Source organism: Oryzias latipes, chromosome 1, assembly GCF_002234675.1.
Source record: "Oryzias latipes chromosome 1, ASM223467v1".
In the NCBI taxonomy this organism is placed as follows: Eukaryota; Metazoa; Chordata; class Actinopteri; order Beloniformes; family Adrianichthyidae; genus Oryzias; species Oryzias latipes.
In genome coordinates, this window is record NC_019859.2 from 17,834,306 (window position 1) to 18,102,819 (window position 268,514).

Consider the following 268,514-nt stretch of genomic DNA (forward strand, 5'->3'; position numbering starts at 1 on the left):
CACGATAGCATCACGCAGTTCCTGCAGATTTGTCAGCTGCACATCCATGATGCCAGTCTCCCTAATCTAAAGGTTCTCTATTGGGTTGAGATCTGGTGACCATGGAGGCCATTTGATCAAAGTGAACTAATTTTCATGTTCAAGAAACCAGTCTTAGAGTATTCAAGCTTAATAACATGGCACGTTATCCTGCTGGAAGTAGCCATCAGGTAGGCTGTGGCTTTGTAATGATGCTCAAGGTGTAAGAGAGCAACCACCTTCTTGTGCAGCACACCCACACCAAGGAGACGGAGACGATGGCCAAGAATCTTCTTTTGTCCAGTTTTGGTCCAGTCTGTGTGAATTGTAGCCTTTGTTTCCTGTTCTTAGCTGACAACAGTGGCACCCGGTGTGGTCTTCTGCTGCCGTACCCCATCTGCCTCAGAGTTAGATGTGTTTTGCATCCAGAGATGCTCATCTGCAGACGTTGGTTGTAACCAGTGCTTATTTGAGTTCCTGTTGCCTTTCTTTCAGCTTAAATCTGGTCATTCTCCTGACCTCTGGCATCAACAAGGCATTTCTGTCCACAGAACTGCCCCTCACGGGATATTTTCTCTTTTTCTGACCATTCTCTATAAATCCTAGAAATGGTTGTAGGTGAAAATCCCAGTAGATCAGCAGTTTCTGAAATGCTCAGACCAGTCTGGCACCAACAAGCAAGCCCCATTCAAAGTCACTTCAATCCCCTTTCTTTCTTATTCTGATGATCAGTGTGAGCTGCAGCAGATCAATGTAAGGATGGGGTCATCTAAGATAGCACAAGGGGATAATTGAATCAAAACAGTGTTAGATTTTTTCTATATATAATGATATTTAATTTTTGACAGCACCAAATACAAGCTCCTTTCAAAATAAAACACATTCTGTGTAAAACAAGATCCTCCTGCTGCCACAGACGTGTGCAATTGCAAATATTACCTTTACGAATTTTGCTTCTGAATTGCAATTAGAGGATTTTGTGCAGTAGAAGATATGAATATGTGCTTTAAGTTTCTTCTGATCATAAATCACTCTGACAATAGATTAAAACTATTCCCATCATTTTGTTCAGCTCTCTGACTCAATTGATCTAAAACAAATTAACTCAAATTTTCATTCAATTTGTTAGCTATTTTCTTTAACCCTTGTGCTATCTTAAATGACCCCCCCCCCCCCCTTACATTGATGTGTTCTCCCTACCATTGCAAAGGTGGATAAAGGTGGAAAGATTTCATTTAATCCATGGACACCAGTGAAGATCACAAATCATTGAAGAAGAAAGGTTCAGAGCACTGTCTAGTGGGTCTAGATGACCCAACTCCCAATGTTAAAATGCAGAGGATAGCACAAGGGTTAAAGCAAAAGAGCCATAATGGAGGGAAATATTAGCTGTGTGTGGCTCCAGAGCCTCAGGTTGCAGACCCCTGATTGGTTTTGTTTTTCATGTGTGGAAGAGATGAGGGAAAAAGTAAGAAAAAATGTACATTAAATACTTCATTGGAATTTATTGTTAATATCAGGGTTCAAAGAATGGAGGCAGATTGGTTGGCCCTCACTTTGCAAAAAGTTTGGACACCCCTGGTATAAACCTATGGAAGTAGAATATTTAGTTCTAATTCTTTTTTGATTACAAGTTTGATGATAGTCACAAAAATGTACCTAAAAAGAAATTTCAACAAAGAGGATTCAGACATTTAAGAAGTCTACCATCAAAAGGTAAGAAAGTTCAAGGCTAAACTAATGCAAGAGATAAGGTTTTTATCTCCTTAGTCACTCAAAAACGATCAGAAACTAAAAGTACAAAATGTTCAGCTTCGAACTGTTGGCTAGTTTTCTTTTTTGGAGCCACCATAAAATATTATATCTATGTGTCTACATTCCAATGTCATGACAGGACAATTACATGGCATTTCTCACTACCGGGATTAGACTTGTTGACAGAAAACTGCCACGTTTGTGATGCAAAATATGAAGAGAAAAAAAAATTCAATGTAGATCAACAATCTTATCTAGTAAAAAAACACAGAATCTGGAGCTAAACCGCTTCTGACAGTTGTTTTGAAAACACCATTTAGTTAAACTTAGTAAATTCAGTGCAGTATTTAAGAATTTATCAACCACAAATTTATACATTTACTTAGTTTCCACCAGATTTCCTCAAAAACACCCCCCTGAGTAACTAAAGCGCACAATAGTTGTGAATTGTTTTTTTTTTTGCTGTGCTGTATGAATGAACAACATTTTTTAGCAGGGTAGTCCATGATAACGTGTACGACCATATTTGGATACATGTTTTTCTTCCTGGTGAAAGTGACTTTATGAAAAAAACAAGTTGTTTTTTTGAAACGGATCTTTTTCGCTACATGACCATATAGCCTCCAAAGCTGTATCCCAGTTGATTAAGTGTAGGACTGGCACATGGAAAATCAGTGTTTGATTCTCAGGGGGCGTAATGAGCTTCATCCAGTGTGGGCCCTTCCTGCCGAATAGCTTAACTGTGAAATCACCAGGGGCCTCAAGTATTTGTCTCCCTGTGCTGGTCCACATCCAGGAAAAAATACAGGGTTGTGTCATGTTACGGCTGTAGCTTTTTTACTTCATATTTAGTTTTTGATGGTTGTTATTTATTCCTTTGTAAATAAATGTGTTAATCTCTCTACAGAGACAACTGTTTTGGTGTTTTTGTTCATTAAAATTTGTTGACAAAACCATTACTTTTTAAGTTATGCCCCTTTAGGGCCCTTAGATTTAAAAAGGGGCATAACAGTCAGAAAGGACATCTGGTGTAAAAATCTCTGCCATTAGAATCAGTGAAAGCTGATTGTGGCAAACCCCTGAAGGAATGTGCCAAAAGGTGAAGTAAGATGAAGATCAATGTAGCCTTTGATTTGAATCCAAGCATTCACACTAACAAACCAGCACAAAGTTTACTGTAAACTGGCCAAGATACTTTGGTCATACCTGCAGTTAAAAAATATATGCCTTCCTGCAAATTCATTAAGTCCATGTCCTTTTCAGTTTATCTACAAACTCACGTAACACTGAAATATATATTTTTTCCTCTACATTTGTCTCTACCCCAAAGTGACCAACATCTTCCTTGGTCCTCTTCAGCTCTTAGATCAGTTGAACAGTTTCTCTGCATTTTTCATGTTGCCAACAGTCAAGGATAGAAATACAACTAGGTAAATGAAGAGACAACACACCCATGGACGACTTAAGTTTAAATGTGGAGGTTCAAAAACATAACATCACGTATGACACAAAACATGTATTTTAGAAGGACTCAGTTAGGGAGGAGAGGACATGGGCTTTGATTGTTTGAGTGCTGGATGAGCAAAGAGAGGAACTACTTGACACAGGAGTGACAGGACTAACCACTCCTCCGGGATCCAGGGGGGAGGGGGTAAAGACCAAAGACACAACTGAGTCAACATAAATTAATGCACCACAGACAGACCAGAGTAAATTTGGGGTTAGCGCTTTCACCTCACAGCGAGAAGGCCCTAGCTTAGATCCCAGCAGGGACATTTCTGTGTGGAATTTGGATGTTCTCCCCGTGCGTGCGTGGATTTTCTCCAGGCACTCTGGTTTCCTTCCGCAGTCCAAAAACATGCTTCATAGGTTGATTGATTACTCTAAATTGCCCCTAGGTGTGACTGTCAGTGTGTGATTGTGTCTTATGACAGACTGCCAACCTGTCCAGGAAGGATAGACTGGTTAGGCTGTGGCAGTCCCGTGACCCCGAAAGGGATACAGGCATTTAAGAAGATGGATGGATGGCTGATTAACATTTTTTCACATTTGCCACATTCTCATATTAGGTCTGAAATGATTGCAAAAAAAACTTCAAACAAACATACTTTTGCACAAATAAATTATTTGTATGCATACAGGAATAAAACACTTGTTTTTTCTGTGCATTTGTATTAGCATGTGAGCTGTTCTGTATTTGCATTTTGTACGTGTTCTTCTGTAAGGTTTTTGGAGACAACCGGCATGTTTGAGTGTGTGAATGAATGTGTTTGTGGACACACCCAAACCTGCTGATAAATATCTACATTTGAGAGTATTTATGAGAAACTGCATGTGAGTAATTGCCTCTTTTTGTAACTGCTATTCTGATTATATGATTGATTTAAATAGAGTTCAGCCTCAAATACAAAATACAAATATACACTTTATGTGTTCGAAGTTTCATAACCCGCTATTGTAGCCAACACAAGTTGTCTTTAGCTTTCATCTATTTGCTCAGATGCTGTACAGGACAAGTACAAAAAACAGAAAAGAAAAATGTAGAAAATAAGAAAATTTATGGTGAAATATGACATTATAAATTTTAACTGTAAATGCAAAATATAGTTGTAGCTCTTAATGTAAAGAAATAAATGTTCAATGTTGAATCTAATAGTTATATCTAAGTGTAAATATAAATGCACAATCATATTGTGAATATACACCTTAAATTGAAATACTAAATATAAATGTAAAAGTTGAATAAATGCTGACCTTAAACCTTATATGCTAAATTTAGATCTACAGTCACTGGGCACTCTTTAGGCATGACATTCCAACTGCTCGTTAACACAAATTTTTGAACAGCCAATCACATGGCAGCAACTTAATGCATTTAGGTATGCAGGCATGGTCAAGACGATCTGCTGCAGTTCAGAGCATCAGAATGGGGAAAAAAAGGTGATTGAAATTATTTTGAATGTGGCATAGTTATTGGTGCCAGATGGGCTGGTCAGAGCATTTCAGAAACTGCTGATCTACTGGGATTTTCACCTACAACGATTTCTAGGGTTGACAGGGAGTGGTCAGAAAAAGAGAAAATATCCAGTGAACGGCAGTTCTGTGGACAGTAATGCCGTGTTGATGCCAGAGGTCAGAGGAGAATGTACAGATTTAAGCTGATAGAAAGGTAACATTAACTCAAATAAACACTGGTTACAACCGAGGTCTGCAGAAGAGCATCTCTGAACGCACAACACGTCCATTCTTGAGGCAGATGAGCTACAGCAGCAGAAGACAACATCGGTTACCACTCCTGTCAACTAAGAACAGGAAACTGAGGCTATGGAGAGCTGGGACAGGAACCTTTGGCACTGCAGGAACAAATATTTCAACACACTTAATTATTAGAAATTGTCAAAAGTGTAGAATTAGAATTTTAAAATATTCAGCTGGATCCATTCTCAAGAGGATTCGATTTTAGTGATTCAGTCACATAAGGATCATCAAAGCAGCCTTTCTTTACCATGGAAAGTCTTTGAAAAACAGTTACTGTCATGTGGAGAGTCATTGTACCTCTGCAAGCACAAATACCTCTAAATTTATGCTCCTACCAAATTTAGGATATTATGTTTAGGCCTGGTGGAATGGTTGCTGCTCTCACCTCACAGTGAAAAGGCTGTGGTTCAAATCCCGGCTGGGTCCCTCGGTTTGGGGTTTGCATGTTATCCTCCAAGCACTCCGGCTTCCTTCCACAGTCCAAGACATGCTCTGTAGTAATTGCTGTCTCTGCATTGCTGCTGTGCATGTGAGTGTGTAGTTGTGTGGCCCTGCAACAGACTGGCAACCTGTGTACCTCGCCTTCGCGCAGCAGTTGCAGGGACGAGCTCCAGCAACCCTGTGACCCCAAAAGACATTCAGCAAGTTCTGAAGATGAATGGATGGATGTTCCATACATTTTCTTTTGCTAACCCCTAAGGTTTATTTTTACTCTAACCCTTAAACTAAATCCCCTTTATGTTGAAGTCCTAAATCTAACCAAGAGCCTATGCAATATATTCTATAACATTAGAATTGTTCAAATGCTCTAGCAAGGCCCACTAGTCTCTGTGAGAACATTAATGAGTGAGTTTATTCAGAGTTTTATTTAACTGGTTAGCAAACAAACATGCATTGGATGACAAATTGCATTGATATATGGCTCTGCACGAAAGACTTGAACTAAACTGGCAATTATTCATCCTTATCAAGTCGGTTGTGGCTGAATTAAACTCTACAAGAAACTTAACTTGCCGCATGGCTCTGAGATTACTGTGCTGTTTGAAAGTCAGACTTTTTATGGAAAAATTGGGGTTCTCCCAGCTCATTTTTGACAAATCAAACTACTGTCTTCCTGGGGATGACACACCTGTTCACCTTTCGGCATATCCCTTCAGGGCAAAACACCCTGTGCAAATTCCTTTTCACTGATTCACACAGGTTGTTTTGCAGAGATTTTTATACTGATGTTCTTCCTGACACGACACTGCATTTGGTCTGAGCTGGGGACTGACACAGGGAGATCCAGACCTGGGGCCCCCTTGTGGCTACATAGGTAGGCAAAGGCGAGAAGGGTTTTGCCCAAGGACCCACACTGGATGATGCTCATCGCGCCCCCTGGGAAACCAACTCTCGGTTTTGAGCCTACATGCATCCAACGGAGTCACTCAACCGCTACTGACAGCTATTGAGCTATATTAGCCACAAGTGTAACCCTTGTGCTATCTTAGATGACCCCACCCTTACATTGACGTGTTCTCCCTACCATGACAAAGGTGGATAAAGGTGGAAAGATTTCATGTAATTCATGGACACCAGTGAAGATCACAAATCGTTGAAGAAAAATGGTTCAGCGCACTGTCTAGTGGGTCTAGATGACCCAACTCCCAATGTTAAAGTGCCTAGGATAGCACAAGGGTTAAAATTACTTGGATAAAAAGATGATTTTTCTAACATTAATGGCTGCATGCAGAACTTTAAAATATAACAAGCTTTAAATGATAATAATTATTCTTTGTTCATGCCTTCACATGCATCTATAGAAATCACCAAATCCATCCAACTTCTGAATTTGCCCTGGTGGGGTCACAGTGCCGCAGAAACCTGTCCGTGATACTTTTGGAGCCACATGCCCCTTCTCTCCGGGGGTCTCCGAGGTCTCCAGCTTCCTCCCACCGTCCAAAAACAGGAATCATAGGTTAATTGGCAACTCTAAATTGTCCATAGGTGTGAATGTGAGTGTGAACGGATGTGTGATTGTGACCCTGCAACAGACTGGCGACCTGTCCAGGGTGTCCCCTGCCTTGGCCCATAGGTGGCCGGGATAGGCTCCGGCAGCCCCGTGACCCCGAAAGGGATCAAACGGAAGAAGATGAATGAATGTCCCTTAAAGTTTTACTGAAAATAAAAATATTATCTGCATCGTGATCAAATCAAATCAAATCAAGCTTTATACATATGGTACTTTTACTATAAAAACTTAACACAAAGTGCTTTACATTGACTTATTTTATTTTATATAATTGTTGTTTTGATTTGAAATAAAACATATCTGAATTGAATTGAAAAATAAAATAAATAATATAAAAACGAGCATGGAAATGAAAATAGAGACCCCTCCCCAGACCTACACAAACCCCCCCCCCACCCCTTTCCCACCTCCCACCCCCTGAACTGATGGGGATGGACAATACTTTTTTGCAAAAGTATGTCTCTTGCTAATAATTCACCAGCTGTTTTGCTGACAATTCACAAGAAATAAAACGATGAGCAAACATAAAAATACGATTTCGTTAAATATTGTGTCAGAAAAATTATTCTAATATGAAAACAATACACAACCACATGCCCATAATGACACAAACAGGGCTTTATTAATTTAAAAACCATACAAAATGATAGAGCAAAACATTATTTTGTATACAAATGAAAGCTACTCTGCCTTAAAAGATACACTTGAGGTCTTTCACCGATCATACACAGTTTTGCAAACTACACCTAGTGCAAACACACACTTACCACACACTCTTTAGCTACAGCTATGCTCTGCCCACAGTACCACTGTGTTTTGTCATCAAGGTTTGCGCACACACATAACCAATGCATACACTTTTTCCTGCATATTGTTCAGTCAAAATGATAGAAATAAAAACTTTTGCTTTTACACATATACTACTTTTAAACATTAAATTACACAAAATTGCATGCACATGGCCAAATGAATGTGAAAAAAGTGCATTCACTTTATGAGTAGCTCAGCAAAGTCATTTATGTTTAAGAAGACAGAATAAAAACACAATGTTGAAGGACTGCATGGTAGTTGTTCTTCTACTAGACTGAACATATCCTATGTATTTTGGAGCCGTTATATTTTCCTCTTTATTTGTACCTCACAAAAGGGGTAGTTTGGTCTTTAAGAATCAGCTTTGCCATAAGTCCCATCCGGTGGTCGGTAGCACTTGGGGAAAGCCATCAGCTGCAACATGTTGAAGGCATATTTCCTGCATCTAATATTCTTTTGAACGTTCTCAATCCGGCATCCTTCTCTGATGGTTAAGTAAAGGTCAAGACAAATGGATGGGAGGGGAGGGGAGGGGGGGGGGACAAAAAAAGGAAAGAAGTGTGAGGTTTTATAGAGTAAACAAAGAAACAAAAAAGATGTAATCTCTTAAAAATGCAGTATTCATTTTTGTAATCAAACATCAGGATTTTTGCATTTTGGTCTTTTTATTTATTTTTGGTATGATGTAAAACTTTGGTCGAACCCTCTAGAAAACAGAGACAAGAATTCATTTTTAAAAATCTTTTCAGATTTAAAAAGAAACCCAAGAGGTCTTTCCTTTTATGAAGACGTTTGATTGGATGGTTTCAGGAAAGTTGGAACTGACCATAATCAACACGTGTGTTTGAATGAAAAAATATATACTATTTTCTCTACTGAATGAAGACGTTCAAATGTCACGACTGCTGCTGGTCCCAAAAAGAGGGTACAGGGGGAACAAATGGCTTAACAAGAAGAAAGTTAAAAAGAAAAAGTAAGATTCAGTTGGGTAGACATGTAGTGACTGATGTAGTTCTATGACATCACCCTTAACATAAATAGCAATTGAAGGGATGATCTAGAGATAAAGATGGGCAGATGTTTTTTGTGGGGGCTGCAGTGCAGAGGTAGAGTGGTCATTTTCTGATCGCAGGTTCGGTTTTTCACAAGACACTGAACCCCACATTGATCCAGGGGAGAGAGAGCAGAGCAGGAGACTGAGAAGCATTTGGGTTTTGAGATGGAGCTGTGCTGGTTTGTTTCTTTTTTTCCCGCCATGGTCCTCAGCGATCTTATACTGCTGTTTTTTTATTTTAGTTTGGGAAAGGACCTTGGTAGTATTTATTTGCAGGTTTTTTTTGTTTCCTTTCATCAGTTAGACATTGTTAGGCAGCATATCAGGGAACTGCTGACTCTGGTCAATGTGGCTGGATCAGTTGTCTTCCTGATTTATTTCGTTTGGCCATCCCAATCCCTCTGTTTTGTCTTTTGTTTGAACTAGCACAGTAACTTATTTTTGCTTTACAGTACACAGTTTCTTTATCCCCCAATAAACTGTGTTCCATAACTTCCTGGTGTCCAGTTTTAATGTTCTGGCCCTTTGTGATCATTTCCACTAGACTGAGACAGGTTTTCCTGTGAGGGCCGTAACATCACTCATAGGTAAGATTGTAATGACTGGTCCCAGAAATATTTCCAGAAACTACTATTAAAAAACAAAATCTGCCACGCTACCGTCAGATGTCAGCTACAGCAGTGGTCCACAACCCCTTGGGGTGCCGGTACCGCTCTGGGGCAACTTGGTACCGGGCCGCAGACAGAAAAAAAAATGCATATGCTTGTTCAGATTATTTCCGTTTTGTTTATTTTTTTTCATACAAAACTGAATGTTTATTTTGAAAAACAAGATTCTGTTCACCAAAGCCATCTGTCTTGACAGATCATGTGACTTCAAGCCAATGCTCGAACTCAAAGTTAGCTCACCGCTTAACCCTTGTGCTATCTTAGATGACCCCACCCTTACTTTCACGTGTTCTCCCTACCATGACAAAGGTGGATAAAGGTGGAAAGATTTCATGTAACCCATGGACACCAGTGAAGATCACAAATCATTGAAGAAAAAAGGTTCAGAGCACTGTCTAGTGGGTCTAGATGACCCAACTCCCAATGTTAAAGTGCCTAGGATAGCACAAGGGTTACACGGTAAAAAACAACAACAATAAAACTGATTGGAAAGTTTCTTCGGGGAGAAAAGCGCCAAGGGGGAAACGGAAGAAGAACCTCTGACTTAAAAAAAAAAAATAAAGCTGCTATTAACAGACAAAACCAAGACAAAACCAAGAGTCTTCCTTCAGAATGCTCTGCCTATGTGGCAACTGACTTTTGAACGATTCCCACATGCAGATAATAAAGATGCAGACACAGTGGATTCACATTTATTTTTATGTTTAGAAAATATCAGTTTTAAAACCGTTTAATTTTATTTTGCTTTATTTAGCCATCCCACCTGAAGTTAGTGTCAAGTTGTGAGCATTTGCTTTGACGTTAAAGGGAAAATCTTCATCACAAACCCTAAAGTTAAACCAGCCGCATTTCACAGAGAATGAAGATTCAATCAAATAGTTTCTGATTTGTGTAAACTTGTAAAAGGGACATTAAGAAATTTTCCTACTGGAAGGGTGAATTATAGGCAGGCATCTGTTATGAAACCTGAGCACACAAAAGGTTCCTCTTTGTTAAAAAAGCACAATGAATCCGAATTTATGTAAAAACTAAATGTGATCAATCTTTTTGCCCTGAAAAATGATCTTACACTGGGTTGAGTTCTCAATGGTGTTCTATTAAAAAAACTTTATTGTTATTTTTACTGAGGTATTTACAAATCAGAAACAACTTCTACAAATCAACAACTTTGTGTCATTGAATCTTCGACATATAAAAAAAAAAAGATAAAAGAAAAAATGTAGTGCTCTTAGATCTTTTTTAAAGAAAAATTCTTTGATTTTTATTTGGAAAATTACTTCCAGAAACTGGAAGCTTAAAAATGTTTACCACTATCTTTGGCCGCGTTCGGACTGGTTCGTGAAAAAATTTTTTGACCATAAACTGGTCTGTGGTCTGAAAAATGTTGGAGACCACTGAGCTACAGCTATATTATACGAAAAGGATGTTACTGTTAAACTTTTTTCTGTAGGCCAAGACTCCTTTTGCTCATTAGACAGTAGAAAGACCTTTCAGTGTGAAATCTCCATTCAGTTTAAAAAGTTAGCAATAAGCAAATATTAAATAATTTAACAAAAAAAGATAAGAAGAGAACTACAGAGTCTTTTGAAGCAAAATAAGGCCAAATTTCATCATTGAGTCTTCCGAAACTTCTAAAAAGGAAAGATGATACGTCGCAGTCAATGTAGCTGCTTTCCAAACTTAATCCAAACATTTGTGATTTAATGGTCAGAATAAAATATCAACCCATGTGATTTGAAAATCTTTTAATCAATATCAGCAGATAGAAACTCTGATATAATCTTATAATATGCTGAGAGAACCCACTATATTTTAAGTAGAGGGGAACTTTGTGTGAACTAGAGGTGAGAGATTATGTTAGGATTTAGATATGTTAAGGTGTCTCCTGGTGTCTGGTGTCTACTAATAGTCCAAATAGAACCATATGGTGGAGGTGAAAATTTGACTGATGTTACAAACCTCTAGAGACTATTGGTGAACTCTGCCCGTACTTTGATTTTTGGATCCGTTTCACTTCAGAACCAAAATAATCACAGTTTAGATTAGTGCATTTAAAAGACCACCTCCTCTGCTCATTGACTACAAAAGAAAAAAGGAGTGTGACGGGAAGTGGATCAATGCAGAATAACTAAATAAGGATGTGGGATGAGTCTATAGATGTGTTACAGTTGGATTTTCCGTAGTGTCGGCTCAAAGGAGGTCGATGTATTTTGTTGTTATTGAAGTTTTATTGCCTCATGTCCTACATCAGGAGCAGATGAGTGATACATATTTGAGACGAACTGTTTCATTGATGTTTGTCAAATAAATATGTTTAAAAAGTCCCAGAGAATAAAATAAATAAAACATTAAATGAGTTCAAATGTTGTAGTTTACATGTTAAACAACCTCCTTAGCCATTCATTTTGTCCTTTGGCAGGTGGTATAGCACTACCACCACCACTGATAGAGCTCCTGCTTTGGTTACTCCCGTTTTGTAAAAGGTCATCTCAATTGATTATGCTGACATCGCCTGAAGGACAGTGCATACTGATTTCTGTCAGTATTCACTGACAGTAAGACTTGTTTTTGAGTGGGCTTTGAAAGATTGGAGACCTTTTATGACAGAACTCTTCTTTTTCCTGAGTGTCAGCTGGACTGCAGCAGACTGCTGCTAACCTGAGAAGGGAGAAGCATGGCTATGAAATTAAAAACTAATGGTTTTTATTGTCACACCAGTGCAGTAAAAAAAAAATCAAACGTCTTTTAAACAAAGTGAAAGCAAAACCTGAAATAAATATAATGCTGCTTCATTTTAGTCATTACTTGATTAAATGATTTAATATTTCTAATAATGTAAATAAAACTCGTTTTCTTCTGTTTATAACCTGCTAAACTAATTCCTTAAGCTCTGAACTTTGACTATTCAAACCATAATAAAATCAGTTATTTAAAATCGTCCAAAGCAATTTTTTCTTCCAAAAACAAAAAAGTCATTACAGAACCCTCTGACGGCTCGGTGACATGTTCAGAGTGCACACCGCTTTTGCCAAAAGACAACTTGGATAGGCTCAGACATGACTAACTCGCACAAAGTGATGGATGAACAAATAATCACGTTTGGTATTGTTTCAGTTGGTAGAATGGTCTCAGCAATTCTAATTCTGTATGCATTCTAAGTTATGTTTTTAGTTCTGCTCACCTTCATAATCATCCTCACTGTTTCGAATCAACAGGATCTTACTTTTTTTGTGCTTCTCACATCAACAATCTTCTGTCTTTGCCTATTTTCATTATTCTGTTCAGCTTAAACCTCCTGTCTGTGTTGTATGCACTTGGTTCCTAAATGTGTCACTAATCAATGTCTGCTTCATATCTACCACCAGGATCTATAGAGTTCAGGGTCCTATCCTTAAAAATTGACCAAGAATCAGATAAGAAGTTGTGACATTTTCCATTATAAGGTTAAATACAGTCGGTTAGTGTGCAGCACAGCATAAATCTATGCCATTTAGGTTTATTTTTAAGAAAAGAGGAGTTCGGATCAGAGTCATACTATAAATAGTTGACTGATCAAATGTACTGTTTTAATACAAAAAAATCCTTAATATCAGGTTTAGCTTTAACAGTCAACAAAGGTGTTTGGGTGTTAAAGGATGATGTTAGTAAAAACATGAGTAAAGCCCGATTTCATATTTAAAAAGAAGGAATTAACTGGAAAAATGGAAAACTCAGAGTAAACATTTTATGTACACCTACCTTGATATTAACGTCCTTGACCGACAATATTAATAAGAGCATAAGTCCTGTTTTTTTTTGCATAGTTGAGATAGAGGTGTGCCTCTGAAGAGGCTTTTTTGGGATTGTTTTTAAACATAAATGGGCTTGCACTTGTCATTTCCCTATAAACAACCAGTTGCCCTTTCCAACTAACAACCTCTAGGGCACAGTAGGTGTGTGTATCATTATCTGCTACTGACAGCGCCACCCAAAACAAACATGGAGGAGAATCTGATCGTTTTCCTCCAAAAGTTTAGATCATGCAGGACAGCAAGTAATCAAACTCCATAAAAATGTGACTTGTACTCCAGAGCCATTTATATTAGTTTTTTTTCTTATTTAATATGCATTTTTTGCTCCTGCGACATGTGGTTAAATCATGGTATCACCACGTATATAAAAAACTATCAGAAGACAGGAAGGAAAGCAGGTAGAGATAGCATTGTCAGCAGTTTATTGATATTTTGCAAGCAGAAAAACAAGACTTAAAATGAGCCAGACCACCAGCAAGTGGGAGCTAACGAGCAGCAGGGCAATGGGATAAAAGTGGCGTGATGCTGGTTTGTTCTCTGTCACAGTGCCAGCTTCAGGGTCCTCCCACTGCCACGTGTCTCCCTGGGTCAGCCGACTGCAGAGTCGCCCATCAGAGTGAAACAGAACGGACAAAGACAGATCAAAAGTCTGGAGCATTAGTACGGTAAAGACACTGTCTTAATGGACTTTCTTGCACTGATTGAGCACTTATGAGCGCTTGGTGAATCGTGCCTGAATGCCCACAAAGACCAAGAGCCATTATTACATTTTAAATCAATAGCTTACAAATGCAGCAACAGATAAGCAAGCTGTGATGGATGAAACAGTAAATTGAGAACAAGCGCAGCATTAGAGTGAATCCATCGAGGACTGATGAAATTAGCATGCAGTTTTAATGAGAATATAATGAAAAAATGACATCAATGGCAGGCAATGTTTTAAGAATAATAATAATGGATTGGATTTATCTGCGCTTTTCCATACGCTCAAAGTGCTTACAATATGTCCGTTAATAGGTCTCATTCTTGATTTGTCTGTCAGCACAACTGACCAAACGCCAAACTACTTCTTTGAAAAGCAACTTCAGTTGCTAAAACTAACTTATTTCTTGGTTAAAAAAACAATTTTTTCAGGGAAATCGATTAGCTATGAGAAGTAAAAAAAAAGTCATTTACAGCACCGTGCACAAAACAAACTTTTATCATTCCTTTCATATAAAAACAAACGTGTTTTTAATTGCACACCTAAAAATGTCCACCCACTGCGGTTAACATCTTTAATTAAGGTGGTCACAATACACAAGTCATATTCAAGCTGTGCATTATCACTGACCTTCTAGGTATAATATTCATTTAATTCTTGATATTGACAGTGGCAGTAGGATGATAAATGTATTTTGACCCAATTCATATCTTTCTCTTGGATCAATGCCATTCTGTATCATCTAAAATGTTTTATGTCAATATATTAAAAAAAATAATCAGTGGCTTTTTAGAACTGGTAACAATGAAAAAAAAAAACTAAAATAAGAACATGCTGATGTCTCATCCAATTCTAATTCCTATTTTCTTTTTCACAAATACACCCATCGAGCTTCTAATGTGCTGGTAAGTGTCCAGATGTAAAGTTGAGGAAAAAAAAGTATTTGATCCCTTGCCAATTTTGCAGCTTTTGACAGTCTGTCATCCTAATTTTAAGTTTATTTAAACAGTGAGAGATAGAAAATTACAAAGAACTCAAGACATCAACTTTAAAGAATTAATATACATTTAATTGCATTTCATTGAGGGAAATATGTATTTGAGCCCCTAGTAAGAGTTCAGGTTCACACAGACCAGTAAGACTCTCCTCATCAACCTGTCACCTGTTTTGCAGACACCTGTTTGCACTAATCACCTGTAGAAAAGACACCTGTCCACAGAATCAGTCAGACTTCAAACTCTCCAACATGGGAAAGACTAAAGAGCTTTCAGTGGATTTAAGGAAGAAGGTTGAAGACCTGCACAAGACCAGAATAGAATACCAAACACTATATCAGCTAGAAGCTGGGGGTCTAGATGACAACTGTTGATGCGATTGTCCATGACCATCAATCCACCTATAGGTCTCAGACTCATAACAAAGTCTTCAACATTCTTGTGAGAGATTGGCTTTAAATAAAACAAAAGGTTGATGATCTCAAAGCATAGTCACCAAGAAAACCATTGGTAATACTTTACGCCGCAATGGTTTAACATCATACAAAGTACTCCTGCTTAAGAGGGCACAAGTGCAGACCCGTCTGAACTTTTCCAATAAACACCTAAATGATTTAGGTATTGGGAGAAGGTCCTGTGGTCAGATGAGACCAAAATGGAGTTGTTTGGCATCAACTCACCCAGTCATGTTTGGAGGAAGAGAAATGCTGGGTGATCGACCTCTGATCGGAAGATTACAGGTTTAATTCCCATCTAGCTATGTGTCGAATTGTCCTCGGGAAAGAGATCGAAACCCACTTTGCCTCTGGTGGTAGGTTGGCGCCAGTGTTCGGCAGCGGAGCTGCCATCAGTGTGTGTGAATTGTTGAATGCGACTGTAACTGTAGAGCGCTTTGGGCCTTTGAGGAAGGTAGAAAAGCGCTATACATATATATCCTCACTCTCATGCTCGGAGGGGGAAACATTATACTCTGGGGGTGTTATTCTGCACAGGGCTACTTCACCGTGTTGATGGGAGGATGGACAGAATCGTTGAACGGTAAATCCTGACTGAGAACCTCATTCCCTCCTTGAGCCAGGAGGCTTAGAATGGGTGGTGGATGGGTCTTCCAACAGGAAAACATACAGCCTAGGCAGCCAAGGAATGGCTGAAGAAGAAGCCTATCAAGGTTATGGAGTGGCCCAGCCAGTCTCCGGACCTCAATCCCAGAGTTTCCAAGTGACAGCCACCAAAACTTAATGATTTAGAAATTGTTTACAAAGAAGAGTGGACCAAAAATGTCCTCCTAATATGTGCAGAAACCTGCTCATTAACTGCAAGAAACGCCTGAGTAAAAGGGGGTTTGCCATAAAGTACTTTCTGGCAAGGCATTATAAAATACTTATTGTGCTCAATGAAATGCAAATAAATTTATATGAATACTATAAAGCCAGTTTTTTTATATGAAAACTGTTAAGTAACTTTAAAAAAAAATACTATAAAGTCAATTTCTTGATTTTTTTAATGTACCTACCAATAGTATTAGACTATTGGTAGGTACAAAATCAGCAAGGGACCTAATACTTATTTCCTCCACTGTAAATAGGTCACCAACATTCATCTGTTAAAAGTATGCCATTCATTGACTTTAGCTTGGAATACTTCATGAGGGTCTGCTGTATTGGTTTTAAGGGTAAAGTTTTTTATCAGAAAAAAACAAAAAAAGATTCATTACCCCAGTAATTTTCTATGCTTTCTTCAGCCTGTTCAGGGTTATAGGAGCCTATCTCAGCTGTCTTCTGGAAAGCGAAACCCTGCACCTAACCCTTGTGCTATCTTAGATGACCCCACCATTGTATTGACCTGTTCTCCCTACCATGACAAAGGTGGATAAAGGTGGAAAGATTTCATGTAATCCATGGACACCAGTGAGGTTCACAAATTATTGAAGAAAAAAGGTTCAGCGCACTGTCTAGTCGGTCTAGATCAGTGTTTTTCAACCAGTGTGCCGCGTGGGAGATGGTCAAGTGCGCCATGGAGAAATTGCCCTCATTCACTGATCTAAAAACATTTTCCATCTCCAGGATTTCAGCTCTGTGTTCACCCAAACAGGCCCTGATAAAACACTGAGTAGTTAGGAAGATAAAAGATCTTAAAATTACTTTTTCTTTGTGTTTATTTAATTCTATTAAAGACATTTTGATAAGAATCACGGTACCGCGATTTAGCTGCAGCTATAACTGTGTAAGGAAAAGTCCCGCCCCTTTAACTGTCTCCGCCAATCATTCTTGAAGGCTTAATCACATGTCATCAGTCTGACCAATCAGAAGTGATTAAAGTATTCACTTCCTTGTTCTTAATTCTGCTGATAAAGTCAGTCAGTTTTAACAAAGATACCAGCTAAAGCTCGTCTTTAGCTGGTGGTTCATCTCTTAGAAAAAAACAGCCGCAACTTCCTGCTTTTTCTGCCACAATTGTCACAAAAATCCACGTGAGCTTGCGCGCGGGGGGGGGGGGGGGGGTCGATCAATACAGACCATGAATTTCTGCTTTTTTTTTTTGGGGGATGCTGGTGTGCCGCTGGATTTTTGTAAAGTGTGCCGTGGCTCAAAAAAGGTTGAAAAACACTGGTCTAGATGACCCAACTCCCAATGGTAAAGTGCCTAGGATGGCACCAGAGTTACCCGGTCACCAGCCAATCAGAGAGTCTCACGGAGGCATTAAAACCATTCAGTCACCCTCCTGAAGACAACTTGAATCATGTATGTTTGAGACTTTGATAAAATCGAAGTACCCAGTTAAAGCAATGAACAAAATTTGATCTATTGATTCTGAAAAAAAATTCCTTTATTCCATTGCTTGTCCTTTTTTTATAAAGTCACCAATGTATTTTTAAAATAGAAATACACCAGATACTATTTCTGTTTTTTTCTTGTTAAAACCACATTACTTGGGTCCATTAATGTGTGTTATTGTGAGATAACAATAAACCAACAAAAACTTTTCAGATCAGTGAAACAAACAAAAGCATAGGGTGATACTAAGTATTACACAAGGCAATATACTAATAAACTCCTTGAAATGTGTGTTTGGGGTCAGATCTCAGTGGTGACACAAACATGTCCTTATTCACAATGAATTCTGGGTAACCAAACAGGTTTTTAAAGTTATTTTTCATGCATTGTCTTGATCAAATCATACAAATGAATTGCATGTATGCATGCTTGTGACAAAAAATGAAGTTCATGTTTAACCTAATAGAAACGGGTTACTGTGATTAATGAAGCAAACAAGAAGAATTATCAGATGACACAACCAGCGGTATGTCTTTTTAAATAGATTACATTTTTTTTGTAATCTTTGTCATTTTGCTTTTGTTTGCACGCTTTTCCAACAATTCCGAAATTATCTTATAGCTTCCAGTTGTCTAGTTTAAATGAGTCAGTATGGGCAGGCCACTTTTTCTTCAGACACGCTGGTCTATCAAGGCAGATGCAAAAGTTGCTCCCACTGGCTTATATGAACAGGCAGCACTGTAACTGCAATGATCAAGCTGATAGAAAAGAAACAAATCTCATGGAAGACGGTGCAAACAAAATACTCTTGATGTGTGAGATGGATGTTGTAGGGGCAGGTCAACGTAAAATGTGCACTTGGAACAACAGCTTTTCTTTAAAGGATGTTAAAGAAACCTTTTATTAAAAACTTTAGATTTGTGAAGTGTGTGACATTTTAGTTTTCCCAAGCTAGACTGACAATATTTAAAAAAAAGTCAAAAGGTGCAAAAATACCACAAAAATCTCAATGCAAGCCATTACTTTAGATTCAATTACATTTGGTTCTGTCTTTTCTTCTAGAGTGGTTTATTGTGAATAAGCTGAATACTGAACACAATGTGACAAATCAGTTTTACAAATATTTGACATTTCTGAGTGTAAGTCCATGTGAACAAAAAAGAAAACATAAAAATGGAAAATTACTGAAATATTACCAGCATGGGGTGGTGTCTTATAACTAATAAAGGGAAGCCTGAATACATGACAGTGTATTAAGGTTACTATAAAAAAAGGTAATAAAAAATATATGAAAGCAAAGTCTTAAAATGATCTAAAAAATGTTGTAAAATTATGTGACAAAAGTCTAATTAAAAAGATAATAATCATGCAATACAAAAGTTACAATTTTTTTAATTCTAAAATAAGGACCTTTGTATGGAGTCTCAAACTGCTCATAATTAAATAAATAAATATGACCTTGTGCAATCACATACTCAACCAATAAATCTCTCATAAATGTATAAAAAGATCATGAAATTGTGAAAAACATGCACACAGATTTTAAATTAGCCATCATATTATTAAATACATTTCATTTTGCTTTAAAAACATTTTCATTATTTTAAAACAACATTTTAAAATATTAACTTTTTAAACTTTTTTATCATCATTTTACAAGTCAACTTAAGTAAAATGTTGACTTTTTCTCATAATTTTATGATTTTTTCCATCACAATTTTTTGGAATTTATCCAATTTTTGGACTTTATCATATTTTGACAACTTCCTTTTTATTAATTTTGAACTTTATTCCCTTACATTTATTCGTTTATTTTTCCTTTATGGTGGCCCTTATACTCCATTGTCTGACTCCCTTCTTACTCCACTTTATGTGCTTTCATGAGTGAATGGAACTGTGAGAGACAGGGTTTCAAATAACTTCCTGTCTTTTTTTTTTATTACCTCACATGCACTTTCTAGACACTTTAAATGAGATCATTTTTTGCTTTAGTAAAGCAGATTGATGTTTTAAAGCAATTCTGTTCAGAATAGCCAGAATTAAAATAATAACTTGCACCCTTTCACACTCTGACGAACAGTATTTTGCTGTGAGCTCACCTCCGCATACAGTCCAGAGCTCGAACGAAGAAGTCTTTGCTGAGCTGGTGTTCGTCCCGCAGCAGGGCGCACTGCTCTAGTGTGACAGACATGGATGTTCGGTCTTTGGCACTTTTACAGCTGGTAAACCTGATACCATTTAACCTTCGGCAGATCTGATGGGATGAAGAGACACAGTTACATCCATCTGTACTGGAAAAATGTGACATTGTTGTTAGCAGTGGTGACTTATGGAGAAAAGACCCACTCATTTATTTTAAATGGTCATTTCATTGATTAAAGAAATCATTGCTCTGTATTAAAAAGTTAGTGCACTTGAACTGTTGAAATTAAAAATATTTTCTGTTCTGTGGAAGTTTTTTTTAAATTCATAATTCACTATTGTCAATTCATTTGCAATTTGATTATGCAATTTAAAAAAGCAATTTTTAAATTGATAATTCAATATTCAATTCAGGCTTGGAATATGAAAATACCTTTTGCAATTTAGAATTCACTATTAAGATTTACAATTCAACATGATTATTCTATTAATAAAATAATAAATTAAAACAAAATCAATTGCATTTTACATCGTGTTTTTTTCAAATGAAAATGCATTTTGCAATTTACAATTCAATATTAAAAAAATGACATTTCAATACATGATTTGTTTTAAATTAATTTTTAAGTATCTTAAAATATATTGCATTTTAAATGTCATTTTCAAATGTAATTTTTGGAAAATTGGACTTCTTATGTAGCTCAGCTGTAAAAGCAACAATAACTGTTCAGGCTGGAGGTTACAGGGCAAAGGTGGGGGCACATCCAGGACTGTGTGTGTGGCCAGTTTAACAACAATTTTAAGTTACCATTTGACCTATGAATCATATTGGTGGATTGCGGGAGGAAGCCTGAGTGCCTGAAAAAAATCTATGCATGCTCAAGGAAGACGTTCAAACTCCACACACACTTCGGTAGGATTCGAGGTAGCACTGCTGAGTAAATACTTATAACATGCTAAAGCATGTTTTTGATTGTTAGAACATGGTTCCCTGACGAAGCTAAATACTATCAGAAGACAAGGATCTGCATCACGCCTGAATTAACTTCACATTACAGAGACAATCAGTCAAGAGCTCATCAGTTTCATATTTGGTCTCCATGACAAATTTGGAAGGGAAACAGATGACAGTTCATATCCGTAGCACAAGAGTTTGATTAAAGAAATATTTTACATTGATAAAGACAGAAAGTTATAATAACTCACAGCTCCAGCAATCCAGAGAATTTCCACATTCTTTCTCTTCTTTGTAACTACATTCTGGCCCAGGGTTTCAAGTAACTCCTTTATGTCAGTCTGTGCCTGAAAACATGGCAAACCTGTTTGCATAAAAGTTAAACTTTTGTTAGTGACTCTTTTGCACCTGTGAGAAAAAAAAGACATAGCAAGAAAACTGAAATTCCTTAAATGTTTTCATTTAGGATGTACTTTTATACACATGACAAATATTGCTGTAGTTCATGACCAGGTTTTAATTGCACCTTTAGAAGTAAGTCGTGTGTATTTCATGACATTAGAACATATTTGTACTCTGAGAAACTAGTAAACTCTAAAGCTAGGTTCACACCATCATCAGCAACGCATGTTCAAGGGTCCACTTTCCTTGGAATGTCTGTGTGTTACGGGTTGCCACGTTCAAAACTCTTTTCATCACATATAGCAGCACGCGTTTTTACAACTTTTTTATGACCCGTTGACATTGAACATGGGTCAATCAGGGACTCAGATTAGTTTTCACTATGAAACTCACATTACTCAGAGCATAGTTGGTTTATCTGGTGAACCCAGACACAATGACAAGCCTGTCAACATCTGCGTTTGGTTTTCAAATAAAGATAAACAATAGTAGCAATAAACCAAACTGTTTCTGTTTTGTGCCCAAATTTCACCTTAATTGTTACTCGCTGTTTTCAGCTAAACATTTTGAAAGACTGCTAAAAAACAAGAGCATGGTTTCACACAAAAACAACAGTGCTGAACTCAAAGAAAGGAACTACATTTTTTTTCTCACACTTAAGTGCCACATTTGTCAACAGCGTGTCTTAATAGGGGTGTGACGATAACCGCATCACCGTGGTGAGTGATGACGTCATTTTTTTAAAAGTTTTTTTTTAAAGTTCTGGATATGGTGCGTTATTGGAACTTTAATAAACACATTAAACACATTCATCTTTGCTGATAATTGACTTTTTCTGCTAGTCCTGTGTTCAGACTTGAAGGGCTTCTGGGGGAAACCTTTTATTACTGTTCTCCTTCACTTCCTGCGCACGGCTCTCACTTCTTGCGCTGCACGCGCTCCCTTTTCTTACACACATGCACGCGGTTTCAGCAGCACATACACATCCTCATTCTACAACAGAAGTTTACGTCTGGCGAGGAAATACAACAAATCTAAACTTCTCTAAACTTCTAATTATTAATTTCCACTGTATTCATTTCCATTACAAACTGCATGTGTTGTTGAGTGCGCTGGAGGATTTTGTTGTGTGTGTGTGTGTGTGGGGGGGGTGTTATTACTGTTCTCCTTCACTCTTTAACACCAAACATGAACGCGCACTGTTCGATTTCGATGAATATCACTACATATTTTGTTTGGGAAATATTTTGTGCAGCGCAAAGTTATGTGTCTGTATAAAACAAGGCGGAGCCTCCTGCCCCGTGTTCTTCATGGGTGTCAGGCTTCATGGCTACCGGAAAGGTGACAGTGTCTGTAGTCTCGTTTATTACTGGGCAATATATAATATTCTGAGAAGATGTCTGTACCAAAGAGCACAGGTGAAACTCGTGTGCAGCTGGAGGCTGCGGTCAACCACAGCGCCCCTGCTGGTTCATCACAGCGGTGATCAAAAATCCCACACGATCAGAGCTATATCTCTAAACTGACACTTAAAGCAAACAAAAAGATTTATTACATCTAAACTGGTCACTCTACGTTTTACTAACTGTTAAAGATGGTGTTAGATCTTAAGTGATGTTTATATATTTGCATATTCTTTTTGTTTCTTGCCTGCAGGTTCCTCTCTAAATTTTTTACATATGACTGCACCGGTTGATGGTTATTAGACAGCATTTTTTTTAAAAGACTGGGAATCTCTGCAGCAAGAAGACACAGTTTTGGTAGGACACTTTCGACTGGTCTCACTACTAGTTTGAGCTCAGCACTACCAACTGTTGTCTTTTGGTTTGAAGTGGAGAAACAGTATTCTGCAATTTGTACATTTATATTTGGAAACCATGTTAAAAATCAACCATGCATTTATGTTTGAAAAGTAATTCCTAAATCCAATCCATTCTAACTGCACTTTTGCATTTATCTCTTTATATCATAGAATTCCTTTGATCACCCTCAAAATGATCTAAAATCCAGGTTGATTAATTGTTATGTTTCTTTTCATAGATTATTTTTATCAAAACCTAATAGCACCAGAAGATCTCAGTGTTACTTGTTTAAAAAAAAAAAAATCCTTAAGTGGGAATTGTAAAACATATTTTTTCAGTTGCAATCATATGTATGTAGATCATATTTTCTGTTTTCATTAATTTGCTCTCTAACAGACTTTTAATCAACTGATTGAACAATGAATCGGTGACCAGTTTGGGTTATGAGAAAAAAAACACACCTTCTGCCTTTAGGGCAAGATGTAAGATCTTCCATTTTGATTAAACTTCCAGCTGCCAAAGACGTTGGTGACCTGAAGCTAACTCTGTTTTGACACAGAGACACAGACCCGGAGGCAAAATTCCTCTGTACATGACACTCTGCACTCAACTTTTTGATGACTTTCCCATGTAAGACAACACAGTGTCATTTCTTTTAGCTTTTTGTTTTTGGAGCATATCGTCCTGGTACACTTGTTTATTTTTGTGGCAAACTAATTCTTATGCGTGCTAGGGTAAGTGAACTAATCAAAAGAAATGTAATATATTTTTAAATAACCCATGTTTTATTGAACCTTAAACTAATGGCTACTTTTCTATTTGAAGTTTACTAGAGACAGTATTTACTATAACGTAATCATACCGTAGTTTGATTGCATTATAAAATTATTAGTTTGATTGGGTAATGCTATCAAAACTGTTGTTCTTCTGTTTTCTTCCGTACGTTTTTTGTCGGCGCGTATCTTCTGCATACTTCATCTGATTTCTGCCATTCAAGTATCAAAATGTTCTACTAGTTAAGGACATTATTGTAATTTCTTCTGCAACTTATGGTTTTTCTGAAACTTCCAAAGTCCTGAAAATCTTAACTTCAGCATACTTTATGCTATTTCAAAATTTCAAACATGTATTTGCTCTGGTCTTTGTCTTTTTCCTGTTGTCTTTGAACAATTTTGCAAATATTTATAGTTTTTTAAATGTTTGAAGTTGTTTAAATTTTTAAGTATAATGGCAGTCAATGGAGACTGTGCTTCCACTACACTGTTTTTGAAATGTATCTCCTCCAGCAATTTTTCAGGTAGAGACACAATTCAAACTTTAAAATGTAGTGGGGCTTTGGGATAATCAGGCATTACTTGTATTTTGGAAATGTCAAATAGTTTTTGAACAACAGCTGTTTGAAATTTTTTAATCCAATTTCATTTGATTTTAACATTAGTGTGTGTTGCAGAATGTTCGCAAATCTAGAGTGGGTGACATACGGTAAGCACGAGTGTAGAAAGAGGATTTTTTTTAAGACAAAAAATTTTCTAACAATCTGCTGTGACTCAATCACCGTTTGTCACAGACTCATTATTCTTTTCAGGAAAAAGTAGGGAAATGCCTCTAGGTTTTATAAATGTAACCCTCAAACTTGCGGGACAAAGGTTTTTTCTTCAATAGCCCCTAAACTGACACAAAGATACCTAAACCACTGTCAGCAATTACGCAATTAAACATATTTCTGGTGGAAATACAACTTTTCTAGTTTCAAAATACAGCTATTTAAGTAGAAGTAAAAACATGTTTTAATGTTGTCCATCTTAATGGAGACCAAGCATATCATTTTTAAAAAGTTACATAAAGATAGAAGAAGATAAATTGTATTTGATCTTAACAAATCAAAGTAAAGAAAAGTAGACTTACATTCTAGTGGCACCTTTTCACTTAATAATTTATAATAGGCGTCTAATATCTCAAAGTTCTTCTGGTTTATTCTTTCTTGTAGAGAGATATCGCCAAACCTGCACAAACAAACAAGTGGAGTTAGTGCAATAGAATTCAGATGCTAACTTCACTTGTTACTTGAGTAGTGTAAAACCTAGAAAGAAAATGAAAGATCACAAAATTAATGTTTTAGTGTTTATTTGACTCCTATTTAAGATACTTTGATAAGTCACAGTGACAGTTTTATTATTTATCTATTTTTTCAATTTTTGTTTGAAGGTGTGACTTTTGATTTTTATCAAAGTGTACCTCAGCTCACCTCTCCAAAGCAATTGAAAAACGCTCTTTTCATACTGACTTGTTTTTGTTTTTATGGTTTATAGCACTTGGTTCACTGTTTTGGAAATTATATGATTTTTAATACACAAAACATGAATTATTTCAACATGCATTTTTTTGCTCACAGCCAGATTTTTTACTTGAAATGTTTAACCACTATTGTGTTTTTTTTGGGTGTAATATATGTATTTTTAATCCCCTTCTGGATTTTTTTTTTCTATAAATTTCCATATGAATTTAATCCTGATATTTAAGAAGATTCTTGTCTACTAAAAAGGGGGGAAAAATGCAGCAGATCCAGTGTAGCCCATTCATGTTAAAAAAAGGAATGTAAAACATGTTTAGAGTTGAATGATTTAAGAAGAAATAGTGTCTGTTGTACCTCTCGGCTATAGTTTGTTGTTCGTTGATGCCCACATTAAACAGGACCGGGAACACTCGCAGAGGTCTGCCGTTCTTGATCTCCTCTGGCAGAGTTTGGAAAATCGGCTGTGGTAATGGCACTTCGACAGTGAAATGGTCTCTGAAACCAGGAAGAAAAAAAGTAAAACAAAGTCTCTCAATATGATTTGCAGCTCAGCAGAACATGATGCCTTCAGGAAGTTGTACAATTTGACACAGAAGACAGGTGTGGGAAAAGGTTTGAAAAAAGAAATAGAATGGAATTCATGGATGACCGAGAGGCAAACTAAAAAAAAAAAAGTTTGGCAGGCTGACAGAACAACTGACAAAGTAAGTTGATATGAACCGTCTCACGCTAGAAAGCAGTGTACATGCCTTGCTGCAAGGGAACTTTTTAAAACGACATATACCCAGGATCAAAGACCTGAGCGCGCCGTTTGCTGTGTGCACATTTCTAGAGTATGGTTATTCATTTGTAGAGTAAAGCTCACTCAATTAAATTCCAAAGAGACTTCCCTGGTTCTGGCAGCAAGTGATTATTTACTTTCACATGGCATGAGTTTTCGATGACGCAAAATCTTTTCCTATGAAAACAGATCACAGGTAACTTCAGTCTAATAGAATTTTAGAAAATAGCATGTAAACCTGCACAGTACTGATGTTTAAGATTCTGTACTATTCTGTATTTATCATATTGTCAAGTTCAACACTTGTGAAATATATTTTCCCCCCTTGTTGACATTGAGGAAAGCTGAAGTCAATAGTCCCACGCTACCATGTATAGAAACAGGTAAAAGTAGATTTTATAAATAAAAAAGAAATATGACAACATCTCAGACACTCTCAACCAGTGTCTGATACTTGACTGTTAAACATGATTATGACTTTTTAGCCAAAATCTAAAACCCTCTGTCATTTTCTAGGACATAGTTTTTTGCAGAGCAGCAGTACTTTGCTTTTGAATAGTGGGCAGGACTGTTCCCCATCATCCATCTGTTTGCATGCTCCTCTGCTAGCTTACTGTCCCTCAACCCTACAAAAATGGCGAGCAATAAAGGAGTGATCCAGCCGTACAGTTTTGAGCCAGATGCCATCTCAGACGGGGAAAACAAAGGCACACATGGATCTATTTGTCTTCAAGTGGATGCATCAGAATGGAGCAGAGCCGGGAGCTTGTGGCATATCGATTGTAGCTACTAGGTAACAGCTACAAGCTTTTTCCAGTGACATGTTTTCATGTGCTCCCGATTCACAACGATTTAAATAAAGACATTGTCAGAAAAATATTTTTTCTTTATATATGCCCACCATCATGAGAAAAAGGCCACAAGAACATGTTAAAACAATCAAAACACAATGTTTAATTCAATTCAATTAAATTCAATTTCATTTATATAGCCCGATATTTACAACAATAGTCATCTCAATGGGCTTCATGCTGGTAATTGTGTAATACACATGAATCATAGAGAACATAAAGTCAAAAAATTCAATAGCTGATTGCTAAACTAAACTAAACAAACTAAGATAAACTGGGCTTTCCTGCCCATAGCCCCCATGGGCACTCTGTTCCACAGAGTGGGTCTTTAAACAAAATTATTTGGAACTTTATTTAGTCTGATTAAGATCTGTCGTAGGCTTCCACGGCGTGGGTTAGTGTGAAGGAAATTGTTTTATTATTATCATTGCTTAAATGTATTTTTTTTAAATGTATGTTTAAATGTTAACTCAGACTGACCTTTTCTGAAAACAGTTGTGTGTTTGTTCATCTGCTTCTCATCCCAGCTAGGATGAGGGGGTTTTACAACACACTGTCCTGAGCTGATAAGGGATCCTGTTTGAACTTAGAATCCACCAAATGGGTCATTATACGACAACCCCAATGAACTTTTCTCTTTGTCTTGAAATTGTCACCTCCTACTTGTGTTCTTCATAAAAGCAGCATGAGGAGAGGCAGAACCTTTGAGAAGAGAAGCGTGGTGGATGTTTTCTGTCACACTGGCTTCTTCTCCCTCGTGCATGAGAAACTTGATTCTTGTTGTGGTCTGTTGTTTCTAATTGTGTTTTTCTTTAATGTCTATTTGCATTTATCTGACAGTTAATTTCTAATAATGCACACCCCGTCGGCCATTAGCCCTTACAAAATCTCCATATTATGTCATATTATAATAAAGAGGAAACTGTGAGACTTTACCAGATAAAAACAGAGAATGCTAACGAGGATCGACAACTAAACAGGACAGATGAAAGTTCATTGAAAGATTGATGCTCCTTTTGTTTTCACTTGAAGTACATGTAAAATAAACGTATCTTAGGTCTAAAAAAATGTCCTGGTTAACTTTAGTATGAAAACAGCTTTAAATAGTTTTTTTTGTTCTTATCAGTTTGCATGTAACTGTCTTTTCAGATTTGTTCATCAATAAACAGATGATAAAGGGAAAAAATGCCTCACCGCCCGCCACACAGGAAAGGCTGAAGGTCACTCGGGTCTTCTGTTTTGGCCTCTGTGATCTTGAACATGACTTTGTGGAGATCTGAAATTCCAACCTCCATGTCTTCAAGCATCCCAATCTCCTCACCTTGAGGGGAAATATAGAACGAGATCATCAAAGATGTTCTCATCAGAGGAAGTACATTCAAAATGAGTGCATTCCTGTCTGTTATCTAAAAGCAAGAACTTCTGAATCAGCTGGATCAACAGCAGCTTCATTCATTCCGGACAAGGACATTTGCTTTATAGACTTTTTATTCTGTTTATATTTCCCCATTAAAAAATATGGCTTATATTTATTGTTACATCCTGGGAAATACTGTTTTTCAACAAAACAACCCCTAGTCACTTACTGATCTAATCTCCTCAAACTAATGTAATTGTTAGAAAGGTTTTTTTTATGCAGATCCTGGAATTAAACCATCTATAAGTACTCACTGTATGTGCTGAGCAGACTCTCAAACTGTGCAACTAGGCCAACAAGGTGAAGTTGCTTCAGAAAGCCTTTGTCCTGCATCCCCGCATACAACCTCATGACAAAACCACAGGCCAAGGCTGCCAGCTGTTTACCCGAAGCAAATAAATCACAAATAAGCGAGAAATAGTCATTGTACAGACTTGTAAAAACATGCAGACTTTTAGTATTTTTGTCCGTAAAACAAGGACAAAAGTGGAAACAAATACTTTCATTTGATGAGCAAGAACAGGAATTTGAAATATTTCACAGAGGACTTTCTGTGTAAACGTTGTATGTAAGAGAAGCCAGAAGAATACTCAACGGTGAACGACGTCACTTGTTTGCGGAGCAGATGTCAACAACAGTGTTGTCAAAAGCGGAGCTCTTTTTGTAATATTAAATTTATTTTCACGAAGGAGCAGCACAATTACAATCTTCTCATTTTAAGAAGGCAATGGAGTCGGGATCGTCTGTACCCACTGTTGTGGAATGGAAATGTGTATGTGTTGGGCCCGCGCGCCCCGTGTGTGAATGCAAGCGCGTGCCGCGATAGAGAATAGGGGGGGGGGAGGCAGTGTGGGCGCGCATTCATGTTGTGTGTTACGGAGGACGGTAATAAAAGAAGGTTCCCCCCAGAATAAATGCTATGGACTCTTTATTAACCCGTTCTGGAGAATCTAAGGATCAGAAAACAGGGAGGAGGAGGAGGATCGCCTCGGGTCCCCCGCGCTTCTGAGCACGGTGGAAAGGGGAGAAAGAAAAAAAAGTTATCGCGGGAAAGGTTCAACACCACGCTCTGCCATTTATCTGGAAAATTTTTCAACGCAGTTGCAATAAGAGCCTGGAGTTTGGCCTGAAAAGAGCGATCAGCCAAATATTAATCCAATCGGGATCTCGCTTCCCTTCCACTGACTGATCTCAGCAGCATCGTCCACCATGGTTGATGTTTACGTTCTCGTTCCCGCCTACTTCAACGCAAAATGATGACGTTTGTTGCGTGTCGATGACGTACAGTTCGGAATCAAGTCGCCTAGCCGGTCAGACGGCGGTCGCAATAGAAAGAACGGCTACAATTCGGATCAGGACGGCAACCCACGGGCCTGGGTCGCAATTGAAAAGATCGGATCTGTGTCATTCAGACTGTCATGAAAGATCGGAATTGGGCCACTTAGGGGCAAAAATTCGGAATTGGGTCGTTTCAGCCTGCAGTGTGAACGTAGCTTTGTTTGTTGTTTCAGTACCGCCACCTACCGCCTGACTGAAGACTATATCTCTTCTCTGCTGGAGGGCGAAGCCTTGCGGTAAGCTGCACACTGCCTCCTGCAGGAGCACGAAGGTCATAGCTTTCCTTGCCTTCTCCACCACCTCTTTTACACACTCCTTCAACCTGGTCACCACTGGATACAACTGCTCCTTCCAGTCACCTGATCAGACACACGGAGGCGGACACTTGTTGGCAAAGGCCAGGTGTCACAACAAATTAGGAATTCCAAAAATAAAGAGCTAAATAAAAGTGGCTCAGATTAAGACGGCCCCGCCTGCATCTGTGATGTGATGTTCACTGTTAAAAAGAAAATCACACTCTGACGCAGATTTGAGAAAACAGAAAAATACTGTTTTGTTAAATTAGCATATGAGGAGGAGGTAAGGGCTCTTCTTGCACATACTTGTTTTATTTAGCTGAAAAAACAAACTTTTATTAATTTTCACAAACAACATGAACACAGAACCTTTGTCTGAATTAAAAAAAGTGTTCATTAGAAATATATCAGATAATTTTAAAGGTTTTAATTGCTCAAGAACATAACAGTTCTGGGTTTAAACTCAATAACGTACACTCATTACTATAGTTAATAATAATAATAATAATACATTTTATTCAAAAGCGCCTTTCAAAACACCCAAGGTCACCGTACAAAGTTATTGCTAACTACTGCAGATACCTAACTGTGGTCAAAAAATAATCTTGCTAAACTTGTGTGCATCCCTTGAACACAGTCACATCACAACAGGAAGAGTTACTTAGGTTGAGCTTAATCATTCCTGTTTCTGTCACCCATGACAACCAACAGTTGCCATGGGTGGCATCTAATAGATGTCAACCATGTCACCTAATAGATGGGTGACATCTATTAGATCTAATAGATGGGTGACATCTATTAGGTCTAATAGATGTTGCTCATCTATTAGACCTAACTTCCAACAGTAAAGAGTAAAGATAATTCCGTTTCTGATAACAGAAATGAATGAAAAGTCTCTTCAATGACCAATAGGGGGCAGCGTAGGATAGAGTTCTTTTTCATGTGAACCTGAACTTTTGTTTTGAAAATCTGAAAAGATCTTGGTACAAATAAAAAAAGATATTTGGACAGCAGAATTGACAGAGAAAACATCGGGCAGTCACTTTGTCTGGTCAAAGGAATCATGTCTTACAACATGATGGAAATACTTATTTTGTACAAACAGAGGAGGAAAAGGAGGAAACACAAAATCCCTCTATTTTTTTTTCCGTTTGTTTTGAGTGTCACAATTTTAACAAGTAGGTGATTTCTAGCTCTGAGGCTATTGGGCATCCTAATAAAACCGCTCTGGGGGCTGAACCTTTTTTGCACTTGCGGATGGCCATGTTCTCAAATGGTGGCTCACTTCATCCGAAAAATGCCAGAGACTTAAAGATACCAAAAGATAAAAATGCACCTTAAAACATTCACAAGTGCAAAAAAACTGCCTGAGTTCCTCCTTGTCGCCTGGTCAGACTAATGGGGCTTCTCTGTGTGCCAGTTGGCAGCTCCAGCAATGCGGCCACTTGTCTGCGTTACAAGCTTCAGGCAGGATTTTCATTAGACATGAGGGAAGGCTGGGCAGCTTCTGGTGCCCAGTAAACGGTTCTGCATTTCAAACCCAGCTTTCATCCATTTTTCTGGCAACAATTTCAGTGTCACATTTGCTAATGTTTGAACATCAGGGGGTCTGAAAGCTGGAACAAAGTAATGTGTCACTATTTCCAAAGCAGGCAGATGAGTCTTTGAAAAACACAAGCCACTCTGAGTCATTTTATTTTGGCTGAAAATAATTTCTCAGACTGAACTGATGGCAGCATTTTTCTTTTTTTTTAAAGCAAAAGAGTATTGTTGGAAAACTGACAGGTTATTTTATCCTGATACGAATCGACTTTCATTTGACCAAAAATAAAGAAAAAAAGTTAAAACTTTAGATGAGGAATTTTTTTTTAACCAAAATAATTCATGTAAAAGACTTATAATTTAAAATTGGAAGAAATTGTTGGTAAATGGCCTTTAGGCCATGTCCAATCCTCATTTTAAAGATTTACTCTGATAAAAATTGTGTTTTTAACATGTTTTTCTGGCATTTTTACTGATGATGGAGGACATATATAAAAAAAAATTAGCTTAAAACTTTATTCAAATCATTGTGAGTCAGGAACAGATGGAAAAATGCTGTTTGAAAAAGAGACTATTTGTGACATGGTAAATATCCTGGTCAGGTCACAGGCTTCAAGCTTTTAGCTGCACTTTCAGGAGGGGAAAGGGGGTCGGGATTGCTCCCTACCAACAGTTCAGCCCACAACTCAGAGGGGAATTTCTAATGAACTACTGCCGCTCTGCTTTTTTATTTGCAGCAGTTTTTTTTGTAATATGTAGTGGCGTTTCTTTCTAGCATTTATTTCATTTGCAACATCATTCCTATTTTTTGCAGCAGCAGCAATTCTTTTATTTGCAGCAGTGTTTATTTCATTTGCCTGCAGTTTTTCTTTTATCTGCAGCAATTCTTTTTATTTGCTGTTTCTGTTTTTGCTTTGCACAGTTACATTTTTTAGCTGCGATGGTGGGTGTCAGCCACTGCAGTATACTAATACCTATGTTTAGAATAATCCTGATAAGCCATCTTTAGCTGGACACTCCTATTTAGATGCAATAGAAACAACATATTTCCTCGGTTAAGTACATTTAACACATTTTATCACAAATCATACAAGAAATGCCTTAAAAACTTTTACATAAAATCTATCAAGTTACTGTGTAATTTACCAGGTGTGTGTGAGGTGATGACGTCAGCCAGCTGCTGTTCAGGGGCTGACTCCTGTTTGCTGTCGTCTTCCTCCTGGAGTTTGTCCACCATTGCAATCACACAGTTGAGACATTTGGCCACATTAGCCCAAACTCTGTCCTGAGAAGGGCAAAGAGACAACCAGTAATGAAATCAGTTTAAAGCTGATTAGATTTTGGTTTTTAACTCTCTGGAGAAGATGAAAAAAACAAAACAACCAGAGCAAAACGCATGTTACCAGTAAAATAAAACAGCATTTATGGTAAAAAAAAAAAAAAAAATTACCAAAGGTTTTCACAAGGCTGTGAAGAAATCATGATGCACCACAATGCTGCCCTTACAATTAATCATGGACAGCGGGATGAAAACTAATCACTGGTAGAAGTTTTAATGTACTTTTGTTAATCACGTATTGCTTATTTGTATGTTTGGGCTCTAGTACGGTAATATGAATTACGAAAATGTAGAGTTTTTAAATACATCAGTGATTTATGTTCAATGGAATGTTCAATGGAATGTTGAAAATTTCTAATAATGTTAAAAAAAAGGCTTTGGTGACTGATCTTCCACTCTGTCAGCTTTTATTAGATTAACAGATTAAATATGATTGCAGTTTTTAAAAAGAGCTTTTTCTATGAACTAACCATGATGGTTTGATTTTAAAGTAAAAAAAAGCTGAAATAAGTTATCAAATTTGTCGTTTTTTTCTGCTTTGTAGTCTGATTATTAATCACTTGCTTCAGTTGTGTTTTTAAAAAGAGTTTGGCAATTATTGTTTTTTGAAATGCTAAATAATTTCAGCTAAAGAGACTTTTTTTTATTTTTAGTTGTAAATGGACTGTAACTGTAATCTTAAGATTAAAAAAAAATATTTTTTTTTCTTGTATTTATATCAAAGAAAATATACCCTGATGCTTAACAAAAGGAGAAAAGTGCCCAAATTTACCCATTCCTCTTCATCGTACTCTTTATGGTGTGGTATGCTGTCATGGTTTTTCACTTTGACAAGCTCAGCTTCATCCCCGGTCGGGCTTGGACATCCTTCCACATTGTTGCACATCACTGTGGGTTCGGGTGTGGCTGGACTCTGGCCCGACAGTCCCTGGACTGGGATCTGATTCTGCTCACTGTCTGTGCTGATGTGGCCTTGATGATGGCCTTGCACCGCAGTTTGCTTCTGGGACTTGGAAACGTATCCTGGCCGGGCCGCGTGCAGCGCCAGCAGAGCACTCTTGACCAATTCATCCTTAAGTGTGTGAACAAATTGTTCCGTCTGTAACAAAACAAGGAGGGTCGTAACTGAAAAAGAGAGGAACAGTGAGCGCCACGGCTGGATAACAAAATGAATACAAATTGAAGTGCAGGAGAAGAAAAAGAGAAACAGTAAGTGTGGTGAGATGGAGATGGGCTGTCACACAAGTGAGGCAGAGCGACCCCAGGAAAATACAAGGGACTATTTGCAGAGGAAGCAAAAAGAAACAAGGAAAATGAACTCTCTCCTTCACCGTAAAGAAGCCGCTCTCCATTACTGCAGCCCCGCCGGTGAGGAGAATAACAGCAAGGAACAACAAACAATTCAATTACTCCTCCTCCAGCCCGTCTCTCTGAGGGGCCCACCCCCTTTGATCTCAAATGTACCAGCTTCTGTAAGTTGATGACGATCCTGGGACCAACAAGCAGGATTCTCGCCGCTGCGACTGTGTAACAAAAGGACTCCCAAAAGTAATTGAGTTACCACTGCAATGAGCAATCGTATCACCACAGAAAACTCAGCCAACCAAAACAAACGAACAAAAAAAAAAAAAAAAATCACTTCATAAAAACACACTGCAAGGTCTGGAGGCACACAAAACTGCTTTTCCTTCTTCTTCATCTCTAAATTACAACAAAATCATGGAGTTCGTTGATTTGTCATGAAAGAAGACTATTATTAAAGTGAAGCAAAGCTTTATTATACTTTTGTTTTTGTCTTAATAAAGTATTGTTTGCCCAATTACCACTATTCTGGGAAGAAAAATCATCAGTTCTTTTATTTAAAGATAACTCTTTATTGTTTTTCTCTTTTATCTAAACCAAAAATAAAGTATCATTCTGACATCAAATAAAAAAAAATTGAACACACCATAATAGCTGCTTATACTCATACTTACAAAGCATTAATAACATGTTTTTTTATGGACGGGGTGATTAAGTTTATATTTATTCATTTCAAAAGCAGAAGTAAAACAAAGACAAAAAAAACATAAAAAATATTATATCTCTAAATCAGTAGGCTGTTTTTCTTATTTGTAGTTTAGCAAAAGACATTTTGCTTTAAATTTGTTCAGAGTTAAGTCTTTATGGGGGAAAATAAAACTTCTCATAACCTAAAAAAGGGTTTTTGAGCTCTATTCAAGCTCATATTCAGTTCAAATCAATTGAATTTATTCCTAAAACAATGCGTAAAAAGTGATGCCTTAGCCCAAACACTGAAACTAAACTCTTCCCAGTTGTTATTAGAGATCCACTCCAGTGCAAATCGTGTTTTTGGTGTTTTTAACATGTTCTTGTGGCATTTTTCTGATGATGGAGGATATGTATAAAGAAAACTAAGATTAAAATTGCATTTCAGAGTATTTATTTATTAAAGTTCAGAAGCAGATGAAAAAATGCCATTGGAAAAAGCTTGTAGGTGTGGAATAGTTAAAGTTAAGTTAAAGTACCATTAGCTGTCACACACCTAGATGTGTGAAATTTGTTACCCATCCCCTGCGGGAGCGGTGAGCTGCAGACACAGCCGCGCTCGGGACCCATTTGGTGGATTAGCCCCCCAATCCAACCCGTTAATGCTGAGTGTCAGCAGGGAGGCATTGGGTCCCATTTTTAGAGTCTTTGGTATGACTCAGCCTGGATTAGACCTTCCAGTCACACGGCAGAGACTCTACCACAAGGCCACGGAGCTGAATAGGATAGGCCACTGAATAGGACCTATAAAAGCAGTCCACAAGCTCCCTGCTCTGCTCCATTCTGAGGCATCCACTTGTAGACGACTAGATCCATGTACATCTTAGTTTTTGTCTTCCGAGTTGGCATCTGGCTTAAAACTGTGGAGCTGGATAGTTTCAATATTGATCTCCATTTTTGTTTTACTGATAGGTTGGAGGTGTTAGGGGCTGTAAGCTAGTGGGAGAGCTTGTAAATGAAAAGTTGATGGGAAAGGGGGGAGGGCTTTGTCTGTTCCAACAGTCCCACCTACAACTTCTAATGAACTCCTGCCGCTCTCCAGAAACTATGTCCCAGAAAACAACACAGGTTTTTAGATTCTGTCTAAAACAGTATAATGGTAATAAAAGTTGAACGCTACTAAAGATCAGAAGATGATCGGAGTGGGACTTTAAAGTTTTTTGCAAAAACATGTTTTATTAACTTTGTAAAATCTGAAAAAGTATGAGCTGTCTGTCCTAATTTTGATTTTGTATCGAGCACCCAGACCTCAAATTCCTGTGGTTTTGTATTTTTGGATTAATGTTGTAGAAACTCCCTTATCTATGTGAGATGCCTCCAGTGAAGCATCAAGTCACAGTTTTACATTTCCTTAATAAGAAAAAGTCTTAAACTTGGGTGACAATGGTACGCTAAGGGGTAACAATTTAGTTCCTGACTGCAGGATCCAAAAGAAAACTTGTTCAAAAAGATTAACAGAGCTACAAACAAAGTAACCTCCTCAAACACAAAACTAGAAAGTTGTGTAATTCTTTAACATCCATATCAAAAAGATTTTAAAATGCGCTTACTCTGTAGAGAGGAAATGTGTAAAAAAAAGATCAAAAAGGCAGTTTTCACAATGAAGTATCATGTGATCTTCACTGAGCAGCGGTTTAAGTCTGAAAAAGTCTATGTTTGCTCAAACTGCAAAGAAAAAAAGTTTCATTTTATATAAAAAAGTAATTCAGCTGTAGAAATGTATTAATCCAAAATGGGTTGCCTCTTCAGTGGGAGCAGATATCTGGTAGTTAAACCTTTTTTCACTCTTTGAAACGAGTAAAAACTGAACAGACTAAACACTTTTATAGCGATTGTACATACATAGAGTGATCCACAGAGTTCGGACAAGACGATCAAACTTTATTTCCTTTTTTTGGTTTCCAGTTAAAGGCGGCCCATCCAAAAACACCAGTACACTGGTTTTATCATCAAAGACGAGTCAGAAAGAAGAGCTGATTTTCTCTTCAAGAGTCGTACCTTTTCTAGATTCTCTGAACAGCTTGATTAAAAAAAGTTGCTATGAAACCTTAAATGTTTATTAGAAACTTCACCAAACTAAACGTGGAGGATGCTTTATGTTCAAGGAGATGCAAGTGTGGATTTTTGCTTTTGTTTCTGAAGTCCACACAAAATTACCACCAAGAATGACATAATAAAATGCACAATTTAGTAAGTCAAACAGCAGAATCAGCATTTTAAATTCAAATACCACTATATTATTCTGTTGCTTACAGGAAGGCAGAATATAAAAATGTTAAATGTAAAGTCTAAGAAAGTGGGTTTGTTTGTGGGCATATTTATAATCTTCATCAAAATTTAAATGCAGCAAATACTGTGATAAAAATACAACAAACATAACACCACCATATGATGCAGGATACACCAGGAACACGCTAAACGACCCTCACCTGATCTGACTGCAGGCTAAGACTGATTCTTAGTGCAAAGAGAGACATTTCTTGTACGGACATGGATGCAGTGTTGGTCCTGTAAAGACCTCACCTGGGCATCCCACCTAAAGACTGTGCACCACAATAACAGTAGTTGACAGTGACACAGGACAAGAAAGGGAAAACCCAAATTTTAAATAAAGAATTAAAAAAATGTTGAACGCAGAGGAAAGAAGACTACATCGTTTAAATTTAAGGATTGTGCTGTTAAGCATCCATCTTGCTTGCATGCTCCCCAACTCGGCAATCTGCTTTATTTTTATTTACCACACCCGCCTGAAAAGCTGTTATCCATCACATGATGGTTTATCAATAAGACCAAAATATAGTAAGGATGATGTTTTGAGATCAAGCAACTGGAGCTGTGGGACGCATTTGAAATATCGACAAGTTGACAAGACAAATATTTAAGCAAGACCAGACGTCTTCCCTCTTGCAGAGAACAATCCTGCAGATCACAACGGGCAACACAAATGTGTCCCTTTCCTGACCATGACGTTACACAGTCCCTGATTTGATTGTCTTGAGATTCAAAACAATTGAGGAGTATGACATCAGTTGCATAAACTGCAAGAATACAAATGAAGTCTTGAGTTCTTCTCTGCAGCCAGTGTTTGGTTTGGGTCTGTAATGCTCATTTTGTTTGATTATCGCACAAAAAGAAACTTTTTGAATTGCTTGTGCAGGGTAATGATAGTCTATATTCACATTCCTTTCTTCATTCTCTCTGCATTCTTCATTTTTTTTCATCACTGAACACATTTATGACCATTAGAAGGCACATTCTCCAACAGACAGTTCTCCATTTTGCACAGGAAATTCGATACACTCTGGAAGAGACAAATGAACGTCAGTTGTCCATTTTTCTTGTCAAATTCCAAACTGTCAACAACTTTAGAGCTGAGGCTTTATATGTTTTGCAGAAGCAAAAACTACCATAAGGTAGGATAATGTGGAAAGACTTTTACAGAGAAACTACTGTATGTTTGTGGTGAATTTAAACAGACCAGACATCCAATGTTTACCCAAATGTGCAATAAAGTCCATGCAAACACATGTGCACAAAGAGGATTCCGCTGTTGAAGCTCGGAGACTTTGGGGATGGCAGATGAAGATGTCACTGGAATACAAGCCTTTGACAAACACAAACATGTTCCCACTCTTGTATCTCCCTAAGCCTCACACACGAAAACAAAGTCGGAGGTATTAATCAGAGAGCGGCACTGTTCGTGCTGACCAGGCCAGCGGTTTGCTTGGCCATTGTGTGCGTGTCTAATCAAGGATGAGAGGAAGTGGTGACAGAGCGAATGTACCAATTAAGCAGGCTGATTGGGCTCTATTCCACTGTGGCAAAAACAATCTACCCCGCCACAGATTGCAATCTGACAGCACCAGATGTAATTCATTAATTAGACTGATAAAAATGCCTCAACTTCATAAACCTCCATTCTGCTATCAACATTTGTTAGTTTGCTGTTTTTATTGGTGGCCGTGGACTTCTGTCATGGGGGTACATAAGCTGTTTGGCACAAGGAGTCTTTCATTTCAAAGGAAAGTCACACGAGCTTCTGTAGAAACTTAAAAAACAATTTAAAAAAAATGTTACTTTATATTACTCTTTTCATGATGTCAAAAAATAAATAGAATTCATGTTTATCTTAAAAAAACAATTAAATGAATGCAAAGTAATATCAAAAATCCCTTAAGGGTAAAATAAAATTTGCAGCTTCCAGGTTTTGATCAGTAGGAAACAAGCCCAGATGGCTCTTTTACTGTTAAAAGTTGCAGACCACTGTGTATCTTTTCATATACATTAAGATTATTTAATACAATAAATCTGGACTTGGAAAATGTACTAGTAAAGTAACACATAAAAACCAGAGTTGTAAGAGATTTTACTGTATGTGTTTTTTGATGATTGCCGAGTTTAAGGTTTAAGGCTTTAAAGAAAGCAGAGCATATGTATGTATCATGAAGATGCAACAGAATATGAAAGCTGCAAGTTCTGCCTCACCTTGTCAGAAAGGCTTTTGAGTGCATCTCTCAGTCCAGGGGAGGAGTGCTCTTGGGCAGCCTGGAGGAGCTGGTCAGCTAAGCTTGTGATGAGGGGCTGGAGGAGACTCGTGATGCTGAGCACCTCCTGAGCTTTGGCTGTGTGCTCTGGGGAGTAGTAAATACACTGGCAGGCAGTGCTGAAGCTGAAACACAAGACAAATTCAGATGATGAAGACTAAATTACAGCAGCAAAGCTATGAAATGCCAAAAAAGAAGACAAGGCATTTTGAAATAAAGTGAACATTTTCCAGATTATCCAACTATTTGCTATCAGGCCCACTAATTAAACTTTTGTAAGTTTTGTTTTAGATGAATTAAAAAAGGGTTACAACTTTGATCTTCTGGAGTAAGTATCTCAGTTTTGTAAGAAGCTTTATTGTTAAAAAGTCCAATGTGTTCGATACGGTTAAATAACAAGTAAATGAACCATTATTATAATTTGTACAAATATACATGAAAATCCTTTTATTACATGTTTTTTCCAACCTCTGACTTAAACTAAAACACAGGACTTCTAGGCCACATTTCAGCATTTCTGTTTCCATAAAGCTGTTAAAAGCACATTTACATGTGCACCACATCTATTTGTTTGTATTCAGAGATAAATATGTCTCTATTCCAGACATGTTTTTTTTTTTCTTGTTTCAACTTTCTAAAAATTGTATCTTCCTTACAAGATATGTCAGAAGAAGAGATGAAAGTGCTCAAAATGTAATCCAAAGTACAAGGATTTTGCTTGTACTTGGATTGCAGGTTCACCTAAAAGGAGTTTTTTCAAACATTCTGAAATAAAAAGAGTTTGTCAGAGCTATGTCACCTGTTAGAGAGCTTTAAGTGTCTATTCGTAACCAAAGTGGTTAAACCATGACTTTAACTTTCCCCTGGTCAAGGTAAAGAAAATGTCCAAAGCTACAAATTTATGAAGAAATCCCTTTTTAAAATGTTATCATTGAGTAAAAAGCTTATCTGCCTTCAGTTTTCTGTTTAAATCTCTCTGTAAAGGAGATATTTTGTAAAAAAAAAAGAAAAGAAAAAAAGAAAAAAACATAATTTGGTCTAATAAATATGAAAGATGGTTATTTAAAAAAAAACAAAAACTGTTTGACAGTCACCAGGATGATTTTTTCAGATAATTTTACAAAATGCTAGTCAACACTTACATTTATTTAATTTGAAAGTACATTTTGACTGATTATTTTAACTGGTGTGACTCATTTGGCCAAAAACAAAGTTCATTTTTGTCAAAAGTCAAAACCTGATGTTAAAAAAGCGCAAGATTTCTTGAACTACAATCATATTTACAAAAAGTAATCAAGCAGAAGCAGGGTGCTCTTATCTGCTAGGAGCAGAAAAATGTTGGTCTCTACTCATCTGGAAATGTAAATGAGGCTGCCGACTGCCTTCAGGTCAAATAATGAAGACATTTTAATTTAGTTGTTTTTTAATAGTGTGGTGCAAATCTTTTTAGTCATTTTTTTAAAGGTTTGTCACTTTAAAGATGTCAAAATGAACTCCTTCAGGGTGGTCGGCCTGAACTTTTATAATTGAACCTGCAGTCCAATGTCAACTCATTTTCTCTTGGTGAATAATTTATCTCTTTCTCATTTCTTGGCAGCTATCTAGCCATACACAAAAACCATCTTTTATCAGTTTCTATATTCAGGGCAAATCACCCCAATCAAAAATTTCCCCTTCAGTTGGAATTCCAGTCTCAGTGAGTCTCAGTATCCTTCCTGCCATAAGATGTAGTGCCAACAGATGCAGTTGTTTCTAAGGCTTCCAGCTAGTTTTGAGGAAGATCTGCAATTTAGGCCAGACCCCAAAGCCACATCCTATGGCATAATTGGCACAAGAAATGATGGCACACATAGAAAGCTAGCAATATTAATAAATGTGGCTGCACTCATGTTTTGCAGCATAGTAAAAAAAAAGTGTTTCTTTCAGTCACCCACTGTATGACAGCAACACATGATCTATAAGATTGCATGAAATTCTGCAGGGCTTCAGATGTTAGCCTTATATGCTATCCACTAACTATATCTTCTGTTGGCCAATAGTTAAGTTTTGGCCTTGTCATTATAGCTAATGAGCCCTCTGGAGGACTACCACCCACAAGCTTAATGTTAATCAAAGGGATCGCTAGGGGGGAAATGAAGCACGATGCAAACTGTGTGAAACTTATAGAGCATCACCATTTCTACAAGCCAACATTTTCATTAGCCTTAACTTTAAATGGTTTGTTTCCCAACAAAAAGTTAAAGCAAAAATTGAATTGAAGTTGAATACCAGTTGATTCTTTTTTTCAGCCGTACATCCTTTGACCATACCACAAAGACGCTTTGGTGAGTTTTATACAGAACCACCTTTGTTAACATTGTGCGTAAACAGATACAAAGAAAAAAACTGTTGAAGTAAAGCAGTTGCTCCAGCACAGAAAGTGCAACTCCAAACCCATTAGGGAGCATATGCCAGCTATAATGAATGTTGGGAATTGCCACCTGATGCTGGAGGATAGAATTGACCTCCTCTACCGGTGTTTGGCAAGCAGCATTAATTGTCTCATCAGCATTGATGTCAGTCAAAACAGGTCCACAGAGATGGCGTGCAAAGGTACGACTGCATAAACTAAGGATTTCCACAAGAGGGGCCAAAGGCACTGGGCTATCATTCAAAGCTTTAGATATCTTTCCAATCCAAAGTGTCTGTATCAAGTGCTGTGGGAAAAGGAAACGTTTAAACTTGTAGGGAGAAATGGGCTTTTCAAGCTCAGGGCCTCTTGAATACATATTTGAAGACCTGGTCCGATAAAAAATAGTGTTGTTCTTTTGGTGTTATTAACATGTTTTTTATGGTATTTTTCTAATAAGAGAGGACATACATGTAAACATACATAAATTTATATATATGAGCTGCCATCTGCCTCAGAACTGTACAGCTGAATAGCTCTGATATTGCTCAGCATTTCGGTGTACCTGTAAGGTCAGGATGTGAGGGGCTGTAAGCTAGGGGGTGAGAGTATAAACAGGTGACAGGAAGTGGGGGCGGCCCGAGCCCACAACTCAGAGGTGATTTCTAATGAACTACTGCTGCTCTGCAGAAACTTTGCTCTAGAAAAGAATACAAGTCATTTTTATTTTGACTAAAAACGGCATAATCATAATTAAAAGACCATTGGGAATGTGTTTAAAATAGATTAAAAGATGATTAAATTGGGACTATAAACCTTTCTTTCTGGGTTTTTGGAAATAATTTAAATAAAGATGCACAACAGTGAAAGACACAATGATATAAAATTAAAGTAGGAGTGCATGGAAATTAATTTAAGACTTGGGGCAAAATAATCGACACATTTACTTTGTGTTTAAAACACCACACTTTAAAACCATTCAGCACAAATAAAGAGCTAAAATTTGGTCTGGATGCACATAATTTGGCTATACTATCTCATTTGGATGTGTGGTTGGTTTTACAGAGACTGATTGATTACCGTAATTGAAAACAAGTGCAAACTGCAGTACAGTATTAAAATGAGAACTTTGACATGAGCTTTGGATTGTTGTTAAACCGGTGCAATGGAGAATATATAACACAAACGCCAGAAATTTGGCAATGCTGGAAGAAATGAAACAGTCTGCGGGCAGACAAGGTGTGCATTATTTTCCATGACATGATGAGCAAACCGGGGAGCTGTGGTAATTGCAGCAAACACTTAACAGCGGATTAGTTTGTTTTTGTGCTGATGATGGACAGTACTGTCCACGCAAGAAGGTTTAATAGACCGGAGACAAGAGAAAGAACAGTGCAGGAGGGATGGAGGAAAACAGGACACTGCAGAAACCTTCAAGTTAGTACTGTGACACTGGAGGAGGATGGGATACTGTAACATGCAACATGGATTTTGTGTATGTTTTTGCCTGTCTAAAATACACAATATAGTGAAACACATGCAATTACATTTTGTGCATATTGTCAAGTTTCCCCACACAAACTTATAGTAATACAGGCCCACATGAATGTATAATATTCTGTACATCTTCTATTATGTTTCAGCAAGCATGCCGTGGGCATTTGAGGGCCTCTGGGCATGTTCCCAGGATCCCCTCTGCATGATAGACCCAGGCAAGGTTGTGGTTTAATTTTTTAAATATTACTGTAGCCTTGAGCCAAAAAGATTTATCTTTAAATGATCAAATTGAAGTGATCCTGGTGAAACTTTGACCTGCAGCATCCCTGGACTGCAAGTTTATCCTCCAAACTCTACAAAGTAATAAACCCTAAATTGTATCATTGAGTGCTGGACCAACAGAAAAGCCTACTTTTTTGACTTTTGTTTTACAAATCAAGTACTAATACAAACTTTTTCTGCTTTAACCCCACATAAAATAACCAATTATATGTTAATTTTCCAATGTATCACCACAGTTTGCATTGGTTTCTGCAGTTGGAAATTCTGGTTGAGTTCTTGTTGTAAATTAGTCACACCCGTTTTAAGTTACCAATCACCTTGCTGCTACTGTTCTTCAGACTGCCTCAACTTGATTTTTGCTTTTCTTTGCCTAATCCTTGCCATGCATTAGTTCATCAGGACCTTTTTGTTGCCATTAATCTTGTCATATTTCCTTGCCTTGATTCTGTGTTTACAGAGTGAAGTTTAACATGACTTAAAATCACTAACAAAGAGGATGTATTTTCTTAGCATTTTGTTTGTATTGATGTTTCCGTCATTTGCTATTTTAATTTTCTGTCAAATACATCCTTTTTTTCTCATCTGCTGTATTTTTTAAGAAATTAGTCACTGGGAGACATTCTGTTGTTTATCAGATATCTCTTCTCCTTTTTGCTGATAACTTGCATCAGGGGGGTATTCCAGAAAGCATGTTTGAACTAGCCTGACTTTAACCCTGAACTCTGGCTGAAATCCCCCTGAACTTGCTGACTCTGGGTATCTCTGGGTTGTTAAATTGGTAAAACTCTGGGTTCCAAAAGACCGGATATGAGTTGGCGTAATTACGCTCCACTTAGTAACCCTGGGTTAAAGCAAATGCACAGCAAGTACATAAAGACATTCTCAATGGATCGCCGATTTCCGGAGTCACCGTGGAAATGCGTGGAGAAAAAAGGGAGCGCTATACTTCAGTGAGACGGAGTCTGAGATTAAAATGAGGAGATTTAAGCTGACTTAACTAAAAAGAATTGATTTATCTTAACTAAAGCAAATAATTAAGTTAGATCAAAGTAAAAAGGTTTATCTTTCCAACATCCAAACGTGGTCTTATCACCCTCTCATGGTGGAAAAAGTATTATCTGAGCTTCTTCATCCACTAAATCATCTTCAAATGGACACGTCATGCTGCTTCACCTCTCTGAAAACAAACTAACCTTCAACCAAACCTACTCCAGACCAGGTTATGTTCACAGCTTGATTTGCCAGGGGAACTAAGCATACCCTGAAACATACCTCTGTTTTTGGAACCGAAAGCGGTGATTGTACACTTCTTTAGCCTCAAACTTACCGTGGAAGCTAGCATAACCTGCTTTCTGGAATACCCCCCAGTTGTGTTCTGCTGACAACACACAAGTATGTCAAAGCAGTTGCCTTCAAGGTCTGAAACTTAATATCTACACACTGCACTGTTTTCTAGTAGGACACTGTGCTTTCTTGTTTACTTTTTTGTTATTTTAGATTTTGTGTATTGGTTTTACTTTCATTACTTTTTGTTTTAAACAAGGAAAAATCTTTTTTTGATTTTTATGGTAAATTTATGTTTACAATTTTTTGTGATTGGTAAACATCTATTTTGCAGAAGCATTATCTGAATTTCATGCAATAAACACATATCATTTTTTAGATTCATACAGTTTGGAAGATTTGACTTCATCTTAAGAGTATCGTTATTTAAAGAGTCAGCTCTTGTTTTAGATGTTTGGTAAAAAAAAGTGATATCTAACTGTAACAACAGACCTCTAATTTAGGTGTCAGGCCGAAAGGTTTTTGCTACCTTTCTTGTTGGAAATTGATGTTAATGAAACATTAAAACTGAAGCTGCAATATGCAATATTAATTTGTCTTCCTCAGGCAGACAGTAGAGTTTATCCCAAGGGCAGAGTTGCCTTATGCATGAGCTCATCTGTTTCAAACGAACTTCAGGAAAGAGCAAAGAGTACACCAGAAAATAATAAACAAATATAATCAAACCTTTTGAGATCAACAGAAGAAAAATATGGTCTTTACATTTGTTCATCTATGAATTTATACATTTAGCAACTATTATTTTTACTCGGTCATGCTACATATCCTTTCCAGAAAAAAAGACATGAAAAAAGGAAGCCTATTCTAACATTTCATTGACTGTACAGTCTTTTATGGTACGAACCCTCGCGGACACTGACGCCTTCCAGCACCGGCCCTTTGGTTGTTCCTAAGATGAGGACTGTGATGTATGGTGATGCCTCGTTCCACCATTATGGTCCTCGTTTGTGGAACGGCTGCTGGAGGACTTAAGAGCGCAGAGACAGTCTAAATTTTTAAGAAGAGGCTTAAAACACCCCTTTTATCTTAGCTTTTAGATGATTTTATTAAAACCATATCTTATCAGACAGATATTTACTACTTTTTATTGGTGTCATTATTCAGTCAAGCATTAACTTATCTAAATTTTAATCGTTTTTTTTCACACTTATCACTTTTAACTATTTTATTTCACTCTTTATAATGCTTTTTAAAACACCAATGCTTCCACAGGGGATTCTTTTATACCAGATTTGGCTAGGTTTGTCTGGAGTCTGGGGTCTAGGTGGGATTATGCACTATGTCTTAATTCCTGTGGTTTGGGCCATCTGCATTCCTGGGCTGAGCGGGTTCGGTGGTGATGCCCTATGTGGTCGCCTGGCCCTGGGTATAGATAGATCCCCACAATATTGTTTCCTCACAGCGATGCCAAGCCATGTGTTTCTTTTACACAGTTATTAGTCCATGTTTTATGTTTCTAGGGGTTGAGGTTCATACTGGGAAGGTGGGTGGGTGGGTGATGGGGCTGAGGTAGTTTGGCCGGCCTGGTATTATTAGGATGAATATGTGTACGTGTTGGGTGTGTGGGGTTGAGGCGGGGTGAAGGCATGCATGGCAGTTACATGTGTACATGACTATTTTTAGAGTGTCTTTCGTGATTTTAAATTAATAGTCTTTATTGTTTATATGTACGGCGCTTTGAGCTGTCTCAGGGAATGAAAAGAGCTTTAATAAATAAATGTTGATTTGATTTGCAAGATGGAGGCTACAACTGATTTGCATTGGCTTCTTCAGTTGGATATAACTTTTCACGTCCAGCATCAAAATAAAAGTACTATATCTTAAAGAGTATTAGAAGTTTTTATTTATTTATTTTTAATATTTTTGCATAGTTTGGCTGTGGAAGTGACATATGTGATTAAAAAAAGGCTCACATGTTTGTTGTTTTCCCACTAACAGCCACTAGAGTGCCCTCTACGTATGCGTATTTCAGTATTTGCTACTGACAGCAACGCAGAAGAAGAAGCTTCATAGTTGTTGAAAAGCAACATCGATGATAAAGAATTTAATGGATTTAGTGATTTGAAGTGATAGATATGATTGTGATTTTTTTTCTTTTGCATTTTTTGATGTTGCGACCTATAGTCCGAAAAATATGATTTGTACTTTCAGTGTTCTAAAGAAATATGGATTCACCTGATGGCAAAACAAGCAGTGCTGGGAAACCTGCCTTTGTTTCAGTAATGCATTTTTGTCCTGATTCCTTCACACAAATATACAAATGGCAATGTAAAAGCAATAACGAAGTGGGAAAATGTCAGACTAACCTTGAATCAAGCTACGATCAGGGTTTTTTGCTGCAAAGTCTGATACTTCTACTCATGAGCTTTAAGTGATTTAGAAAACCCATTTGAGGAATTTCTGAACTCTACCATCGGCTTTACCTTCTGTGCTCCAGAGACTAAAGACTGGGGTCAATGAGGTTGCAGATAGCAGGACTATAGTTATTCTGCGTCCTAAGAGAGAGCTTTTCTCTCTGGTGAGTCCTAAAGAAAAGTCATGTCAATGCATGAATGTAGGAAGAATGATACTGCCAAAGAAAAGCATGCGATTCCAGTTATTAAAATGCCAGAGTGGTGCTGCTGCTTCCCAGCACACTTGACATACTTTGCAGTAACGCTTTGTTTTATTCATTGAATTATCACCACTTCTTTCTTGGAAGCTCAAGTTTGATGGATAAACAATGTCAACGAAAGGACAAAGACAAAGAAGAAACATTTCAACACTTAAGCTCATAAAAAGAAAGAAAATCTACGCAACCTTTTCTTCTTTGTTGCTTTTTACAAAACTTACGAGTAGAAAAAAGAAAATTGGATCCTCATATGAGAAACATAAAACAACTTATTGATCGTTCCAATGTTTTTTAAAGATAAATTAAGATGATAGGATTAAATGTCTTAAGCATGTGCCTAATTGCATTTAAAATGTGCAGCAAGAATGAGAGTTGATGAGAGAATGATGAGATGATGAGAGAATTTGATCTGTTTTGTTGTTGTTGTGAGTAAAGTAATATCTCACTTGTCAATTCCATTTTAAATAATTTTGGATTTGCACTCTTCTACAGCTTTTATAGCAGAATTTACCAAAGCATTTCAATCAGGCCTAAATATGCACTTTGATGAGGACATTACAAAAACTTAGATATAGAAACACTGGTTGGTTCAGATAACAATATTCATGCAGTTTTGGCCAATCTCATACCGATAATTTTCTACAGAGTAATCTCTGTCTTGCACTGAGCCCAAACTCGCATCAAAGTTGAACAAAAAATGAAGAGGTAGACTAAAGCGTCGATCTGTGGATGTTGGAGTGGTATTGATCTGGTGTGATGCTAAAAATCAAGTGTGTTGCTGTAAAGCTGGAGTGTGAATGTTGTTAAACCCCGTGCCAAATGTTACCTCGCCTCAAAGTGCTTGATGTGAGTCAAATTGCATACAGAATTGTACTCCTCTTCATCTATTCGTGTTTATATTTATCAAAAGATGTGAAAGTAATACTGCATGGTGGGCAAAGGATGCAGGCTTCTGTGTAGCTGGAGGATCCATGCCTTGAGTGACTAATCTTAATCTTCACTAAATTAGTGTAAAATTTTTAACCCTGTTGTACAAATGACCACAATTTCAAGCTAGTTTAAAAAGTCTTTTTTTATCCTTGGGTACTGAAATAGATTTTCTTTTCTCTTTTTAATTCACTTAATAATCAAATTAGATGTCTTAACATGAAACTGTTCATTTTTGGAGGTGTGGTCTATCGATTGACAGGTGACCTTCGAAACATTTACTAGAGCCTTACAACAGATATGTTAAAAACAGAAAAACTGGGTAATAACTTCCTTTTTTACTTGCTGCAAAGTTTTACTTTTATTGATAGGATAACAAACCTTAATTTTCTGGACATTGATGAACTGAAAGATGAGTTCATGCTTTGAGTTTCTTAACTCCTTTATTTTATCTTAGCATTGCGTTAACCCATTGGAATCAAATCTGACCCACTCATTTCTAAGACCCCTGTCTCATTAGCACAGGGTTCTCAAAGTTTTTGTAGTGGAGGGCCAAATTAAGAACTCGACATTAGACTGGATGCCAATGTTGGTGAAAAAAAAAATGGTAAACAGAAATAGTTGTTTTTATTAAGTTTAATGACCAAGTGTCATTTGTATAATTAACAAGGCCCTCCAGATGTTTTCCCAGTTGCGGTCGGAGGTTGCTGCGCAGATCGTCTAGTAATAGTATATTTTGATAGACTTATTTCTTCAAACTTTTTCGTTAGTTTAGCTGTAGACCAGGGGTAGGCAACCTGTGGCTCCGGAGCCACTTTCATCCATGTGCTGCGGCTCTCTGTATTTTGTAAAATACCTATAATGTTCTACGATTGTCGTGGTGCCTTTAACACCATCGATTAGTGCGAGCGGACAGGACGCGAAGGGGGCGTCTCTGCACCTGTGAACGCGGACCAGAGTCTGTGATGGGATGGAAAGTTTTTATTAAATGTGCTTTGGACGCCTCTACTATCCTGTCAACTATCTGCTATGATGACCGTATGTTGCGCTGTCTGTGTAGAACACGCTGGAGGAGGGGGGGGGGGGTGTGCACGCGGGGGAAAACAACTTGGAGCTGCAGAGGATGAGTACAGGTAGAGAGGTGGGGGCGAGGCTTAAACTCACCGCTTGCGGTTCCAGACCCCGCAACATAGACAGAAAAGTAGGTTGTGGAAAATGGACAAGAGATCAAAAGAAACATAACGCTCAACAATTAAAATAAATAATTAAATAAACATCCTGATATCATTTTGAATTAATACAAGTATTGCCAAATGAACTATCGCGATATGTCGGCGAAACCATTTTTTCTAACACCCCTTGTGTTGCGGCTCCCTGTGCTTTCATTTCTGTGGTAAATGGATCCAAATGGCTCTTTGAGTGGAAAAGGTTGCCGACCCCTGCTCTAGACAAACAATGTCATCTACTTTCAGCATGCATTCTTTTTACAAACTCCCTGTCACTTAGGGGTTGCTTTGCTGGGCCATTTCCAAAGCCACAATGTAGCTAGCTTCTGTCACAGCTTCACTGGATTTAGCCATTTTTGTAAACATGATCTGCTGTGCAGCAGAGCCTGGTTGTTGTTGTTGGAGCATATTGTTGTGCTCCTCGACGGTAGATTTGTCATAGGTTTTAAGATTTGTAACATAGTGACAATATATATTGAATACTTTAAGCATTGCATTTACCTGCTTGCAAATCAGGCACATGACTTTATCCAGCCCATGAGGTACGACAAAGTAAGCATCTGTCCACTTAGCTTAAAAGCGCCTATTCTTCTCCCCAACATAACGTTTTTCCTCAAAGGAACCTGCTCTGGCTCTCTTTCATTGAGGGCCACAAACAATCTTCCCGCGGGCCATCAGTGGCCCACGGGCCACACTTTGAGAACTCCTGCATTAGCATGATCAAAACCTTTCTTAAAAACCCATTGTAATAATCTTGGTCCTTGTAGTTCATCATCATTCCACTAGGGGCAGTAGAAGGGATTTCCTGCTCATTTCAAAATGGCTGCTTCCATGAAATCTCCAGAACACTTGACGGGAAAGGTTTTGGTAATGTTTTGAATTTTATGGTGAGAATAACTCATTTACTGTTATTCATTTTTAATGACTAATAGCTGTATTAAAATAATGAAAAACAATGTTGACAATTAATTCATTATAACACAGTAACAGCATGTTAAAAATGTTGTAGTGGTGGTTCACACACCATAAAGCAAAATTAACATTTCTGTATTCACTTTAAATATAAATATAACACTGTTATCTCAACCCAGATTTTTCAAATGCCAATCCCCATCAGCTGCTGAAAAGTCTCCTGGGCTCCGATTTCAGACCAGCGCTCAGGAAAGCGGCCAAAGCTTTCTGTAACGATGAGACAAACGCAAACCCTGATCTGTGACCAAAGAAGCCTCAAGGCTACTGCCAGCATCGTTCTCCTTCATCCAGAGAATCTGGAGCAGGTTGACTCCAGAACTCACAAGCTGCTGTCCATCAAAATGACCACATGGTCTCCAGTTGCCGCTAACAGTATGTCCCCTCACTCACATCAACTAGTCCTGGGAGGAAGTTATTTTGTCGGAAAACATGCTGTTAGTCACACTAAATTTGAACATCAGCCTCAAGGGACTCTGTTGATGTTGCGGGGTATATTTTCAAGATCCACAGTTACCCTGGAAATGTGTCTTTTGAAAGTTCTGCTAACCAGGGATTCTTGTGAAGTGACACTTGTTGCTTCCTCTGTTTTACAGCAGACGAGATTTAAAGGCTCCACTTCACTTTAGTACCAGCTACTGCAAGTACAATCGATTTTCCCAAAAGCCACCTTTCTTAAGGTATTATGGCCTCCTCCTTTGTAATAACACTAAAGCACAGAGCAATTGGGAAGAATACAGCAATGTTCTGGTGCCCCACAACCTTTTTTCCTATAACATAGAATGTTAAATTGAAATTAACATATACGATGGAGAACATCACAGCGAATCTCCTGACGACCCAATTAAAAACATATAAAATGAAGTAACTTTAATTGAATTGGAGAGCATGCGCTAATAATAATAAAAGAAACACTTTGGGTTCTTCTTACTGCACATGGAGAGTTTCCTCTGGAATATTAAGAGGCAGGCATTGATTAAAAAAAATCTTTCCCTGCCCATCCCAGGAGACAAAACACACTGCATAGCCTGCCTAATGCTAAGTATGGCCAACGCTGATTTTTAATGGCTTTGGAAAGAACCTCCTGCCCTCTGTTCTAATGTCCATGGAACAAAGACAAATAGGTTTTTTATTGCCCTCCTGGTAACACCTTTACGCTCAGTTTTCCTTTTTATTCTCCTGCGCTCAATCCTTTCTATCCTCTTTGATTTATTAATATCAGACTGCCAAGTCTCACATATCGCAGATTATTCCTATTTCAATCAAACGTGATCACAAAAGGCTGCATCTGAAAGGCGACAGGTTACACGGAGAGAAGTGTAATGAGCACAAATCTTTGCTCTGATAAAATGGGCTTGACTTATGGCACAATTATGAGACTTCAACCTGGTCTCATCTACGGTATAACGTCACGCTCCTAAAGTCTAATCAGTTTCGTCTTTCTATTTTGACAGAAATGGGACTGCTGTTGTGAGCACGCTTCAAAAGAGGAAATAAAGCCACAGAAGAATGTCCTTCTCCTCACCTTTTAAGCAGGCTATGGTGCAGAGCCTATAAACATCTGTCTGAGAAAAAAGCCCGGCTTCGAGTGTCCAGAAGGCATCATTAAAAGGAAACTTCAACTAGTTTTGTAAACATATACATCATTAAAATAGCAAACCTCCAACTCTGGGTGAAATCAGAAATCCGAACCATTGCGGTTTCTGACTAACAATCGACTACACTCCGGGTCAAACTTACGGTGACTGTGCCAGTCAGCAGTCAGTTATTCAGGCAGAAAATTGGAAAATTTAAGCCACAGTGATTCATTAGCTAAGTCAAATTTGAAACAAAACGCTCCTTCTCCCAGGAGAGGTTCCCTCTGAAGCCTAATCTCTTACTTAGAGTGAAATGATTTCATTACAGAGGATTTTTCAAAAATATGCAAGTCTTATCACACCTTATTCTCACAGACAAAACTGACTATACTGCGAATAACACTTGTTAATTTCAGCATAAAAATATGAGGTACAGCTCTATAATACTTTTCCATCTTTTTTGTCCGTGTTTGTCCATAACCCTCTCGTCTTTGTCTTGGCTCCACTGTTTTCTTGAGCTGCAGCCTCTGTAACTAATTAGATCTGGCATGGTCTGTAATGACTTTGCTCTCCATGGAGTGCAGAGGGAGGGTAGAAGGGAGACCTTTGGGCTGCTTTCATTTAGGGCCCCTTGGTGGGGAGGGTGAGGGGACGTCACTGTGAGTAATCAGGAGACGTCCCCTTAGTGCCCTACCCGCCAATTTTAACCGCACCCCCCTTAGTACACACACCCCTCCCCCCTCAATATATACATCCCAACATAAACACACACACATGCACACACACACTCTCTCAAACACACATACACGCACACACATTTTGCAAGGAAGGTGGGACCTAGGACCATCTGTCCCCTGCCTCTTCCCTGGTGGGGGGTACGGGCCCCTTTGCAACGGCGGCTGTGTCCCCGGGGTGCTGGCTTCCTGGGCCCGGCGGTGCTCTCTCCGCGCGGTGGGGGGGTTCACATTACATCTGAGCCGGGGGTGTTCGTGTCCCTGGGGGGTGGGTTCTGGTCCTTGCTCCTGAGTGCTGGGCCCCGCCAAATTTCCAACTGTGGCCGAGCCTGGTCGGGCCATATTTACAACACCCCTTGTGGGCCCTCTTTTTTCCCCGGGGTTCCCCCCTCCTGGGCGGGGGCGGCGGGCCCCTGCCTCGCTCCTCCCTGGACCAACCGTTGGCCGGGCGGATGGCTACCTGGAGTGCGGAGTGGGTCTCCCTTGGGGGGTCCTGGCCCGTACCTGGGGTTGGGGCGGGGGGATGCCCGGAACTCCTGGGTGGTGGTGGGGTGCTCGTCTGGGGCTGTGGGCGTCCTTCTCCGGTGGGGCCCTGCGTTGGGTTCTCCCGGCGCGGCGGGGGGGCTGCTCTCCTGGTTGGGCTGGGGCGGCGCCCTCTTTCCCTCCGTGCCTCCCTGCTCTCTGGCTCTGGGGGCCTTGCGGCGGCCCTGCTGGCCCTGGCCTGGGTGGCGGGCTTGGTCGCCCGGGCGGCGGTTGTTCCCTGCCGGTTCCCGTGTGGTGTTGGGGGGAATCCGGCTGCCGCTGCTGGTGCGGTGGGGGTCTTGGGGTGGGGATGGCTGGGCACTCTCCCTCCTTCTTTTCACGTTCCACCATCCATTTTAGAAGAACATAAACACTCACCTGAGCACAGGTGTCAGCTCAACAGACTGAATGACTGAAATATTTCACACTAGTTGGTTTTAAGGCATAAGTATGCGTGTGAACACTATCTGTTTTGTGTACATGTCGACAGGTGGACATTTTTGCAACTAACAGGTGTGTTTATAACATTTGAGTGTGTGTGTGGACAGGCTCCGCCCTTTGTTTGTTTTTTTTGTTTTTTTTTTACATTTGAACCTTACCATAATGATTAACAACCAGTAAACTTGTTGCTTTATGCTGCTTCATGGTCTTATCCCCCTTCCCCTCCTATTATCACCCCCTACCCCCCCTCTCTCTAACGTCCCTCTTTCTTCTTCCCCTCTTTCCTTTTCCGTCCGGTCCAACACCAAAGATTTTCAGACATGTTTGAAATTAATAAAGTTTGGCCTCAATTACAAAAGGGGTTTATTCAGACATACCTTTGGTTTGTCTGAAGATTAATAACCCCTCTTGTTAAAGTAAAATATGTCCAACCCAAGAGGCCCTCAGCTCTCATCTGACTGCCTAGCTGTTGGACAGGACAAGTTAAAAAAATTAAAAAAAAAAAAAAAAAAAAAAAAAGAAGGGAGACCTTTCAATTTTTTGGGTTGACTTAACTGACCACAAACAGAGCTCCAGTGACATCGAGAGCTACCCTCTATTCAAAGGGGAAAGATATCAGCATTTTCAGAGTGCTGCTAATCTCAGCCTTCAGAAAGTCACTGCAAATAACACCAAGGCACAGCATGTCAAAGGAAAAGGACTTGCTGGTAAAACTTAGAAACACTTCAGAACAATCATCAATAGAGTAGTTGCTTCTAACGCTGAGAGCTCAAAGATGTGCACTTTTATCGTCAGTTTTTTTTCCAGCCGATGTGATTATTGCTAATTAACTCAGTTTTGAAAATTGTTCTATAAGCATCTGAGTGTGACATTTAACTCAGACAGGAAGCTCAGAAGTTTGTGTCAGATCTGAGCCTCTTCACAAATAAGTGCAAATGTAAGCTGAGGAGCAGGCTAACTGAGGAGAAGAGCAGGCGTAGACAAACCTAAGAATCAACTGTCATGCTTCAAACAAACAAGGGATGGAACAGACACTGGAGCTCAGTTTAAACGGGACATCATGAAAATGGAGCACACAATTGACGTGCGTGTTGTAAATGTATCGTGAAAGTATTTGTAAGGATAATGTAAGTGACACACATGCGACGTATGGGTGATAATGTCGTGCAGTGCCCTTATGCCACACTGGCAGGGTGACTAAGGCTTAACTAACAGACAAGAGTTAAGCATTTCTATCATTTTTGATTATTACCTATCATAGTAAATTAAGGTTTTGCTTTTGAACATACTCTAAAAAACATGAATTTTATACTGTACCCATTTGTACCTTTTCTTTTCTGCTTCATATCTGCTAAGCAAACGCTGTAGACCACCACTCTTAAAACCCTGGAAGTGGGCTGCTGGAGCACCAACAGTGACAATGTCATAGAATGCATCTGTAAAGAAAGAAAGAAGGAAAATACTTTGTGTTATTTTATTCCTAAAATTCAAAACATTTACAATGCTTCTCAAGAGCTGGAGGCTGGAGCCAAAGCTAGAGGAATGGAAAAAGAGATGACATCTGTAGGACAAGCTTTAAAAAAATAAACGCGTTGTCAGCAAAGTCAATATAAAGTATAAATAGGTATGTAGAAAGTATTAGTCTCGTGTTGCAACAGAAGGACGGTCAATGTCACAGTGATTCACAGCTATTTGCATATCAGCCTCAAAAGTAAATAAAACTTTGAAAAACAGCGAAGCAGGCACAGAGGTGCTTAGATTAAAGCCCTGACTGGAATAAGCAATTGATGAAACCTGACAATTAAAACACCAAAAAACAATGCAGAAAAGAAGTGTAGGTGTATACGAGGCCTTCGATAATTGAAGGCCTCTGAAGAGCATCAAACCTCAGCTCTGATTGTTAAAAGCCTCTTGTGAAATAAAAAGAATGACTCAAGACTTCCAAGTCTTGCAGAAAAAAAAAAAAGTAAATAACAGTAAAAACGCAATGGGGTAAAATTGGTGTAACCGTGGGACCCGGTGTTTCTATCATTATTTATCTCTGTGGTTGGCCATAAGGCTGCTGACAGCCACATACTGGCACCAGGAGTTTTCAGGTATCAAGGTTCCCCTAATTGTCTATCCCACAGCAGAAGAACACAGAAAAGCAATGACAGGTTGTAGAAAATAGGGTGCGATGACCGCGTGAAACCTCACAGACCTGCTCCTGCTGTAACACTAACAGTTTCTCAATGAACTAAGGCTAAAAGCAAGTTCTGAGGTAAAATAATTCAACTTCAACATTTAAAATAAACATACAAATGATTTGTATAGCTTGAGGTTGGATTTATTATACTGAGCTTTTGAAGTAAAATTGTTTAATTGTTTTCAATCTTCAAAAATGCAAAAGTATGAGTTAAAATCATTCCATGAATCTGTTTGAAGACAGACTGTTATTAATAATTATTATTAAAATAATTTACTTTATTTAATTTAATTTTTTTAACTTTTTATGGATTTCTTGGATAAAAAATAAAGGAATAAAAATCAACATTTTGCTGATATCGTGTTTAGCATACATTTATCTTTTTGTGCTAGGACTTCTAAATAGAGGAATTAATTTTCATAAGAACTGAACTGAAGAACTGAAACATTTGGTTCTTTCAGGATGGCTTTCAATCCAGGAACAAGATCTTTTTTAAGAGGGAGATGGGGGGTTATAAGATGAGGGAGAAGGCACAACACAACTGCAAACTTAGGACATTTGCCCTCAAGCCTTTCTGTTACAAATCGAGAGAACAAGAAATGCAATGTCTACAGGGAGCCACTAGATACCAACAAGTTTCCAGGCCTATCTTTGCACTGTTCCTGCTGCTTCTATGAGCTAATACGAGGTTTGAGAACAAATCTCTCCTATCTGCTATGCTCCTTTTCCTCTGTCATGCACATGTTTATTTTCAGAAGGTTTTTGAATTTGGTGGAGTAGAATCTAGTCAAAATGCCCGCCTCACTTCAGGTTCCATATTTTGCTGTTAGAGTACTATGGGTGACGTCAAAGATTTTCATCCAGCGTGTGAATAACCTGGCTGTACGATACAAACATTTAGAAGTAGCAGAGTGGGCCCTGATTTCTTTGAAAGGAAGTTGAAAAGCAGTATAAAACCTTGTTTTGGTGCAGACTTAAAATGTGCTGCATTTAAGGTCTCCCTATGAAAACTTTTTAAAAATAAAAACATTCCCAGTGGTGTTTAAATTATGACTATTAAGTTTTTAACCAAAATCCCACAACCTCAATGTACTAAATTTTTCATGTCTCTCTGAAGCCTGTGATCAAAAAATGGTCGTTACTCGACCCCCCCACGAGTGAACAGCTTTTCATGGGGGGGGGGGGGGGGGGGATTGTTGAATTCACTTACACTTAGAGGCGGCCAGTTTCAATGTTAAGTAATATTAAGAAATGCAAAAATTAAATGTTTGTCATTACATTTGTTCTCTTTCAAAAGAAAAAAATGCCACAAGAACATGTCAAAAACTAAAAAAAAAAAAAACTTTCATTGACGGGGGGGGGGGGGGGGGGGTAAATTGTGTTTTTTGGTGTTTTAAACATGTTCTTGTGGCTTTTTTCTCATGATAGAGGGCGTTTATAACCAGGGACGTGCAGAGTGATTGAGAGGGGCAGGGGCTCAAAGTCAGAAAAGCGTAACAAAAATGGACATTTTTGTCTTTTAAACAATATGGCGATTAAGTAAAATTTTCAAATAAAGTACTAATAGATAACTACTCAATTCTCTCATGTTAACCCTTCACAGCTGTTTTCATTTCTGTTAATTCTCCTCAGTGTATAAAGTGTCTGATATACAGTTCTACATTGTTAGGTCATCTGTTTTATCCCCAATTGTTTCACCGTGGTTTTTGTTCTGTTTTAGTTTGTTCATTAAATGTTTATGTTTCTGCTGCCATAGCCCAATTTCCGGCATTTTGGTTTCTATGCCTCCAGTCCCTGACAGTTGTACAGTTGTAGTTGTGTTGTGCCAGTGGAGGATTCACAAACTCTCCTTTGCTTCTGATCCTCTAAACACAGGCTTTTTGTGTGATTGGACAGATTTTAATACAAAAGATTGCGAAACTGAATGGTACAGAATTTAAAGAAGGCAATTCTAATCATAAAATATTACATTAAACTGATAAATTTAGTTTTAGAACTGTAGTGAGGAAGCTTTATTTCATTGACAAATATTGCACATACAGAAAATCATACAGTGACACTCCATACTAAATGCAAATTCATTTAAAATAACAGAGAACACAAGTGAGGTAGGAACAAAATGTTTTTCCATTCGCTAGAAGATTGAATAACAAACAATATCAATAATAAAAATTACAAATAGATAAATAATGATAATTAGAAAAGTAAGAAATGATTCTACTAAACTTTTAAATGAGACCATGCTTCAACAGTTCTTACAGATTTTTTGTTAGTGCAGGATTTAAAACTATTTACATACATTAGGTTTTTTGATTTTGGCTAAAAACAGCATAATCATGATTAAAAAACCACTGGGAACATGTTTAAAATGGATCAAAAGATGATCGGAGTGGGACTTAATAAGCAGTGACTCAAATGTAGAAGTTTCCAGCTGTGCTTTATATTTTAGATTATAACCTATGGGATGTATATTGCTAACATTTTAAACTGTTTACTTTTCTCTTTGGTTCCATTTTTTCTCAAAAAGCAATCCAATTTCTGATGTCCTTAGGTGTCAGAACGTTTTTCTGCTATTTCATGTTTGTCATGATTAATTTTTCAAAAGTTTTTATTAATCCATTTTTGTTCATGGTTTAATTTGCAGAACTGGTTCAGGGTATTAGCACACACACCATCACTGTTTTGAATTCAGGTGAATTGGTCCCTTGGAGGTTAATTATCAGAGTGCCAATCCATCAGTTGACAGCCTCCTATCCAAGGTGTGTTTTCGTGTTATCCTCCTCGTTTTTCCTCTCTGACAGAGAGCAGCAGAATTGTGTAACTGAATGATGACTTGATTGGACTTATTTAACTGCCATCATGACGTCCTCATTGAAAGAACGACATCATTTTATTGTTTGTCTGCTTTTCTTACATTCCCATCAATCATCTGGTGTTTAGTTGAAACAGAGCCCTCCCACAGTGTGTAAAGGCAGCACCTGGCTGCCGTTATACACTGAGACAGTTCCAGGCCAGTAAAAACCCTGCTGCATAGCAGTACTGGTGGAGACAGTGCAGTCTTGTACAATGGAAAAACACAAAGGACTTGATTAGTGTTATATCTGCTTTTTCAGGCCAACTTTATTCTCACCTTTCAATCTGGGGAATGACCTAGAAACTGCCTGTCTGAACCTTCTGCGTATATTGGACAGATGTGGAAGTCAGGTTCAGAGAGACCAAAAGCATGTGCAGCTCACAAAACACACAGGCAGAAGTGGACAAGAAAAAACACATCAGACAGCTGCATACTTGAAAATCAAATAACCCTTAAGCAAGTGTTAACTTTGAAGCCTCCATCTACGTTCATGAAACATTACCTGTTTTCTTGAGGCATGAAACCCTCATCCTCTGCGTGTGCAAGTTTATTGGGATGAACTCCAAAGACTTCTGGGCTTTGCAGCAACTGGGCTTGAATGAACAACCTAAACAGCAAAGATATTGGGAGGAATTTTACAAAACATTGTGCAATGTTGACAATTTAGACACTAAAATTCACCACATTCTATTTGAATCCAAAACCGTACAAGGAGTAAAATGAAAAGCAATGTAAGCACTGAAAACATTTAACACTTACTTAACTTCAAAACAATTAAAGTAATTGAATATGTATTTTACTCAATGTAAATAAATCATTTAGCATAATCTATCACTTTGGTGCCCTGCTATCATTTACATTAAAGTAAAGTTAAAAAAAACAAAGACACATGGCATAACTTATAAGGCTTTAAGTTAAAAAAAGCAAATGAATATTCTTGAATATTGCTATGAGAAAAAAACACAAAACTGATGACAGCAATTATTTACTTTTATCAATGAGTTCCACCTGGAAGTTGCAGAGAAAGTCTGCAGTTGTGGATGCAGCTGTACTATATTGTGACATACTTTAGAGTAAAACCACATATAAGGTGATATAAATAGTTTTTTTTTTCACAAGAACCTCCAGTTAAACGACAAGTTAGTCACAGGAGAGTTGTAACATATTTTATGCAGTTATAGAAACTTTTAGAAAATGGTCAAAACTGTAATAATCCAGTGACAACACCTTTGTTCTACAAAGTGAAATAAAATTAAGCTTGAAAATAGTGACTATTAACTTTCTACAGAACCCTGTTAATGTCCATGTAGACCTCTCAACCCCTCACATGTGAAAGCATGTACAGACAACTTCAACAGTCCATGTTGATGCCTGCAAATTCACTCAAACTTTTGACAAATTGAACATTTTGAGACCAGTTTATTAAATTTACAGTTGGAGAATAGTCAGTGTCATCTTGGCTACGATCAAAGTGGAAAGTTTGGAATAAGGCATAAACGTAGAAAATTGGAGTAGCCGCATGCAAAACAGATGCATCAGGAATGTTTATAACAATGAAAATACCGTAAATAAACTCCAGGCCCATTCATTACTTAAATGGAAAAAAAATCTGAGTGGATGCATTTATGTGCATTTATGCATTAGTGTTTTGAGGTGCACTTCTTTTCTCTTATCCTTTGTGGATTAACATAAGACACGTGAAAAGTAAAAAGTAAAAATATCAACGGCGGTAGACAAAGTTCAAGCTATGAACATGAAAAAAATGACCCTTCACGGATAAGACTGCTTTAAAAGCTGATAAAATGTGTCACGATTGGTTCCAGCTGCCCTGTAAATTGTTAAAAGTTGACAGTGGTGATCAAAAATAAAAAAACTTCAACAAGGTTTCGCACCAAGACAGAATACTGCATTTCCCTATGAGTGTGCAAGAGTTGTGTTTGAATGTTTTTCCCACTCTTTCCTTTTATAACAATGGTTAATCGCTCTGAGAAGATTGTTAACATTTATACATTTTTACAACTACTCCTGCTCCTGCTGGCAATAATAGAGTTCCTAAACAGAATAATCTTCAAGCTCTCTGACAGCATTGCAGTGTGTAGTTGCCATGGTTATCGGCAAAATAATTTTACTGTACTGAGCTATAATGACTACTCATTGGATATTCTTGTTAGTAAAGATTAAGCTTCTTTTGATTAAGGACTTTAATCATCTTTTCTGCCTGCAAAGGATGTGGCTTATCATAATATCCACAATCTTATTATTATTTTTTTCTAGGGGCCGGATTTTGATGGTGATAAAACCACACCATCCCATTCCTTTGAATCACAGGAAGTGATTTTCTTTGTTGAAAATGCTATGTCCGTGTTTTTTTCTTTCTGATATATATGTATTTACTGATGACAGCTCCAAAAAGCAAGAACTTTCTCACCAAATTTACCAAAGCTGAGTGCAGTTCTAAGACAAACAGCCTGAATGGCCTTAATTATGTGGCCATTAGGCATATTTATTCTATGTGTTGTTGGTTGTAGGTGAAAAACACTCTGTCCCTTTCGTATAGTCCAATAATGCATGTTGAAAGCAGCATAATGACTAAAAAGACTCTTCCCAGATCTTCGATGAGCCATAACTCTTTATGATTAAAGCTAAATGAAGCTGTTTGAAGTCTTTCTGCTCCTATTCATTAAATAACAACATCTACAAATTAGAGCTGCTGCACCAGACAGGCTTTCTGTTAGCACAGAATGTAATTTCATTTATTTGTCTTCAATATATTAAGTAAAGAATTTGTTTCACACTAAAAAAAGAAAAGAAAAAAAAACACACAGTGTTAGTAGAAATTAAATGTTCCCTTTTCGCTCATTGGCCATGGGGTAGGCTGTAGCGTTAAAGCCTTTGCCAAAGGACCCTCACTGAATTATGTGATACATTGTTAGTACCATAACAACGTACCATTGTACACATTACAAAGTCAGCTATACCCTTGCAAATACAGTCCAGACCAAAAGTTTGGACACACCTTCTCATTCAAATGAATGGGAAGGTGTGTCCAAACTGGACTGGAATGGACTGTATATGTATAAAATGCCCCCCTCACCCTCCGCAGGTGGTTGATTTGTATGTTGATGTCGCCATGCCCCAAACTTCTGTCCTGCCAGTATGAACAGAGAATGCCTTCATAGTTTGTAATAGTGCATCATGTGAGACTAAGTGGATCTGAGCAGGTTTGAGGCAATACATTATAAATGCTGTTTAAATTCCTCAATTGTTATGTTAAAGAAACATCCTTAATCAACAACAGAAATCTCAAGTGTTCATGGAAGTTAGCCTAAAATTATGGATGGTTTTTTTTTTGTGGTCATAAGTCAAAGTAATATATACAGTATTTTTCAATTAACAATTTACTATGTATTTTTTCATATTTTTCGATTAGGAATTCAATATTAAGATTTACAATTCAATATGGCAATTTTAAAAATAAAATATTGAATAACAACAAAATCAATTGCATTTTAAACTGCCTGGGTTTTTGATCTCATAATTCAAATGACAATGCATTTTGCAGATAAAATAACTAAAGGTTGTACATTTCTTTTTTTTTTTTTAATGAGCTAACGGTTGTAATTCAGTTCCTGGACTGCAACCGTTGAGAATAATTTGCAAATCATGAGGCAGCTTTCTAAATGATTTCAAATATTTGTCCCAGTCTTGAACCTCCTTGCTTCAAATACAACACGTTGATTGTGCTGGAAAAAAATGTAAAGAAACAAAAACAAACTCTGGCACAAAATAGTCATTATTCATTGCTTGCATCTCAAAAATAGTCTTGATTTTGTTTCTGTGAGTTAGAAAGAAATAAAAGCACAAGGGAACAATGTCAGTATTTGATTCATAAACAAAACAAAATGAAAAACAAGAATCTCCAGTCCGTGTAAAACTAATTTAGTGTGAATCCAAGTTACAAATGTCCCTTATTTGCTGTTTGTTTAGGAAATTTGTGTGCAATCAATTACAAGATGCAACAGGTTTGCGGGAATGTGTCTGTCGCAATACATACAGAAATACAAATGGACATGTTTATTTTCGCCTCTGCCATTGCAGGAAATGTCAAAGGACAAAAGTGATTCATTAGAGCAATTTAAATTACAAAAAGATCTTCTAGCTGAGTTTTTTTTTCCATGAACAGTCAAATGTTACTAACTTGTCATGAACTCTGTGAGCCTGTTGAAAGCACAGATTGTAACAAGTGCTGTACTGAAATCACAACTATTTTGTAACATTAATGCAATTTGTGTCAAAAAAGTATATCGGGTTAAATATTGACTGAATTCAACAATGCACTGCGCTGGGTTTAAAAAAAAAATTAAATTCAAATTGATTTGCCAAAAATGTTTTTTTTCATTAAATCTGTGCTGTTTTAAGATTTAAAACACATTAAAAAAACAACATGTAACTTTTAGTCATAACATAAAATCTATGAATATTTTTTTGTTTACAGCAATTTCAAGTGTTTGCTTTTATAGAATACATCTCTTCCTAGTTTTTAATGAAGAGATTTGAAATTTATTTCATTTAAAGTTAGTTAATTTTTTCAATTTCATGTAAAATAACATAATTTTTCAAGTTCTATATCTGGTCAAATTGTAGTACCATACATGTGAAAAACGTACATCCCACAGCCCAGTCAGCTACATCTTTCTGGGAAAGAAGGACTGCTGTTGAGCATTTTACACCAAGCAGGAGGTGTTCACTGTCCAGAAAAGGTCAGAGGAAATGTGAATGCCGAGGAATTTGATGCTATCCATGCACCCCCCCCCCCCCCCCCCCCCTGAATTAAGACAGGAACATATTGTGTCCTCCAAACATCCATGTTTGTTGGATGAATTGTAGAGCAGACTGTGTTAACAAGTCAGGGCCTAGCACACAACCCTGGGATTTGCCTGTCCTGATTAGTAAAATAGAAATATACTTGTATATAACTTTCATTTTTATTACATATTATTTTTTCACAACAAAAGTAAACATTTGAATAAAATAAAGCATGTTTAACTCTGTTATCCAAATAAAAATAAAAAATAAAACAAATTTTGCCATCTCAGACAACTGATCTGGTTTACATTTGTACTTATTTTCTTCAAAAGTAAAAAATAAATAATATTAAATATCTTTGCAGTGTCTGTAGCTAAATAAATACATCAAACTCCTACAACTTGAGACAAGTATTCTAGAAGTAGTATTTATATCTCCACCCAAATATAAAACTCATCCAGAAAGAGTCAAATTAGTCTCCTCTGTGTTTGTGGGGGCTGTTTCAAAAAAAGGGGCCGTTTGAGTCAGTGGTTGTGCTGTCATCTCTGTTCATTCAGTTTTCCTTATCAGCCTGGCCGCTCTAGGGACCAGGTGAAGTAAGTTAGTGACCACAAAGGGTTAGATGAATTAGTCACATCAGACAGCCATCTGTTTGCTCAGGTGCCGTGGCTGTGTGACAGAGGAGCTTGATGCAGCAGTACTGTCCATTATTGACACTGCTCCTTCACTGCTTTTGCCATGCCATTCTTCTTTTTCTTGGTACACCCTTTTGCAGAGAAGACGACAAGACACTTGGGTACCAAAGGACAGGTCAAAAAAAGTATTGTGAAAATGAACAGTCTTTTAAAAAAAAAAAAAAAAAAAGCTCATCACTGAGCTCAGTCAGATCTGTCCAGGTTTGTTCAAAGATGTTAAAGGTTTTATCATCATGCCGTCAGGGAGCTGAGAACACAGCTGGCTTTTTTAACCAATCTGCAGGTCTAACATGTGTCAGACACAGAGGAGGTTTGACTGCATGCTGTGGGAGTGCTGGAATCAGCCTGACAGGAGTTTAAATTGCCCAAGTGAGTCATCTCCAATAACACTTTCTCAACCAACGTTCACTTACAAGTCACAACATTTGTTGAACCATTTCAACCGTCCTTTGATATAAACGTCTCAACCAATTACACGACAACAGTTCAGTGCATTTGGGCTTGTAGCTCTGCTCGAAATGACCTGCTGAAGTTCAAACTGACTTCTAACACATCAGACATGTAAAGTCCCAGATGAACCGGTCTGACTATTTCAGAAAGTGCTAGAGTTTTTTTTTTTTTTTAACAGAATATGGTCTAAGAAAGAGAAAATCTATTGACCGGTGGCTCTTCAAAGGACCTTGCAGATGCAGGTTAGAGCAGAACTGCTAAAACTAGTGCAAGATGACAGAAAAGGAAACATCAAAATAATAAATTGTTACAAAACTAAGGAATACAGAAGATCATCTCTGAAAGCACACATGGCACATCAAAGCATAAAGGGAAGCAGCAGAAAACCATCAAGGAGGGCACTCCTGTCAGCTGAGATTTAGAAAGTGGTATAAACCTGCAGAAATTTGGTTTGGTCTCATGAATACTTTTAAATGGAAGGATCACATTTTAGTGTTACCAGAAAATGAATCACCAACTGGGTATATATGTAGCCATTGTCGTGGACAACTTTTATTTTTCAACATAATTGATGTTTTTATCAATTTGAAGCCATAAAATAAAATCCTAGTGATCATATTTACCAACTATTACAATAATTTCAAAGCTCACCCTCTTATCTCTTAGTATATTAAAAAGAAATGTTCAACTTTTAGTCTTAAACTGCGGTTAAATTAGGTGTTTGAACTATAGGAAGTGTGCTCCAGCAATAAAACAAAATGTTTTATTTATTCTGTGGGTACATTGCAACTTGCCACCATTATCTCATTAAAACAAAAACGGAGTCACCAACTCCCAACGCAGTCTTGACCTTCATTTAACGTGCACACCAATTTCTCAGTGTAATATAAATGTGAAAATAATCCCCTGAAAGGATTGCAAACCAGAAAGCCTGGAGCAGACCTGCAAAACCAATAATATTAAGTAAAAATTTAAGGAAAATTGCAAAGCCTAAAGTCTGTGTGAGCATTTTTGTGTTATCACCCCATTTTTATTATTAAATCTAAGTAACATTGCTGAAGTCAGACTATACTTAAAATGCTTTTTCAAATGAAAAATTGGTTTTACAAAAAGATATTCATAAATACACACATTTTTCACTGAATGTTTTGTTTTTGCTTAATTTTAAGACACAATAAATGATGCAGTCTGCATATTTGTCAGTCTATTTATTTTGATTATTTTGTTTTCATTTCCTTTCTCTCTAGAGTCTTTCCTTCTTTACTCAACCTCGTCCACTATCTTGCCCTCTTTTCTCTCCACTCTCAGCTTTTTAAAATCCAATTTGTTCTCAACAATTATGCTGCAGCAGCTTCCTCGCTCAGCTTATTCAACAATGCATGCTGTTCTGTTATTGTGCTGCAAGAACTAGATAAAAGAAGAAAAGATAGGCCGAGGCTCAAGCGTGCATTGTAGCATCGAAGCCATTTTTAGAGACATTTTAGGAACCATAAAGGCCAATGCCACATTCCCCTCTACACAGCACCCACTACCTCAGAGCTCAGTCACACAGCAACCATCTCTTCCTCTCACCAGGTAAAAAAGATTCAATAAACAGAATATACCATTGTTTTATCAAAGGAAAAGTAATGTTAACTCAATCAACATAAAGACATTCTGAATCAATTTCAAGACAGGACAAGTAAGGATGGAGAGAAAAAGCAACAAATTATAAGTGAGAGGTCAGTTAATGAATTGTAGTAATTTAATATCTTTCTTGGAGGGTAATTAAAAATTTGACTAAAAGTTTTCTGAAATAAACGTAACTGTGTATCTTTCAAAGCTTAAGGACATATTTACACTGTACACAAAGATTAGAATAAATACCGGTAGTTCTTGGGCAGAATAAAACTTTGCTTTAAATTAAAGGTTTTTTAAATTTGCAAATAGCATGTGGAATAGCTTATGGAAAAGAATGGAATAAAACTTTATTGATCCCACAAACTGGAAATCACCTTGTTAGCATATGTCTATTAAAAATAGATGATAAATTACACTATTAATACACTTACAAAATTAATAATCTCAAAAATCACAATTCCTGTAGAGAGATGTTGAAGTCTATTTTTTTTTTTTGAGATTGCATATATTTACTTGAACAGAAACCGGGGGCACAAAAGATGCAAACACACACTTAAACTGTTGTTTCTATGGTAACATTTGGCAGCAACTTTGTACTAATTTGCCATTATTCCCAATAACCTCACAAGAATTGAAGTTCGCCTTTCGTTTGGAGCACTATTTGAACAGAATTTTTATGTAATAAAAACAAGACATATAAAAGCATCAGTACAGGGACTCTTTGAATCTGATAAGTGTCTTTGCGAGCACTCATTCAGTTTACTCTGCAAGACATAAAAAAAGAAGCTTATTTTTATGAAGAATGTTGCCCTTATCAATGAAATCTAATTTAGAAGTTAAGCAGCAACTTTTGCAAATTTTTACTATATTTTTACTATACCCCCTTTGTATGGATTAAAAAACAGTGTGAGCATGAATGCATGTTTGACAAATGTGAAATTCAAAGGTGGGCATTTTCATACCAGTAATCTTGTTCAGTTCAGCCAACGTCGCCTGGTAAGAGCCGATTATTCCTCCATACCGAGTAATCACCTCCTTCCTTAAGTTGTCCCAATGAGGGGAGAGTTCGCCAAGCTCCGTCAGATCCTGCACCCTAAAGATAAGCATAGAAGCCATGCAGTTTTAATGGATTATATGTAGATAATCACAATAAATTCGACAAAAGCTAACACCATATGACCCAGTTAGAAAAAGGACAGCCGTGAGAAACCATGTTGTATCACATTCACGCCTTCCAACTCCTTTCATTATCTTAATTTTCCAATTAGAGAGCACAAAATGATCAACAGTTGGAGTAAAACACAGATCCAAGCTTGCTTTGAAATGAATCAGACTCAATGTTTCTCCAAATCAGGGGCCTCCAAAACGCATTCCCGTTTCTTTGGTTTTAGTTCCTGCTCAATCACTTACACCACTATAAATTTCCACCTTTTTTGTTACACAGAGCATTTGACACACATTTCCACTTAGGGTTGGTCTGTCTTTCAACTAAAAGTGCCTGTGGGAAGGACCAAAATTACCTCCTACATGGAAACAAAGGGGATTTCATTGTACCGATGATTGCACATCAAACTGTCAGAAATTACTCCAGCGTCAACTAAGAGGCACATTGCAGCTTGAGATGTCAAAAATTGTATTTGCCAGAGCAATGACACATTCACCGTTGACATGATAACTGCATCAGTAGTAATGACACCTCAGATATGTGTAAAAAACACAGAGAGGTCCAGAGAGCCTCATTACCGCCTATTCAGTGCAGATGATTATTTCCTAAATAACCTCTGCAGGTGTTTCAGGTTTTAAAACACTGGGGGATAGACAGGTGTTTGTTATCACAACACCACAGTATTTTACATGCATGTAAGCATGTATTAAAATATGCATTACTTTAATTTATAATTTTAAAAAAATCACTTGCACTGGACACTTTACCGGATAAACCTGTTCTACTGATTCCACAATTCACTGAAATTCAAACAGAGGGTCAAAATAAAGGAACATTGGGATTGTCAATGCCTTTTAATACACAACAGGAGAGACTGTTGCACCCAAATGAAGATCAGATCAGTGAAGTATCGCAAAAATACTGAAATCACGATATCACATAAATGCAACACAACTAACCCATTTTCCCCCAGTCATCTGTTGTCCAATTTTCTGGAGCCCATTAGAGCTGCAGCTATGGTTACCTGTCCCTCCTCATTCTAGAGCTCAGTTTGGACTTTCACATCTCATTTTCATCATTTCTATTCCACTACTGCACAAAACTACAGCTAAATTAAATCACCCACCAACATTTGCAATGGGACACAAATAATGTACTCTTTTGGTTCCTAAAGCAAATCTTGCATGTAAAATGACACAGTTCATACTTTTCTTCACTAATTAAATTAATTAAATTACATTAAGTCATAAAGCATCTAACTTCAATTACAGTTTAATTATTTAAAAAAGCAATACTATGTAAAAAAAAAAGTATTTTAATCAAAATAAGAGCTAAATAACAGTATTTAATTAAAGACCAATAAACATTTATAAGGCTGTGTCAAGAAAGCAGTTTTTTTATCCTGCCACTTAGATGTGTGCAAACCCTTCAAACCATTTAAATCATGTATATTCTCTCCAGTGCATCCACTTGAAGCTTGAAGTAGCACCCAATACTATAAAAGACCACTTTGAACAATCAGAGGACAATGTTCTCAGATTGTGTGATTTGAATAAGATGTTACCTGGCACTAGAGAGTTGCCATGGCCCTAACCACATGACACCATTAGCATTCATTTTTATCTTCAGATTGTTTTTCAAAGACAGGAGCACTTTTGGGCCAAACACTTCGCTGTCCTCTTACACACCGGGTTTTATCCAGAGGATTTAGTCCTGAATCAAATAATACTAAGTGTATTCAATCTCAGCTACATTTATGCGCTTGATATGTGTTCTTACAAAATATTTAATGTAAAATAAGATATCAAAATTAATTTAAAACTCCTGGCATAAAGCCAACAATGTTTTATTTATACTCCTTTTTTGTGCAAATTTACTTGCCTTTTGCACAAAGAATAGACTTTGCAGAAAGCGGTCAATAATTAAAAGCCTTCCAACTGTCAAACAGTCTTTGTCTTTGTAGGGCATGACTGTGAATAGTAATTGGATTACCATTTTAATTTTGCTATTCAATTCAGCAGACTGGTTAGTTTATGGAAGTATGTCTCATTAAAAAAGCAAAACCGCTGATTATCCTCTGCATATATTTGATAAAAGACCTACTTAAACTGGCCAATAAGGTGATACCATAAAGAAAAGATGACCTTAAATAGAGCCCTGAGGAACACCACAAGTCATTTATCTTGTCATTTCCTTGTATATGCAAAACAAAAAGTACAGCTTTGTTCAAAATAAAAATTGAGTCAATTTTAGTCAATTAATCTTTCCATCTACAAAACTCGCTTTCCTGTGCAGGTTCACATGGAGGCTGGAGCCCGTTCAGCAACTGTTGGGCAAAGGTGCACACCCTGGACAGTTTGGCAGTCCATTGCAGTATCAAATTAAAAGCAAAAGACATTAAATTACAATCTGATGATTGACCATATCAAAAGCACTTGTTAAGTAGCACCAGCACAGTGTACTGGTCAGAATGTCCAGCTGTGAGCACATTCTTAGCTACTTATAAAAGGACGAGATTCTGATAAGAGACTTTGTCCAAAGGCAGATTAAAACACATCAAGCATTTTTTGATGTTACAACAAACAAGAAAAGATTTACTGCTGTGCCATCACCTTCTCTAAAACTTTAGAAATGAAAGCAAATTTATATAGACTATAGTTTTTGAAATCAAACTGATCTAGGTTTGTATTTTTTGGATAAAATAATTAATCACAGAGTGCTTAATAGAAAAACAGAGGTGGGGAAAATATAAAGACAATTTAATCCTTTTTTTAACATAATTTAAATGTCATCTGGAGCAGCGTTTTTCAACCGAGGGCCGCGGCACACTAGTGTGCCGTGGGAGATGGTCAGGTGTGCCGTGTTAAATTGCCTTCATTAACAGATCTAAAAACATTGACCATCTCTGTCACGAACTGGTGGTGGAGGACCCAAATGCAGGAGACCAAGCTTGATGAAAGGAACTAAAAGATTTAATTAGCAAACTGAAACATGACAAATCTATGAGGGGAAACAAAACTGTGACAAAACAGAGCAGATGACCTGACAAGAACAGAAACCAAGACACTTAAATAGGCTGAGGGCAATTAACTGAACTGAAGACAGCTGTGGATCATGAACCTGAAGGTGTGACTGACAAGAAAACCAAACCACTGAATCCTTACAATCTCCAAGATATCAGCTCTTTGTTCATCCAAACAGGCCCTGATAAAACACTGAGTAGTTAGGAATATAAAAGATCGTAAAAGACGATTTTCTTTGCGATTATTAGATTCTATCAAAGACATTTTGATAAGAATGACGGTACAGCGAATTAGCCGTAGCTTCAGCTGTTTGCGGAAAAGTCCCGCCCCATTAACTGTCTCCACCAATCATTTTTTGAGGCTTAATCACACGTCATCAGTCTGACCAATCAGAAGTGGTTAAAGTCTTCACATCCTTGTTCCGATTCTGCTCATAAAGTCGATTAGTTCCAACAAAAATACCAGCTAGAGCTCGTCTTTAGCGGTGTAGCTTTCCGCGGGATCCGGTATCAGACCGTGGAAAAAGTGAACAAAACAATGAAGCTCAGAGAAGCGAGTCTTGTCGACGTTCGGCGGCTGTTTGCACTACATCTCCCATGATGCATTGGGTTAAAGTGACAGCGTCTCAGCGCACAATGAGTCGTCCTTGTGAAACGTCTGAAACCACAACGAACACACATCAAACAGTTTTTAAATCTTCTAACTTAACTTTTAGTACATCATTTAGAAAAAACAGCTGCAACTTCCAGCTTTTTCTGCCACAATTATCACAAAAATTCATGTGAGATTGCGGAGGGACTGTACATCAATACAGACTGAGTTTCTCTTTTTTTTCAATTTCTGGATGCTGGTGTGCCACGGGATTTTTTTCAAGGTTAAAGTGTGCCATGGCTCAAAAAAGCTTGAAAAACACTGATCTAGAGTAACTGGGGAGAAGGGGGAACAAGAACGTGGGGAAACCAAAGATTGTGGGGAGAGACTGAAGGGGAAAAATTGGATGTTAAATCAAATAAATTTAAATGAAAACTGCTGCATTCAAAAAAATCTGTGTGGCTGGGTTTGAGACAATGGGGCTGAGACGCAGCTTTTAATGGGATCATTTAAGTATTCCTATTAATGGGTCCAACTAGTGAAAAAATACATATGTTTAACCAAGACATCAGCTCTTTTAAATGCAGCGTGTGCTTCTCCAGTGCTGGTTTGCATAAGTGTTTCATTCTCTGATAAAGTCTTCCAAAACAGCGACTATTCTCAATTATCCTTTATGGACTCTTATTTTGGAAAGATAACTCTCCTTGTCAGGACCCACCAGTTTAAAATTGACAGATAACAAGAATTGAAAGACTGCATAAATAAATTAACATAATGGAATATATTTAAGAGAATTGGGATTAAACAAGATAGAAAGCTTTGGAAGACACTTTGATATATGGTTCCTCACTGAGAGACAATTTTTAAAAGAAGGTGGTGATAAAGTAAAAGCCACATTAAAAAAATAACAGCGGTGATAACTCACATTGCTCTTTTTACTCAAAGCTCACCAAACTTGTGCCAAAGGAAAAGAAAAAAAACAGATCAAGGATGTCCCCTCCTACATGAGCGGGACCAGAATGTGCTGAACAAAATCAAAATATTCAGTGAGAAGTTTAAGTTTTGAGGCAATATGGTAAAAACAGCTTTAATCACCCAACAATACAGACTTTATTTTAATAATACTGGATACAAATTCAGAAAACCAATTGAGAAAAACACAAGCTGACCCTGGAGGTCTTTTAAAAGAGCTACAGGAGCTCTTTTTTCAGCAGAGGCTAAGACCCCCACCCCCCACCCCCACCCAGATGTGCTCACAATGGCAACCATGTTGTAGTCTGAGCCGCAGAAAGTCCATGTGCTTGGAGGACAAGACATCATTTAGGAGAAAAGTTTACAGACTGGCAACAGAGTGATGAAAACCAGAGTGTGTTTTTGCACTGGCGATGGGTGATTTGGGGATGTGGGAAAACCCAACAGAGAGGCTGCAGTTTGTAAACATTCACTTTGCTCTGCTGCAGGCAGAGCAGAACCAGCGCTGGACTGTTAACCTTATCCAAACTGGAGCTGCAAACCAACCAGCTGTTTACAGACTCCAAGGAGTAAAAGAAGAGACCTTTAAATTCTGTAAACACAGGTAGCTGGAGAAACACCCCAGCAAGGCCTTCAGAGGCACCAGTTTACCGTTTTACCCCCTGTGGCAAAGGGTAACGTGTTTTACCATAGGGAGTGATAGCAGACGCACAGCTGGGGTGCATATGAAATCCTTTCAAAGAAAAAGTGGCAACACTTTTCTGCTCCCTATAAAAATAGGATGCTGAATTTTGAGCAGAATGTTTTGGATCCAAAAAGCATCTGTTTTATGAGTGACACCTCATAGAAACAATACAAGCACAATGCAGAATCCAGGATGCAGAACACATTGTGCTGTCATTTACATTCATACTGACTCTTTTAAATGTGCAAAAGTTACTGGATTAACAATTGTCAACACAATATGGCGAGATTAATCCATGCAATTATGCAGACAAACCATGATGGTGTTTTGATCGGGCTCTCTAAACAAGCTCAGCCACATCTTCATTATTTCTAAAAAAGCTGCTGCAACATATTTTGACCACAAGCAGAAAGAACCATCACGTTCCTACATTTTCAAAACTTTGTCACCATCTGCCTGTCAATCTGTTAGGATCCTGGGCTCATCTCCGGACCTGCCCCCATCTTCTCATCAGCCTGCAGCCTTTATAAGGAACCACCACCCTACAGCCAACGTCAGTCCGTCTGCTTCTCGTGGTTGAGTACTGACTCCTTAAAGCCAAGTCTTAAGTCTCCTGTTTCTATGCTAAGTGCCTCCTACTTTCAGAAACCTAACCGCCTTTATCTCTGCTCCTTCAGGGAGTACCATAAGCGCGACCTTCACCCTTGGTCAACCACTGCAGTTCAATCCGAACATCAAGCCAAGCTCATCCTTTCGGTCTTCTGTCCAAGCCAGGAACCATCACGCCCGAACCTTCCAACGCCACTGGGACTAAAATAAAACCTTCTTTCCTCATTCATCCTCCCGTCTCTGTCCTGCTTCTGGGTCCAGCCTCACTCATCCTAACACAATCAACGGCATAGACTTAAGCATTTCTGCTCAGCCCCTGAAGACGTGAGATGACTCTAGGTCCCAAAAGTTGGAAGTAAACATAGTGAAATGATGCTTAATTTTCAAGAACCATGAGCCAAAAATAACCCAACAGATTGTGTTGTTCAGGGCTAGGCTTTACTAATAAAGAAGCTCAAAACTTTCATTTTTTATTCTGTCTACAAACCTTTGCAAAACCTTTGTTTCACTTTTTATTTTATTATTTTTTTAAGCTGTGGTCCTCTGCATGGCCGCACATTTAAAAGCTGTCATTGATATGGCAGTGGTCTGAGCAGAAATCTACTCATGGACAGAAATAAGAGAGAGAAAGAACGAAACAAAAACTGTTATAGTTTGAGAGGAAAATAGAGAAGAAAAGGTGCTAGTTAGATGATATAATTTGACTCAAGCTTACACATACTGTTTACGATGAAAGGAACTATAAACAAAATAATGTAAACTGGTTTAAGATAGGCATGCCAGTTTAACATGGTCGTTTGTGTTCAGGACTAATTAAACTCACAGCCTCCAAACCTTCCAAAACTGTCTTAAAAAACAAAAAATAGGAAGGGAAATAGTTAAAAATCAAAATCTGTGACTCACAAACTACATACTTGTCAATTAAGACAAAAAATAGGACATGCTTTTCCTCATTAATAATAAGCAAGACAGCTGGTAATGAATGAGTTTTTAATCTGCTGCACACCCACACTCTCCTCCAAATATTTAATTATTTTTACACGCATGGAGACAGACACGCTTGCAGCAGGATGCACAGCATTATCACATGCCTAAATAAAAATAATCTACCAGTGTGCTCATATACTTCGATGAGTACACCTGTCTCTGTATCAAAGCTAGTAATAAAAGCCAGAAATATTCAAGATTATCAAGGAATGGTGAGCAAACCACCATTTGCTACTGCTCTCACAACTTCACAGCATCAACTGAATCATTCAAAACCTTGAGCTCTGCTATGTACAGAATGAAGTCTAAATGGAGAGGCTCTGTGGAAGGAGACCACATTTCAAGAGGATTACTGGAGAGGTGCTTCACAGAACGAGCTGTATATGCAGCATGCATGCTTGTTAATAAGCACACATTATATGATGGTCATGGTTTGGAGCTTGATGCACATTTATGAGCTGAATTATACAGATAAGACAGTTCATAAATATTTAATAATTCTTTTCTATATTTAGGTGTGACTCAAAAGATCTGTTTCAGTGCGGATCACCTTGTATTAAAGCTGACTGCTGCAGGTACAGCTTTGTTGGAGGAGAGGGTAGAGGCAAGCGTGCTGCCCATCTGTTTGAAAGGCGAAGTGATGGTAAGGCTTATTTGAGTAAAAACTAAAGTAATAGCTTTGGACTGATTTTGCGTTTGTGTTTTGGAGTATTTCAGAGGACACAATCCTTAAAATTATAAAAAAAACAATTTACTGCCACTACTTTGACTCTGTCTGTATCCTATGTGCTCAGTTTCGAGATGCAAAGGGGTTTATAGTGAGAATGCAGATTCAACAAATGTGTAAGAAAAATCTCAAAAAGCCTTCATTAAAACAATTTACATAATATACCTACAATTGCACATTCATTCTAAAGCATTATGAATTTTTAAAGCATTAGAAGTTTGCAGGGCAAAGATGAAATATAGTTTTTTTTTTTAAAGAATTGTAAAATCTGTAACAGTTATTTGTTGGTTTTAAGCAGTAGGAGTTGTCTCTGATGGCAGCATTACATCATAAAATATGTTGATATCTCGGTGGAGCACAAACTGCTTTTTCCAACGGAGTAAGTGTAGTTTTCAGCAAAACAGTAATAAAAAAGTTACTACTTGCTACAATCACAATATTTTACAGAGTGTGAAAAAACCATGACCCTGTCTTCTCAAATACATATATTATTTTTTCATTTCCAATTCCATAATGTTTTCATGCTTAAAACAGTAATAAATAGTTTGCTAAAGTTTTTCAAGCTGAGCCAAAAACCAAAATGTTAATAATTTAATTCATTTCTGTAATAAAAAAAAACTGGCAAGACTTGGTGATACAATAATGTTGTCAACATGTACAAAAAGACTTTATTTAAGATAAGAAGCCTTTCAGCTCTGATTTTGGTAAATTAGTTAATTAGCTGCACAAACTAACAATTAAGTGCTGAATTATTTGATTTAAATGATTTTTGAAACAAAGCCCACGGGGTTTAAAATTGGCAGATAATAAGTCTTAAACAGATTAACATAACTGAACATCAGTTGTGAGTGGCTTACCTGCTTATGTCTTCCTGAATGTACAGGGACAACAGCTGCTTGGGGATACTGAATGACAAAGTGCACTCCTCCATTTGTTCCCGCACTATCATCCTCTTGCTGTTTGAAGTCTGGAATGTGTACACCTTGCATATTGGATTCCTGAACACTGTGAACACGGGCAAACGGGAAGAAGAAAGCAGAAAGGCATTACAATCCAGCAAAGGAATTATTTTCTAAGGTTATAAAAAGGATGAAACTAGTGTCTACATAAAAAACAAAACAAAAAAAACACACAAAAAAACCACCAGCCACCTCAAGATAGTCAGAGAAAAGGAGAGAGTCTCTAAAAAGTGACCGAGGCTAAGAAGGATGACTTAAATTCTATAATCAATAACAGTGTCTGCCAAAGATAAGATTTCTCATTTTTGAAGCAAAGCAGCAGACTAGACTCCAAACTAAACTACATAAAAATGTCCTTACACTATTTGCGTTATTCTTCCATTCATTTCCATTTTAATTGCCTCTTTATTAAACAACAGATAGATAGAGTCGGAGGATTTGTTGAGAAACCTTTGGTTGCTAACCTAAACTCAGCTCGCACCCTTTGGTACAGATTTGTATTCAGCACCTTCTCCTTCATTTTTGCGGATTTTTAGCAGCAATTGAGGGTCTGGAAACAAAAAAAGCAACAACAAAAAAAAAAACGACCTAATGCTCTTATCTGCATGCCTGCAGCAGCAGAAAAAACAACTGCAGGTCTGAAAAAGTGTTTACTAGTCCTTTTACTATGCAGAACAGTCAGACAGAAGTCGCTCAATACGTCGAGTTTGAAGCACCCGAGGTGAGAGATATGCAGTGTTCCTTCAAGTAAATATGATTTTGGTGTAATTTATGAACAGGAAATATACCTTTGCTCAGGTTGATAACACAAAAATGGTACCGAAAAAGACTAATGTGACTATTTTTACTTTCAATTTCTTTGCTTTGAGTTGATTTAACTTTATTTGTTAAAAGTCAATGGCAGAAGGGATTCTCTAACTCTGGTTGTACTTTTGAAACATGCCAAGGCTGAACTATGACAGTGATATCTTTATTGATCAGTGTTTTTTTCTTTTTTACAACTTTTTTGAAAAGAAAGCCTACAGAGCAACATTACTGAAGGGTCAAGGAGAATGACATTTTTATAAGTCATCTTTTTTTTATAGATATCAGCAGAAAAATGTTTTTTTTTTCTGAATGGCATTCTCCTTTTGTGTCATTGATCTGGACTAACTTCACTCTATTCAGATATGTTTGCCTTAGTCATTTATAGCTCCAGCAGAGTATTGCAATGAAGCTGAACTCTACTTTCTAACTTTACAACAACAATATTTGTTCAAGTTTTGCTGTTGATTTCAAAGCTTGGTTGTAAGGGCAAATGTTTTGTTTGACTGTAGAATTTTTTGATGAGCTCACGCTTTAGGTTTGGTCTGCATGTTACCTCAAATAGATCGTTTTGTTTGGCTGTGGTGAAATTACTAAACAACCTCTGGCCCTCCAGAAAATGAAGTTCTTGATTTTCTTGGCAAGTGAACCCTGGTATGATTCAGGAACAATGTTACGGCAGACAGACTTTCCGGCATTTTGCATTTGACAACTCTATTTCTGGTCCCCACTAGGTGGCAGTGTGAGAGAAAAATGTTATGCTGCATTCACACATAACGTAATTTGGGCAGTGAATTTGCATCCGTTGCCTCTGTTTTGATGCACAGCGAATTTGCTGTTGGGCGATTGTCCAAAAATGTGTTCATAAAGCTTATAGTCCCGCTGTGTGTTGGAGGAGCTTCTGTCCAAAGTTTTCAGCCTCATCGATACATGGAAGCATTGACTACTGTATATATACTGTATACATCTCACATTCAATGCACGGAGGACACAAATGATTTTAAGAGATCAGGTTTATATTTTTTTTTGAGGATCTCTATAAAGGCATCTATAATTAACGTCTCCATATCTGGGTACATGAAAATCTTTCATAGATTCTCCCAGCATTGTGAGCTTCACCATCTACTGCAGGAAATGCATCTGAATGACGGCCGCTTTCAATGCTACTTTTGTCTCTCTGTGACCCAGTTTGATGACTTGCTGTTCAGAGAGAAAAAATAAACCAAAATAAAACTCAAGGGCCTTTAAATCAAAGCAAGTATAAAAAATATATTAAAGTTCAGAAGGAGAGCAATCTGATTCTCCTCCATGTTGGTTTTTGGCTCCATCATCTTAAACCACCGACTAACTCATTCAGTGTTTTCCTATCAATTTTAAATAGTCAGACAACAGTAAGGGGACACATGTTACCCATAGCCCCTTAATGCTATTGAAAATATTTCTAAATTTGTGTCAATGTATACTGCTGTAATAATTTTTCACAAATGCCACTTGGTAGTGGGTTTTAGGATTTGTCTGAATAAAAGTGAAACTGATTAACAAAACATCTGATCAACAAAGAAAAAAAAGCCACAAAGAGTAACTGCGTTAAATGACGCTGCCCTGGCAACATAAATTCAATAAAATAAAAACCAGGAAAGTTCTACACAAAAGTTTCATTTTTTATTTTCATTTATTGTTCATAACTTGTGCAAATTGAAAAACCTTTTTTCAACAAACAATAAAAGTCTTACAGGCAATAATTCTGAATTAAAGAGACTGAAGACAGGGATAGCAACTAATCACTGATTTTTGGTAAAAATATCCAGAGAATGACTGCATAGAGGCTCATATTTGGATCTAAATGAGATTTGTTGTCAGCATGGGGATTATAGAAAGTGATTAAGATAACAAAAATAAAAAGCAAGCAAAGAAAATGTGGAGAGAAGGGAAGAAGGCAGTCCTTAAAGGAGAGAAGCAAAACACTTGCTGACAGTTGCCTCCCCTGCAGAAGCGGATTAACCCCTGAAGCCCTTCCTCCCTCCACCTCCCTGCAGCCGCGCTAATCTGACCGCACCTAAAACGCCTTGTTTCCCTTTCTGACACCTCTTAAGAAAATGAGTAACTGAGTTGCAGCGTGCGTGGGCTTTCTCTCCCTTTTGATCCTCTGTATTCTCATTTCAAGAGGTAATAAAAGCTTAAGACTAAATTGCATTTCTCAATCTGGGGGGCATCTGCAGAGAGTGTATTGTTCTGACAGACTGCAGATGTGCACCTGCAAATATGGCTGCAGTGTACTAGATAATCATGGCAAAAACTGTAAGTGGCAGTGACATTGTGACAAGAGGCGCAGGTGAGACTGCTGCTGGGGAGATGGCTGGAATCTGCATGAAGGAAGAAATGAATGGACGGAAATAGAAACTTTTATTGGGAAATGTCTTCTAAACAAGAGCTGAAGTTTCATCACAGCAGGACACTCACACATCATTGCCTTTTCTTTCAGGGTTTCTTTCATTTACTCTTCACAGCCCCCTAATGCATCAGCAGTGGACCTTCCTCTCTGTGTTGCCAATCGATTAGTATCATGCAGCTTACAAAGCATCTTCTGCTCACTTTCAGCTGACAATTTCAAAGAGCTTGCTGAATTACCCCCCTGTAAAACACCTCTCACTGTTATTAAATCAAAACATGAAAAAAAAGACATTTTTTAATCAAATAGGGTACTTCGGGGATCCTTCAAATCCTCTTAATGGAAAGGTTATTAAAGGCCAGTTTAAAGTTAATTAGATGGAAAACCTCGAAGGACCCTTATGTTAAGAGACATCAGTATGTTCCTGTTTTAAATGAATGCTTCACAAATGAAAGTAGGCAAATAACAGCACTGGAGGCTTAACTTTAAGGCCCTAATTTGGTAAAATGTTACAAATACTAAAACTTTGAGGGGAGAAAACTGACAAATTAAAACACTCAGAATTCATTTTATTCATGGTATGGTGAGTGTTTAGGCATCATACCTGGCCCAGTCAGCAGGGTTTCTTCTTGGTCGATGCAACAATGATGCGCAGGCTCACAAACTAAGGGACACTAAGAATGAAAGAAACAAAAGACAGAATAATGAGCATACTATAATAAAAGAACTGTTAAGATGATAGGGATTTACCTATGCTTTACAAAAGAGCATCTATAATGTCGTATATCTTCCCATAGTGGCCGGTCTCTAATCGATGCTGGTCTCTAATAAACGGCGGGCTGGCTGTCAAGTTTTTGGAATGAACACCGGGGCTACTATTAAAAGATATATGGTTTAGGTTACTGGCTGAAATGCATTGCAACGTTATGTTAAAGAGCCACTCCAATCATCTTTTGATCGATCTACTCTTAAAGCGTCCCAGTGGTGTTTTGATTATGATTATGCCATTTTTAGCAGAAAATCAGAAAACCTGTGTTGTTTTCCAGGACAAAGATTCTACATAGTGGCAGGAATTCCTTCGAAATTCACTTCTGAGTTGCTGGCGGGACAGTTGGTGCAACAGCCCCTCACAACCCCAACCTAACATTAACATTAGCGGTGCAGCAAAAATGACGAGCAATATTGGAGCCATCCACCTTAGACAAGGAAAACAAAGGCGAATGTGAATCTGGACCCAAATCCCAACTACAAGCTTTCTCCAGCTGCATTTTTTCATCTGCTCCTCATTCACAATGTTTGAAAAAAAAATAAAAAATAAGCTTATTTTCTTTATATGTGTCCTCCATCAGGAAAATACCAAAGAAAACATGTTAAAGACACCAAAACACAATTTTCATCAGCGTGGGTCTTTATAGTTGCTTCCAATGAACAGGTATTCCTGAAAACTAAAATGACATGACAGGGAAAGACAACCACGTCAAAGGCTAGGAACAGCAATATAAAACCTGTGTTGCTCTAAACAACAAAAACTGTAATTTGTTTAAAGTAGTTTTTATTGTAGCTCAAAAATATAATAACGGCCATTAGTGAAGTTTAGTACTCGCTAATAAGTAATGCTAAGGAATGAGAAAGGTAGTTTAAAAGACTACAGTCATGGAGTGAAAGTGTAAAAAAACCTTGGTGACAGCCGTGGGAAGCTGCATTGTTCTCCTGTAGAGTTTAGCTTAACATGACTTATATAAAGCTATAAAAACAATTAATCAACAAGGACAGGAAGATCATAATAATATCAATTTGACTAGGCATAGAGGCTCATATTTGGATCTAAAGGACCTTTAGGAAAATGTGCACAAATCAATATGTTTTTACCTAAAACATTGGTTAATACAGACAGGTTTGTCAGTAGGACATTTTGTGTGGGGGGCAGGAGGGGGGCAGACAACTTTGGAAGCGTGGCAAATGATATTATCTGAGTGGAAGGCCATTACAAATGAATGAATAAAAAATATATGTTTCAAACAGTTTTAGTATTGATGCAAATAGTTTATGGGACTTGAGATTTAATTAAAAAAGATGTAGCTTTTGTTATTTTTGCAATGCATAAAAAGCTTGTATTGATGATTTCTTAACCTTTGTCAAAAATGATATTAATAAGGACTCAAAAATTGGGGGGCAAATTTTGGTTGCCCCTCCCTTGCCTAACTTAGCTCTGCCACTGAAGCTTCAAAATATCTCATCAATATCTCAATATCTCATCTAATAAAGCTCATCTTACAATGGGACTGGAACAAGTATTCTACAGTAGCTTAAAACTATTAATTCCTAAATTAAATGTTAAGGTGTGATAAGGACACAAAAATCATTTTGTTTTAACAGCAAACATGTTTTTTTAAGCAGAAAGTTTTTTATAGCCTTCAACTTACAGAATGAACCATCAACCTTTCTATGCACTAAATTACTCCAGAGTCAAATGTGAGTCCATCTACAGGGACTACAGATGAAAAATAGCCCTTTGGCTAACTCTGGCATATTGACAGAAATGTTTATTAATATGCGCTGTCCCCCCTATTCAAATAAATGACTGACCAATCTGTCTGACAGCTGAAGCTCCTGCAAAAAGTGGGTCATGCCATGTGACAATTTTCCCAAGTACAGCAACAAATCTACATCCACATGGCTGAAAACGGGAGTTGAAGAAAAACTCCATCGTTATCTGGTTAAAGACTCATGACTTTATATAGTTAATTTTTGGACAATAAGCTTTTGCAAAGTGGGATTTTAAAAACTGCTGAAGAATTACAAATAATTGCTGGCACTGTCACCTCACAGCTAGTGTTCAAAGGTGAGGATTGCATTCTCACTGGCTGTGCCGCACTTTCTCTGCAGGGCATCTATTGTGTTGTCTGTCTGTGGGCTCCTTGATGTTCTGACAGCCTATGGGGGGTAAGGATGGGTACAGAACAGGATTAGGACATCACTAAAAATGGATGGATGGACATATTTTTCCAATTAGTTTGTTACATTTACAGTCTACTGTGTTCATTTCCTTAACCCTTGTGCTATCCTAGGCACTTTAACATTGGGAGATGGGTCATCTGGACCCACTAGACAGTGCTCTGAACCTTTTTTCTTCAATGATTTGTGATCTTTACTGGTTTCCATGGATTACATGAAATCTTTCCACCTTTATCCACCTTTGTCATGGTAGGGAGAATACGTCAATGCAAGGGTGGGGTCATCTAAGATAGCACAAGGGTTAAGCACATGTGAAAATAATGCGTTAGCCTACTTATTGAGGCATGATTTCTGATTTTTTTCTCCTCAGAGCAATGCTGAAAATTACAGGTCACTTCCTAAATAAACTATTTAAAGACAGGCTTCACTGGAAATCATGCTTTTTGTATTTTTTACATGGTCTTGTGCCCTTTTTCTGATGATGGAGGACATATGTATGAAGACAATTAAGCTGAAAATAGAATTTCGGAGTATTTCTTTATTTAAAATGTTGTGAACCAGGAGCAGATGCGAAAATGCTGTTGGAAAAAACTTGTAGTTTTGACGAGGAAAAAAGACGCAAGCTCCCTGCTCCACTCCTTTATGATGCAGACATATAGATCCATCAATGCCTTTGTTTACCTCTGGAATCTGGTTCACAACTGTATGACTGGATGGCTCCAATATTGCTCACCATGTTTGTTGCACTGCTAATGTTATTGTAACCGCCTTATTTTGAGGTTTGTGGGGAGCTGTAAGTTAACAGGAAAGCTTGTAAACAAAGGAATGATGGCAAATCAGATGCCAACAGTCCCTCACACAACTCAAGAGGCGAATTCCTAATGAACTCCTGCTGCTCTGCAGAAACTTTGTCCTTGAAAATGATACAGGCTTTTTTATTTTGGCTAATCATCATTAAAGGAGCACTGGGAACACTTTTACAACTGATCAAAAGGTGACTGAAGTGGGACAGAAATTGAAATGTGTTTTTTACTCAAAGGCCGAGTTTCGTTGTCGGCGATTTCTAGGTAACAATAATCTTAAAATATTAGAATGTCATTGGGGCACCACAGACACAGCGTTCACTGATCAGGACAAGCAAAACATTCGGCATATGATAACATTGAGAAAGAAAGGTCCCTGATAATAAAGAATATTAACAGCACAACAGCTGTGAAAGGCATCTGTTTGCATGATGCTGATCCACGTTTGATGGCCAACATATATAAAGGGATCAGATCAAAGGTGACTGGAAGCCCCTTTTGTTTCAGCTGATTGTTTTTTGCTTTCTTTCCAGGGGGGGCTTAGTGTGATATTCATGAGCAGTCGCCACCCCAGCAAAGACAGTGAAGGATCAAACAAGTGTTTACCTGCACCCTCACAATCACACGCAAATATGCAATATACGGAAGCGCCTCACTTTCTATGACTTTCTACAAAGGTAGCTTTAACAAAAACTTTGTCTTTACTGAGGCTTCCCTAATGTTTGTCATGTCCCGTCCTTATTTCCTCCCTTTATCTCTGAAAACAAGAGCAGCACATAGAGGGGGAAGTGTGCATGCGTGTACACACACCCACACACACACACACGCGCACAAACAAGCCGCCGCATTCATCAAAAAGACAAAGGCAGATTGTCGGTGACACTCCGAGGCCATGTGAGGAACCTCTGTACCAGCAACAGGGGTACACAAAACCGAAAGCCAGTCAACCGCGCCACAGCCTCTGGTCAATAATATAAGACAGTGATTCACATGCAGAAACACAACAGCTAATCACAGGGGCGTAACTGTTTTTTGCATGTTAAACACATACATTGTTTTTATGCTATTTAACACCTGTAGGGTCAGAGCACACATTCTATATTTTGTCTTTTGTAACAGGAATTTGTAGACAACGTAGCGAAAGAGCAGTATAACTTCATTTTCCCATGCCACATTCAGCCTCAGTATAAACACCTTTTTTTTTCTTTTCTGATTAGGTATTGTGCTAAACCCAGTTTCCTGCATGTATTGCCTGAGATCATACAAGTGAAGCAACTTTGACAGAAAAATGCTGTCAAATGATTTATGGCGACAAATCAACCCTATTGTATTATAAGTTGACACATGCTGATATGTTGGCATATAATCAGGCAATAAACACGCAGATTAAACATTCACACGTCCTAATGTCTTCATCAGGGTTTACTAGAGTTCATTTAATCTTAGTGGAAGGGAGGCCATCCTGCTCTAATCCAAGTCACCTGGTGCTGGCTTTGTCTAGTATCAATGTCATTTTACCCTGTGTGAGGGCGTGTTGGTAGCGATGTGGTCCACCTCGACTCCCTCCATCTCCCCCATCTTCAGACGACTCACCACCACGGTTCCTGCTGTGCACACACCATCAGATGACCTGAAGTGAGACAAAAGGAAACTAAGAAGATACCCTCAATGCACATTATTTAGCCTATAAAAGAAAAAGTCTTGCCGGTTGAGTGATCTCTCCACCATCAGAGACGCTAACGTAACAGGCTTTGGACGCAGTAGTGGCACACACAAATGCGGCCACAGGTGAGCTTTCTTAACCTAATAAGCTTACATTAGGCCCTGGAACAGTTTTTTAACACACAAAGCTGCTCAAATTAAAAAGTGGTAGAAGAGATGGGAAGCTGGCACTTTGATGTTGTCTTTGAATGATGGAATCTCCTCACAGGATTAAGCTGATGTTGCAAGAGGACATTAACCAGAACATTTCATCAAACTTAGCAAATTGCGGTTTAATAACCTAGTCCCAAGTTTCTCCAAAAGGGAAAAGAATTAAAACTAATTCCTTCAAATATGACAGTCTGACCAGTCACTTTTCCAATCATGGAGCCATCATTAAAGAGCTGATAGAAAATCCATGCTATTGGCAGGAAAGACAAATGCTTTAAAATGAAGAATGATGCTCCCTCGACGGGGACAAGTGATTACATTAAAATACCCTTCCTTTGCATGCTCAGTTTCATTCCAGCTGGAAAAATATTAGATGTTTTGTGCCAACAGTCACAGCAGTGGTGGAGGGGTGGTGTCTGGGTAGGGAGGGGTCGACACACCAGACACCTGGGGAAAACGTAAGGTTGGTGATAGAAGCAGAAAAGGATGCTTTTAAAGCCAATCCATCATGATGAGCGACACAAGGAAGAGAGATTTAAATAATCTCAAGAGTGAAGAGGAAAGAGAAGTAATGTGAATGAGTACAGCAAAGGAAGACGATGCACACAAGGAAGGAGAAAAAAAAGTAATGGTGTCCTCGCAGTGGGACATTGGGGGCTTCGGTTGGTACTTAATGTCTTATAGCAGTCTCCAAGCAGACAAAATAACATTAACTGCTTTATAAATCTAATCGCCGTCCCTTGCCAGACACTTGTCTGGGTGTTTACTCCTCTGCTCCTATTCTTGTTTCCTCCCATCCCTCATCATGCACAACTCATCCCTCCTTTTTTGAAATAGTGAAAAGAAAGCCATGCTAGAGAAAGTCACCCTGACTTTGAAATAATAAAAAAAAACTATGCAATGACAGAAAACTAAGACATAATGGAGGAAATGGAGATTAACATGCTTCACATTCACTGACAGCCCTCAAAAGGCAAACCATAGCCTTTTATACTTTATACCGTATTACACTAATGAAAGTCTCTTTTCAAAAAGACCTAGAAGTCAGTATTTATTTAACCCTAAAAGGCCCACTATATCAAAGACTTGACAGAAAATTCAAATCTTTTAGAATTGAGATGTTTTTGGAGCTCTTTGATGAAATCCACAAAAAAATTGTAATGTAATTTCTTTTATGGAGATATAGACAATATCAACAAAAAAATAGCATTTTTCAAAACAAGAAGTAGCCATTTAAAAAAAATTGAAGTGCGATTGTTCTCACCATAAAGTTTTAAAAATCAGCTTAACCTTTTCTGCCAAAAGTGTTTTTGACATTTCATGTAAGCAGTCATTTTGAAATAAGCAGGAAAAGTCATTGAGTTTAAAAGAAAACTGGACTGGGTGACCCCTTTCCAATTGCGTTCCAAATTGGAAATACCTACCTATTTGTCAGATTAACCATTCTCGCTCTGATACATCTTTTCTAACATGTTCTTATTTTTTATCTGGATATTTTTTTCTTTAAGCCCGTTTTCAGTGGAAGGGGTGTGGCCTTCTAACATGCTCACTCCTGATTGGATTAAGTGGTTGCCATAGAAATGTAGACTCAGACCGACACAGATCAATCACGGCTTACTGAGGACATCTGGTTCCAACATGGTGACGGACACATTAGCGACTGAACAGACTTCATTTGGTTCGATTCGGGAACAAATCATGATGATGAACTACAGGGCAAAAAACATTGAGCTAGGCTATATATGATGAGTTTTTTAAGGAAAGTTTGGATTATCCTAATGAGATAGGGGTTTAGGAAATGTGTGTATCAAACAAGATATGAAAGGTTAGGGTTAAAGTAGCTAATCTATGCATTTGAAGAACATTAACTTAACATAAATGAAGATACTATTAATACTGTTGATATTTCGGGAATAAAAGGCTTTTCTGTAGCTGCGTCAAAGGTGTATTGTTCAAACTGCAAAAAAAAGCCCCCAAACCAAGAGAAACTTCCTGACAGACTGCTCGAAATACATTAACATCCTCCTCTATTAAAATAAACAAAGTCAGAACCTTAAAATAAACTTTAAACGATTTGATATTAGCTAGAGTTAAAAACCAGGCCCCTTTTGCACTTCCCTCTGTGGTCTCTTCTCTTCTATTGCTCCTTCCATCTGTTCAAGCTGGCACGCGGACAAATCGGCATAATGCTGAAAATCTATTTTTTCCCCTTTTTATCTAATTGGCCCAGGATTTCTATAATGACAACACTTAATCAAATGACTTTGTTTGAGTGACAAAAATAAAATACTTTAAACGTCTGCAGATAAATTGGCTAAATGCAAATAATTACTTTTACAGGGAAATGCTGATCATTAAAGCGGTATTTCTTTTTAGTGTCTTGTCATTAAAACATACATTTAATAGATGGGAAGACCTAGTGAAAAGTGTTTGAAATACCTAGTTGTACAAAGGAGCTTTTGTTTCATGAGCCATATGTCTTATTTAGGAAATATTAAGTAGATTTCTCCTGAATGTCAGATGTCAGTTTTGTGTCTGCTTCCACTGAAACTGCAGAGATAATTGCAGACAACAATCAACTTTATATTTTAATATTTCATAAGACTTATTCATGGTGAACATGATGAAAACAAAAAAGAATTGTGCAATAAATGCAGCACTAGCAAAAAATAATCAGATAAATCAAAAGACAAAGATATGCATTTAACACAACTTTGTAATATCATCATAATTTTCTATGCATGCTTTGAAACAAACATTCTAATTTTTTGCCTTTTTTAGCTTAGTTAATTCACAGTACTGTGCCAATTTATATATGGGTTATAAATGTTTAGAAAGGAGATTGAGTTGTAAAAATGGGTTTTCGCGGTGTTCCATATAATAAATACTTGTATTGTTATACTATAAAATTGCAATTTAACCCTTTTTCTTAAATCCAAATGTGTCTTCCAGTGAGTGAATGTGTGAAATACTTAAGACAAGGCTTAAAACATAATTCCTGAAGCTATTTTGTATCTTTTTCGTTGTGTTGTTGAGCCAACCTAGTCGACAAAGGTCTACATTGTCATGACATCAAAAGGAAGAGAGTATAAAAAAATGTTGTATTGGTACATCAAAAAACAAATCATGAAGGACATTTAAAAAAAGGTAGGAAGGGTGAAAAACTGTTTCCTTTAAGACAAATTGAATATGAAGTCCTGCAATTATCCATGAAAAAAAGAAGAAAAGAAACCATCTCTAGCTGCATGTTCTCCACAGATCAAGAGAGGTCATACAGTGTCAAGATTCAAAGCAAGCAACAAGAGAACTGCAGCCTTGACAAAGAGCAGCAGAAATGTAGAGAGATACTCGACCTACATAGGTGTATTCAATGGTTATGTGGTCCTGTATAATCCTCACTGAGAACAGATGCTCAGAGGAAGTGATCGCGCTGTTCCTGATTTTTTTTCCAGTGAGACGTGGCATCTCAAACACCTAACTGTAATCCTTCAAGACTGTTCACATGACACCGTCAAGTGACTCAGCAGAACAACAAATTTTAAAACTGAGGAAGTGGATCTATGAGTAAGTTGACAGTGCTGTCAATAGTTTACCATTGTGTTATTACTCATTTTGACTTGGATGGATAATGAACAGTTTGTTCCCCCAAAAAACACACTTGATTTCTGAGAGTGGCTTTTAGTAAAGCATATAATAGAACACAAACAGAAGAAAATGTGAGAAATCTAATCTAAATCTAACACTCTGATCTGCTCTGTTTTAAAAAAAGAATACATCTTGTTATATATTCAAAGCTCTTTCTACAAAAAGGTTCAAGCAAACATCACGTTTCATGCTGTTTCCCATAAAAATATTATCAGCATGATCTTCATGCAACTTAATCAATGTAAAAAAAAAAGAAACAACAAAAACAATCTGCTTGAAAATGTTTGTTTAAAGCCATTATCTGTTAATACATGTCGGCTCATAATATACCCAATTTGTGAGCCTAATGCAGCCTATCCAGCTCCATCTGAAACCTGTCTTCTCTTCACAAAGACTTATTCCAGCATTCTTGCACGACAATAGCTGTCTTCATGCTACATTTACCTTTATGTCAGAATTGTAACACCGTGAGAAATCACCTGGGATAAGCAGTTCACAGACAAAGTAAGGTAGAAAATAAAAATGTACAATGTATGGCTTTTTATCAACTTGTCACAGTATAACATATTATACCTAGAGATACGTATATTTATGAATGAATTTTTAGACAAAAACGCTCAATGACCTTCATTAGAACCAGTGATGGAAACGTCTGGTGTGAGACTATTGTCTTGTCTCACATACGTAGGAAGACCAATGACTTATGGCCAATAATTGGGGTAAGCGCCATTTTTAATTGGACAATTTTGAAGTAAATGTATCAGCAGGTTTTTACGGGGGTACATGCGTCAGTCATAATGTCTTGTCCAAGTTTGGGTTTTTTAGTGCAGGAATGCAGTTCCGTTCGTGCACAAAACTCAATAATAATTAGATTAGACCAAAGAAACAACTGAGCTCCACATTTTAATGCGCGATGAAGTGTCCTTTATCAGAAATTAAACGAGAACTGTCTATACCTTGTTCTGTATGGTTATCTTTCTGATTGAAGTCATTTTTCACAAAAAGTGGATTACTTGATATGCAGTGCGGTGCGTTGTCATGGTAATGGCTGAACGGGCAACGACCCCGACGGCAGCATCAAAGGAAAGCAATATATCCGCTGATCGTCACGATTGGTTAAATAAAGCATCAGTTCAGAGAAAAAGTTCACCTCATACCGCTTGTTTTTGTCAAGATTATGAAGCAAAAGTTTGTTTCAGACCATGTAAGTTGGTAGCTACACATCAGACACATACAAACTAAATTCTCAAAGGGTATTTTATTAATAAATAAATCTATACATATATTACAATACAACAGTAAATATTTGTTGTACTGCTCCTTAACATTACCGTATTTCACCTACTGTATAGATGTTTGGCATAATAATGGTAAGAGTTCACTGCATCCAATCATTTTACTTCAAAAACAATCCATTATAAAGCCGACTATCTGGATCATACAACAAATTTACTTTATCAATGCAGACTTTTAAAACCGTATGACCTCGTTGATTTTTTACACCGCGCAACTTCTTGATTGATAAGAACCATAAAAAAAAGTTTCTTTGTGTCTGAGTGTGGCACTAAACTTTGGAACAGATTAAATAATAAACTCAAACATTGTTCAAATAACCAAAGATTTAAAAGAATTTATAAAGAAACTATAATTTCAGGATATGAAGATATGAGGAGTTAAAGATCAACAGGTGCTTGATTAATTCAAGATACATGTGTGAACATGTAAACTTGATTTTGTGTCTTGAAAGCTTGCAATGTGTAGGGGTTATTTTCTAGCTCAATATAAAATTGTATTCTGATTATAATCAATGAGTAATATTTAATTCAACTGAATTTTTCTAATTGTACTTATATAGCCCAATATTACAACAATACTCTTCTCACTAGTGATTGCATCAGAACATGAAATAAATCATAAAATACAATAGGTAATTGCTACACTAAACTAAACACTAAACTAACTCCTTTTCTACTACATATGTGTTACATGGCGTGTCATTCACGTTACAGTTTACATAAATGAATGTTTTCTGAAGATAATCCATAATAAATGAGCACTTGATTTTGTTACTTGGTCTGATCAGATATGGATTAGGACAACTATGCAAAACTATAAAATGAATTAACTCAGTAGGGGTGGGATTTCATAAGATTGCTTTTTCCACTCCTTTTCAAACAATAAATTGAGGTCTACATGACTTTAGTCACAATATTTAATGAATCAAATATTACTTTAGTGTGTCTTTGTTTTTGTTTGTTGGTTTATTTATCTATGCATTTCATCATTCCTGTAACAAGTTTGATAATTCTGTGATTCTCTTTTTTTATTGTATTGACTACAATTAATGCTTGAAATAAATAAAATCAATCAATCAAATCAATCATTATTCACCTGGACCTTGGTATGACGTTTGTTAGCAGCCATGTCACCTGGCTGTGATAAATTTGTGCTACATAATGGCCAACTGAGGCTTTTAGAGTGAAACATCTTTGTTTTTTAATCTTTTAGAATTTCTTTTTTCAGAGCTTCTTTCTGCTTTTCATCTCATTCTTCACCCGGTTTGAAAGCTGATTATTTTTTATGAAAGCAGAGTCAATGGTCAACAGAAGCTATAGATATTCAGGCAGTCAAAACAAGAAAAGAGATGACTGAAGAGCTTTTTAATCCTTGTAACATGGAAAAGAAAAATGTGTGATGTGGGCTAGTACAAAGCCTCTATTCCCTACAATCAAATCCTTTTTACTTTACCAAAAAAGCAGTATTTTTAAATTTACTGTCTTCTTGTTTGTTTTTCTTTTTAAAATACTTATTGTGCTGTAATGAACCTTTTGTTTGGTCCTGTAGGAGGTAAAAAGCACAAGGTAAGACCTTTCACCAAAGAAGAAGCTGCAGCGTGCTTAGAGAATAAGGACTCTGGATTTTAGTTCCCCATCATTTACACTCTAACTGTTTGCAGAAGAGACAATGAAGCATTTAATAACGGCTTCTGTCTGCAAATATGGGTTCAATTTCTGTTTAAGAAAACAATCTTAGAGGTTCTGTGGCAGAAAAAGTTTCATTTTAGACTAAGGTTTAGACGAACAGATACCATCTCCCTGATGAACTGAGTGCTTTCAGCATCGATTCAAATACTCCTTATTAATCACACACAACCTCCAGCCATTTCACACTTGTGAATTGACACGATGTCTTTAGATGTCAAAAATGCATCCATCCACTAACCTTTATCCATTTTCCAGCGTCAAGTCAGTAAAAATCCTAAATGCCGATCAATGAGAATTAGATGAATGTGAGCAAAACAGCCTGTCTGACAGGTTTCAAATGGAGTTACCACCCTGACCTGCTGTGGACCCATCAATGTTGGCTAAAACACCACTACTATTTCTAAACAAACTTTAAAAAACTGCAATACAACTTTGGAAAAATTTCAAGCTCCAAATATTGCCTTTAAATTTTTTTTCTTGCCTTGTTTAAACTTTGAATATATTTTGATTAGATCTTTTGGGTTTCTAGGAACATTATTGCTTTGTATGCCTCTTTTAAGCTGATTGTGTCATGCTCCCTTTTTTGGGAAACTCCCCTTTTTTGCTCTTCCCTCTATAATAGTCTACTTTAATTTCAAAAAGCAGTTACATGAAACAGTTTATTTGAGGCTTTTTATTAAATGCTTTTGTTTCTCTGGGCAGTTTTTGTTCATTCTTGGATGCTATATTTAAGGGTACTGTGCTTATTTCTGCAGGAGCCTTCTGACTCGTAAACAGTTGCATAAAAAGAGAACATAAATGCCTTTAAAATGCTAATGGTTTTGTGCTTGTAGAAACACAGAACAAGAAAAATCGTGCTCCCTAGATGTCAACAAAAGAATGTTGATGAAAAACCCAGTGCAAAAAATTCCTCTTTCATTTCTAATTGCTCCAGAACAATTATAACAAATGTGTAATGTGTGCTTTAATTTAACTGCCTTTGGGCTTTTTTTTTTCAAAATCACAAGTTTAACAGTCTCTGCACGTTTTACTTTTACTTATGTTAGTTTTTTTTATTTTGAAAGTGCTGCTTTTGTTGACCGAAGTTTGCTTGCATTCACTTGCGGCTTGCTACAGTTTCTCTGTTGAGCTGTGCTCTGGGCATTGAAGGAATCCCTTCAATGCCTCGATTCTTCTCACTTTAGCCATTTTGCTGTACATTTGCTGGCCTACTTGGGATCATTGTCCTCCTACACAAACCCATTTCAGCCAAGGTGTAGCTGTCAGATGAACTCTGGAATCCTTCACAAACAGTGGATCTCACAAAAGGAAGTATTTCTCAATTTGGTCAAACTTTGTAAAGCAACGCTTGTTATATATTGTGGTGCACACTGGAAATGTGAGGTTTGTACTTTCTGGAATGTTCAGGTCTTCTACCCGTGCCATGCCTTCGTATGTTAACCAAACTTGGTTGTTGTAAAGTTGTTAATCAGACAACTTCCTATTCTACCCAAACATTTGAGAGGAAAATGTGGGAGAGCCAACCATTCAGCCTGCATTCTTTGAAACCTTATAATTACCTTAAGTATACATTAATTAATTAATTGATTTTTTTTAATCATACTCTTCGTTTTTTCACGTAGAAGAGAATAATTTTTTTTGACAAATTTACTGTGAGTTTTGTATTTGAAGACCAGGAAAAAAAGAAGGAAAAGTCTGTCTAGAAAAAAATAAAAAATACATTTTGGTTCACATGAAATGTTGCATATTCATTATTTAACGGTTACTGTAAACTTCTTAATGAAAATGAAAACAATGGTTTTGATCAGAGAAACAAATCTGTGTTTTTTTCAGGTGACATTTTGTTAATAAGCTAGAAAGTGTCACAGAAGAGTCTTGCAACAGCGTTTACAATGACTTAACATGTAATTTAGCCAATTGCAATCAAGAAATTGTTCATTTCATGACAGGAACCTGTGGGACAGTAGAAGTTTGAAGCATGAACGTGGACAGAAAAAGCTTTGCTGACTCTCATTATGTGATGTTGTTTAAAGATGGGAATAAGGACAAACTTCTGGGTTCACAGAACAACCATGTTTCCAAATTGCTGAAAAGCATGCCTTTGATATTTATTGCACATTATTTTATTTTAATAGTCAATAGTGCTTTAGATGAGAGCAGAAGTTTTGGCTGCAAAGAATAGAAACTGATTTCAGCTCAGAGTAAAGTGCTTGACTTTCATTCCAGATGATTATACATATCAAAAGAAAAAGGTTATTGGAAGATCACTATGAGAGAAAAAAGATTATAAATCAAATATTCTCTATCAAAAGACAACTTCAACAAATAAATATGAATATAGCTTACATCAGAACCTTTTTACCTCAGGGAAAAAAGTTTCTAAATGCACATTTGGCGAGGGCCCATTTCTTGGCATCCCACACTAAGTTTGCGTTCAACACTGAACTAAAATACATTTAAAAAATCTAAAAGTGTGTCAAAAGATGGCATGATGTTTTACCCATAAAGAGGTGCATTTCTTCAGTGTTTGTAAATCTGCACTACATGATTCTGAACAAGCCAACAGCTTTTGCTCAGCACAGTTTGCTCAACTGTGCTGTCATCTATCCATCCATCCATCCATCCATCCATCCATCCATCCATCCATGGACTGTGGAAAGAAGCTGGAGTGGTTAGAGTAAAATCACACATGTATGGGGATAACATGCAAACTCCTCACAGAAAGATCCCAGCTGGGATTTGAACCTGGGCCTTCCTACTGTAAGGCAACCGCAACACCACTGTGTAGCCCACCTATAGATTCCATCCAGGTTGGTGAAAACTCATAACAAGACAAACAAACCTTTGGCAACAATGGAAATCATGAAAAAAAATTAAAGAGGAAGAGATGGAATAGTTTGGATAAAATATAGTGGTTCCTCAATATTGCGGGGATTACATTCTAAAACAATCCGCAATAGGTGAAATCTGCAAAGATGTTTTAATGCAAGAAATCCCCTCCTTACACACTTTATATACTTCTCTATGAACGACATAAACATATTTACACATTTCGCTCTTCTTTAACCTCTAAAAGTTTAAACCTTTATAGAGAACAAAGATCTGCTGTGATTGAAGATTTACGGAAATTTGGAGAGCTGCACGCATATGTACAAAATATGCGACATGGAGGAGATTAATCGACAATATCTACAGCAAATCTGGACACAGAACACAATATGCTATTTGAGCGGGTGTTTTTCAAACTCTTTACACAGATGAACCGAGCAAATAAAATATTTCTCTCTAATCATGGATATTGGTTTGTTTGCAAGTGAACCCTTTTGTGGATTCTTATAGTGAGGACAGGCGGACAATTCAGTAGACCGAGAAAAAGTTGTATTTTAAGTTAGAAAATACAAAAGTTATGGTTTGAATAAATAAAAAAAAAGCTATTTCAAGAAGTGTTAGGGGACATTTAATAAAAAAAAAGGGGATATGGAAGAACAGGGAAAATGTACAGTACGCCATATTTCTTTTTGCTCATTTTTTGCTTGTTTTGGGCAATCCGGCTCACCCCAACCATCTGTTGATCAGTTTTAGGTGAGTGGTTTAGTCTGCTCTCAAAAGTGCAGTGTGAAAGCAAAAAGAAGACTTTTTATTTGTTTTAACTAACTCTTCAGGGCTAATCAAACTTTGATCCCTCTAAGCACAGAATAAGGGAGACCATGGCTTCTCATTCAAATCAAGATGATAATCAAATATCTATGGAGAGTTTAAGTAGCTCATCAAAATCCAACATATAAAGGGATTAAAGCCAAATTGAGATTAAAGTACAGTCAGTTTAATTAAAAAAATGTGTTATCCATGAGAAAGTAATTTCATAAAACATAACTTTGTTATTAGAGCAGCAAACTCAGATATCCTTAAATATGTGATTCCTGAATATAATATAAATGTCCGGAATTTGGGGACTTTTTTTATCATCAACCACGGATGAATAAAAAGCTTTTCATTCTGCCGTATTTTACGTAAGAACGGCGTGACCAGTGATTTTGCAGAATTCGAAATTAAATCTCATCACAGTGAATTTAAGTCTGGCAACACAGCGGATTTATGTCATCTTATATATTTTAACCTCCCGATTCATCCAACCCCTTTACAGGCTTCTTTTCAGTGCTTGTTTTGTACGTGCAGCTAAGCATGTAATGTGATATCTACAAAAAGAGAAGTCTGTGGATTCTAATTAGTCATAATTATGTCTTTAGCTTCTAACATGAAAATGTACCAACTTCCATCTATTCAGGCTCACAAATGTTTGTTGAAGCTTAGGAATTGGGCCAATCCCACAAATAGCTTTTTGTTGGGACGTAATGCTAACTATAATAGTGCACCAGGGGGAAACCCGAGATGAAAAGTTTGAGATCCAGCCTCGCAAGTCTTGTTATGATGTTTATCATATTGAGTTTGTCTCTTTCATCTTCCATCAGGTTTGACCATTACCAGACAACAACAGCATCAGACAGTGGTAATGGAAAATATATATAGCTCACATGATTGTACTGTTTTCTTGAAGCAAGGCTCCAACAAATTTTACACAGAAAGACCAGGAGAGCTAAAAAAAATTATTACTTCACTATGTCTGCACACTTTTCTGCAGATTGCTTTTTTGTGGGCATTTTATCCAGAAATTAGAAGGGCTGGAATTGGAGATTCTTTTTTTTCCTTCAGTTTAAATAGAAGTTGACTTACTATTATTGCAATCGAGGTGTAGAAAAATCAAGTATAGAAATAGCCACTACTTCAGCATGCCCTCAAGTCATTTAGTTAATTAAGGTGCAAAACAAACACGGCAATAAACCCTGCAAGATATAACGTATTGGACTATTTAGAGGCAATTATGGCCAACGTGAGGACACTGAATTATTATATTGAGGGTTGAATTAAGCAGAAAAGCACAAAAGTCATATTATGAATTCCCCTGAGAGCCTCCTTAGAGATAAGGCAAAAGGAGAGCATGGACATTATCTTTTTTTAGTGCACCAAGCAGAATAGACAATGATGATGTAATCTTAAGGTAAACATCTAGAATGCAAACAAAAACCTATGTAACAACAGCTATCTATTCTCCTCTCTTTTTTCTTTTACACTTGGGACAAACTTTTAATTCAACAAACCTCTTAACATCAGGTTTTATTGCCTTTCTAATTTTCTTTTTCCGGCTTTTATAAGCAATATGACAAAGAAATGATTAATGGATGACCTGATGTTCCAAAATGGAAGGCACCTCTAATGCCCTATCTTTTGCTTCCAAGAAGACACACTTTTGCAGAATCCCTTTTCATTCATTGTTGACTTTCTGTGCTTGAATCACTCACAGGTCAGCGTTGAAAGGTAGAGAAAGCAAAATACAGCACAAAAAGAACCTTCTGTTAAAAATGATCAGGCTAAAGGAGACGACTGTAAATTGATGTCAGGAGAAATCTTTGGGTAAATCTTTTGCTCAGTTCTGCTGATTCTTTAACCAAATTTATGAGAAATTTGTTGTAACAAAGACCTTTGGCACAATACACAAACTCTCAGTAGAACTGTGGAATCCTCTAATGAAAAAAAAAACATACTATTGGCTCTTAACTACATTTGGGGGAATATTTTATGTTTATCTGATTGATTTTTCAGAAGGGTAATTAGTCTTTAACCACAGTAAAGTGGTTTTGTTTGAATTTGCTTTTGTCTGTCATTCTACTGTATATAGGTGATGTCCAGTGGTGTGTAGTAGTAATATTTACATTAGAATTTTTTGGTCAAAGTTGTATTCCTCAAGGTTATTATTTATTTACTTTTTGTCTGCATTTCCCTTTCTTCTTTTTTTAAGTGGATTTACAAGGAAAAAAATAGTACTTTGGACCCATAGTGACTAATTTTATGTAAAATTGAATATTAGACTTTAGAAAGAATTTCATCTGCTTAAAAACTCAAAAAAATGTTTGATATGGAGGGATGTTCAAATCTCAGAGACACAAGAACCTTGTTTGTAGTGTTTGTGAAGCAGCAGTGATATGTGGCGGGGTAGAATTACATTTTCTAATCAAAAAAATTCCCTATTAACCTGAGAAAAGGTCAGACTTGACACTTCTTCTGCAAAGTAGAAAATCAAAGGCTTGTTTTCTGCTTATCAGTTAACCCTTTAACATAAGAACTTTCAACTACTATAAGTCTTCCATTCTTTATGCAAGCAACGTTATTCCAGTGGATTCTGAAGCAGAGAAAAGCAGCTTCTGATCTCCAATACTTTAGTGTAGTGCTGAAGTGATAAATCAGCTGATTCCGTTGTAAACAAAAGTGGCATTGCGATGTTATGCAACACTTTCGATTAATAATTTGCATGTCAGTGCAAAACCGACATGAAAAGGCACTTTTTACACGTCCGAATCAGCTGATTCACAGTAATCGCGTAAACGGTTTGTGTGTGTCAAAGAGTGTGTGTTATTTAGGTGTCGCCGGTGACATCTTGTTAAAGAATTAAAGATTTACTTAAAACACTTTAAATAAGAGGTTCCTTTTTATTTCTTTACTACAAGTTTTATTTCAGCATCTGTAGATAAACCACATAAATTTGAAATTTTATTGAGAACTTAAAAACTTTTGTTGCAAATGCCTTTTGCTTATACTGTACTTTTTGACTTAACACTACTTTTAATTAAGTATTCTTTTTGGAAAATCTGCCCCCCTTCAATGATATAAAAAGAAAAGGTATTACCCAACAGATTTAAAAAGAAAAATCTTTCACTCGAGAGTTTATAAGTCTTATAATGCCTGGAAGTCTCAGATTATGCAGAAAACTAGCCCGACCAACTTTCATAGGCACTCAAAAGTCCAAAATGAAGGTAATATACAGTATTTGCATTTTTCTAAACAACTCTGCTTCGCCCAAACCTGAAGTGTAGATATGTGCATTGACATTTTGCAGAAATAGCTGCTTTTTGTGCAGCAGCTGCCTATAGACGTGCACTTCTGCACCAGGAGCACATGTGCCTCTAGTGTGCCTTGGTCCTGCTCACAAGTAAACGGATTTCTTTCCCAATAAACACGTTCTTTAAATAGATATTTCTGCACATACACAACCAAAACACAAAGAAACAGTTATTGCTTTGAACAGTTTTCTCCATGTGCAGACTGCAGATAAAATATTTTTCTGCCTTTTTCTCACATCTTGTGGCCCTTAAGTATCCTTTTAAAATCCACCTTTAAAGCTTCACTTCACACATTACTGCTCTGCTGATAACATAAAAAACACATTTAAAGACATTAACATGGTCAACCATTAATCTGCTAAATTAATTTACATTACTTTGAACATTCTTCAGGCTAAAACTGATAATCTCATGGTTATGCAGGGAAATAAATTTGAGTGAGTGGTACTTTCCCTGGGAAGTGGAATTACCCCACAGATTAGTGTAATTAGCTCGAGTATGTGGGAAGCATGTATGAACGTTAATTTTTGAATAGGGTGACAAAAAACTTTAACAACTTGCCTTGTTTAGCAGTTCTGTTTCATAAAACTTAATTGTAAGACAATTCTGTTGTACAATTGTGTTACTGCAGAATATGGCCTTCATTATTTATGCAGAATGATAAGAACCCTGTAAAAGAAAACCTGTAGCTTTTCTCCGGGCCACAGCCACACTCACCGCTCGGCTGTGGTTGAACTGGATCAAATACTTGATTTCTATTTGTTTAGGTCACACTCAGATAAAATCAGTGACACAAGATATTGTGGAGGGGAGAGACTGTCTGTGCTCAAGTATGGAAATTGGAGAAGAGCGATAGCTCAAACTGTGGGACAGTAAAACAATATCATGTTAGGAACCTAAACTGTTCGTGGTGGAAGACTTACAAAGGGCTTGGTCCAGTGAGAATGGATGAATAAGCCATGAAGCCATGCGGCAGAAGCAGTGACTTGTGATAACGAAGGCTTGTCATGGCAAAAATCTCTTATACTCCCAGACACACAAAGACACGACCATATGAATTCATATCAAATCAAATCTCACACTGAGCTGTGGAACTGGGTTAGAGTGCCTCTGCTGCTGAGTTTTAGTGATAACACGTGTAAAACTGGAAAATACAGTGTTGGACCAAGAAAATGATAGAGCAGAATAAAAAAACCAAGTTGGAGAAAAGGACAAAATGTGTCTTTGGGTTTGTTTTTGGTTGATAATGTACTCTGTGGAACTGTACAGGACACAGATTGAGTTTTTGAGTGTTGACTCTAAAGGTACATACACACCGGCCATGGTAACTTGGGTTCAAGTGGCCGGTTGGTAGTGACGTGAAGGTAGCGGCCTGAATTTTATGAAAGCAGGTCTTCCATATTTCAGAATAGAGCTGTGAAAAAGAAGCTTGAAGAAAGATTTGTGGAATTTGCACAAAGTCTCTTCCAACTATATGGACATGCACTAGTAACCAGTAAAAAAAAAACAAAAGAAGAAGAACCCCCTCCCTGCTTATCTGGTGTATGAACACCACTGGCTGAATCCACATTTATGAAACCGCCACACATGCCCGGTGTGGCGGTATCTTAATGTTACATGTACACCTGGCTTTGAAACACACCTTTAAGCGACTGATTCCAATGAAAAGTTTATATAAATGCGTGCAGATGCGCGTTTTGAGCTTCTTTGTTTGAAACTCCTGTGTTCATGCTGGCTCTACATATGTACTTTGAACGCGTGTTGAAGTAAACCAGTGGAATTTTAACCAATCAGGGATTCAGATTTGGTAGTGACGTATGGGTAGTCTTTTTCCGGACTCGGAAGTGCCTACTATTTGGAAATTGAACGGAGAAATTGATAATTGTGGTTTGTGCCCGACCTGAAACACATGACACCAAGTCTTACATTTATAGAATAGAGATGTGAAAGAGAAAGCCTGGAGCAAGATTCACATGATTTGCACCAATTTGACATTTTGCATCAAGCTTCTTCCATCTGTGAGTACATGCACTGGTATTGGGTAGTGACCGAACACCATATGTTAAAAGTTGTTTCTAGATGTTATGTTCACAAGTTCTTGAAGGCACTACTCATGTGCGGTGTGTATATCCAGTGCCTTTGCGAAAGTATTTGGCCCCCTTGAACTTTTCAACCTTTTGCCAGATTTCAGGCTGTAAACATAAATATATAACACTGCATTTTTGTTCTGAAGAATCAACAAGGGGACACAATCATGAAGTGGGACAAAATTGAATGGATATCTCAAATTTTTTAACATTTAATATTGGGTGCGCAGAATTTGCTGTGATTACAGCTGTAAGTCACTTGGGGTATGTCTCCATCAGTTTTGCACATTGAGAGAATTAAATTTTTGCCCATTCCTCCTTGAGGAATTTCGCATTCCATCCAATTTCGCATTCCATCCAACCACACTGAGCTAGAGCTCAGTGTGGTTGGATGGAATGCGTTTGTTAATTTTCAGTTCTTTCCACAGATTCTCGATTGGATTCAGTTATGGACTTTAATTTGGCCATTCTAACACCTTGTTATGTTTATTTGTGAACAATTCCATTGTAGATTTTGCTTTACGTTTGTGATCATTGTCTTGCTGGAAGACAAATCTCCGTCCCACATTCTGGAATAAAAACCAGACTCCATCAGGTTTGCTTCCAGAATGGTCCTGTATTTGGCTCCATCCACCTTCCTATCAATTCTAACCATCCTCCTTGTCCCTGCCGAAAAAAGTAGACCCAAACCATGATGCTGCCACCACCATGTTTGACAGTGGGGATGGTGTGTTCAGGGTGATGAGCTGTGTTGCTTTTATGCCAAACATGACGTTTTGCATTGTTGCCAAAAAGTTGATTTTGGTTTCATCTGACCAGAGCACTTTCTACTACATATTTGGTGTGTCTCCCAGGTGGCTTGTGGCAAACTTTAAACAACACTTTTTATGGTCGCCCGGGCGGCGGTTGTTCCCTGCCGGTTCCCGTGTGGCGTTGGGGGGATTCCCGCTGCCGCTGCTGCTGCGGTGGGGGTCTTGGGGTGGGGATGGCTGGGCACTCTCCCTCCTTCTTTTCACGTTCCACCATCCATTTTAGAAGAACATAAAACCTCACCTGAGCACTGGTGTTAGCTCACCTTTGCACTAATAGCTTGCATGACTGAATGACTGAAATATTTCACACTAGTTGGTTATCAGGCATAAGTATGCGTGTGAACACTATCTGTTTTGTGTACATGTCGACAGGTGGACATTTTTGCAGCTAGCAGGTGTGTTTATAACATTTGAGTGTGTGTGTGGACAGGCCCCGCCCTTTTTGTACTACATTTGAACCTTACCATAATGATTAACAACCAGTAAACTTGTTGCTGTATGCTGCTTCATGGTCTTATCCCCCTTCCCCTCCTATTATCACCCCCTACCCCCCCCTCTCTCTAGCGTCCCTCTCTCTTCTTCCCCTCTTTCCTTTTCCGTCCGGTCCAACACCATAGATTTTCAGACATGATTGAAATTAATAAAGTTTGGCCTCAATTACAAAAGGGGTTTATTCAGACATACCTTTGGTTTGTCAGAAGATTAATAACCCCTCTTGTTAAAGCAAAATATGTCCAACACAAGAGGCCCTCAGCTCTCGTCTGTCTGCCCAGCTGTTGGACAGGACAAGTTAAGAAAAAAAAAAAAAAACAACACTTTTTATGGATATCTTTAAGGGGCGACCATGGTGCAGTGGGAGGGCGGTCGACCTCTGATCGGAAGATTGCGGGTTCGATTACCGCCTTGCCTGCCCATGTGCCGCCCTTGAGCAAGACACAGTGTTTGGCAGCGGAGCCGCCACCAGTGTGTGAATGGGACTGTGACCGTGAAGCACTTTGGACCTTTGAAGAAGATAGAAAAGCGCTCTATAAGTATACGCCATTTACCAAGAAATGGCTTTGTTCTTGCCACTCTTCCATAAAGGCCAGATTTGTGCACTGATTATTGACTTATGGACAGACTCTCCCACCTCAGCTGTAGCTCTTTGCAGTTCATCCAGAGGGATCATGGGCCTCTTGGCTGCATCTCTGATCAGTCTTCTCCTTGTTTGAGCTGAAAGTTTAGACGGTGGTCTGATACTGCTTCAATTTCAATACTATCGCTTGCACAATGCTTCTTGGGATGTTTAAGGCTTGAGAAATCTTTTTGTATCCAAATCCAGCTTTAAACTGCTCCACAACAGTATCTCAGACCTGCCTGGAGTATTCCTTGTTCTTCATGATGCTCTCTGCGCTTCAAATGGACTTCTGAGACTATCACAGAGCAGGTGCATTTATACGGAGACTTGATTACAAACAGATAGATTCTATTTATCATCATTAGTCATTTAGGTCAACATTTGATCGTTCAGAGATCCTCACTGAACATCTGGAGAGAGTTTGCTGCAGTGAAAGTAAAGGGGCTGAATAATTTTGCACACCCAATGTTTCAGTTTTCTATTTGTCAAAAAAGTTTGAATCATCCAATAAATTTCATTCCACTTCATAATTGTGTCCCACTTGTTGTTGATTCTTCACAAAAATTGCAGTTTTATATCTTTTTATGTTTGCAGACTGAAATGTGGCAAAAACTTGAAAAGTTCAAGGGGGCTGAATACTTTCGCAAGGCACTGTAGCTCAAAAATTACAAATGTGGCCTATAGTCTTATTGCTGCAATGGTTGAGCATGTGTGTGTGTGTGTGTCTATGCAGAATGAGGGAGAACATAATATCCACAGTGATCCTTTTTTAGATGAAAAAAGCTACAGGTGGGTCCCACTGTGCTTTAGAAAACCAAGGAGCCGCTTGTTCTGTGTGAAATAACAAACGATCTGTCAGATCAGCAAAGATCAAAGCTCAATCGGTAAAAATATTTCTGGTTATGTATGCAGGTGATTGTGGGGAGGTTTTATTTTTTTCATTTTCCCTTTATATCGGCCACAGCATTTAAATCTCTGCGATTTTTAAAGTTTTAGTAAAAATCCCTATAAAAACAAACATAAACAGCAGAGTATTTTCCCACCACACAATAAATATTTCATTTTTTGAAGGCATGAAGTGTTTACGTATTTGAAACTAATTACTGCTGTGATACAGGAAAAATATTAATAACATATTCTTGAATAAAAATTTAAGAGATAAAACTCAGACAGATTTTAAAAAGAGAGTTGAATTATCAGATTTTATTGCATAGTTGGGCGCAACTTACTCAGGTGCAACTTTTATGGGATTTTCTGAAAATAAATAGCAACAACTGCTAGAGGGCGCTAAAGGTGCATGTTTCAGTACACTGACAGCAACGCAGAAGAAGCGCCGCTCAGTTACACGCCGGGCTTAGCAGAATTTTTCCAAAATGACACAGAGGATAAAGAATTAAATGGATTTAGGGATTTGAAGTGACATAAAGAGTTTAGTTGACTTGTTAGCATGTTCTTTATGTCGTGGTTATCTGAATGATTGTTCATATGTTGTACTAATGCACTAGATTCCTGTTTCATTGTGTTACAACAGTAACACGTGCATATTTAGTCTTTTATTGTTATCTATTCCGTTATTACAATTGACCTTTTAAGATGAAATATCTGTTATTATTATAGTGCGCTTTACATATGATTTTTTTTGTCTTCCAGAGCGATTCATAGTCCAAAAAATATATTCGATGGTTTCTAAAATAACAGATTAACAAGTGTTTCAGTATTAAGTAAGTTTTACCGCAAAGACAGCGGCTGCAAAGTAAACACAAAGGAGAAAGATTAAAGCGAGACTTTACTGGATACTCTCAAAAGTTTTAAGTGAAAAAGGGCAGAAAAAAAGAATTCCAGAGTGGAATTTTTTATTCAGTTATTTGCTATGCAATCACCTCTGCAAAATTCTCTTTTGCAAACATATTCATCAAATAGATTGGGAGACAGTAGAAATCAACAAAATCAATGGGATTTGCTCTCTTTGTCTTAATACTGCACTGATCAGTGACAGCAGGGAGAAAGGCAATAAGGCCAAACTGCAGCTGGGTCTCTCCTCAGACTCCACTTACACAGAAATTATTATTTCCTGCTGCTGGATGCCAGAATATATTGAGCTATGTTTTCAGAAGTAAAGTGCAAGAACTGGGAATTCAGGAGGGAAGAGTTTATACAGAAAGTAGAGTAAATAAAGTTTGCAGATAGAATCACCATGGAATATTGAATAGAGATGTGTGAATGAAGCCATTGCAGCATGAATATCTTGCTGTTAAACAGGTCTGCCCAAACCAAGTGTCTGTGCTTTTCTTCTGGTTGAAAAAACTATTTCTGAGAAAAAAACTGGTGTATAAAGAATCCAAGAGTGGCATAAAATTCTGTTTTAGATCAGAGTTTTTGTGCCTTATTAAATCATACTTTCAATTCATTTTGATGCCAGTGGATCACACAATACTGTTGCTCAGTGTAAAATTGACTAGCATATTGTGTCTTGTAGGGAAAAAAATTTGATTATCATTTCTGTTGCCTTTGGTGACTACAAAACATACAGTCACCCGACAGTGCTGTGAATTTGTCCCCAAACTGTCAGGATTCCTCACAAAAGTGACCCAAATCAAACTGGTGTTGTCTCGCAAGAAACAAAAACAATCTATGACAAACATGCTAAAAGGCCTTCCATGAAAGCAAGTGTGAGACCTGAGGGAGCTGCTGAAATGCAAAGAACTCACAGAAATGTAGGATTGAGCCCTGCAGCCCAGCAAACATCACCAAAGGGTCAAAGTAGGAAGAAAGGATGCTCAGTGTGTTGCTGGCCAAACACCAATTTCCTCTACACACACACTGAGCGGTATGTAAATGAAGAGCTTATAAGAAGAAGCTAGGCAAAGCCATATTGGTTTGGAGAGTCGCTGAAGAGAATCAATCCTGGCCTCCTGGAGATAAAGAAGTAGTGCATTCTGTCTGCTGAGTGAAGCAGCTCAAATTAACTGACTTTCTGCAGGAACTGCCTGAGTGGGGATTAGGGCATTGTATTAAAATGAAGCATCTGTTTGGGCAGAAAGAATTGCGTTTCTGCCCATGTCAGTGCTGCAGTTTCTGTGCTGCTTGGCCAGCAGAACTAATTTGGACTGTGAGTCACTGACTCTTCCATAGGTCAAAAAGCCCAGAGTGAATCATACAGAGTCATGTAAAGCTGCTCATCATTCAAATGTTTGGTCCCTGAATGAGCCACCAAACAAACAGCGTATCAAATCCAGACCATATCTTTGGTGTGTCACTGTGTGTTATGCATGATTCACTGTCAGTGTAATTCATTCAAGCTCCAGTGACACACAGGAGACAGCTTGTCAAACGCAGCATAAAATGTGTGTGTTCTTGTAGTTTCTGTGCATGCAAATTTCTTCAGATTTCTTTGCAAAAGTAACACTAAGACAAACTAAAAACCTATAAGAATTTAATGTTTCTGGACACTCCTCAGTTTTAAAATTGACCTTTTATCTGTTTCTTTTAAGTACTGTTGAATATTAGTTCAATCTTAGGAAAACAGAAGAATTCAGTTCTCTATTGATTTATCAAAAGAGACTAATCATAAATAACATCTTGTAATGGTTTAAGGCCACAAGTCCCTCCATTTCCACATTCAAGGCTAACAATGACAAAAATCAGATGACACTTTCAATGCAACATTGTTTCAATTTAAAGACCAACTCAAATGAAAATTGTGTTTTTTAACATGTTCTTGTGTCATTTTTCTCATTACGGAGGAAATATATAAAGAAAATTAAGCTTAGCATTACATTTATGAGGCTTTTCTTTTTGTTTCTTTTTAATCGTTGTGAATCAGGAGCAGACTAATCCATACCATTTGAAAAAAACTTGTTGCAGTGATGTAGCTGCTACTGTCGCAGGGCCATGCTCCGCTCCATTATAATGCATCCACTTACAGACAAATAGATCCATTTACGTCTTTGATTTCTTCGTCTGTGCTGGCATCTGGCTCAAAATGGATAGGGACGATATTTTGCTCGCCATTTTTGTTGCTTCTGTAATGTTAGGTTGGACTTGTGAAGGGTTGTAAGCTAGCCGGAGATACCGTAAATAAAGGGATGATAGGAAAAGGCGGAAGGCTTACTCTCCCCCAACAGTCCCGCCTACAACTCTGAGGTGAATTTCTAATGAAATACTGCCGCTCTGCAGGAAACATGTCCTAGAAAACATACGCAGGTTTTTTTTAATTCGGCTAAAAACTGCACAATCCTAATTAAAAGACCACTGGGAACAATTTTAGAATAGATCAAAAGATGATTGAAGTGGGTCTTTACATTAATCTAGTTTGCCATTTAAAGGATTCAATTATTTTGAGGATTTAAAAAAGTCTCTATGGATAGATGTAGCACAATTAGATGATATATTTGATTTTTGTTTTTTATATAGTGTACTGTAATAAATTAAAAGAAAATACAAATTCGAGCATGTTCTGCACACTTTACTATTGTAAAATGGAGTATGCAAACATCCTCAAATGTGAACTCTCCACTTTCATTCAGTTTCAAACACATTAAAAGCATATCATGTCATTTGATGGATCTCTAATTATGACAAAAAAATCACTAAATATGAAATCTACAATGCTGCATTTAAACTACGTATTTTGAGAACAATGAGGATTTTCTTTCCTCGTTCCCCCCTCACTTCCTGCTGTTAAACCACTTTTGCTTTTGATTCCAGTTTGCCCCCCTGTGAATATAGATTAAAACCTATTCTGGTACCAATATGACAAAAAAGACTGGAGAATAGCCAACAATTTCTGAAACAAATTCATAATAAGAATTGAAAAACTGATTTTTCCTTCTACTTTTGAGATTTCACCTCACAGCTTTTTAAAAGATTGTATCTGAGCAACTGCATTCATGTTCAGTATAATACTTTATAAAGACAGGATAATAACAGCCATTTCAGAGTACAGAAGCAATCTGAAACTTTGAATTTTAGAAAGCCTTTTTCATTTATCATATGAAAATATGTCAGGGCTACAAGTACTATGCCAGACCTTCATGTTGTCTTAGGGGAAAAAAAAGACTTATGACAAAATGAGACCCCAATGAGACAGCAGAAGAATGCTTGGACTGCTTTTGTAAATAAAGCTTGGGGTGAACACTGTACAAATACGCAGGTGTCATTACTTTTACGGAAGCTAAACTCCTGGACACAGTCACGGTCAGTTATTTGGAGTCACAGACAGAAAATGAAAAGTATTTAAGAAAAAAATAAATAAAGAGAAGCAAACAAACAAAAATAAATATTACTGAAGAGAGTTTCTTTTCAAATATAACTATAGCATGCGGTGCATTAGCACAGAAATATTTGTTTTCATGTTTAGTTTAGGCTAACATGCTACTAGCTCAGAAGAATTGTTCATTTTTTGTTCACTACAAATTTACTTCAGAATCCACAGAAACCATTTGAATCAACAGAAGAAGAAAAAAACAATAAATTCAAATACAGCCAGGTGTTAAGGTTTATTACCAGCACTTTAGAAAGGCATAGTTTGCACCTTGGATTGGTCAGAATTAAACACTTCCCCCTGCTTCAAATGCAGCAGATCTCAGAATTTATACCGTCAAAAATAAAGTGTGTACAAAAACTCTATAAGAGTAGATCCTGCAACACAAGATTAGCTCTTCCTGTTCACATTTTAAATACATTATATTTTTGTGAGACACAAAAATCCTACCAATATGTATTACCTATTTAAGGCAGAGGCTGACATAGAACCTTTTATTACTATAAAGGTTAAAATGTTTTGGGAAGAAACTATTTGGACAAAAGTGTTCCTAAAGCATCTTAAAGTTGTCTGTTTCAAAGCTATACCTTAAACGCCTCGTTTGTAACTAAGCAGATTCAATGCAGTGCTAAGGCTGTTACAGAAAACACATTTATTTCTTCAATCTACAACAAAAGATGGAGCCAATCACCACAATATCTCTGAAGCAAATCAAACTGGAAGCCTCTGCAGCATTCCTGCTGTTGCCCCTACAATGAAACAACCGTTTTTTCACAGTTTAGGCCACGTTTGAGGCCCCCTGCAAAGTCTAGTTCTTTGGAGTTTAAGGTCTAAATATAATTCCAACAGAAAACCACGGGTATGCCACGGATAAGCTCTTACCTGAGATTTAAGGTCAGTTGTTCATCTTTAGTTCTCAGCAGATCTCCAACTGAAAATGTGGCACTACCCAGCAAGCTGCCCTGTAAGGAGAGGAAGATGCAATGAAAACCATGCTTCAGAATACTGAAAAAGTTAGAAACAAAGCTGTGAAAGGAACTGTTCTCATTCCACGCATTGTGTGCAGATTTTGAAGAAATGTAAAAAGTAAAGTATCAATTGGATTATTTGAAAAAAACATTGAACTGTAAAATTCAGAGCTGTCCAAAACATGTATTCATCCTGATGTGTGACAGTCTCTACTTTCTTGCGTCTCTGACAACATGTGCTTCCTGCAGGCACGATATGAACAAGCGGCGTCAGCGCACGAGAACTAGGTCATGGGGAGAGAAGTAAGGGACAAGGCCATCAATAAAGCAATGAGGTGATCTACATTTGTGGGAAACCAACACTCCCATTCTCTCAAGGGTAAGCCCAGAATCATGCACATGAAAGCATTGCACCTGCAAGAAACACTGCTGATGGCCTCCAGTGCCTTAAGGGCTTGTAATCATGCCAAGGACATGGAGTGCAACAAACAATGCTGTAAAGCCGCATTGGTGGATTTCATCAAAATACGACTCAAATTGATTCTGAAGAACATAGAAGTTCAAGTCTTTCATCTACCGAAATGAGATGCTTTTCATCAGCCTTCCTAACCTGCTGCATCAAATGCCACAATGAAGATACAGAATAAAACTATTTCCCCTTTATAGCTATCTGTGTCAGGTTTCACGACTGTCAAAGTCTTTTTCTGCTTCTCTAGATGAAAACAGAACAATGTATTTATTTTGTCCACTGAATACAAATGGGCTTTAGGTGTTATGCAGGACCACCACAAGATTGTTTTTTTTTTATTTTAGAAAGAGGCAACACACAGCTCATAACCTATGATTCATTGCATAATGTTTAGATTGCACAGAAAGACTTGCAATCTGAAGATGCTGATTATTTTTTTTTAACTCAAACAATCATATATGACTCCAAACATATCTCAAAAAAGAAAAAAGACGTGGCACAGTAACCCCAAAAAAAACCAGCAGAGATAACGTTAAAAACTAAATCAAACAATTCAAAAACATTAATTATTTCATGTTTATCAATCAAAAATAAGATTTTAATTTAACAGTACTGGTTCTAACCACATTAAAAAAAAAGTTCTTAATTACATTTATTTTGTAGAAGTGCAAAGCTTAATCAACTTCATCGATGATTCAACCAGATTTACTGTATCTATCTGAGGCTAGTTGTGAATTGAATTGACCTAAACCATTATAAAATTGTTTCAAAATGAAATAAATCGATTATAATTTATCTTGAAAAATATCGATTGTATTGAGACACAGTAGGTTTATTTAAAATACATGTAATGTAAACGCAACCAAGTATCATCACACGGACAACACACACATGTGATGACAACAAAAAATGATCAACCATCATTCCAGTCCAATGTGTGGAAACAGCTTGAATTTAGCAAAGATCTGTGACCATACAGTGAAGTAGAATGTTCTAATAATGATCTGTTATTATTTTGATGTTTAAAAACAGCAGTGAGCTGAACTTTAGGAAACTAAAATGTGAATGGGCTTATGGTCATTACCTCTTGTTTACTTGTTTCGTACACATATTAATTAACACTTGATTATCCTGCATGAAATACAAGGAATGAATCAACTTTAAATTGTATCAGCATCTACAAATATGATATGAATCAAATTGTTAAAAATTTTCCATTACACCCCTTTTATTTTGTTAAAGACTTTCAGTATATGTCCTAGCGTGTGTGCATCTCTTGGGGTTCCTTTATGACACAGCAGTCATATGAAAAGTGTCACATGAGCAACAAAGTTCCTAAAATGGAAAAATAGTTCTTTGACAGCTGGCCCTAAAGAAAGATCACCCTTCATGCCAAAAGGAAGCATTTCTTTTCAATCTGTCATCACATATATTCATATACTCTGTAGAATGTGTAATACTGTTTATTAAAACCTTCAGCACAGCAGCAGCTGCAGTCCTCACAAGGGGAGAGTCACTGACTGGGAGTAGTATTTCCCCTCATTTACCTCTGTTTAATTATTTCATCATTGGGCTACACTTTCCCATGTCGCCTCCGCCCTCTACCAAATGCTGCACTGCCCCCTCACATCACCTCTTTTAGATCTCGCTGCAGTCTCCTGTATCAGATTAAAAAAAGGGCAACCAGTATGTTGCCCTTTTTCGAAGAAATGTCTTCATCTGCCTCGTCCTGCTCACAAACGCCTTGAAGACAGAGGCAAAATGTTACGACAAAACGTTCTGTCCTGCATAAATCAAGATGAAAACCACAGAAAAAGGATGCAGACCATAACATGTGGTGCATGACCAGCAACAATCCTTCAACCTGTCCTCAAAGGTTTCAAAAGCTAAAATTTTCTAAAGCACACAAACCCTACATTAAGTTACAAGTTCTTGCAGCAGAAAGAAATGTCCTCATGAATTAAACAGGGGGTGAATGCCCAGCAGGCGCCGCTTAATATGCACAACGTCAGATTCTTCAGAGCTGACGTATGACAGCCAGTTTGTCCTGATAACCCACAGCAGAAGGCTCAGAGGCCATTACAGTCCGTGAAGGAGCATTATGCCGCTTTGTAGCCATTACTTTAAAGCAAGGACAGAAAGTCTGGTAAATGGTCTCAGAAATCCATTTCTTAGCATCTTTTTATGGACCCTCACGATGAAGGCTTTAAAAGTAATGAAGCTCTAGAGACCACGCTCTTGTGTGGGATCAAAGTAGCAATACTAGAGAAAATGAGGGAAAGATGGTGGCAAGAGGAGGAGAAGGAGCGGGAAAAGAAGACAAATGATGCTCTTCCAGGATCACGAAGGATTCATTATGATGGTCTCCCTCTGTTCCGATCTTAAACTTACTTCCTCTTTTTTAATCACTCCGTCTTTACAACTCTTTTCTTGACTTCTTCAATAAGTGGTGTTGCGCACGAGCCACAAAACAAACTTTTGATCTCAATTCCTTTTTTCCCTGGATTTTCCAAAGTAAAAGTTTTGACTAATGTGTTCCCAGACGAGCTTTGAAAAGCACACACAAGAGATCAAAAGTACATAAAAATGACAATAATGAAGGAGCATGCAGAGTTAAAAGGCAGCGGAGTCAAAGTTGTCTTCTATGAACTATGGAGATCTGAGGTGTCTGCTCATCTTTTGGCAGAGGTAAATGGACCAACTCAGCCTGTAGAGCTATTGATTTTCTCCAGCCAGAGGTGACTGAGTGACACACACTGACACTCTCTCAATCATTCCCTTTCTTCTTATCTGTCACCTGAATGGGAGGACCTTCAGTCAGCGTTTCACTTTATAGAAACAGCCACTGTGGCATCTTGTGTATAATCAACTGCTATGTTCCTCACAGATCTTTACCGCAGAGGTCAGTCATGTCTACATGATTGCACTTCCCGCTCCCCGCAAACATGGCTCTACAAATTGGCCTAATTAAGTCATCAAAGATGTCATGTCGTGCAGCCAGGAACAAATTATGCCCATAATGAGAAGAACATTAGAAACGGTGTCATGGACACAAAATGTGCGCATCTTGTTGCACACACACAAACACACGAAGAAGTCCACTTACAGTTATGTCTCAGGATCCGAGTGTTTGAAGCCAGCAAAACAGCAAGGCAGCAGCAGCAGAGTTGAGGAGAGACTGGCAGAAAATAAGAGCGAGGCTAAAACGCATAAAACAGAGAGGATAAGAAGTGATGTTATGTCTTCCAAGGTCCTCTCAATGAGCTCCAGGACGGTCCATTCACATCCCTTCCCTCAGTCTCCAGTTCACGGTTCTCTATATGCATGTCTAATTTGCTCTGTAAGGAGCAGCGTGCACACTGGCTGATTCATGCAACGCAAGTGCACAAGTACACAGACGCACGCCTAGAAATGTACACACTGCAGCCCTTAGCTTTGGCTGGAAAGTGGTTGGGGTGAGCTGCTGCTGCTGCTACTGCTGCTGCTGTTGTTGCTGTGGCTGACGTGACGACAAGCGAGAAAGAGAGGAGGAAGAGGAGGGAGTCACAAGTGAGGAGGAAGGAAGCAGACAAATGCAGGGAGGCGGGGAGGGGTTGTGGGGGGCACAACATAGAAAAGGAACAGGCAGAAAAGGAAGGAAGACAGACAATTAATGCGTACAGAACCAAGATAGCAACAAAGAGAAGAGGAGTGAGGGAAATAAGCATGCAAAGATGTGTCTGCAGCCTGTGACTCAGACAGCTGACAGGAAAAGAAACTCTTCATATGGTCACTTGAGTTAACAAGAAATTCGACCACACGCTGCAAAACTGCGTATGTAGGCGTGTGTACACAGATAAATACTTCAAAAGAGGCAATAGCCCACTTGAGGATCACACAAGCTGCTTCGTGAGACACCTGCCCTTCAAATGCAATTGAAATTAAATATTCACAGATGCACGCAGCTGTTACAGGGAGCCGGTAAAGCAAGCAAACAGGCGCAGAAAAAAATCTAACGGGCACAGAAACATGGCAAGCCTTCACAAAAACACCATCGACACACAGCTGAGCTTTCTAAACCATGGATTAAACAGGGTTTCATTTACTTGTGCTGCCACATAGGGGTGAGCATTTCTGGCAGAACAAAAGATCTGTGTCACCCCGGCCCTTATCACCCTGTGCAGTCACACAACACAGCACAAAGGGAAAGACCTGCCTCAGCTCACATGCATTCTGTCGCCACGACACTTAACATGTGGAAGCTCACAGATCAAATTAAGCAGTTCTGGAGTGACAGTAGTGACAAGTTAGTATTCCTTAATAAAAGAGGTTACATTAGAAAGAAAGGACTTGTGGCTTTATTAGGGTGATTGATGATCTGGGTGCCAAGTGGCAGTCATGAGCTCACCACTGCCAAAAAAAAATTGGCGAAGATCTCTTCCCACTGTGCAGAGGAATCCATGTAGTCTATGATGTTGCCAGTTCCATGTGCAATTTTTAAGTAGCTGCTCCATTTTGTGTGTTTTGACGATTACCGATGTGTTTTGTCCCCCTTTTTCTCCGTCCTCCCCTGCCAACACCCTGAATTTGAGCTTACAGTAAGAATTAGTATCCGTCTCGAGGAGGACAGATGTTTTGCATGCACGAAGAATCCCAGATCAAAGCTCCTTCAAAGTTTGAAACAAGAACACTGGTTTGAGGCAGATTTAATACTTTGAAGTGGAAGATTTTTTGACATATTTTGGAAAATCAAAATTTCAAGTTCCTGAAAAGAGCACAGAGACCAGGGGGGATTGGTCTCACATTCAACACGGAGAGCACAAACTGCTTAGTGCAGTGAGAGTGTGAGAGGCTTCTGGCTGTCAGATGAAAAGAACGAAGACAGCGCTCTTTTATTGCCACTTAAAGCATCGTTTAAGCAGCCCTCCTAGCAAAACACATTTACCGCTCCATGTTCAGTTCACGTCTTTCATTGACCCCACATGAATCTCTCAGCAGCGGCTTGGCTAGTCTATGTAAACCTGAAAGAACAAATGTTGCTGGTAACTGAAGCAACAAGGATTGTCAGATAACCACTCACCCTAAACAAGAGTAAAGGCTGTACATTTCCCAGGTGAACTGATGCTCTCGGTCTTGAATGGCTGTCCATGACATTCTCTTTGATTTCATTTCATGGTTCTTTACTTTGACATCAATCACCTTTTGATAGTAGAAAAAAATTACTCCAGATAAACCAAAGATCAGTGGCCTTTCACTCTACAAATTAATGTCTTTGTTGTCCAACCTATAAAGAACCATCTGCAGAGCTGTCTTCGTTGAGACAGTCTCATGCTTGGAAACACGCATTCAAGCAGCCACTTCCAATGAATAGTCTATATAAACATGCGTGTATGTGTGTTCCGACCTTCCGTTTTAAAACTCAAATCACTAGCCAAGTTTTTAAGTTTGTTTTTGGACTCCACAAAAATGGGCAGCCATTGAACGTTCATTGAAATTTAAACCAGTTGAACTTTGACCAATAAAGGACTTAGATTTGGTAATGATGTGTGGGTATGGGTAGCATCTTTTTTAATTCACAGAATTGCCAACTGGTTGAAAATTAATCATGGAGAATTAATTATTCATTGCAGTTTGTGCCCGGCTGGAATTATACGACACCAAGTCTTTTGTATATTGGAATAGAGCTATGAAAGACAAAAGGCTGGAGCAAGATTTGCTTGATTTTCACTGCTTCAATATTTTGTACCAAGCCTTTTCTAACTATGAGTACATGAGCTAGTATCAGGTAGCAACAGACCAGTGTGCACACAATATACTAAAAGTGCGTCCAAAATCTCACGTTCAGCGCATACTTGAACACATGCCCGGTGTGAACATAGCTTTACAGCATTTCCTGCTTTAACCATTACCCTAATCCTAAATAGCGCCTGGCCTTTACACTAAATTCTAATGTCCACTTCTAGTTTGGTTTTATTCCCTTGGCAGCAATTGAAAATACTTTTGCCCCGCAATCCAACAGGTGTGTCCACTGGATACATCCTCTCATAACATTTGTACATGAACCATCATTAGACAATTTAAATCTTATAAAAAATGTTTTAAATTGGGTTCGATGATGATTTGCTGTTAGCTCTGGGTCACACTGGGTCAAGGTAAATTTGCACGCGCATGCAATGTGAATTGCAGCACTCCTACAACAAACAACAAACCACAGACGACCAGCTAGAAGTGTACACAAGCGAAATGGATTTCAGAAAAAAGCATGAAAAGGAAGACAAAAGCAAAGGGCAAAGCAGGGGCCTGTCAAGACAACTTTGAGAAATTTTGAGTGGCAGCAGATAAGACAAGAGGGACAACAGGCAGGCTGCAGGCTGAATGTAAGCTTAAAAATTCAAAACATTCTGATAGGCACAGAGTATTCTGCACTGGCCTCATTCTTGCCTTGTTTTTGCTTTTGCAAAGACTTGATGTTCTGCAGAACTACACCGCATTGATGGAAATGATGTTCATGAAATGATGTTCATCTGTAAGTGTGAAAAGTCTTAGAAACTACTATCCAGATCCCAACACACTCAATTTAATCACATATTCTGTTTTTTAAAGTATGAATCTACACCAACCCTAACCCTACATTATCAATACATGAACAGTGTCAGCAGTCAGGTTTGTGGGTGGGTGTGTAGGGCTAAGGGGAGGGTGATAAGGCGTTTGAGTAACACTTAGTTTAATAATGCTGATTTGAACTTAGTATTTTTATATGAATTTATTCATGGTAATTTGATGCTTTTCTGCTTCAGGCCTAAATCCATTTTTTAATCAATGTCACATCGTCTTCAACTTCTTGAAGAGTTTTTAACTTTTGACAGCTAAACAACAAGTGTCAAATGTGTCAAAAAGCAAAGCTCAACACTGAGTCAGCATGAAACTGAGAAAAGAGCAGGAATTGCCTTCAAAGTTTGGGTCTTTAGAAAACAAAACTAAAATATTTTTCTACCATAGATACATTTAAATCATCTCATCAACAAAGTATGCAATAAAAAAAATATATAACCAACAACAACAAAAAAGATATCAAAGAAATACCTGGTTATGCTGAAACAGGAGGAACAAAGACATTTTCCAGAATTTAACTGAAACATAATCATAATGTGATGCAAAGATCAATACTTTCCGATTTTATTCTAATTGTTTAATGTAAAACACATTTTTTACCGAAGTCTCAATGGATATTTTTCTACTCGATAAGTTCAGTAGCTTGTAAATCCGATTTTATATGAATTTTAGACCTTTTTAAACCAAATTAGAGTTTTATAATTTACGCAAACTAAAAAAGATGTTCTAAGAGTCTGAAAGTATGCAGACGTCTTAAAGAACAGTCACAACATTTTACTTGTTTATGTGTTTGCTGTTTTTGTGTGTTTTAATACACACATACACACAAACACAAAATTCATTACTCATTAGAAACAAAATCCACTTTCTAAAAATAATTTTCCAATTGAACACTACAAACAAAGGCTTTACTATTCAATTCAAAAAGTAAAGGACTCACTGAAAGAGAAACTGGCTTTTTCCACGGGGGGAGGTCTTTTAACAGCTCTGTCACATGCAGTTACTGAGAAAGATCCACTGAGTCATGGACGATGAACGCTGTGCAGTATCAGCCACGTTAATATCGCCTTCTCTCCCCAAACGGTGCGCGTTTCTCAAAGACCTGCGTTTCTGTGCCCCAGCTGAGGCAAAGAATAGCCACAAAACAGCAGTCAAACGTACGCATTTTTCAGCTTGTCAATGCTTGCCCAAACAAGAATGCCTTTCTACCTCTCCATTTGTGCCTCACAACTTGCACCCTCTATTGCTGCCCTTGTGTACTTCATCGCTTTATGTGGTCTCCGCTGCCCTGCCAGGTAGAAGCAGATCAAGGCTTTTTGCCTGTAAGTGAGAGGGCTAAAAATGATTCAAAAACTGATAAAAATGTACCTAAGTACCATTAAATGGAAATCCAGATTGCCATCAAGTTGCAGCCAGCCTCTGGTACGGTTTCCCCACATCCTTGCTTTGCTCCATAAATTTTAATAGCAAAGCCCGTGCCAGACTCTGTGATAAAAATCAAGGCTTCCTCCACTGAGTCACTAAGCTTGATTTGATGGCAGGTCCAAAGATTTCACTGCTCTGAAAGTAAATCTATCTGTGAAGCCACTTAAATGTTTTTCCTTTTTCTAACAGATGTGATGGATACATGCGATCATAAACTTTGCACTTGCAAAGCTTGTCTTTCAGCTGCTCACTACTATCATGTCGAGTTAATGCAGAATGTGGTTGTGGTTCCTCCTCCCCCCCCTCTTCTGACAAGGTCCATGAGCGCAGCAAAAGACAGATGATTCAGATAGAGTGGATGAAGATCTATTTTTATCAGTCTAAAAAAGCACAGCCAACATCTTGCATGTTGGGTTCCTCTGGTCATTGCATTATTGCAGCACTTTAGTTGTCTGCCATCATTTGCTCAGCACCTGTAATTATGTGTCATTGAACAATAGACAGGGTTTTTGTTTCCCAATTTCCTTTCTCGTGTATACCTGAGGACAAAAGTATAGGAATATGCAGATTACACCTCTTTCCCTCTTATGTCACATCAATGAGCTGTTAACTCACCTCAAGGCTACAGCATTCTGGCTCTCATGCTTTCTTTCACACACACTTGCTTGCGCACAATAATGGTGCTATAATATGCTAGCTCATGCCTGAAGTGGCTGATCGCTCTCTTCTTTAGAGAGCGGGGCTATAGGGGTTGTAAAAGTAAACAGCTCGGATCAAACCAACTCTTAGCTCTCTTTGAAGAGACGGAGACAATTACAGAGATCAGTGGTGCAGCCCAGAGGTGGTTAACAGCCAAGTCAGGCAGGAAGACAGACAATGATGCCCCAGAAGATCTAGAGCCTGATCCTCAGTGACTTCAGTCAAATCAAGCGTTCTCAGCATCCCTGCCTAACATACGTGCAGGAACACTACAGTATACGAGCTCTGACCTCAGGCTACAAGACACGCTTGGCAATTATTGCTCAGTGAGCAGGACTCAAACATAAACAGTATGCATTTCACTGAAACACACACACACAATAAAATCATAAGTTGGAGCAGATGGGAGTTTTGTGTGGGTGAACAGTTCTTGCAAGATTTTCCTAACAGACTGGCACTGCTTTTATAATCCGCTCATATTCACTGACGATATGCATTGTTAGTATAAGAAGATAATAGGAGGCTCATGAGCGCTCCAGGCTTCTGTGGCTGTGAATGCTTCTGTGTTTGATATTTTAGCACCACACTGAAAGTTGAATGGCTTTTGTGGTGCTTCCTCATCACTGTTGTCTTCTCCTAAATGTCTGGTTATTGTATTTCACAAACGAGCCAACGTTCCCTCACAATGTCTTTGTGTGTTTCCACTTTCATTTCCACACATTTCTGTTTTCAGAATTAGTTTGTTTTGTTGCATTTCAAAAGATGCTGAGTTTTTTTGTCATGTTCCTTGACAATTTAAATTTTCTTTGTTACATTTTTTTCTTAGATAAATTAATTTTTTTAAGGTGGATTTTCCTTAGTCCTCTTGCAGCATTTAGCCCAACATTTTGACTTGCGCATCATCCCTAAAAGATTCTGAAAATAGCTTTGTAGGCCCTTCATTTCCTGTGAAAAGATAAGACCTAATTTTAGATTACTTGCACCACCCCTTAAAAATATGATGCTGGAGAAGAGTGCATGAGGGATAATTATGACCTAGTAGTTTGGTTTGACAGCATACCAAAGTCATATAAGATGCCTAATTGACATGTTTGCCAGTTAAAACGAAGCAAAGGCAAACAAAAGAGACTCTTGCTGTAAACGTTCTGTCTATTTGAAAATAGAATGTGTCCTTGGTGGCTCTGCGACAGCACATCTGTAGACACAGAAAGTCCCTTTTTCGTTTTGTGAAGAACGGCGATAAGATAAAAACAAATATATTTGTATATCCAGGGGAAATGTACGTTTGCAGAGGTTTAAAAGCGTCAGCGGATTTCCGATGATGTTATTCTATCTGCACAATCGGAACAAAATAATGACAAAATTTGTTTCGCTTCATGTTCTCAGTCGTCTGGGGGTAAGCTTCGTCGGAGCAAAGCAAAATGTCATACTTTCCATCAAAAACACTGAAAATGGAGAGAGCGAGATGTGTTTACATGTGTTCATTTAACAGGAGTGTGGTTCTTAATTGTACCAATCCTGCGTGACTGTACTGAAGAAACACGCATCCTCTTGAAGGTTTACTTGCACATCATGGAAGACTCCGGCTGGCAAGCTCATCAGTGGCTCAGTTAGCCATGGAAAATAGCAGCTTTTACACAAACACACATGGCCAACACGCATCAGCATTTTCCACCAATGTTCTCTCTCAAAGGAATCCATTACACTGCATAAACCCACAGGAAACTAGTCAGTGGGGGATTTTCTCAAGCACTTTTCTCTTCCCTTCCCTCTCCCTAAAGAGAAAAAAAACATAACTTTCACTAAGCTACTTTTCCTTCAAAATATAAAAAAGCTGTTACAGTCAGCCAAGCGTCTAATTCATTTGTGACCCAGTAATTTACTTACCTGATAATATGGTTTTGCAGGTGGTATTAAAAATTACCAATACAATGTGTAAACAGGTGAGAGAAGGGGTTACAGCAGGTATGAGCTGCCTTGATTGGCGAGGAGGACGTTTGATTAAATTCTCAAACTGATAACGCATTATGAAATCGATGCAGACAGCCCCCATCTTGAGAAGATTGGAGTGGGATTAAACAGCAAACGGTTCAAGAGAGGTTACGACAAAACAGAGGTTTCCTGGAAAGGTGGACTTCAGTATGAATTGGTTATTCTCTGCTATTTGTATGCCAGCTGCATGTAAAATTACATGGGCTATGAGTTGCATTCTTATAGCATCGTGTTATGTTTCTATAAGTCTTGAAAAAAGTTGAGTGTTTAAGACTATTATTAAATGACACTTTAGTGAATAAAATTGTATGCACTGTTGGTTTCCATTATATACCGTATTTTCCGGACTATAAGTCGCACTGGAGTATAAGTCGCACCAGCCCAAAAATGCATTATAAAGTAGAAAAAAAACACAGATAAGTCGCACTGGACTATAAGTCGCATTTTGACGGGAAATTTATTTGACAAAATCTGAGACCAAGAACTAATAACTTTCACAACCTCATATGACACAATCATAGCAGACTGTTTATCTCATAATTTCACAGTAATTCTTTCTCAAACTTATTTATTTATTCTATTCATGAAGCATCATTGGCCAACTAATACTCTGTTTTCATCCTGTATTTGTAGAAATAGTTGTCATTTTTATTGCATTTCTGAATCTATGAAATCATTGGAAAATAGAATATTATGTTGTTAGCCTTCAAGATCTTACTGTAAAAAAAAGTTTGCTGATTCTCTGAGTCACATAACATACTCTTAACGCTTAACATACCTCATACATCAAATTGACCCAGAAACATCATCTCTGTTCCTCACAAATGAACATAACAGGAGGGTTAACAATGTATTTATTTCAATTTATTTCTAATATAAGTCGCTACGGAGTATAAGTCGCACCCCTTGCTAAACTATGAAAAAAGGGCGACTTATAGTCCGGAAAATACGGTAAATACAAAACTGGAGGGAACGGTAAGATTTAAATTTTTAATTTTTGTATAATGATGGCCAGACAAGGAACATGTTATAGTAGCTTGTAAATTTTATTAAAAGCTAAGCTCACCTTCTCTCCTTTTTTTCTGCCTTCTTGACTGTCTAGAGATGCTTTTATTAATTGTCTTAAATCTTACTCTTTCTCTGTAGGGTTGGCATTTTGTGCCTCTGTAGGCTTTCCTCCAGTTTTCGTCTAAAGACTAAAATCATGCAGGTCATGAAAGCTTGACTTCTGCATCTAAATCCAATGTTGGGTTAAGTTTTAGGCTTCAAATTTGCATCAATATGCATCAAATTTGCATTAGTTGGGTCTCTTTCAATGCGCATCAAATTCATGCTGAATGCTTGTTCAAAAATGTGTTGATAAACTTAACGTTCCAGACACGTGTGGGAAGAGCTACCGCCTAAAGTTTTCAGCCTGATCGCTACATGGAAGCATTGTCTGTATATGTATTTTACAATACATGGAAGACAGAAGATGTTGAGATATCAAGTTTATTTATTTTGGAGAACTCTACAAAAGCATCAGGAATCACTTGTCCATGTCTGAGTTCAGGAGATCATTCAGTCATGTTTTTAAGGCGAGGTTTACTATCTACTACAGAAGCTGCATCGCAAAGACAGCAGCTTATAGCAGTACAGTGTTCCCCTGCTTATTCGTGTTTAGATACTCGCAGTTTCACGGATTCACTGATTTTTTTTCAGTCACGTGACTCCGGTTCATCACAAAAACTCAGACACAACTCAAAACGCTTTTATAAGACATTTGCGTCCGAAGGAGCTGTTGCAGGACGGGAGCGGAGATGAAGAGCACGTCGGCCCGTTGGCTTTCTTGCCGGCTACTAAAAAATATTTCTCAGTGATTTTCAGCAGTTCCTGAATCGCTATCAACCAGTTCAGTTTGTGCCCCTACATAATAAAATGGCATCAGCGGACTCAGAAACGGATGGAAAATATCCTGAAATGCAGAGGAAGATAATTGAGGAGAATGATTACCGGTATCATCCGGATCATTTAATGATGGATGAAACTGGCCTCTTCTGGAAGAAGATGACCTATCGCACTTAACTGATGAAGGGCCCAAAACCCACTGTTGCCAGCCCAATACGTTGAGCTCCATACTCAAGCACGCCACAGGACCCCTGATTACGTCTGTAAATTGACTTAACACTGAAACTGGACACCTGTGATGCACAAATCGCATTTGATGTGAACGCAGCTTTAGAGTTCGTGACTGTGTTATTTGTTGAAATGCTGCTCTGGTTTGGACTGGTTCTGGACTTTCACCAGTCCAGAATGTTCCTGATCTCAGATGAACCTGATCAGGAAGAAGTTAGGGTACATTCTGTGATTTGTAGCTTTGCAAAAGTTGAAGACATTCCATCCCACTGAGATGCCAAGAATACAGTCTTTACGTCTCAATAGTGTTTTGGATTTGTGAAGTTTCATGGATGGTTCTCTTGCTTCATGACAGCTGCTTCAGCAGACCCCTATAATTCTGAGCAGGTGTAGGAACTGAGTGTATTTTTGTTTTTCTGTCTTTCTGTCTCCCTGACAGTTTTCCAGTGTTTGTCATCTGTTTGTCTTGAGGCACAGTTTCAAAGAACAGGCATGACGATTGCACATGCTGGCTGCACACCTGAGCTCCATTCTTAATCAGCTGTGAATGCACTTAACCACTGCTTCATTGTATCCATTTCTCTCAGATCATCACTTTGCATGTGTGAAATCACGCTCCAGCTTTTTCCCCAGCATTCCCTTTGAGTGTTTAAGGGCCTCAGTGACTTCCCCTATTGTGCCACTGGTCCTGCTGTGCACCCAGAAGACATGGCTCTCCATTAGGATCTGACCTTGGCTGCTTTTCTCATTACATTGTTTTCTGGCTTTGTTGTGTTTTAGTTTTTAGCTTACTGTGTAAGTAAAATCCATTTCTGTCCACCTGAAATCAATGAACATTTTTTCTAGTCATGACAATGGATAAAAATGGATACTAATGGCTACCTTTATACATTCATTCAACTTCTATTCCGTTTATTCTCTTTTGGGGTCACAGGGCTGCCGGAGCCTATCCCGGTCACTTGCAGGCGAAGGCAGGGGACAGCTCGTCAGTCTGTCACAGGCTCACAATCACACACCCATGCACTCTCATATTCACACCTAGGGACAATTTAGGGTGACCAATTAATCTAAGTATGTTTTTGGATGGTGGGAGGAAGCCAGATTCCCAGGAGAAAACCCCTCCACGCATAGGTAGAACATCCAAAGGTTCCCCATTGGTGTTCTGTGTCAGGTCCCCCAGCCGGGACTTGCTGTTAGGCAAGAGCGCTAACCACTGTGCCACCGTGCAGCACATGTTTTTCATGAAGTTTTTGGTACAAAACGAATCCTTCTCTTAAAGTGTGGCATGAGGCAATGATATTATATACAAAAAAATGCAGGAATAAATTAAAAAACATGTTAAAAAGTAAAAAAAATATTGTTGTTTTTGTTTAAACAAAGAGCATTGAAGTGACTACAAGAAATGTGACCTTTTTTTTTTACTTTATCACTTCCTAAAACTTACATATTACAACACCAGATCCCTTAAGGTTGTACATTTGCTCATGTTATACCACCAAAGAACGGAAAACAGTTTAATTGTTTGAGGGGAAGGAGGAGGTCCACTTCATGAAAAAGCAAAACACATCTGGTTTGTACATTTTCATAAAAAACTATCTTCTTTATTTGGATTCAGGTGACTGCGTTTAATTAGCCTGCACCACCACAACAAATGTTTTCACGACTGACTGCTTACACCCCAACATCAAAACCGAGAGCACACTTAATTTACACAATTGTAAATATTCATTGCTGCAGTCAGCCACTTTATTGTAGTGCATGTCAGCACAGCGGGAAAACAAAGTTATTATTTGGTGCCTTTCTGAGGACGGATAATAGCAGTTAGGCATTAGCAGTCTATAAAAAATATTAACAGTTACAATTTACTTTAGAAGAAGGAAACTTTGTACATAGTTTTATATTTTTAGGTTTTACGGTGTAAGTCAGGATGTCAGAAATCTGAGTGGCAGTAAAAATGTTAGTGGGTATTTACATTTTCTGCTCCAAAAAACACTTTCCCCTCTCTCAACTAACTTGTTTGGCTCACCTTTCTGCTCTGAAAAAAATACTTTCTGTTGAACAAGAAACTGCAACGATCAGTGCTTTTAAATTCAGGCAATCATGGTCTGTCCAAAGCTTAATGTTACAGGAGCAATTTAATTCATTGTTATGCCAAAACGATCTGTCTTATTCAAGGCAAATCCCATTTTAGGATTGGAGCTTTGCCATTGAGTTTATCTTATGAATCCATAACATTAAGAGCTGCCATGTTTCTTCAGTGATGAGGCTGATTTGCACACTGTCTACAAGCAAGATGGATATTACCGCCACTGTGCCAAGGGAAAGGATCACCAAATATCTTCAAGTAGAAAGGTGAATTGTGTTCTAACCCAAACCCCATGATTCATTTTCCAGCTTTCTTGTAGGATAAAGGAAACAATATTTCATTACCACTGATAAACAGGAGCAAAATCTCAAACTGAAAAAGAATATAAAAGAATTTACAGAGAAGTATTGATTTTTGATGGTTATTGTGCTGTGAGGTCACTCCTATCTTTGAGGCCAAAATAAAGTCACAAAGGTGAAACTGCAGAATCTTATAAATAAACTCTATGCTGTAAGTTTTTTTAGAACGAGGGCCCTCGACTTTACAAAAAGAGAAGAATAACTCATTCTGAACAACCGATCAGTTATTGGAAGTCTGTGTCTGTTGTCTCCTTTCCATCAAAGCAATATTTAGCAGTGTGTGAAACTGAAATTGTAAATGGTAATATTTGGTTTTGACCACAGTATGCTAAAAACAAATTACTGTCAGAGAAAAGAGAGAAACCTGGATAATCTTTCAGAGCTGAAGCTAAAGCAGCAAATTCTCCCTGGGTGTTTACAAAAAATAATAAAGTTGTTTCTTTCTTTAGCCTCTATACCCTGTGTACAAATGGTAATCAACATCCATTGCTGTTCCTCTGTCGTTGGCCTTGTGTGCAAAACATTTCCACAAAGCTCCTTTTCCATCGCTGTTTTCAATTAAAACTGCCTGCAGAAGTCCATCTGAAGCACAGCCTCCAATTTTTAGACATTCCATTGTTGTGAACGGTGGTGTCAACAACTGCATAAGTTCCAGAGCAGGTGAAGGAACATAGTGGGTGGTCTGCAGTGCTGTGTGAAGCCATGTGTCAACAGGAGACAACTTGAAGGCTCAGCGGCTGTTGCTGCTGTGGCAAATTGGTATCTAAATTCAATAGTCATTTTTTGCATTGATCAGTACAAGTATTGATTAATCTGGTGGTATTATCATCTGTGAAAACAGAAGAAATGATTGGGAAGATGGAACGTACGATTTTTTTTACCACAGCACGTCCAGCAAAGACTTTTTTTTTAAACAAAATCCTCTGGTTATAAGATATTTTGGAGTTGTGGACATGTGACATGTGTGGTTGTGCAGGTGGGGTTGGTGAGGGAACAGAGGAGCCATCAGACAAGAGGCAGTCTTATCTGAGAACTTCTTCCCTTGTAGGTTATCACTCATGGCTGCTCAACCAGTCAACACCAAGACATTTCTTGCATATTTGATTCTTGCAAAACTCAGTATGTTTTGTGTTTCTGTTCGCCCTGTCTTTCTGTCACTGTCTGCTCTGTTTCCCTGTGTGCTTCCATTTCCTTTATCCTCTCTTTTTCTGGTGGTAAACTATTTCCCAGAATATTGCCACCCCACCCAAACCCATCCAACTGAACCAGGCAGCCATGCCGGAAATGTATTAGCTCACTGTCTTGTACGCATCATGATTATTGACAGGCAGGATTGAACGAGAGCGGGATTCTCCATAGTTCAGCAGTTCATAATTGGAGTGACAATTCACCACCCAGGTGGCTGTTTGAACCACCTCCTGAAATCTGAATGACATTAGCCAATCACAATATTCTCAAACAGGGTAAATAATCACTAAATTTTCAAGGATTTTCTGCAGTGAAATCTGATGTGGAATCACTGGCATAGGAGCTAATTAACTTCAAGCAAATATATGTGTAAGACTAATTTGTTTTTGGTGTTTTTAATATGTTCTTATAGCATTTTTCTGATAATGGAAGATGTTGACAAAAACAATTAAGCATTTCCGAGTATTCCTTCATTCGAATCAATGTGAAACAGGTGCAAAAGAAAAATATGCTATTGGAAAAACCTTTTAGCTGTGGCGTCTTTATTTTCCTCATACGAGCTGGTTCAAAACTGTACGACTTGATAACTCCGATATTGCTTGCCATTTTTGTTGTACAGGTAATGTTTGGTTGGGGTTGTAAGAGGCTGTGAGCTAGCGGCAGAGCATGTGAAACAAATGGATGATAGGAAACGGGCTTAGGTGGCAACAGGCCCAACCACAGCTCAGAGGTGAATTTCTAATGTATATATATGTTTGTAAATTACAGTCGGTGCTTTTTTGCACAAGCTGCTGTTAAAGTAGCTCGCCAAAAAGTCCCGTAGAGTTTTCTTTGATTGAAAATGTTAAATGCCTTTCCATTTGAAATAACCAGACATGCAATATCTTCCTGTTTGACTCAAATAGGTCTTTTCCCTCCATGGTGCACAGTGCAGAAACCAAGTTTTTCTCCTAGGACAATGTTAGCTGAAAACTGCAGCAGTGCAGTCGCTGAGGAAGGAAAAGGCAGTTAAATCCAAATCACAAAGGGGAATAAACAGCTCTTACAGCAGGTAACCCGTCTTGCCCCTCCACTAAATGACCATGATAAAAGATTGTGCAGATATTTAGCTACACGTCTATAGCTAGTGCATCTCCAAACTCCATGAAGGGATAAGTGGAAATAATTCTGATGCAGCCAGCATGCAAGTGAAATCTTTTTCTGTGACATGGAGATGTCTGATGAGTTTCAGCAAGTTTTCAATTATTCTTAGTCCTTCACTTCATTCTATTCAGACCAGTTGCAAAACTGAGAATTACTGACAATTTTCTTTAATTTTCTGAGAAAAATATGACGCTCAATGGTCATACTTGAATGGTCATCCTGCCTAAAGATGGAGACACGACAAATGAGACCATCTATGGAGAGTGTGTAGAGATTCTTCTGAGTTGCAAACAACATTTTTGGATTCTGTTAACAGAACTTGATCTTGGTGTTGACTTCCTTACTCTTGGGAGTCACTCAAAGTGCAGCTTTGAATCAGCTTCGGTTAGAAAACCCCGTGTTCAAGTAAAACTGACCTGTCAACATTTGACAGCTTGGCTTGAGGGCGGGATCACTTGCACCTTGGAAACATCCAACCATGCTGAACTCCTTTTTACACCTCCGTTCTCTCAGCTATCAGCCTCACAGCCCTCCCTGCACTCTCAAATATTTATGAGTGTGCAGCCAGTGTCTTCTTAGAATATCTAAATGTAAAGCCAGAAGGAGAGGGAAACCACAATGCTTTCAAACTATTTTGTCCTCCGCTAATGTTTAGACTGTCATCTAACCTCACTCTATTCGTGTCCTCGCCCACCTCTTTAGATGCCATCCATTTTCTGTTCGAACTGATGGGATTTGGCAACATGTGATATAATATAAGATGGCAAACGCAATTTTTTCTTTCCCTTCTTTTTTATGGCTTTATGTAATATTTTGATTTCCAGAGAACAGAATCAGCAGATGTTATGTCAAATATGGCCAAAGGGTTAAAGTGGCATGTGAAAGCAGATTTGTCAAGCACACCCTCTAAGACACAACAAATAGCTCCCTTGTTTACTCTTACTAGAAAATTAAATGACTGAGTGATTTCTGATCTGCCACTTAAAGCCACTGGGGGGCTGATGCCTGGTGACAGCTCATGTTCAGGGTCATGCATGTGTTTACCTCAAGAGTCTCTAATGAGAGCCAGACAAGCATTCTGTGCCCTATAGAGCAGTGAGGAAAATGTAAAAGATGCTGCAGGCATGCAGTAATGCCAGAAAAATATGGGAAATCTCTCCAAATCTTTTTAGCCTCTGGAATATCAATGGTATTAAATTTCATCACATGGTTTTTATTTATGTATTTTCCCTTCTAAATTGTATTCAATCATCTTTCAAAAATAGTTTATGAAAGCAGTGAAAAAATTAGTACAGACTTTAAACGTTAATCCTAACTTAATTGCAATTAGTTTAACCTTCACCTGCTTTTCTGAAAATCTAAGCTGGAGTAAACGGTTTTACGCCATGTTGGGGATCATTTCAATAGACTGACAGATAGAACTCTATTTCACATTAAAGGATGGTACTGAAATGGACATCTATTAAAAACCTGGAAAAATACTGGCTTTTTGATATGAAAAAGACAGCTTTATCTAGACATTTAATAAAGTCTCTGGCGGTATATGGCACACAGAACAATAAATGAAAACTCTAAGGAAACAGATGGAAAACAAAGAGGGGGTTTATGTACTTTCTAAGATTATTTGAGTGAGAAGGCCCTGGTTCCAATCCAATCAAGAACTACGATTTCTTGATTGTGACCGGCTAAATTACATTATAAACTGTTGTGAACCTCTGGGAACGACCATGGCTACTTGACCTTCAGAGCCTTAACGGCCAAATAAAAAGGACAGATTTAGTTGTTTATGTGATTAAAACCACTTATTTATAAGATAACTATCTGTGTTATTTTCCTGTTTAGATGATTTAATTTAAAAGTTTAACCTTCCTCTGGTGTTAGCTTTCTGCTGCCATCTGTGGTGTTAGCGGGTCATTTTGGACCCGTGTATTAAGTCAGCCATAAATTACCCTAAAAACAATCTTTTATCATCCAATGTTTTTCTTAACTCTTGTTTAGCTGGTTGGGCTCCCTTATCCATGAAAAGATTGGTTTTAATATTTTTTGTGGCCCCCTGGGCCTTTGTTTTTAACAGCATACCCCTCGTTTTCAATGTCTAAATAGTGGTCAAATGAACCTTAAGAGAAGAAGGCAACAAAATAATCAGTTGTTCTATTACCTGAGTGTAACTGAGAGATATTAAAAACATTTCTTAAATGTTCAACAAAAAAAAGATTTTAATTTTAATATTATCAAATATAGTAACATCTATGGTGTTTCGGGTCATTTTTGACCCGTATGTATTTACTTCAAGAAAAGGGCAAAAACAAGTCTTTTTCTTCCACACAATAGAACTTCAATACAATATTTAACAATATGAAAAACAGAACAGTCATAAATAATAAAAAAATTACAATAAAAAAAGATTTGCCAAGTCAAATAAACAACAACCAATCGAGAAAATCACACCAAATGAAATCAAGTACTTGTTCTATAAATACTCTGTGCAAAGAACATGCCTGTGTGTGTGTTTAGATGCATGTGTTGCAAAAAGTTTCACTTTTAGTGTGTTCTTTGCAGATATATTTGTTGCAGGTGAAGAACACTATGTAGGGTTTTCTGTCCATATTGCTAGGGCAGACCTGACACCTCTTTCTTTTTGAGTGAGGTGGTCTCACTGGCATTGTGGCTGTGGCTTTGGCTGGAGTGCTTGAGGTAGGGCTGGCTCCTGAGGGGGAAGGTGATGCTGATGCTCTTCTTGTTGCTGTGGATGTGGATGGCGTGCTTGGTGACCCCTGCAGCTGTCTGACCAAGTCTGCAGCAGCTGGGTCTCGGGGCACCCGTTCCCGTTGCTCAATGTGCGGCTTGACAAGGGAATTCCCGAGCTCCTCAAGAAACATTCTCCGCTTGGTGTTTTGGGCTGAATTCCACCCTTGGTGAATATTGGTCCACAACACAAATGCATTGTATGCAGACACATTGAAGATGTTGTAAAACACAACCATTGGCCATCTCCTGGTCATTCGCTGGCAAGTGTAGGTGGCAGTCAGTCATTATCCACTCCTCCTTTGTTTTTGTTGTAGTCCAGGATGATTATGGGCTTTTTGTCACTTCCTGATGACACAGCAGCATGTTTGTGAAGAGTGGACATCAGTATCCCACTCCGTCGTTTTTTTGGACAGTATGAACTGTGCTCCAACGGATGTTGCCACGTTTGGATTGGAATGAGTCAGCAGGAGCAGCTTCAGCACCAGTAACCTCCTCTTCAGTCTGATCAGTCTGTTTCTTCCAATTGGTACTCCACATCATCCTCCTTCTCAGAGGCCTGCTCATCTCTATCGCTAAAATCCTGTGTGTCCTCTGCCTCATTTGCAGCAAAGATGTGATCCAAAACTTCATTTACATTGAATCTTCTCCTCATTTTTGCATCCTGTCCATTGGAGATGTGTACTCTGCAAGTCACCACCTCTATACTCAAATGGCTTGACAACCCTGGACATGTCTCCCATTGTTTGTTCTCGCAAAAAGCCAAGGAGAAAACCCCCTAAATGAAGCTCAAGTGGTTGGAGGAAGAGGCTGTTGGTTGATTGTGTGTTTATGATTTAATTTTTGTCATTTTTATTGTTTTATAATCGAGAATTTTAACCGGGTCAAAAATGACCCGAACACCACAAAAGTCATTTTTTTCACCAGCGCACTTTATAATTTAGTAAAAAAAACAAAGAGGATTTTATTTTGTTTAAATGGAAGTCCCTAACAAAGTCAAAAAGTTTCAACGCAAAAAACAAATGTATGAAGTACTTTCATGCATGCTAAAATTCAAAACGGGTCCGTAGGGACCCTAACACCATAGGAAGGTTAAAGTGAGCATTTATTTGTGAGTAATATATAACATTTCTTAAAAAAACTACATTTATTGTTGACCAAAGTGGGTTTTTTAGACAGTTTTATTTCTGGTCAAATGTGAAATTAACAGTAATTTGGGCTAAAAAATTATTTAAATATTACTTCCGTTTACGTAAAGAAATAAAAATACTCTCATTTATTGAATAGTTCATTTGGATTAACGAATGCTGGCCGAATGGATGGCCCTCACACATTATCACCTCACTAAATCTGGCCCTCTGTGTAAAAATGTATATACACCCCTGGTCCAAGGTGTACCCCACCTTCACTCAATAATGGAAGGGATAGGCTCCAGCACCCCTGTGACCCTAAAAGGTATTAAATGAAAATTAATGGAAAATGAAGGTACATGTTATTGTTTTGACCATTTATTGTTAAATGTGTTTCATGGCCAAGAAAAATGAAGCACAAATACTGTGGGTAGATAGGTGCGCACTTTCACATAGAATTAACAGGAAGGAAAAAGGACAGTTCCTTGTGCATTTCAGTAAATCATTTGTTTAGTTTGGAAACATAAAAATGCCTCCACAAAATGTCAAAAGACATTTAATGCAAGGAAATAATGACTCAGATTAATACTTTCCGAGCAGAATTATCATTGATGTGGACTTTTACAATGTGCATACAACCACATAAGAACAAATATCTCCCTAAGAGGTCCTGCTGGTTTGCAAGTAAACACACACACACACAAAAAAAAAGGAAAAAAAGAATCCTGACCCTTGTCCTTCTATGGTTTCACCCTAATTTAAGATCAAACCTTGTATGTAAGCTAACCCTAGAAAGGTAAAATTCCTAAAAAATCACTAGTTGTCCCCACAATAGATCATTGGAAAGTTTTCAGGGACGGTGCTCAAAAGAATGCAAAAACTCCTACATACATAAGTGTAAAATACTGGACTGCCATATTAAACTTTTTAAAACTATAAACAAAAAGTGCCTGTCTAATTTTCTCAGTCTTGTGATTTTAAAACAATAGAGCAATAAATTAGGGCAATGTACCCCATGAAGTAATAAATAAATAAACAATGAAATCAACCCTCACTTATATAAATAAAATACAGGGGAAGAAGACAACAAACTAAAGATTAGTCAGGTTTCTGCTAACTCTGGAAATGGGAGTAAGACAGGATACCCCATACAGAAATGTCACAAAATCTGGTTCGCTTTAAGTAACAGAGTTGTTTTTATGGCAACCAAAAAAGTCATGATACAGCTGCATTTGTGCTGCAATCACTTTAAACATGTTATAGGATCAGTGTAATAAAAAAAAACTTCAGACGCCATGAAGCTTTTGAGTCTGTTATGCTAAATTAAGAAATAGAATCCTGGTATGAGTTCAGGACTTGATTTAGATCAAACATACAGCCACAAAGACGAGTCTGTTATAAAGTCTGTTAAATGTCTAAATCAAAGGGCCCGGCCCATTCAGGATTCTATGTCTGGCTCCTCATCCATTTCCCACAGATGAAGCCAGATGGCTTTCCCAAGGGATGGGCTGAATTGTAAAGATGCTCTTGGCATACTGCAGTGAGTACAAACCTTGTCCTTTGAAAATGCAGCCAGAGGTTAGGGCCCAGGACTGTTAAAATGGATCATTGGTGTTCATGTTCAAAACATGATTTAATCAGGTATACACTCGAATTACTTTGAGAGCTGAGGCAACTGTCAGACAACTTTCCATTTTCCTTCCCCGAAGATTAAAACCTCACAAACAGCACTTGAAATATGACAGATTCACAGATGGCTTTGAACACATTGTTCTCATTATCTTCGCCACCACTTGATTTTCAGTGTGCTGGTTTTACAGCATAAGCATATGCAGAGCAAACTAAGTGTATACTTACAGATTCCTGGTTCTTGTCCTTCACATCATACACCATTAGCTTGACCAATGTCTCTGGATACCCTGAAGGGAAGGTCACTCCAGTCAGAAATAACGGGTCTTTGTTTGCCTGGAAGAAAGAAGGACAATGCAGAAAATCTGTAGCCACAGCATGGATATTTGTTCATGAGGATGTTTGTGACTGTTAATACTCTTGTGTTCATATGCTCTGCAACGCACAAGAAAAGTGCAAAAAACGCATAAAGGCAAGAGAAAAGCAGGAATACTTGGAAAAGCGAATAAACAAAAACCCAAACTTTTCTGTCCCCTTCCTCATTTTCCTTTTTTTTTAACGCACTCTGCACTGCTTTTTTGATTCTTTGTACAAGCAAAAAAAACAAAAAAAATGTCCAAATGAAACTGCTGGACCAAAGCAATAAATGTTGACCGGTAAGGAAACATTTTTGTTGTTATTATTAAACTCGAGCAACTGGTTATGCTGTTAAGTAATCAAAAGCTTAAACAAGTACAAGTCAGCTTATCGGTCAAAACCGATAAGCTCAAACGTGGCTTTGCTGAATGGGCCTCATTCAGGCTCAATAACACCACAAAGGTGCAAAGAAGTCTGCTGCAAAAAGACTAGTGATGGTGTGGACCCAGTTTTTGTGAGAGCTACAGCAAACACTGCAGATTCACGAGACGAAAGGCTTGTATATTTATATTTTTGTTTTCATCTATATTTTTTAAGTGTTGATTTGATGTATGTTAAAAACAAGAACTTTGGTTTGTCTTTTAAGCGGCGTTAACACCAAACGCGATTTGTGTGTCAGCTTTGTGCCAGTTTCAAATGATCTGCATCATGCTATTCTTACCCCTTTCAGAATAAACTATGTTCATATGATAATATATTTATTTTTGTAACAATAAAGAACACATTTGTAAGTGACCAAGTGAGTGACCAAGTCCATAATTTCCTTAAAAATTTTAACTGAGCTGTGCACTCTAAATTAAGAACAGAAATACAAGTGAGTCTTCTTCCCACTCCTTTACTCCTTTTTTTAACATGTCCTTTTCAGCAGCTGAGTAAACAGAGAAAGGCTGAGAGTCTCGTTTGTTGAACAGACTTCACTGCCACAATGGGGGTTATGTAATCTATTACTTGAACACTCAACATCTATATTTAGATATTCCCCTTTTGAATTTGAGGCTCAACCCTGTTGCACATTTTGCTCCAGATCAGAGGTAAGGAAGCTAAAGGAGGGAAAATGGGGGAGTGGCTGCAAAACAGAAACTAAACCATCACCAAGTATGACAATCCCCTGCACCCCCAACTACACACAAGAATGAAGTCGGACGGGTGCCAGTCTAAGATGTTTGACTTGCCAGAGGCACTAACAAACATCTTGATGGTTGCTCATCATGTGAGATCCTTTCCAATCAGAAATCCCTGCCAGCCCAGGTGCTTGAAAGTGATGAGTGTAACAAAAGTATTAAAAAACACAGACACAGTTGGTATCAATGCTGTCTTCTGAAATGTCTTTTTGAAAATGTAATATCTTTGTCACAGTTTTTATGAGACTTAGCTGGCTGCACAGTTCATTAATCATGAAGAGATTAGTGATTAGCTCTGGCACAAAAACCTTTTCTTTCAGTGTGTCCAATTCAAATCCAAAAAAATCTACAGGTTTTTTTTTCCTGAGTAAAAAAAAAATGGTTGTACTTCAAAAGACAAGTAAAGTATTACGTCAGAAGCGTAAGCCTTTTCTCATCAGACCAAACAACCTTTTAGTCACTTGATGTTGGTTTTTTGGTACCAAGTCAAAGCAGTTTATGTTTAAATTGCGGGCTTCCTCTTTCTTTAGTTGCTCTGATGGGCGTCTGCTCAGTGCAGCCTGTTGGGAACATGTGAAGTCACAGCAGGAAGAAGTAATGAGCCCAACTTAGACAAACACGGTCACACCCATCAGTCAAATAAAACATTTGACTTTTTCTTTTTTTTTCTTTTCAAAATTATGTCGACACAAATACTACCTGAAGGGATTCATTACCTGTTAGAATGCCACAATCTGAATAAAGAGCAAACTCTGGATGGTTTAGTATTTAAAGAATATTTACAAGAGTTATAACATTGTAAGTATTAATGTTCACTTCATTTTTTTGTGTGCATGTTTTGAATTATACAGAATTAACACTTTAAAATGATTGCTATTCCAGACAGAGCTTTCATCACTGTGCCTCTCTTTACAGCACATTGGTTTTGTTCCATAAAATTACAGCAAATGTTATTGCAGAAAAATGTGCCAGCTAATAGAAGCTAAAGTACTCATGCGTTGTATTTATTTCACAGAATATTACGACAGATTCCTCGTGTTTTATCCTGAAGATGATTAATTCCAGCCAAAATGATCAAACCGATCTTATCATGGATATAATTAAAACAATTGAATTCATGCTATTCTGTCAATGACATAAGTAGAAAAAGTAAAGAGCGCCAAAACAAGTGACAGTAGCTACCTCCAATCTCTGACCCTGCGTGGAAAGGTTTATTCCCCCAAAAAAGCCACATTTTCAGCCATTATTTTAAAACTGCTCTAGGATTGTTCCACTTCAACTAATCATTACAAAATAGCTCTTTAAAGTCCCACTCCAATCATCTTTTCATCCATTTTTAAAGTGTTCTCCGTGGTCCTTTAATTACGATGATGCCATTTTTATCCAAATTAAAAAGACTATTATTTTCTAAGACACCGTCTCTGCAAAGCAGTATTAGTTCATCAGTAATTCACCTCTGAGTTGCGGGCAAGACTGTTGGTGGGGAGTGAGCCTACCTTTATTTCCCATCATCCATTTATTTACAATCTCTCCCACTAGTTTACACTCCCTCACAACCTGCAACTAACATTAGTGGTGCAACATAAATGGTGAGCAGTATTGGAGCGATGCAGCAGTACAGTTTTGAGCCAGATTCTACGTCAGACAAGGAAAACAAAGTTGTACATGGATTTAGTTGTCTGCAAGCGGATGCAACAGAATGGAGCAAAGCAGGAAGCCTGTAGCCCGCCCAATGTAGATGAACTTTAATCTTTTTCAAAAAACCTTTTTGTTTGCACCTGGTTCACAATTGTTTAAATAAAGAAATACTCACATATGCAATATAAGCTTAGTTTTCCTTACATATGTCCTCCATTATGAGAAAAAGGCTACAAAAAATGTTAAAAACACAAAAAACACTATTTTATTGGAGTCGGTTTTTAAAAATTCAATCAGTATTTCTATCTACAGTGAACAAGAACATATTGGAGTTATTTTGGCCCAATATGTTAGAAGGCTAATGTAGAAGTAATCTTCAGGAAGAATAGATTGAGTCCCACAGACTTCTGATCTCTTGTCAATTTTGCATTAGGCATTATGAAGCGAATCAATGAGCTTTCCAAAAAAAAAAAAACATCTATACGCCTGAATCACACAAAGAGAGGATTAAATGTTTAGCTGCATTCACAAGAAAACCCTGCCCTGCGAACCCACTTGATTATTCAGAAATTTTCTAAGGGCTGACAGATACGGAAATAAAACAAGTAGGCTGCCTCGGATTTCATCCTTTTTAGACAAGGCAATACTAGTCTTGACTGGTGCCATCTTCTTCCAGCAATGAAGCTGCGTGGTTTCTGAGCTCTAACATCACACAGCCTGATTCAGCACAGCGGGTATACAGACAGACTGGAACCACTTTGAGTGTTGCCGCAAATCAGAGTGTAAGCAGTACTGTACACTGAAAAGTGGACATTAAAAAAAAGGCTCATTATATTCAGCCGAACACACGCAGGTACACACACAACCACCACCCTCTCTGGCACATTTGAATGCGCCTCTTTCAGACTCACCAGCATGCTTGGCAGTCTTAGTGACGTCTGAATCTTCTCGGTGCTCAGATAGACTAAAGTGGTAAGCCTGTCTCCATCTACTCCAAGAAGTAAAGCAGTCTGTCATGCAAGTGGTCAGCACATGCTGCACCAGACAGCTGCCCCTCTGTTGTCTTTTTGACCAGCAGGGCCGTAAAGCCCAGTGGGCCAGCCAATTTAGGCCATTACAAGGGTGTGTGTGTGTTTGTGTGAGATTAGTTAAAAAAGGAAACATAAGCCCTGTCTATGTTAGCACTGGGGGGCTTTTCTCCCTCTTTTGACCACTCCTAATTATGTGCAGAGACTCTAGAGTTTTTGGAGGTCCTCCAAGCAAAGGGATTTGAAACTGATAGCATGCAATCACAAGCTTTTTTTTCTTCTTATCTAAATCTAAAATCGAAATCTAAAATCTAACTGATTTTGTATGACATTAAAATCTCATCGAGAAAAAACACTTCTGGACCCTCATGATTTCAGAGAGGGGCAGGTATTTTTAACCAATATTTAAATGTTATATAAGACTAAAATAGGCAACATGTAATACAAAAAGCACTCTCTCAGAGGGCATTGTTTTACACACAAGAAAACTAAATAAGATTTATAAAACATTATGCTTTTCCCAATATGTTAAAGGGGTTTTTTCTGTTTAATTTCTAAGCCATTAATTTGCGTTTAGCAAAAAAATTGTCCTAATAAGGAAATGTAAAATTGATTAATTACTTTAATGATAGGCCAATTGAAAACAATGATTGTTCGGATATTAAATAAGCGTATTTTCATTTCAGTGCCATTTAAGATCTTAATTGCAATAAACATTGTCCAAAGTTCTAAATCAGAATTCACGGCTATGTGAGATGGGATGTTTTTACAAGGTTACATTGTGATACTCTGATGCCAGGAACTCCCACAGACTTTTACAAAACTACAGTGGGTAACAGAGAACAAATGTTGTTTTAATCAGTATTTTGTTGTGTTTAGACCAAATGACACCAGATTATAGTGGTTTCAGCAATTATAAAGATTATAAGATAAAGATTATAAAGATAAGAGATAAGATAAAGATAAGATAAAGATTATAAAGATTCGGATAAACTGCCTTGAATTATAACCAAGATCTTTAACAAGTTATTGGACCTTTCCACTGTGCCAGCTTGTCTAAGCTCTGTTAAAGTGGTTTCATTACCAACGGTAAGCTAACACTTTTCAAGCATCAGTGACCAATGGGCAGTTGTACTCACACCAGTGGTAATGACTGCTTTGAAAACTGGTCTGGAGTCACCAGTTTGCCTATAGTGGGAACTGATCCACAGAGGATTTAGAGACATTTGGTGTCCTTCTATCAGGGCTCCAAACAAAGACTCTTAACCTACTGTATTGGTGTCTGACACACCAGCAACCCAGTGGCTCAGAGGAAAGTGCTCCTGAAGGTCATAAACAGGCCGCAGAAGACCATTGACTGTCCTCTCCCAAGACTAGATGATCTACACAAATCTCACTGTTTCAGGAAGCTTAAAGAATCCTCAAACACAATCTCACCCTGGGCATAATTGGTTTGATCTACTTACATCAGGAATTTGACAGAGGACAATCAGAGCCAGGACAAACCGACCATAACCAACTGCCATTAGCACTCTCATTACAACACTCCCCTCTATCACTCCCCCCCCCCACACACACACATTTTTTAAGCCTAGCCATGACCTGAACCCTAAGCCTAACCCTGACCACAAGCTGGGGAAAGTATGGTGCACTGGGGTTTTGTCCTCTACTCTCACCTACTTTTCCTCTCCTCCTCTCCTCTATAGAGGAGTTTAGTTTAGTTTAGTTTAGTTTAGTTTAGTTTAGTTTAGTTTAGTTTAGTTTAGTTTAGTTTAGTTTAGTTTAGTTTAGTTTAGTTTAATTTAGTTTAGTTTAGCCATTAGCTTTTGAATTGAATAACTTCATGCTCATTATGATTTCAAATTTATTAGAAAGCCTATGAGATGACTATTGTTGTAATATCGGGCAAAGAAATAAAAGAAAAAACAAAACAATGTAAGACTCTTAATAAGCAAAAAAAGCTGTTTCCCTGAGATGTAAAATAAACACAGATGAGTAGTGAACATTACTGTGTACGCTTTTTCTGTAACCTTTTTGATTTGATTTTGATTATTTTTAATCTTATATATTTATGCATTTATGTTTACACTTTTTAATTTCGTTGTCTAAAATTTGGCATTAGGCTGAACAAGTGAAACTATTGTTTCTCGTTCTTAAAATATTTTACTAGTAGTGGATGCAGCTTATTTTACAATACAGAAACTATGAAGGACAGCCTTACTATATAGAATTATACAAAAAGAAAAGGACTTGCTAGTTCAAAAGAATTTAAATCGTCAAAAATATTTTTTTAAATTGTCATGTCTGTATGTCTGCAACTTCTTTAGTAAAAAACCCTGCAAATATTGTTCCTTCTGTGATGGAAATCCGGACTGTTGGATGAATGTGTTTAATTCTGTTATTTAGTTCCAGGGCTGTAGAACAAAGGTAAACATAAATACTTCTTTGTAAAGTATCTCATGAGCTTTCTTGACATAGTTTTACTTAAACCTGCAATGGGTCAAAAATAAAGTTTAATCACAATAAATGAGTAAACAATTTCACCAGTGGCAGCAGCATATGCTAGTACTTATTCTAATCTTCGGGTAAAATGCACTCAACAAGCTTCTTAGTAAGCATAAATGGGATTATTCCCTGATTTCCTGAGATCTTAGTACAAAGAATTCTAGAGGAAATAATTCACAAAGTAGACTCTTTTGCTAACAGAACTGCATCACAGATGGTGGATTTAGGAGGAAAATGACCGAACGGATTTAAGCAGACGGCAAGGCAAATTCTTTAGAGTCAAAATTTACAATCATCTGGTGACAAAGTCTGGCAGGACAGTGCTTACAAATTATTTATGTGGACGTGAAAGTTGTGATTCTTGTGAAATTCACCACCCCCGAGAGACGAAGTTGTTCTGAGGGTGAACAATGGCCCTGTCAGGTAGTAACATGGTACTGATAAGTTGGAAATGATAGAGTGACAACATTAGACTTTGCTCAATCATATAGATAAAATAGTTAGACTATTTTCTTGTTGATTCTGTATTTGTTATTTGCATTTTATTATATTTATGCATACTAAAAGAAAAAAAACAGGTTCATTTTTTTCCTGTTATCCACATTTTAAACTAGGCAACAGTGCAGATGATATTTTCCTCCATTTAACTTTTTTGTTAATTTTAGTAAACCAATTGCATCACGTCTTGTCAATTAGAGTAACAGCATATATGCTGAGGTTTATCAAACAAAGCAAACCCAAAGAGTGCCCAGCAGAGCAGAGAGCAGCTGTTGAAAGCAGGCATCCTGGGAATGTGGCAACAGGAAAAAGCACAAGTGGCAGTGAGGCTGCCTTCACACACCACTGCAGCACTGGAGCGCCACACAACAATCAAACATTTTCAAGTAGTTTCTTTTTAAACACTGAGTCATATGTGCACATTCTTTGACTATGCAAATAAATTTAAACTGTTTTTATTTTTTTTATACGTTTATTCAATAATATGAATAAACCGATTATTTTAGTGATTTATTTCCAAATATGACTCTGTGCATGTTTTCTAAATCATTTGTTAAAATGGAAGAGAACAGTCACTTTTATTGCTCTGTGCAAACTAATAAAATCAATATTTGAAAAAAACCCTGATTATTCCATCCATCACAAATGAATAAAACATTGAGTACCTACATACCCTGTTTTTGCGAAGTCGAAAGCAGTCCATATGATTAGATCCTGCTGCAAATCCCGAGCATTCGAGCCATAAAATGAAAACTAAGTCAGAGTGTCTGCAAAGCTGGCTGAGGCAGCATACAGTATCCTACCACATCCTGCGTTTTCACAGAGGCATGCACAAACACATGTGCCGCTGTTCCCTTCATTTGGGAGAAAGGCAGCCTAGATCGGTCTTTGAAAGAGCCGGTTATGCTAATTGAGTTTTACTGGATTAGTTGGAAAATATGATCCCTCTTGATGCGTCTGGAAACTTTGGCCTCAACTGAAGAAAAAGGAATAAAAAAGATGTGTGTGTGTTTGTCTCTGCACGTGTGTTTAAATGGGTGTTCCACACTGGGACGGGGGCAGCTGTTGCCGCCCAAAAAACACTTGTGTGACTGTTGCCTTAGCAACATCTCTGTCACAATGAAAAATTCAAAAGGTGGAAACCCACTCCGGTTGTGTGCAACACTAACACATTCCAACCCACAAACCAATACTGTCTCTTTGCTAATTGAGAACGGCCCCGCTCATGTGGACGCAGGCTGCATATGACTGCAGCTAAAGCTTTGCAGTCAGCAGTTGTGCTCCATTCCACGTAAATATGAAAAAGATGTTAAGGAAATGGTTGGGCAGACAGAAAACATTGAGAGGAAACTAACATAGACCTTTTGACCCTGGGATTCTGCAAAACAAACATTAAATAATGGTCAAGAGGCAAAACGTGTGTGTGTGTGTTTGTGTGTATGAGATGCCTTACCTCCACTATCTCTGTGCAGGCATGAGACACAAGGTGCTGCTTGTGGGGATCTATGACAGCCACCTGGACCAAAGCGTTGGGTTTCCTGTCTCTGCCTAAGGCCACTAGATCATTACAGGCTGCAGAGAGGAAGAGAAGGAGGAAGAGAGAGCCAGGAGGGAGAGCAGGGGATGAGAGGGGAACAGGAAAGTGGTTGAAAGAAGAGAGGAATGATGAAAGATGAGAGAACATAATCCTTCAGGATACATATTTAAGTGAAACAAATCACACAACACTATATATCACAAATGGTAAAAACATACAAGAAAATTGGAGTAAAGCAACACAGGAGGGGGAAGAATAATTCCTGTTTCCTGTCACAGTCGTCACACGCCAGAGATCTGCACCATCCCAGAAGACCAGAGGAGCTAAGTGAACCATGCGCCCTGACGCCGCGCTCCCAAAGTACAGCAAACGTTTAGAAATATAAATAAAATACATGCACACTGGGATATAAAATTGTTGCCTCAGCAGCTGATTTAAATGGCAGTCAGGGAACTGGAACTCCTCTTGGCAGTGAGATATCACTTTTGTTAGGGCTTTTATGTCTGACATCAAAAGTAGCCTGTAACCCAGCTTCCAAGGACAGTGAGGCAATGCCGTCATTCCCACTCTGATCACTGATCCCCTCACAATTTAAGTTTTTCTTACTGTGGTACAGAGTGTGAACTCTGCGCTTTAACTGTGTACAACAAGCACCAACAAAATGTTGTAAAGTTGCCATTAAAAGCAAAAGGAGAAAAAAAATGACAAAAATGGATGAGGCTCAATTGTAATGCGTACAGAAGGCAAGCTGCATTGATGTGACTTTGAAGTAAAAGAAGGTCCTGAGCCCGAAACAAAACATAGCTCTCAAGAGATGAAAAGGAAAACTGACATAAAGTTGCGCATAAAATTTGAGAAATCATGTAATATTTTTGTGAATGAGACAGCCAGAGCTTTGAGGACTTTTAAGTCTTGCAGTAAGTCTACAGTAACACAGTGACAAGTCAGTAAAAAGTCTGATTCCGGATGTTTCGATTGTCAAAAAACCCTGAGCCCTTTCTCACAGCATAGGTTGAAGACAAACTCCAGTGAAAATTGTGTTTTGGGTATTTTTTAGGTGTTTTTGCAGCATTTTGTTTTTGATGATGGACATTTATAAAGAAAATCAAGCATTTTTGTGTGTTTTTTTATTCAAATGTCAATCGGAAGCAGACGAAAAAATGTAATTCAAAAAAGCCTGTGCCCGTGACATAGATGCTACAATTGGCGGGATACAAGCTCCCTGCTCCGCTCAACTACAATGCATCCACTTGCAGACAAATAGATCTATTAACGTCTTCATTTTCCTTGTCTGAGCTGGCAGTTGGCTAAAAACTGTACGGCTGAGTAGTTTTGATTGTTTGCCATTTTTGTTGCACTGGTAAAGGTGTGTTGAGGTTGTGAGGTTTGACGCAGATTTCTAATGATCTGCTGCCGCTTTGCAGAAACATTAATTTTCAAGTAGACATGAACAGGGGTAATCTTTTTTCTTCCTAAACTGTTTAAGACCAAGCTTTGTCTGTTCACAGCTGACAAAAATGAGGCTCGGAGTAACATTTAGTCTGCTGTACCAAGTGCCTCTGCAGCAGCGTATTAGTTTGCATTCACACAGTAATGAGGATAATAATGACATCAAAACCTTCTTTGGCTTATGTCAAACAAATGAATTCTCTAAATCTATCTTAATTGTAGTCTGTGAACAGCAGCGGCAAATAGTGTCAAAGGAAACGTCCTGCTTCCCATGTTCCACTGACAAGAGATCATGTGAAGTTTGCCTCTTTTCTCATGTTACTAACGGATTTCCTCACTACACACTGTGTTGAGTGACATGTGGAACAAGATATGTTGGCATGTTTCTGTTCCAGACATCATATCATACTCTATTCAGCTGAAGATGAACACAGAGTTGCTTTTTACTACAACAAAATATATTAAAAAAAAGATCTCTTCAAGGATACTGTTGCTTTGTTTTGTTTGACAACACACACATGTACCTCTACATGTCCTGTGGAACAGTAGAAAAAAATAAATATAGAAGAAAAGCTAAAAAAATACTGAACAGAACTTTCTCTAAACATACAAATGCTCTGTAATTACTCAATTACTCTGTTAAAGATACAGACAAAAAGCTTTTTTTATCATGCTCAAACCCTGTGACATCAATTCTGAAATCCTTTTATTCTATTAGCAATGACATTTGCTAATTTGTCCAGGGCAAGCGTGGTCATAAGAACCACACTTATTCAAAAAGCAACATCTCATTTGGAAATGTCAAATTGAAGAGTGTCTTCCTGATGTGAGAGCCATGTGTCTACATTCTTGACCTGACATGCTTCATCAGAATTTAGCCTGAGAGCAGACAAGAGAGGCAGCGTCACCTGAACATGTGAATAATAAAGAATGATTATACGATTGTGCCGTACAATCCACAGATGTGTGCTTTTTAAAACGTATACGTGATTTTTACTGGTTACATAGCCATAATGTTTATGGTGCAGCTTTTAAAAGATACCTAAGAATGAATGGACAGGTGATAAACATCCAAATATGACAGCGAACAATGCAAGAGAGGAAAATAACGAGGTGAAAAGAAGAATTTAACCCCAGAGCACTATAGCAGAGTGATTTTCACCCGAGCAAAACTGTTTACTTGAATTTCAATATGTCACGGGTCAAGGAGTTTGTGCCTTGACCAGGGAAGTCTCACATATCCCCAGGAATGGGGGGACCAAAGACCAAGTTTCCGGTATCATTTTATTATTTTTAGAATTTTGTTCTCAAATTCCTGATTTTTCTGTAGTTTTTGAGTTTGCTTTTAGAATATTCCTGTTTTTCATTTTGTTACACATACCACAGATGAAAATGAAAGAAAACCACTCCAAGTTATCATGTGATGTCAACTTTTTGTTGAGTATATTATATTGGGTAGAAATTACCCGGCAAAAGCGATGGTGTAACTTTTTATAGTGAAAGTGTTCTAGGGTTACGGGAGAACAAATGCCCAAGTACATGAAGGTGAAAGTGTAACAACCACTGATTTCAGTCAACATACAACTACAATATAGTTCCTTTAAGTGTGAGCATGTGGTGGATAAAGCCGTAGTAATGGGGCACCAAATGGGAAGGCGTCTGGAAACAGAAATGATGAGGGCTGTGCTTCGTTATATTTTTTACCTTCTCAGGATATGCAAAAACAATAGTAGCTGAAACTTGATTTTAAATAACTGAGTTTAATTAAGAAGACATAATAAATTCAGAATAATAACCGAAAGGGTGACGAAATAGACTGGAAAAAGAAGATCCAAGCAATCAAACAATGAGAGGGGGTGTCCCGGCAACCTCTCTGTGATGATTACAAACTAAAATCTGATGTGGTCATGAAGGAATAAACAAAAAGCTAGAAAACTGGCCTGAAAACTTTGCTCCTATATAATGAAGAAAAAGATCCAAGAAAACTCAAGTAAAAAAGCCCTAATCTTTACATAAAAGTGAACACGTTTTTCTGACTACATCAAAAGCAACAGATTTCAAAACTCAAAGTAACTTTACTATAAACTCTGAGCCACTGTAACAAAAACTTTAAATTATTTATCTTATCTCCTGCTGCTGCACTGTCAGACAATGTTCTCAGAGACTAGATGTGTCAGATATTTTTGTGAGTCCAACATAAGCAGATATTATTTCCATTTTGGAAAAAAGAACAACTTTTCGTTTTATTTTACTGTTTGATTATTTCTTTTTAAAATTTTGCACTTTGGTTTTACTTAACAAATTCACCTAATTAAACCAAACTAATATTTCACAGAATTTTCCTCAAGTTAAAAAAGAACGTTGTTTCAAAAAAAAAAAAAATAACTAAAAGACCCTTGTGAAAATGTAATGTCCTTCCTACAAATTACTTAGTTGTACTAAATGTTCCTTTTCCCATATTTATATGTTTATTAATGATTTCATAACCCATCCCGTCCAACTGCTTGTTATCGCAAATTTCTAATCAGCCTATCACATGGTAGCAACTCAGTGCATTTAGGCATGTAGACATGGTCAAAATGATCTGCTGCATTCCAAACAGAGCATCAGAATGGGGAAGAAATGTGATTAAAGTGACTTTGAATGGGATGGTCTGAGTATTTCAGAAACTGTGGATCTGGGAATTTCACCTAAAAACATTTCTAGGGTTTAATGGTTCAAAAGAGAGAAAATATTAAGTGACCAGCAGTTCTGTGGCATTAATGCCTAGTTGATGCCAGAGGTCATAAGAGAATGGGCAGACTTGTTCCAGCTGATAGAAACGCAACAGTAACTCAAATAACAACTAGTTACAACCGAGGAACCGAGGTCTGTAGAAGAGCGTCTCTGAATGGACAACACATCCAACCTTGAGGCAGATGAGCTTCAGCAGTAGAAGACCACACCAGGTTCAGCTAAAAACAGGAAACTGAGGCCAAAATTCACAAAGGTTCACCAGAATTGGACAACAGAAGATTGAAAAAACGTTGCCTGGTGGTTTGGTGGAGAGCAAATAAGTCCACTAGATCTTCTCTAAATGTATTTTCCGGTTACCACAGTAACAATGAAGTGACTGAATGGGTGGTCAAGATAAGTGCAAAATCTGCTAAGTGCTGCTAATCATGGATAATGATAATAAGGTTCAAATTCAAACAAGATAGCAGTGGCCTTTGAAATATCTTTAAAAAAGACACAGGAGCTCTTTTAAGCCAGTGTGGAAGCGCAGGAACAATAGTAATTAGTGGTTTATCTGATATTTTAGCAGTTGATGTTAACAAACTCTCATAGGTTGTGCATTTTTTGACCCTGCAGAGCGGATTTGTGCAATTTGTCAAAAGGTTTTTCACTCAAATTAATGAAGGTGAGTTTACTAAATAGGTAGATTGACAAATTCATATTCAAAGAATAAGAAAAAAGTTATCATTAATTGTCAAATCAAACAAAAATAGACCTTTGAGCAGGCTTTTACCCTTTAGAATAACAGAGCTGAAGAAAGTTCTGTTAGGATTAATGGTAATCTACTCAGATCTGATGAAATAAATGCTGTTTTCTTTTTTCAAAGTCTGTAAAGAAAAACCAAATACATATGTATGACCGTAAAAAAGAAATGTTACAAAGTGTTCATCCCAGTAATTCCCCTTAGAGGACATCTGCTTGTTTAGCTCGGGCTATAACAGGTAACCGTTGCCAGTTTGGTGATTGAAACAGCAAGTTTCCAAGGCATACATCAGCAGACTGACTCTCCCACAAAGATTTAAAGCTTTGTCTGACCCTTTAGCTTGGCTCAAGTTTAACGGTGGGTGGGGGTGGCAGGAAAAGGAAATGGTGAGAGTGACAAAGAGTGCGGATGAAGGAGTCCCTTAGAGAGACATTTAGAGTTTAAGGAAGGAAGTCAGAGAGGATACATAATGAGGGAGTGAAATAGAGAAAAAAAAGGCTCATTAAAAATGTTAAAGATTCAGATTTCTGATTGAAAAGCAGGGTAAAGGAGAACAAAACCTTTGAAGCTCCTTCAGGAAAATTGCATTTCCTTTATTACATGTATTGTTGAATTGCCACAGATTAGGTGAAAAATAATTCATCAGTGATGTGACTTGCAATTTTACTCAAGAGGCTGAATTGCCAAAGTACGCTGGGGCTTAGTTCATATTAGCATAACAATTGAGCAATTGGAGTAATAATGTTTGCCCATCCTAGGAGGCCTCAATTACTATGCTGTATTTATTCTGTGTGATTGGAATATATTGAGTTTTAATGCATGAAGCCTCAGTGACCCCAAAATGAATCTAAATTCCATTTAATGAAGAGAGAAGACTTGGGGATTACCACATGGGAGAAATGTACACTCATTGCCAGAAGATTCCTATTTATATTGATAATTATTTACATGCTTCAATTCATTTAGCAATTCTATTTGCATGTGTCACTGCTTTCCACACCTGTGTCCTCATGGGTCTGTGGAAAACAAAAATGAAATGAGGATTGCTGAATTATGTGTGCAACATGCTACACATTCTTACTCCTATTATGTGTGAGAAAAAATAAATGAACAATCCTTAAAATAATGAACTAATCATTCAGAGTACATTTAAATCAAGGTTTTTAGATCTAAACAAGAATTGAAAGCTTTTTTTCTTTGGTAAGTGCAAAAACCAACCCCCTCTGTGGTACAGACTAAAGCTTTAGTCCCATGCACCCCTATGGAAGGTTGCCCTACACTGGTGTGCTGTTGGTTTTTGGGTGTCTGGGCCCGTGGAAGGTCATGGTCAGGAGCTGTCGCATCTTAAGGGGAGCACAGGTGCATTTTCTTTGAGGCTTGTACGGCCACCTCAAGGGATTGCATGAAAATGGCATGCACGTGTGGTAAGTGTATCATAAAGTATTTGTAAGGATAATGTAAGTGTCATTTACCTATGACGCATGAGTGATGCATATGATATGTGGGTACTGGCTCCTTACTGACCACTTGCAAATGCTGCACACTCAGGACTTGCACATGACATGTAAGTGCCCATAGGATCCCCTCAGAAACTAAGCTCTGATTGCCTAATTTCCTAAATTTTAACAGTCAGGGTACATGCAAATAGCCTGCAAGGAGGGTGCCCTTGTCACCTGAACAGCACTAACAGGCCCCTTGACCCTTGCGCAGGGTTTGGAGGGGTTGAAAAGAGGAAAAAGCTTACCTGTATCTCACCTACTTCATCCTTACCTACTCTTGTATATTATTTAGGTGTTCACTACGACCTGTTGCCCGCAGAATGCCTTTAGAATAAAAATGTGCATGAACGTTTTCACTCTTCAAGCTCACCGAGTGGTCTACGATCTTAAAATATTGTGCTTTGCCCATCTTTCACCCACAGACAGACTGCATCCAGCCGTAAGGGCAGTTGTGACTTAGGCCTGAGCAAGTGACATTAAAACCTGGGTATCGACCCCTGCAATTGGATAGTGGTAGTCCTGGGCTGTTTGAACTCAGATGGACTATTTTACGGTGGTCGAGAGGTGCAAGACACGTTTACTTTTAAGACAACAACAAATCCCAGTACAAATGAAGTAATACTGAAACACAACAGCAAGTCTGGGTGCAAAATACCGTATCACAACAACGGAGGTGAAGGCGCGGCTTCTAACAGAAAGGGACGTAATATAAAACCAGTCGAGTATTATTTTTTAAAGTTATTTCTTACTGTTTTCTTTATGTGGACATTATAAACACATGAAACAGTCCAAAAGCATTTTATAAAATTGTATCACTACAGTAAACATTACAACAATGTTTAGCAAGGTAACGGTTTTGTGTCACTTCCAGTATTAAAGGTATTCCTTTTCTGTTAGCAGCTGCTCGCTTTCATACATCTTACTCCATCTTCTGCTGTCGTGTTTTGCACTTGCCGGCCAGCTGCGTATTTGTTGTGGGGTTGCTTTTTGCGATACAGTATTTGCACCCAGATTTACTGTTGTGGTTCAGGACTATGTTATTTGTGTTGTGTTTTGCTGTTGTGTTTCAGTATTTGTTCATTTGTACTTGGATTTGTTGTTGTTGGATCTTAAATGTAAACATGTCTTGCACCTCTAGGCCACCGTACATTTTGGGCACGATTGGGGAAAGTGTAAGACAGGTGCTGTAAGCATCATCTGTTTATATTTTAAAAGCTAATCTCATGAAAAAGGCTACTGTAACACCTCTGAGGGATAGTATAAACCCAGGACCAGAAAGATCAACTATGACAGTATTACAAAAACGTGTTATTTGGAAAGCCTGAAAAGACCACAGATCACAATGTAGTTGAATATAGCTGGCTTGTTATTTAGATAGACACAAAAACTACACATAATTTTTTTTTCTCTTGTTCTTTTCAAGGGTATTTCATGGGTGACACTACTACGTTCAACCACCAAGTATGTATTTTCTAATGAGTATTTTTTCTTGTACTTTTGTATTTTTTATATACTGGATAGGACTCCTTTTGAGCAATACCCACCCCCTCAGAACAAATATATATTATAACTAGACTTTGCTCCACTGTCATCAATGCAAGTGTCACTATTAAACAACAAAACATTAACATAAGTGCTTTACATGTGACACACTTTGAAAGCTAAATTAGCTCACAATTGAAAGTAAGTTGAAATCTTGTAAACAGAGCTGAACCAAGCATTGCCTCATACTTGTAAGGTATTTTCAAAAGTCAGCATCCTTCATGTATCTCTTCGGTTTTCCGCAGTTGTTCTGATGGTAGTTGGTCTGAGCAGCAGAATAATTTGGCATGATGCTTAGTATTGGCTTAAATCATTTTTCCCAAGAGAAAAAATCCTCAATTGCCAAAGGATAATGGACTTTAGTGAGGAAATGGTCTGGAGGGGTTTCCACATTTCTTCAATTATATAAAAGCATAAATTCAGGCAAAGCCAAGAAACCCTGAAATTGCCAAAGCTCTAAAATCATGGTGCCTCATTTTCTAAATAAGATTTTTTTAAACTTTATTTTCAGAAATTTTATGATACAAACTTAAACACACAAACCTGCACAGTAACCCTCCCACCCCACCCCAAAACATAATAATAATAATAATAATGAATAACTTTAGAACAAAAAAAAAATAAAATAAAATAAAAAGGAAAGAAAAGTGTACATCCATGACAGAAATTTTCAAATGTTTTTCTCTATTCTCTCTGCAGAAACACAAGTACCCATGCATATTTAAACACTTATAGACCCACACAGATTCACACACTTATGTACGCATACCTCTATATCTTCACGTTTAGGTTATTAGGCTAAAACATGCAAAGAGGCTTCAGCTTAGACTCACATTTTTAACATAATTTGTAAAGGGTGTCCAAATTTCCATAAACTTTTCACAGCTGTTCTCCCTGCTGTATCTCAATTTTTCCAGTTGCAACACAGAGAGCATTTCTCTAATCCAGCCATTAAACGAAGGAGGTTTATCTGATTTCCACTGGAAGAGGAGAGTCCTACGGGCTATTGTTGTTGCAAAGGCAACTGCCCTCCCTTTGAATTTAGAGACATTGACTTCAGGGGGCAAAACCCCAAAAACAGCAGTGAGTGGGGAGGATGGAACCTTTGTCTCACAAATCAGTGAAAGGACCTCAAAAATATTTGTCCAGAAACTCCTCAGTGAGATACAGTTCCAGAACATATGTCCTAGAGAGGCTGGACTTTGTTTACATCTTAGACATGAAGGACTGACATCAGGGTAGATCCTAGAAAGTCTTTCATTTGAATAATGAAGACGATGTAACACTCTAAATTGAATAAGACGGTGTCTGATACAAATAGAACAGGTGTGAATCCGTTCCAAGCAGAGTTGCCAGGATGTTTCTGAAAATGTAATCTCAAGATCTTTTTCCCATGCCAGCCTGGTCTTGCTCAATGAAAGGGGTTTAATACCCTGGATCTTGTTGTAGATTTTAGATATGTTGCCCTTTGTATGAGGGTTTAAAGCAAGTAAGTCGTCCATGGTGTCAATGTGGCAGGCTTCTGAGGGATCAAAATATTTATTAACAAAACTTCTGAGTTGGAGGAATCTGAAAAAGTGGGATCTGGGAATATTGTATTTTTCATGTAGTAATTCAAAGGGCATTAGATTTCTTTTGGAAAAAAGGTCCTTCAAAAATACCAGCCCATTTTTGTGCCACATCTGGAATGCACCATCGATATGGGACGGTGGGAAAAGGGGATTATTAACTATGGGAGAAAAAGAGGAAAGACGAGTAAAGCTAAAGTGCTTTCTAAACTGAAACCAGATTTTTAGGGAATGTTTTAAAACTGGATTAAGAATCTGGGGATGTGAAATTATAGGGATTGCGGAACTCACAATTGAAACCAGACCAACTGTTGACATGCTATTTACCTCCATTTTAGCCCAGGCTGGACCCTGGCTACTACCCCATGTGGAAATCCAATGTGGTATTTTACTAATGTTTGCCGCCCAGTAGTAAGCTATAAAATTAGGTAAGCCTAGACCTCCGGCAGATGTTGGCATTTCCAGAAACCTCTTTTTCATTCTTGGAACTTTTCTGCACCATATGAAAGATGAGATCATATTATCTATTTCCCTAAACATTGTCTTTGGTATAAAGAAAGGGATCATTTGGAAGAAATATAAAAAACGGGGGAGGACAGACATTTTAATTATATTTACTCTCCCGGCTAAAGAGATAGGTAATGAAGACCATCTCGTCAGATCTTCCTTGATTTGTTCTGACAAAATCTTTAAGTTGAAATGGTAGAGGTCTTTGTAATTGTGTGTAATTTTAACACCAAGATAAGTAAATTCCTCAACTCTTTTAAAAGGAAAGGGGGTATAATCTATTGCTGCTGCCAATTCATTGATTGGAAAGAGGTTACTTTTGGAGAAATTTATTGTGTAACCAGATATTTTACTATACGAGTTTAGTATGTTAAAAAATGCTGGGATTGATTGCTTGGGGTTAGATAAATATACTAAAAGATCATCTGCGTACAAGGAGACTTTATGAATTTCATTATGTCTGAGGACTCCACAGATCCTGTCTTCCATTCGTAGGGCAATGGCCAGAGGTTCTATGACCAAATTAAAAAGAAATGGTGATAAACAGCAGCCCTGTCTTGTTCCACGATACAGCTGGAAATAGTCAGACAATGTAGAATTAGTAAATACTGATGCCATGGGTGTAGAATAAATTGTTTTTATCCAGGAAATTACATTATGACCAAATCCAAATTTTTCTAGAGTGGCGCATAAAAATTCCCATTCTACTCGATCAAATGCTTTATCTGCATCTAGCGAGATGACAACTTCTGGCTGGTGCACGGAATGGGAAGTGTGCAGCACATTCAGCAGGCGGCGCATATTATAGAATGACTGTCTACCAGGTATAAAGCCTGATTGATCTGGATTTATTATTTTAGGGATTACCGATTCAAAGCGACGAGCTAATACTTTAGTGAAAATTTTATAATCGCAGCACAGTAGACTGATGGGCCGGTACGAGCTGCACTCACATGGATCCTTTCCTTTTTTGGGAAGAACAGTGATAATTGCCTGGTTCATAGTTTGTGGCAATTTTTTAACCGTGTGGATTTCCTCAAAGAGTTTACATAAAAAAGGGGACAATTTAGAGGAAAATGTTTTGTAAAACTCTGTTGGTAGCCCATCTGGGCCAGGTGTCTTACCGTTTTGCATAGATTGTATCGCTTGGGCAATCTCTTCAACTGAAAATTTAGAGTCCAATCTGGCTCTGTCCTCAGGGCTAATCTGTGGGATTATAAGAGGGTCAAAAAAAGTCTGGATCTCGGACGGGCAAGCAGAAACTTGGGAAGTATAAAGGCTTGAATAGAATTTTTTAAACTGGTTATTTATGATCATGGGCTGATTGGACCTTTGTCCCTGTCCCGTATTGATCTCACTTATAGTGCGGTTTGCAGAGGATTGTCTAAGTTGATGGGATAGTAGTCGGCCAACCTTCTCACTATGCTCATAATAGGTTTGTTTTGTTTTAAGTAGTAACCTCTCAGTTTGTTCAACAGAAATATTATTAAACTCTGCCTGTAGTAGTAGTCTATCTTTATATAAACAGGGACTTGGCGAATTGGCGTACTTCTGGTCTACTACTTTAATTTGTTGGGACAAATCTGCAAGGCGGCGACCATTCTCTTTTTTCTTATGAGCTGCAAAAGAGATAATTTGTCCCCTGAGATAAGCTTTCAGTGCCTCCCAGATAGTAGTAACAGACATTCCAGGTGTGGTATTAATTTGAAGGAAAAAATCAATTTGGTCTGATATGTATCTTTGGAAGGGTTTATGAGACAATAACATTGGATCCAAACGCCATGTGCGTCGAGGTACTATGTTTTCTGGGAAGGTTAGGTCAAACTGAACAGGGGAGTGATCAGAGATTACTATACTATGATATTGACTATTAGTTATTAAAGAAAGGAACCTTTGGTCAATTAGAAAGAAGTCTATTCTAGAATATGACTGGTGGACAGGCGAAAAGAATGAATATTGTCGGGAAGTTTTATTGTTTTGTCTCCAGGGATCAAATAGTTTGTAGGAATCCATAAAAGATATGATTGAGTTTGCAGATTTGGATAATTTAGGTGGGAACTTTGGACTTGATCTGTCAACCTCTGGCTTCAAAACAAGATTAAAATCTCCACCTAATATTAAATGGTGTGTGGTTGTCACAGGGAGGTTAGTGAAAAAATTTATAAAAAATTGTGGATCATCCCAATTTGGGCCATAAACGTTAGCTAGGATCACCTCCATCCCAAACAATTTCCCCTCAACTATGACATATCTACCTTTGGTGTCAGATACAGTTTTTGTCTGTGTAAACGGCACACCTTTTCTGATTAGTATGGCTGTACCTCTAGAACGATTTTCATATTTAGAATGGTAGGTTTGACCTATCCAGCCTTGTTTTAATTTTGAATGTTCGTTTAAGTGTAAATGGGTTTCCTGCAGAAAAATGATGTCTGGTTTGAAAGTTTTCAGGTGGGAAAAGACTCTTCTGCGTTTAATAGGATGCTGTAAACCCTTTACATTCCAGCTAATAAAACGAGTTGGATCCGAGGAACCTAATTTAGGTTTACTCATAAAGCAATAAACAAGGAGAGAGATGTGTCTGACATGGAGTATAAAGTAAAAAAATAAAAAGATAAGATAAAAAAGAAGCAATAAAAGTGTAAAGTAAAAAACAGTAATGTAAGATCCCCAAATGAGTGCCGATCTCCCCAGAACAAAAAGAACAAAATAGTGGAGATCGCATCCACATTCCCACTACACGGAAAGTTTGCACTAAAGTGCTCAGGGTGCACTAGCTCACCTGCTAAGCGGAGCAGAACAATAAAATTCCACCCAAATAAACAGAAATTTAAGTGGATAGAAAAAAGGCACGCATAAAGACACAACCAAAGCCTGCAAAAAAAAATTTTGGAACCTTTTTACCTGATTAAGCCTCTAAACCAAAATAAATATATAGGTGTGCATATAAACACAGACATGAACACAATTCCCTTTTCAAACTCACATAATGACAAAGAACGTAGTGTAAAGCTATAGGGAAAAGAGTATATGCTCGAACATTTGAACCAAGTTGAACTTGTTTTAAATAACTTGAACTTAGTTCAATGCTGCACAGTCTAATACTCTTCAAATGCGAATGTTGTGTTCTTTATCACCTGCTCAGCGTTGTTTGATATTTTGAGTGATGTATTTTTGGGCTTCTTCTGGTGAGGTGAAGGTTTTTTCCTCGCCTTTGTAGGTGATTCTGAGCCGGGCTGGGAAGAGGATCCCAAACCGCACGCCCTCCACCCCACGAAGCTGCCTCCTCACGTCATTGAACGCCGCGCGGTCTTTTGCGGTTTTTGCAGTGTAGTCTGGAAAAACTGAAATAGCCATACCATCCATTTTGATCTGCTGTTTTTCCCGTGCGAGGCGAAGGATGTTTGCACAATCCTGGAAGTAATGACAGCGGGCCACGATGACGCGCGGCGGCTTCCCCCGCCCCGGAGCCGGGAAGAGAGCGCGGTGCGCCCGGTCCAGCCGTGGCGCCTCTTTCAAACTGAAAGCCTGTTGAAGCAGCGCTGCAATGGAAGCTGTAGAGCAGATCTTGTCCTCCGGTACGCCCACCAGTCGGATGTTGTTTCTCCGTGATCTTGCCTCTAGATCCTCGCATTTATTTTGGAGATTTTCAACTATGGCGTTAAGGCGGTGCACGTCGTTCTGCAGCAGTGTAACATCGTCTGTGCAGGTGGAGAGGCTTTCCTCCATCCCTCTCACCGTGGCGCTGAGCGACGTCAGCTCCGATGTGACGGATTCTCTGTACTCCCGTATTTCAGATCTGACCGCGTTTATGTCCGCTCTCACAGATGCCAACTCGCTTCCCAAAACATTCCGGACTTCGGTTTTAAGAGTATCCACCAGGTCTTTCCGAAGGGATGACAGAATATCCTGCTTAATAACTTCGGTGTGGGCCGCTAAGCTAGCCGCCACTAGTTCCTCCTCACCTGCGGAGTCTTTGCTAGTGGGGGCTGCAGGCTGGGTCGGTGTGGCGGGCCTCACCTGTAAAAGAGTTGTCTGCTTTCCTCTCGATGGTTTTCCAGACATTTTAAGTATTTATTTCGTGTCACCGCAACTTTAAACAAAGTCCAGGCTAGAATTTACTCCTCAATCGTGCCAAGAACTATACTTTAAGGCAATTATTCCGCTCCGCTCCGCAAAACACGTCTCACTCCATGCTCTGTCAAACCACGCCCCGGTGCCTCATTTTCTAAACAAGATTTTATTAAACTCTTCTTTTCCTTTTATGTTTTAAACAAAACAACAAATATTCTAGTTCATTTAACTTTAACTAAGCCAATGAAGTTATTGATTTGTCAGACCAAGTTATGGGTGATTTTGATATATTAAATGTAACTATTCGCCACTGATATCTTTACGTTATGACATTGATTTCAAAGAGACATTTATAATATAGTGCAAAAGAGTTGACCAGCATTTTACCAATTACTGCATACCTCACAAAACAGCCAGAAGGGAACAATGGAGAGATATATCCTGATTAAACAATCTCCAAAATTGCTGAATAGTGCATAACATTATAAAGCTTAAGGATATTTAATTAGGTACATTTTAAAACCAAGAAACCATTTCGATGTGGTCAGGATTATTCTAAAAATCTCATCTACATTTGCAAGCTGAGTGGTTTTCCCGATGAACGAGCAGAAAATTGTGTTGGAGTGCCCCTTTAATCATTACATTCTTAGCTAGCATTATTCCACTAAAAAGCAATGGTTTCTTACTTTTACATCATTAAATTTTAATTGGTTGTATTTTTGCTTGGAAGTTTGAAGTGTCACTGCTAATTGCACATGCTCACCAAGCATGTAGTTTAAAACTGCTAAAACAGATCAACTGAATGCTTCACCTTTGTGAAGTATGGAATAGCTGCAGGTCTATTCCTAAACGTGAAATCAAATAATGATAAGAGCAAAAAAAAAATGCATCGCCTTTCAGGCAGAACATCAAATCTAATCTAATCTAATATACTTATGGTTTCAATAATTATGCTTTAAAAAGCAATAGAAATCTGTGGATTACTTTAGGTTGTTACCCCCAAGAAATGTAGAGGAGGTGGAACACTAAATAAAACAAAAAAAGCACTAAATAGACTAAAAAACGCAGAGACAGTAGGTCTGATCTCCATTTCCTTTTAATCTCTGATAAAGTCCTGGAACTCTTCCTCGACCTCTAATAACTTCTACTTTACTGATTATAGTAGGTGATGAAGATAAACCTTGAAGTGAAAAAATAGCTTCTTTTTTTGCATTGTGAAAGGAACACTCAAGCCAGCATTGACCCAAGCCAGCTTTATATCAAATAACCAAAGCAGCAAAAACAAAAATAAATAAAAATAAAAACAGTACAGATCGCTTAAAACAAGTTAAAAGGACTCGGAAATCTAAGAAAACCACTTCTGAGTTGTATAGAATATTAGACAATAATTTAAAAGGATCTTAGGAATCAAATAATTCTGAAGGAAAAGTAAAGAAAAGAGCAGCAAAGAAGTTCAACTTTTAGAGAAAGAATAAACTATGAAAAGAAGAACCTTGACTGAGGAAATACTAAGCAGAAAAGTCAAAGGCTTCAGAAAGATACTATAAATGAACCCTAGGAACAAAACATCAAAGGAAATCGGTTCAGTTTTCCGATCAGTTCAAGTCTTTGCAGAAGCAGCTGCAGCTCTGAAGAAAGTTTCATGATATGCTCACCAAACAACAGCAGATAAAAGCAATGAGGTGACAGCTGCAGATAAACAGACACTGCGGGACCTCCACAAGCAGCCCAAAGAGGGAGTGTGTGAGCTTACTGAGCTCTACTAAAGTGTGAGAGCATTGTTGACTATAAGGGTTCTCAAATAGCAAACAGGTCAACCCTTTAGAATAATGAAATCATTTTGAAGACTTGGCAGAAAGTTATTACCAAGCACACACAAAAGAAACCCCACTTGTTTCTCACAGAGAGTGAACAAATAAAGATAAGAAAAGGTCCCAGTTTAGAAAAAAGTGAGAGAAAGTTAAAAAAAAGTGTCTTATGGAGCTTTACACCAAAAAAAGGAAAAGTCAAAGCTGATAAATGAGAAAAAAATGATAAAATTGAGATATTTTCCCTGACTAACTGGTTTATTTACTTTGGGCAAGGTAAGGCTATTACATCTAAATTACTAACTAAACAATCTCGTGTGAGCAGAATTATTACCCCAGGTTGTTTTTCTCCAAATATATCTGAGTGGAGTACACTCAGATAGCACTTTGCGACATTCTCAGAAGGCCCAAAGCGCTTTACAATCACAGGACCATGCACCCACTCATGCACACACACTGATGGCAGCTTCAACACACCAGCATGCAGGGCGGGAACCGAACCTGCAGTTTTTCCGATCAGAAGTCAACCTCTCTACTTCCGCTTGCCCACTGATATTTTATCGAGTAGGAGGTACAGTAAATGTTAAAAACGTACTTGCAAATGAAATGGTTCATAATTTACGCAAACTTAAATGCTTTTCAGTTGGAGTCTTGGCCACACACAAAGTAAATTCAAAAAATTTTATTCATTACACCTTCAAACATAATTTATTCCATATTTATAAATGAAAAATATAACAATTTGTTTTTTAGGCAATGCAACATACTAACTACCTGTTCAGGGCAGGGGCAAGGCTATGGGGGGAAAAGGGAGCCAGCTGCCCAAATTTTAAGTCATTGTTAGAACCATCATTGACAAAGATGACTAAATTATTAGTACAAGCTTCTTTGAGGCATTTCAAATTTTTAAAGATTCATGAAATTAATTAACAGTTCAAAATACATATTTTTGATCCATTCATTTCTAATGGCCTTCCACTCCGCTGTTCTTTGCCACCCTTCCAAAGTCTTCTGCCCCCCTTCAGCCCCCAAATATTAGATTTTCCAACTCTGCCATTGGTTCAGGCTGCACGGTGGCGCAGTGCCAGGCACTCTTGCCTAGCTGCGAGAAGGCCCCCGGTTCAATTCCTGGCTGGGGGACCTGAAACAGAACATCAATGGGGGAGCTTTCTATGTGGAGTTTGCATGTTCTCCCCGTGCATGCGTGGGTTTTCTCCAGGGTCTCCCACTCCCACTGTCCAAAAACATGCTCCATAGGTCAATTGTTAACTCTAAATTGGCTGTGAGTGTGAGAATGAATGAATGAGTGTGTTTGACATGTGGCCTTGCGACCTGTCCAGGGTGCCCCCTGCCCTCGCCCGTAAGTGGCTGGGATAGGCTCCGGCCCCCCTGTGACCCCAAAAGGGACACAGCTGTTAAGAACTTCAACATAGTCTTTCGTGACAATGAGAAATTACGTTCTTGCAAGAATTACGGACAATAAAGATGTGTTTTTGAAAACAGTAAACACATGGTGGGTCTGTGTGTGTTTGAGAAAATGTTATATTTCTTTCATATGTTGGAGGATTGATCTGAGCAAAGACACATACATTTTCAATATACCCATACATTCGTTATCCTGAAAGTAGCTAGATAAAAACAAAGAAAGAGCACAAATCAGTCTTTGATGTCATCTGTGTTTGATTGTTGAAAGACGAAAGGAAAGTTTTTAAGGTTTCGACAATCGCTTTAAGAGACCTAACGTAACCCACAATGAATAATCTAGAAATAGAAGTCTAACATCTCGCTCTTCTAAAAAATTAATGAGGAGATCTCAGAAGAGGTTCAAAGGTACCCTCTCGCAATTCTGTCTAAAGTTTTCTCTTTGCTGTGCCAGTTTTGTCTTTTTTAACCATGCTTGAAGTGTCAGGGTTAGAGCGGAGGAAGGAAGCAGCCCGACATTGGTGTAACTGTATAAGACAGGAGTGTGTCTCTTTGTGTAAAAAAAAACAAAAAAAAAATACACTCATTTTATATTAATAATAACTGTAAGCATGCACTTTGACAATGCATGCGTTTGAAAGTGAAACTACTCCAGAGATAGTGAATAAATGCACATACCGAGGCTGAGCTCCACCTGCTGCACCCTTGATGTTCTGTTCCCACCTGTGAAATAAAGACAGACATGTTGATGAGCTAACACACACATCTACAATTGGCTGGAGCCACAAGGACAACAAATTATAACACAAAAGCCAGTAATTTTACATAATACATGTAAAGACTCATGGTTAATGTTTTTACAGATAAATCAGATTCAAGTGATTATGATATTTATAATTTCACTGAAATAAAATGAACCTTTGTGATACATCTAAATTGGTGATAAAAAGTTTCCTTTTTTAATATATAATGGTCACCTGTTTTTTTTTGTTGTTTTTTAACGCCGTTCCTGTTTTTACTGTTTTCTATTTTGGAGAGCGAGTTTGTATTTAAGTTAATGGTTAAATTTTTCCTCTTCAGACTCCGTCAGCTAGTGTTGAGCATGGGTTTGTAAAAATATTTGCTACACTGTGTGTTAGGTTTGTGTGTGTTAGTGTGAGGTTAGATGCAACACTTTATCTAAACCAGTGATTTTTAACCATGGGGCCACAGCCCAATCTTGGTCTGTGAGCGCCAACTAGTGGGCCGCAAAAAAGATCTGTTCTGAATCTGTGGGCCACGAGAGCCGCGGGACCTGAATGCAGCCTCCTACCACTTGGTGGAAGTGAGGTGTCAGTCAGGTGTTGTAAAAAAGTTAAGAGCAAGAGCATCTGATCTAAACTGAGGTATAATTGAACGTGGCATAGAAATCATGTAAACAAAACTCTGGTACATGACATCGTAAAAAAACTTAAATGTAACATTTTTTTGTATCATCAACAGTTCAGTGTTTGGGAAAACACATTCACTGCTCCATACTAGGTGTTCCACAGCAAATTAATTGTCTCTTCTCACATTATGTTACATTTACATTTTCTTGCAGCCATTTTATTCTTGTGTGACTAGTTTACAAATAAAATTCAAACTTCATTGGAATAGCTTGATATGTTTCTACCACTAAATGCTGTCGGAGAGCAAATGAAGCTTCAGAAAGCTTTGCCCTTCAGTGAACTGAACGGATAAAAAGCTTCAGGTGAATCATGCATCATCTACATCACTAAAAGGCATCAAGATTATTTTGAAATGTAATCATAGGTGTTTTACTTTATCCTCATCCCCTGTCAGCTTCCTTTGTTATTTTATTGACCAAAAATGTACAGATGATTCAAGTGCAGTAAAGAAACATCATAACTGACAATTAAATAAACAGAAATTACGAAAAAGGTGACAATATCAAACAAAACAAAAGAAAACCTGAAGAATAACTTAAAAAGCAACATTGGTGACAAAACTGGCTGCGACACAAAATGACTAAAACCATGCAATCAAATGTGGACTCACAGGACTAATTAGCAAAACTGAAACAGCTGTAATGACTGCTAATTAGAAACTGGTGTAGACATAACGTCACTGCGGAACAGAGATGAAACTAAAAGAGATAAAAAGACCACTTCAAATTAAACAATTGAATGATGAACCCCTAAAAAAAATCAAACCAAGTAAAAACTAAAAAAAGCGAAACTAAAAGTTTGGGTTCTTACAGTAAGAAAAGACACATTCTGGGTGTATTTGAGAAAAAAACCCATGCTGGTCACAAAAAATAAATCAAATGTGGAGAAAATAATCAAGATAATCAGACATTGCTTGTAAATTGTTGAAGCAGTCCTCAGACAAAATTATGTTACTCTTAAAAATAGAGAAAGACAATATAATCATAAGGATCAGGTTGAAGTAAAGCCTCTTATGCAGCTGCTGTTCAATAAAAGGGGGGAACCTAGCTGTCAATTTATGCACCACCATCATCTGCCTCTTTATACATCTCACCAGTGCAGAAAAAAGGGTGATACAGATGAGTTCACACCAAAAACGTCAATTCATACTGAAATATGTCAGAGTTATGTTTAAACTTGCACATCTGTGGATCTATTTTCTGTCATTTTGATAACTTTAGTCGTGCTTTTGTAAGTATATAAATAAGTGTATTTTGTTTTGTACAGTGTATTAAATTTTCTTACATCAAGACTTAACTCTTACTCTCCACAGTGCAGCTTTCTCCAAAATTCTTGGTCCATGTTCCTATTACCACCATGTTTAATTTTTGAATTATTTAAAAAGTATAGTTAAAGTTTATTGTCGTGCTTGGAGCCTTTTTTGTGTTTCCGTGGCTCAGCAGATGTTGGAAAACTGAACCCTCTTAAGTTGAATGTTGCATTGCAGTGAGTCTTTTGTAATTCCCATGAATGACATCGTTGGTGTGAATCTTCAGATTGGATAATCAAACAGCAGTTTTTCCAAAACTGACATGACTCTGCTGTGACGCTCTGCTGCCACTTTGGTGTGAATTGGAGATAAAGCTAAAGTGGGCAACATGGAAAGTTCTGGAAGAGCACCTCCAGCAGGCTCCCATCTCTGCATCGATTCACAATTGCTTTTATGGCGATAGATAAGGACTGTTTTTTGGCGAAAAATGGGCTAACCTGTACAGAGCACACAGGTGGTCCACACGAAATAGGAAGGTCGTTGACCACCCAGTGACTCCGTAGTCTGTTTTTCTTAGGGTATGCTGCAGGCGACAGGTTGTGGTGAACACTTACATATCACAAAGGGTAAGGGTGATGTAGATGATATGAAGACATGTCTCAAAGAGCTTTTTACTGTTTTTTGTGCTCACTGTGGCCATTTTTTACCCGTAGACTTATGTATCTGTGAGGGCGACTTTAACTAATGCTTTAGTAATGACCAAAGTGTGGCGTAAAAGGCACCATATGACAGCTTCAATTGCATGTCATAAGTGTGCACAACTTCAATTAACCTTACAAATACTACATGGTACACATACCACACACATGACAATTGAGTGTTCCATTTTAAACGAGCATCAGACGAACTAAAAGACACACCCTAGCTCCTTTAAGCTGCTCCTCTCTGCGACCCTCAAAGGGCCAGACAACCCAAAAACCTGCAGCCCTCATCCAATTGGATGGGTGCTGGTGACTAAAACTTAACTTATTACCCATCTGCTTTAATACAATTTTATACATTATTCAGAGGACTTCCAATTAGATGACAAAGATAACTAAAAATGTAAAGTAAACAAAGACCTTTAATTAAAGATTGTATTTTAGTTAAATAGAATAGAACGGAACGACAGAACCAAAACATCTCAAACACGATTAGGTCTCAAAATGGTTCACTAATGATGCATTCCAATTAGCACCAACTTAGTGAAGCTAAACTTGACTTATGGAGTTTTTACTAGGGGTCACGTCATCTTGCGTCTTTGATTTTTAGTACCTTCTGTCCTACAGAAAAGGAATGGATTTGATTTATGGGCACAAGAAGTGGTGACCTGCGCTCTGTTGAGAGTTCAGAAAACAACGGGAGGTGGCAGTAGATATTTGTTTTGCCTGCATTTCCACGACGAACCTGGTCTCATTGAAATGGTGCTAAAGTAAAATGGAGAAAATGAACTAGACCAAGCCAGTGACTCCAAGTTGAGACGAGACAAATTGAAACAACTTATGGAAATGCAGCAGAGGATTATGCAAAAACCGTAGAAACTTTTACAGAGTTTCAGAACAAGAGCTTTTTCTTATGCATTTTCCTTGAGGGCTCATGCCAGAATGACAAATAGAGGCCTGACTGCTTCTATCATCTGTCACCGCTGCTGTCTCTCCTTCATCACTCTTCCTCTATGGCACAACCATTCAAACACAAAACAGATTAAACACCTGCGGGATAGTGCAACCTGCAGAGGAACTCTGATGTCCAAAAATGCATTTTGCTTTATCTGAGGTGCTAGGATTCAACTGGCCTCTCAAAGGCTCATCAACTCCACTAATGGCCCATAGACATGTCCTGCCTACTGATGTAGGTAAACCACTTACTTTCAATGAGAGACATTTTCAAAAATGAAAAATCTTCTGAAAGGTTATTTAACCATGTTTTAGTGTGATTGACCTTTATTGGCAGCTTTAATTGTGTGTGAAGTTGGATTACTTTGTTTGCAAAGCAACACACAATTATTCCTCAATTTGATGAGGCTCAATGTGTTTTTATAGTTCCTATCCATCAGAGTTTCCAAACAGAGGAAATAAAAGTCACTGTGTGATTTATGAAAAAAACCAGACACTTAAATAAGAAAAACCTTTTTTTAAGACAATTGTTTGTATGCAGAAAAGCGTTTGACTTAATCTGAAGGGTAACTGTTTTTTTTTAATGGGGTACCACACTTGGCTCAGTCCAGTTTGTTTGAATACATTTCAACAAAGGCAAGACATTACTGCGTATTCATACTTGCACGGTAAACATCTAATCAATCAAACTTGCAAACAACGTAGTCCACAGTTAAAACAAATGCATGCAATTACCCAAACAAAAGTCTCATCATTCTGCCTCTCAGGGATGGTGTCTTCACATGTTGTCATGCTAAGGGATTTCATATGATGCTTTAACCATTCAGGATGTCATAATGTGTGGTGGGAAAATGGAGCCCTTCAAGCTAGGTGTGCTGAGAGGGAAACAGCTGTTGGGTCCGAGCATTGATGTCACTTAATCACAAGGGTCAGTCCCCTAAGACAGCCAGGTAGGCTTCAGGTTTACAAACCAAATAATCTTAAGTGGCAGGAAGTAATGCCAAATATCTGTCAACACAGAAACAATTTATGATAAAAAGTAAAGCTACAGACAGATAAGAAATGTGGGCAGTAATTAAGAAAGACATGCAACCCTATAGCATGGCATTTTAATCAAGTCATCTCCAAATTGCTGTTTACAATCTGCAGATTGTAGGTTGGAACTGTGTGCAAATGCACACTAAATTGAAAACTGCACAAATAGAACAGAGGTGTAAGAAAGTGCCAAATTACAAAAATGAAGATGATGTAAATTTCACATGGTAATGTGAAGCAACTGTGCATCTTGGTTCACAAATGACTTGCTTCGCAGTGAAATGTACCATACTTTGTTTTTGTAACTGTTTGGTATTAATAAAGAAGATAAAATGATTCTGTAAAGTTAACCCTTTAATATCGAAGCTTTAGTTTTAGCTCCGGTGTTGGGATTCTTTTGACTACTATAACGTTTCAACTGTTTACCCAATTCATGTAATTCCAGAAAATTCAGAAGTGCAGCAAGCACTTCACACTTTACATTAGTAAAGTGTTACATATTGGTGTGTAAATTCAAAATGCAAAGCTACCTCATCTGCGTCAGAATCAGCTGATCGTGTAAACAGTCAAAGAGTTACAGTATGTCAGAAAGCGTGTACCACCAGTGAGATCTTTGGTTGAAAGAGTTAAAAATATGAGACAAGAGATTTGTCAATCCGATCTGAAATTATTGCTTTGCACTTTTACAAAAACATATATTTTAAAAAGGTTGTTGAGAAACATTTTAGGTATTTTTTTAAATAAAGAAGCATGTCTGTGTGAGCATAAAATTAAATCAAAAGGAGCTACCAAATAATCGTATTGATGGAACTTTGATTGAGGAAACTTGAAGCAAGTTTTCAAGTTTAGTTATTTCAGCTATTTTGACCATTGATGGGACATATGTAAACACGTTATTTACTTTACAAAAAATTTGGAAAATTTGCTGAAGGACGTCTGTCCTTTATTGGGACTCAGCCAGTGTGTCTTATTTATACCTCACTCTTAAATCAATGCCTGCTAATGTTCAGGCTCTATAGTTAATTTTTTAATCTTAAAAATTCAATTAAATGTTTATTTTTAAATAAATGCAATAAATTTGACATAAAGTATGTAATACTTATTAAAAGTTCAAAATGTGACCATTTGTACAAATATCTTGAATACTAAATCTAATTAAAACATTCCAAATGTGTTGAAGTTTAGGTATGTCTATTTCTGCTGTAATGTTAGGCAGTTTCAAATTCAAGTAAACAGGAACAAGCCACCAAGTGGTTACACTTTTTTGTTTTGGTTTCTCACACTGCTTGATTTGTTGAGTATAATTTCTGGTTTTTGGTATTTCAGTAATCACATCCCCTTATCATTCATCCCCTTAGTAAAGTTTGTAATGTCTCCTATATTGTTGTCTTGAGTTATTCCAAATCATGTCATCTTGTTAGACTTACAGGCACCAATTGTCTGAGCATTAACTAATATCAACAAAATAGACCATAAGACTATAGACTATTTTATAGACTATTTAGGCTCCTTGTAAGAAAATTAGAGCAGGTTCACAGCCACCAAAAATTTCAAGTAGTTTTTTCACAGGGTTTTGCACATACACATCTATAAAATAACATTAGTCAGATTTGCCTGTATACATGGATGAAAAACTAACAAACTGTTACTTTGAGGTTATGTAATCATTGTTGACTATGGCATTTTCCTATTTACACAATCTTTTGATTAATCTGTTTTTTTAATTTGCATGAAACCAAATTTAATGAGAGGCATTGGTCTGCAATGTATCACAACACTATGAGTATACAGTAAAAGGATCCAGGTAAAAAAAAACATAATTATTTTCATGACAAAAGTACAACAAAATCAAGGACCCTGATCCTTTGAACCTCCAAGTAGGAGCTCAAAAGTACTTATTTCTTGTTAAAACTCATTAAAGTATTGGCAGAATTGATTAGAGTTGTTGCAACACAAAGGTAAATGCATCCTTCACACATTTTTTGGTAACTCTCTTGACTCTACATCTACATTTAAAATGTAAAATTACTGTAATCCATTATAAGATAATTTTTTTACTACTTTATTTGCGCTAAAATGTCTTGCCTGTGTTTAATTTGCATTTGCCCAGCTTGACCCCATTCTTGTCCTGACGCAGCTGCCCCCGCCCCCAACAACTTTGCTGTGATGATTGTAGGAAAGAACAACTACATACAATCTAATGACAACAATGCAATGCTAAGTGGAATCAAGTAACCCAGATGCTCCATCAATCTCAGTCATATTTCTTTGGAGGGTACAACATGTACAGTGTAAAGGTATGTATGCTGAGAGAAGTGGCACAGGTGTGGTATTTATAATCGATATTCACATTATGAATATGGTAATGAGCTCAGAAAGGTGGCAGGCAGGCAGCACATGTAGATGTAACTCCCGGAGAGGCCTAAAGCAAATGAGGTGTACCCGCCTGCGATACTGCAGTTTCATCTGGCACCAGAAATAGCAGCACAGCCCCACTGTACCTCCAATCCATCAGCCCCCCGTCTGGGGGTAGTAGCAGTGGGGAAGAAAAGGCTTGCCGAGGGGAGCAGAGGAGATAATTTATGGGGATTTAAGCGGAGTGGGTGATTTCTCTGGAATGACAAAGTTAATTAATGGAGAGGGAGTTAAATTGTCAGTCTTGCAAAAAGATCATTTAACCCTTTTCCCTTCTTGTGCCCTGGTTTTACACTAAGTAAGATGTCTAGCTGCCTAGACCTAAAGCATATTGCAAAATCATAGGGGGTTGGGGTTTACAGTTAAAGAAGACCTAGTTACTGACACAAAGACAAAAATATGTGAAAATGGCAAAAGCCTCAAGACAACTATTACTAATGTATCTGCTGTCAAACAGTGACAAAGTACACAGTTGTAATCATCCTGCTTATCGGCTTTGCAAATAAATGCTGCACACAAAAGAAAATGCCTGAGAGCAATCCTGATCATATTTAAAATATTTGGATGTTGAGGTGAGATGAATAATTCACTGATGTGCTTGCCTTAAAGAGGGCTTTGATAATTCAGGGATATAAATAGTATTCTCTAAATAAACCATCCCACCCCAGCCGCCAGCTCTATCCCAACTTTCCATGCATATTGATAGGCTGACAATAATTGCAGTGTTTCTTCCACCTAACTCTCATGGTCCGACCTCACCCTCCATCTGTGTTAAAAAACGCTGTGGGCACCTGCACACCCTTTTCTGATGATTCAGTGATCAAGCAGGCTAACATGCCTGTAACTCAATTGATGTTTGCACAGACAGGCATCCCATTAGGACGAGTGGTACTAAAAGGGAGAGTGAGTTATTCTCACATTACTGCTGGGGAGATGGAGAGGGGACAGATGGTTTTGTTGCCAGAGTTTAATGAAGTGTTGTGAATCAGTCGGAGGTGCCGAGGAGGTCTCGACTGTCACTCTGATGAGAGATGTAGTGTGGAGGGTTAACAAGGGCACAGAGTGAGACAGTTGGCTCCACGATAGTTTTGTCACGTTAAGGGCTGAGCAATTAAAATTGCATCAGTTTGAGGCTGCAGCTGTCAGCGAGAATCCGTATTCCTTTGTGCAAATGCTTGTTAGATTTCAGCTAATGTGATGTCATTTATCTGATTGTGCCGGAGGAATGTGTAGAGAGCCAATTCACCCAGATCTTAAGAAACAACAAACCTCATTCAGTTTGGTTCCACTTTTGTCTGTTGTCAACAAAGTGGAGATAAACCACTTTACCTGTGACTGATAATGCAGGGCTGTCAGCCTTGCTTTCATGCTATACATGGTAATTATATGCCTTGCTGCTCTCTTACATGATGCAAAGAAGCACAAGTACAATGGAGTGTTTCCACCACTCTCATCCCCACACATCTGTCACCAATCAATTATAAAACTTTACATGTCTCTGCAGCCAGGTCATCAAAAAACAATGATGTTTGATATTTTTATTGTAAATCCCACAAGCGTGTATGTCTGTAAGACTTTGAGATGAAATGTCTAGGGATGAATTGAAAAACATGGGGTACAATATGATTCAGTACGGTGGCCCTGAAGTGCAGATCCCACCAACAAATCCCTTAACGCAGAAACATATAAAAGAAAACAATGACAATTTAAAAATGAAAAAGAAAAAAAAAGAAAAAACGTAACATTTTAGAAATCAAAACAAAATTCCCGAAACCAAAACACAAATACCAAAAAGATGAAACAAAATACAAATGAAATGTGTAACTAAACAAAAGTAATGAAATGTTAAAAATAAAACACAATAATAAACCAGAAAAGGTAGCCTTTTTGTAACATCATTATGGCATATGATTTTTGATGTTTTAGTAGTTTCAAATGTGTCTTCAATGTCCACATACTTATAAAAGTTTTATGATAACTAGGAAGCATTTCCAATATCACTTCATCCCAAATATTTTTTTGTTGAAATGATGGATGGGTATAGGGACAATTCACTACAGTAGGGAATTATCCTTTAAAACACAGTTATCGCTATTAGGTTGGTGAATAAAATATTGAAAAATAAAAAAATTATTACAGCATGTATTTTCTCTTATCTTACACATGAAAGTTCTTAACTTTTCACTTCAGGAAAGTCAGTCAATCTTTACCAATTCAATGAGCAGCACTAATATTACGTTATTTTTCTTCCTTCTGTTTGAGTGATTGTATGTGACTCATTCTTTGTTATTTAGCTTTCTATAAATTATTGGTTCATAGCTAAAAACTATTCCTCATATAATCACTTATTAGGGTGATGGGGGGCACCTTCCAATGCACCTTGGGGGAAGGAGCTACTTGGCAGTGGTCCCCCTCCTATGCCGTGTTGAAACGGGCCACTCCCCTCTTGGATTTACTTGCATCTTAGACATGTAGGACCGTTGGTCGGGGGGTTGTTTAGACATCCCTGTGAGCAATCAGGAGATGTCCTCTCAGTGCCCTACCCGCCAATTTTAACTGCACCCTTTATTACACACACCCTTTACCCCCAAAAAAATACACTCCAACAAACATACCCATACATGGACACACAAACCCTCACAAGCACACATACAGTACATAACGAAGATAGGACCTCTGATCCTCTGTCCCCGACCCCATCCCTTGCGGGGGGAACCAGGCCCTCAGCAACGGCAGCCAACGGCGGCCATTTCCCTTGGGTGGGGTTTCCTGGGCCCGGGATCCCTCTCTCCACGCAGAGAGAGGGATCCCTGAGTTCTCTGACAAGACCAAGAGCCTGGGATCACATCACATCTGAGCCTGGGGATATCTGTGTAGCTGTGGTGTTGGTTCTGGTCCTTGCCCCCTTGCACTGGCCTTCTCCAAAACTCCTAGTCGGGCCATGTTTATAACACTTGTTGTGGACCCCCACTTCTCTCGGGTGCCTTCCTCCTGGGCAGGAGTGGCTGGTCCTTACCGCGCTCTCTTCTGGACCAGCCGTGGGCTGGGTGGGTAGTTGCCTGGAGTGTGGGGTGGGTCTCCCTTGGGGGACTCTGGACCGTGCCTGAGGTCAGGGTGAGGGGAGATGCTCAGACTTCCTGGGTGAGGGGTGAGGAGCTTGTCTGGGGCTGTGGGAGCTCTCCCGAGGCGGGTCACCACAGTGGGCCCTACCGGCGCGGCGGTGTGGCTCCTTTTCTGGTTGGGCTGGGCTTGCACTCTCTGTCCCCCTATGCTTCCCCGCTCTCTGGCTTTGGGGGCCCCTGTGTTGGTCCGGCCTGGGTGTCAGGTGTGATCGCCCGGTGGGCGGTTGTTTTTTGTACCTGCTACCGTATGGGTGTTGGGGGTTCTGGGTGCTGCTGCGGCGGGGGTCTTGGTGTGGGGATGACTGGGTATCCTCCCTCCTTCCTTTTACATTCCAATATCCACCCCAGAAGAACAGAAACACTCACTCAATCACAGGTGCTATCTTTGCCTTTATGCTGCTTCATGGTTTTACCCCCTCCCCCCGCATAATCATCCTCCTTCTCCCCTCCCTCTGCCGACTGCACTACCACTGCACCACGGCCAAGGTTCATTGTTCATGCTTTACAGTCATTGTTACCCCTCCTCTCAGACCCCAACTGGTCGCAGCAGATGGTCATCCCTACTGGGTTGGTTGGTTGGTTTTGCTGGAGAACCTTTTTTTCTTAAATATGGGTGGGAGAAAACTATTTTTTGGTTAGTTACTGATACAGAGAGTTGTAGTGAGAATGATCTACACTGAATTGTATTGTAAGAACTGGTACGCCTGGAATGACTTGGATTCTAAAAATAGCTTATTATGATGATATTTTTTGTAACGCCTTAAGTCGACCTCAATTGTGAATTTGAGATTCATAAAAAATTAGCTGAATTGTCCTCAGGCAAAAATCTCAACTCCTACCTCACTCTTGCTTTCAACTGCAAGAAACTTTTTTGTAAATGCAAAGCAACCCCACATTATGATGCCTCCAACACTGTGCGTAACAGTTATCATAAAAAGCGAGTTTATGCAGTTTTTCACCAACAATGATGCTCTCCATTATTTTTGAACATCTCCATTTTGTCCAATTGTGTCTTCTTGTAACAGGGGAGCCATGTTCTCATGTCTCCATTTTTTACAAGCTTTACTTTTTTCAACTCAACTTTCATATTTTTTGCTTTTCGTTTGCGACCTGCAAAGGGATGACCTTGGATGGAACTTGCTGGGATGTCCTCTCATGGGAATTTTGGCAACTGCAGTGAGTGCTTATGTTTGTCAGTATTTTTTTTTTTTTTTTGCTGTGAGATGAAGACCTAAAACACCCCTGTTACCTTTTCTGACAAACTCCATTTTCTCCCTGGGATAAGGTCAGTATGACAATATTCAGGTCCAACAAGAATTCAAGGTATTTACTTTTGAAAAGGTGATCAATTTTATTGCATATTGTTCTATTAGCACATGATTATCACCATCTGACTAATGCATGCCCCAAATTATTGTGGAAGGTATAAATGTGAATAAGTTCTAAAATTTCCTATTTTTCATGTTCATTTTAATTCCTGTTGAGAATGCTTCAGGTTTTAACTTGCTTGGGAGCACAGCTCTTAATGAAATATGTCCCTTCATGTGGTATAACTGATATGGATAATCTCCTCAGTATTGTCTTGTATTTACAGACAATAAGGGTGGTTTGCTTCTGTCGGCGCTCATCAATGTCATATTCAGGGCTGCAATATAAGTGCCAACATGTACACATGCAAATATGAAAGCAGAAAGTATTAATTTACATGCGTATGTAAAAAGAAATACATGAATCAGTTTCATTTTATGTTTTTAACTTGAATGAAGGGCTCTCAGCATGACCTTGCAACAAATGTCTGCACAAATGATGTAAGAAGAATGGTCAAAGAGCAAGAGAGCTTCCTCTCTTAATTTCTAATTGCTACTTTTTCCAGCCATGATGATGATTTATGACTAAAAATTAGGCATCTTTTTCTTCTTTTTCTTTTTCTTTTAACATGCCACAATAGTGCAACAGTTATTGTAACATTGGAAATAAGGAAAACACAATTTGGATAAATTTTCTTCTTCCCCTTCTGTTTTATCCTTTGCTTTCCTTCTGTCAACACAAACTCTTGACGCATGTGTCAACCAAAGGGACAGAACTCTTTAAATGCTTGCGGGGGTGGAGGTAAGGAGGTTACACATCATCTGAATAAGCAATTCCAGAAATAGCAGGACACATAAAGCTAGATTACAGCAGACAAGTGGGATGCAGAGTTGTAGCAGGCGAGAGAGAGGAGACAGCTGCAGAGGCAGGCAGACAACACGAGAGCAGGCAGCTCACCAGCAGTGCTGATTCTTTCAGCGTTGGCGCTCGGCTCCTTCATGTCAACCAAGCAGTGTCCCAAGTGCTGGATGCTGTCCTCCATCTGCCTGGCTTGTCCCACACTTTTACTTCCCACTCCTTCACCTCCTCCATGAAACACCACAGAGCAGTCCAGTTCACTGGCTCTCCAGGCAGCCTGCAGGCAAGAAAAGCTGCGATAAAGATAGCGATCCGCTCGCTTTGCTTTCTTGCTGCCTCACAGCGCTCCCTCTCGCTCTGTCAGCATTAAAGATGCCTTTTGGAAACTAATACCAAAGAGGGGGACCAGCGAGGGACCTGGAGCAGCAGCAGGGGGAGGAGGTGGAGGATAGTGGGGGGGATTGGAGGCAGAAGTAAAGGGAGGAGTGATGAGGGAGTAAGGCAACGAATGAAAGAGAAAGCTGAACAGGATTGATGTAACGTGCGATAAGCAGCCCCATCCATCAATCCTGGGCTGACAGTGGGGCACCTAGAGCGCAACACAGCCAGAAAGACAACTCTGCCCTTCTCTCTTCTTCCTTTTCTTTCTTCAATGTGCAGCCACTGCTGCATCAAGATATGGCGCCAAGGGCTCCCTCTGATTTGTGCTTTCCTCACCTTCCCTCACTCCTTTTTCTAGCAGCAAAGGGCGGCCGTGGTGCAGCGGTAGGGCGGTCGACCCATGATCATAATATTGCTGGTTCGATACCCGCCTTGCACGCCCATGAGTCGATGTGTCCTTGGGCAAGACACTGAACCCCACCTTGCCTCTGGTGGGAGGTTGGCGCCAGTATTCGGCACCGGAGCTGCTGCCAGTGTGTGAATGGGACTGTGACTGGGTGAATGGGTCTGTGACTGTACAGCGCTTTGGGCCTTGAAGAAGGTAGAAAAGCGCTATATAAGTATACGCCATTTAACAAGCATTTATTTCTTGAGCTCTCAGCAGAGCTACCAGCAAGGTTTGGAGGTTGCATGGAGGATAAGGGTGGATGAAGAGTCACGTTGCACTGAAAAGGATAAAACGATTAGAGAAACATCCTCACAGTGTTACATCAACAGGTTAAATGCATAGAGAGAAAGCAGAAGCAGCGTGTTCAAAGAAAACCTTCGTCTTTGCACTCTCCTCCACTTATCTGTTCTGCCTGTGTTGCTGTGTCTTCTCTCTGTCTTAATGAAAAAGATAACTGATTTGCTTCACTACTTCAATAGCAATGCTAAAGGTAAACTGAGATCAATGTTAATTTATGACCTGCTGAACCAAGAGCATCAGCAGTCCTTAGTAAAGCTCAGTGAAGCTACACAAAACAAAAGCACTTTCTCCTGAGTCCTAGCAGAGAGAAACACCTTAAGGAGGCCCTATATGACACATAAAACAAGGTGAAACACTGTTTACTATACAATGTAATGTTGAACAAACATAACTTTTAGTGATTTACAACAAAAATTATAGAATAGAATAGAATAAAATAGAATGTTATTGATCCACAAAGGGGAAATTATCTTGTTTCCATAACCCCATCTAAAACAGCAGAGAGATACTGTTGTGTTCACGTGTCGCTAAACAAGTTTTAAAGTCTGTTTTCAAAATGCGGGGCCACTGAACCTCCGTCAAAAGTTAAACTAGTTCAACTTTGACTAATAGAGGACTCACATTAGGTAGTGATGCATGTATGGATGGTGTCCTTTTCAAAACACAGGAGTGCCAACCGTTTAAAAATTGATCTTGGAGGTGAAATAAATTTTAGCAGTTTGTGCCCAGACAGAATTATGACACAAAGTCTTTCATACTGTGAAAGAATAAACCTGAAGCAAGATTTGCACTGTTTCAACATTTAGTACCAAGCCTCTTCCAACTGGGAGTACACGTACTAGAATCAGGTGGCGACAGTCCAATGTGAACATCAGTTGCTCAAAGTGCATTCAGGAATGCCTGTTTAGCACATTCTTAAGCGTGCACGATATGCCCGTTTTGAACGTGGCATCTGACAATAGGAGCTCCTCAGTGCACCCATTCTCTCATGCAGAGGATAATGATGCACACGATTGTCCATGATGGATTCCGTCTCACCCACCACAGTCCCAGAGTTTAGGGGACATCCCAGATCTCTGCACCAGTTTGTCGATCCTCTTCCTGTTCCTGTCAGTGAATCCATCTCCCCAGCAACACACTTAACAGAAGAGGGCAGATGCAACAACGGCAGAATAAAGAAAAGCTCTTTAGGAGTCCTGCAAACTTCATTCAACCCCAGCCTCCTAATAGCTTCACCTGCAATCTCTGGTCGCTTCTCCGGTAGCATTTTGTTGTTGCCAAGCAACAACAGCTGATTGTGTAAACGTTGCATCCGCAGACTGCTTCAGACCCAGAAGCGGGGGGGGCAAAAATGAGTAGCAGGCATGCCACTGCACACATTTAAAAAGTAAAAAAAAGTAAATTTCTCTCGAAAACTGGTTAATAATAAGTGAATAATAAAACAAACAAAATAAGCTAACACAGAGCTATGGTAACTGGCATCCTGCTGTGGCACCAGTTGGCCATTTTTTTTTGGAAACGCTATTTTCGTTTTCTTTGCAGTCATAATACACACAAAACATACATTATTTTGGCAAACATGACTAAGCAAATGTCTATATGTCTGTAAAAGAAACTGTAGAACAGAAATGTGCAGAAGAACTTTCAAAATGATCACACATTAACAAAGTCCATGAGGTCTATTGGGTTCATGCACTTTTTTCAGGCAGCTTGGCCAGCTTGGGGTTAGTGCCAAAAACCTAAATGAAGATAAATCTGTCCTTGCAGGAGCAATAAGACAGTAGATGAATCCAGCCTGCACGAGGAGTTTTTTTTCCTTCACTTCCACTAGCACTCTCTCTCTTCTTATCTTCTCTATTGCCACATTTTCCGTGCTTTCCACTCCTTGGGTAGAGCAGAAAGATGAATGCTGTCCTACTTGGTTTTAAACGGAAACCAGTGCACTCACCTATACACAAAGACAAGATCACATATGTGTGTGAAGAGGAAATGTGTGATCCATTAACATTCTTATATGTTCCTTTAAAAGGCGACATGTGTTGTCTTATTAAAGACTGACTGATAGAGGTAGCTGGAGAAAATCAATAGACAATGCACTAAGAGATGGTGAACAGTACGCTGAGGAGTGGAGAGGAAAATAAACATGCCCTTTTTAGCTATTCATCCCAAAGCACAAAGAATAGATCCCCACATTTACCCATTTCAATAATGCTTGAGGCCCATTACAATTTGACACACACTCCCCTCACAGTATTAACTGAAGACAGCCAATAGCCTTATTCACGCTTCAGTTTAGGATGCATGCAGGTTCTGCCAGTTCTACAGAGTTTACTAGAGAAAAAGTTGCAATTAAAAAACATCAAATCCTTTGGCCCAAGCCAAAAGGATCAGGATAGCTAGATAAATGGGGATTATATCAATTAAACACCTCCTTGGTTCTTGAAACAGATTAATAAATATGTGAGTTTACACCTGCAGTATCACAAAGACTGCAGCTTGTTTTGTTGTTCTTAACATCTATCGTGCATTATAATTTTATTTCTGGGAACACATATCTGCACTCTGAATGTGGCAATCGTGGGAACAATAACAACAACATGAAACTGTTCCCTTTCTACTATGCCACCCCCGCTGATTGCCCTTTCTTTGATTTTTAGCATAAAAAAAAAAGCCCATTGGGTGCCAGCAGAAAAAAAAGCCTTCAGAGTCTGTTAAAATCTGCTGGTTTTCTCAGTTTGTAGCTGGTGTCAATAGCCGCGGTTACATGGGCAAAATATCTTGATCGGATCAATGGTCGGATTCAAATTTAACCGTGTACATGGGCCCAGAAAAACTTTTTCAGATTAGAAAAAACGTTCACATGGGTCACACCTTGGGTCGGAAGAAATCATTTGGGCATGCGCAGTAGTGTTGAAAATACCGGAAAAAGGAAATAAGTCCCACTGTAAACAAACCTTTGCTGTCATATACGTTTATGCAGCAGCTCTGTGATATACGAGATGATCTTCCAAGCGTGTTTTTATTACTGTTATGAATATCATGAAGCGCCTGTTCACTCATCTTTTTTTTTAATCCATGTGGTCAGTGCTTTTTTTGTGGAAGAACGGAGCTCACAGGAGATGCTAACATGCGCTAACAACATTAGCCTTGTTTGATAAACTCATGCGGGATATGCAGCACTCTGCATCTTGGCTGCACGTAAATATGTGGGAATAACATCTGCCTTTATTTTGTCGGGACACGACTGGAAACACAAATCCACGTGATTGTTTGAACGGTTTCCAAGGACTGAGTGACATTCTGCTTTGAAAAGTTCGCACACCGCCCCAAAGCCGCTGTGTGAGCTGGAAGTCTGAGCTCTGCTCGAACATACGGTTCTCCTGACAGCAGCTAACGGAGAGCGGCGGGACGGATCACAGTCACACAAACAACAAAACGCACACGTAACAAAGCCTCCTCCTTCCCCTCAAACACTAAGTTATCAATCCAGCTGCTCTGCTCAGTGACACAGTTCGCTCAGTCCACCGGCACACGAGCCAGGACCGCGCAGGGTCCAGAAGTCACGGGTCACGAAGCGCTCCTCCCCAGCACCCCCCTCGTGAGGGGTGTAAGAGAGGGGACAGGCGAGAGCGGCGCTTCGCACCGGGCGTTTGCAGACGAGCTGGTCGGTTTGAGCTCCAAAGCTTTCTCTGGAGCAAACCACCGTCTATGCATGACGTAAACCAGAGCAGTAGTGACACACGATCGGAATGAACTGTTTACATGAACAACGATCGGATCAACAATCGACATAACCCACCTATCTCGTTCGGAAAGAAATTTTGTTCCGAACGAGTCTGATCGGGGCAGAGTATTCCGAACAGCGTGTTTACATGACGCATTTTTCTTCCGATCAGGCATTCTTTCCGATTACTTTTGCCCATATAAACGCAGCTATATACTGACAAGCAATCTTAACCCTTGTGCTATCCTATAGGGTCAAGATGACCATTGATGTGTTATCCCCATGACAAAGGTGGATAAAGGTGGAGAAGATTTCATGTAATCCATGGAAACCAGTGAAAATCATAAATCATTGAAGAAAAAAGTTCAGCACACTGTCTAGTGGAGTCCAGATAACCTCACTCCCAATGTTAACGTGCCTAGGATAGCACAAGGGGTTAAGCAAAACACTGAAAGGTGCTCCGAGTTCCTTTCATGACAGAAATGTTAAATAGGGCAATTGTAAAGCACCAGGCAACCAACAGCTAACTCCTAATGCTTAAATTCAGACAAAAAAAAAAAAAAAATTTCATTCAATATTTTACACAAGCAGTTGCATTGTGGTGTGGTGGTTAATCCTGCAGCCTTCTCGCAGCATAGAGCTTTAAAGTTTGTATTTTCTATTGGTGCGTGGGCTTTATTTGAGCACTCTGGCTTCCTCCAACAGTCCCAAAATATGATAGGTCAAGTGGTGACTCTACATTTTCACTTAGAGGAGTGGTCCTTACCTTATGTAGACCACTGGTTTAAGCTTAATGACATTTTCAAAAAACGGTCTGTTGCATTTAATTTTTCTAAGCCTTCGGTTCCCAAGAAATCAATTGTTCAGGATAAAACGCTTCTTTATGAAATGTAGTTTAAAAAGACAAAGATGCACGAGCGAACATTTTGGTAATGTAGTGTGAAAGGAAAATAATAAACATAAGCATGCTAAGAAAGTAGCAAATGTATTTAAGACAAGTGACTAAAGCAAACGTCTCAACATGCAGCAAGAGTAAGAAATAGACAAATGTAGTGGACATAATCCGGTAGTTTTCCAAAAGAAAATTCCCTCAGAATCCAAAAACAAACAAAATTAAAATATGGTAAGTTACAGTGTGCTTGTTTTTTGTTTTTTTGTCTACGGCCCTCTACCAAGTGACCCACAGGCCGAAAACAGTCCGCAGCCAGAGGATCAGGGACTACTACCTTTGAGTGTGTGGCCCTCCAAAACACTGGTGACCTGTCCACAGTGTGCCTACCTTACATTATCCTTTATAGGCTCCAGCATCCCCGTGATTGTGCACAGGTTAAAACAGATGTAAAAGATAGATGAATTTTACACAAGCAAATTCAATGTAAATTCTGTTTGTAAAAAAAAAAAAAAAAAGATTGATCTCCAAAAGATCTTTTACATTTGCCCACTGAAATTATTTTTTATATATTTCATTCAGTAGTAGGTTTGTTTGAAAAGTAACATATAGAATAACAGCAAAATAACATCCGAGAAAAAATATAATAAAAGAAACATGACCCCTATCCTTTAGGAATATGTCTATCTCCCAGGTGTCGTAAACAAGGACCTAAAATTAGGAGCAGTACTTTAGAACAATGCTATTCGCTTGTTGCCTCTACAAACTTGCACAAAAGCCTTCCTATCAGGCATTTAAGATCAACCAAAGGATACTGTGTGCATATGTTTTACAGCCAAAGGCAAAACCTTGCTCTCCCAAGAAAGCTTGCATCACACCTGATTATTAAACAAAGACTTTGCCCTCTGCTTATCCTTACTCATCTGTGTCATTTCTACTGCCGGGACCATAATAAATTCCTGTCACCGTCCACATTTGTCTTCCCCCGCATTAAAGATGAAATCGACATCCATTTCCTTATTTCTTGGCTCACTTCTAGTCCATTGAAGGATTTCGTAGAGAATAGGTTATCGATTTCTCGTCACATATTGTCATGTCAATTAACAGCATTCTGCCACTGTTTCAGTTGCTGACTTTCTGTACATTCTTATACAAACATATATAAAAGGGCATGTTAGCACGGTAATAGCTTTGTAAACCGTACTGAATGTGAAATGGGCAAAATGTGTTGGTGATTAAGAATTTACTGTATTGAAATCCAATACTCAGTTTTACCTTAGTAAATGCCACTATTGCATTTAACAAATATTTAAATGTTTAAGAGTTGTTTTTATTTGTACCTTTTGTGAGAGATTGTAAAAAAACAAAATCAGCAAACATGGAGGTAAAAAATCTGTTACATACCACAAAATTATTTCAAAAAGTCAAAACACATTCCTAAATGCGAAACACAGTTTTTTATTGTACAAAGCTTGGACCTAGCCATTTGCTGTATACACACAACTGTTGCATTTATTGATAAGTTTTCACTCATTTAGAAAAAAAGCCAATGTAATTCCAAAGACTTCTTAATCGATTTCTTTCTGTGGTACAACTTTTCCAAATGACTCATTGACAAGACTGGCTGGAAACCGTAAATTGACCCTTTATCAGTAGTTCAGTATTTGTGCCCATGTGGTGGTATAAGCTGGTGCACTAAACCAACTAAAAATCAATTAGAGCTTTTCTCAAGAATAGCAATAACTGCCCTGGGCCCTATTCTGGACAGACTATTGGTTTATCCTCACTTGCCTAGAGTGTGTTCTTTATTTTATTTGTTTGTTTTGTTTATACGTTCTTAATTTTGGGATTTTAATCTGAACAACATCTCAACATACACTCCCCGGCCATTTTATATCTTGCTAGTACCGGGTTGGACACCTTTTTGCCTTCAGGCTTACCTTAATCTTCAATGGCATAGATTCAACAAGGTACTGGAAACATTCCTCAGATTGTTTGCTCCATTTTGACATGATAGCATCACTGCAGATTTTTCAGCTATAATACATGATTCCAATCTCCCGTTCCACCTCATCCCAGAGGCGCTCTATTGGGTTGAGATCTGGTGACCAAGGTGACCATTCGAGTCCAGTGAACTCAATGTCATGTTCAAGAAACCAGTTTGAGATGATACCAGCTTTATGACATGGTGTGCTATCCTGCTTGAAGTAGTTATCAGAAGATGGCCACACTGTGGTCATGAAAAGATGGGCATAGTCAGCAACAATACTCATAAAAAGATGGGCATAGGCTGCAAACAATACTCAGGTAGGCTGTGGCTTTGTACTGATGCTCAGAGTGTGTCAAGAAAATATCCCCCATACCATTACACCAGCACCAGCAACCTGAATCGTTGATACAAGGCAGGATGGATCCATGCTTTCATGTGGTTGATTCCAAAGTCTGATCCTACCATCTGAATGTTATAGCAGAAATAGAGACTCAGCAGACCAGGCAACATTTTATTCTATTGTCCAGTTTTGAATGTGAATTGTAACCTTGGTTTCCTGTTCTTAGCTGACAGGAGTGGCACCTGATGTGGTCTTCTACTGATGTATCTCATCTGCCTGAAGGTTGGACGTGTTTTGCGTTCAGAGATGTTCTTCTTCAGACCTCAATAGTCATTTGAGTTACTTTTGCCTTTCTATCAGCTTAAATCTGGTCATTCTCCTCTGACCTCTGGCATAAACAAGGTATCTCTGCCCCCAGAACTGCTGCTCACGGGATATTTTATGTTTTTCTGACCATTCTCTGTAAACCCTAACGATGTTTGTGGGTGAAAATTCTAGTAGATCAGTAGTTTTTGAAATACTCACACCAGCCCATCTGGCACCAATAACCATGCCACATTCCAAAGTCACTTCAATCACCTTTCTTCCTCATTCTGATGCTTAGTTTGATCTGCAGCAGATCGTCTTGACCTTGTCTACATGTCTAAATTCACTGAATTGCTGCCATATGAATGGTTGATTAGAAATTCAACACCAAAAACCAACAATAGCGATGGCAGCCTGACTCTAATGCTGTGATACAAACTCTCTGCTCAGAGCTGCATTTTTCGAGAAGTGTTGCCTCAAATATTGCCTCATGGCAGAAAAAGTCATTTAACAGGTGAAAGGCCCGCTCTGCAGTAGTGTATTGATGGTTCCTTTCTGATGGTGGAGGTAGTCTCAAGAGAAGAATCAGACATAGAAAAGGTACAGTACGAAGGGGTTAGACAGAATGGCAAACATCTGAAATTCTGCAGGCTATTAGTGCGACTATTTTCTGTCATAAAATGCTTTTTGTTTCAGTATTACTCAATATTGTTACAACAGCTTTGAAGACAGGCAAAAACAATTGCAAAAAATTAAAAAACACACACACGCACCCCCCCCCTCCCCCCACACACACACAGGTTTTATGCCATGTGTGTTTAATTGCCAGACAACTTTTACAAAGGAAAACACAGTTTAAAAAGTAAATCTATTTCATTTAACATAAAACCTTATGACTTAGTAACACATACCCACACGGGGATTGATCCGTACAGGTTTTTGGGTTGTCCGGTCCCACAGAGGGTTGTAATGAGGAGGGGCTACATTTCAAGAGGACAGTTCTCTTGAGGCTCCTCGTGATAATGGAACGTACCATTGTTGTGCATACCATTGTTGTGCGTGTGTAAGTCTATGAGTTACACACACTTATGATGTATGGGGTGCTGTCATAAGGTGCCCTTTACGCAGCACTCAAATTGTTAGTAAAGTGGCTTTTTATTTAACGTGCGCACTCACATCAAATTTCATAATTTCTGAAACTAAAATGTGAATGGGTTTGCTATAATTTCTTGTTTACTTTACTTTAATTTGCACTTGATTATCTTGCAAGAAGTACAAGGAACTTGAAAAACTTCACCTGCACTGTTCAGTACCCAGGTATTTATTTCTGAGTCACACTGGTTGAATTTTTTGGCTCACGTTGTCCTGGATTGATCTTAGGTCAGTGAATCGGATCGAATCAGATCATTTAAAATGAACCAATATCAACTATGGATCACATCGTTAACCATATAGTTTAATAAGAGTCCAATCTGACTCTAATCTGATGATTAGATGTCTGCCTGCATGTTCTTGCTTAAGAGCTTGATCCACCAAAGTAATTAACCAACATACCAAAAAGTTCTTTATTTTAGTTTCTTGTTTTTTCTTTCTAGCTTTTTCTCTCATCACGGGCTGACAGTCATGTGTCTGTGTCAGCTTACCCTGCTTGCCTTTCCTCTCTCCTTGGAAATATCTAGACTGATTGCTGCTTTTGGGCATTATAGAGTTCAATCAACAGGGAGAAGATGACACAACAATTTGGTGTCTGTACTATTAAGCAGGGTTTGCTGCAAATAAAAGCACACATGCAGCCTCCTTGATTGCTGTTGGCCTTTTGTGTGTTTACTCCTATTTCCTCCATTTCCCTTTTAATTTTTGATCTGGAGGAGTCCCAGAGTAGCACAGCCTTCCTTTAACAATGACATTTTGTCACATATCTTTTATTTTTTTAAGGTTCTGAGTGTCATGACTTGCTAGGCTAGACAGACCCAGACGCTGGAACCCAGAAGGAAGACACAGGTAAGTGATGAGGTAAGTAAGAGAGCTTATTGTCTCCGATGTGGTTGGGTTTGAGGCGGGGCTTGGTTGTGGCGAGGCTGGAGGTTCGGCGGTGGCTCATGACGTGGCTGGAGGTTCAGCGATGGCTCGTGACGTGGCTGGAGATTCGGCGAAGCTTCGTGGCGTGGTAGGTAGCTTCCGTGAAGTAATTCTGCTCGGGAAGTCTGGTAACTCAGGCATCCAATTGTGATAGTAATCCTGATGACAAGGCAAATGCAAATTAGGTGAGAGCAAATACAAGGAACTAGAATACTATGATGACCAGACTAAGCACCATCAGAGGCAACGAACTGGCGATGAATACTGGTCCTGGATCTCCTTATGAAGGTCTGGAGGCATGATGAGTTGAGTGGAAGCAGCTGAGTTGAATCAGAGACCAAGCAGAGAGGGGAGAGGGAGGATAGCTGACAGACATGACACTGAGAAGGTGAATAAAACACTGTAACACAGGTTTTGCTGCTTTGCTGCTCATAAAGCTCGCTGTGGACATTTGTTTTTACTCTCGGGGTTAGTGTGCATGTCATATTACTAAACACCTTTAATATAACTGGTTCAATTGTTCAATGCCTGGTTTGTTTCATTTGCATATCATTACCAGATCCACAGAATCAAAACAACATAAACGAAGAAAAGAAAAAAAAACTCAAAGCAAATATTCAAACAATCCATTTAATTAAAGGTTGGACAGAGTGTGGGCGTATTTCATAGATTTAAACCTTTCTGAGATTTATTGAGTAAAATGTAAATGCCAAAAATAAGGACGAAAGATTACATTTTCTGACTTTAACGGAAGTCAGGGAGTGTTCGAATTGGAAAAAGGACCTGTTAGAAGTTTGAAACTGCTGTGAAATTTCCAAAAGAGATTTCTTACTGTTCTGTCAGGTGGCCTTATGACACCAAAAGCACCAATCTGAAGAAAGAGGGTACAGGCTTATCTGTACCCTGCAGACATGGTGTGCTGCACCACCATCCTTTCTTCTGTAATCATTTTAGCAGATGTCTTATGAGTACATGTAGTGTTCTGACTTCATGAGCATTTCCATGACAGCAGGGTTTACAATTCTTTTCTGGCATGTTTACTAGGACGTCAAAATAGTCACAATTTGCTTAAAACACTTTGCTGCTTATACAAAGTCGGGATGAAATGTGCAATTTCAATTCTGCAAATTTACATTTAAAACCACGCAACAGTGCTACTTACTGTTCCTCATATAATAAATGAGGAACACAGGAAATATAGAAACACCAGAGGACTGAGTAAGGGGTAAGATCTAAAAAAAAAACTCAAAAAGAAACAAAAGATGTATGCATAAAGACAAAGTTGTGCACAACTTTGAATAAAATATTAACACAACATTTGGTTTTATGTTTGGCATGTCTGTTTTGAATGCAACTTTTATTTGTTTTAAATACAAAAAAAAATGTTAATAGAAATGTACATAACATAAGATGTTGTTAAAAGGGGTGTGATCATACAAGATTTTTCTTTTACCTACTTCTTTTCAAGCACATTGTAAAAATACTTCACGGGTTCACAGCCATTTATTTCAATTCGCGAAACATTGATTCAACAAAGCAAGAAGCTTATAGATAGAGTAGACAGTGTCACCATCAACGAGACCGGGGGGAGGAAGGAACATTAGGTGCAGCATGGAGAGTACTCACTCGCTCTGGCTTCAGCTTGCATACATGAAACACTGGATGAACTCTCAGGGTTGGCGGTAGGTCCAGCTTCTCTGCCACAGTGTTGTTGATTTTTCTGATTGTGAATGGACCAATGAAGTGAGGATGCAGCGTCCTCAACACAACGGCGTATGAATGCCGCTGGGCCATTTGTGGATGCCAGCTGCTCCTGATGGGGGAAGAGGGGAGGCTGGTATCCGTAAGCAGCCTGGAAAGGTGAAAACCCAGAAGAATTAACCAATGAGTTATGGGCATACTCGGCCCAGGTTAACTGGTTAGACCATGTACTTGGGTTCTTAGAGCACATGGCTTGAAGAGTGGTTTCCAAATCCTGGTTACAGCGCTCCACCTGGCCATTTGTCTAAGGGGGGAATCCAGAGCTCAGTCTAATTGTAACACCCAACAACTTGCAGAATTCCTTACAGAATTCAGAAACAAACTGAGGACCTCTGTCAGACACTATGTCCTCTGGTAGAAAGATGTGTCTGGACACCACCACAGCTAGCTCCTTAGCTGAAGGGAGTCTCTGCAGGGGAATAGCATATACCAACTTGGAAAACCAATCCACTATAGTCAGGATGACCGTTTTACCTCTGGAGCTAGGCAGACCGGTGATAAAGTCCATTGCAATGTGTGACCAAAGACGAGAGGGCACAGGTAGAGGCCTTAGAATATCTGCTGGTGGTCTACGTGGAACCTTCACACTGGCACATACAGGACCTGAGGAGATGGAGGTTCTTATGTCGGAAGACATAAAAGGTCACCAAAATCGCAGTGCAATCAAAAAAGCAGTCTGTGTAACACCTAAGTGACATGCCAGACGAGATGAGTGTCCCCATTTCAACACCTGGGGACGAAGAGTGGTGGGGACAAACAGCCTGCAGGACACCCACCAGGAACAGCAGAGAGATCCTTCAACCAATGCCTTAACTTTGCGTTATAGGCCCCAGCATGTTGTGCACAACACTATAGAGCAGGGGTCGGGAACCTATGGCTCGCGAGCCATATATGGCTCTTTTGATGGTCACATGTGGCTCGCAGACAAATCTTTAATTATACTTTTTTATTCATTAGACCAGTCCTTCTCGGGCGCGATGCGATGCCGGAGGCGCGCAGTAGTAGCGGTGCTTGGAGAAAAAAAAATCTGCACCAGCATTATCACTTTACTATTATCTATTATTTCACAGAGTTTGTACCACCCGGAAACCTGTGAATTGCCGTGCCCAAAACTGCGCGCTCCCGTCTCTGAGAAAGAGCGCACAGTTGCGGGGACGGGAGGTGTGAAGAAAAAAGCAGAGGGTGGGGGTGAGGGGTTGTGGGGACCGGCAGCAGGTGAATCGCGCAGGGATTGTAAAAACGTAAAACCCGCTGCCCGTCACTCACTGCGGCGTGTGAGTGTGTGTTTGGCTCCCCGTCTGCATGTGATCAGTCTGTCTCACATCTAAAGAACATTCATACTAACCTAAGATCACGTTTAAAGTCTCAACGCCTGTGTGAAGCAGAAACTCACCACCTATCAACCAGACTAGACCATCAGCAAAACTACCACGAGAAATACTCACCATTTATTAGCAACAGCATAACAATGTTATTAAAAAGAATCCACAGACTTATTGTACTTTAAAAATGTTGAAATTACATCAAATGCACACATTCACTTGTATATTTAGTTTTAAACATATTGTCGCGGACTGAGTTTAACTTGGCTGTTGGGCCGCGTTATAAGTTCTGGAGTTCATTAAACGCATCAAGCATTGGCTCTCAGTTCTGTCGCTCAGCCTGTTGTTAGGTAGTTTGGACCAATGGGGTTCAGCTATGGGCCGAATAAGGGAAATGGGAGGGCTGGAGCGGGAGCAGGGGAATATAAAGTTGGTAGAAGCGCTCTCGTCTCGGCGGGAGAGATTCAGGAGTTGCTGAATTAATTGTACGGCGTTTGTTGCGGTCTGCATTAACCAGAATAAAGAACCTTAAAAGAGGTTAAGTCTCCGTGCCTCAGTGTATTAATACATTAATGTATGGCTCTTTCGAAATTACATTTAAAAATATGTGGCATTTATGGCTCTCTCGGCAAAAAAGGTTCCCGACCCCTGCTATACAGTGTGGAATGATGGGGCAACTCACTCCATCCTTCACCTCCTCCTTCTGGTACAAGTGAGAGTGTGTGTCATGGTTCTTATGATTCTTGCTGCCAGGTTTGTAAGATAAGGTGAACCTGAATCTGAATCAAAAACAGGGACCATCTCGTCTGCCGGGAGTTGAGTCTCTTGGCGGTACAGATGTATTCCAAGTTCTTGTGGTCAGTCCAAACAAGGAAGGGGTGTTCAGCCCCCTCCAGCCAATGTCGCCACTCCTCGAGGGCCAATTTAACCGCCAGTAGTTCTCTGTTCCCTATTTCGTAGTTTCTCTCCGCAGGAGTGAGCTTGCGGGAGAAGTTCACGTACAGATGGATTTTATTATCAGACGCTCTCTGTGACAACACAGCTCCCACTCCAGAGTCAGATGCATCCACCTCCACAATGAACTGTTTTTAGGTCTCTGGTTGAACCAATATGGGAGCTGTAGAGAAGCGTTTCTTAAGTTCGGAAAACGATTTGCTGGCCCCCTCATTCCAGACAAAACGTACCTTTTCAGAAGACTGCCTATGGAGAGGTGCAGCCACGCCACCAAAGCCCCTGATGAAACGCCTGTAGAAATTAGCAAATCCCAGGAAGCGTTGTAGTTGCTTTCTGCCAGTTGGAACAGGCCACTCCAAAAATGCCTGAACCTTGGAGTCATCCATTTGAATGACGCCCGGAGTTACCACATGCCCAAGAAACTTAGTCTGAGTTGTGTGGAATTCACATTTCTCAGCCTTACAAAATAGCTGGTTCTCCAACAGGTGTTGTAAGACGGCTCTGACGTGCTGCACATGGAAAACAGGATCTGGAGAACAAATCAAAATGTCGTCCAGATAGACAAAAACAAAGTAATTGATCATATTCTTAAGCACATCATTGATTAGACTCTGAAAAATTGCAGGAGTGTTTATTAAGGTAAAGGGCATGACTAGGTACTCAAAGTGTCCAGTAGGGGTGATGAAGGCTGTCTTCCACTCAACTCCCTCTCGTATGCGCACCAAATGATATGTCCTACGGAGGTCCAGCTTAGAAAAAATGTTAGCACCTTTCAGTAAATCAAAAGCAGTATTCATCAGTGGAAGGGGGTAGGTGTCATGCATAGTGATACTGTTCAAACCTCTGTAGTCAATGCAGGGACGTAACCCTCCATCACGCTTTCCAACAAAGAAGAACCCCGCCCCAGCAGGAGAAGAGGAGGGTCGAATGATGCTGGCTTGGAGACCTTCCAGTTGGTACTCCTTCATAGCCTTTCGGTCAGGGGAGGACAAAGGGTAAATATGTCCTCTAGGTGGCTGCGTCCCTGAGAGTAGGTCAATGGAACAGTCATACAGCTGATGAGGTGGGAGAAATTTTGCATAAGCCTTACAAAACACCTCTCCAAAATCGTGGTACTCAGGAGGAACCCTGCTCAGGTCCGGAGGTAGATGCGGAGGAGGAGTAACTGGAGAACGAAGAGGAGCAGCAATTAAACAGTTCATCCAACAAAAGGGACTCCAGGATAATACTCTCCCTGAGGACCAGTCAATGTGTGGAGAATGTTTACAAAGCCATCAGAAAGTCAAAAGATGTACATAGGTACTTCCATAACCTGACTCGTGGATATTATCTAGTCATTGACTTTTCACAACAGGCTGCTTGTTGTTTACATTAAGTGCTTGTTTACTTTTGTTGTGGATACCAAAAGAATAAAATGAGTGAGGCCAAAGGAGGTGGAGGAGGTGTTGGCTGTTTTGCCCAATATAAAAGCTGGTCTTTTCTGAGCTAGGTTGGTAAAGGTTTGAACCCCTGCACGGGTAAATCAACACAATCATTTATTTTCCTTACAACGTTCCATGTGTATTTTTAGAAACAAATCATAGACCTGAAAGGGGCACAATTTATGAAGTTTACAGCGAGTTAAGAAGAGAGACAGGATCTTAAGAACATTTTCATTGGTTTTATTTAAAATAAAAAGGTAATCAAACCACCTTCTACCAGTCTCAATCTATTGTACATAAATTTATCAAAGTCAATTAATAAGTGGACATAAAAAAAGTTTTCTTCTAATTATTTGTTTTAATTGGCAATTTAACAATCAGTTAATTCAACAGTAGGAATTTTATTGGTGTGTGCGTAAACATGCATTTCAGACTTCTTTTGATGGAACACCTGTGGACTTCAAAACACTCACGTTCACCAGCTAGGTACGTTTTTATGACCATTTTTGGGCTTTATGTACAAACGAACAGCCATTGAATGCATGTTGCTTGCTAAATCAGCTAAAACTTTGACCATCGGGTACTTGGATTTGGTAGTATCAATAGAGCAAACGATACTTACAAACTTAGAGTGTATCTGGTTTATCTGGTGAACCCGGATAAGGTGAGGAGTCTGATGATGTCTGTGTTGTTTTTCAAATAACGATAAACCAATGCCACCCTCCTGACATGATGGTGATCCATATCTACAATGGCAAGGATGCTACCAATGCAACAAACTGTTTCCATTTTTTTTTGACATTTTGCACCAAGCCACTTCCAACTGTAGGTGGCGGACATGCACTAGTAAACAGTAAAAAATGAACAATAAGAAGGAGCCCCCTCCGCTTGTTCAATGCAAACACTATGTGCTGAACACGCATTCTTGAATAGACCCGGTGTGTACGTAGCTTTGCACCTCCTTCTTGGAAGTGCTCTTGGTCTAACACTGCAATAGGATTGCATACATCAAGTGTTCTTTGGGGTTGAGACTGTATTTCCCCAGGCTGCTGTTCCTCTCCATTTTCCTAAGTCCATCTCCCCAAAAGCCAGCTCTGTATGGGCTTTGTCATTTGTGAGTACGAAGTTCAGTCTGTTCTGGTTTTTCTTGAAGAAGTTGTCTCCCTAACTTTGACTTCAACTTTGTGGGAACCAACCAACAGTACTAGCAGGGGAAATCTGTTGTCTTCCTGGAATGGCCGCATTGCAACTTGTCTGTAACATCCCATGTTGTTGGTAACTTTAAGCCCAGTTTGGAGACCCTTTTAGGGCTCACTCCAAACATTGCCGCAACTTGACAAACACATCCATTGAATATGGCATGCCAATTCTTATAGCAACCCTTCTTGTCGTGTGGCAGGACTTATCCCCACAGATACTGCCAATGAGGTGCCAATTAGATGTCTGCAGCTCAAAAGAAGAACCACTAGCAACAGCAATTAAAATGTATTATTAATTTCTTATTTGGCATTGCCAAACAGGATTTGGTAAATATTTATAGGAGCAATTTACTGTAAAAAGATAGTTCTGCTGCTCATCCTTCACCTTTCTTATAAAAGTGGTATCCTTTCAAATCTTAATAAAGAAGGTTTTCAAAAGCACAAGATTTATTCCAAAAACACTTTGTTACAAAAAAAATGAATCTAGCAAACAATTTCTAAAGTCATTTGCCGTGCTTCCACTAACTGCCAATACTATGACACATCACAGAGCATTTTTTTTTATTTTTTATCAACGCATAGCTTTTATCTATGAAATGAGATCTGCCCTGCTGCTAGCCACAATCACCCTTCTAGCTGACATTGAAGCATTGTCTTGAATAATAATTTTTATTGGGTGGAGCAAGTCAAGCCCTGTGAAAGTTCAGTGCAATGCTAAAACTCATACTGGATGCACCTTGGGGCCTTGTGAAATCTAAATAAATGTTTTACAAAAGATTTGGGTGAATTTGAGTTTCAAGTAAATTGCTTCAATTTTATGTTGCACTGAAGCAGGAAATGCAGATTCTAAAAAAAATGTATAAAAATGTTCTCACTGGTAAATATATTTAGTGTAAAACAGATTGTTTGGAATATGAAAAGCTTTGTGTTTAGTTTAACAGTTACACAAGCAGTTTTGTGCAATAACATCTGTGTCTGTGCTGAGTTTACTACACATGCTCTCTAACACAATTAATTACTCAAGTTTAATTACTATTAATTACATTTATTGTGTTTTTGTCACATTAACGCAAATAGCCTATAACGCAGACAATTTTTTTTTCTACAAAAAAAACAAACAAAAACACTGTAAAAACAGTAAATGTCCTATGTTTAGCACTTATATTGATTTTTTTTAAATAAATATGTCAACATGCATGCATGCATGATCAAACACATCAAAGCCACCAGCAAAATATAAAAAAATATTGACAGCTTCAATAAACTAAATGCATGCAGCTGCAACTGATCCATGGAGAAGTTTGAAGGGGGTGGAGTCAATCTGGGAGATGCCATTGCCAGCTTCCACAGAAACTAAACCAAAAGTAAAATAATAAAAGAAAGTGATGTTTAAATACCTAATTTTGCTTTTTTTTTTTTAAGATGCTATTTATTTTTTATAGAAAGAGGTTACCATACATTTACATTCTGATTTTCAAGCAAGTGCAATTTTTATTAGTTTTAGGCAAAAAAAAAAAAAAAAAGCCTAACTGATCATCACCTCATGAGAGCGCTGCTTCTTTATGACCTCATAGCAAGAATCCAAACAATCATCTTTTTGGGTTGTTTTTTGTTATGATTTTGTTAAAAAAAAAAAAGAATCACCTGAGGCAGAATTGGGGAAAAGCTGCATTTTCTGTTAATCTACTCCCCTTTAGTAAATCTGTACTTATTTTCTCAGCAAATTTTAATTTGACTTTACAGTTAGTTCAGACTACAGGGGACTGACTAAATCCCTCTTCTGAAACAGGGCGTTTTTTTAACAAAAAAATAGAAACAACTCGTTTGTGATTGAAAATCAAACATTTCGTAGACAGCGTGAAAACGGCAAAAGCAGATAACAAAGATTGATTAGAAATCAATACAGAAAAAAAAAAGTTGTTTTTATCTGATTTTTTTCATTGTTTGCATTTAACATAATATCATTTTTAAAAATAACTCTGTGTAAAATAATAAAATAATTTGGTTGGTAGATTTTCTTATTTTCATTTACCAGCCGCTTATGAGTGAGAAATTAGATTTTGGTCACTGGGGTTGTGACCTCAAACTAGGAGCATCAACCACACGCAGCAAAAGCCGTTTCAAGGCTGTGGCTACCAAAGTTGCTCTGCCGAGTGCGTTCCAGTATTTCTCTTTATAAGAAGCTCAAGCTAGCAGCTCACAAAACAGCTGCTGCATTGCTTTTACAGATTTAATTTAGTTGAACTTTGTGTTGGAGACAATTTCCAAAAGACATTTTAAAATAAATTAGATTTTGTTAAATACATGCCATCATTTGTAATTTTTGTTTAAGAAAGTAAAAGCAGGGAGGAAAAAATCAGTTATATTAAAAAATCAAATTTGGAACGAAAATATTTGAGATTTTATTTTTTGGCCAAATTGTCCAGCTCTATATTAAATATATTTGTTTCTCAGCCTTTATTTAAAAAAAAGGGGCTTCAATTTAGATTTACCTTCTGTTTCACACCAGTTTTTGCTGATTGGTGTTCCCTGTTGCTCATTTCTGTTATCAATTTATTTTTAATGTACTGGCTGTGCTCCCTTTCCATTGCTGGTTTCATACATCTAACATGAGACCAAATGTGATATTAAGAACTGAACCAATGACAAAATCTTAACAACAAAGGTTGCAGTTGGATAATGTCAAGCTGCCTGTCTACAACCCTCACAAATCTGCTCGAGTGGTTGCAAGATTGTTGTGTCAGTGTAATTGTATTGCCTATTTGATTACTCACCATATTGTGTAACATTCAGAGGACTGAAGGAGAAAAGGAAAAGAGATCCATTTTTGATGCTTCTGATTCACCACTTAACTCTGCAGTTATAGGGCTTGGTCATTAAAAATTAATACTGGCCATTATGACCATACAAATTGTCAACTTTGATCGATCACATAAAAGCTGACTTATCTGCATCACATTTTTATGTACAATTATGGAACAGTCTATAATTGGCCATGGTACTATGGCCTACTGTAAGATCTTTTTTGTAATCATATGCCTTAGAAATGTTTTCTGTGTCCATTAGTATGGGAGATAGTTATGCATTTTCATGTCATGAGGAATGATTTAAACCTGGTTTTAAATCAGTTTTTGATGTGAATGCAAAATCCATGGCTGATATTCTTACATGTTTTTTTATGTTTTTGTTTGAAAAATCAAATGGGAGGCTGACATCACTCTAAGAAATGCACTTTAGGAATGTATTTTAACCACCAGGAACTGCCATCTTATTGTGGTGGTTATGGTTCTCTATGTCAACCCAGTCTAAAAGTGGTTCAACATCAACAGGAGTGATGTCACAGGAGCTTCACCCTAAAAGCAAGGATGGTGTTGAGCCTCGCAGCTGAGAGTCTGGTGGCCGTGCCTCCTCTAATGAGACCAAGGAAGGCTCAGCAAAAGAGACCACATAGTAGGCACACGGCTCCCAGGAAGAAACACTATCTCTTGTAGTTAAGGGGGCTGGGTTTTCCCTGAGAGATGGGGTAAAAAGCTTCTACAAAGGTCTCTTTGTAGGGGCATGGAATAAAGCCCCTGCTCCTTCATCGAGAGAAGCTAGGTCAGGTGACTCAAGCACCTCCTTTGGATGCTCAGGGTATATTCAGATTGGACACATTTGGTTCGCATAACCCTTGTGCTATCCTATGGGGTCAAGATGACCATTGACATGTTCTCCCTACCATGACAAAGGTGGATAAAGGTGGAGAGGATTTCATGTAATCCATGGAAACCAGTGAAGATCACAAATCATTAAAGAAAAAAGTTCAGCGCACTGTCTAGTGGGTCTAGATGACCCAACTCCCAATGTCAAAGTGCCTAGGATAGCACAAGGGTTAAAGTGAAACGGCCCCCTTGCAGCATACAATTCTGCCATACTAAATTAGCACTACAAAAGTGTTGTACCTGATCTTGATACAGACTTTCAAAATTGGTCAGTGAAATATATAGTTTAATTAAGTGAACCATCTCAACAAAGACTGGAAAGTGCAGGACTGCCATAATTTCTGCCTGTCGTTGCTTTTCCCCGCCCTTTCACTGTAATTCCTGGTCAATGACTGAATAGATCCATGTAACGTGATTTTTGTTTACAAGCTATGGTTCTAAACATAAATGTCCAGTTGATGGCAGTCTGAATACAGACCAAATGCAAGGTTCAGGACTCAATCTAGACCAAATTAATTGTGCTTGGTCCAGACCAACTGACTTTTCCAGTCTAAATACACGCCTTGATGTTTGCCACAGTAGGTCTTCCAGGGAAGACCCATGACATACTGAAGGGACTATGTCTCTCAGATTGCCTGGAAGAGCATTGGGGATCCCTGGAGGTTCTGCAAAGGGGTATGTCTGGCCATCTCGTTTAGACTGCTGCTCCCAACTATGAATAAGTAGTAAAAGATGGAAGAACAGATGCAGTACTCTTACTGTACATGGTATAGTACCATGTATCTATGTCACATTATTTGATTTACACTAAAGAAAAATTTCCTCCTGTTAAATGCTGTTTATATTCTGCAGTATACAGCTTATTACATCCAGGTGATTGTATTGTAGGATTTTATTTTCTGCCAAACAGAGTAAGCTGATTTCTATATCAACATAAAAACTGCAGTGCAATAAAACAGGCATGCAAATGTGAATTAATGCACTCAGGCTTTAATGGCGTGCGTTCATTTCTGATGATGCACACTTCGTCATGATACCACCCTCAAACCAACGGCCAGACTGAGCAGGCTAACCAGGACCTGGAGGCTGCTTTATGCTGTGTTGCAGCTTGTCACCCTGCATCCTGGTCAACTCATCTTCCCTGGATTTATTACTCGCATTACTCCTTGGTCTCTTCTGCCACAGGTCTGTCTCCAATCATGGCATCCAAAGGCTATCGGCCTCCCCTCTTCCTCTCTCCGTCTAGAACCATCTACAGAGGGCCCGTTGTGTTTGGCACGAGATCCGAGCGGGCCCCTCCTGCACTGCCTCTCAGAACCGCGCTCTGGCGGACCGCCACAAGGTCTCATCCTGCGTTCCCTGTTCGCCAACTTCTGGATGTTTGGCGACTGAGTCGTGGCCTGCAATATTCCGTTGACTGGGAGGGTTATGGCCCGGAGGAGCATTCCTGGGTTCCCCGCTCTTTTATACTGGACCCTGCTCTTGATGACTTTTATGCCCCTTATCCCGACTGGCCTGGTTGGCCACCCGAGTGACGTCCCCGGGGGGGGGGGGTTCTGTTATGAGCAGTGTGGAGCAGGGGGGCGTGTCTGACCTTTTCCCTGGTGCCTCTCTACATTGCACACCTGATCCTCATCTCATCACTGTCTTTAAAACCTGAGCCTTTTTTCTTTCTTCCTGCCAAAAGATTGCTATTCAGTTGCTCTATGTAACTGTCCAGTGTTTGAAGTCTAACCCCCTAATTCAGCTGTCCGTCTGATTTTGTTTTTGTTTGGCAAGTAATAAACTGTTAACCTGTCCTCGACAATAATATGCAAGAATTTTTTTTAAATGTGAAACAGGACTTTTTTCTTCTTCTTTTTTTGGGGGGGGGGGATTTTCTTCAATAATTATAATAATCTGGCATGTAATATCTTCCACAATCACCGATCTCATAGAGTCATCAAAATTGTGGAATGTCAAAAAAAAAAGTGCGCTTTGGAGAATTGTGGGACTTAAAGATCTTAGTATAGAAAAGATGTGTTACAAAATGTTGCTTTCTGAAGTGAAACACATTTGGTCCATTGTTCAACCAGAGTGCTGATATGCACAAAGTACCAGTGTCTGCTATTATTCACTCTACCACATTGCCAGCCTCCGCACTGAACCTTTGGCTCTGCCTAATAAAATATTTAAGACCTGCCATGATTAAAGTGCATCCTCCTCACCTTGGCTGCAAAATCCATTAACCGCAGGAGGATCAATTTCATTGATTTCAATGATAGAACTTGGAAATGTGTATGTGGAGGAATGAGCATTACAGGTTTTGAAGAAGCAGCAAATACAATTGTGGGGGGGGGGGGGGGTCCAAAGGTCACAGAATTCAGATTTTTTATAAAAGATACATAGGACATCTGTCTGAATGCCAGTTGTTTACATGGCTCCAAAGGCTAAAAGCAGTTCATTATATGCCTCCTTGACATGGATTCCCAGCTTGTTCGGAGAGAAAAAAATGCAACTTAACCCAACTAAGCTTAACACAAAAGAAAAAAGACAGTCAGGCAAGAGAGGGCTGATGAAAATAGACATATACAAGCATGAGTAAACCCAGAGAAAGGGCATTGGTGAGTGTTTTCTGAATAATTTATGTCATAAGCATCCATGCAATTCTCACCATCACTGTATTAATGCAGAAGAAATTCGCACATGCAATGCTGTAGATGACCTTGCATCCTGTGGCATCCAGGCACATGCAGGATTTATCATTTCAAATTCAGCCAATCATTTATCTTTGTATGAACTCGATTAGATTTTGTTCGTGGTCGGTGAGTATTTTTCTCTGCCAGAGTCAATGAGAGTTGTCAACAGGGACAATTCTCTGCATCAGGAACAACTTTAGAGATAAAACAGAGCATGTAGCTCTCATACCTCACACCAGGATCCAACGCAGAGCTGCAGAGCTGAAACTTTTTCAATACATTTAAATCCTAAGATGTCAAACTCTATAACAAGTACCTCTTATTGGCCTGATAAAAGCTGAGAGGAATTAAAAATGTGTTTCAAACCCAAGTATGGCAGAGATATAGTCATTGGATGTCACGAGTGTTTGCCTGCTACTGGTTTCAAGAAGACTGGGTTTGCTTTGCAGTCCCAGTTAAGAAGTATGATGCTTAAATTTCCATGTCTAAATCAAGTATAGTTAATAAAACCAAAAATATGTCTCAAGGTATTGCCTTTTAATTTAACATTTTGCTTTTTACCTGTTAATTTGCAAAATGTCACTGCTCATTTGCTTCTGTAGGGCTAATGCATTAACAAATTCACATCACAATTATCACTTTTTTTTTTGAATGGAAGAAGGAAATTTTAAGTCCCCAGGAAAAAGACTAGATATTAAAATTACAAAAACACATTTAAAGCAAAATAAACTCCCTGCTAAGTATTCTAACAATCTGATATGTATGAATTTTAACATTTTTACTGATGAAACTCCCTCATTTTTTACTACATTCAGAAACAGTAACAAGTAGCAACAGTAAATCAATAACAATATTAGTAATTCTTTGAAGGAAGTCGTATTTTTTTTAATTAATGTACGTGTGGGATTTTTCTTGCAAGAAAGAACAAATATAATAAAAAAATTAAAGCTTCATTTTTGCATTTGTATTTCTGCTTTTAAATCGTCAAACTATTGCAAAGACGCTCGGTTTGAATTAATGAGCGTCTGGACCACCGACTTAACATTGAAACTGGACACCTCTGTCATGTGAATGTAGCTCGCTGTGAACGCACCTCAACCGTTATCCGTAATCCTAAATTGACCCTTTTTCTTTGGTTCTGTGCGGCCAAGAAGAAAAATGAGCACTTGCTGCACATATTTGCGAGTAGTCACTTTCTTTATGGCATTTCATTTTATTTGTTGTGCAAGTGAATTCAACAATCTGCATGTGCTAACATCAAATCAGTTCTGAGCCCACATTCAGTGCTATTGCTGGTCCAATGTAGCCTAAATTATAATGTAATTCAAAGCATTTTTCATGGGCTTATTAAGGTTCTTTTTAGTGTGTAAGTTTATTAAACGGCAGGGTCTGGTACACACATTCATTTTGTCATTCCACACAATGTTCAAAAAGTGCGATTTGGAACCAAAAATATGTCACTTTTCATGCTTTCTTCATCGCTAAAGATAAACTTTAGAAAATAAAGATTTTGGGACAGACCATAGTATTTTCAATAAGGCCAGAGAATCACAAACATTGTTAAATAAATAATTTTAAGGCTTTGGTAAAGTGATTTTTTGTTCAGTTGAAGCAGTGCTTCTCAAATTAAGTGAAACCACGAACTTCAATTCAAGAACTAATTAATTGAAGGAGAAACAGTGGTAATAATCACCAATCTAAACCAGGTGTGACAGTGATATGGAGGGAGACACAGGAAATAGAGATTCTCAGTGTCTTCCAAAACATACTTATAGCAGCCTAAGAAACTTGAATTTGTTGAACTTAATAGTTTAAAGAAGCACATGTGGCACAATATCAACAGATCTGAGTCAACTGGCCCGTGCAAAGACATACCAAGTTGTTGTTCTATAGGCTCTCTCCTCTCCCATCTGATGTTTAAACATCCACAGTGGCTATTTTTAATTATCTGTTTTTCATTTACTTGAAGACTACAAAGTAATAAAACACACCTCCCTCAAATTTGTGTTATTTCTACAACAACTTCATTCATTTAGTTAATAATAAAGTGGTCAAATGAAGTTACCGGTAAAGTGAAAAGAGGACTACTTACCATAATTCGTCTTTTACAGCCCCATGACAGTAAGCTTATTTATGTATATGCTACCAGAGAAACCAAAGAGTTATTGTAATTATCTCTAAACTTTCGACAGAAGGCAACATTTTTATATTTGTTAGCTTCAACCACATTGTAAAGTACAAAGTCCCTACTGGAATTCACAGTGAACCTTTTTTCATCACTTAAAATCAAAAAGGCTTTTTTTCCCTTTTCTCTGTGAACTTGAAACCACCTTGAAATTGTTTCTCTTTCTCCTTCCATGTAAACAGTCAGACTGTTGATGCATCTTTGACAAATAGACAAATGAAACACTGCAAAAGTCGTGATATTCTGCTTTATTTTCTATGACCTATGACTTGTGACTTATGACTCCTTTCAGGGGTGGGGGGTCCTGGCTTAGCATTTTAAACCTTATATTTTATGGACTGTCTGTTATTTTTAAAACATTTACATGGAGTACACTGGACCTACCAACAGTTTATAAAAAATAAAACAAAAGTTGCTCACATTGACCAAACTGATAAGAACTTAAGTTTTATTCGGAAGTTAAAGCTGGTAACATTACCTTTATAGCATGTGAAATGTATACATATATTGGTGGGCTATTTTTGATTCAAGATTTTTCATGATGAAACGAGATGGGCTCTATACCATTGGGCACCTTCCCATTTTCTTCTTGCATTCACAGTGATCCTGCCAAGATGTCTAACTCCCCCAGGAAATGTTACCTTTGCGCTGCACCTACATTAATTTGTCATCTCCTTTCATCACTATTGACTGTGACAACTATGACCGACTAAAAATATGAAGTTGCAGCCAATGACACATGAACTGACTGCAGTTTGTTATTAATAGCCATCATTTTATTTCTAAACTCTTAAATAGAAGGTGTTCTGATCATCTGCAGCAGTTTGCAACCACTACTCAGTTTTTGTTTGTAAAAAATTCTAATCACGTACATATACTGACTTTTGCTTGTCCTGGTCAGGAGCAGCAGATCATCCCATTCCTAAAAACTGTGTTGTAGACAAGCTGAGGCTCTGAGATGTGGGGATCTGTCCACTGGCCACGGTGTTGAAATCAATCACACACTGGAATCCTGGAGGATCTTTCAGATGGTCAATGTGACAAAAGCCTAATTAAGAGAACCCTAATGCACAAAGACTGGGTCCTACTACTTAAAACCTATCATCCATTCATCTGTGTGTAACCATGAGAGCAAAACAAACCATCTTTTAAGTAAAACCATTCACACAGATCCCATCTTCCAACTGTACCAGGTCTGTTACCTCTGGATAGAGTACAGTGAAGGAACAGAGTTTAATGACATACCGCTATGTTTTCTTTTGCACGCCAAAGTTTAGTCAATTAAATGGGGCTACAGAGGTCATACAGAGGCAGTGTAAAAGTGGTTTTCAACACATATACCCAATCAGTCCAAACACAAAGTGAGCACTTTTCATATAGCTTACATTGGCAGGCGTTTTGCAATAGAGGAATAAAAACTCAACATCCAATCTGTCCAGCCAGAAAATCCTTTCAATTTATTGAAATAAAATAGAAAGTTCACAGAGAAAAAAAAAAGGATAATATGAAGTATAGAACCTGATGAGTCACATTTAGCCACAATCTAGGGAGATTAAAAAGTTAGGCAGTTAAAAATGTGGGTAGTAATTTTTGTGGTATCGAGTGGTCAACTTCTCAACATCTATATGCTAAGAGAACACAGAAAGTCATGCTTATTTTCATAATCAAAAACTGAACATTAAAGTTCCTAGAGTTAAAGGAATAATGCAAATCCTATGTTTTAAAAGATTAAATAGTAAAACCTATATTCAATCTTTAACAGATGCAAAATTTTACTATACAGATTAATTAGTTTTAATATCATTGTGTTTAAAGCTTATTAATCAGAACATCAGCATCCAGCTTCAAATCTTCAGTATGTCATATTTTTCGAATGTGAAAATATTTCTAATGAGGGTTATATTTCCATTTTATTGAAACAAAAAAGAGACTCTTAAATCCACCATCAGTATGTTCTGTTAGTGTCTGAAAACCAACAACAATGAGAAATCAAAGACTCTTCAGATAGAGAGAAGCTATTAAGCTTATATTGCCGGACAGGTCATTATCAGCTGAATCCCTCAGACAAGCCTCATCACAAGGGTAAAATAGGGAACAGATAAGGTGGGAGCTAATGATGATTCTTTTCTCAGCATCCAGTATTAAAAGGCAGTAAATGGGTAACAGAAAGCCAAAGGGGTGTGTCACCCAGACAAGAAGCAGCTCAGAGGTTAATCACCAGGGTTAAAAGCTTTCTGAGAAGACAACGGAACAAAAAAGATTAAAGGATAAGCTCAGAAAGCTGGTATTTGGTTTAAAATTTTTTCTCATGATTGAAACCATTATGAAACACATGAAACAGGAAAATAAAAAAATAAAATGAATCTGTGTCCTGAAGAATCAAATCAAAAGCAAGAAACGTTCTCATTAGTACTGATACCAAAGTGTCGAAATATAACCGTAATATACTGTAACCGTAATTTTGGTATTGACTATACTATTAAATTATAATTTACTAACTTATGAATTCAAAGATAAGAATGCATGTGTGATTTCTGGATATTTTTGGTTATTAGGTGAGTTACTCCAGTGTTTTGTGCCGAAACACCCCCCATCCCCAAGGCATACTGAACCACACTATCAGTCATGAGATCTGAACTTGTCAGATACTTGACGAGTTTTGCTTGTTACCCAATGACAGTAGTAGTGAATTAGACCGTGTGACCCCTCCCACTTCCTGTTCCAAATAGGAAGTACCCACCGGCTACAAGAGGCTGAAATACCATAGACGTCTGTTGAGAAATAAACAGCTATTACTCAGACATTCTATTCGTCAGAAAAACTATTCTTGCTCTAAAACCTTTTTTAACATGTTGTTGCTAATCCTATATATTTTTTCATGAATTTATCTCTTTATCGCAAGTTATTTAAGTTAAGATGGAGGGATAGAGGGATGGAGGGAGAGATAGAGATAGAGACAGATAGATAGACAGACAGACAGACAGACAGACAGACAGACAGACAGATAGACAGATAGATAGACAGACAGACAGACAGACAGACAGACAGACAGACAGACAGACAGACAGACAGACAGATAGATAGATAGATAGATAGATAGATAGATAGATAGATAGATAGATAGATAGATAGATAGATAGATAGATAGATAGATAGATAGATAGATAGATAGATAGATAGATAGATAGATAGATAGATAGATAGATAGATAGATAGATAGATTGCTTCCCCAGTGTGTCAGTGCAGGGGCTGAGTCTGGTCAGGCCTGTTGAATTTAGTCCCACTTGTTTGTTTTTATTTTGTTATTTTTTTCAGTTGGGCCCAAATTACTACCTACCTTTGTCCATTGAGTAATTGTGAACCTTCACACTGCCTCAAAGTGAATTCAATAAAAAAGTGATGTAACTCCCTCAACAGCGCCCAAAACATAATTGCACTTCAAAAAAAGGATCTCTTCTCAAAGCTCCACAATGCAGCAAGTCGGACAACTGGCTTTTTTCAACACTTGAGTGGCATGATTATTCCAACAGCATAACATTTTTATATCAATATTACAAACAATGCTGAAAGTCACAGTTCCAGACAAAAGTGTGGTTAAACATCCTCATTTACAATGAATGGGTTGAAGTACCACCTACTGCTTCATTTTACACATGTTTACTTTTTCAGACTCTTAATAGAGGCTAATGAAAGGATGCACAGTGTGTGCAATCTTAAATCTATATCTTCTAAAAAAAACTGCAGTGGTATTTCCTCCTGTTTCCTTTTATTATGTTATGGGAGTGGATATAGGGTTCCTGCTGTGCCGAGTCTTACTCTGCTTCAGCTTTGATCAAGAGGCGCATGCAGGCAACAGACTATACCACCTAACGGGAAGCTCTCCTGTAGTTTCAAAGCTAGTGGAGTTTGATGCAGGAACCTCACATCATAAGACATCTCAGCACCCTATGAAATAGCACTACCCTATGTGTTTTCTCTTCACTTACATGTTTGAGCATCTTATTTTAGCACAAACTTCATAGGTGTTGTGTCCAATTTGTGCACAGCAGGGATGTTGTGTATGTAGCCTTATCAAGGTAAACATCGAGTCTCACATGCACCATACTTTCAACTTACTGCCACACTTCATAGTTTACTTTGAGCTTTCCTGCTTTAAATAATTTTATCAGCTTATATGTGCCATGATCAGTTGTGAAAATAGAAAAAGTGGAACATATGTTTGATTACATATTTTTTAGATATGTGTAAACAAATTATGACCAATGCATAGGTTTTATTTCATTTTCAAGATTCAGTGAGGGCATACTGATACCACACAGTCCAATGGTGATTATCTACGATGCCCTGTCAAGATGTGGTGGGAAAGTCCATGAATTTGAGTTTATGGTCATGTCCTATTTTTAAGAAAAGCAAAGACTGGTAATATGCTGAGCAAAAGGGAAAAAGGTGTTATCTTTTATCTTCTCATTAAAGCCGTGATATAATTAAAAATATATGTATTTTTATATATAAAAAACATGGAACTCCCCAATCACTTTACATGATCAGCTATAATTGATGGGATATGAGTTTAGGTTTTGACTTATGATTCTTTAAGGGCAGATTTGATGAGTTGGACAACTGATTTCATACAGAGGGATCTGATTTTTTCATTTTTTAATTTGCCAACACTGCAATTTGCTTGTGCAAGCCTTAGTCACAATCACCCTTAGGCGTGATTATGGGCTGTCTGTGGGAGAAAACCTGTGTTGGGCATGCAAGTGCTAGACCATTCATTGAGCCCGTAGAGCAAAAATGTTCATGCACATTCTTTCTACAGGCATGCTGCAAGTGACAGGTCATAGTTAACAACTATACAACATGCAAGGGTCAGCGAAGGTTGAAGTAGATGAGACGCAGGTTCATCGTACGGGTTTTTCCTTTTTTCAAACCCTGAGTGCTGCACAAGGGGCCTATTAGTGCTGTCCAAGTGATAAGTGCACTCCTTGCATGCAGCCTGACTGTTAGAAATGAGGAAATCTGACAATCAGAGCAAAGTTTGTGCGGACATCCCACAGGTTCTTCTGTATGATGCATGTCAGTAGAGAGCCAATAGGCACACCTTAATAAAAACCAGAGTGCACTGTAAGGGCAGCATACTACAGCATCACTCGTATGTCATAAGTGCAAATTACATTTGCCTTACAAATACTGCACAACACATTTACCACAAGCCCAACAATCACACTTTATATTTAAATTAAATCAATTGAGGTGGTCACATAAGCCTCAAGGGGACTGCAAGAAACACACGTGCTCCCTTTAAAATGCACCTGCTCCTCTCTGAGACCCTTCAGCGGCCTGGACAATCCAAAAGCACGTAGCACCCATACAGGTTAACCCCTCTTACGGGTGCATGTGACTAAGACCTTAAGTCAATGACACTACTGGTTAAGTGGGTTGTGCAAAGCATTAATAGAGATTTCACAATTACGTGTTTTATAATCAGAAGCTGCCATGAAAGTCACAAAGAAAGAAAACTTGGCAAGCTGGCCATTGAGTGCCATCCCCTGAATTGTCTGAAGTTACTTTCATAGCAGTAAAGACTGAAAATATTAAGTGCACACACAAAAAAAAAATCGATTTTTCTTATGTTTTCTCATATTGACCCAAATGAGATTGGGTTCTACAGCAAGGAGATGATGGCCCCTTCAGGTAACAAGACAGCAAGGAGTCTGCTGTGGGCTCAAAAAGTGCTCACTGGTCAAATGCATAAGCTGTGTACATAAACAGTTTTGTCTGTTCTTCTCCTTGTTTGCTGATACTGATAATAATACTTACGGTAATTTTTTTTTGAGAGCTTCAAGCCTGCTGTAAAATATGTTTGTTGAAGAATGCCGTTTTTCGGACCTAAAAACAATAATAATTTTTATTTAATTATAACACTTACAATAATCATTGAGCAGGAATTTAGGAGCTGGTTTAGCTCGTGCTGGTTTGCAGCGCCTTCCATCCGTGAAACCCAGGTTCAAATCCGGGCTGCTCCCTGTTCCCTTCTCTACCTCTGTGCCGGTCCCAAGCCCAGTTGCTTTGAGAAGGTTGCGTCAGGAAGGGCATCCGGCGTAAAACATTGCCAAGTTTACCATGCGACTTGTTCGCTGTGGCAACCCCTGATGGGAGAAGCCGAAAGAGGAAGAAGATTGAGCAGGAATTTAGTCTATGGATGACAATACTTTGTTGTTTTATCATAAGTCAGGTTCACTTCACATCTTTGCAACATTACCAAACTTGTTGTAACTTCAAAAACATCTTAATGATGATCCAAAGAAATGAGTCCAGGCGTGTGTTATTTTAAGATTTAATCACAGTATTTTCCTCCAGTTGGGCTGTCCAAACTATCTCTTCATTAATCACACCAGAAGCAGAAGGGAAATGGTAAATGGTAAATGGCGTATACTTATATAGGGCTTTCTACCTTCTTACGAAAGCCCAAAGCGCTTTACAGTCACAGTCCCATTCACCCATGCACACACACATTCACACACACATTCACACACTGATGGCGGCTCCGCTGCCAAACACTGGCGCCAACCTCCCACCAGAGGCAAGTTGGGGTTCAGTGTCTTGCCCAAGGACTCTTCAACACATGGGCGTGCAAGGCGGGAATCGAACCTGCAATCTTACGATCATGGGTCGACCGCTGCAACGGCCTCCCCGGGACAGTAAGGGAGGGACGTAGACGACTAATGTTACGTAAATGGAAATGGGCTGACCGAGCAATGTTATTGATGTGGGCCTGAAAAGATAATGAGCTATCTAGGATGACACCCAGACTCTTCACCTGAGGGGAGGGGGAGACGGAAGCTGAGTCGATGGAAAGAGTAACACTTGTGGATTTGGAACCGACGAGAAGTAGCTCAGTTTCATCACTATTGAGTTTGAGAAGGTTTAAGGTGAACCAGTTTCTTGTTTTGAAAAGCTTTTTTTATTCATCCAAATGCCTTGCTTTGTTATCTAAAACTCAAAATCACAGGTGATAATTTTTTCTGAACATATTTTCCGACAGTATCCAACCCTTAATCTACTAAAAGAATATTTTTATTTTGGCAAGTTTCTTCTGGAGTACACGCTCGACCCCTGCTGTGAATAATTGTTGTTCTATAATAAACCATGCATGTAATAAAGCCGCATAACTGCAGTGATATTTAGCTCATCATTCATCTGTGTAATCACGTTAGCAGTCCTGCTTAGGAGTAACAGCGTAAATTTTAAGATCAACCAAAATGATCAGGAGGTATATTTTTTTTATCGTGAAGGACAGACACTACACGTTAAAAGACAAATGATATTAAGACCAGGCAGCAGTGAATGTAGTTTAGTTTTTATGGACTAAAATGTGAGGAAAAAAAATGTTTTTGCATTAGCCTCAGTCTCAGTTAACAAATCTACAAAACAGCCAACATTGCAAAATTGTATTGGTCAAGTTAACCAATAAAAAAGATTACGTCTTAGTGTGGCAAAGCATCACCTAAAAGTGTTTTTTAAGTGATTTATAGAAGAGTAATAATTAAGGATCTATTTATGTTAATAAGCTTTTTGAACCAACACAAAACACATGGCAGTATTAATGAATATACTGTACAATATGATTAACATTTTATAGACAAAACAGTATGATGAGGCCTCTTTGAAGTTGGCTTGTCCGACCTAAAGCTAGGCTTTATGCTGATGGATGCTCAGACTGCTCCTTTAGTCTTCCTGTGTTTATGTTATTGTTGCACAAATCTCTCTCTGCAAAATTCATGTTTTTGTGTTATGGTCTTCAGCCCTTTCTGGTTGAAGTAGTTGCTCTGACTGAGTTTGATTCTGCCTGAAGTTTTTTCTCGTTGCTGAGGAATCCTTCCTCTACACAATCATCCCATATTATGTGTTTAGTTTAGTTGGTGCACGTGTATATGTTATTAGGTATATATTGTTGTGTATACATATTATATATTTTAAAACTAGTAATGCATTAAGAGAATTACTTCTATAATGATTAAACAAAGATGCAGATTACATATTTATAGCTTTTGTTAGAGTTAAAAATAAAATCTACTGTAGAAAACCCCACAAAGCTGGGATTTTGACCTGCTGCCTTGTTCATTCTGTCTTCACAGCTCCTTTTTCATCTGATTGCCAGAGGCAGGCAGGCAGGCAGGAAGAGAAAGCAGTTTTCCTTGTGCCTTGATGGGGGTGAAATGTTGGTGAAGATGTGTTATTTTCTGTGCCTAAGGTGGAGTGTGAGAATGCAAAGATGCAACACGGAAGCAGAGAAGATCTGAGTGGTGCATGCCTTTGTTTTGGTGTTGATAACTTACAATTTAATGCTTTATGAAAGGTGTCAATAGGTACTTGGAAGCCATAAAAATGTGTTTGCTGCTTCTGTGAAATTTATATTCAGAATATCCTCCTCAACTCTATGAAAAATTGCAAAAAGATCTAAAATGGGATCCTCCTTCCAAAACATTTTTCTGGTTGACATTTCTTTCTGTGAGAAAGTGAATGTGCAGATGATAAATAGCTTTGTGCCTATGTGAATGTGTATTTTTTTCAGAGCATACACGTCTTAAGCAAGAGCAATGGCTTGAACGCAGCCCTTTATAAAAAAAACGACAATTTTTAGCTGTCCGTTTCGGTATACACAAGCGACAAACAAAAAGGCTCCACCACACTTCTTTTCTGTTACCAATTTATTGTACATAGGATATATAAAAATGTAGCTTAATATCTTTTTTTTTCTAGATATTCTGGATGGCATCTAGTGAACAAGAGTGTCCTACTTTTACTTTTGTTTCTTGCTGTCTTGCAGATTAGAGTATATCAAAGACGATGAGGGAGGACATAGCTACCCAGAGGCATGTGAAAACACAAAGTGAACCTCAGGTGCTGCAAAGTGAAAAGCAAGTGCAACCGCTGTTGCAACTAGATGTACAGATGCCTGTTGTGCTTAGCAATGCAGAAGATACAGCCAATCAAAACGTCCTAGAATTTTGAGCATTTAAATGTCCGTCAAGACTCGGACTGAAAATTCTGTTGACCGAATACTAATTAGCTTTAATAATCTACAGAATATAATTTGACTTATGGAATTTTAAAAGTTTCTTCTATCTCTAAGGCTGGAAGAAATTTCGACCTCAAATTTCAGAGCATAATGTTATTGCTAAAATGAAAGTAAAGCTTCTGTGTCTGAATTTGATAAAGTGGAGTCCTTACTCATTAAAATGCACAAATGTCTTGCTTGTTTGTTTTTATTGATCAAATTACTTTATTTTACAAATAAATATTAATATAAAGGTTTGGGCAGCACCTTAAACTCTTACGTAAGTTTAAACACAGATAACTGCAGTTAGTCTAGTTAAACGTCGATGTTTAAAGAAAGCTCCAACGGGCAGCTTCTCCACACTCCTCAAGTCTCATGACTGCCGCATTATTCATGAAATTTCCACACACACAGAGGCAAAGACTCTTTAGTTTCTTCCCCTTTTTGCTGTGTTGGCAACTGTGGCAGATTTTCATCTTTGTACTGCACCATGCCAGCCATTTGGATTTACATTCAAATGAAGAGGAGGTGCAAGGTCTTCAACAGCCTGACCATTATCTGCATACACGATTGTCCATAAATGGGCAATCATCATTGGCTATTTGTTTTTGAAAGTTGCTGATTCATGCAATTTGAGCATGCTGCAGATTACCAAGTGATTCTTAGTAAGAAACAGTTACAAGTTCTTATGTAAGCCTTTACAAGGGGAGCATAATTTACCTTTATGGTATCTGCGCTAAGGCTTTGAACCTGTAAAGTAGTATTTTTGAATGGTTTTCAGATCAAATGTTTTTCTTTTTTTTATACATTTCCCCACTGAGCAGTCTGATTCCCTTCCAGTTTGGATCTAGCAGAGGCCTGGTATGGTACATAGGTATTGTGGGATTTTAAATTGTTGTTGGAATCTGCAGAAGCCTTTCTCCCAATTTGAGTCTTCCAGGCCTGAGTGGTCAATTTAGAACATAAGAGTCCAGGCCTTGAGGGTCGGTGTCCAACATGTTTTCAAACCAGCCTGCCATTGAAGCTTCTTGTTGGCTAACACACCTGATTCAGGTAATCAGCAGCAGAAAAGGCAAGATTTCTGAAAAAAACAGCAGAAGGCTGACCGTCAAGGCCTGGAATCTGACACCCCTGATTTAGAGACCAATGTTGACTACACCTTCCACAATTTTTTCCAGCTTTTCGTGTTCCTTCTCCCCGATGTTAAAATTATTTAAATTGCTACAACCATCACCACAGCTTTTTTTCTCTTTCTGGTCCAGGACTACTATGTTTTTTTTAGCCATTGCCATTTTGCCTGTCTGTATCTGGATCATAGCTTGGTTGTTCTCAACTACCTTCAGAGGTGTTTCCCATCATAAGCTCAGGGCTTGTAGCCCGTGCTTGACACAGATGCCAGTTACTTTGTAATGGTCTTCCATGTATGCCATGCTTGCTGGATGTTTTGGGTTGTCTCAGGGGTGTCTTTTCACAGCTTCCACCTGGAGTCCTGCCTGGCGTGGTAGATCCTGGACTTTTTGATCTTTTGCTTAGTGCCTGCTCCTGAGCTGCTGTGAATATTGCCTCAGTGTTGTATTTCAGTCCAGCTTCATTTTGCTGGCAGCACTTACTATGCAAGGGATTGTCCTTCCATGATGGTTTGTTCCCTGTTCCCTGCGAGGTATGGATTAGTGAGTCGATGTCTCGTTAACTTCTAGCACACAGCTAGATGTCATCCATGTTCAGAAGGGGACAGTTGCTCTATTTTGTTGTCAATGTCTTTGACCAGTCTTGGATATGATCTGGTTGAGGGGGTTCAGTACGGTGGCAGAGGGGTTCAAGACATGTTTACATTTAAGCTGCAACAACAACACATCCCGGTACAGAGTAACAAATCCTGAAGCATTAAAAACAATCTCAGTACAAATTAAGAAATACTGAAACACAAGAGCAAATAATGCATCAAATTACAGAGTCCTGAAAGACAAAAGCAAATCCAGGTGCAAATGACCAAATACCGAACCACAAAAAGCAATGGCGGTACAAATGACCAAATTCAAAAACTCAATGACGAGAGCAGAGACACAGCTTCTAACGGAAAGGGAATGTCATGAATCCAATATAAAACTAATAGTGTGTGATTTTATTTGTTTATCACTGTTTATTTAATGCAGATATTATAAACACATGACACAGTCTAAAAGCATTTATTTTTATTGTATTGCTACAATAAAAAATACAACAATGTTTAGCAAGGTAAAGTTCAATTCCAATTTAAGGGGAATTCCCTTTCCGTTGGCAGCTGCTCACTTTCATTAATTTTTTCTTGATATTTTGCTGTTCTGTTTTGCACTTGCTGAAAGAAAGAAAGATGGTCCCATAAAAAGTATTTTGGTTTCCTCATCCTCTTTGGTTTCCTCAGTTCTCTATTTGCTGTGTTTAGTTTTTTTCCCTGAAAAAGAGAAGAAAATCTTCTGAAATGCAGGTGTTTTAGGACCTTGAAGAATCTAAAAAATGCCTTTTACAGAACCTCAACTGATTTAAACAATACGTAATTGACAAATTGATGGAACAAATGCATAGAGATGTGTGAAAGCAATGGACAAAAACATTGTCATTAGGATGGCCATCCACTTACCTGGAAAAAAAGACTCAGCTTGACGATTTGAGCTGGATCAATTTGATCTGACAAACCCCTAATCTTAAAGGTCCTGGCTTACAACACTAAGCTGTACAATTTGTTGACCTTACTGAGGCTATAATCTTCCATGTCTGCCTTAAAACTTTTTTTTTGGTCTCATCACAGCGTCATGCACAAAGCTTTAGGATGCTATTTGAGAATTACAGTTGCTAAATCAGTAAGGCTGTGGCATTAAAGTCTTTACAGTTTATAATGTACATACTTAATTCAAATTCTTTAAGATTATTTCAGCCTGAAAGGGACTTTTTAATAATTAATTGTTGTTTTTTTGTGCTTAAATAAAATCAGAGGCTGTATGTTTACCCTACAAATGATTGTGATATTTTATTAAACACAAATTAGAATTTTAAATGTGGATCCAAACATGTTCAGCTCCAGGTTTGCTTAAACAGTATATAAATGTATCCACTGGTCAGTAAGGTTTTTTTGTGTCCCATCCCTTTGGTGTGAAGACAACATATATGCTTACTGTGTACTATTTTTCCAATACAGGGAGGAGATTTGCTATAGATATTAATGACTGCTGACAGCAGTCTGGTGTTTTATTCTCTCTCCAGCCTGAATGAAGAAAAGACCAGCTGCAAAACATCCCCTAACTATGCATCATTTTCACTGTGCATCTTTTGTGCCATCTATTTAAAGCAATGCTATATTGAGACAAAGGTGGGATCATACTCAAATAAAGCCTGTACCCCTGCAGAAAATATCTAACCCCTCCCTGTCTTACTTTAAACCACCCTTTCAGTGTTTGAGAATTGCATATTTTTCTTATGTTTACATTGCATCTAAATGTTACTTCTTCAAATGTTTTTTTTTTTTTGGGAAAAATATTTCTGTATCCCAGCAGTTTTTTATGGAACATTAGAACTTTAAAAAAAAAGAGTTTTTAAGCCAAAAAACCTGAGGCTGGAAACATTTTTGACTGGAGTTCTATGTATGTAAAGCATCAGAAGATTAATGGTAGAGACTAAAGAAGCAAAAAGAAAACAGGCAAAGAAGTTTGTTGAATTTATCCTGCAAAAACTGTAAAGACATTTGAATTTGAAAGAACATGGTAGGCATGTGTTCTATTTGCAACTCAGAATGATAGTTCTGGCATGCATGCACACACACACATACACACCCAAACACCAGCACATTAAAGGCTGATTTATAAGGGTTGAAAGAACAATTGAACATGAAGCACTGGACCATGTACAACATGTCTGTGGGGGGGAAAGGCTGCAATTGTGCCAATAATTGGTCTGCAGCTTCCATGAATTTGAGTGACTACACAAGTGTGGGTGTCTAATGTCTTGGAATTTGAGTGTTAATTTTTTAAAGAAGAATTTGAAAGTTTTGCATCCCTCAGTTCTTAAATTTAGCCTTAAATAGCTCAATTTGATTGATTACTCATTAGCAACATTGACTAATTGTCACTAATTGTGACTGCTAAGATTAAATTCTAAAAACATATGTGATCCTAGAAGAGGATTTCTTAAAAAAAACTCTGATAACATACACTTTAACTGTACTTCACAATCATCCATCTTCTGAAGCCGCTTTGGGGTTTCAGGGATCCTGGAGCCTACCAATGTACTGTATGGTGAGGGTGTCCATCACAGGGTACTCTACTTCACAGAATGACACATTCATCTAACCCTAACCCCACCGCCACCACCACCGCCATCATTGTTGCTTCTGAAGAGCAACTCTGAAGTCCTTCCTACCTGAAAGGCCATAGTTTTAATGGCCAAAATGAAAAAATCCCAGTGGTAAAAGGTTAAAAAAAACAATAACAAAATGAAATAAAAAAAGATTCCAGGACTCTGCAGACATAAGTGTAAACGACTGGAGCGACAACCTGGAAATCTCCCAAAACAATCAGAACAGAGAGAAGAACAAGAGCAGCTCCGGCAATCCTCCTTAGAAACAGAGTACTAGAAAACGGGGCCAGTCTCAGTGACCCTCCTTGGGGGCAGGTTGCATGAAGAAAAACTGACTTGGTGACTATACTCAGGTCAGAATCAAATTGAAAAAAATAGTACCACCCACAGACTGAAACAAAACACTTGCTTTAATAAAGGCAAATAAACATTTTAGGGGACAGGTGAGTGTGGGGCAGGAGAATAAATACTAAGGCAGGTGATCCATGTAAACATTGATCTTAGGAAATGGGAGAGGCCCTTTCAAAGTAAGAGTTAGAGTAGCATCAAGACCTTGACTTTAAGATCTATTCAGCAAATCATTTTGCAATTTCTGTTGAATATGTGGCCAGATTACACTGCTGAAAAAATAGTGCAAATATATCCCTTAAGTGATAAAAATATTTCCAACGTCCTGATGTTTATATACTGTCATGGTGCCTCTGGCAGACTCCTCCCCCTCTCCTCTCTGGTTGACCTCTGATTGCTCCCAGCTGCGTCCACTCATCTCATCACCCGCCTGTCTTTCTTAAGGAGCGCCAGGACCAGAATTCAACGCCAGTTCTTTGCCCCTGATGGTGCTTTGTCTGGTCATCGTAGTTTCTCGCTCTATGTTTTTGCTCTTGCCACACGAACCTTTGCCTTGTCTTCAGGATCATCTAAACCCACGAGTGGATCGAATCTACTTCCACCCAAGCGGAGGATACCCCCTGAGAACCTACCTCCTTCCAGCGCTCCGTCTGAACTCCAGTCCTCAGCTCAAGCCAATGCCGAACCTCCAGCCACGCCACGGGCCACAGCCGAATCATGCGCCTCGTCCAAGGCCCGCCCGGAGCCGTCACAGGATCCCTAGACTCGTCTCCCGGATCGCCGACGGGTCGTCGGTCTCACCATCCCCTGCCACAACGGGACTGCTCATTTCCCTGTAACATTAAATCCATTACTTACCTTCACTCATCTCCTGTCCTCTTTCCGGGTTCCAGCGTCTGGGTCTGTTAGGCTCGCAAGAGTCATGACATACACACCATAGTTAGGGAATCACATCATAACGCTAACTAATTTCTGCTGTGCAATTACCTAATATTTGATGAGAATGTGGAGGAGTTTTAGTGGGTTGCAAAAAACCTTTGCATTTACATTTAAAACAATTGTGTTGTTGAATGAGTACAAATCAGCTTATTAGGATATAGAGATGCCAGATGTGTTTGGATTTTTGTTAGCGCTCACAGACAGGAGCAGGACAGCTATAAAACATCAGGAGACATCAAGAGACATTTTTTAAGTTCAGATGAACCTTGAGGACGAAGAGTAGCTTTAACTTAAAGCCAGACTTTTTTTATGCAGTTACAACATGTTTTAGCAAAAAAAACAAAAACAAATCTTTCTTTCACATGACATTGAGAAACCCTGCATACTCTGTATATACTTATATAAAAATTTCTTTCAATGGACAGCAAAGACGCTATTTAAATGAAAGTTAAACCAGTTGAACTGACCAATCAGAGACTCGGCTTTGGTAGTGACATATGGGTAGCGCCCTTTTCAAAACACAAAAGTGCCAACCGTTTGAAAAGTGATCATTAAGGAGAAATTAATAATTGCAGTCTATGCATGGTTTTTTATTCGACACAAAGTGTTTCATATACCAGAATAAAGCTGTGAAAGAAAAAGCCTGAAGCAAGATTCATGAGATTTGCACTGCTTCAACATTTCCCACCAAACCTCTTCCAGCTGTAAGTAAATGTGCTAATCTTGGGTTGTCCAGTCCAGTGCACAGTGTTCTAAAGCACAATCCTGAACGCACTTCACATGTGTGGCGTGTACGTAGCATTAGGCTGAAGGTCTGACTGCTTCTAGATGAAGAATTTCCACTGAGGGATGAAAACAAGCTCAACATATTATAAGCAGCTAAAAACAAATTAAAACTAAAGTGCTGCCAAACAATAATATCTTTTTTTTAAATTTAATTTAATGACGGTGGCGCAGTGGTTAGCGCTCTTGCCTCACAGCAACACCCGGCTGGGGGACTATTAAAGTATTAAAGTAGTAACTATTAATCACAAGTGTTTTATTTCCTTCCATTATAGTTCTTACTATTACAGACTTAAAAGCTAAACATTTCTAAATATTCTTCATGTGCCGTCATACCCCATAGATGTTTCTTTCCATCTGAATAAGGGGAGCACCACCTGAGGGGATACACACTGCACTTAGTGGGATTACTATATGTTACAGTTTGTTTGCCATCTTTGTTTGTTTTCACCGTCATCCTGTCAGTATTCTACAAAGACGCCTGAAATTTCAGGTCAGATATCCCTGGGATTTGGTGGGTTAATAGGTTATGAATGAATAGGTTGACGAATTGCGGTCAGCATTTTATGCTGGCACCTGTGGGACTGGGAACACTAGGCAGACCTACTTCCTGCACTTATGCCTGCTGGATTGGTAGGAGCCTAAAATGTGATGGATGTCTTGCCATACCCCATGGACACATTTATGTCAAGTGCTCAATACCCTTCCTATTCCTGCTTTGCGTTTTCCTAACAGAGACAAAAAACAATGGGCCAACGATGGCTGTTTTCCTCATTTAGATTTACAACTTAACACATCCTTGTGTCTGAAACTGCAACTCTTTCATGCTGTTGATGAAAGTCAGCAGTCAAATCTCATAAAGACTGGGCCACAAAGGAGGATTTTCTGGGTTGTGACAGATGGTTGTAATCTTTCAGACCTCACAGACGATGATAAAAAAATGCTGATTTAACAAGTTTGTTTGTACAGTGTGTGGAGTATCTTGGTGTAACTAAGCCACCACACATTTACAAATGTCTGCCACAAAAAAAATGCAAAACTATTAAACCAATGCCAAAAAAACAACAAAAACAAAAAACATAGAAATGCTTTTTTTACATCAAATTATTCATCACAATTTGATGTCCGTTTCCCTATTAAGTCTGAAAATAGTAAAAAAAAAAACAAGTCAAAGTCAAATCCAGAAGTCCAGTCTGTTATCAGACTACTGTCAAATTTCCCAAAATGCCACTGCGCAGCAACCTAAATGCAAGTTTTTCAGCAAAATCGGCAAGTGGCTGTGGAGGTTCTTAGAAAAAGTTCAAATTGCACAGCAATCGGATGACTTTTTTGACATTGGTCAGTGGAAGCTCAGGTTGAGTGGTGGCAGTCCATTGACAGGCAGCTGGCAAGAAGGCAGCAGCACGATAATTGACTGATTGGAGGGTCTCCAAGGTTTATTTTTGAAATTTTACAATTGCACTTGTTACTTTTTTTTTAGACATTTATATTATTTCAATTAATTAAACGGCTGTTCTCAGAAGCAAAGCAATTTTTGGTCTGGATAGTCCTTGTATGGGAGACCATCTGAGACTTCAAGGTAGAACAAATAAATTCAACCACATGGAGGTGATTTTTTTATAAACTGGTCTAAAGTCTTGGTAAATGCAGAGGGTTGGGTCAAGGGGGGTGTCTATCATCAAACTGAAGTTGAATTGTGGGGGTGATTGTTGTGGCAAACCATGGAGGGAGTAGCAGGAAGGCAAAGAAAATTGCTTCAATTAACCCTTTTTTTGTACTAGCTCCATCTTGTGAACCATTGTTCTTAAACTGTTTTCAAAAAGAAACAGTGATGTCCTATTTAAATTTCTTGTCCTTTTCTTTCTGGAGCCTCTTTGCTTGATGTAAATCCAACTAGTGATCCATTTAAGAATTACAAATGTAAATTGACAGACCAGAAGAAATATGTTCCACAGAGTGGAAATTTATTTTAAGATGTGGCTTGCAAAAGGCAACTCATACAATTACATGAACTACCTATAAATTATATTTTAAGAAAGGACTAGTGAGATATGAGAAGAACAAACCAGCAGCAAAGGATGCAAAATACAACTTGGGCGAAAGAATGTTGCAAAGCTTTCTTTACGGGGCATAAAACTCCTGAGGCATGAATGAATCAAAGAGTAGCTGGAGTGAATTCAGCACCATAGAGATAGATCTAAAAGGGTGTGGCCATCAAGAGCTCCAATACCAGAATAATTACACTATAAGTCATGCAGTATTATGTATGTTGTGGCCACAGAAAGTGGCACAAATGACAAATCACTTACGGATCCCCATGGAGCTACATGAATAAATGTCACCTGGGTTCATATTTTTCAAATGGATCCAGGACATATTTAAAGTGACATGAATTGGCTGAAATACAAAATGAAGAGAAAGCAGCTGTAATTTATTCATCTCTTGCCTCCTTTCATCTCTATCTCTCTAAGTTTCTTCTGTAACACTCTCTGTGCATTGATGCAGAAAAGGGAGGTCTTTTAACATAGCCATGTGGTCAGCAGTGTTTATCTGACCATTAAATGCCATTCCTTGACAAGAACAAGCCTATAATTAGAGGCAAGCCTTTTGCAGCTATTGTACTGTTCATTCATTTTCTATACTGACTTTATTCTATTCAGACTGGCTGGCAAGTCTCCAACAGTTTTGGGTCTAGATGTGAGCTAGAGAATTGGGAAGGCCACAAATTCACCCCTAAGACAAAGGACATAAGAAGAAGCCAAGAATGTAAATCATGTATAGTTGTAAATTAAACCAATCACAAATCAGTGTGCCATGAAAGTTTTAGAGGAAGATTATCTTTTATTTATTATTATGTATTTCTCCAGTTTCTCATGTTCCTTCTTCCTGATGTTTCCATCACTTGGCACTGCCACATCCACCACAACAGCTTTCCTCTTGTCTTTTATCCACCACTACAATGTCTGGTTGGTTCGTCATTACCATCCCGTCAGTCTGTATCTGAAAGTCCAAATGGATCTTTGCTCTCTCATTCTCTACCACTTTCTGAGGTGTTTCCCATTCTGACTTTAGGGTTTCCAGTTCATTTTCTGCACAAATGTTCCAGTATACAATTCCAGCCACTTGGTTGTGCCGCTCAGGATCACTCCCCCTTTCCATTAGCCATTCAGGGTGAGTCCCATCTCTTAGCAGCTGGTTCATTTGTGCTGCCAGGCGCTCATGGAATGCAGTGAGTTTCTTTAGCCATAGGCATGAATCATGTCAGGGCCCAGTGCTGTCCAGTTCTTCATACCTGAGACTCTTTCTTGGATTTCTGTCATTGTGATGGTTACTGGATTCTGATTAGGGAGGTTGCTATGTTCTTTTCTCAGAGAGACCAGCCATTGAGCAGTGCTTTAATGTGCTGTATCTTTCTCCCATATACTTTTCCACTACTGTTCGGCTTCTAGCCTTGGTGGGTCTGCTCTGCTGTTTTAACACTGCCACTGAGCGTACACTTTCACAGGTTGAGTTGTGAACAGCCTGTTCATCCGTCTGGGTTCATTGTCTCTTGTGTACCTCTTTAGGGTTAGGGTTAGCAAGGCCAAGTGCCTTTGTTTGGCAGTTTCCAGTTCTTCAGGTATGGTCATCTGGCTGTATCTCTTAGGTACTTGCTTTTTCAAGGCACCTCTTTCGGCCTCTGTCAGCTAACTCATATCGCTCTGCCTTGATGTTAGCCTCCAACCGTTGCTTCCATGGTGGGTATTGTTTTCTCCCATGGTTGCTCTTATAGCCAAGCATCTCAAGGATCACTGCTGCCGAAGTGTAAACCAGTTCATTGGTAGGAATTGCAATCAATGCTTTATAAACAGTTTCCAGGAGACATTCAGGGGGTACATCCCTTAACCTGCCTGGATGCCTGGTGATCTTGTCTTTCAGGTCAGATGCTCAGCTCAGAGTAACAATAGTTATTGGGGTTGTGTTCCCTAGTTCAGGTTGAGAGTGTGGTATAACCTCCTCTCTGACCTGGTGTTCTGGCACTCCTGTGGTGATCAATTTGTGTTGTACCGCTTCAGTCTCAAGTTGTCATAGGAGTTGCCATCATTGTCAAAGGAATTCATTGTGGCAAGATCCATTAAAGGAGACCCTCTTAAAGACCAAAACAATTGGAAAAATACCGTAAGTACTTTTGTTTCATTGATATTTTCGAAACGTACGTCAATTTTTTCCCCCAATAATAATAATAATATCGTCTGTTAGAAGTACTTTGTACAAGAGTCGTTTTTTCATGAAATACATTAAAAGTATAGAGTTTACACTAAAACACAGTGGATGATCTTTCAACGCTGAGCAAGATGTTATGGTTAGGTTAACATAGTTTTAGTTTTTCTTGTATGTGGGAATCTTAGAGATTGAGGAGTAACATATTGGAGAAAAATTTGATTTTGAGCTTAAGAAAAAAAGAAGAAAGAAAGAAAACAAATCTTTGTGGTGTTTAAATCTCTTGGGTATTTGGAATGGCTTGGCATGTACACTATAACACTTGTGTTTTTGATCCCCACAGAGATTCAAAAGGGTTACGTTTTCTGTTTTATTTTCCAGTTTACTGCATTGAGCTGCTTCTCCGATCTTTGTTGTTTTTTCCTTTCAAAAACAAGAACGAGAAAATGCATTAAGACTTGTAAACAACCACAATAAATAACATGTTCTCCTTAGTTTCTTTACCTATACAATTTATTACTTAGCCCAAATCACACTTAAGGCAGTAATATTAGAACCCTCTCATGGTAGTGGCAAAAAAAAAATACATTGATTGAAAAACACAGTATTCTTTAAGCAAGTCTTGTCTGCTTAATGGCACATGCACTTCCATCCACGTCCCCCAACATTTCGTCAATACTCCCTGAGTTCTTGCACTTTGTAAGAAGCTCGCTCTGTAGGTGATTTCAGAGGAGGATCAATTAAGCTTCTCACACAAAGCAACAAGAGCAGTTATTGTTAACCCAAGCAATAAGCTAGCTTTGTTAATTTGTTTCTCTTAACTTTATTTAAAATTTTCTTTTATTTCTTTACTCCGTTTTAAATCCAATCCATACAAACACTCTTCATGAAGTCCAAAAAGTCAACAGCGGCTGTAAAAAGAAATTTTCAAATGAAAAGCGTGTTTGCTAAGTAAACACCACCATATGCTGCAGCCCTGAGGAACCTTTCCACAGGTCAACATTCCCTTTGTTCAGCAGGTATTCACCGAATGGATTTCTGTCACATTTTTTACAGAAGCCTTTCTAATCTCATGCTTTCCATCTTACTAAGGTGAGATGCAACTAATCTTTGTGCTCGTTGTATTCAGTGTTGGTAGTACCTCATTGCAAAAGTATGGTGATACATTACCAAATTACTCTTTGCTGTGACAAAGTACTATGAAGCCTTACTGATGGATTTTGAGTAATATCTGAGTAATGTTTGGTCAAGTATTCGCATGGTTCTGGTAAATACTTGATTTGGATTATTTGCGAAAAGTGATACTGGACACCAAAAAAAGATGTTCTGATCACATAGCCTGAATGGTAACTGGAGTAACAGACACTTGGAACACTTATTCCACAGTCTTTGTCTTTCAAATGATTCTATTATAGACATGTCAGTTTCTCTATCACATTTTACAATCAACTGCAATGTTGCATTTCATTTTTTAAATAGTTTGTTGTTCTGCCTACCTTAATGCTTGAGTGAATACGTGTTTATATATAATTGTATTATTAATTAATACAATTAATTAAATTGTTGAAGACAGATTTAATTATCAGAGTTAATGGTGGATAGTTCGTACAATCTAAGTGATAGGAAACTGCTTGTGGACTTTGTTCCTTTGAAACATAGTTTTGCTGGATCATCTGGACTAAAACACGTGGTAAGGGGTTTAGTTTCCCTCTGAAATGAGGATGATCGCTTAACATGACATGTAGCGTTTATAACACTAGTCCGAGGTAGGTGGAGTGAGGTTGGTGCATTCTCAGTAGCTGTTAACGTGTCCCACCATATGTGAAATATTCCGCTTCTTGTAAAAAACAATTTTAATGTTAAAAATTAAGAGATTAAAGTACTATTATTTCTGTGGTATAAGATTTTCATAGGAGGTTTAATGCCTCCGCGTTGTGCATTCATTTGACAAACTTACCCAAAATATGCTTGTTCAAAGCAGCAAGACCATGCAGCAATTGAGAATGAAAACACAACATAAAGACAATAATTACTGAGCTAAGTTTTCAATTAGTTGTCCTTGAGCAAATCTTTAAAATCCTCTTTTTGTTTCTTATAGATGTGTTTAGTCCTGTTTTTTCACAGGGCTGTCTGTTTTAAGCCAGATGCAGTCCTCTGAATCTCTCTATTTTAGGCTCTTTTTTTGTTGTTGTTGTTGTTGTTTTGGTATTTCTGGAGCACACAGCCTTTAGGTTCTTTGTTTTAGTCTCCGCTTACCTATTGTCAAAGTAAATAGCCTTTATTATTTATTTGTATGGAGAGCTGAAGGGCGGCTTCTCCAATTGCTCTTTCAGTGCTTTTACTTTACCAAAAGTAAGCTTTATCATTTGTAATCATTATTACATCATTTAACCTCCTCATCCGTTCATCTTTTAATCTTACTTATTTTCTTTCAGGGTCACTGGTTGGGGTTGCTGGAGCCTGTCCTAGTAACTGTTGGACAAGAGTGGGGGGGTACACCCTGGATAGATCTCTAGTCTGCTGTATCACATTCACATCTCAGGGACAACTGAGAGTCACTAAATAACCCATGAAGCTTTGTTGGGACTTTGACGGGGAAACTCACACATGCACAGGGAGAACATGCAAACGATGCACAGAAAGGACCCGGACAGAATTTGAACCACAGCATTCTGTGCTTCCGCGAGGCGATAGTGCTCACCACTACACCACTGTGCAGCCCTTAAACTCTCAAAGAAATGCAATATACTCTGCAGAGCATGTATTACTTCAGATGCCATCTTCTATAGGCGACGGAAAAAAGTAACTGAAGTAACATGTAGGTAATACAGGACTCATGACAATTTCGAGACTAACATGGTAGACTAAATGAATACTTATAAACAACTGCAACCAGTATTGTGTATTGTATTATAGTTTGGCAGTAACCTGGACAAAATACCTCCCCCAAATCTTTATCTTATTATTGTTTTTACTTTTGGTCTAGCTGAACGATATGTGTAATTCTTACAACAAATGTGAACAGGAAGATTATTTACCATGTTCTTTGTTCAAAGAAAAGTCACAGGTGGGAAACATCTATGAAAGAACCTGCTCTGGTCATCAAATATCAACCCTTAAATATCTGCAGCTTCCATTACATTTTCCAAATTGCTGTTTGAAAGATATCATGGACCAGTCTGCAAACATATGATACTAAGCCCTATCAAAAGAAGATAAGAAATTGAGTGTTTTTGTCTTTTTTTTTTTGCCCTTTTGTTATTAAAACTTGTCAAATATGCTGAAATGCAGGAAATGATAATATCCTGGCTTTTCCCTAAAGTCTTATCTCTTTTCTGCCAAATTATTTGATTTATGATAAATTATACTGTACTCATTTTGGTATAGAAGCTGTATCTGCAGCAGATGGACCATTCTATCACAAAAAGCAGTTAATCTAGTTTTTTTTAGAGCAAATTCAAAGACAGTGTGTCTCTTTGTTACAGAAAAGCTCAAGTTGCAAAAATCAATCGGACCTGGAGTGCTAAACATACCTGAACACATCCTTTTGACATTGCCTCTATCCCTAAAGTCTTCTGACATTTCCTTTGAAGTGTAGATGAATGGCGGAATTATTAAGAAAAGTAAGGACCTTTTCCACACAAGAAATGAAGTCTCCATTCATTACCTGCTACTTGTTTTGAAGGAGGTAAAGGTTACTTCCATAGTAACAACAGTAGCTTATTTATATTTTATGTGAACAGAAGAGGTACAAAAATTTAATATTCTTGATCATCTGAGGGGTGACAATCTCAATACAGAATCTTCATAGTCAAAAGAATAGCAACATAACGAAAAATCAGTCTGAAAATGCAGGTCTTTTAAACAGTTAGAGGAAATAGTATAAATAAATGCTAATAAATATCAATTAATTAAATGAAATAAGTTACGCTTTAGCAATGTAAAGGTTTCCTTATATTTTACTTTCGTAATGTGAGTATGTTCATGGGGTAATACAAAAGTGCAACTAAATTATGCATAACCATTTGCATTTATGGTGACTGCCAATAGGATTTCCATGCATTCTGCAGCCTCCAGTGTACACAGAGTGCAACAATGCTTGGTGTAGGAACTGCGGAGTCAAGTACTTGATTCGAATATGTATTGCCAGTTAATGAATTGTTCTGTAACAATGAAGCAGACGTGGATTCAGCTCAGTATTTGAAATAATTTTATTTTGATATATTTACAATCAGAAACTAATTCTTTACCATTTTTGGTGTGAAGGCTATACTTGAGCCAAGTCCAAGTTTAACTTTGTATGAATTCTTTAACTTTTAATGAAATGCCTTTTGATGATCAAAAAGAAGGACTTAAAACACACACAAATGTTCTTTTATAAAATTCAATTTATCTTTTGTTGAAGTTAAAATTATAGTAGTAAATTTCTTCAATTAAAACATGTTTTTTTAAGTGCATTTTGGTACAGTTTTATTAACAGGATAACTGGTGTACTGCAAGGCTAAATCAAGGAGCAGCAGTGCAGTCATATGTTAAGACTGAGCTGTAGTGACGTCTTGCAGAGCCATACTGATGGAGTTCTAAGGATTACTGGCAGCACCTGTTTTTACCAACATTTTTCATTTGGTAGTTTTGAAATATTTAACTGCAGGCAGCTGGGAATTACTGATAACCCTCTGCAAGTGGAATTATCAGCTGCAGGGACTCTGCCGAAACCCATTTTTACAGCTAACTTTTGGTCAGCAGTGTGTTCCAATACAGTCAAAAAAAGGAGCACATCCAATTGATGGACAAACAGATAGCAAATGTTTATTACTTCTCTGGATCAGACAGCCTAAAGAACAAATGCTGGAAAACGTTGCTTGAAATTGATGTTTTGAAGAAGCTGGGACAAACGGAGTGTAATACCATGGAAAAAAAAAAAGAAAAAAAACTGACCGTAATTTGATTGACAATTTGGGAATTTATAAAGTTGTACAATTCCCCAAAGGTGGTTATGGGGAAAGTGGAGAAATGTGCTAAACTGGGGATTCAAGGAGTTCTTTGTCATTAAAATCGTGGAAGATAGGGCAGCAGACATGGAGGAGTTGCAAGCCATGAAAATATTCAAACATCTGGATCCTGTCAAAAGTGACTATTAAAATGTATCAGTGCCTTTCATAAAAAGCTTATGCTGTCTGGTACATGAAATGTTAGAAGCAAGTTTGTTGGACTTTGTGGTAAAAAGACACATCCCGTCGGCACATCTGTGGGAAAACAGATGTTGGAAGCTCTGAATGCACTCTGAAGTACTGGTGTGTTACAGGGTGAAATAAAATGGTCAAAATCATGTTTGTTATTCAGCAATCAATACCTTTATGCTACGTTCACACTGGGCTTGTGACGACCATTCGAGAAAGTGTTAAAAGAACGTTCTTGAATTTTACATTTAGCGTATGGTGTTCACACTAAACAAGCAGGGAGGGGCTTCTTCCTTTCTTTTTCTATTGTTTACTAGCACAAGTTCACCACCTACACTTATAAGAAGCAAAATGTGAAAGCGGTGCAAATTTCACAAATCTTGCTCCAGGCTTTTTTCTTTCACAGCTCTATTCTGATGTATGAAATACTTTGTGTCAAATAATTCCGGCCAGGGGAAAAAGCAACAATCGATTTCTCCTCCATGATACATTTTAAAAACTGTTGTCACTTTTGTGAATTAAAACGATGCCATCCATACATCACTGGTCAAAGTTCAACCTGGTTAAACTTTCAACACGTGTTCAATTGCCATGCTTTTTGAGCCCAGAAATGCTCTCAAAAATGTGCATAGCTACGCATGATTGTGAGTACACTGTAAGTACTGTACTGTAAAAGAAAGCGTCACCGACTTAACTTGATCACATTTTATGTGTTATTTAACTTTGAGTAGCTGAATAGTGAATATGTTTTTATTTAAAAAAATTATCTGAGTTTAAAATAAAAAGTAACAGGTTTTGAGATTTTCATAAACTCAGAGTCAAACAAAATAGGAAAAACTGCATTTTTTTTTCAAACAAACAGTCCAATACTTTTTTCTTTTTCTAATATAATTTTTGACCCTGGTGTTTGACATTCTTAAATTTTTGTATACTAACGCCTTACATGATCAGTATTTTATGTTTCCTGCTTCACTTTCTTAGGAGCTAAACCGAAATGTTGGCTCAAATTAACATAAAAAAAGAAAAGAAAAGAAAAACAGCAGATAGACATCACAGTTAAACAGTTTGTTGGCCGAGGTAGCAAATGATTTCCCAGGTTGTTTTTGGATACAGTCAGTAATAGTGACCGGCAACTGACAGTACTGCTTTGCTGGCAGATACATTATTAGAGAGAATGACTGCTATTGCTACTGTCAGATCTAAACGTTGATGGGGTTCTTTTTTCAAACCCTGTCTCCAGGGCGTCAGGCTCAGACTTCCCAGTCCTCCCAGTGTTATTGGCATTGAGGAGTATCCCATCATGAAACAAAAAATAAAGGCACATTCTTGCACCAATTTTTCCTTTAACTGTAAAAATATTTTTAAACATCCCCCTCTATAACAGTCTCACTATAGATAATTATAAGCTATAAACATGATGGTGTTTCCTGTGTATGTGTGCAGTGCTCATGATTTTGTCACTAATTGCCTGTCCTTGTCTTTTCTTTTTTATTTATTGTCACTGTAGAATGGCCTTACATGCCATTGGAATTACTTTGATCTGCATTTTAAAAAAGGTTTATACAGAAGACCCTACAACATATGATCCCTAAAACGTTTGATATAAAGTCAAGTGATTTTTTTCAAGCCAAGTTTTTGAAAATCCCTGCTGTCAAAGAAAACAAATGCTACTTTTTTTTCTTTTACCTTTTCTCACTGCTTTCACTCACATTTTGTCTATCAGCTTATGCTGAGGATGTAACCTATGGCTTATAGTGTTACATCTGTCAATTCTGGGCATTGTGAAATTTTACCTTTGTGTCAAGCTGTATTTTTTGTAACGCAGTTATGTTGTAAGTGCTGATCCAGATTTTTTTTGCCTAAGTTGCAAAATATTCAACTGACAAGTGAAAAATAGGCGTAGAGAGTGGAAATAACAGAGAAAGCTGCACTTTTAAATAAATTGCTGTAGTTTATTTTTAGTACATATGCATAAGAAGTGCAGTAAAATATTTTGTAATTTTTTATGTTAATATTTCAATATCAGGATAGATTAATTTAAAGTTTTGAAAATTAAATGGAACAACCTTTGGCGCAGCGAAAACCAAAAGATGCAGTAGCATGCATGTTAATGAGAAATTAAGAAGCTGGCTGAGCACTGTTGAGCTAAGAACTGTAAATGTAATCAATAAGAAAAACAAAAAAGAACTGATAATATAGCATAATGTGTAAAAATGACCCACTGTTTATCATAAACAGATATTCATTAACCCCCATAACAGTGGAGATGTTGTCTGCAACATGTAAATAACACAGCTCTTTGACGAACCATAACGATCGTTCACATGATCAGTGTGAAGCAGCTGATTCTGACATGAAGAAAAATGGATTTTCATTTCCGCTTTGCACTGTTGTGCAACACATTAATACTGTTAAGTCTTGCATAATGGTGCAAAGCAGCTTTTCTGTGCTTCAGAATCTGCTGGAATTACGTTAATTGCTTAAACATGTTTAAGCAATTAACGTAATTCCAAATTTTCCAAATTTTGAGTTCACCGAACTTATTCGGGTTTACAGTTAGTTGAAGAGTTACGCTACTCCAGTGTTTTTCAATCTTTTTTGAGCTAAGCACACTTTCTCCTTGACAAAAATCCCGTGGCACACCAGCATCCAAAAATTGAAAAAAGAAGAAACTCTATACTCTGCATTGATGTACAGTCCCTCCACAATCTCAAATGCACTTTTGTGATAATTGTGGCAGAAAAAGCTGGACATTGCAGCTGTTTTTTCTAAAAGTTCTAAAAAAAAGTTAAGTTACCGGTAGTTTTCCGTAATAATATTCAACTAAATTATATGTAATTTTACCCTGGTGGTTGTTTTTTCCCTCCAGTTCATACAATTTTATGTAACCTAAAAAAACCCAAATCTATTCTTTCTAAAAAGTGATTTATTTTTTATATTCATTTAAAGGCTAGTGCAAAGGAAACTGTATGCATGATCACAAAATGTTTGATACTTTTTACACAAAAAGACTAACATTACATGTATGTTTTCTGTAGCAACACAAAAAATGAACATGCTGAAGTTTTATTAGTTTTTCTCTTGTCTTACTCAAAAATGAAGTCTTTGAAAACTTCAACAAAAATGTTTTACTTCTTTTTTTAGATAATTAAATTGTTTGAACTTAGTTTAATTTTGTCTTTCGACCACTTTACTTTAATCCTGTTTCTCAAATGTTGTTATCACTTCTTCTTAAGTTTAACATATAAAATAATCCAGACCTTATTAGAAAAGCGTTTCAGTTAGAAAGATGACTTGGACCAAACTCCCACAGTAGATGTTTGGATGTTAATGAACACAAACCTTGAAGGAGAACTAAACTGTTGACCTCTGATTTCATCAAGAAGATTTAAAAACTGTTTGATGTGTGTTCGTTGTGGTTTCATGTCATTTAACAAGAAAGTCTCATTTTACGCTGAGACGCTGTCACTTTAACCCTATGCATCATGGGAGATGTAGTGCAAAAACTGCTGCAGAAGGCAGACAGACTCGCTTCTCTGAGCTTCATTGTTTTGTTCTCTTGTTCAACGGTCTGACACTTCTTTAGCTGGTATTTTGTTGGAACTGAGACAAGAAAAATCGGAACAAGGAAGTGAAGTCTTTAGCCACTTCTGATTGGTCAGACTGATGACGTATGATGAAGCCTTCAAGAATGATTGGTGGAGACATTTAAAGGGGCAGGACTTTTCAGAAAACAGCACTAAAGCTGTGGCAAAATCGTGGTACCCTCATTTTTATCAAAGTGTCTTTAATAGAATCAAATAAACACAAAGAAAAAAGTATTTTATAATCTTTCATATTCCTAACTACTCAGTGTTTTATCAGGGCCTGTTTGGATAAACACAGAGCTGATATCCTGGAGATGGTAAATGTTTTTAGATCAGTGAAAGGGTGATTTCCCACGGCACACCTGACCATCTCCCACGGCACACTAGTGTGCCGCGGCACACTGGTTGAAAAACACTGCGTTGGTCGAAAGAACATAAACAGTGGAGCTACATGATGGATGATTGATCAACATTAAGACTTATGGGATTTAGTTTTTGGACACAGACAATAAGAGACTCATTCGAGACTCTTGAAGTCACTTCGGATGAAAACAAAATATTCCAACTTTCCGTCTGTGTGGGACACATCAATCTTAGAATTCCCCTAAAATCTTTTAACATTAAAGTAATGTTTAGCTTTGTTATAGGACACTTCATTACTGATGGATAGTTTTTAGTGGACTCTCCAGTAAAATAATCCAAATTTTGGATATCAGCCTGACAACATCTCAGTTCTAGTTTTTTTGTTTTTTTTGTTTTACAGTTACATTTATTCATTATATTTGACTTCTGTTCAGTGTGGCACATGGCTGAATCTGAAGCTACTCACCAGCATTTTTCTATGAAGGGGATAGTTCTGTCTGTTTCAAGCTCTCGTCAGCTGTTTAACAGTCTGTGACACTTACAAGAAGATTTCTCATGAAGGGGAAAATGGCATTATCTCCTTGAAGGATCCTTTCCTGTGATTTTGACTTGTCAGAACTCCAGAGCTCTGACTGAATTTCAAAAGATGATGAAAGATCTGCAGCAGCAATGCATCCAGGTGAAGAGGAAGAAGACAAACTTGTGGTAAGGCGGCAGCAAATTATGTGAGCCTGAGGCTCTCGTGGGAGTCAAAAAGGGCCCATGCTGGTTTCAGAGTCGCTGTGAACGTACAAGTGGAAGGTGCAGTATCATGGGATGTAATTAATCAATTCTTGCAGGAAAGGTCAAATATGGAAATAGGGTAAAAGTGATTCCAAGGTCTGCTTGTGATAAGAAGTGAGCATGTGTATGTAGGAGCTAAGCACTCCAGATATCGGCTAAAAAGAGCAAGCTGCAGAAGGTGATACTCAGCAGAGGAGATAACAGAAAGGCTAAGAACATGACACCTGCTCTCTTTATGGTGTCGCCGTCCTGCTTGCACACATTACACTTGGAGCAGGGTAACAGAATACAATCACAAACTTTCTTAAGCTTTTAGAAGTTAATTTCCAAATCCACTTTACCATAAAAACTGCTGTATTTTTAATGGTAATTTTATATGCTTTAAATTAATCCATGATGTAAAAAAAAAAACATTTTGTTTCAATTTTTGTGTTTTGTTTCAATCTAATAGATATATCTTCAATAAATAACAAAACATGGGTTGTTAAATTAAGCCACTATTTAGTCAACAAAAAAGGAAAAATCACAAAATCATTAAGTAAATATTAGAATAGTAATGAAAGCTTAAAAAGTATTTTACCAAATGAAATCATAAAATGCTCACATGTGTTTTTTTCAGTGATTGTTGACAACAATAAGTTATCCATCTAGTAGATTTACAAAGTTGAGTGACAGTCTGGTTCATGTACGCAGCTGGTGAGCAACCTGCCAAGGATGTCAACTGGTCCAAAAAAAAAACCTGTTCTGAGAGCACACCCGTTGCCCTTCAATCAGTGAATAACTGCAGTTTGCTGTGAAACCATCTTGGGTCTTGGACTTCTGTTCTGAAAACTGGGAGCATGACTTGATCCCCACAGCAAAGATTAAGTTCAGTGAGTCTTGAACCTGAGAGCAAAATGTCAAAGTTTGGGAGGTACTTCGTAGAAATGTGTTTCTGTGTTGCTTACTTCTCACAGCACCTGACAAGGACCTTTTCTGGCCAGGAACAGGATGGAGCTGATAATAAAGTGGTGTGCTCATTAAAGTCCCACTCCAATCATCTTTTGATCTATTTTAAACTGCTCCCAGTGGTCTTTTTGTGATTGTCTTTTTGCCAACATCCAAAAACCTGTGTTGTTTTCATAGTTTCTGCAGAGCGACAGTAGTTGATTACAAATTCAACTCTGAGTTGTGGGCAGGACTGTTAGTCTGGAAATAAGCCTCTGCTGATATCCCATCAACCCTCTGTTTACACTCGCTTCCGCTAGTTAATAGTGCAATAAAAATGGCGGACAATATTGGAGTTATCCAGCCACACAGTTTTGAGCCATGCAACCTCTGACAGAGTGGAGTGGTGCAGGGACCGGTGACATGCCTATTTTAGCTGCTGCTTCACAACAAAAGTTTTTTTTCAAAATTACCTTTTTTCATCTGCTCCTGATCCATCCAGATTTAAATAGAGAAATAATCAGAAATGCAGTTTTAATCCTAAATTTTTCTTTTTATACATGTCCTCCATTTCGAGCAAAATGCTACGTTGGAGTGGGTCTTTAAGGAGAGGAGGTACCCAGATGAACCAACTACTTACAGAGGGAAGTGTGTCAAAAAATAGTTCACTGAAAGAATAAGATGAATTAGAATGGGGATGAGCACCCAAACTAAGATTCAGACAAAGATTCTGACTAGTTTTCGTAAATCTAAGTAGATTGCAGCCTGCTTCACTCCAGTTTTTTTTCTCCTTTTTTTAAACACATTTGAACTCTTTGGCTTTGTTGAAGACCTTAATGACGCCGTTTTACAGTGACATGTCACAGTGCATAGCTTCGGCTGACTCCTTTGGCAGTTGTGAGGATTGTGCGCTTCTGTTTGTTTTTTTGGTGAAACAATTTGAATATTGATCATGTTCTATTTTGAGTTGTCTCCCTGTCAGTAACATTAGGTCCAGATCGATAATCAGCCACAGCTGTCTTCATTTCAGTGCATTTTAAGTGCCAGGTTTTCAGTATTTCACTGTTAGGTCATCTGCTTTGTCATCCTTTTGTGTATCCATTTGGATTTGTCAAGTTTAAGTTTATCTATTAAACCTTTAATCTTCCAACACAAGTCTTGTCTCCTGTATTTTGTGTCCTACGTCCCCAATTTCTAATTCTAACATTATTCTGGGATGAGGGGGGGGGGTTAACCATGAGCTAACTATCATTGGGTTATACTTTACATGTTACATGCTTAAAACAAGCGTAATGTGAGTCTAAACCAAAAACTAAAGCTTCCACTCCTATGGTGATGAAATTCTTTAAAAAAGTGGCCTACATTGGTATCATATCACTTTTTCTTCAAAGTTCGGATCCCCACCATTTTTTTAAGAGCAAACCCATTCTGGTCACAGCGAGTCACCCTGTATGTCTGGCTTATCATTACCAGTGTTTGTTTATGAAAAGAAATGTCTTAAAAATACCTTAAGTTCAAACTGAACAAGTCTTGAACTAATGATGCAATTATGTAAATATTACATCAAAAGCTTACATAAAAGCGTTTTTCTTTTATAGAAAAAAATTCAAGAAACCACTTTGGAATAAAAAGAAATGTGACTGGAATATCAATGTTTCAAAGCCAATGTTCCCACACATGTACAGGCCTTAGCTTCAGCACTGGTTCCCTAAAGGGCTGTGTGCTAAGCCCCCTACTATTCTCTATATGCATGACTGCACCCCAACAGTCACAGTAACACTATTGCCAAGAAGCGGGTGATTTCACCTTGGTGGGACTAAACTAAAATTTCAGTGGAGCAGCTGACAGCATAATGCTGGCAGAAGAACTTTCTACTCAAAACCTTGAAAACGGAAAGGCTGAAAGGAAGAAAAAAACATCTATTTCAATGCAAACCAATCACAGAGATGGTACGGAGAGGGTGGCAGACTTTCACTTCATGGAAGTCCACATCAAGGAGAACCAAACCTGAAGTGTGAGCACCTCTGAGCTTCTGAAGAAACCCTCAAAAGCTGTACTTCCTGATTGTGCTCTGGCAGAGGCTGGTGTTCTTTTAAATGTGCATCACAGAGGACCCTGATAAACTATACATACTTAGTTTTGAAGTGATCAGAATCTAAAATGTGTCTTCTTTTGTGTCATTTTGGTGCATGGGCTTTAAACTATTTTGTGTAAAAATTATGCAAAACAAATCAACCTACCTTATTTTGCCTTACAGTTGTGCAGAAGAAAAACCTCCAAACTTTCTGCCCAGAAGACCCTCAACTGCCCTCTCTTCATTCTAGATGAACTACACAGTGTCTGCCGTCTCAAAAGACCACAGAACATTTTAAAGGAAATTTCACATCCTGGGCATCCCCTTTTTGAACTCTTACTATCACATGGACGGCAAAGATCAATCAAGATAAGGACAAACTGATCCGGACTCAGCATTGCCCTTCGGCAACATCTACACCTAATGAAGCCATAGAATAAATGTATACATGTAGTGCTAGAATTATTGCTAGAAAATATTTATTCTGGATAACTGCTTTTTACCTTAACGTTGGTTGTTTTTCTCCTTGTTTTACAGGTTCAAATGAATTTTTTTACATGGATTTTGTTCTATTTAAAAAAGTTAAAGACACAAGTTCTTCGTAAAACCCAACCCATGAGTCTGAGGGTGAATTCAGACTGGAAAAATTGTTTGTTCCAGACCCAGGCTGCGTAACCCTTGTGCTATCCTAGGCACTTTAACGTTGGGAGTAGGGTCGTCTAGACCCACTAGACAGTGCTCTGAACCTTTTTTCTTCAACGATCTGTGAACCTCACTGGTGTCCATGGATTACATGAAATCTTTCCACCTTTATCCACCTTTGTCATGGTAGGGAGAACACGTCAATGCAAGGGTGGGGTCATCTAAGATAGCACAAGGGTTAATTTGGTCCAGATTGTGCATTTGGTCTGTAATAAGACTGCCATCAAGCGGCCTGTCCTGTTCCAGACTAAAAAGTGTTGACAAAACCATGTGACTAAAGATCTCTTCACTCATTGGCCAGGAGCAAGTGCGGGCAAAGCAACCAGTGGCAGAAATTATGGAAGTCCTGTACTTTGCAATCTTCATCAAGATAGTTCCCTTATTCAAACTTTGTATTTAGCTGACCAATTTTGAACGTCTGTACCAAAGTCAGGTAAACTTTTTCTTGCTACTTTCGAACGGTGGAGGCATGCTGCAGCACGGTCACTGAGGAGCCGATGAAGAAGGTATGCTGATAAGCGTTTGTGACACATAGATTGTTGGGGAAACAGTGAGAAGCAATGTGTGTCACTTTAAAAGTTGTTTTAATGAACTTGCATTCATCCGACCACATTTCAGTGACTGGCTCTGTCTCATTGTTGTGGTGTTGTGGTATAATATTAAGAGAATTCTGTTATAGAACTAGAAGGCAGCTTTAGGATGACGTCACAGTAGTGCTGGGCACATGCCGTGTAATGAGACACAGAAAAGCATGTAAGAAGGGTTTTCAGCAGCCTTAAAATAAACGTTCCAGCAATAAACAGTTGGACCCTTTTTTCCTCTTTGAAAACATGACAGCCGTTGCTTTACATTTGTCCGTAGCTCATCTTTTGTATTATTCCTACTCTGCTTAGATCACGTGATGACCGGCTACCGGGTTGTATTCAGACCGAGGAAGCTCAGAGCGAACTGAAGCTCAGTCCAATTGGAAACTAACCAAGACCACCTCCAAAAATAGGTCAGAGAGTGGTTTCTGGGCCAGGACCAGTGTCCGCTTGGGTGTATTCAGACCTCATCAATGGGTGTATTGGGTGTATTCTTTCAGAAAACGAACTCTGGTTCACTTTAAGCATACCAAATGTATCTAGTCTGAATACACCCTTAGAGAAGCAATAGTTGACAGAAAATTCAAAAGTTTTCACTGCAAAAACTGAATCTTACGCAAGTAAAAAAGACCTTTCTTTTAGGGTTAGGGTTAAGAAAAATAATCAAATCAAGAAAGTTTTCAATGGCAAAATATTCTTAATTTGAGAAAATTTGTCTTAATGTCTAGAAATTTTGCATTTTTTTACTTTATTTAAAGGAAAATCTGCCAATGGGTACAAATTTTTGACTTTTCTGTAAGAAGCCTTCTGTGATTTGAGTACCTCATGTTTGTCTGTAAATACGCACAGAATCACAAGTTACAAGTAAAAGTGGCAGATTCCCTAACGGAAATCGTTTGATGGCAAACTACTGCACACTCTCAGCACCAGCAGACACAGGATAGATTATTCTTCCATGCCAAGACTGTAAATGATAGCTCCCTGCAGTGATTCTCTGCAGGAGTTTGTCTTTTCAACGGACAAGTACAAAATACATTTTACAGGAAAGCTAAAAGTAAAGGGGTGCCAATGGGAGCAAAACATGTAATTGGGGAAAAAAAACAACAGAAAAGAAGTTTTTGGAATGAATGAATTGGTAAGTAGATTGGTTTTGTCTAACGAGGGAACTTCACAAAAAGACATTGTTATCTGCATTCACCCATTCATTCATGTATCTTTTCCCAAACTAAGCAAATGAGTTCTCCCCAACTTCCACTTTTCTGCTCAGTTTCATTCACTGGTTGCTACATTTTGAGGGTCTCTTTAGCCAGCCAAGAGCAACGGTCTGTTTTTCTGGATCTTAGCTCATAAACAAAGTTGTGGGTGGGAACATTCAGTTTCTCTTTTAAACAATTGACCTTTGCAGTCTGAATCATTGTCAGTGCTGCTGTCATCTGACTTTTAATGTCATATTCTACATTACACTGATTAAAAACTTAAAAAGAAAACTTTCATCCATTTGTCAAATCTTAAAAAATAAAACAATGGTACAACTAATTTTCTGACTACACTAAAGCTCCACTTCTCTGAAGGTCTCTGCTTGATGAAGCTACACTGCATTGTCAGCAAAATCTAAATTGGGAAACGTTTCATCCCCTGACTGATGAGTTGATTATTAATATAATACATAGCACTCAGCCTTTTGTCACTGATTCTGATCGTGTCATCCAAGGAAAGTCCTTGGAGAATGAGTCTGACCTCACTTCAGATAGAACCAAATTCTCACTCCTGTTGTAACAGTGTGGATCCCAAACACTTGCCAAGAAAACAGCCGAGAAGATTTAATGACTTATCCAAGTTCACACGAAGAGGCATGCTGGGTATTCTCCCTTCAATCCTTGCAAGGACAAATTATATGTTGTACAAATCTCGTTTTCAGAACAACACTGCAGCTGGGCATTTTTCTCAATGAAAACAATTCAGTTTTGTTCTAAAAGCTAACCAGACCACATATTCTTTAATTAAAGTCAGGACCAAACGACTGTTTTCAAAATGGACCTTTGTTGCAGTTAATGTCTTACATAGCAGGGATTTATAGCTAACATTAGGATGGAAACATGTCCCACAGCATTTTATGACATTGCACAGTCCTTCCATCATTTCTCTAACATTAGGAGCTGCAAACGTATATATAACGGGTTAAATCATCTTCATATTGCCTCCACCCTGCAGGTTTCTCCTGCCACCCCCTTCCCATCAACAAATCCCTTTAGGTGTTTGGGAGTATTCTTTGAGGTTTACATGGATATTGTTACTTTGATCTGTTTGCAGCTTCTGTTTACTGCACTTTTTGCTTTTCTCTTGAGGCAGCCACGCATGCCTGTTCCTTTCAAATGCTAACTCAAAGCAATGAAACTCTTTCATACTGTTTACTCCCTGCTGGCGACCTGGAGCTCATTTTGCCAGCTTTTTCTTCCTGTGTGTTTGTTTCCAGTGTTTGTCAGCACATTGGTTTTGTCACATCTGTGCGCCTCTGCTGAACTTTCTTGTTTTTAATGTTTGCGATATTTTTGCATGAGCAAGAATTTATGATTTCATATGTTTTAATAAATGCAAATAAAATGTCCATGAGGCATATTTGTCTAGGTACCGTATTTTTCCACAATATAAAATATAAGGCACACTTAAAAGGCTTCATTTTTTTAGTCAAAAAACGACAGTGAACCTTTTAACCCTTCTATATGGATTAATTGTGGTTGTGTTTACTGATGTCGAAGCGATTTTGAGAGGTACACGGCACTCTGTAAAAATTGTTTTCTTAAGTGTTATTGTTAATATAATTATTATGAATTCCCCTTTTATGGGATTAATCAAGTCATCTAAAAAAAAAATAATAATAATACTTTAACACAGCTAACATGTAGCAGTGTCGGACCGTATTTTTGTGACTACGCTAACCCGGCTAACACTTCTAACATGCCTAACGTGTAGCGTATTACAAACAAGTTCTAGATTTACAGTGAACACAATTAATATAGTCTGACTGACTGACCGAATTTTCTCTGACACTATTGTCTCACTTTATGTGCCTACTTGTTTGACGCATCTTATATATGATAATTTTGAAAATAGACCAGTGGTAGGGCAGTCGACGTCTGATCAGAAGATTGCACTTGCCCCCACATATGTGGAAGTGTCCTTGGGCAAAACATTGCACACCACCTTGCCTCTGGTGGAAGGTTGGCTCCAGCGTTCAGCAGTGGAGCTGCCATCAGTAGGTGAATGGGTTTGTGACTTTAAAGCGCTTTGAAGAAGGTATAAAAGCACTATATAAGTATACGCCATTTACCATCTATAATGCAGAAAATACACTTGTTTTAAAAATTAAGCTACTGTCTCTAAGGATTGTTATAAGACATTTTCATACCACTAGTTTTCACGTTTTTACATATTAGTATTCATTCTATTCTATTGCTTTTAAGAGATGAGCAGATGTTTAATAATCTAAACATGGAGATAATGACTTGGGTCACATTTCACGCTTAAAAGTTGCGCCGGTCGCCTCTATTTGGACACTCAGCAAATCCGCTGGACACAAAATTTGTTTATAAACTGGATGCTTCAGACGTGTGTGGGAGGAGCTACCGCAAAATGTTTTTAGCCTGATCACTATATGTAGCAGTGTCTGTGTATATCTCTTTTACAAAGCATAAAAGACATGGATGATGTTGAGAAATCAGATTTAACTGTATTTTATAGAGCTCTACAAAAGCATTAGTAATCATGTCTCCATCTCTGGGTTCAGTAGATCATTCAAAGATTCTCCCATATATTGCGAGAATCTGAATGATGGCCATGCTCAACGGGTCTTTTGTCTCTCTATGACCCAGTTTGACGACTTGCTGTCCTGAATTAACCAGAGGGGAGAAAAAAATGAAAACAACAATAAAATTAGACATTCTTTTTATGACCGAAGCTCAAATCATGCAACAGGACGTCAGATCGCGTCTGTACATTGACATAACATTGAGACTGGACGCTTCTGTGGCTCTAATCGCGTTTGTCAACGCAGCTTAAAGGTTTGCTGAATGAAATCACTACAAATAAAACTGCTGCATGCTTTATTTTATACTTAATGCATTAAGTTTTTATACTTTCAACATTTTCAAATAAAGGTGTTATTGTAGCAGGGTTTTTTATATGCCAACAAAAAGATTTGCTTAACAGTCCACAACACCTTGTCCTTTAAGAAGTGTAAATAACAGAGTTACTTTGAACACAGATTAAAGCCTTCAGAAAATGATTAAATGACTCCCAAGAGAATAAATGTCTTCAAGCTTAAATGAAAGCACATTCTTTAAACACTAATAAAGAAGACATGGTAATTATCACTGCCCTCAGATAAAGATGAGGAGGAGCATGTTCATTTGTGGTGCTTATGTCTCTCACTTAACAGAATGGAACTGGGGGGTAAAAAAAGGGAGCCTCAATAGAAAGTCAGCAATTATCCAGACAAATAACTGCAGTTCATCATGGTTTGACTTTTCTTCTTACATTGCAACAACTTGACACGCACTAAATACCCTTAATAATCTTTGTTAGAAGTAAATTCTTACTAGACTGTTACAGTTTAAAACAGCAAAAAGCAAAAAAAAAGTAAAATTGTTGCCAGGGGAAGTAGTGCAGTATTTTTACCTAACAGAAGGTTATTGTCATTCTGGAATAGACTAGTGTCTGGGGATGTAACATATAATCAATTAAATTGGTTAATCAATTCATATTACTATGATCCGACCAGATTGATCTGTCTGAGGCAAGTTGTTAATTGAATCATGTATACCATTAAAAATCATTCCAAAATGTATTATATCGATCATATCCATATTGGACTGACGCATGGTAGGTTTAATTACCTGGTAGGTATTTATCTCTGAGTCACACTGGTTAAATCTTTGGCTAAAGATGTCCTAGATTGATTTTAGGTCAGTGAATCGGATCAAATCAATTGACATCCACAAATTATGATATGAACTGAATCATTGTTGGAATGAATGTATACAATTTTATTTGGTTTGTGACCTGCATTCAGCATTAGGCAATTCATCAGACAAGCTCTGAGGCAAAAGTACTTTGATATTTGTGTTACAGTAAACTGACTTATTCTTTTGCAATAGATTTTTCAATTGGAAAACCTATTACCACCCTTCCTTCAACAGTGACCAAAAAACCAAAATAATAAAAGAAGCAAATGTGCCGTAAGATCCATATTAATGTAATGTAATGATGAATCAGGTGATGGTCCGTTCTGGACAGAACATTTTATACTTAATGTCGAAATAGTAGATCAGAAGCACGGCACTCTCTACTCTCCATATTATCCACCGTCCTGTTAAATGTTTGACTTCTGCAAAAGTTCTCACAAGAAAGACAAAAGTAAAGTCAGCTAGGATGAAGTGTTACGAAAAAGCAGAGAGAACATGGAGCCATTTTGCACGTATCCATTTTGTTCTTGCAGCGTTGCATGAAAGCAGAAATGTCTTTCTCTTAGATGTGAATCAACAAAAACGATCGGTCATCTGAGAGTGGCACTGAAGGCGTGAAACTATTTGATTGTGTTAATTGTGTTTGGTTGTGAAAGCTTTGTTCTGGTATTTTTCAGCTGCTATAGGGAGAAAGTGGGGGTTATATACAAAAAAAATGTTATGGCTGACTAATTATAATGAAAGGAAACTTGTGTTTTTTTGTAGTCCTTGTATAAATCTTTTCTTGTTTTGTGTTGTTTTTTGTCTTTTTTGCTCTTAGGATTGTTCCGTTTGTACAAAAAATACCCTGCTATTATTCTCAACCAGTGCAATTTTCTCCATAAGCACAACAACATTATTAAAGTTATTTTGTTAGAAAGTGGCCGGGGCCTTTCCTTTAGACTAAATTTGTAAATTTCAAGCATAACTGTGAAAACTAAATGTATGCTAATCATACCATCTTCACTTAAAGAGCATCCTGACTCCTGCAAAGCTCTAATCCATGTTCTGAACATTATCTAATAATTGGAACATTTCCCTGGTGAGAACAGGCCAGCAGTCTGTTTTCCCACCATGACAGAGTAATGCATTGCCATGCATATTTTTCATAGCTTTGAAGTTATCTTAAGAAGTGCCCTCCCCCACAACCAACTTCTAAATTGCTTTCCATCTCTTTCTGAATGGAAATGGGCTACATCGCATTGCTTTAACCCTATCACCTATTCCCTCAGGCCATGTACAGTAATGTTAAATATTAATTTCACGGTCTGCTCCTTCAAATGTTTACCCAAAAATAGCACAATAGACAAAGTGACATGTAAATTGTAACATGGCTTTTATAAAATGTGTTTCATTTTTATTCTAGAATTGGTTTCGTTCATTCATTACGTCAACTGCTTGTTATCAGGTGACTCAGCACCATCAGGGCACACACAGACAGACATGAGCTCCCGTGATCTTTTGGTCTGGGACAGAAGGATTCAGCACTGGGGTTTCCAGATTGATGAGGAAACAGTAGATTAGATGGAGCAATATCTGATGGCAGCAGGGGTAAACATCAGACTTTTCCCCAGCTTACTAAACTAATAGCTCCAAGCATCAACAATGCCTAAATAGCTGATCTTTGAGACCTGCTGATTACAGTAACACCACAGGCTTTTTTTAGTGAAAAAAAAAAAATGTTTCCCTTTTGATCACATTTGCTTGAAGCTTTGAGGGCTTTTTTTCAGAATTGGACTATATATAAACACCCGGAATAGATAAAAAAAAATGTTTGTTAATTTAACTACATAAAAAGGCAATTAGCAATTTCTCAAGAGATCAGAGGAAGCCAGCCATAATTATAAAAGGAGGCATACTTTTATCATTTATCCATCTAGTTTACTTGACTGTAGTTCGCCACACTAACATTTCAGTTGTGGTTTTTATGCAACTCATGGGATAACTCTTTAACTTCCAGATTGAAGCAAATGTTCAAATAAAAAAAGGGTTGTTGTTTTTACCAGGTAACAATGATTATTAGTAACATCGTATTACACAGGACTTATTTAATCTGATGAGAAATGTAAAAAAAAAAAAAAAAAAGGTTTTAAAAAGGTCGTCTGGACCAGTGAGGTTCACAAGTCATTGAAGAAAAAAGGTTCAGAGCACTGTCTAGTGGGTCTAGATGACCCTACTCCCAACGTTAAAGTGCCTAGGATAGCACAAGGGTTACCTAAAAGATAGTTTCCTTAGAAAACTCATTCCTGAGGTGACCGGTATGTAACAAGCCTGGAAGCCTCTTTTGGTCTAATAAAGCACAAATTTAAGCACATAATCTAAGATAACTTTTGCAAGCTAAAAGTTCTGGTTTTCATGGGAGCCAGTTATCAAACAAAGAAACAATTTCCTAACCTCAATATTTGGGCAGCAATTTGTGTGCAGAATCACCATCTACTGTTCCACTAATAACTGATGAACTCCTGCTGCTCTCCAGAAACTATGTCCTAGAAAACAACATTTTTTTTTTATTATTTTAGCTAGAAAACAGCCTAATCATAATTAACAGACCACTGGGTAGGACTTTAATATTAGCTCAAAAGATGATCAGATTGTTTTTTATGGATATGTGCTTATTCGTTTTTTGTCTTTAGCTACAAATATAAAACATATAAATTGTTAAATTGATGGGACATCATGATGGCAGTGAGCCATTAAGAGGAAGTGGCCGAGAGCGATCGTGAAATTGCACAAAACTTAAAAATCCTAAGCTAATTGCAAAGCAGCATACTTAAAAAGATAGATTGCATGAGACAGGAAAGGCACACAGGAACACTGGTACCAGTATAGGATATCTTATCAAGGGTTATCTACTAGTGATCTCTTTAAACATAAGTGAAACAGACGGCACCTCTCTGCAGAATTTATGGTGGTCTATTATCTCATTTTGTGAATGCAAAGTATTCTCCCAGCCTTGGCGTTTTCAGATAGAAACAGGGTGTGCTGACACAAATTGATTGCAGAGAGAGGAAACAATCCATTTCTTTCTCACTGCTGATGGTAAGAAAAGGCAGAATGAAAGAAGAGAACTGGATACAGACAGCAAGAAAGGACAAGGACGGGCAAGGAAAATTATAATCATGATCTGTAAAGTTTTGTCATCAGCTTTTGATTATTGCAGACGTACAGTATAAACATTTTGCATTGCAGATCAGTTCAGTGATAATAATAAAGCAAGTTCCCACACTTTATGCTGACACAACTGCTGCTACTGAAACATAAAGTCAAGACAGTAAATCCAATTACTTGTTCGAAAAAGTCATGTTTATTTCTAGATCTAGATATAGTTGGGCCCACTTTGATTTACAGTTAGCGTTCTGTTTACCAATCTCCCCGAAAGAGACCAGACTATGTTCTTTTCCATAGTAGTCCAGTATGGGATAGGATGAGCAGGTGTGGCATTGCTTAGCGTCCCCCTGATGGGGGACAGGGTTTTGGATTTCCCTGGCAGAAGTGAGGGCGTGGCTTTTTTGACGGTCACCTGCAATTGAGTGGCTTCTGTCAGTAGGGATTGCCCTGCCTTCTTTGAGTCACTGGATGAGGACTATTAAACTGTTAAGGCAGTGTTTTTCAACCAGTGTGCCACGGCACACTAGTGTGCCGTGGGAGATGGTCAGGTGTGCCGTGGGAAATCACCCTTTCACTGATCTAAAAACATTTACCATCACCAGGGTATCAGCTCTGTGTTCATCCAAACAGGCACTGATAAAACACTGAGTAGTTAGGAATATAAAAGATTATAAAATACTTTTTTCTTTGTGTTTATTTGATTCTATTAAAGACACTTTGATAAAAATGACGGTACCACGATTTTGCCACAGCTTTAGCGCTGTTTTCGGCAAAGTCCTGTCTCCACCAATCATTAATCAGAAATGGTTAAAGTCTTCACTTCCTTGTTCCGATTTAGCTTGTAAAGCCTCTCAGTTCCAACAAAATACCAGCTAAAGCTCGTCTTTAGCGGTGTAGCTTTCCACAGAATCTGGTATCAAACCAATGGAACAAGTGAACAAAACAATGAAGCTCAGAGAAGCGAGTCTGTCTGCCTTCTGCAGCAGTTTTTGCACTGAATCTCCCATGATGCTTAGGGTTAAAGTGACAGCATCTCAGCGTAAAATGAGTCTTTCCTGTTAAATGTCTTGAAACCACAACGAACACACATCAAACAGTTTTTAAATCTTCTTGATGAAATCAGAGGTCAACAGTTTAGTTCTCCTTCAAGGTTTGTGTTCATTAACATCCAAACATCTACTGTAGGAGTTTGGTCCAAATCATCTTTCTAACTGAAACGCTTTTCTAATAAGGTCTGGATTATTTTATATGTTAAACTTAAGAAGAAGTGATAACAACATTTAAGAAATAGGATTAAAGTAAAGTGGTCGAAAGACACAATAAATCTAAATTCAAACAATTTAATTATCTAAAAAGAAGTAAAAGATTTTTGCTAAAGTTTTCAAAGACTTCATTTTTGAGTAAGACAAGAGAAAAACTAATAAAACTTCAGCATGTTCATTTTTTGTGTTGCTACAGAAAACATAGATGTAAAGTTGGTCTTTTTGTGTAAAAAGTATCAAACATTTTGTGATCATGTTGTTCAAAAATTACAGTTGCCTTTGCACTAACATTGAAATGAATATAAAAAAAATATCACTTTTTAAAAAAGACCTGATTTGTTTTGTTGTGATGTTACATAAAATTGCATGTTAATAAACTGGTGGGGAAAAACAACTACCAGGGTAAAGTAAGTTAGTTGAAAATTGGTACAGAAAACTAACTTCACTTTTATTACAACTTTTAGAAAAAACAGCTGCAACGTCCAGCTTTTTCTGCCACAATTATCACAAAAGTGCATGTGAGATTGTGGAGGGACTGTACATCAATGCAGAGTATGAGTTTTTAATATTTTTATTTTTTGGATGCTGGTGCGCTGCGGGAATTTTGTCGAGAAGAAAGTGTGCCTTGGCTCAAAAAAGGTTAAAAACACTATGTTAAGGGATGTAAATGCTAACAAGGGCAGTTAAACCTGTGCTCGTTCTATTAGGACATTCTTGAACATGACAATATTCAGTTATGCACCTGGTATCATGCTCCCTTTTAGCTGCGACTCGATTACTGACTTTAGTGGTGATGTTGTCAGACTTGCAGTTTTCTGGACACTCAGGTGAGATGTTAATTCCTGGTGGATAGTTGGATGAGACAGCAAGAGAAAATGCCTGGAATGACTTGGCAAGCCCAGTCGAGGGCATAAATGACAGGTTGCTAGTTGCCTGGTATATCACTGCATTGGGTGAAAAAATTATATATGCAGTGTTGATACAAAATTTGGTTAATTCCTGTTTTTGTGCTGGAATTCACATTACAGATTATGGATGAACAACAAATAGACCATCGTTTTCTAGGATACCCGCTGTCTGTGCTGAACATTGTAAAAAACTGGGGCTAATTGCTACAATTCTCAAAGACTGCACAGCTAATCCTTACTTGCAGCTAAAAAACAAACATTTTAGCAGCTGCAAATGGGTCAGATCATCAGCTGTAACAGTGGATTCAGAGAATGGTAAAGAGAATGCAAAATACATATACAGTCTTCCCCCGCATATTTGCGTTTTAATATTCGCGGTTTCATGTATTCGCAGATTTTTTTTCAGTCACGTGACTCCTCCGGTTCATCACAAAAACTCAGCTCAGGACGCTTGTACAAGATTTTTGCATCCAAAGGAGGTGCTAAGGGGGAGGATGGGAGCGGAGATGAAGAACACGTTGGCTTCCTTAAAGGCTGCTAAAGAATTTTTCACAGCTATTTTAACCAGTTCCTGAATCCCTACCAACCGAATTGGTGCTCTTGCACGGAGAAATGGCATCAGCTGACTCAGAAGCTGCCGGAAAATATCCTGAAACGCTGAGGAAGATAATCGTGGAGAATAATTATCATCCAGACCAGGTGTTTATATCTACATATAAACCAGTCTTGTCTGGAGGAAGATGCACTTTCGCACTAAACTGATGAAGGAGGAAGCACGGACTCCCTGTTTTAAGGCACAGAGAGACAAAGTGACACTCCTAATGTGTGTTATAAAGTATGGTACAGTCTATTGATCTGAATTACAAACCAAAAAAACTCTTTATATTGAGCAATGTTCCAATGTTCTTCAATAACTGTTTTGATGAAGCATCAGAAATGGTGGTTCTCTGTGTATTCTGCGTTTTCGCGGGTCTCTGTGGTCCTTAACGCCTGTGAATGTGGGGTGAATACTGTAAATTTTTAAATCTTTTTTTTTTCCTGTTTCCTAATACAATTTAAATATTCTTAACAGTGTTTCCTCCCTAAGTGAAATGTCCTATTGCTGTCTCCTGTGGTATGTAATAAAATATTTTTCCTCTGGAACAGAACACTGTTAATCTGGGCCTGATATGTATGTTTTTGCCAGACATATTATATTTATAATTTCTACATCTTCGATGTAGAAATGTCTCTATACTATTTGGAGTTTACTTGGCCCAGCATTTTCAAAAATTATAAATTGGGAGGAATTTGGGCTAAATTGAGAGTTTCTACCCATGGGTTCAGTCACCTACAAATCTAATGCGGCATTCACACCAGACGCGATTTGAGGTCCTGCGGTGGGATTTGGGCATCAATCACGTCAACCAACAGGTACTCACCTTTGCCGCAGGCGGTTGGCTTCCCGGCAGACGGAGACACGTAGGGAGCCATCTTATGATGCTTGTCTTATTTTCATCGAGACAAAAACAAAAAGATCCTTTAGTTTTAGTTTTATTTTCTACTCTCGGGTTATTGCGGGACAGAAATTCTTCCAATTTGGCCACAGACAGACAGGTATGGCGTTTCATGGCTGCCATCAATTGAAGGAGCACAAAGATAACTGAGTGAGTGTATTCATGAACTGAGTGAGCGAACCTTACAACTGCTCAAGCGCAATGCTAACCGAACAACCCCGCATTTTACAACTGCACGGTTGCAATCCTAACTGAGCGGCGCGCTGTCTGGGTTTGCGAGCAGTGTTCAGGGGGTGTGTTTGTCACTTGGGGGTGTCACTTGGGAGTGGGAGATGCGTATTTGATGCATGAATGGCATCTGATGTGAATGCTGCATTAGAAACTAACTTCTGGAAAACACTCTTTAGATCAGTTTCAACTATTTTTGTGTTTGTGTTTAGGTTTAAATGTTCAAATAAATTTTTTATTTATTTGATTTTAAATCAAGAAAATAACTTGTTTTTTTGTAATAATTGCCAAACTAGGGAAAGTTGTGAATTTTCTTTTGCAACTGTTTCCGTTCCATTTCTCCTTTATTTTCCTTTCACAAATCCATTTGAGATTATCCAATAGTTTTGCATCACTTTATCATAGCTTAGATTTTTAGTCTACCATGGATCAATTGATGCAGCCAATCGAGTCTCAAGCTTTCCCCCTCAAGGGATCAGCATGTGGTTCTTGTTCTCTCGTCATGTGTCCCTGTATGTGTGTTGGTTAGTCAAGTGTTATGTCCTAAACTTTCTGCTTCAGTTCTGCTGCACTTGAGCACATGCCTTTTTTAAATAGTTTTTTAGTGTAAATTATTGATTTCTTCAGGGAAAAATATTTTTAGTGATTATCAAAAATGTATGATTTAAGATCACTTAAGTTAAAATTTGTCATTTTTTGTTTTAAAGGCTTCGTTTCTGTACCCTAGACTTTTTTTTTCTTAAAAAGTTCTCTTTTTGTAGTTGAAGAAATTTTTTTAGTGAACCGCGTCTTAAAAAAACAGTCAAATTTGTCTTAAGGGAGTGAACAGGTGAAGCAAAGTTTGCAGGACAGCACCTGAATGCCAGCTTGAATTGTTTTGTTTTATTTGTCACCTCTCAGTCCCTTAGCAGTCTCTATAGTTTGCACCAGATACACCCACCTCTCACATGTATACACACAAATACATTTGTATTTGAATTTATTTAATAAAGGGACAAAGCATACAGAAACAGTGTGAGGTGCTCTGAAAAGAAAAACGCTGTAAAACGCAGGATTATAGCCTTAGCTCATTTTCATCCTCTGTCCCCTGCTGTCCATAGCCGGTGTAGGTACCGGCCTGGAACCTGCGTTCGGGGACCTTCGGGGTCCTGGGACTAATGCTGACGTCACATTATGTGATTGGCTTTACATTGGACCGATGACGTGTCAGATAGTGTTTGGTCTGGACAAATTACGATACTACCATAGAAGAAAATATTATGAAGTCTGTTGTAAATAAACATGCCTTTATTATTGTTATGATTATAATTAAATGCATGTTCGCTTATAGTTTTTTTTAATCCATGCGCCCAGTGCTTTATTATTGGCAGAATGGACCCGGAAGAACAACATTTAGCCGTGCTAACAACATTTTCAGCCAGGGCTGAACTTAAACTGGAATAACAAGCGGATTGTGGCAAAATCTCTTTGTAAAAATTTACAAAGAATACAGTATTTTCAGACACAATTTATGAGGGAAAATAACTTTAGGTTACAAAAGGGAACGTGAAATGAAAATTTATAGAGCCCAAGCAGATCTCGACGCTACGTAGTTTGTCCAAGTGGGGTTACCGTAGTGTGACGTTACCTTCGGTAGAAAGGACCGAACTGGAACGGAAGTTCCAGGCCGAACGGTTATGATACCTACACCAGCCACCAAGAGACCATAAATAAAATAAAATAAAAAGTACAGTATTAACATGATTGAGTTTAAAAAGCTTTAAACATACTTAGTTCTCCACAAATACATCCTAAACACAGCCAAATTCAGAACAATACTATGACAACTACCCCCCCCCCCCATTGTTTTATTTTTACTTTTGTAAAGTAAGTTTTATGGCATTTTCCCTAGTGTTAGTTGTGCAAGTTTGATTGTCCAGCAGCCATGATATTAATTGTTTTGAGAAAGATGGAAGTGTGGGGAGCTTTCAAATGTTTTTTGGCATTGTGTTCCAAATTCCAAATCACTCACATTTCACCACAAGAGTCAATTTAGTTTGATTCTAAGGGTGCACACTTGGTCTTAAAAAATATATCTGCCCACCATCTAGGTTTCCCACCACAAAATTTCAAACCAGAGCACTGTACACATTTGTAACAGGAAGCAGGAAGTGACTTCACATGTCAGGATTCTAGGACTTTTTCTGTCTGTCTAAATGATTTACATTTCTAACTTATTTCTGTATTTCACATGTTAAAATCCTGTTTAGAATATTTCTAATTTCTAAAGTTGTAAGGTAGAAGTTTGGTTCGAAGAAACGTTTGATTGATTGGCCTGTGGGAGGGGCTAAGCCTTTCTAAAGGGGGTAGTTTTCTTGGTTGCTGTGTTGGCAAGAAGCTCTCCCAGAAACGGTTGTGTCCTTCCTTTTATTTTCTGGAGGGGGGACAATAAAATTCCATTGTTTTTTTCCTCAGAAATTCTGGCTTAATGATCTTATTGTTTAGTGCTTTTGTTTTCACTGTCAGGAAGAACCTCTGTCACAGTGTGCTACAAAAGTAAGGAAAGATGAAAGAAAAATTCTGCGCAACCAAATATATTTATTCTTGATTCTATCCTTATTCTTTAAGTTATTTGATTCCATGATCTGAGCTATTCATTTTTTGTTTGCTCATTCATGTTATCGCTGCCTTTTGTGCATTTTACAAACATCAGCAGTAATTGATATGCTTAAAGTATCCATTCAAAACATAAAAACATGGATCCTAAAATGACAATAAGATCAGCATGCACTTTCTCAGAGAATGCAGATGCTCCAAAGTATGTTTAGAGTTTAAAGCACTGCCAGTCAAAGGACAATCCAATATGATGCTTTGAAATTGAGATCAGCAGCAATGCTGGTGCCAGTGTAGAAAATAACATAAAAAATGAAATTCTCTGTTTCACAGCAGCAGTTTCTGAGTAAACTCGCCTCTAGCCGAGAAAACCAGCATTCATCTCCTCTCCACTTTCTCAGGAGAGCCCAGGTAAAGCTGCAGAACCAATACATTTGTCCTTCAGAACACGATACCTTAGTCTTACTAATGAGCCATTTAGCATCACTGTGAAGGGAACAGCAGTTAAGCGAAAGGCCCCTTGTGGATTCTGTAAGAGGGTGTCAAGACTGGAAGGGACAGTAATACTTCACATTGACAGGAGGAAGAATGAATAATGAGAGGTTTTGCAGTTCTTTGACTGTGAGGCTAATCTCTCAATAATTTCTCCAGTCCTTTCTCTCCATCTTTCGGGGCTGTCTTTGTTGTTTCTCTGTTAAACACTGGAAGAAGAAATAGTCACCTCCAGTTTCTCATGCTTTACATGGTCTTTATTGATAGGGAAAATCAGAAGGCATTTATATGACTCAATTACTTTATTTCATTTTTTATTGACTTTATGATTTCTTTACAAAAGCTTTAGGAGGTTAAAGAATTATTTTTGGCATCATTGCGGTATTTATGATTATTTTGCATGTTATCTGTTAGTAAACCCATTATATTTCATTTTATTCAGCCCAAATCTTAAATTACATTTTCAAGCTTTCTAATTTATTCGCTTGGTCCAACAGCTCCACAGATGTCAAGGGGCCCTGGGTCTCCCTGTGCCGGTAGTCATGTCAGGAAGGGTCTCCGGCGTAAAAATCTCTGACAAACGAACTGTGTGGATCAGTGAAAGCTGATTCGCTGTGGCGACCCCTGACGGGATAAACTAATAGGTAAAGAACCTCCAACTAGACCACAGATGCCATTAATAAGAAGGAACAATTGTTGCTTTAAACTAGACACATCAGACATGATGATTTATTTAGTGGTTTCTTTCTGTGCTTTTTCTTCTATTTCTCCATGTTATGATGTTTAATGGTTTTACAATTTTACAATTACAATTTCCAGTTATGAATGGGAGACAAGACTTCTAAAGCAAGACCAACAGAGATGACACTTTTTACCACAGCCTGAATCTTTTTATTCCTGAGTATTTAGGATTTTGACAACAATACAGTATTTTCACCAGATTACACAGTAATTGCTTAGTATTCTCTACAACAGGGGTCTTCAACTAAAATTTAAAGCAGTCCAGTTAGAAAAAATTTCTTGAAGTTAAGGTCCGGAAAATGTTTTTATGTCATAATGATAACTTATATTCAGTGTAATATATTTTTAAGTAGCTGAGGATTGGTGGCACATCTGCATGTAACTAATATCCAACTTTCACTTCAAATTAATTCAGTACAATTATGGAAGAATGTGCATTTGAACAAATGTTTGAAGTTTTTCAATCTATCAGGGTTGCATTTCAAAACTGGAAAATTCCTGCTTAATTCAGCCTTTTTGTAGGAACAATTCCTAAATGTCTGTCATGGTGCCTCTGTCAGACTCCTCCCCCTCTCCCCTCTGCTTGGCCTAATTCACCGCAGCTGCCGCCACTCTACTCATCAGCCTGCCAGATCTTCATAAGGAGCTCCAGGACCAGTATTCAACGCGAGTTCGTTGCCTCTAATGGAATACCTACTCCCACGAGTGGACGGCAAAGCTGATTCGCCGAGCAGAAACCCTCCTGAAACTCACCTTCTCAGTGGAGCCTTTGGTCGAACATCAAGCCACGTCTCACGCCACGGTCCGGTTCCTAAAGCGGTACCTCCTGTCCTCGTCTGGTGTTCAGATCCCCGGACTCCCTCCAGCCACGTCGCCTCCCTGCCGTACCAAGATTACATCACCAGCTGAATCAATAAACCCACTTCTTGCCATAACTCACCTCCTGTCATCATTCCGGGTTCCAGCATCTGGGTCTGCCTAGCCAGTCATGACAGAACGAACTCGCCAAAACCCCGACCCAGCTGACCCGGAAGATCTGCGTCACACGATCTCCCAGCAAGGAGTATTTCTAGAACTCCTCTACAGCTCCATGTCCCGTATAACTGCTGTTCAAGAGGACCTGATCTGCCGTTTCCAAGAGGACCTGATCTGCCGTTTCCAAGGTATCGCGCAAACCCTCACTGAGCTAACCGGGCATTATGCTAACTCTGCTACAGGACCGCTCCCGTCGGTTCCCGGCAACATCCCCGCTTCCGCTTCCGGTGCTATCCAGACTACCGAAAACTTCCGGCTCCAACCGGAACCATTCTTCGGTGACGTAGAAGCCTGCGGCGGTTTCCTTCTACAGTGTCAGCTCATATTTCATCAAGCCCCCAGGTATTATCATTCTGATCTCAGTAAAATTACCCTTATCATCAATTCACTTCGCAACAAAGCTCTCAAATGGGCCCAAGCCTTCATTGCCTCCAACCCGATTTCTCATCTTCCATACGAACTTTTCATTAAGGAATTTCGTCTTATTTTTGATCAGACACGCAGACAAGAAGAAGCCACCCGGCACCTCTTACATTTAAAGCAGCATGATCGGTCAGTTAGCGACCATGTTATCGATTTTCGCATTTTGGCTGTAGAAGCCGGCTGGCCGGACATAGCACTTAAGGGTGTGTTTTATCAGTCCTTGAACGAACCAATTAAGGATCATTTATGCACCCAGCCGGAGGCTAAAACATTTGAGGATTTGGTATCTGCCGCGCTCAGGTCAGACACTCGGCTCCGGGAAAGACAGAATGACCGCCACGTGAACCACTGCAAAACCTTAAATAATAACTCCTTTCTTAATTTCCCCGGCAGGATACAACCTAAAATAGGCTCACTCCCTGACCCCAAGACATCGGAAGAGCCCATGCAGGTGGGACACTCAAAATTGTCGGCAGAGGAGCGTCAGCGACGTCGCAAGGAGGGCTCATGTTATTATTGCGGCGCTCAGGGTCATTTAGTGTCACAATGTAGATTGCGGTTAAGCGCCCAAAAACCCCGTCGGGCGACAGGCCGCGGAGGGAAAACTCGTCTGCTGACTCTACGGCTAACTTTCTCTACATCCCTGTCAAACTCTTTACTACGTCCGAAATTCATATCACCAAGGCCCTCATTGACTCTGGGGCAGAGCAAAGTCTCATAGACCGTGATCTCGTCACTAGATTACACCTCCCCACAGAACCCCTGGACACTCCTGTACAAGCTTCTGGTTTAGGTGGACAACACCTTTCCCGTATTACCCATCGCACCAAACCCGTTCAAATACTCACTTCCGGCAATCATAGAGAAAACATCCAGTTCTTCGTCACACAATCTTCTCATACTCCCATAATCCTGGGTTTCTCCTGGTTAAAACTCCACAATCCTCAATTCAATTGGAGTCTGGGTCAAATCACCAATTGGAGCTCTTACTGTCTGGCAAACTGTCTTGCCTCTGCTATCCCCTCCATTCCTCAGTTGTCTCCTGAACACTCTAATGATGTTAATCTGGACAAAATCCCTGCCTGCTATCATGATCTTCACGAAGTTTTCAGCAAAACCAAGGCCTGCGCTCTACCGTCTCATCGCCCCTATGATTGTGAAATAATTTTACAGCCTGGCTCCACCCTCCCCAAGGGTAGGCTATTCAATCTATCTGGACCGGAAAAACTCGCAATGGAGAGCTACATTCAGGAGGCCCTATCCCTGGGTCACATTCGACCTTCATCATCACCTGTTGGAGCAGGATTCTTCTTCGTGGAGAAAAAGGACAAGACCTTACGCCCCTGCATTGATTACAGAGAGCTCAATCAGATCACGGTGAAAGATAAGTACGCTCTTCCTCTCATATCCACTATTTTTGACTCTGTGCAGGAGGCCCAAATCTTCACGAAGCTGGACCTACGCAACGCGTATCACCTGGTCAGGATGAAGGAGGGGGACGAGTGGAAGACGGCGTTTACCACCCCACTCGGACATTATGAATACCTGGTCATGCCCTTTGGGCTGACCAACGCCCCCGCCGTTTTTCAGAGACTCGTAAATGACGTCCTACGGGACTTTCTTAATCGTTTTGTCTTTGTGTATCTGGACGATATACTCATCTACTCCAAGAACCAGATCCAACACGAACAGCACGTCCGTCAAGTTCTCACTCGTCTACTCGAAAATCAACTGTTTGTCAAGTCAGAGAAATGCGAATTCCATGTTGACCATGTCCAATTTTTGGGGTATATTATTGAACCAGGCCATATTCGACCCGATCCCGCAAAGATTGATGCCGTTGCCAATTGGGAACCCCCCAATAGTCGTAAGAAACTACAGCAGTTCCTTGGTTTCGCTAATTTTTATAGGCGGTTCATCAGGAACTTCAGTAGTATCGCTGCACCCCTCACTCGTCTCACGTCCACTTCTCAGAATTTCACTTGGACCCAGGAAGCTCAAGAAGCCTTTGATCAACTCAAAAAACTATTCGTCTCTGCTCCCATCCTAATTCAACCAGACCCCTCTCGTCAATTCGTGGTTGAAGCGGACGCCTCGGATTCGGGAGTTGGGGCTGTACTTTCTCAGAAAGAGCCCCAAACCGGTAAGCTCAAACCATGTGCCTTTTTCTCTAAGAAGCTATCACCTGCAGAACAAAATTACGATGTGGGGAACAGGGAGCTGTTGGCCATCAAGCTGGCCCTAGAAGAATCCTTTTGTGGTTTGGCCAGACCATAAGAACCTGGCATACTTGAGGACAGCGAAAAGACTCAACTCCAGACAGGCAAGGTGGTGCTTGTTTTTTGACCGTTTCCGTTTCACTATTACATACAGACCCGGAAGCCGTAACGTCAAACCTGATGCCCTGTCGCGCAAGTACAGCTCCTCCGAACCAACCACCGCCACCATCATTTCTCCCACCTGCATTGTGGGAGCCCTTACCTGGGATATAGAGACTCGTGTCATCCAAACTCAAGTTGAGGAACCTGGTCACGCCCCTTGTCCTAATGGAACTCTGTTCGTCCCCACTTCCCTCAGATCCGAAGTTTTGTCCTGGGGCCACACCTCCAAAATCTCATGCCACGGGGGGGTCCAACGTACTTTGAACCTGCTCAAGCGTCGGTTCTTCTGGCCGTCTATGGAGAAGGACGTACGAGAATTCGTGGCTGCCTGCTCCACCTGCGCCCGCTCAAAATCCGCCAATACTCCCCCTGCTGGTCTGCTCCACCCATTACCTACTCCCAGCCGTCCCTGGTTGCATATTGCTCTGGACTTTATCACCGGACTGCCTCCCTCTCAGGGTAACTCCGTCATCCTCACGGTCATAGATCGGTTCACCAAAATGGCTCACTTTATCCCTTTAGCTCAGCTACCTTCAGCCACTGAAACGGCCCAAGTCCTGGTCGATCAGGTGTTTCGGCATCACGGCATCCCCATGGACATAGTATCTGACCGTGGCCCCCAGTTTATTTCCCATGTCTGGAAGGCATTCTGCTCTGCCTTAGGGGCCACGGTCAGCCTCACCTCCGGTTATCACCCTCAGTCCAATGGTCAAGCAGAGAGGGCCAACCAGGAACTGGAGGCGGCACTACGTTGCCTGGCGGCACAGAACGACAAGGACTGGTCCCAGTATCTCGTTTGGATTGAGTATGCCCACAATACTCACGCGTCCTCTGCCACTGGGATGTCACCTTTCGAAGCCGCCCTCGGGTACTCACCACCTCTGTTTCCGTCCCAAGAACTCGATTTGGCGGTGCCTTCGGTCCAGGAACATCTCCAGCGTTGCCAACGCATCTGGCGCCAGACCACAGAGGCTCTCCTCCGCACCAAGGAGAGCAACTGTCGCATCGCCAATCGTCACAGGGTGGTGGGACCCACGTACCAGCCTGGTCAGAGGGGTTTGGCTTTCCGCTCGCAACATTCCCATACATGCTCACTCCCGCAAGTTGGCTCCTCGATTCATCGGACCATACACCATTGAAAAGATCATCAATCCTACCTGTGTCCGTCTACGCCTCCCTCGAGCTCTCAAGATACACCCCTCCTTTCATATCTCGCAGATCAAACCCGTTCAGGACAGTCCTCTGTGCCCGCCGTCCGCTTCCCCACTACCCGCCCGGGTCATCGACGGCGCCCCCGCCTATACGGTGAGCCGGATCCTGGACATCCGTCGTCGGGGTCGCGGACACCAGTTCCTGGTTGATTGGGAGGGCTACGGTCCTGAAGAACGGTCGTGGATCTCCCGCTCTCTCATCCTGGACCCGTCCCTCATCGAGGATTTCTTCCGGGCCCATCCTGATCGCCGTCCTGGACCGCCTGGAGGCGGTCGTTGAGGGGGGGGTACTGTCATGGTGCCTCTGTCAGACTCCTCCCCCTCTCCCCTCTGCTTGGCCTAATTCACCGCAGCTGCCGCCACTCTACTCATCAGCCTGCCAGATCTTCATAAGGAGCTCCAGGACCAGTATTCAACGCGAGTTCGTTGCCTCTAATGGAATACCTACTCCCACGAGTGGACGGCAAAGCTGATTCGCCGAGCAGAAACCCTCCTGAAACTCACCTTCTCAGTGGAGCCTTTGGTCGAACATCAAGCCACGTCTCACGCCACGGTCCGGTTCCTAAAGCGGTACCTCCTGTCCTCGTCTGGTGTTCAGATCCCCGGACTCCCTCCAGCCACGTCGCCTCCCTGCCGTACCAAGATTACATCACCAGCTGAATCAATAAACCCACTTCTTGCCATAACTCACCTCCTGTCATCATTCCGGGTTCCAGCATCTGGGTCTGCCTAGCCAGTCATGACAATGTCCCTTTAACCAGTTTCCTCAGTTCAGAAAGAACTTCACAGGTTAGCAACTTAATTTGATTGAATCTTATTTCTCTAGCAAATATTTGCAGCTGGTTTGTAATGGGTGGTACTGTAAAGCCCTTTGGGCCTTCATGGAAGGTAGAAAGGCGCTTTTAAAAGTATACGCAATTTACCATGTCAACATACTTTTTAGCTTTGGTTCATTTTTTGTTTGTTTAGGTTGATCTCTTCAACATCTACTGTCAAGATTAAAGCTAAAAGACAAAAAATAACGAAGGTTATCAAAATTAAAACAATGTACTTTTCTCACAGTAGCTTTTCTTGAAAGAAAAAAAAAAGAACTGTCTAGCATGCAAATGTGCCAATCTGTGATTCTGGAGAACACTAAATGTGCCTTATCTCCCCCAGAAGGAGCAGCAGCTCTAATCGAGTGGAAATCTGTTGGGACACATTGGATCTAAAAGTGTAGAACTGAATCAGTTAGCATTTGTAAAACTTCTTATCTGTGTTTACTCCACCAGGGCTGACCTGGCCTGATGTTCAGTGACATGCATTTGGTTCTTGAGTGAAACTGCATTTAATCAAAGAAAAATCCAACTTTCATGTACACAGTGGTTTTTGGGGTCCTTTTTTTTATCTTACACAGAAAATTAATAATTGCTTCTCTTTTCTTCTTGGCTGCTTTTAAAAGGTTTGCTGTGAGTGCAGCATATCGACAAAAGTGACAAAACAAATTATTCCCCTCTGTTTATAGAAAGTAGGCTCTGAAGCTGCAGCAGGCTGCAAAAAATCTGCTTGAAATATTGAACCGAATGTTAGAAGCAAACTCTCGTTCTTGCAATGATTGTGTCAATGATTGTGCACATGTGCACAAAAGCACTTGTGCAAACATTTTAATCCAGAGGTAACTGATAATCTGTTGGTCCAAGGAGATTTTTAACAACAAATAACTGCAGCATCACAATCACTTTAAGTACCGGTAATACACTTTATAAACAAAAAAATTTAATTCCTTATAACAGTGAGATTGTTCCTTAGAACTGGCAGAACTTAGAACTGCATTTTTTTTACAGAACTTTCACTAAAGAAACCCCAAAAAAATAATGGAGTGGATTTTTGTCATGAAATCCACTGCAGCTTCTCTCCTCTTTATGCCCCAATCTCCTATTATAAGGCACACAAAGGGATGACTGAGCGTTAATAGGGAGACAAGGTCACAGCAAAGGAGTAATAAAAGATTCACAAAAGTTTGTCCAACATTTACAGTGTCTTTGCACAAAACAGTAGAATTGATTTGACACACCTCAACTGAAGTGTAAGATCACAAACTGCTGCTTGTTAATTTTAACACCATAAAGTCATGTAAACGTTGGTGTAATAACTCTCTCTTCTTTCTTCCTCTTTCAGCTTTTCCCATCAGGGGTCGCCACAGCGAACAAGTCGCATGGTAAACTTGGCAATGTTTTATGCCGGATGCCCTTCCTGACGCAACCTTCTCAAACCGGGCTTGGAACCGGCACAGAGGTAGAGAAGGGAACAGGGAGCAGCCTGGAGTCGAACCCTGGTTTCACGGACGGAAGGCGCTGCAAACCAGCACGAGCTAAACCAGCTCCCGTTGGTGTAATAACTGATGGATCATATTTATCTTACCAGATAAATAGAAAAATCCCTCCTCTTAAATATTTTCTATCAGAACTGTCTAAAAGAACCTTTAAAAAAATACCAATAAAAATAATGGGGAAGGATGCCTAGTTTAGCTTAGTCTGTTTAGTTTAGTTTAGCCATTACCAATTGAATTCTCTGACTTCATGTTCTTTATGATTTTATGTTTATTATACAATTAACAGTGTGAAGCCAATTGAAACGACTACTGTTGAATATTGGGCTATAAAAATAAAATTGAATGAAATTGAAATGGAATATTGAGCAACAACCAAGACAATGCTGTGTATAAAAAAACAGAATATGTCCTTTTGTCCTCTCTGCGTTGTTGCTGATTCCTCATTGTTTTACGTCAACACTGAGAAGTGAGCACCTCAGCATCATTTACCAAATGAAAAGCTCTTGAGTCTGTGATCTGCTTCTCACTTCTGTGCTCAGATAAATCAGCTTCATTGTCACTTACTGCTGGACAGGCTCCAGATTTAAAAAGGACTTTGAGTCCACCGGCCCAGAAATGAATAAAATGACAAGCCAAAATACATCCCTGCACTCATGCGTCACTGCTTCAGCCCAGAGTGCACCTGCTTTAACTGAGCGTACCTATAACTTCTCAAACACACTGTGTGGTGTAATTTATCTGCTCTCTGAAGCATCGTGGCTGTTCTTTCTGTCCCTTCCTTCATGTACGAGCTCAGATAGCTGAAAGCCACTGTAGGGGGACGTGTGCTTAAGCAAATAGACAAATCCACGTCCAGATTTTATATATATATATATATATATATATATATATATATATATATATATATATATATATATATATATATATATATATAAATATATATTTATTTATTTATTTATTTTTTTTATTTTTTTTCAACCCACGGAATAAAAGCTGAAAGTCTGCACTTCAATGGCATCTGAGTTGTTTTATTTAAAATTCACTGTGGTAATGTACAGAAACTAAATTAGAAAGAATGTGTCTCTGTCCAAATATTTATGGTCCTGACTGTAAATACTCTTTCCGATGTCCAGGGTGTCAGTAAATCAAGTATGCTGCAGCAAAAACTGAATTTCTGAGCGTTTCCTGACAACTAGGCTAGGAAAACGATCAATATCTAAACCCAAAAGGCTTCATCGTTTTTGCCCGATACAGCGCAAAAATGCTGATTGAAATTGTTACTGCATGGAGCCATAAAAAATGTACTGGGATTGTGAGAAAAAGGAAAAAAAATAATAACTCAGTCATTGCTGCACATGACTTGTCAGCATCAAAGCAGGCGCTGAGATGGAAGAATGCGAGCAGATAGCACACCGTCATGGATTTAATGTCTTGACAATTGAGGCCAAATGGGAAATGGATTGTCAAGATATCCTTTGCATCAAAACCTGCCCACCGCCTCAATGGCTTATATGAATCCCATTCATTTGTAAATGTGCCCTGCTGTCACAGTGAGCTGGTGCTTCTCTAGAAAGTTTTGACAATGCCTGTTACTCAGATGGATTGGTGCTTTCACTGGGAGAAACAGGGGCCAGATTGATTGAGTTGTCAAGTGTCCTTCACTAACAAAGCCATGTTAGATACACTTCACTTGATTTCAACTTGATGAGGATCCCCCTTTCGTCATAAAATGCCAGGAGGCAAAGTGCTGTTACTTAATCAAGACACTGGGGGGGCCTGGGTCCAAGAGTAAGAGGAGGGCTGCTTTGGTACAGTAATCCGTCAAAGTCTTTTTTTCTAGAACATGTTTACAGAAGCCCGGTTAACATTTCTTCATCATGCAATTGAATTTTAAATACATCAATCGACACATAAGCTGCAGTTATGTGCTGGATTGTTTCAGGGGCCTCTTTGCACAGCCTACACCTTGGGTCTTGTCTGGTGTGGTAGATCTGAGCCTCTATGGCTCTGGTGCTCAGGGCTTGTTCCTGAGCTGCCAGGATGAGTGCTTCAGTACTGTCCTGTAGGCCAGCCCTTTCTAGCCATTGGTAGGATTTCTTGATATCAGCCACTTCAGTTATGGTCCGGTGGTACATCCCATGCAGGGGTTTGTCCTCCCATGAGGATCTGTCCTCCAGCACTGTATCCTCTGCTCTCCATTGCCTGAGACATTCACTGAGCACACTGTCAGTTGGGGCCTTGAGCTTGATGTACTCATGGATCTTGGATGTTTGATCCTGGATAGTGGCTTCTACGCTCACTAGTCCTCGGCCTCCTTCCTTGCGGCTAGCATACAGTCTCAGGGTGCTGGATTTGGGATGGAACCCTCCATGCATGGTGAGGAGCTTTCGTGTCTTAACATCCGTGGTCTGTAGCTCTTCCTTTGGCCATCTTAATATTCCTGCAGGGTATTTGATATATATATATATATATATATATATATATATATATATATATATGTGTGTGTGTGTGTGCAGAATTAAGATTAAAATAGTGTTTAATAAACATAGTATTATGAACTATTAGTACATAACATTGTTTATGTAATTCAATTAAATTCAATTCAATTCAATTTTATTTGTATAGCCCAAAATCAGTACACAACAGTCGTTTCGATGGGCTTCGAAGTAAAACATGAACTTAAAAGATCATGAATACAAAGAGTTCAATAGGAAAATACTAAAATGAACTAACAAAAAGACTATGCTATACTGGCATCCCTGCCCTTAGACCCCCCTTCGCGGTTAGGAAAAACTCCCAAAAAAAACGGATTCCAGAAAAAACGAAGAAACCTCATGGGTGCCCACATGAAGGAGGGATCCTCCCCCAGGACGGACAGGCGATTTACCAGAACTCTTAGAGAAGAATTAACTTATCTAAATCTACAACTACATATATAAAAGTCCAGCAGACGAGCTTCATCCAGCCGTGGTTGTGGGGACAGTCAAAGGCGCGAGTCGAGCCGGAGACAGGAACCACAGCCAGGTGTAGGAGCAGGAGCAGAGACGAGGTACTCGGTCAGGTACAGAGCAGAGACGAGCCAGAGATGAGCCAGAGGCAGGATCCACAGCCAGGTGTAGGAGCAGGAGCAAAGGCGAGGTAAACGGTCAGGAACTGGAGCACGGATGAGCCAACTGGAGTCTGGAAGCACTCCCACTCCCCAGGAGGGGAGAGGAAAAGAGGGAAAATACATGAATTGCACTGCACCAAACAGAGGCATGGAGAACTAAATGATAAATGATGATCAAGAATAGAGGAGAGGAAGCGTAGAAGTAGAAAAGAAAAGAGGACAGAACCCCAGTGCACCATAGTTACCCCAGCTTCAACTTCTAGCAGCCTTTTAAAAGAAATAGTTATTAAGTTTAATTTAAACAAATTAACATAAAGTTAAATAATCTCTGAATACTAACTAGTCTGACAATAAGCCTGTCCAAAGAGGAATGTTTTCAGTCTAACTTTGAATGTAGAAACTGAGTCGGCCTCTCTTCCATGAGCTGGGAGCTTATTCCATAAGACAGGGGCTTGGTGGCTAAACGCTCTACCTCCAACCGTACTTTTACTAATTCTAGGAACCACAAGCAGTCCTGCATTGTACTGATGTTTCAAAAACTACACCGTAAGAGTACACACATCTTTTTGGGGAGATACTTTTGTATTAAGTGGAGAGGAAATTTTTTTACAAAAACAGAACGAAATGACTATCGTATTTCATGATTTGCTGTAAACCATGCAATGGGGGGAGCATGACATTTCTAAAGCGCTGCTGGCTCCGTAGGCAGCGCTCGAGTTAGTAAAACACTGTTTTTTTAGTGGGCTCTGATCCAACGCGCGGGAACTGGGGAGCCGGCAGCAGGCGCTGTGGCAGGACAGCTGTGTTAGAAGGGGGGACTCCAGATCGAGGAGGCTCGCAGAGCGATCAGGGCCTTAATAAACACTCCAGTGGGCCGGAGTGGTCTTATGCCGAGGACTAGACGTGCCGCGGGGCAAGTAGCGACTTTCTGATGACAAAGTTTGCACTCAGTGTATTTAAACACGCATGTGAGGTGACGTATAAATCAGAGGATGTTTGATTGGCCGATCTGCATGTCAATCAAGTCATGTACTTCTTGTGAGGTTTTTGATTTGCTGACAGATTTTGTGGAAAAATATTTTTAATTTCTTGGTTATTTGTCTTTGCTGGCATGCGATATACCCTCATGTCCTTGAAGATCGAGCGGTCATCGCGATCGACGTAATGAGCACCCCTGATCTAGACCAATGAGCCAAGAAGCACAGTTCATATTCAAGGGGATTTATTCATTTTTTTAAAGAAGTTTCCTTTCAGACACCATGATAATAATCAATATGAAATTATCATTCATCTTAGCAACTTTATTGTGCTGTTATTGTTTTAAACTGACTTGAATCACATCAACATTTGTCTATAAAATCTATCATATGTCCACACATGTTCACACAGAGGGAGTCAAAGTGTTCTATTGTACTTCTATTGCCAGTTTTCCCAAAGAAACTGCAAAAGCAACCATCTGAACAAACAAGTTGCTCTGTGTGCACTACTTCTCTTCCAAACTGTCTTCTAAACCCCCCAGCCATTAGCCCTACCGTGGTAACCAAAAACCACAAAAGTCTATTTTATAACCGTGTATGATATGACTGGTCATTGTCATTGCAAAAACTGAACATGCTTTTCAGCAATGACTAATTAGGTGGCCCATGAAACAAATGAGACGAAATGTGTCTAAAGTTTGTCTAAAACTTGGATAAAATAACTCAATATCTTTATTTTAAAGTTTATAAATCTCATCATCAGATTATTAAGCAACAAAGAAAGCCCTATCCTATCAAAACTAAAATTGTATGAATAGTAAGCAACTTTAAAATGTTTATTATAGTGCCAAGACAAAAAAGAAAAAAACTCATTTGGAGAAAAATTAAAGATGTAAATAAACTGCAAAAATTAAGTAGCACCCTGGAACTGCAAATTCAATGCACTACAAACATCTCTATAAAAGCAGATTTTTTTATGTAGATCAGTTAAGACATTTAATCAAAGCACAACCTAGAAAAATAAACAATAGTGATGTTAAAGAGGTAATAATTGACAGCATCAGTCAAGAAACAATTTCAAACATCAGATCCAAACATGAACATAATCATTCTTTAGTTTGAAACTCAAAAGGAGAAAGCTTTCAGAAATTCTTGCCTATTTTTTTTGGAGATGGATGTCAGCGTTTACCCTGCGTCGCTCACAGAAAACATGACAAGCCATTGAAGGTGAGGAACCTGGAAATGCGACACTGAGGCTGTTTACAAAGGAGGACGGAAGAGGTTGTTCTTTTTCAGGAAGTTACAGCACTTTGATGTATGCTCCAAGATGTTCGATGTTGGGTCTAGAGACGCATCATCTGGATGTGCTGCTAGAACCTGCAACATCAGAGTGGGAGACTCAAAGAAGCGGAAAAATCGGATTGTTAAAAATAGGGCTGAAAAAAGGCTTTCTGTTGAAAATAAAACAGGAATTTCTCAAAAAAAATTTGGATGGAAGGGAGAAATAGATACGCAACAAACTAATAACAACAGTGTCTTCAGGCTGAGGTCCTCCACAGGTACATAGCAACAGTGACCCCTGCAGAAAATCGGACTGAGATGGTTCAGACATGTCCAGAGAAGAGACAGTGAATATATTGGTAGAACGATGCTGCCAGGCAAGAGGTCTAGAGGAAAACCAAAGAGGGGGTTTATGGACGCAGTGAATGAAGACACGATGGTAGTTGGTGATAGAGTGGAAGATGCAGAAGACAGAGTTAGATGGAGGAAGCTGATTCGCTGTGGAGACCCCTGAAAAGAAAAGCCAAAAGGAAAAGAAGACTTCCTATAAAAGAGCAAGCAGCGCTGCTGGGATTAAAATAAATTTAAGGACCCACTCCAATGAAAATTGTGTTTTTGGTGTTTTAAACATGCCTGTAGCATTTTTAATCATGATTGAGGACATATGTAAGGAAAATTAAACTTAAAATTGCATTTTTGAGTATTTCTTTATTCAAATCTTTTGAATCAGGAGCAGGTGAAAAAAATGCAGTTTCAAAAAGCTTGTAGCAGTGATGCAGAACCCACAGTCAGCAGACCACAAGCTCTTTGCTCCACTATATTCTGATGTAGACGACTATATCCATGTGAGTGGGACTTGAAAGGGATGAAAAGTGTTTGTTTTAGAGTAACAATTTTGAGGAAAGAAAGGGGAAACAACAAACTGTTCTCCCTTTGAGTCTCCGAGCGGAACTAATTTAGGCTCTTATAGGCAAAAATGCTTTCCACCTCTAAATCGCTAAACTATTGATCCACCCCAAGTCCTTTGGTGCATGAAATATTATGGCTCATTTCCAGAACAGATAAATTTAGCAACATCTAAAGATCAACTCCTTTAGCTATTAAAAATGAATAAAACCTCATGATACAGTTGGTCTCCAGAGCAATGGAACTGTGCTGTTAAACTCCTCATAATAAAAAATCGTCTGCCAAAGTTACTGAAGCGACGCAGGTGTCCGATAAATGCACTGAGGATGAAGTGGTAAACCACACAACTAAATTACGATTCAAAGTTCAGTCCTAGTTTTATAAATACAATTACTATTTTTCCAACACACAAGGTTTTGGTGCTCCAAATCCTATGTGATGATATTTCGGCCCCACTGAAAGATTCAATACCTGTACCTTCACTAAATCTAATTACAGCCAGCTTTGGTGAAGCAGAGAGAGCAAGGGGAGAAGAGATTTTTTTTTCTTCTTCTCTGGTCTTGTGCCAGGAGGCAGGATTCACAGCATAATGTCAAAGACAGGTCACAGGCAGGTGGATGAGGCTTAGTGATATGGCCTCTATAGGAGAGAGATGAGTCACTTTGATGGAAAAAAATCCCCTTTCTCCATGTAGATTTTAGCTTAAACCTCCAAATCAGATTTTAATTGACACTGTTGTGTGGATTGAAGATGAAAACAAATAGGGTTTTCAAGCCAGTTCTATTGCTCTGTGCTTGTTAAGCTTGATCGCTGTTTTATCCACAATAGAGAGATTTGTTGAGAGGCTGATTTAGGAGTGGAACATCAAGGCAACATTGATTCGTCTGTGCCAAACAAAAGAGAAAGGCTTATCTGGACTTAAGTGAGCAGTGATGGTATGTTGGGGATTGTCTTTGATTCACTCCGGCTTTGGCCCTCCCCTGCTGTGATTAAGACTTCTGAAGGAAGAACATCAGAGAGAAAGATGGAGAGCAAACCAACTGTACAAGGTAGAAAGTCAGACTGTGTTTGCCAAGTTTTGAGGCAGACTGGGTGGGTTGTGGGTTGAAAATAGCTACAACTGTAAAAATGAGTGCAACAGAAGTGGAAAACAGAATTTAGAGGTTTCTGGAAATACGTTTGTGAGATGCTTTTGATTGAAGTCTTATCTGGAAAGATACAGAGATGGGAAAAGGAAAACTGTCAGAAAAGAACACAAATGTAGAAAAAAAATACAGGAAAACAACAAAATATAATACATATGCTGGAGGTTGTGTGATGTCTCCAATTGTAATGAAAATCACCTTTTCAAAGAGATCAAGATCTTCACTTTCATTTACTTTATCTGCGTGGTAAGAATGCACCAAAAACAGATGGAAGGTTATGACGTCAGTTGTTTTTCGTGGTATGATACTGCAGCTGAAGCATTTCTCCAAAAGTTCACTCTCACTGTGCCAGAAAAATCAGGCTTTAACGCTTGAAGGTGAATTACCAGTATTTATGTCTGAATCATGCATTATTTACTTTAGAATGATGAAGTTTGATTTAAAGTTATAGCAAGACTTATCATTTAGATGAATGAGATTTATTCTATAAGTCTTAATAGAATTGGCAGCTGTTCATTCTTTGTTATTGGGATTGCTTATATTTTACTTCTAACATCACAAAGAGTATGGATTCATTTAGAGCACAATATTTCTTTACCACATTTAAAGCAAGCCTACATTTACCAACTGCTGTCCTTCTTCAAACAACCATAGGAGACTGGCTTCAAATGAGGACAATTTACCGCTTACTCCCATGTTAAATGTCAAAATTTAGACCCAAAATGAACTTGTTTTCCTGTTGTCAATACGTTTTGTTTTACAATTTTTTCTTGTATTTCTGATCTATGTATAGTTCAAATGTATGCATTTTTAGAGTCCCATTTTTCTCATGATCGACAAAAAATATCGTGAAAATTAAGAAGAAAACTGCATCTCTGTGTTTGTTTTTTTAAATCATTATAAATCAGGAGCAGATGAAAAAAACTGTCGTAAAAAGCTTTTAGTTGTTACATAAAATCTGGCTGTATCATCTGGCACAAAACTGTAGGGCTGGATAGCTCCGATGTTTCTCACCATTTTTGTTGAAACCGGTAAAGTTAAGTTTTGGGTGTGAGGGCCTGTAAGCTAATGTGACAGAGACTGAAAAAAAAAACGGGTGATAGGAAGTGGAGGTAGGCTTACTCTGCACCAACGGACCCGTCCACGACTCAGAGATTTATTTCTAACAAACTCCTGCCGCTCTGCAGAAACTATGTCCTAAAAAAGGTTTTTCTGGATTTGGCTAAAACGGCATGATCATGATAAAAAAAAACAAAAAAACATTGGGAATGCTTTCATCAAAACACAATCGAATCAAAACTGACTGAACCCAGATGTATTCAATATGCTTTGAAGCCCGTACACACCGGGACGAATATTCGCCAGGCGTTATTCGCCAGCGTTTTTCGCCACGTCTTTTGTGTTCACACCCAGGCGATTTTCGCTGACGATGAGCCGAGCGAACATGCAATTTCATTCCCTGACATTAGATGGCGCTTAATGTAAACAGAAATACTCCTGTACACAAGGTGGCGCTGCGCAACTTTACGATTCTTAAAGTCGCTTTTCACTCAGAAGAAGAGAGCAAGTATTTACGCGCTTGTCAGAATCAAACAAAGAAAACATGAATATTTCAAGCATCAGTAGCTCCAACTGGTACTTGGTAAGGGGATATTTTAGAATGTCCGTCATTATTTCTTCGCGGCAGTGTAGACGCTACTTGGCGTCTATCTTCTTCGCTGGTATGTGTGCTCAGCAAGGCAGTTTTGTGTTTGAGCGCCCCCAAGTTGTGTTTTACTGTAACTTCAGAAGCTCCAGACACGTGTGCAAAAGCGTAATTCTCATTGGTCGAATAGATTTCGACGCGACGCGTCGAAAAAAAAAAACGAACCCGAGGCGTTTTTTTTTTTTTGACGCTTTGGCGCGTGGCGTTTTTTCGCGTCGGTGTGCACACTCACATTGGTGCCCTTTGTTTAGTCACGAGGCGTTAAACGTCGGCGAAAATCGCCGGCGAAATTTGTCCCGGTGTGAACAGGCCTTTGGTGTGACTGTGACTGTTAAAAGGGTAAAAAAAAAAAAAAAAAGGGGGGGGGGACTTCAACAGATTGCATCAAGTTCACTTTGAAGCCATTATCTGTTCTTATTACAGGAAACAGCACAAATACAGCAGATTGGTGTTCCATCCACATATAATTCCGCTCGGTCCTGTTAAAGCTAGCTAATTTCCTTGTTGGAAAGACATTAGCCTCATCAGACAGTCAAGCACCAACAAGATGTGTTTTCCCTTTCAGAAAATAACGAGTGGTAACTCAACCTTAATAACTAAGATTCTAGTAAACGGATCGAAAAATTAAGTGCATTTGTTAAATTGAGTAACTGTTCTTGTGCATTAAAAATGTCCATGTTGATGTTGTTTGTTTTTGACTCCAAGATGTACAAACATTTTAACATTGTAAAGTTGGAAAATTTCAGCATGGAAGTCAGTGGGAAATTGTGCCCTCCTGAAAATAGTGGTCATTTGAGGAAATACAACTTTTGGTACTCACTGATTTCCTTTAAAATGGGTCAACTGAGAGTTGGTGACTCTGCGATTTATGTCATACGGATGGGTCTTGAAATATTTACCAGTCACATCTAACAGTCATTTATACAAACTCTAATTATGGTAATTTGAACATACCAGTGTTTTTAATTTATTTAATTCAACCAACAATTCAAATCTAAACACTAGGACACAGATCACCTAACAAAATTGTTTCTTGAAAACATGTATGTTGACTATTGATATAATGTACATCTGCAAAGTTTCCTAACCTCTAGAAAAAGTGTGAAATTATCCATCATTATTTAAGAAAATAAGTAATGTTAGGTTTTTGAGTAGTGATATGATCTCTGACTAAACAAGTAACTAAATTGTAAAATTACCTGGGGAAATATCTAAAACCGGCAAAAATGATGATGATGATATCCTGCCATTGTTTCCACAGACATTTGAATTCGATCAATTAAATATGTTTGTACACCTGTCCTCTGTGCCAAACTAGACTAGAAGTCCATGAGTTTGAGTCGGCTCAACCCCACAAAGTGCCTCTGTTACTTGCTGCTCAGAAAAAGCTCCTCAGCTCATATCATAGTTATTATTCAGTTTGCCTTATTAAAGAGTCAGACTCTTCCCCTCCGCTGTTACTCACATAGTGTCTAAAACACCACAGAAACTCCCCAGACTGCCATTTTTTACAGTTACGACACTGCAGGCTGTGACCGGCATGTCAACAGTCAGGAAGGCTAAATTTAATGTTAGCCATTACCATATTTCAAACTGACAATATTTACATACACAGCAAATTCCCAACTATTGACTATATTTATCACAAATAAAAAAATCCTAGTTATAGTTTAAAAATTATTAAGTGAATATTTGATTGCTCACAAAACTCATAAGTCTGTCATTTTTATCAGAAAGCAAACATTAAGGTTGTGTTTTTATCGTGCGCCAATTTTCATTCTTTTATATCTGTTTTAGGAAACATATATACACATATGCTTCTTCTGAAACAAAGAAATTGACCGAAAACTTTATAAATATTAATAATTATGTTTAAGGTCTTATTATTTATGAAAAATTAATCTTTTTGAAACTCTTCTTGACAGCATAAATGCATTATTTGCAGCCTTTTTAATGTCATTTTAAAAAAATTTAAATAAACTAAACCTGTTTCTCACATTGTCACTGCATACTAAAATAGGTTTTTCAATTAAGAAAACAGATTTATTCTTTTCAAATCAAAAGAATGACATTGCACACCCCCTGAACAACCAGACTAAAATGTTCACACTTTTTACAATATTTTACAACATAAACACACAAATTTTGAACACCAGCCATTTGATATATATATATATATATATATATATATATATATATATATATATAATATATATATATATATATATATATATATATATATATATATATATATATTATATATATATATATATATATATATATATATATATATATATATATATATATACATACTTAGGATTCAAACTGAGTCATTCTTTAAAAGTTCCTAAAGAAATATGTGTAAATGTCTGCAAAAGACAAAGTACCATGTGTTGTACATTTTACAACAACCACTTTGGTCAATCAGACAGTTCCACGTTTTATCTTTAACTTTTTGTCCTAAATTCAAATAATTGATGCTTGATTGGAACAGTTTGATTAATTATATGCAAATCTCAATTAGCACTATGCAAAGGCTTTCTTTTATAAAACACATCTGAAAGTATATGTTTGGACGGATTCAAAGTCCTTTCTTATTAATTTAAATGAATTCAACTTTTTAGGAATGATGTTTCATGGTTGCTTGTAGATAAATGACTCCAACAGCTGTATTTTTGTAATTATTTTTGTAGGTAGATGAAGCTCCACACTGTGAGTCTGCATCACCATAGATGGGGGGGGGGGGTATTGGCCCATAACAGGACAAAATTATATTTTTTGCCATTTGATCAGTGAAAGCCAGTAATTCTGTTCTTTTTGCCAAAATATACACAAGGAATTAAGTCAGAACTACAATATTGTATCTGCTGTCTATGGAATGCTGCCGTATGTTTTGCCATATCTGGAAGAAATCCCAAAGTGCCTGACAATAACATTTACAGTCTGTTTTGTATCATTATAATATTGTAGTACAAAGATGATGAAGCAGTGACATTTGCATGACGTTGCATGTTTGTTCAGTGATTAAGAAGGTTCATAAAACATGAGATTTGAAGGACAAGTTTATGGAGCGGAAAGTGTTCCTCATCATGTGCACTGGTGCAGATTTGTGGCTCTACATGTTGCAGTGAAGTTAATCAACATATGCTGGATTTCAATTAAATAGAGCCCCCAAAGCGCGCCACAAATCCATGATAATTAGCTGGTGCTGTACCACATTTTGTCAATCAGATGGACAGAACAAACTCATAACATCATCATTGTCAAAGTGATTGTCCTTGTATTGCAAACTATTAAAAAAAAGAAACATTCACTGATGTTTGTCCAAAAAGTTTGTTGTTCTTCATTACTTTCTTTTTTTTAATGTGTCATATTGATGTTTTTAATTAATGAAGTTACCGGTACTTTAAATGTGATTGTCTTTTTCCACTGACCTTGACTTTTTCAAAGTCAAAAACAACAAAATGTGTTAAAAGATGAATGCCTTGTTGATCCTATCCAAATATCCGTAAAAAAACTAAATGACTTTATCATTAAAAATAATTAAATTGATGTTGTTTTTATTCAGTCCTGCACCAACCCAACTTTAATGCCTTAACGTTCTGTAAAGCATCTTTGCAAGAGTCAACAGATTGTTTAGCTTATATTAGGTCTGATGGGGGGAAAAAAGCATTTATCTATAAATTGGCAACAAAAATGCTAAAACATCTAAATTCATGAGCCTGTTCATAACTAATCAGTAACTTGGCAATTCCTGAGAGAAAAAATTTAAGGCAGTTTTTATTTTTTTTTTGTCATTACACTGCAGAACTTCTCATAAGCAGAAGAGGTGTCATAAGAGGATTAGAGCTGTTTGGAGCCATGTGAACAGAAGAGATACAACAGCTTCACCTAGTGGTCATTATCAGGAAACATTGATGCCAGTGTTAGAAAAATGCAGAATTTAATTCCTTTACACTCAGAGTTGTTGTACGGAAGAGATTTGGGGCCATGGAGAAAGAAAAGAAACCATGAATCGATCCAACTATTGCCAAATGAAATATCGTATAATATCGGCGAATCCATTTTTTTCCAACACTCCTAGCTCACAGGCCTCCGTAGTTCATATTTCTGTGATTAAAGTCAGAATTTTCAATGTTCATTTTTCTTTCTCCATGGCCATAATCTTCTTCATTCAGAGTTGATTCACTTAAGTGTTTTATATTCTTTTAAACTGAAAGCAACAACCCTGAAGATAATTTTTGATTTTGCTTTATTGATAACAGCTTTAAACACCTTGTATCATTAATATCTGTTCTATTAAAATGACCTACTCTTTATTTTTATTACAAATTTTTTAATCAATGGTCAAGCTGCTTTTAAAAATATGTATAAAAAGATGGGATTTTTATATGGCTTTTTTTGATCACTGTCATCTTTTTTCTTTTCTGTATTAGTTTTAGTATTTTATCAATCATGTCTGTTTTTGTGCATATATTTGTTAAAAACAACAGGAAACAGCAGAACAATTGAAATAACGTTCGAGCTTTTGTTTCAAGTGCATTCTTTCTGGTTGAGTGGGAAAACTTCAATATTTCCACAAGTTAATGAAAGATATGACAGCATTTTTTTTCCTCATGTCAAAAAAAAAGGGAAGTTGATCGGCTGAAAGGAATTCTATACCTGTTTCCAGAAATGGATAGCCTGTATGGCCGTTTAAAAATCCTTTTTTCATAATTTTCAGTTGTTTTAATCGTTCACTGCTTGGTGACAATAATATGACTCCTTTTATTGAGTAACCAGAGCCATCTGTTCCTTGAAGGAAGCAAATATCTGCAGATCCTCTGACATAAGAATGTTACTTCATGATG

The 268,514-nt window shown here is 38.4% G+C and overlaps 1 protein-coding gene across 7 annotated transcripts; it reads right to left on the reverse strand.

The window, feature by feature from the left end:
• Window positions 1-7,642: 7,642 nt before the first annotated feature.
• On the reverse strand, window positions 7,643-172,212 carry inpp4b (inositol polyphosphate-4-phosphatase type II B). 7 transcript variants are annotated; one of them, XM_020703700.2, is made up of 22 exons: window positions 171,918-172,212; window positions 159,425-159,469; window positions 141,319-141,437; window positions 132,887-132,994; window positions 109,002-109,081; window positions 84,905-85,016; window positions 80,233-80,302; window positions 76,334-76,481; window positions 67,680-67,810; window positions 59,649-59,753; window positions 55,435-55,543; window positions 39,530-39,713; window positions 33,768-34,094; window positions 32,803-32,941; window positions 30,005-30,177; window positions 28,735-28,858; window positions 28,258-28,384; window positions 25,786-25,926; window positions 25,044-25,141; window positions 21,186-21,298; window positions 19,937-20,091; window positions 13,765-13,961 (listed from the first exon to the last, which is right to left on the reverse strand). In XM_020703700.2, exons 1-22 carry the CDS (start codon window positions 172,000-172,002, stop codon window positions 13,787-13,789), a joined length of 2,868 nt encoding a protein of 955 aa, XP_020559359.2. In that variant the 5' UTR covers window positions 172,003-172,212; the 3' UTR covers window positions 13,765-13,786. The 7 variants fall into 7 exon arrangements, with proteins under 7 accessions (XP_023813304.1, XP_023813305.1, XP_020559359.2 ...); XM_023957536.1 differs by lacking the exons at window positions 13,765-13,961; window positions 159,425-159,469; window positions 171,918-172,212 and adding exons at window positions 7,643-8,336; window positions 154,802-155,657; XM_023957537.1 differs by lacking the exons at window positions 13,765-13,961; window positions 159,425-159,469; window positions 171,918-172,212 and adding exons at window positions 8,206-8,331; window positions 154,802-155,657.
• Between the last annotated feature and the right edge of the window lie 96,302 nt (window positions 172,213-268,514).

Coding starts and splice junctions, on each gene's coding strand:
- inpp4b (XM_023957535.1), bottom strand. CDS start 155,507: ATGTCTGGAAAACCATCGAGAGGAAAGCAGACAACTCTTTTACAGGTG. Junction 28,859..30,004: donor ATATAGTCTTCAGTCAGGCG/GTAGGTGGCGGT, acceptor TCGGGTAAACAG/CTGGCAGCCTTGGCCTGTGG. Junction 28,385..28,734: donor GAGTCTGCTCAGCACATACA/GTGAGTACTTAT, acceptor TTTCCCCTCAAG/GTGAGGAGATTGGGATGCTT.